This window comes from Sander lucioperca, chromosome 21 (assembly GCF_008315115.2).
Source record: "Sander lucioperca isolate FBNREF2018 chromosome 21, SLUC_FBN_1.2, whole genome shotgun sequence".
Taxonomy (NCBI): domain Eukaryota; kingdom Metazoa; phylum Chordata; class Actinopteri; order Perciformes; family Percidae; genus Sander; species Sander lucioperca.
The window spans coordinates 15,683,433-15,971,790 of record NC_050193.1 but is presented as its reverse complement, the minus strand read 5'-3'; the positions used below and the strand labels follow the sequence as shown (position 1 = coordinate 15,971,790).

Here is a 288,358-nt window from a genome sequence, read left to right as displayed (position 1 = left end):
TTTGTGGGCAAAAATAATCCAACAGTCTTGACTCACTTGAGGTTGTGTAAGCTCTGTTATCTCAGTCAGTCACTCCGTATTTTGTTGGACTTTGTTAAAAGCTTTATTTCACGTTTCCCACGGTCTATGGTTTATTGGTTATTTTGTCAATTATCTGTTGCTGAAAGAAATTTCAAATATGCAGACTTCACCACACACATTTTTCTGGGCATTCATAAATCATATAGCGTTTAAATACGTTACAGTATTAGTCATGTTTTTGGCGTCAATGCTGCTACTCAGATCAATAATGTTGATTGATGTTCATTTTGTTGTTAATGGTTGTTGTAATTTTATCATTACTGTAAAACGGACAGATACAATCCCTACTGACTATGGAAACATTTCTGTTTTACACTGTTTTAACTGTAAACACACACAATATCACTGGTAGGGTAATAAATTAATAAAAGCAACATCTTGGTTCCGTACACATGCTGAGAGATCATAGCGTTCTTCGTTAATATGAGAATTTGAAACACATTTGGTTGCAACAAATGGCAAAAAAAGACAGCAATGTATGTGTAATGTGAAAGTATTTATTTAGTTATCATTTATAAAGAATTCTATTACAGCTATACACTGTGTGTACACTAATAAAACATATTTTTAAATAGATAAGTATTTATTCTTACTGATACAAATGTTGAACAGTGGGTGCCTCATTCTACATACACCTAGAGCTCCACCTTAAGGCTTACTTGGCTCAAAGCACTACTTGAACACTCCTCAAAACATTAGTCTCCACATTTCCATCCAAATCTCCTTCATCTAATTACATCTCTGTATCATCCTCTTTCTCAACCTTTTTAATCCCTCACTTCTTCCAATTGTGTTGCCCTGCGGTGAGGAGATGCATGATAATGACCCAGTTCATAAAGTGCTTTGGCTGGTGTGTGTGTGTGTGTGTGTGTGTGTGTGTGTGTGTGTGTGTGTGTGTGTGTGTGTGTGTGTGTGTGTGTGTGTGTGTGCGCCAAGCTGTTAAGTATTTAGTTTGTTCTTTAACATCTTTATGGTAACAGTCCATATTGCAGTTTTTGGAGCAGATTCTTTTTCATCAACCAATCTTAGCATTTATATTCAGCATCCACACTTTTTTAATTATTCAGAATCATTAGAAACATTTTCCAGTTTCTTCCGTGTACTGCATTTACCACAAAAAAGAAAAGAATTGGATAATTAAAGTGCAGTGTGAAGACAAACGAGTGTGAGAAGATGAGAGGAGTGTGGGAACGATGAAGGGTGAGAAATGCAGAATGACAACACAACAGTCAAATGTCCAACTTCATGCTTACAAAGAAGGACAAACAAAAAGGATATTGAAATAGTAGGAGCGAACCAAATCCAACCTGTTTGTTGTTTGCTTGTCTTTGTAAATAACGTCAGATTTTATATGAAGGGCAATATCATTAGAACATGAAAAATGAGCATGTGTGCAATAGACTGCTGCTATGTGCTTGTTAGCTGTGTATGCATAAATGTATGCAGCTAATGAGGAGCAGTGGGGTCTATTTTATTACCTCGGCTCAAAACCCCAATCGTCTTGCTGCATTTCTAAGTGCATGTGGGTGTCTGAATAGACCTGTTTAAAAATGTATCCATCTCCATGTTTTGTGCTCCAAACATTTTCTGAGCGAGCACACCCTCGTGTCCTCTGAGGGCTTTTCATGCCATCTGCTGGAAATCAATTTTCGGCAGGGTAGAAAGACACACAAACACAGGTATAAACAGACACACACACACACACACACACACACACACACACACACACACACACACAGACACACACACACACATACACACACACACGCACAATCTTGGATTTTTGCTGACCACCTTATTTTGAGAAAATTAAAAACGATTCCCCCTCCCCTCACCCCTCCCCACCCCCCGTATATGCTCTCAGCTCTCTCCTCCTCAGTATTTAAAATTCCAGTATGGAAAAAAAGGACACAACCCACGTCTTCAGTCTGAATTCTTGAGTAATGGATCGTCCAAATTCACCCCACGATCACTCATACAACTCATCAATTAGGAATCAAGAGCGTGTACTACGACACTGGTGCAGCTCTCTGAGTCTGAGTTTCTGTCTCTCTCCACTTTATCTCTGCATTGTAACGTCTGCTTGAACCTCTCATCAAATTTCTAGGATGACGTTGAAGGTGAGAGAAGTGAGAAACTACTGGGTGAAGTAGACATAGAAAAGAGTGATCACCAGCGTGGAATGCTGCCAGTGTCAGTGTTACTATCCTCATACTAACGGTGTCATACTACTGTAAGCTGTCCACCTCAGTACATACACATCGCTTCATCACAGACCATCCAAGGCTCTGTTTGTAAGCTGCCATAACCTCTGACCTCTCCCATAGCTCTGTGGAAATAATCCTACCACCACCTATAGGGCTCTGCTGAGAAACAAGCCCCCTAGGACCAGCATTTGGCTGTTAGTCCACTTTTGACATTACTGTAAGTGACATTTGAGACTGAATACGAAACAGATGAAGCACTTGGAACAACTGTAATGGAACTAATCTAATACTGCAGGTCTAGTGAAGCAGGCCAAAGTTAGCATGGGAGCTGGTTAGCTGAGATACAAGGGCAGACTGACAACATTAAAAGCCCCTGCAAAGATAAAAGAGTTCCTATCTGGGACCAAGGTGCATTTGAGCTTAGTTTCTGATTGCGTAACATCACATGGTGCAGCTTGGTTTTATTATAGAAAAATCTTTGTTTCTCCTACTTGGGGTAGGGAACTGAACACCTGATGGCTGCTAAAATAAGTTAATGTAATGATTTGCTTTTCAATCAACCAGTATTATAAAGTTCTTTTAAAAAAAGGATGAATTTATCAGGCAACAACAATTAAATTGGCAGGCAGAAAGAGCAAAATATCAGGATTGAAAATGATTAAAATCATGTTACAAGACAACAGGGGTACAAGAATATTGAGTCTATACAACATTATGTGAAAAACTGAGTGCATAACTTTAAGTACAGAATCAATAACATATGGATCAATACCACATAATAAAAGCCTCCATCTTCTTCCGAAGATAATAATAAATAATAAAAGCCCTTTAATAAATATAACTTTTTTTTTAATTTTTTTAATTTAATATTTCACAACGCTGTCATCTGGCAAAGCAAGTTTTTCTACTGTGAGTTAAGTTTTATTTGGAGAGAAAGACTCCTTAGTTCAGTTTTATCATCTCTTAACAGCATGTGAAAACAGTTGATGTGTTAGCACCTACAATTATTCCAAAACAACTGGATCCTACATTTCCCATAAGACAACTTGATAGCATGTTTAATCTGTTAGTAACACAGGCTTTCTTTTGTTAATTTGAAGTCTCAAGCCAAAACAGACATAACCTCGATGGCATCAGGATATCTCAGCCTCTGCTGATCTTGTATCTTGTTCAACCTGTGGTATTTCACCCAGTCTCGCTTTTTCAGACCTTCCTCCAAAGCGCGCTGAAGGAGGGTCTGGCTACTCCACATAGCATTCGGGGATGGGAGGAAGACATGCTCTGGTTTAATGGCATTTCTTTAAACCAATCAGAATCATCATGGGAGGTGCTGAACTCCGCACAGAGCCGCTGCATATAGTCCTGCGAGAGAAAACTCAGATTGGACAGATAGTCTAGCTAGCTGTCTGAATTTACCCTGCAGAGATCTGAGGAGCAGTCAACAATAGTCCTCATAAATCCACCGAATTTAAAATTCCAACACAAAGAAAGCGAAAGGAAACGGAAAACACATGCATTCGGCGGAATTTCCCTCGGCCCCAGAGCAATCCCAGAAGTGAAACGCGAAGGATATAGACTATATTTCACCAAACCTAGTCTAGGTCATTGCCAGACCTTCCTACACAGCACTGCAGAGGAGGGCCTGGCGATTCGACACAGCATTCCAGGATGGGAGAGAAACGTGCTCTTGTATATTGGCATTTCTGTAAACCAATCACAATCATCATGGGCACCGCACGGAGCCCAGGTGCCTCAGGAAGGAACTTGTTTTGGTGGAACATGTGTACGTTCAAAAGTTGTTTTAGTCGAACAACAAAAAACTCAGATTGGACAGATAGTCTTGGTAGCTGTCTGGATTTACCCTGCAGATATCTGAGGAGCAGTTAACTATAGTCCTCATAAAGAAATAAAGACAAAGAAAGAACAACACAAAGAAAGAACAACACAAAGAAAGCGGAAGGTAACGGACATCCGGCTGAAAAGAAGGACATACGGCGGAATTTCCGGCAGCAACGGAGCAATCGTGGAAGTGGAAGGTCGTGGATATAGACTACACCGAACCTAATCAGAAATGAATGAATAGTCTTTACATAATTCATCTGCTTGTTATATGTCTAATTGCATGCTGGGGTTGTGCTCTCTTTCATTATTCCTTTCTATCTTAATTATTCGCCCTTCATTCCTTCTTTTCTCCTAATTGCCCCAAACTACCACCATAATACACACACACACGCACACACACACGCACACACACACACACACACACACACACACACACACACACACACACACACAGACACATACACAACGCCGATCCACACACTTTGCAGCAGCCGATGACAGATTGCTCCATGTGTAGAGATGCAGGATTAGATTATCACACAAGCTGTCACCTTGAAATGGATGACGGGAGAGAGATAGAGAGAGAGAGAAGGAGAGAGAGAGAGGTGCACATGAGGTCATGAAAGATGGATGGAGTGAAGAAATGTAGACGAGGAGAAAGATTAGAATGACTACTGGGAATACAAGAAGGACGGATTGTAGAAGGTTTATAAGATTTTTGTGAGTTCTGTGTTCAAATGTGTCTCCCTACGAAAACTGTGCGTATCAAACACGTTGTTGCTCTAACTCTAGTTGGTATTCCACGCGAGTCTCACACTCCTCCCACACTCCTCTCACACTCCTCCCACATCTATCTTACCTCTCCTCCCCTACATCTCTCTCATCCTGTTTTCATCTGTTGTTTCCTTCTCTTCATTTGCATTTGTTCCTCTTTGTCTTTATTTATTGCTCTCATCTGTTTTGCTCCATCACTTCTGTCTCTCCCTCTCATTCTCTCTCTTTCGTCTCCCACTTTTTTCAATCCCAGCCTCCCTCCCTCCCACCCTTTCTCCTTCCCCTCCCCTCTCTCTCTCTCTCTCTCTCCCAAGATGAAATATTCATGCCCATCCATATAGGGACTGTAGCAGCCAAAGCCACAGGAGTCAATGCTTTCAAAGACTTTGGGCCTCTGAGAGAGAGAGAGAGAGAGAGAGAGAGGTTGTGGGGGAGGAGGAGAGGGAGTGGGCGTAAAACAAACGAGGAAGTGAAGGCAGAAGAGAGCAGGTGAGAGGAATAGGGATAAGCTGTGACAGAGTGAGAAGAGGAGAAAAAGAGTAGGAGGCTGAGTGAAAGACCAAGGAGCCCCTCCATCACATCAAACACCAAGCAACACATGATGAAATGCTTCTTCTGCATTTCACACACACACACACACACACACACACACACACAGAGAGAGAGAGAGAGAGAGAGAGAGAGAGAGAGAGAGAGAGAGAGAGAGAGAGAGAGAGAGAGAGAGGAAATACTTGTAGTAAATTAGGAAAAATCTAAATGCATGACAACACCAATTTATCTTAATTATTCATCATGATGATAATGCCCTTGCAGTTTTAGACTGGAATAATGTAACTATGGTTTAGGGGTGTCAGGATTCATTAATCTCAGGGTCTGATGTGTCATAGTGGTGTAAACAGATTCAATACGCTTTTAATACAGCATATTTAGGGAATGCCTGAGTATGTATTTGGATATATTGCAGTGTTTGGAATTGAGTTGTACTGTATAAAATTAGGCAGTGCTGTGCAATAGTACTATAGCTCTGTGAGGCTGTACTCAAGCACTGTGGTACTTTGAGCTAAGCACTGTAATGTACCAAGAGAGGAATATACAGTAAGCCTAACCCTGACACAAAACAGGGACTTTAAGGACCTGGCTGGAGATATTCCATGTTTCTGTCATTGTCAAGAAATCCCACGAAAACACTGTGGGGCTTATAAAGTTGACAAATAAAGCAGGAGTGGGCTGTAACACTGACATCTGATGTCACACAGGGCACAGGCACTGATGCACTGGTGTATGCGAGCCCATACACCAGTGCATCAGTGCAAGGCATTCAGTATGATTACTGTAACTGTAGTGTAGCATTATGCTATTTGCTATTTTCTCGCTATCTTTTAACATTTCTTTTCCTCCGAAGGAAGAGCCGAGGTCATTTCTGGGTCAGCTGCTTAACAACAGCTACCAAAAGGAAAAATCATTGAAGGCATTGTGTTGCTTTTAATTTCTCTACAGCCTCTCTCCCACCTTTAATGCCTTTCTCCCATCCACACACACACACACACATAAAACACTCACATTCAAATGGCCAAATCATCCTTCAAAGCTTTGAAGACTCGTTTCCCTCACAGCAGTTGCAGCTTAATGTAGGTTGCTTGGAAACAACCCAGAATTTTGACACCCAACTGGAGCGTGCGTGTGCTTTCTCCAGCAGGCAGGCGGACGGCGACTCTGTTGTGCAAACTCAGGATAATAAGACAAAGTGAATTAAAGATCACATCTGGCACATGAGAGAGCACACGAGCAACAGGGTTGACCGATGAAAGCCTCTGAGACCTAATGTGTGTGTGTGTGTGTGTGTGTGTGTGTGTGTGTGTGTGTGTGTGTGTGTGTGTGTGTGTGTGTGTGTGTGTGTGTGTGTGTGTGTGTGTGTGTGTGTGTGTGTGTGCCTGAGTGCAAAAACTGCTTAAATGGCCTCATGAGCACCCAAGGGTGTAATAGTTTTTCGGTGTGTTTTAGCCAGTGTTTGAAGTGATGGAGGCCGCTGTATCTCTCTGTGGTTTTCTATCTCTTTGTGTTTAACCTACAGTATCTGTCTGCATTTGTGTGTGTGTGTGTGTGTGTGTGTGTGTGTGTGTTTATATTTTAATCTCATTTGTGACATTTAACAGTTGTTTATGTTGTAATGAAACACTCTCAGAGGGTGCATATAATGCCACAGCATATTGCTCCAGGTTTGAAAACAATATCAGCCTGCTCTACTGGGACCTGCTGCAACATGCATAATGCATCCTCTCTCAGAGCAGAGTTAGCTAATTAACAGAAACATTGAGTTGGCTAATTAGCAGTATGCGAAAGAACGATTTCTCAACCCCCAGAGGACAGAAAATACTAAAAGTCAGAGAGAAGGATTTAAAGTCATAGCAGGATATATAATGGATGATTTACGATAAAAAGGGGCGAGGGAGAATAGAAGAGGGGACAGGTTCAAAGTAAGACAAAAAGAGAGGGTGTGTTAAAGAGATGAATATTTGATTTGTGTTAGCTTTGGACAGTAGTCTGTCAAGCCAGACCCACATCAAGATGTTGGGTCTGGGAACTCACCATTGGCTGGGCTCAATCCGAGGGACGGGATAAACGGTTGTCTTTCAAATTCCCTCTGCACGCAATAGGATAGCGCTACAACCAACCACAGCAACGCAAGTTGATAGATTAAACGTATCCGCTCGGCAAAACTCCGAACACAGCTTCCTTTTTTAAGAATGACTTCAGGGCCGTTCTTTGTTCTTTTCTCAAAGAAAAGCTTAACTCCAAGTCTTCCAGAGTCGCGGCCAAAGCCGATTCCAAAGATCGCTGTTCGCCAGCAGCAGCATCCATCGTTTTTGTTTTCAAGTTGCAGGGAATTCACGCAGAACCGTAGTAACTCTGCCATCATTATGTTAAGCCCGCCCACCGACTCTATACACGATGTGATTGGCCCGGCTGGAGTTTGGCTTTTCCAGCCCACAAGACAACGGAGAGTTGCTAGACGCCCTGGCTGCAAATTAACTTTGCTGCCGATAGGGTGTGTCTAGATTTCTAGGCTATTTGGACAGAGCCTGGCTCACTGTTTCCAGTCTTTATGCTAAGCTAAGCTAAGCTAACCAGTTAACTGCTTCACACGCATTGTACAGTCAGGAGAGTGGTACTAAATCTCATCTGATTCTAGGCGAGAAAACAAATGACAAAATGTCAAAGTATTGCTTTAGAGATAGGAAGTTTAAGGTGATATTTCAAAATGATGTATACTATTTTTCAGGGCTACCCCATCGACATTACTACACCTGTGTTAAGATTACTATCATGAGTCAGTTATATTGTGTTGGCCCTCTGTACAGGACTGCTCTGTAGCACTGCCATAATCAGCCACCCTGCATTGATCCAGGCAGACTAAAAGATCATTTGGCACTATATTGTGATTCCGTTTCTCTTAACTATGGGTCACGTAGACACAGGTCACTGCAACCGCAACATGCCAGTCCTCATACTTCTGTTTGGAGTGTAGTGACCACATGATAACACACAAACAATCTTCCCTGGAAAAAACAGGACAAAAAGGGGGTAGAAATGTCACATACTCTGAATATCTACCTCATTAACAGAGGAAGAGGAGAAGAATACAGAGAGGTCTTCAAGGGAAAGAGATGTAAGTAATTCCTCCAGCCTGATGGTCCACACAGGGAATTTGGGAGCAGTGAGTTTTTCAATAATGTATTGATTTTCTTAGTGAGCTCTTCTTTCTTTGAGAATTTGATGTAAATGATCATCTTTTTGGCTTAATATGTAAGGTGTGAATGTATGTATGAGTGCCTGTCTCTCTGTCCATTCACCTGTCTGTCTGACAATGTAAATTAATCAGTGGAGTGTTTACTCTTCTAAATGTTTGTTGTTTTACGATTAGGGTTAAAATTAGGTTATGGTTAGGGTGAGGGTAAGGGTTAAGGTTAGGAATTTAGTTGTGATGGTTAAGGTTAGGGTAAGGGGCTAGGGAATGCATTATGTCAATGACGGGTCCCCACAAAGATAGTGCCACTGAATTTCTTTAAAAGTGTATATATGTTGTATGTGGATACGTTGGATATAGTCTACAGACTTTGATGATCTTCTGACCTGACATTTTTGGTTTGGATTGAAATTGTCACTACAACTATTTGATGGCTTGTCATTAAATTGGTTGGGCATTAACCCTCTGAGGTCTAAGGGCATTGAATGAATTCTCCTTTAAGGGTATTTATCATATAACTGATCCCCGTGTGTTTCATATCAAAAAGTTCAGGACAAACTCAGCTTTCTGTATAGTGATGCCCAAAATTGTTCCAGGGCAATGTATAAAGAGATTATTTGGCCCTAAATCAGAAATATTTCTCAAATCTCTTTTGAAAACACACCTGCTCTCAATTGTTTTAGTGCTTGAAATGAGTTTTCAAAAGTATTGGTAAGTCTATATGAACAAAATAGTAAATAAATGTCTAAAATAAAATTTTGGAAGATTCTTTGAGTGGGAGTGTTGTCAAGCAGGTGCGTCTTTTGTCCACAGAGGGTGATGGCTCCCACTGAAAGAAATGTTATAAGTTTGGTGATTCCTTAACTTTTCAAAGCGTCATTATCAGGTCACTTTCAACTTTCACTTTCACCTGAAACCTGGCTATAGTCATCTTATCCATTTAATATGGCCAGTACTGTGCGAGTTGTTTCATCAAGTGCTAATTGGCAGTTAATACAGGTTAATACAGATAACTTTGTGAGCAATTCAGTTACTTCAAAGTAATACTTCTTATTCATCTGTTGTTTTTCTTATTGTGTCTACTCCTGTAAGTGTGTATGAGTGGAATGCAATGATCAGAAAATGTTTCATCATGATAGTGTTTGAAGGGTTGGCAGGGATCCAAGGACTATCTGGATTTTAAATATCTCTCTCTCTCTCTCTCTCTCTCTCTCTCTCTCTCTCTCTCTCTCTCTGTTACTGCCTCTCTTATTCCTCCAGCATGATACGACAGAACCTGGGTCGATCCACTCGCTCCATCTATCTGGTTCTGGCGTGTCTGTCTCTCGCTCTCCACCTCCTTCTGGCATTTTTTTGTCTCTCTGTCCTCCAGACAGTCTGTGTCCCTCCCACCTCCTCCTCTTCTTCCATTCCACAAACAGATACTCAGCAGCGTCAGTCCACCTCACACTCCTCCTCTTCAGCTGTCTCCTCTTCACATAAACTGCCATTGATCTCCCACAATGAGGAGCATCACAAACTGAATGCCAACACCTTACACCGTAAAGAGAAAGACTCAATCAGTGATGCCACTGAGAGGGAAAAGAAACTGATTGGAGCTAGAAAAGGGATTCAAAAGGTCAAGGGCCATTCTAAGCTGGAGGCGTTGTTCAAGCATCCGCTGTACAATCTGCCACGTCCAGAGCTGCAGGACGATGATTGGCTGCTGAGGGTGAAGACAAATGAACATAAAAGTGATAGAGGAAGTGAGGAAGAGGAAATGAAAGAAGCCAACGATAATGACAGTCAGTGGTAGGTGAAACACAACAAGAAATTGATAATAGATCAATCTATAAGTACAAACAACAAAAGGTCTGGAAAAAAGCATGTCCACTGTTCTGTGTCAATTTTAATTGTCCTTTAGATTATGCAATAACATTGTTTTTTGAATTAATAGTTCTTCACAAGGCTGGGGAATTGGAGAGGCACTGAGTTCCAAGTTTTCCACACTAAGATCTTACCAAAATGTGAATATTAAAGGTTTTGGCTTGCTTTACAGATGAGATAAGCCTCTTTTTAGCCATCTTAGTGGCATGGCTCTGTGAATGGATGTCAGTTTGTCATTCGGTCCACCACTGGATTGTCATGAAATTTGACCTAACATTCAACCTTGGTGAACTCCTGAATGATTAGCAGGTCCGAACCTTTAAGTGTCCAACATTTTGTTTTATAGCTGCAAAACTAATGGCATTCCCATAGCTCACTAACACACTAAATAAGATAGTAGACAGTACTTTGTTGTATGTGCTAATTAAAAAATATTGTATTCAAACATGCTGAACTAAAAGGGTGGTCAGCATTTTAGCATTGTCATTGTTAGCATGATGTTAGCATTTAGCTCAACGCATTGATGTGAATAAAAATAGCGTCAAAAAGCAAGCATGACTGTATGGAACAACATACTGTATTACTGTTGTCCCACAGTCTCATTAAAATTTGCAAAACTATGTATTTTATGTTGCTTTAGTTGGTAAAGTGTTGCTTTTTATAGAACATTCTTCAGTACACAGGTAACACCTACAGCTTGTTTTATATCTCCGAGTCTTCCTGAAACAAACTCTCTGAACTTCAGCTTGACTGTAACCTTAACTGGCCAGTTGTGCCTATTTATCACCTCCTCTTCCTCCCCTGAAGGCAGAGTTCCAGTGAAGAGGAAGGCTACGACAAAGTCACTTGGACGAGCGACGTGGAGACCCACCCTCCCTGGCTACGGTTCCACCTGGGCATCTCTCGCTGGGAGCTGTACAACAGGAAGGATCCCAATCTGGCCCAGCTGACTCACTATTTGGCAACGCAACGTGTCCTCGGTGCTGGTGAGCAAATGAGGGGGACAGGGGGCTGACAGTTAGAGGACAGAGAGAAGAAAAGACAGAGCCAGGGAAGTCTACCAGAAACAAAAGGGTGATGTTAGATAAGGGTGCACACACAGTGAAGAAGGTGAAGGATTACCAGTTCTATATGTTATATATCATTTCTCTCTCTTTAATCTAATTTCTGTTCCTAAAAATGCTTCCTGAAGTGTCAGCCAGAGAGAATTGCTTCTCACTGGCACAAAAAAATGCTACAGACAATGATTCTTGAAATAGTATCCATGTTCTGCCAAAACCTGCACCTGTACTCGTGTGAAAGCACTTCATTTAGTCATTAACATATTAAAGATCTGGATCTGTATTCGGCACCATATTTAGAATGTGATTGAGAAGGCTTTTACTGAAACAAAGCAGACTGTGGAGACAGTTTTTATAAGTGGTGTCTAGTCTACTAGATTTTAATATGCATAACAGTTAAATTAGATTGTATTAAATTATAACTCCTGTTTTTTCCATTTTCAGTGCCCCTATCACCATGTTTAGCTTAGTTTTACACATTTTGTTGCCTATCTGGGTTCAAGGCAGCCCAGATAAAACAAGGTACTTCAAACAGTACACTTCAGAGTTCAACATTGCTCAATACCTTAAAATTTCATTTCGAAACTGACCTTATCTTTACCCTGAATTGTCCTACAATATATAATAATCTTTATTTACTTTACAAGTGCTAAGGTTTGATTTAAGTAAGGTCTTTCAGATACCTCTTGATGCAATTACACAATCACAACCAGGCTTGCTTTCTCATTTTAACTCTAATCCCTTTATACAAACAAGCACCTGAGCCAGAGGCAACACAGTATTGACTAAAATGTTCACTCTGTGAATACAGTAAACTGTGCCAAAGTTCATATTTAGAATAGTGAGGATTACATTTTTAGAAACACATACACACATTCACACAAAGTTACACGTATCACAAAGCATATTTACTTAGAATAAAAAAAAACAGGAGGATTCAACGCATTGTTTGATGACCCACAAATCCATTCAATCTCAAAGTGAAAGTTTGAATAAGGTGGGAAAGCAAACATAGAGGTGTCATGTGTTCTAGGCCATACATTTATTGCGTGTGTGCATTGTGAATATCTGTATTACATTTACTGTGTGTACTGTTGGTGTGGTGAAACACCCTCACACACATAATACAAAGTCAAGGTTCAGAAAAAAGCGTCTTAGAAAATACAGATAATCTTAAATGTGCACATTAGTTTTTGTTGTAGGCTCATAAAAATAATCCTCCCACAACTTTACATTAACTCGACACCCACACACACATGCACGCACGCACACACTGACCCAAGTGCACGCGTCCCCCACATACACACACATAGGCACACGATTACCCTTGCATTAACACATACACATGCACACGTGTTTACTCATCTCAGACGTCTCCGTCACAATGAATAATGCATTGAGACGGTGCAGATTAGGCACTAATCTCAGCTACAGGCCGACTTTTCTTTCATGTTTAACACTCACCACAGTGTATATATCTTTAAACATTTGAGTTCAGATTCCTTTAATCCAAGTTATAAACAGGTATTATAAATAGAGATCTCAGGATTTATGTCTTTTGAATTATTTACTGGACTTGCTCCTACAAGCATAAACATGCACCAACCAACGCAGTCTCTTCTTCTGAATGTCTGCCCAGTTGTGTGAGTTGAGGATGAGTTGGCTTAAGGCTTTCTTTTTGGATGAGAGACTCCAAATGTGCCTCAGAGTCTAATTTACAGATCTCAGTGTTGCTAAAAAGAAATGAGTTGAAATTATTTGAAGCTAGCTAATGATACACTAAGTTCATTGTTTATGTGTTGCTGGGGTATAACTGCTACCAAACATTCACCAAAGAGACCTTCAAGATGACAATTCATATGTTTTTACGTAAACAAAAATGCATTATGGGAGCATACAACTACTAAAAATGCATCCATGGAACTTATTAAATCAATTACATAAAGCATTTTATCCAGCATATTGCAGTAATGTAACCCTAAATCCTAACCCAAATGGAGGGTTTAGTAACAGTTTGTGGTTTAACTATATAATAGGCCACCATGTCCATGTAGAGAAACAGGTGTACTGCACTGCATTAAACATATACCCAGTGCAGTACTTGCATAACCCTTACATGTACTGTATCTTTTAAAAAAACAAATCTAATATGCAAGTGTGTGATGACTGCAGTATTAATCTGCACTCCATATTCACTTCATGCATATCTTTCAGTTCAGAAGACAGGAGGCACCCAGCTCAAACTGCTCATATCGTTCCCAAACTACGGAAAAGCTCTGCTGAAACCCATGAAGTAAGACTCCACTGTCCAGACACTGAAAACATAAATATTAGACTGGACTGAATGTGACAGTGTTTGTGTTGCTCCGGTTCAGTTCAATCACAACTAGAGGCCACATTTTTCATGAAACAACACAACACACACGCTACTATTACACATGAGATCAGCATAGCCTCATGCATTCCTGTTTATGTGTGATTTTGTTGCACAGACAATCCAGAGACGCCGAGACGGATGCAAACCTCTTCTACTTCTCAGACTTTGAAAGACACAATGCAGAGATTGCTGCCTTTCACCTTGACAGGTACAGAGCCTTTACACTCTGTCAGCAGGCAGCAGGGGTCCTGCTGGGTAGACAGAGCATTCTGTATCCACCACAGCACTGAGTTTACCCATTCATGAAGCTACTGTACAGCTCGTAGCATCGGGATGCGAGTAAAGTGTAAATTGAAAAGATTGATAGTGTTTTGCTCTTCTACTTCTTTCTCAGCTCAGTCCTTTATTTTTACTGATGCTCTCTGTCCTTACTGCTTTTGTTTATCTTTCTTTTTTCAGATTGTTGGGCTTTAACAGGATCCCTCCAGTGGTCGGTCGACTCATCAATGTCACCTCGGAGATCAGAGAGATTACCACTGACCACAGGCTGTCTAGGACCTTCTTCACTTCCCCTGGTATGTGTGGCCATGCATTTAGGACATGTATCCATGCCTACACCCATCTGCACTACTTAGTAACACCAAGCATTACTAGCATACTAGTGTGGACTCAACTCACATGACTTGGAATCGAGTCAGACTCAAATCACAAATTTGCTGAATTTAGACTTGACTTGATAAAATCAAAAAACCAACTCACCTTAGACTTTAACACCAATGACTCCTGACTTCACTTGGACTTGAGCCTTTTGACTTGAAAATACTTGATACCTTCCCCCAAGCCCAAAGATGAAAGTATATTATTTGAAAGCTGTTCCAATCAATTCATTACCCTTCATTTCCTGAATCTACTAACATTAACAATATTCATATTTGGTCTTTTCCATCATAGGGCCATGAGATAACACAAAAAGCACAACCCTATGGGGGAATGAAACTGATGCATTTGTAAGCAACTGTTATGTTTCTCTAACGCCATCTGTCTTTCACACACACACACACACACACACACACACACACACACACACACACACACACACACACACACACACACACAACTTGGAACTTGCTGGTCTTAACTTTGAATTTGACTTGGGACTTGAGCACAAAGACTTGAGACTTACTTTGTGACTTGCAAAACAATGACTTGGTCCCAACTCTGCTGTCCATAACAACTGCCCGACCAATAAACTCAAGCTGTCGCCTCTCTGACTCCAGTGGGGAACGTGTGCTTCTATGGCCAGTGTGAGTACTACTGTTCGACAGAGCACCCAGTGTGCGGTCAGCCACATGCGCTGGAGGTTTCCCTGGCTACCATGCTGCCTGACCTCGCCATAGCTCCCCGCAGATCCTGGAGGTCACCATGGAGACGCTCCTACAGCCGCTCCAAGCTAGCACAGTGGGTACACTCTCTGATATTTTTGTTTAAATATCAATATAGGCGTCAAAAGCCACGTCATCGCCACCTGCATTTATACTTTCATCCACTTGGTGGTGGACAGAATATTGGAAACATCTCTGTCTGTTTTATGTTGTATGTTATATATTTTAATGTTTCTATCTTGTTGCTGTTGGAGTTTAAAGTGCTCATATTATGCTCATTTTCAGGTTCACAATTGTATTTAGAGGTTGTACCAAAATAGGTTTATGTGGTTTAATTTTCACAAAACAACATATTTTTTTGTTGTACTACACATTGCTGCAGCTCCTCTTCTTACCCTGTGTGTTGAGCTCTCTGTTTTAGCTACAGAGTGAGGCATCACACTTCTGTTCCATCTTTGTTGGGAGTCGCACATGCGCAGTAGCTAGGTAAGGACTACTAGCCAGTCAGAAGCAGAGTATTAGGGCGTGCCACGCTAGCAGCTAGGCGAGCATTATAACGTGTGTTACAAAGCGACGCACGTTCGTCACGGAAGTAAAGGCTGGACTACAATAGAGCTGTTTTGAACAGTTTGTGAACAGTGGTTTCTCTGGAAGATGGTAAGTCCCTTTGGGGTGGACTTTGGGCTTTTTCACTTTGTAAACCTATAACATGCACAAAAAGATATATAACACAATAAAGGAAAGGGAAAAAGCCAAAAAGCATAATATGAGCACTTTAAAATGAAGATGAGTGTATGTAGAATCAAGAGTCTTCACTGCACTCTGGTGGTCAAGATGAAGAAGTGCAACACAACATTAAATATGTGGTTAACACAGTAGTTCAGGGGTGGCCAACCAGTTAGGTATAAAGAGCCACAAAAAAAAACGCACCAGTCTTTGTTATCCACAATCCTTTTCAGGTCTTGCTTGAACTCGGTTGTGGCCACTCGAAGCAACTCTTTCACTCATTTGTCACTAAAGGGTCTTTCAAACAATCGGATTCAGCAGTGAAAGGGTTAACGAGGAAGGTGATCTGTGGCCGCTGTTTTTCCTCAGGTTGCAGAATCTGTCCTCAAAACTCTGCTGCATTATTTTCCATTTTAAAATAATTGGCAAATGTATTGGCAGTATTGGCAGATGCATTCAAATGTGTTTTTTTGTTTACTTATCTGAAATACTGTATGTTTCAGAAAAGTTAAAAACAATCAACCAATGACACAGCCCCCAGCCACACAGTAAGAGCCTCACAGGAGCAGGCAAAGAGCCGCATACGGCTCAAGAGCCACAGGTTCGCCACCCCTGCAGTAGTTAGTTAAATCAATAAAGATGGCAATACTATCTTTAATCATTAGTGCAATTATTACAAACAATAAGAGTAATGTCAGTACTTTCTTACACGCCCCTGTGCAGTGAAACACTGTTACAAGACCATATGCACATTTTTGATGTGAACACATTTTTCTCAGGAGCTCAGGGTAATGGAGGCCTCTGGATCACAACAAAGCAAAAGTGAATTAAGCTTAAATAGCATTTTATTAAAGCTGGAATACCAATAGATCAGCCCACAGTCTGTAGAGTCCTCCTGTTTAAAGGAGTGATAGAATGATTATATAGGGTATTTCACACTGTTCCTTAAGGTCTCCTAATAAGGTATGTAACATTGGTTGGGCTGAAAATGGCCCAGGTGCTGTTCTATGCGCCCTAATGCAACCCTGTGAAATAGGAAGAATCAAGTCAAGTTATCCCTTATATGGTAGCGCGGGGACATTTAGCGGAGAGTGAAGCCCACAGGTACGTCCTCTACGCTGCTGCGTTAGATCCACAAGTCCTGCTCCATTGATATCTACTCGTTCTAAACACTTTTCTCTGGGCCAGTATTCAGTTGTACAGCCTGGAACACTGCATTTACGACCGTGGTTCATTTTCAATATCCTTGAAAAACTTCCAAACTTTTTTCTTTCTAAAGTACACAGCGCAGCTCTCAGCTAAGCTCGTGTGTGAGATCTCTGTGACCTACATTCAAAACACCAGCTGGTCTCAGACCAGTGGTGTGTATGTAAATTTTGGGGCGTGACAAAGGTACAGACCAGAACCAATTAAGGTACAGCCACCGAGTTGTTGACGTCAACTATTAGCTTAGTTGGGATTCACCCGTTGTCAGAGGCAGGTTCAAATTATGAGATTTGCATAGGAAAGAGGTGTCAATGGGACTTTTTGGTTCTATGTATGCCTATTTTACCCACCGAACTGTTGTTATTCAACTATGACAAGGTAAACTCGGTTTTGCATTCTATCACCCCTTTAAGAACATTATGCACAGTGTCATAATCGCTGTCCAAGGTTCTGATCGTGGGACCACTGGGCCGGGTTTCAGAAGCTCTCCGAGGTGCTCACACTGATATGCAGGATTTGATCAGATTATGCAGTCCATTTAACATTTATATCAGTCTGTGGCTCTGTAACCAACCTGAGCTTATTTGAATTGTCAGTTCCACCAAAACACACTGACGCCTTAATATATACTTAGTATCTTTATCCAAATAGCTGGTAAACCTAGTCAACCTAAACTACAAAGTGGCAGAAGTCAATCAGAAAGTCTCAGAAAGGTTGAATAAATTCCATGAAGAGGAAGCAGTGGCCGCATTAGCCACCATGGCTGAGTAGATGGGGGGTAAAAAAAAAAAGCAAGAAATTCTTTTTAACAGTAACAAAAGGAACAAAAAATAATCCTTACATTCAAACTAAAATTATTTATTATAAATGAATGTTATCACTGTGGCCCATCGGTATCCATTTTCTTCTACCTAACTTCACTGTTGTTTCCAGGTGGGAGAAGGACCCGGCCTACTGTGACACGGTGAAACAGACGCCTCCTTACAACCACGGCAACAGACTGCTGGATGTCATAGACATGGCTGTACTGGACTTCCTCATGAGTCAGTCTCTATATTTTAAACTCCACATGGTAGTCAGTCAGTTTGCAACTTAAGGGGGCTTACAGGCAGTGTTATGGGGGTCACTGACCTCTACTGTATGTGTTACCATAGTGTCATTATGTCTTTATGGGTCTTCTTGCCATTTCTACAAATATGTCTCTCACACAGTCTAAATAAACATGAATGTTTTTTCATTCAAAGGCAACATGGACAGACATCACTATGAGACGTTTGAGAAATTTGGCAATGAGACTTTTCTGCTGCATCTGGATAACGGAAGGGCGTGAGTACCAGGAACATCTGCTGTTGACTGATTTCAGCTCAGGCAGCTGATAATGGTGTTGTTATAGTAGAAGTAACAACACATATTTTGAAACAATTGATGTGTGACTTGTTTACTGCCCAAAAACTTACATTTGATTTATACTTTCTTATGGCTGAAATGTTGTTGATAATGTTTTCCAGGTTTGGGCGTCACTCTCGGGATGAGCCGTCTATTCTCACTCCATTGAAACAGTGTTGCAGGTAAAACAAAAGACAAAAATGTCTTAAAAATGAAGGATGGGCAGAGATGGGGACTCAAGGCTCATTTAAGTCGCACACACAGTGACTTCAGACTTGACTTGAGACTCGTCCTCAATAGACTTCAGACTCGACTCGGACTCGAAATGCGGGACCCGTGAACAATCTTTATTTTTTAGGAAACGTCTGATGAGCTGAATGTTAGAACCCCTCCCTGCGTAACGTATATAACCCACCAACGTAACGCGTAATACGTAACGTATCTGCTTCGGGCGGCCACACGTGAGAGAGGACGACAAACATGTCGACTGCACCAGCAGCTGCTGTGTCATTCATCAGAAGCTTTGGCTTTAAAAACTTCATACAACAAGGCCCAAACAAGGGCGCCTGGACGCAGTGGCCATGGGTTCGGTTTCGACCTGCGGCCCTTTGCTGCCGAGGGGGTAAGCTTCTCCTCAGACCGCGAACCTCCTATGGCGCCATTTTGATGCTAATAAGCCATCACCTCCCGTTAGCATTCCATTGACTGCCATTCATTTTGGCGCCAATTTGACAGCGAATAACTTTACATCTGAAGCGTTTAAAGACTCTATTTGTCCATTGTTTATTTCTAAAGAAACACGACAATGTATAAAAGGCTCCATTACCTTGTACCTCACGTTATGGCTCCGTAGCAGACGTTTTTGTAAAAATAGGCTAACGATTGTGTCATAACCACGCGACTTACTGTCGCACAGTAGAGGAATTACCGTATAGTACAGGAGAAGCGCGCAGGCAGTTTCGTCTCACATTAGCATTTTAGTTAGCAATAATTAGCCTGTGTCTATGTTATCTCCTTACATATACCTACGCTCTCCATCTCTGCAATATTCGGAATGATTGAGATTTCTCTTGGCACAGCTACCAGAAGACTTACAACTTTCAGACACGTTACTCACGGCACATTTACGTCGTCTCTCTCAGTTGGAGGCTGCGCAGTAACGCTCAGCCATCACCGGAAAAGTGCTTCTAATATCCTTCACTGGTCTCCGTCCAGAGCAACGGGATCTGTTGGTCCATTCTTATATACTGTCTATGTTTGCTGCATGTCATAACCCCCCCTCTCTCTCTCCCCTTTCATGTCTTAGCTGTCCTGTCAAAAATAAAGGCCCAAAATGCCACAAAAATTATATTAAAAAACAAAAAAGAAAAGGCCCAAACAAAAGACGCGCTGAATGCTAAATATGTGGACTCTAGCTCAAAGACTTGAGGATGGGTGAAATAAATTGTGAGAAAGTAGCCCCGACCATGTCATTCAAGAGTGGATAAAGTTGCAAGGTGTAGTACAGAAAACATTTAATTTAGTAAATATCGACATGTATGCAATCGAAGCACGCAGAGAGGGGTGAGGAAACCTAAATGCTCTTGCAAAACTCTGGATTATTTGGGTGTCTACATTTCAATTGATTTTGCTCTTCACTCGCTCACTTTGTAGGATATATCGCTCCACCCTCCTGCGCTTGCGTCTCCTGTCCCTCCCTGACTTCCGTCTGAGTGATGTCATGCGGGAGTCGTTGGTCCAGGATCTTCTGGCGGGCGTGGCCCCCCTCCTCTCTGAACCGCACATCTCTGCTTTGGATCGACGCCTTGAAACCGTCCTGCAGGTGGTGCAGGACTGTCAGGAACACCACACAGATGTTATTTACGACGACTTGGAAGGTTACGATCAAGACTATGATCAACAGCCAATTTAAAAGAAATTAAAAATTACATATTTCTGTCATATATCTGTGTGGAAATAATTTTGTCACATAATCTGCATATGAATGCATGATGGCGTTAAGGTCAAAGATGGTGAAACAGACAAAAACAAAACATTTCAGATATAGTGCATGTACTATTTCACAAGAAAACTGTGAAAAATCAGAGAAAAGTCAGAATAAAATTCAAACGATTGTCTTTCTTGTGCCTTTGATAATCTGGGGACCCCTAAGAATGTATTAGATAAGGGGCCTGACCACCGAGTTGGGAACCGCTCTTATAGGTCACACAGGATGAAAGTAAAAATAGAATTCAAATAGTGTAAAAACAGGATGACCTAGTGTTACATACTCACATTATTTTGGCATCCAGAGCACAAAAGTGCATGTTTTTGCAGTTTCAAATTCAACCAATGTTTATGCTAATAAAATGACCAAAACAGTGCTGGAATGTAACTAAGTACATTTCCTCAAGTCCTCTACTTAAGTACAATTTTAATGTACTTGTACTTTACTTGAGTCTTTTCTTTTCATGCAACTTTCTACTTCTACTTAATGTGACAGCTTAAGTTACTGCTTTAAGGATTTAGATTTTTGCACACAAAACACATGCAGTTTATAAAATATGTTTTATTATTAAAGGTCCCATGGCATGAAAATTTAACTTCATGAGTTTTTCTCTATGGTCCCCCAGTGGCTAGAAATGGTGATAGGTGTAAACAGAGCCCCTCCTCCTCAATAGCTACAGACACAGAAATGGCACATACTAAGGAAAACTCATTGTGGGACTGGCTCGAGTGGCTGTAATTCTGCACCAAGGCTGAATTTCGGGAAAGAGACTTCAGATACAGTATTAGGGGACCACTAAGGCCTATATAAAAGAGACTTCAGATACAGTATTAGGGACCACTAAGGTCTATATAAAAGAGACTTCAGATACAGTATTAGGGGACCACTAAGGTCTATATAAAAGAGACTTCAGATACAGTATTAGGGGACCACTAAGGTCTATATAAAAGAGACTTCAGATACAGTATTAGGGGACCACTAAGGCCTATATAAAAGAGACTTCAGATAGAGTATTAGGGGACCACTAAGGTCTATATAAAAGAGACTTCAGATACAGTATTAGGGGACCACTAAGGCCTATATAAAAGAGACTTCAGATACAGTATTAGGGGACCACTAAGGTCTATATAAAAGAGACTTCAGATACAATATTAGGGGACCACTAAGGTCTATATAAAAGAGACTTCAGATACAGTATTAGGGGACCACTAAGGCCTATATAAAAACATCCAAAGAGCACCATGTCATGGGACCTTTAATTACTGTAAACTACCCAACAATACATGGTCCTACAAGTGCAGCTGAAATGATTAGACCATTAAACACAGAACTGTTGGGATCGTTTCCAGTTTCTACAATATGAGGATTTTTCTGCATTGAGTTATTTTACTTTTAATACTTTAAGTACATTTTCATGATGATACACACTTTTGCTTAAGTAACATTTTCAATGCAGGACTTTTACTTGTAACAGAGTATTTTTACAGTGTGGTATTAGTAGGCTACTTTTACTTAAGTAAATTATGTGAATACTTATTCCACCTCTGGACCAAAACATACAAATACAAAGGGAGTCAGGACTCTTCAGCCCCCTGCAGCCACTGACCAGAACTGCGACTTCCAGACAGAAACGTAAACAGTACTTTACTTTCACTTTCCATACGTCACCGATACCGAGAAGACAGGAAGAAAAGGCTGGGGGAGCGGGCGGAGTTACATTGCTCACTAAAACGATTTAGGGTTTATGGGGAGAAAGGAGGAACTGAGAAATCATGTGGGCAGATTCACAAGAGAAGATATAATCAGTCATGGAAGAACTTCCGCTTTTTTCCCCCTTTTTTTCTTCTTTGCTTTGATAGCGCGGTGAACTTGTTGGTGCTCATTTGTTTCACTGTGTTCAGATCCTGTCGAGCAGGACAGTTTATGCAAAGGGTTTTTATTGCATGTTAATACTACGGGGGGAGCCTTTCTAAAGTAGTTTATTATTTTGCGCCATATGGACGTAACGTCGACTTAAAGCCTTTGGAGCAGAAGTGGTCTCGCTGGGCCTGGTGTTTTTTTGCAGAGGAGTGTGCTGAAGTGTCCGCCCCGACCACCGATGGACCCGATGGATTGGCTTGAGAATGAGGAACTTTTGCGGTTTTTCCACCGCCATAAAACCGAAATGTCCTGCCTGGAGAAACCGCACACCTTTCTCAGCCAGCTCAGGGACCACGACCTGGTCGCAGAGGACAAATACAAAGTAAGTTACGGAAGTGGAAACATGCATTTGTTAATACCGCTTTCATCCACCTTTATGCTTCCTCATATGGATCCTTCTTGAATGAAATGCTCACGCCGGTCTGTATGAATATAGGCACCAGCATTCATACACTTCATTATTACTGTATCATGGACTAGGAAACAATAACCCACCTACACTTTATGTACACAAGGTTACTGAACATGGCTGCACAATATATCGGGTTTTCGGGTTTAAATCGTCATTGCGATATCAGCTGGCGCAAAAAACACATCGGGAAAGAATTAGCACTACTGAGTACACTTTATCTGTTTATTTATCGCAAGTAATATCGTTAAAACGATATTCAACAACGTTATCAAATATCGCATATTTTCCTCATATCCTGAGATTACTGAACCATATTTGTAACAATAACTTTACAGTAGGTGTTCTTTATGGGCTTTGCAAATGGTTTGCAAATGAAGCAGAAAAGCATTCTCCTCACTTCACTGAAATTTCACACTTTGTTACTTTGTTAGTGGGCGCTGGCATTCCAGCTCTAACTCAACCAACATCTGTCCACTGCAGCTCAGAATCAGAAATACTTTATTAAACCCTGTGGGGAAATTGGGTTGCTCCCATTCTAGAATAGAAATATAGATAAACAGAAAAGTTATAAGAAAGTAGAAATAAGTAGTACTATGTAAAAAAAAAAAAAAAAAAAAAAGATGTAGGCCTATTATACTACAATATATAACAACAATACACTGTATAGAAAAATAAGAAATATTGCAGTCCTTGGCCATGAAAGCCCTCTTCTTCCTGTTGAAGGCTTTTTATGTCTTTATTTGTCTTATGTTTATTCAGGGTTTGTTGTTAGGGAAGCAGCGAACCTTTTTGGATGGGACATACATAAACCTCCTCACATTAAACTGATGTACTCAGTTAGCCTATGCAATAAGAGGAACCCTCAATGTCACCATTAGGGCTGGGTACTGAATTCAATATTTTTTAGGCACAGACTGAATTGCCTCCTTAGTATTGAGTATCGAAAAATGCCTCGCCATTCAATACCCAATTTCAATACCTAAGGAGTAAGCGTCTGTGAGCCAATAAGCACGCAGCATCTACCAAGACCTAATAATGCTGGTGATTGGCTGTCTAACGTTACACGTCGTAGAGGTATGCAGGAAAAACTCTACATTTCGCACAGAGACGGGGCTCACGTAGGAGCTGGACAATAAAAATCGATTTGTTCTGTAATATTGTAATTTCTTTTTGTTACAATGGATTTTTATAAAATTTGTATCAAAAAAAGTATAGTTAGGAACTGGTGTATAAGTCACTGTATTGGTATCGGTACAGGTATGGAACATTTCTTAACGATACCCAGCCCTAATCATCACCATAGTCCTCCTAGAACATGTCCCAGTCTGTATGGAAACACTGGAGGGTTTCCTCAGCTTTTAGACCAGACCTTCACAGTCCTTGTACTGGCCCCCTGCTGTTTCACCAGTGGCTCAGTGGCTACAAGGTGAATCAGGTGATTGAGCTCTCTACTTTGCATTCAGGATGTCCTTTTACCAATGGTTTGTTATTTGAATAACAATGGACAGTCCTTGCTGGGACTATACAATCGACACATAAGTTGTTGTAGTCTGTGATGCTGCACTCTGTAAACCCATCAATCTCACATCAATCACATGGGTAGTTCTGACCTCCCTGGTCCTATTTTCATTTAGATCATTAACGTGTGCTCAATTTTGGCTCTTTTCTGAGTGTTTTCTTACTTTTAGACTAGTAGACAGACTAGTCGACTAGTCCTTAGTTTGAATTTACGTTAAACATGAGGGAAATTAGCCAAGTGTTTAGGAACATCCCTAGTGCTGTTAACAACCATACCATCCCTTTTTGATACAACCATCCCCGGTCTCCCACCTGTGTGCAGTGTTGGTCGAGGTAACTGGAGTGATTCATGAAAGAAATAAATAAATGTATACATAGGCTACTGTTGAATTATTAAACCCTTATTTTCTCCATACTTTTGTGTGTGCAGAAAGTCAGTCGCATGAAGAGTAAAGACAACATGAGGAAAGGTCTTTATGAAATTCTGGACTGGTTGGAGAGAAAACAATCGGAGCGCATCAAGACGTTCTGGAGTTGCGTCTTCAAGGAGACCATCATGAACCAGTATCCCACCCTGCGGCTTCTGCACAAAAGTCTCCTGGACGGTCAGATTGTCTTTTTTTGAAATTACAATTAAAACAAAGTATGCATATTGTATCCACATATTGAGTCACCCTGTCAGAAAGGTCGGGAAGCACTGGATTAGAAAATAAGACTTTTAAAAAAATACATTCTTTCACTGTCACTTGATGTGTACTTGATATTTATATCCTATGGGCATTAATTTAAACCGCAGGGTCTTTCCATTTTGAAGTGCCCGAGAGCGTGGAAAAGGAAGAGGCAGATGAAGGGAAAAGGAAGGAGCTTTCAGAAGATGAGGAGGAGGGAGAGAAGAAGCAAAAAACCTCTGTGAAACAGAAGAGAAAACTAAGAAGCAGGAGCGTGTGCGATAATGATGATGAGGAGGAGGAGCAGGCCGGTCCATCATCTCAGTTCACTCCAAGGAAAAAATCCAAGAAACTACGCTTCTGTAAGTCACCTCCCACTTATGCTTTACTTTTGTTTCACTGCTGAAACGTTATTACACTAAATTAGGGCTGCACGATATGAGGAAATACGCGATAATGTTGTTGAATGCCGCGATAACGATATTACTTGCGATAAATAAACGGATATTAAAATGTACTCAGTTCTGCATTTCTGCTGCTTTCAGTATTCTTCTACAATACAACAAATTGCTTGTTGAATTAAAAAAAAATTAAAGAACATTGTTCCCGTCATTCTTTTATTGAACAAATTGAACATTATATTGAATATCAAAGGCACCACTAAAAAAGAACGACTGTTACATTTTAATGTGCAGTTTTCTACTGTTATTTTTTTTCAACTTGCTCACAAAAATCTGTTTTGTGTCTATCGTGATATGTCGCAGCCTTTCACGATGTGTTTTATTGCGCCAGTTGATATTGCGATGACGATAAAAAAATGATATATTGTGCAGCCCTACACTAAATTATGTTTCTCTCTATGTCTCAGTGAAACAAAGTTTCGCATTAGGAACAAAGAAGTTAAAATATATTTTTATTTTCCAGCCTCTCCCCTGAAGAAGGGAGAGAAGAACGACATTTGGTCCTGGCCCATCTATAAGCTCCAGCTGCCTGTGACCTGTGGAGACCGGGACGGGACACTGAACAGACACCGACTGGCTAAAGGTAAGTACAAGTCAATCACTGAAGTATCTGATTATGAACAAGAAATACCATCATCGCTGTCTTCTCTAGAAAGGAAAACAAAACACTGAAACCCGTGAATTGGAACCAGGCTCAGAAATCTTAAATCAGATTTCATTGAATACAACTTTTTCTATGAAAACATTTCAAAAGTAAATTCTGATTCCGCTTTCCGACCGGAGGGATTTTTGCAGTTCCTAGAACATAAAATTCCTAGAACCCTTTTTTTCTCGTGTTCCGACTGGACCAATTTGGGGATATTTAAGTCCCTCTGGCCGCAGTTCCTGTAACTCTTTCAGCTCCTACTTCAGGCCAGGGTCTTTTCGCTGTTCCCTTTTCAGCATAGGAACCTAGGTCAACGAGGATCGGGTTTCCGGTACAGACAGACCAACAATGGAACAATTTTTAATTTTAATTTTCGCCATCTTATTCATCACTAATTTCACTTCTGACAACATCTTAGGTGAGAAATGAACTGTTTAGATTTCGAATATAGGCAGTCTTCCGAAAATTGATGCAGAATTGACAATTTGCTTCAAAGTTTTCGGAGTTGAGAAGCTCCATGAAGTGAGGCGACAGCCAGCAGGCGACAGCCAGCAGGCGCCTGCCCCGGTTTTCTGATTTTAACGCTATAAAGACCGTTGCCGTGCTTGTGTCACTCCCTTACCCCTCTTACCAGTCCCTATGGCCACTTGGCCAGTGCGAATGCAAACGGAAAAAATGGTTTTGGGGGAGAGTAGTTAGTAAATCTCTTTAGAAATGGACTTTTCCTATAACTACGTTATGTAATTATAGGAAATCACAGCAACCTGGCTAAAGATAGTGACATAGATTGGTCATCACAGCAGATGAGTTATGGTTGACATTAATGCATCCATAGTCTGGCATTGCCAGACCTTCCTACACAGCGCTGCGGAGGAGGGTCTGGCTAGTCCACACAGCATTCCGGGATGGGAGAAAAAATGTGCTCTGGTTTATTGGTATTTCTTTAAACCAATCACAATCGTCTTGGGCGGTGCTAAGCACCAGACGGAGCCACGGTGCCGCTGCAGAATAGCCTCCAGAAGGAACTTGTTGATAGTCTAGCTAGCTGTCTGGATTTACCCTGCAGAGATCTGAGGAGCAGTTAACCATAGTCCTCAGAAATCCACCGGGGTTTAAAATTCCAACACAAAGAAAGCCGAATGTAACGGACATCCGGCAGAATTTCCAGCGGCACCTGAGCAATCCCGGAAGTGGAACGTCGTGGCTGTAGACTAACACAATCTTGTTTGTGTTGAATGTTTGTTTCAGGGGAGAAGTGCATTGTGGTTGAGAAAAAGTGGTTAACTCCCAGTGAATTTGAGAGGATTGCGGGAAAGCAGAGCAATAAGAACTGGAAGTGGAGCATTAAATGTATGGGCACCCCACTGGGAAAACTAATACAGGTTAGTTGAAAACTGATTTGTATTTTGGAATCTACATTGAACAAGACTGTGACACGGCTTGCTTTTCTTTAACATTGGCCATGTGAGTGTTCCTCTCTAGATCACGTCACACACAGTTTGTTTTATTTCACTGCAGGAAGGTCACCTGAAAGCAGGGAAGTACAAAGGAGGGTGTAAAAAGGTAAGAAGAAAAACTGGTGAAAGTACATCAATAAATAAATGATCTAATGTATCTTCTTGTTGTTAGTGATCCTGATCTGAGCAATGTCCTTTTCTTCCTGCTATAGGCCAAGCAGCCCCTGTTCCCATCTGATCATTTAACAGGTTTGTTGTATTAGTGCAAAACAGTGATGAGTATTTGTGATAGCTTATGAGAGAGTGCTGCATCCCCAACAAGCTATTACAAGATCTATCCATCTAATGTAATTTTGTTTTCATCTAAGTTGGCATCTATGAAATTTAGAGTTTTAAAAAAATTACACATTTGAGAAAAGACAAAAGTGAGCTTCTTGTTATGTAGGAGAAATAATTGAGGTATACCATAGGGCTGCACAATATTTAGTTTTTTTTTAATCGTCATTGCAATATCAACTGGCACAATAAACACATCGCGAAAGGCTGCAACATACACGTTTTTTTGTGTTAGTTGAAAGAAAATATCGTTAGAAAACTGTCATTCCTTTTTTTTTTAGTGGTGCCTTTTATATTTAATATAATGTTCAGTTTGTCCATAAAAGAATGTTGAAAAATGATTTCCTTTTATTTGTTTTAAATTCACCAAGCAATTTGTTGTAAAGTAGAAGAATACTGAAAGCAGCAGAAATGCAGAACTGAGTACACTTTAATATCTGTTTATGTATCGCGAGTAATATCGTTATCGCGATATTCAACAACGTTATCGCATATTTTCCTAATATCGTGCAGCCCTAGTATACAATCAATGGAAAAATGGCCACTCACCTCCTCCATTTCTTAGTGTCTGACAGAGAAGAAGATGAAGAGGAGGACTGTGACCTGGACATGGAAGAACAGGTTTCGTCAAGCAGCAGAGAAAGTTTCACAGATGTGACAGGTGCCGTTTTTTTCAAAGTGATATCCAGGGTTGACACACGCTAATAATAGAAGTTACTTTAGATGTGTATGCTGTCCCAGTACCATAGCAATTTTTATGTTACTCACACGTTCCACGTGTGTCCATTACAGATGAAGGAGGAGAGCTGGAGGAACAGACTGAGCAGCAGCCAGAAGCCAGCAATGACAGTGGCAGGAAGGTGTTCAAAGTTACATGTGGAGCTTTAGCAGGGACCTTACACAAAAAACGATTTGCGTCGGGTAACTATATCTTACTATCTACAAAAAGCTGAATATCTGTAATGGACAGTGTACATAGTGTGTAACGTGTATCTCATCTTAAATGCTTTCACCACCAGGGACTTGTGGGAAGAGTATTCGCACTGAGACGACCTGGATGACCCCAGTGGAGTTTGTGAAGAAGGCGTTAGATCAGACAAGTAGCTGCTGGAGGAAAGACATCCAGTGGGAAGGGGAACCAATCAGTGTCCTCTTGGAGGTAACCATGATCAGGATGCTGTGTTATTATTGACTGTGCATCTTTCTGCATTTCAGTCAGGACCACTTTGTCAATAAATAGATTTTAGTCATTTGTAGTTTGTATTTGGCGGTATTGCTCTGTTCTGGGGGGGCCTCCCCGCTCTTCCACGTGCATACATGGAAAGCCTTAAGCAGGGAGAGCAGCAGAGGCAGGATCCCCCTAGGTTACAGAACAGAGCAACATCAATGACAACAGACATGACATTGATTTAGTCGGAGGAGCTGGGGTGGAGGTGGGTTGCAAGTGCTAGCAGAGATGCAGCGAGGTAGGCTGGGAAAAGCTGTTTAAATAGAGCGCCTCTATTTGGGAAATCCAATCATATGCTTAGGAGGGAATCAGCTGAGCTACAGTGGCACTCCTAAGTTTATGAACCCATGCTAAAGTTGACTAAAAAGAGGAATAAAAAAAATCATCTTTTGGAAATTGATCTTAATGCCTTAATTAAAAAAAATGAGGAAAAATACAACCTTTAAGGACACCAATTATCTTTGTGACTGAATAATGTATCGTAAATAAATAAATAAATGTTCTTCCTTAAAATATGGGGCATAAGTAAGTACACCCCTATGTTAAATTCCCATAGAGGCAGGCAGATTTTTATTTTTAAAGGCCAGTTATTTCATGGATCCAGGATACTATGCATCCTGATAAAGTTCCCTTGGCCTTTGGAATTAAAATAGCCCCACATCATCACATACCCTTCACCATACCTAGAGATTGGCATGGGGTACTTTCCATAAAATCATAATTTTCAGCTGGTGTGCTGGCTTAGGGACTGTCAGCTCTGAGCTGAGATAATAGCCGAGCTAAACTCCATGACCTGCCTGAACTTATGCTATGCTCCATTTGTGATGCAATCTGAGAGAAAGAGAAAGTTCAAGATTTCAGTCCTGGTTGATTTGGTGACACCCGGTGTTACCATGGTAACATAAAGTATTGTTAACACTTGCTATGGTGGCTGCATTATAAACAGATGTATCTGTTTATAATGCAGCCAAACAAACTCATTTTGTATTGATAAAGAAGCCAGTCAATAACAATGTCAACCTTTTTCCCGATAAAAGCCGCCACATTTTTTTGCCAGTCTTAATTTTCACATTTAGTGTTAACACTTAGTGTGAAATGGCAGAAGTAGGAAATGTTAGCTTTGCATTAGCAGCAACGTAATACAGCTCTGATATGGTGTAAAGAGAGCAAACAGTAAGAAGTGGAGCTGCTATCAATGAGATAAAAATTGTGTTTCAGCTCTAAAATGTGACTGTAGCCAGAGGGGCAATGAGAGAGCCACAAGATTTGTCAAGACCTAAACTATGAAACAAAGAGGAAGACACTGTTGATTTGTCTATTTCAGGCAAAGACCTTGGAGGTCCACTCACTGCTGTGCATCTGCAAACTGTGCAAACCAGATTGTAAAGACCTGGTAAGTTTCTTGATCAGTCAGTTTCAGACAAACAGCGTTTCCCCATTCTACATACATCTTTCCTGCATAAACAATGTGACGGCCATTGCTGATGTTACAGCGATGTTAAAGAGCAAGAAACTACAGTACAAGTCTTAACAAGGAAGCTTTTTCTCTCAGACACAACATATAATTGTACTGTGTGTAATCGGAGTAGCTGTCACGTCTGTCTTGGCAGGAGAATCAGAAAAACGATGATGAGTGTAACATCTGTAAAACTGGAGAAGAAGAAGAAGAAGAGTTGGTGGTGTGTGATCACTGCCCCCGCTCCTTCCACCAGAAATGTCACCTGCCTCATGTAGAAGACGCCTTGTTAGGGTGAGCTTTGAGCTTTTCTTTTATGTGATATAAGTTGTTTGTTTGTCATGTGTCTCATTGAGACTGAAAGTGATGTATGTGTTCCTATAAAAAAAGCCGTGCTTTTCGAAATTTAAAGCTGCACTTATCAATAGAGGTGTGACGAGATCTCGCGAGATTAAAATGTGACGTCGAGGTAAAAATGGTCTCGCGATATCGGTCACAAGTGCAGAGCAGCAGCTAGAAGACGGAGTCTGGCCTGGTTGGTCTTATAATACATCTGGCCTGAAGATGAGTCTGGCTTGGACTTCTAAATTGTTTTACTCTCTGAGTAAAGACCATTTTTCCAGTCATATTTCTTAATTGAAGTTTTCTTTAAAATGGTGTTAAAATCTCATTCTCGTGAACCCAATCGTGTGGCTCGTCTCGTCACACGCCTACTTATCAATATTTTTATAGGAACACTCCATCAAATTACTACGTGTGGGGGGTATTGCTCATATTATAAACCCACAGAAAATGATCATTCGACTCTGCAGTTCCCCTGAGTTCTAATAATCCATTTAGTGTCTTTTAGCTTGTTGTTTTTTGCCCTGGATCTTTCAGCCTAGTTAAAATTTACTAGCTTGTTAAATGACTGTCTAAATATTTCTAAATAGTTATCATGTTACACTAGTCCTATGTCAGTGGCATTATCTTAGAGTGAAACAAAAAGAGAGAGGGGTCCATATTCTGTTCAAGTTTGATAATTGTGGGATCCTGTGCATATGTGTTTTGTTTGTGTGTGTCTGTGTTTGTGTGAGCAGGGACAATAGTCTATGGATGTGTACATTCTGTGTATTTCGAACCACTAAAGAGTGGCTTTACATGGATGAGCTGGAAAGAGAAGCAGCCATGTCTCGCCAAATATCCCATTGCATGCTGGTAAGCACACTCTGTGACCCTCTGTCGTTACATCGTAACGCCCGTTTCTCCGTCTCTTATCAGTCTTTTCTTACATCAACAGCAATGCCAGTATCTCCTTCTGTATCTGTGCGATGCTGACGAGGATCAAATATTTACTACAAACCCATGCCTCTATGTAAGTCTTTTTCTTCGCTTTTCCTATCAACCTGTTTACTCGGTTCCTATTCATGCCAAAAAGTGCTAATTATTTAATTAATAACAAATAAGGTGCACTTAAAAGAGCTGTAAAAAATTCCAAATTTTGCTGTACCATTAGTCGTCTCAAAAATAAATGCGAAAAACTAAATAATTGTCTCTTTCAGTCCAATTTAAACACATTTATGTATGTATTAATGTGTATCAAGTGCCAACAACTAACAGTCTGACCAATAATTACTTATATAATAACATATTTGACACATCTAAACAAAATCAACAATTACCGTCAGCAGTCATACCTTAGGACCTTAGCTATGTTAGCAATTAATTACGGTTAAACAAAGAAACCGCGATTACGTAAATAAATTGACAATTAGACAATTATGTAATAATTGTTACAGGCCTAGAACTCAATAATCTGGCTACTGGAGGACTCACACTATTTTCAGGTCTTTGCTTATGGTAGATTGGGTAACACTTGAAGGTATCTACATAAGAGTGACATGACACTGTCATGAACACATGACACTGTCATGACACATGAACTCTAACCCTAACCTTAACTTGTCATGACAAAAACCGAATGACACTGTCTGACAGAAGCGTTATGTCATAAACATTTGACTTGTTTATAATGTTTATGACACGTTCATGACAGTGTCATGTCACTCTTATGTAGATACCTTCAAGTAAAGTGTAACCGTATATTGATATTGATGTAAAGAAAATACAAAGGTGTCGCAGAGTGTTGAGTATTTCCTTCTAGGGCTGCACGATATGAGGAAAATATGCGATAATGTTGCTGAATATCGCGATAACGATATTACTCGCGATGAATAAAGCGATACTAAAGTGTGCTCAGTTTTGCATTTCTGCTGCTTTCAGTATTCTGCTTTAGTTCAACAATTTTCTTGGGAAAAAAAGGAAATCTTTTCCAACATTTTTTTATTACACACATTGAACGTTGAATTGAATATAAAAGGCACAACTTAAAAAAGTGCAGATTTCTATTTTATTTCATCTAACACATAAAATATCTTAGTGTCTTTTGCGATATGTATGCGATATGTATATTGCGACAGAGGATATCGCGATTTGATTTCCTTCATTTATTTCTGTTTGCCATCCACAGTTGTTAGACTACTCCACTAAGATCACGACTCCGATGTGGCTGGGTAATGTAGCAGACAAACTTCAGAAGCAACTCTACCAGACTGTTGGAGAGTTTGTGTCCGACGTCCAGCTCATTTTCACCAACTGTGCTTCATACAACAGAGTAAGAAACAATGTCATTAAAACCCTCTCGATGGCATGCAGGGTTAGGAGTTTTCATCATTAACACATATGGTGCTAAGATTACTTTGTTAGGCCATATAGTGATGAGATCTGTTATGTTTTTTTTTTGCAGGACAAGGCGGAATTCCTCGCCATGGGCAACAGACTGAAGAATTTATTTGATGAGGAATTTAACAATGTGTTCAACATCAAAGAACAGACTGTTGAATGATAAACGGTGATCAGTTTTGAAACTGAATAGCTTCTGAGGAAAGAATTAAAAAATCTGTAAATAGACCTTATGTCAAGTGTTATACTATGTGGGTAAAATATCCCAAAATAATGAATTGCGAATCAAGAGAAGGCAAGGGACTTTTAACTAAATTAAATCGGACAAAAGATAATCCAGTTTAACTTTTTGCATTCCAAAATTTGATTTGGAAATGTAAGTGTAAAATATAAAGGACAATGAAAATGTTCACTTTTGTTCCTGGAGCTGCTCTCCTCCGGGCACATGGTTCAAAAGGGTTGTACTTAGTGTCTTCATTAATCATAGGTGTGTTTTGGGCGTAACATGTAATAAACCAATCAGAGATCATCTCCCATTCCCTTTAAAAGCCAGGCGCGTTTGGACCTTTGCGCACTGCTGTTATGATGGCGGATTTGCACCGTAATATTTTTGATTTTTAATCTTTAGGATGTTTGTGTGCTGCTGCGCGTCCCGTCTCACTTGTTTTCTTTAGTGATGTGACAAACAGAGATAACAAGGTTTCATATTTCAATGTTTTTCTTTAATCTTTTTTATCTTTCAAGGTTTTACAATGTTTTTAATGCATTTCAAAATAATATAAGTATTTAAAAGTTCAGAAAAAAAGTAATTTCCTGTATGTTGCTCCCAACATTGTTTTTATTGACGTATGTTTCAAAGGGTTTGGAAATGTATGTATTATGAATGTATGTATTATAAAAGTCAGTATTTGTATCAGTTTGTATTTGTCTAAAGGCAATGAATGAATGAATGAATGGTTTATTTTCGTATCTGGACGCTTATGGCCCATCCATTATAGGATTATTCAGACACATTTTAAATAAACACTTTCCTAGTGCACAAAACAAGGGTACAAGTATAAAATGCACAATTCAACACAAACAAGCATTGGCATCATGCAAAAACATCAAACAGGATTTTCATTTCACTACACAGTATTTAAACTAAGATTAATTTGCACTCTCTTTCTGTCTCTCTCTCATCTGTCTGTTGCTGATATCTGTTTAAAAAAAATAATAGTTGTGTACATATTTAATGACACGGCTTATTTTGATAAAAAAACTTGTCTCTTAATGGTTAAATCTATATGCCAGATGTAAACAAAAACATTGACACTTGCTATCACTTCCACTGGCTGATGGGTCTTTTACACCGCAGGGAAATGAAACCTTCAAATTATGAGAAAGACACAAGATGACAGGAATTTATTTCCTATAATATTTAAATTTTGTATGTAGCAACAAGCCTGTGGAACAGGTTGTCAGGAAATCTAAAGATGGTCAGAAGTTTAGGAGGTTTTAGCAGGCACTGAAAAATGGCTCCGATGCCAATCTTAGTATGTTCTTTTTATTACTGTATTGTCTTGATGGATCTATTTACTTTATGTATGGGACCACAATGGAAATAAGTCCTAGGGCTTTATTATCCTGACTTTGTTTTGTTTTTTTAATATATGGTGCAAAGCTGTATCGTATCTTATAACGAAAGGGTCTAATAATACCAACCAATCAATCAATCAAAGATTGGGTTCTCTTCGATAAGACTAAGTACACGTTGAAAGTTGAAATTCTAATAATCATTTTTAAGCTTGTTTACATGTACAGTCGGCTGACGTCACTGTCACAGTTGCCAGCAGCAAATCTGTGCGGGGAGCTGCGCAGCCGCCCTGCGCATCCGTCGGCTGAGGTGGACAGCGCAGCCATTTCTCTCTCTACCCCTTACAAGAAACATACAGGGGGGTGGGGGGGCGTTTGTCCATCACGCACATATAACTAAACCCGACATGCGGGAGTCATGACGTTAGCAGCACATACCGAGGCTGAACTCATCACCGTGCGTTTGACATCCGCGATCTCCAAACTTTCTGCCAGTTGAACGCCTGCGCAGACAGAACAGGCTCTCCCTCGCCTCCATTATTAGGCTCATGTTTTGGTGTCAGCCATGGAGGGAAATCTGCAAAGAGGCTGCAGCGACGTGGCGATGATGCATGTGAAAACTGAAGCGGTCGATGAGAATCCATCTGCGCTGGTTTTGGGCAGCCGAGAGTCGCCTGCGCCCTGCGGAGATACCGCATGCGGAGGAGGAGGGGGGGATCAGACTGCAGAGGAGCCTCCCGTACTGCTGTGTGAGTGCACACATCCGCTGATTTAAAACGCTTCGCTTGGCTTTATCTTTATTTCTTTAGAGTGCAAAAATAATCCAATATTAATTTCAGTTTCATATTCAGATAAACGTGTAACATGTTTTAAAATCTTTCATCACATGTGCCTTGTATCTGTGCCACCAATAGATCCCGTGAGTGCAGAACGCTTCTTCGCCACATCAGTGGATGGAAAAACGTACCTGAAGATAGCTCCAGGTGAGTGCATCAATGTGAGAGGATCACACTTTTACTATTGGGATTGTTGTGTGTGTGTGTGTGTGTGTGTGTGTGTGTGTGTGTGTGTGAGCTCCTGCAACAGATTCTGTCATAAAATATAACACACTCTATAGAGCATAATGCTCTATGTAAGAAATGTTGAACTGTCACACATAACCTTTGTTGTGTTTGTTAAGCCTTGTGTTGTCTTCCCATCAACCATGAACTTGTCCTTCCAGGTCAAAATTGAAAATGAACTTCTTTTGAGCTTTTCGGATGTTTTTGTCACAGAAATTATGAATTATTTTGACTAATAGTTAAGATCCAACCCAGTCTCACGGCAGTTCGTGAAATGGTCACGTAATTTAATCTAAATTTGATTCGTGTACACAAACACGTTTATCTCGGGGGGGGTGGTTCGTGATGGTCAGCATGTTTTTTAAACTAATGTATTTCAATGGGAAGTATCTTTCATGATCACAGCATGATTCTCAATGAGAAGATGACGTAGCATTAAGAGTGACTACGGTAGCCCGAAAATCTGCATAGGGAGGTTGGTTGGGGTGGTGGATGGGTCAACCAATACAGGACTTTCACCCAGGAGACCGGGGATCGTCCCGCATGTCACGTTTCCTAAACCCAACCGGTCCCACTGTATACAGCTATGCAATTGTTGGTATGTTAAAAAAAGTGCTGACCATCACGAAAAAAAGAAACGTGCCGACCACGAAAAAAACGAGATAAACGTGTTCGTGTACACAAGTCAAATAGATTAAATTATGTGACCATTTCACGAACTGCCGTGAGACTGTGTTGTAAGATCAGATTCCCATTTGATTTTTTTTTTCCAAATGCTATGCAATTGAATAAAACACCCAAAAATTCAATGAAAATAATCATTAATTTTACCTGAAGAACGTTGTATGGAACCATCCATGTTAATTTTGGGCAATTTGGTTGAAAGAATTCCATATTTCTGAATTCTGATATAAAATTTGGTCAAATTTGACCCGAGGACAACACAAGGGTTAATAAGTTAGTGCACATGAGTTCACTTATACAAATACAGTTCTCTGGCAGTGAAAATCTATTTAACTTAATTAGATCTCAAGCTCTACCTGTCCAAAATCCAAAATATATATCTTCCCTCTTACATGCAGTGCTATTGTTTAATCTGAGATTGTTTTGGTGTGAGTCGCCCAGTGTTGGAGATATTAGTCGTAGAGATGTCCGCCTTCTCTCCGATATAATGGAACCTAAGTGGCACTTGGCTTGTGGTGCACAAAGCGCTAAAACGATACATTTGAAAAACTCAACAGCAAAGTCTCTTTCCAGAAATCATGACCCGGTTACTCGAGATAATCCACATCACCTTTTCCAACTAGGGTTGGGCGGTATCCAAATTTTGATACCGTCAAACCTCCTCCCTATTTTACCGCGGTATACGGTATTACCGTGACTAATTAAAAATTATGACGTAAGGCTCAGATGGCGTCACCAAACTGTTGGCTTGTGCAGCGTTCAGAAACTGAATACCAAACACTAATACTGAAACAATAATAACATAACAACAACTTACAAAAAAACTACTTTCTCCTCCATACTGTCACGTGATGACAACCACACATAATTACATAAATTATATTTAATATTTAATCCTTGTCTCCTAAGGGCATTGCATTTTTTTTAATGACGGTATTGAAACTGATACCGTTGCTATTTTTAAGACCCCGCGGTATACCGTATTACCGCCCAACCCTATTTCCAACTAAAGCGTGATTTATGCTTCTGTGTAAAATATACGCCGTGGCTACGTACTTAGGTACATGGAGACACAAACCTACGCCGGACCCTACGCCGTAGCCTGACGTGCACCGCTCGACGCACGTTGCTCAGCCATGGCGTGGACGCTGCATTTCCCCCCCGACTTATTTCCTGGTTCTCCTTCTTGATAAACAACATGAAATCAAGGAGAGGGTTAACTTTTCCTGCTCCAGATTTCCCACCGTGGTCAGAAAGAACAGGGGAGACACTTTGTTTCTCTCACTATGACTCTAGAGTCGGCACTTTCTCCGAAGCTAATCCTCGTCACTCTTACTCTCTCTACGGCTATGTTCAGACTGCAGGCAAAAGTGGCCCAAATCTGATTTCTTTTTGGGGGGGGGGTCACGTGACCAGGTCAGACTTCTTCAGAAGTAGTGTGAACACTCAAATCTTGCCAAGATCTGATTTTTTCAAATCAGATTTAGACCACTTCCATATGTGGTCCTGAATCAGACCCAGGTCTGTTTTTTTTCAATGCAGCCAGCAGTGTGAACAACCAAGGCGGATTTGATGTGACTTTTACGTCAATCTACATCGACATTTGTCACAATTATGCGCCGGCGGGAGTTAGCCCTAGACACAGACAGTAACATTAAAAACTTGACTAGGCCTACAAAATTGAAAACAGTGATGGAGTAAGTCAATGGAGGGAGAGTGAGGTGTTAGACCTAATTAGTGTATGGGGAGAGACTTCAATTCAATCAAAACTAGAAGAATCATACCGTAACCGCTCCATTTTAAAAAAAATAGCAAACAAAATGGAAGAACAGGGACACAGGAGAACATGGCTGCAGTGTCAAAGGAAGGTGAAGAGCCTTCAAGCTAAATTTAGAGAGAGAAGAAATGCTTACTTCCTCCATAACCTCCCTAACTGTAGTGCAACAGCGTGCTGCGTCTGATGTCATTGTTATTGTTCTTTTGCGCATGCGGGTCAGTTCGGAACCGCAAACAGTTCACACTGGAATCTGATATAGGCCACATTTTAAAAGGTAATGTGAACAGCCAAACAAAAAATCGGATCTGAGCAAAACAATCCGAATTAAGCATTAAGACTTGCAGTGTGAATGTAGCCACCACACACTCCCCACGCACACACACATGCCGGCCCTGCTATTCTCTTAAAGAGATCGACGCACACTCCAACGCACAAGTTTAAACTTTAGGCCACTTACGTAGGCTACGACGAAAGCTCTGCGTTGAGCCTCCGCACAACCATAAATCAAGCTTTAGCCCGCCCACTTCAAACCAGCAAAGAGAGCACAGAGAAAACAGAAAATCTCTCATGTGAGACAATCCAAATTCTCACTTTGGCAGAAAATGTTTTTATGGGTTATAGTAAGAAACTGGTTGAGAAATTTAAATATATTTCAATATATCTCCCCCATAACCATTTACATATGAAGTACCCCACAGCTTAAAAAAACAACAACAAAGTCACCTGTGTCCTCTCCTTTCCACCAGCTTCAGCGATGCCACCTGCTCCCTCAGAGAAGACGCTTCCGTCCGGCTCTGATTTCTCCTCCAAAGCCGTTTTGTGTCTGATAGAGGCCGTCGGGCGCCGCTGGGGCCTGTATGAGACTCGGGAACGCTCACAGCTCTTCCAGAGTGTCCAGGAGGAGATGGCCTCTAAGGGGCACATGCTTCCTGTCGAAAAGATCCGCCGCAAGTGGAACAACCTCATTGTCACATACAAGAGGGTTAAAGACCGCAGCCGGGAGACGGGACACGCTAAAACGTCCTGGGAGTTCTTCGATGTAAGTTTTATAAAGAAAGTTATAATAAATCAGCTCAAACATCCCACTGACAGACTATTACTTTCTACTCATTTCTACTCTCCTTCCAGGTCTCCCATTCCCTTTGTCAGTCTGTTTGCTAAACCCCGCCCTCCAAAAACAGTGATTGTGCAATCATAGCTTAGCAACCAAACAGCAGGCCTGCCAAACTTTGGATTTCTCCACATGTTGACGCAGTGTACATAGTGAGAGCAATAGTCTGCATCAAGGAGTTTGGAGGGCGGTGTATATCTTTACAAAAAAGATGAGTTACATCACTTACAGTAGCATGGAACCTAGTGTATGAATGGACTGCTCTGTCATGGGAACGTGTGTGTCCCTACTGCCGAGAGATCCACTGATGGTTACCCGATCTGGGTGTCACAAATAATAATAAGTTTATTTGATATAGCACCTTTTACAGACAAAGTCACAAAGTGCTTCACATGATAATTTTTTGAGTGCTCATATTATGCTCATTTTCAGGTTCATAATTGTATTTAGAGGTTGTACCAGAATAGGTTTACATGGTTTAATTTTCAAAATCATCATATTTTTTGTTGTACTGCACATTGCTACAGCTCCTCTTTTCACCCTGTGTGTTGAGCTCTCTGTTTTAGCTACAGAGTGAGGCATCACACTTCTGTCCCATCTTTGTTGGGAGTCGCACAAGTGCAGTAGCTAGGTAAGGACTACTAGCCAGTCAGAAGCAGAGTATGAGGGCGTGCCATGCTAGCAGCTAGGCGAGCATTATAACGTGTGTTACAAAGTTTTCTGTTGGAGATGGTAAGTCCCTTTGGGGTGGACTTTGGGCTTTTTCACTTTGTAAACCTATTACATGCACAAAAAAGATATATAATATATAACACAATAAAGGAAAGGGAAAAAGCCAAAAAGCATAATATGAGCACTTTAAAATACAGTTGAGATCCAAACAGTAAATGAGAAAGCAAAAAATAAATAAAATACCAATGTAAATAAAAGATTACTGTAAAAAACGAGAGTGAGAAGTGAGTCTTCAGCTGCTTTTTAAAAGCATCAGCCCGGACTGCAGAACGTAAGACAATAGGAAGGGCGGTCCACAGAGTCGGAGCCACCACTTCAAAGGAACGGTCACCTTTAGTAACTTGGGTTGTTAATTTCCTCTCTCCATCTCTTTTTGTCTTTCTTTTGTCTTCTCTTACACTAGCTGATGGACGCCACACTCTGTGACACTGTTGGCACTCAGATCGTCAACACCAAAAGAAACAAGGGCAGCAACACGGTTTCCACTCTGCCTGGCCCTTTGGCAAAGATCGCTGCCAAACCACAGGTTCCGCCCACCACCATCATCCGCCCTAATGGGGACTTTGCTTCCACTGGTGGGGTGGACTCAGTGGGAGCCGTCAGCAGTCAAACCATCAGTAGCGCTGCGGCTATTACCTCAGTGACTACAGCCACCATGAGCCCGACACATGCTCCGGAGCTCAAGCCCCTGATCGTCCTCAACAGTGACATTGTTACAACCAGCATCCATCCAGCCACCATTGTGCCATCTCCATCTTTTATCTCCTCGCCTTGTTTCACAGAGACAGCTTCTACTTCCCCTTCCTTTGGCTCGACTGGCAACACAGACCTCAACACGTCGCGCTACGTTGGCCGCAAAGCTCCATCATTCTCATCAGGCGTCGTCGCACCCTTTCGCCTTAGCAACGCGCCGCTCGCCAACAATCCCAGTCTCCTCGGCCTCTCCTCCTCTTTCATCCCTACTTCCTCTTGTCTAACTTCTTCCATTTCCACCTCGTTATCTGCAACAACCGCGTCGGGAACCGAAGGAGAGAACGAGAAGGGAAGCGAGGAGCGGGGCAGCGCCACTTTGTTCCAGGAGATTCTGCAGCGACAGGAGGAGCAGGCCTACCTGGACCGAGTGGCTCGCCGCAGGGTGGAAGCCCGAGAGAAGAGGCGCGAGAGGAGGGAGGTACGGATGGCAGAGTCCCTCGGCAGGATAGCCACCGCCCTGGAGCTGCTCTCCTCCAAACAGGACACAGTCATTGCCCTCCTGCAGAGACTGGCTGATCGGAAGTGATGGAGGCTGAAACTAGGGCTGCACATTTAATCGCAATTTTATCGAAATCGTAATATGGACTAGTGCAATCCATCCAAATCGCAGGGCGGGCGCAATATTTGTTAAAGGCAAAATGTGTTAAACCATTCTGAATTAAGTATTGTGGTGCTGCGGAGACAGCCTAGCCTACAAATTGTATCCTACAGACTAAAGAAAAAAATCTTTGTTTGGTACAGATCCTCGCAAAAATCACACTATAATCATTATAATATTGATATTTTTCAATGAAAATTAGAATAATGATACGAAAATGTTGATTCCCTCAAATATTGTGAATTATGTAGTAATCGCAACATCTGTCAAAATAACCGCAATTAGATATTTTCGTCATATCGTGCAGCCCTAGCTGAAAGGCTGCAAAACAAAGGCTCTCTAATCCTGAGATCACGCTTATGAAAACTTCTCTCAATATTTCTGCCATGTAGTGACCCAGAGTTCCATAATGCTACTGAGAAGGGTTTTCCTGAACTTAATGTAAATAAAATTTTATAAAATAATACGAGCTGGTCACTTTTCTACATTAAGCATATGTGATATACAGTAGGTAGGATTGGGCATCAAGAACGGGTTCCGTAATAAAATTACAATTTCAATGGAATCGTTTTTTTTATTGGAATCGTTTGGAAAAATTTGGTTTCGAATCCGATCATGGGTTCCAAATTGAACATGCACATGTTTTGGTTTCCGTAGCAGCCACTATATTTCCAGGCTTGTTGTGTTGCAGCCATGGAGCACAGTAAGTGGCACTCTAGTGTGGCTTTACTTTACGTTGAAAAAGACCGGTAAAACTGTAAACCACCATTGAATCAAAATCAAAATGTTATTTAATTAACACGCCACCCCTTAAAGAATCAGAATCAAGAATCCATAAGAACCGGAATCAATAGGAAGAATCGGAATTGGAATCAGAATCGTTAAAATCAAAACGATGCCCAACCCTACATTATGGGATGCTATTGTTACATGCTTTACATTTCAGTACATTACAGTGTGCTGCATGAACATCCAATAAAAACGTTCTCTTTGAACCTTCAGCAAGATTAGATTTTGTCTGAGTAGTTTTGAGTAAAATGAATGATAATTACTGTGACATTTCATATAAAGATGCTAAAAATGATGTCAGCATTTGCTCTGGGCAAACAATCTTTAAACAAATGATTGACAATACTTTGACGAGGAGAGGACATTTTTTTCAAGTCTTACCTTTACAGCCAGTACTGATGTACCAGTACTGATGGAATAATTAGTACTGAAGTACTAATGGAACAGTTTTTTGGTCGATGTAATCATTCCTCCTCTCCACACTGACCAAAAAGAGATCTCTTCCTAAATGCATTTCCAATGTAAGAGATGGGGGACAACCCAGAATCCATTTACTGTACAAAACTGATTTCTACAGTTAAGCAGAAGCTAGTATGAGGCCTTAGCAGTCTGCTTTTTTAAAAAACCAAGCGAGTATCTTCTATAGTTAAGTCAGTTTTGTACCTGATTCCCTCTTTGTGCTGTTTCTCCACTGCAGCTCAGCAAGAAAACACAGTTGAAGAAACCAAAAGAGGGGATTTTCTACTTAAAAGACCAAAACGTTTGAAGTTACCCACTTCATTTGTTTAACACCGACTTCTAAAGTCTCTCATTAGCTTCAGCTGAACTCTGTAATGCATTTCTGCACATAAGAAGGATGGGGGAACACATTACAGGTATTACTTCGTTGCCAGTATGGACAGGAGGAACAATTACAGCAACCAACCAACCAACTTACATCCATGTGGGTTTCATGTAGCCTATTAGAACATCTTCAAAATGAATAAAATGATTTCCCCACTAGATGGCGCTTTCTGTCTACCAATATGTTTTTGGTCAGTTGGTCAAGTTTTAAGACAAAGTATTGCAATCGCATTTAAGATTTCATTAACCTTCTCAACCCTTAGAGTTAGAACACATTTAAGTCTTCCCGTCGACCTGCAACTTTTTGTTTTTCTGGGTCAAAATTTAAACTTTTTTTTTTTTTAACGTTTTGGACGTCTTTTTCGACTTTTCCACCGATGTTTTTGTCACTTTTTGAGGCGGGTATGGCTGCAGCCTGGAGCGTCCCATGTCAAGCCGTCCCGTCTCATGCAGTCTCGTCTCATGCCGAGGCGTGTCCAACGGTAAGTTCAGAGGGTCAAAAATACGAAATCGAATTATTTTCCAGATGGAGATACGGGTAAGTTCATGGGCGTCAGTTTGGTTTGAAATGTGTTGGTGACAGAGACGCAAATTTGGAAGTACATTTCCAGAAGTGCTGGGTACAATGACGCATTAATTTTTTTTTTCTCTTTCGAGCAGGTCATGTTTGAAAGACGCTGTCCTGTAGCTAATGAATAAAAACGTGGTTTAATGTACGTAAACAATGATTACCAAATGTCTCTCTCATATTGCTCCTCATAACCACTGAAAACTGTCAAAAAATCCAACCCAAAGTGCAATTATTATGGAAGTTATCTGACATCTGACGCGTTTCTGCTTCACATTTTCAGCAGGGCAGCGGAGCGGCTGTGGGTTGACTCCCCACGGTTCTCATGAGCTTTATAAGTCATAATGTGAAAAAGCTTAACGTGCTTTAATGTACCTAAACAACGACCAATCATCACCACATTTCTGGTTAGATTTTTTGACAGTTTTCAGTGGTTATGAGCAATATGAGAGAGACATTTGGTAATCATTGATCATTGTTTAGGTACAAGCTTTTTCCTCGCCATAGGCGCCAATGAAGAAGAAAATGTTAATGTGAGAACTTATCGTTGGATTTCGGTTTAGTTCTTTTGACAGGCTTAAGTGTTCATTATAAGATATGGCCATGAGAAATTAGGTGATGATTGATCGTTGTTTAGGTACACCATACATTAAACCACGTTAAGCTTTTTCACGTTAAGCAGAATGTCCCGACAGAGAGAGAGAGAGAGAGAGAGAGAGAGAGAGAGATGGTTGGGAGGGGGAGAGATTTTTTTTGCATCTGTCGCTCAAGAATTATATGTGTTATGGACTTTTTTTTTAACTAAATTGAGCTAGAGGTTTTCAAAAAAAAGTGGTGGGTACAAAATGACTCATGATGAAATCTGGTAGGTACCCACTGTCCCCACACCGAAATCGACGCCTATGGCACGTTTGTTGCAATCAATTGAAAAACGTTTAAACTGTAAAGTTTAAAGTTTAAAGTAACAATTTTAGCCATACATATAGTTTGCTGATTTCTGGATGTTATTGTTGTGTCCCTGATGTTAACGTACATTTGATGAAACCTGCATCAGCGTTGGTTGACATTTGTTAGCGAATATTATAACTCTATACCTAGAGCAATTTATGGTTGCAGACAAATATGGTTTCTTTCTGTGATTTTCCTTAAGGTACACTCAGTGTCTTAAAAAAAATAAAGTATTAAAGTAGTAAACGCCAGCTTTTTTAAAAAAAAATAAAGTATTAAAGTAGTAAACGCCAGCTTTTATTTTGAAAAGTAGAAGCTCGGTGACGGCACCAGGCGGGACGGCATGAGACAGGACGGCATGAGATGGGACGCTCCAGGCTGCAGCCATACAGTCTTGCACTTTTTCCCAACGTTTTTTTCTGCACCTTTTGACGTTTTTGTGTGCCCCCCCCCCCCCCACGTTTTAAGCTTTTCCCGACATTTTTGTCACTTTTTTCAACGTTCTTTTATAAAAAGTTTTTTTCAAATGCTATGAAATTGAATACAACTTGTAAAGAGCGTTATATGGAGCCATCCACGTTATTTCTTTTGAAAATTTGGTTGAAAAAAACCCAAATTTCTGATATAGAAACCTTTTGAAAATGGGTCAAAAAAACAACAACAGGAGGGTTAAGATCCATGGTCCAATTTTGACATACAGTATATGTGACTTTCATTTGGTTTGCATCAATTAACAACCAGTTTCATGTTGTAGCTACCATGGTGCATTCATGGTGCGACAGTGTTACTGTTTCAAAGACAAAGGTTTTGCGTATGTTTAATGCGGCAATCCTTTTCAGACTCTTGAACCTGTAAACGTGTAAAACTTTACCTTTTAAGCCAGTTTCCTGCCCTCATTACATTTCCTCTGCAGAGTTTCAGTTTCAGTTTTACTCCGCAGCGGAAGGGAAGGAAAGCTGAAGAGTGGGCCAACCCAACGAAGAAACTTTACCAAGAACAATCAGACTTCTCAGAAAGTTACCCAGAAAGTGCTGCAAACACTAACATCACTATACAGACATGGTAGTTGGCAGCTTGGGTGAAAACTGCCCTGACATCATGCCTGGTTCAGAGCGAGGTAACACGGCAGACCTTCCTCCGCAGCGCGGCGAACAGCAGTGGGATCTGGGGGAACGTAAGTGTGAAAATGAACTCTTAATTCAAACATCTTTAAGTTAGTCTCTCAGTTTTTAGCTGCCCATAAAGACAAATGCCACATTTTAAATAATCTGAACTTTACTTGAGGCTTTTAACTTTGTGTCATGGGACAACCCACCACGTTGTTACTCAACACTGTAGTCACGTTTCTCCCTTCAGGTCTAAAGCACCAGGGGTCGTTAACCCTTATGTTGTCTTCCCGTCGACCTGCAACTTTTTGTTTTTTCTGGGTCAAATTTTAAAAACTAAAACACTTTTTCTCAGAAAGTTTTTTTATTTTATTTTTTTCGATGTTTTTGTCGGGTTTTTTTTGCGCTTTTGTTCTTTTTTTTGGGGCTTTTTCGGACTTTATTTTGACAGGAAAGCTGAAGACATGGAAGGGGAGAGGGGGGAATGACATGCAGCAAAGGGCCGCAGGAATAAATTGAATAAAACACCCAAATTCAATGAAAGTAGTGAACTGATCATTTATTTTACGGAACCACCCACGTTATTATATATATATATATATAGAACTGTCAATTATATATATATATATATATATATATATATATATATATATATATATATATATATATATATATATATATATATATATATCGGGCAGAAGAAATTGCAGTCCATAAGATGCAAATAAAGTTTAAGGGCATTTAGACACAGCGTCACGGTTTGTTTTTTACACTGTAAAATGTTCAGTGCTGTATCTTGGTCACAATTAAAAGAAGAAAAAGAATCAAGGAATTCACGTCAAGATTGTTTGTAAAGTTTAATTTTGAAAATATTACTATCCGATTTTTCAAGCTCTCCAATATCGATGTCAACATTTGCCTAAAGAAATCCAGTATCGGTTGGGCTATAATGATTAGAAAATCCAAGCAAATATGAGAAATGAGAAAACAATTGTGGCCAAAGAGAGCAACAGCAATTTAATTGTGTATTGTTGAGTAAAATGTTTCCTATTTGTTGAATTCACAGAGATGGAGCCCTTGAGGATCATGCTTCTTGGGAAGAGTGGGGTAGGCAAGAGCTCGAGTGGGAACACCATCCTCGGGCGCACTGTGTTTCTATCAGACATGAAGCTGAAGAGAGTCACCAGAGACTGTGAAAAAGAGACTGGGACAGTGAAGGATGTGCCTGTTGCTGTGATCGACACACCCGGCCTTTTTGAGACCATAAAAACCAAGGAGGTCATTGTGCGAGATATTCTCAAGTGTGTCAAACTCCAGGAACCAGGCCCTCACGTCTTTGTGCTAGTAGTCCCCGTAGGACGGATGACTCAGGAAGACCTAGATACCAACACACTGATCGAAGCAATGTTTGGCACGAGGGTGTGGGACTACACTATCGTGCTGTTCACGCACGGGGATCGCCTGGGTGGGAAAACGATCAACGATGTCATCACGGAGAGTGAGGACGACCTTCGCAACTTCATACGCAAGTGCAGCGGCGGCTTCCATGTCTTCGACAACAAGAACCCGGAGGACCAGGAGCAGGTGACGAGCTTCGTGGCCAAAATCCAGACCCTGGTGGCCCTGAATGGAGGCCATTATTACAGCTCGGACCTGTATCCCTCACATGAGAGGAAGATTAGGGAAAAACAGGAGAGCTTACTGACGGAGAGAGATACTGAGATCAGCCGCAAGGAGAAACAGCTGAAGGAGCAATTCCAAGGGCAAGAGCTGGAGGCGAAGAAGAAGGGCCTGTGGAGGAAAGAGGAGGACAAAGCGAGAGCAGAGGCAGAGAAATACATCCGCAATACCTACGTTCTGAATCGCATCATCTTCCTGGGACTGATACTGGTAATAGGTCTGGCTCTTCTGGCACCAATTGTGGGGTTTCCGGCAGTGATTGTGATTGCCATTTTGTATTTCTTCAAGGAGTCAATTCTTCGTATGTCTATGTCTGCAAAAATACCGTGGCTTTCTAAGAAAATCCAATAGGTGTGCGTTGAGATAGGGAATCGTTAGCAATCAGTCATCCAGTACTCACGTCTGTCATAGATGTTCTGATGAGATGGATTTTATTTCAGATAAATTGTTTGGAAAATGTTTGTCTTTAATGTGTCAGTTTATAATTCGAAAAAGGAAAAAAAACAATCTGGAGGGATTTTGTAGCTTTCTCACTCCCTTGTTGTGATTAAGGCTCTCCCCCAACTCAACTGTAACAATTTGCTAATAGATGTTTTATGTTTGAAGTAGTCTCACATTGCCAGACCTTCCTTCACAGCGCTGAGGAGGAGGGTCTGGCGAGTCCACACAGCATCCTGGGATGGGAGAAAAACATGCTCTGGTTTCTTGGCATTTTTTTAAACCAATCACAATCGTCATGGACGGTGCTATGCTCCACACGGCGCCGCTGCAAAATAGCCTCGGGAAGGAACTTGTTTTGGTGGAACATGTGTACGTTCAAAAGTTGTTTTAGTCGTGCGAGAGAAAACTCAGATTGGACAGATAGTCTAGCTAGCTGTCTGGATTTACCCTGCAGAGATCTGAGGAGCAGTTAACCATAGTCCTCATTAATCCACCAGGGTTTAGAATTCCAACACAAAGAAAGCGAAAGGAAACGGACATGGGCAAAAAGACGTGAATCTGATGGAATTTCCTGCGGCACTCGAGCAATCCTGGAAGTGGAAGGTCGTGTATATAGACTACACTTGAAGTGGTATTTGGTGTTTTATCAGCAAGTCTAGACATAAAGAATTAATTGATGTACTCGAGAAACTACTCTCTGTATTTTATAACTATATATGATTATATTGTAGTGTTCAATATGACCGTAAATGTGATGCCCACTGATGGTAGTTTAGACCATAGAGTAGGGCTGCACGATATGAGGAAAATATGCGATATGCGATAACGTTGTTGAATATTGCAATAACAGATATTAACGTGTACTCAGTTCTGTATTTCTTTCAGTATTCTGCTAAAATACAACACATTGCTAACTGAATTTAAAACAAATTCAATTATAATTTCCAACATTCTTTTATTGAGCAAATTGAATGTTGAATTGAATATTAAAGATACATCTAAAAAAAAGAATGACAGTTACATTTTAAAGTGCAGTTTTCTATGGATATTTTCTTTCAACTAACACAAAACATCTTTGAGTGTCTTTCGCGATATGTTTATTGCGCCAGTTGATATCGCGATGACGATTACAAAAAACAATACATTGTGCAGCCCTACCATAGACTATATAAAACTAGTTTAGACAGAATCAATAACATGTCACTGCTCTCCTCTGTTGAGGGACAGCAGATCGAGGTATGACACTGGTTTGTGATTTTATCAATGGTTAGTGTTTATTAATAAAAAAAAAAACTGGTGATTTTTGAACAAATGTAACGTTTTTCTGGTCTTGTGTAGTCTACTGCAGTCTTGTGAAACATACATGGACATAATAAACAGACAATTGCATAATGCATGGTGTGTTGGCTAAAGTGTTGTGCTGTAAACCAGAGAATTAGAATAGAACAGGTGTTGTGCAGATGCCTGATGAGTGTTATTGCATGAATGCATTGTTAAAACGGTGCATTGGTGCAGTGAACAGTAGCCTACATAAGACTTAAGGCCCATAGTCTAGTTATATTTTCCCAACCAGACAGTGGTGTAGTCTATGTGATACTCAGGTATGCGCAGTATACCCACTAAGAAAGGATTTCCATATACCCACTTAAAAATGCTCAATGACACGGAACAACACACTTTCCATTATATTTTTATATATTTGGAATTGTCATCTGTGTTTTTCTTCTTCACATAGGCTAAATAAAGGAATTTCCACCATAAATTGGTGCATAAAAGTGAATCCAAATACAGGAAATGAAGTAATTATGCTGAAAACTTCCCTGGGGGAGGACACCCAGACCCCCCACTATGATATGCCCCCCCTTCCCCAAAGGCAGATTCTGGCCAATATACAGTTCAGTGTGCCCACTACAATACATTACTACACCACTACAACCAGATATGGCATGTGGGATTCTCTCATCTAAAACGATGCACATATTATGCTGTAATTATGAACATATGTGTCCCTAGTGTGTCATTGAACGGTTGTATCTCTCTCTCCAACTTTCTAGATATAACAATGGGGTGGATAACGATGTAATATTAACAAAGTAAAGCAGGCTATATGATCCGATTGTATCTTTAAAAACCCACGAGTCATGGATGTACAGGAAAGCGTGTAAAGATGACTCAACTAACTTTCACTTTAATCTCTGACTACAGGGCAGTGTTTAAAGCCAGTTCCTCCACCTCCCTGAACGAGACTGGCACATTTCCGCCTTCATTCGCGGCTTTTTCGTGCAGGAAACGGAACAAACCTGCCCGACACTTCTTACTACAGATGAGTATCTTGTCTACGGTCATTATGATGCGATAGTATGTGGGGGGGGATATGGCCGAACAGCCCATGGAGCTCTCGTGGGTCGCGTAAGGACAGTGGAAACAAACTAATTGGCCTACAAGATCATCGTCAACAATGACCTGCAGTCTCTGTTGGATGTGTTTTCCTGCAGAAATCACTGTATTTTCCGGTCGAAAATAAAACTGGTAGGTGTAATGCTGAATTTATCTACGCGCCATTTTTTTTTATTTTTTATAAAATGATTAAATAACAAGAAGCAACCCTCTATGCCCTCTATGGGTGTGAACTGAGCAACGTCTGAAATGTGGAATCTATTAATTGGAAAAGAGTTTGGGAAATTCAAGTTTATTGTCAGGAACCACATGAATCGATCCAGTGATTGTTTTTGTAAGGCAGGCACTCACAGTTTAAAGCATAGAACTAAACTTTACAATATAGTTTTTTAGCACAAGGATGAGTACAATATTTACATTATTGTGTGTGTGTGTGTGTGTGTGTGTGTGTGTGTGTGTGTGTGTGTGTGTGTGAGTGTGTGTGTGTGTGTGGCAGAACTTGTTGCAATGGTGATTTCTGCAGGGAGGGAGTAGAGGAGGAAGGGGGAGACCGTTTCTTTAATGGGTCAAACATGTACATTTAATGATAATTATACATATCAAGTTCGTTCTGTATTCAAAAACGGTGGGTCCAAACAGCAAAATATTATCATCACCGGAGAGATAAAAGTCTGGCGAACTAGGCGAGCGATTTAGTAGAGACCATGATTGATTTCAGAATGCCCATTGAGCCCAATAAAGGTGAAATTTTTGTCGTCCGTTTAAACTTTGAATAATTTTTCTAGGTTAAAGTACGGTGGATCTAATTAATACATTATTAATAAGTATGACGAATAATAGTTATTGTGCCGATGTGCACACTGAATAACACTCATACTAATAATACATAGTGTTAAAAATGACTGTGCTTTAAAACATGAATTCTCTGGATACATCCTGCCATGCTATTAGGAGCTGATTAGGAAATCATGAACAAGGAAAGGCTAGAATAAAACAAAATTGATAGGCGAATAAACTTTATTGTCAGGAAACAACAACAAAATACATACCTCTTCCCCCTTTCTGCTCCCATTTTGTATTTTACTGTATTGTTCCAATTCGTATTGTCCATAGGAGACCCACTGTACTTTCTTACTCACAGTCAGACCACAGGGACAGGATCCCCCACTGGCTTCCCACCTGCTAATACTGCCATTGGTTATCTCTGCAGGGCCAAACCAGAATCACCAGCGTCACCATCTGAAACTGGATCTGTGCATTGGCGGGCAAATTATTTTCTCTTGCGCCACCCAGTGGACAAAAGTGTACTTTTCACACTATACTGTTCTTCTGTTGTACTTCTATTAGACTAATAAGACTAAATCGGTTAACTTAATTTTGTAAAGAAAAGGAAGAAGAAGAAGAAAACAATATGTACAGGAGAAGTAGCACAAGGAACAGAAAGATACCCAGATATAAATACTATGATGAAGACGAGGAGGAGGAGGAGGAGGAGGAAGAAGAAGAGGAATATCAGGAAGACGATGAGCAGCTAGGCATATCCACCCAGAACACTCCTAACCAGAGAGCACAGGAAAATAGTGAGTCTATAGAGCCATGCCATACATGGAGCATCCATTTATCCATTTACTACTTTTTTTTAAATAATATATTATGTGAGTAAGATTTTGACAACACAAAAAAGAGGGAAAATACACTCTCAATACTTTCTTGTACTGATATGTGCTACATGTCAACTGTGTGTGCAACTTTTGTCTGATTCATTATGTACGAAGGACTCTTGTCTGTAATCTGTGGAAACAAAAATGGCATCCTGCATGTGAAAAAGCTATACAGGGGTAAGCGGAATCTATAATTCATAAAGAAGTAGACACATTGTTGTTGTTTTGTTCCTATCCTATATGTTATTAATTTGTGTTGCTGTGTTTAGGTGAGGAGTGTATCGAGTCTGAGGGCCGCTGGTTTTCTCCCGGTGCCTTTGAGGACTTTGGGGGTAGAGCCTCCAGTAAAAAATGGAAAACAAGTATTTTCTATAAAAAAAAGCCTCTGCAGTATTGGTTTGAGGTAAGGTGTTGTTGTTCTTTATGCAGAGTGTACTTTTCTTTATTCAAGAAAAATCAGAACAGACTGTAAATGAACTGCCTAACTAACTTCTGACTTTTATCACAGCAAGGTTTCTTAAACACCAGAGGATTTAAAAAGAGAAGAACTGAGACTATGAAGGTAACTGGACATCCGAATACAATGTGATATACATTCATGCAACTCGGTTACAAAGAATCTTGTATTTGATTTTTATTATTTTTATTTTCTTTATCCTCCCAGCAAAAGAAAATCCTGTCACGTAATTGCATATCAGAGAGTCTGAAGTCTGAAGGTTTGTGTGCACACTAACCCTCTTGTACTGTCACTTAAACCAGTAACTAGATCCAGGGCGTAACTTTGGGTTCCACATTGGAGAAACCTTGGAAAAAAACTCGAAAAAAGAGACAAAAACTTTGTAAAGAATAACCTCAAAAAAGGCAACAAAAATTCTGAAAGAAGCAACAAAAACTTCGGAAAAAAAACCCTCCAGAAAGGCGTCGATAACGTTGGAAAAATAGTTTTAAAAAAAAACCTTGAGAAAAGTAACAAAACACAATAAAAACGCGACAAAAACATCAAAAATTTCGGAAAAAGCCCAGAATGGAGGCGGGGGGGTTGTAACCCCCCATCCCCTATGTAAATCACGCCTATGAATTACATTAAACAACAACAAGCAGTGTGCATGCCAAGTTAATATTAATTTGATATACATTTTTTTTTAAATGTTTAGACCTACCAAGTAATAAATAACAATTATCTAAAGTTTACCTTTTATTATATCCCTGTCAAAGAATCAGATATACAATCCATAGAAGAATTGGAGGAAGACGACGTTAAAGATGACAACTGGTTTCCAGGCAGTGAAGAATTGACACAGGAGACAGAGGAGGGAGATGAGGAAAGAGTAGAGGTTGAAGATGGAGGGGACGTGATAGATTCAGGAGTTGACGAGAGTAAAAAAGGGGAAGATGAAATGGAAAACGGAGAAACGGAAGATGAGGATATGCCTCCTGTTGCTGAAAACGACGAAGACAACGGTGTGTTTGAAGACGACGTTTCCTACAGAAATCATCGTCTGTAGAAAAACTATTATTGAAATGAATGTGAGCATGTCAGGCCACTACAGTAAGTGTTTACCTGTGGATGTATGATATCACTCTTCTTTCAGAAAGGGAGACAAACCTCATCCTTTCGACATCTGAGAAAAATGAATTGCAGAAAAAAGTAAAAGTTGTCCTCAAAAGGCTTTCAGAGGTAAGATGGGAGAGAAACTGTAGAGTTGTTTCCTGTTTTTGTCTCAAAACACTTCAGAAGCTTTTTGCCATGCTAACGCTGTGGCTCTAGAATCACAATGTTGGTCTGACCAACATTGTCGCGCCATTACACATGGTGGGGATTCATGGTCCCCAGTGGATCAATCATAATGACTTTGGTGATCCCCTGACTTTCCTCTAGCGCCACCGTGAGGTTGATATTTGTGGTTTTGTGTGAAATGTCTCAACAACAACTATTGATGGATTCCCATGAAACCTAGTAAAACACTTTAAGGTCTTCCTCAGGATAGTCTATATCGACAACGTTGCATTTACGGGATTGTTCAGGTGCCTCTGGAAATTCCGCTGGATTTCGCTCATTTTCGGCTGGATGTCCGTCACCTTCCGCTTTCTTTCTGTTGGAATTTTAAAGCTACACTGTGTAAGAATTTCTCCCGTCTAGCATCTCCCATCTAGCATCAGTGAAATTGTATATGACAACCAACTGAATATTAATTTCTAACCCCTCCCATTCTGATCGCGTTTTAACTCCTACGGTGGCCGTATTATTCCAAGAAGTACGACTTTGTCCGTTAGTTTTCCTTCCAGTGTAATAATAGTTTTACGTTTTCGTTATTTTGGTACCATTTTATTGCTAAAATCAGCTATCAGGTTCCCAAATGAATGCAAGCTAATGTTAGTAAAGTATCAGCGTGATCCTCCATCTTCAACAGGCTTTCAAATCTGCCGGCAGATCAAGTAATCTCCCCCTGGCATTCGTCATGGTGCCAGCGCAAAAGGCGGAAGTATGTCCCTCTTTGGCTTATGTATTTTAAAGATGGAGACGCAACATAGCAGAATACATACGAGCGACTCGCTCTACGCTTACGAGAATACTTTGATTAGTTGGTGGAAGTAATTACACATGAATGAGTACATATTTGTGAAAGAACAAAGGGTTTTTTGCTAAGAATCAACTCAAAACATTACACAATGGAGCTTTAAACTCTGGTGGATTTCTGAGGACTACGGTTAACTGCTCCTCAGATCTCTGCAGGGTAAATCCAGACAGCTAGCTAGACTATCTGTCCAATCTGAGTTTTCTCTCGCACGACTAAAACAACTTTTGAACGTAGTTCCTTCCCGAGAATATTTTGCAGAGGCACCATTTCTCCGTCCGGCGCTTAGCGCCGCACAAGACAATTTTGATTGGTTTAAAGAAATGCCAATAAACCAGAGCACATTTTTCTCCCATCCCGGAATACTGTGTGGACTAGCCAGACCCTCCTCCGCAGCGCTGTGGAGGAAGGTCTGGCAATGCGAGACTATACTCAGGTTAAACTGTAATAACTTTGGCTAGCGCCATCATCAGGTCAAGATTTTAATTTGTCAAATACTTTGAATTAAGATTAAATAACTACAAAACTGACATTCTCATGAGCGTTTAGTACTTATTAGTAAACGTTAGGAGTAACGTCAGACATTGTCATCTACTGATCTTATGGAGGGAGTCAACTAGAGGAACCGTTATACTCCTCATACTCTCTGTTAGTGATATCACATTCCACCATTATTATATAGTGCTCTGATGATTCTGTATGTGCTCTAAGTTTCAGACCACAAGAGATTGTCAGCCCAGCGGCATGGAGCGTCCACTAGAAGGTTTGTAAATAGTCAAGTAATATTTGTCCTACTCGATCAAACATATTGGTGAATGAGCAGTGTGATTATTTCAGTTGGATACCTTTGTGGGGTGATGCTCATAACGCATCTTTCCCTCATGCACTGCCTCTCGATCTCATTTGAATATAGCATCTGTGTTGGTACAAGGGCTGCACGATATGAGGAGAATATGCGATAACGTTGAATATCGCGATAACGATATTACTTGCGATAAATAAACAGATATTAAGGTGTACTCAGTTCTGCCTTTTTTGCTGCTTTCAGTGTTATGCTAAAATACAACAAATTGCTGGTTAAATCAAAAACAAATAAAAGGAAATAATTACCAACATTCTTTTATTGAGCAAATTGAACACTGAATTGAATATAAAAGGCACAACAAAAATAAGTGACAGATTTTAGAGTGCAGTTTTCTACTGATATCTTCTTGAGTGTCTTTCACGATATGTCGCAGCCTTTCGCGATGCTTTGAAAAACGATATATTGTGCAGCCCTAGTTAGTATGTACTCTGTTGTAATATCGTGACAGACCAAAGTCAAGAAAGAGAATTCCACAGTATCATTTAACTTTGTAATGCAAGTTGATTCTGTTCTGTAACCTCAGTTTTGTTTGTGAGCAGACATCTGGTGTAAGCCATTGGATGGGGATGCAGAAAGTGAAGAGGAGAGAGAGCACAGCAGTTCGGCAAAAGATGACCCCATTGATCCCTCACACATGTCGGACCCACCCATCGTTGGGGGACAAAGTAATGAAAGAAAAGAAGATGGACAGAGAGAAATCAAAACTGGAACACCTCTGTGTGCATCAGTTGCCTGTGCCCCAGACATCCAACCTGAAATCCTGAATAAACCTGAAGACATTGGCTCAACCAGCAATCACACTGCCGAACTCCGAATCACCCCTGTTCTGTTAGTCACACAGGGAACCAACAATATCAGAGATGTCGCCACAAACACAGAACACATTCAGAGAGGTATTAAGGACGAAAGCATTCAGGCAATGAATATGTTGTTCAGAAACCAAAAGAGAAGTAAACATTATTGTTTGTGTGCATTTCAAATTGAAATACATGTTTTATACTATCTGTACAGATGCGACCTCCTCTGGCCATGATGCAGCACAATCAAAAGTGATCAAAATAGAGAAAAGGTAAGGTCTATAATAGTCACATTATTTGGATAAACAAAGATGCTTCAAGGATGTTAAATATGATTTCTTTCCACACAGTGCCTCAGACAGCACTCAGCCCTCCGCCATAGTGGAGGGTCCAATCTCCACTCAGTCTAATCTGGATACAATGGACCTTGACCAGCTGAAGAGAGAGAAAATAAAAATGCAGCTAAAGGTTTTGAAGTTGCAAGATGAATACTACACTCTGAAAATTAAGCAACTCAAAAAATGAAATTTTCATTGGAGCCTAACTGTAAGGTTGACAGTATGGACAAGCTTGCATGGTGCAGCCTAAATTCACGCACATTGCATTATTATAACTGACATGTATATTGTTACAGGTTTACTTGAAACAACCAAAACAACCCTTTCAGAGCTGAATACACTTGTGTTGGCTAGTTTTAAAGGACTATGGCATCTTTTTCCATTAAGAAACTGAAAGCAAAATACAACCACGCAAATTGTGTGTTGTTGCTGAGCAATCCCAACACACCCTTCTCTGAAATGTGCGTGCATGTCTTTGCCTGAAAGCCATCTCCTGGCAAATATTGTACTACACTGCCGGGCCAAGTCCTGTCATGCTAAAGTGATCATGGATCTTGCAATAAAAGGTTAGATAAAATGATCAGGTTAGGTCAGCTGTGGAGTTCTCCCCAAATCTGACAGACGTAGTAATTTACTGCATTTGATAATTAAAGGCTTTTTCTAACTTTTTCTTAACCCTCTCAGGTCTAAGCCATTTCCCCCAATATTTGGTTCGCCTGGTCTCCTTGTGTAATAATGCTTGTATTACCTCAAACCTGTTATGAACAATCAAGTTATAAACATGATTTATGTATTTAGAAATTGTTATATGACTATAAAGACAAAAGAAAAGACTAAGGTAACAGAAATGAAATCTTACAGAAATGTATTGAAATCTGAAATTGCTATCCCAAGTCTTGGCAATCAGTGGAAACAAAAATAAACTCTGTAACTAACAAAAATATGAAACAATTTAGATTTTTTTCCCCATAAAAGTCCATATGCTTTTATCCAAAAAGTTATTTGTGTCATCTTTGATGCATTATCTGTCTGCTATTTGACATCAGTAGGCCAAATCACACTCAGTTCAAACTCTAGGCTTCTATCTGCCAGGACCAACACACACACACACACACACACACACACACACACACACACACACACACACCAGTAAATAAGGCCCTCCTGTAAGGCCTTTGTATTCGCTGAGCAAACTTCGCTGAGCAAACGTGATCAAATGACTTCATGTGATTGGTTGACAGAGCTGTCAGTCAAGGCGTCACTATCCAAGATGGCACCCGGCTAACTGGAATACATCAGAGCAGCACTTGTACTAATAAGCACATTAGAAAATGCTTTCTAAATTTAAAGAAAATAACACCTCGTGGGAAATTTCTCTGGAATTCTCATTTTACTGATGTTAACTGGCATAGGGCATGGCTTGTTCCCTTTAGATGTTGTATCACAAACAAAGTTAGGGAATTACATTTGAAAATATTGCATAATATATACCCTACAAACCTATTTGTATCTAAATTCATGCCTGTTGATAACTATTGTAGTTTTTGTAAAACAGAACAAGAGTTGTTAACCCACCTTTTTTATGGTTGTTCATTTTGTATTGCATTTTGGAAAAGCTTTGAAGATTGTATGGTATCTAAAACAAAACATACAATCACACTTGAAGGGAAACATATTATTACTTATTTTTAATGTAAAGATAGAAAGTTATGTAATATTGTAAATCTCTTTATTTTATTAGGTAAGTTCCATATTCATAAGGCAACATTTTCCAGATCAACACCATGCTTCAAACTATTCCAGGTTGAATTTGACATGTACTTTGAGTCTCTTAAGTTGGTATCCAATAAGAAAGCTATATTAATATCTGATGTCTACTCTAATCTCTTTGTTTAAGTGCTCCTGCTGTCTACATTATTAATGATTTTTGAAAGTCTGTCCCCTTTGTATCTTTATTTCCTTCTATTTAGACAATTATTTTCATGTTTACTTTTATATTATATTATTTGTATATATTTTTGTATTTTATTTGTTTACGTATTGCAATGACTGAACTTCTGTAAACTACTTTTTTGAAATAAAGTTAAAAAAAAAATAAAATAAATAAATAAATAAAAACTGGAAAAAAAAAAAAAAAACTTTTTTTTGAAATTACTCGTGTAAGTCTCCGAAAAGGCCGGATTACTAAGCTTCTGGAAGGGCTACAAAGACACCGAAAGCACTTGTTGAAAAGCTGGAGCTATCAGCTAATGAGCTAAAAACATCGAGAAGCAAAGCGGAGATTACGTGAGGTGATTTTTTGATTCATAATTGTTTATGCATGTTACAAGCAAGCACACTGTAATTCCATGATGGATTAAAAAAGCTTCTGGATGGCCTACAATTGTGTAACTTAGAGGACCTCATCGAGACCTCATTACTACAGCTTCTCAACAAAAAAAGTTAGTCTCTACACTGTACTGATCTGGAGATATTAAATAAGACATATACATTTTGTATTGTCACGTCGCAGGCGACAGCATCGACTTTAGAGGGTGAAGCTAAAATGAATCCCTCTCAGCAATCTGGGCCAATTTAATACTCCGAGCCACTTGATGAATATGGACCCAGATGTCAACTTGAACTCTTGAATTCTCAGAACTTGACCATAATCATTGTGAAAGAAAATGATTGTACTGTTTACCGGCCATGACTGTAAGTAAAGATGGTACCAACATGACTAAAGATGTGCATCCGAAGTGTAGTTTGTGAAATTACATTTTGTCTAAAATCAAGTCAAAAATTATTAGAATAGATAATATATAGAATAATTATTAATTTTTGAAATTGCAATATGGACTAGTGCAATATCCAAATTGTATTCTACAGACAAAAGAAAAAAATATTTGTTTGGTACAAATCTCACTTTAATATATATTTTCAATGAAAATGAGAATAATAATGCAAATATTATTATTCCCTCTAATATTGTGAACCATATTGCATTTGCAATATCAATCAAGATATATTATATATCAAAAATATAATTTCCTCATATGTGTATATATACTTTAAAGCGGGAAAAAGGAGGACACATCTTATTGTGTTAATATAACTACTCGGCCTATGAGGCTGAGTAAAGAAACCGAATGAGTGGAAAAGGACCAGAGAAATGAGTTCCCCATAATATTCAGCATGTTTTTGAGAAATTGTAATACTTTCTTTACAGTAACTCCTTATAGAACACATGCTATTTCCTGCTGTGTTCTGAGTCCCTTGCTCTACTCCCTCTACACACACACGACTGCTCCCCTGTCCACCACAGCAACACCATGGTGAAGTTTGCGGATGTCACCACAGTGGTGGGGCTCATCTCCAGGGGGCGGGGGCAAGTCTGCCTACAGAGATGAGGTGGCGCGGCTGTCAACATGGTGCAGGGCCAACAACCTGCTCCTCAACACCTCAAAAACCAAAGAACTCATCATAGACTACAGGAGAAAGAAAACATCATAATCCCATCATTAATCATCAAAGGGGACTGTGTGGAGAGGGTGGCAGACTTCCGCTTCCTGGGAGTCCACATCGAGGAGAGCCTATCCCTGAGCGTGAACACCTCTGAGCTGCTGCAAAAGGCCCAACAGAGACGGTACTTCCTGAGAATACTCAGGAGGAATAACATCACACAAAGACTGCTGGTGTCCTTTTACTGTGCCTCCATTGAGAGCATACTAACATACTGCATGTGCATATGGTACACCAGCTCCACAGCAGCACAGAGGAAAGCGCTCCAGACGGTCATCAACACTGCCCAAAAGATCGTCAGCTGCTCTCTCCCCACAGTGGAAGAACTACACAGTTCCCGTTGTCTCAAAAAAACCTGGAACGTCATAAAGGACACACACCATCCCGGTCACTCCCTGTTCGAACTGTACAGATCGGTACAGATCAATTAACGCAAGGACAAATAGACTCAAACATAGTTTTTATCCTACTGCAATAACCACCCTCAATGCTGCAAAAAATGTGCAATATGGAAGCTGACGTGGAATAGATCTATGCAAATGACAAAAAGTATGCATGTCTGTAGATGTACAGTATGTTATTACTGTTTTTATGCAATGACCGGATGTGTATGACCATGTGTGTTCATGTATACTGCTAATTCTGCTATATGTTTCTATTTATTCTTTTTAAATAACATCAGGACTTACATTATATTTATTAGGACTTAGATTATATTTTTATAAAGAGTATAATTGATGCACTGACTGGAGAGCACTTTAAATTTCGTTGTACCTGTGACAATGACAATAAAGACCTATTCTATTCTTGTGTAAATTGATGATCGCAAAGCTGTTTTTGCAATATTAAGAATTAATATTGATGCCTTTTATTTGTATATTGTACGCATGGCCTTTGCCCACATTGTGCTGGCTGTGGGAGAAAACAATACTGTAGGAGTAGCAGTTAATTAAAAGTAGGGGTTCATGTTTGTAACATTTGAGCAGATGAAAACAAAATGCTAAAATGACTTTGCTAAATGTTTATTTATTGCGTCTAATTTTTGAATGTGTATTACAGTGTATACACATAATAAACATATGTGTATACATACTTTACTTTACTTTTTTATTTATAAGAAAATAAAGTTTTGGCTGTATACACAGCCAAAACTTTATTTTCTTCCTGTAAGGTGATTTTATCCTTGTTCATTGTTTAGCTTATGTTGACATTTGTAGATTTTATTTGTGAAGGACGTAAACAAGGTGAATAGAAAACTGCAATCAGTCATCCGGTCTTCAGTCCTTTTGTGAGAAGGGCATTATATCTATATTTGCAAAGACTCAAAAAAACATTATTCATCACCAGCTATGTTTGCATTCACGTTAAAAAATGAAATACATATCCTTATTTTGTACATTTGTATTTACAGTTCAATCAAAGCAGTGAGTGTGCCAGTTGTTACTACAGTTCTATTAATACAGCCACTATTCTGTCATATTTTCTTCCTCTTCATCATTTTCCACCTCGTCTTCCTCCTCATCGTCATCATCATCTTCATCAAAGTATTTATCCTCCGCATCTCTGCTGACTATGTCCAAGTTGTCGTAGTCCGGGTTCTCATCCACCTCACTGTAAAACACACACACACACACACACACACACACACACACACACACACACACACACGCACACGCACACGCACACGGTGAAACTAGTTACTTTTTCTGGACATAACTTTAACATAACATTATTTTAACAATATTAATCCACTATAAATTAGCTACTATGTTGTTCCCAATTTAAAATGTAACCATATATAAATCTTGCAGGCATTTGTGGTCAGGATACCAAAAAACAAAAATAGGATCTCAATGTTATTAGCACTTTAATAACTACAAATCAAGTTTCTCTGTTCCACTCTTGTCTACAAATGAGTTATTTACTTATGTTATAAAATATCTTTGTTGCATTTTTCATAAAATATTAAATAAATCACATGTATTACTTATTTTAAAGCCCCAAATATCCTGAGCAGGACCCAGTAGATGTTTATATTTGTAGTGATACACTGTTCAATGTCTGTGTAACCCAAATGCAGGCTTTGCTGTATATCGTAATGTTGCCCATTAAGTGGTGGTGTGGCTGACCTGTAGTTGAAATCCTTGTCTTTGCCATCTAGGAAGCGCTGGTGCATCTGACTGATGAACTCCTCCCTGAGCAGAACCTTCTCCTCTGGCGTGGGCTCCCATTCCTTCTGCTGGACGGTAATATCTACAGTGGGAACACAGAGAGAGAGAGAGAGAGAGAGAGAGACACGTGATGGCTGAGAGAACAGAGAGGGAAGCAGCCAGAGTAAGCCAGGGAAAAAAGGAGATCAGAGACCGACCCAGTTTCCTTCTTTGTCTCGTCACTTCAATCCGCAAGAGCACAGGCGCTACACTTATTTTATAACTTTGGCCTCTCTCACCATCGTCTTCATCCTCGTCTTCCTCCTGTGCTCCCTCCTCTCTCTCCTGTTCCTCCTGCAGGCGACTCTGGATGAGACGCTCCTGGTAGGAGTTGAGGAGGAGGTGGGCGAGCCCTCCTGTGCTTCCTGCTGGTGCCCCTGGTCCCCGCTGTGCATCGTCCAGCATGGCCTCCTGGGAGCGCTCCAGCACCTAAAAACACATTAAGAACTTACCAAAAGAACTAGGGATGTCCCTGGGCATTTTTTTTTGGGGGGTTGGCAGTCACCTTGATCACTTTAACTCCGTTCTTTTAACGTCAGTACATTCTACACCAGTCTAAGTAGAAGTTGATTTTATATGTGAGTTTTACAGAAATGCACTAAGTTATATGTATTGAGCTGAAGACATCTTTTAGTTACTTTGTTTACTTAATTATTTTTGTAAACAAAAAAACTGTGTGGAGCTCTATTATCTAGGCATATACAAGTATCGGATCGGGACTCGGTATCGGCAGATATTCATTATTTAAAAAATGGGATCGGGGGCCAAAAAAGCTGGAAGAGAACATCCCTATAAAAAAAAACACAAGCTGAGTATAAAAATGCTGCCTAAACTGAACAGTGAATTACGAACTAAAAGTGTGACAGCACTGGCGCTACATCTGCTCTCACCTCCTCATCAGTCAGGTACTGGCCAATATATTGTTCATACAACAGCGGCTCCCTCATCCGCATCTGCTCATCGTTGAAATACTCGCCCTCTAGAAGAGGAGATGGGGCAGAGGAACAGAGGGATGACAAGGTGGGAAGGAAAGAAAAGCACAGCACAGCGGTTGTGTTTAACGCACAGTTGATATACTTCATCTAGTTCACAGTACATACAACTGCCAGTAATTGGTGTAGAGATTGTTGGGGTGGCAGCAGATAGCATCTCAGCAGTGCATTCCTTAAAACATTAAACTATGTGCATGATACCACTAGTGGCAATTGGAAAGTATGTTATAATATCTATATTTGTGTGAACTGACCCTTCTGTTTTACTGGATTTATGATGCTTGGCTGCACCATTTAAGAATGATTTACAATCATTTTAACACAGCTAAGGTAAAATGAGTTTACAAAGCAGAGCATGTCTTATTGAGAGAGCCAGGACAATTTGTGGACTAAAGAAGTCTTAACTGGTATGAATGTATATTGTCACAGTTGACAAAAAAAAAGCCCCTACCCCTCTGGAGGGCCCTGAGGGCAGCGTAGCGCTGGTTTCGAACCCTTGTCCTGTTGGTTGATGCAGCAGATCGTTTCTCTATCACATTGCTGTAGTGAAGAGCCCGTGGATCTGAGCTCACGTGGGCAAACGCTGACAGGTTCTGGGGTTTGAGGTAGGCCTAGAAATAAAAATAACTCAAATAGGTTAGCACAAAAACTATGCTGTCAGTATGCTAAATATCTTTTCCAAATCATGACTGTGCTGTGCCCCTTGAGGCTATTTTGTGATTTGGGATATTGGGATACATCAAACAAAACTTACTTGACTTACACTTTAATTGAGCAATTTTCAGTAAAAACATAAAAGACAGAAAGCCTTTTAATATCCTTCTTATTAACAATTCCAAAAATGCATGAAATCAGAAGGGCAGTCTAATGTGCAAGGATCAAGCCTAGTCTTAAACTAAGGTTGCTTTTTAACTGTATTACTTTATTGTCAACTAGTTTTCGTGTTATCCTGGGAACTGCCTTTGTCGGATGTAGAAGCTGATAGGGCTGCTTTGTGGTCTAAGAAATTACAGTTAGACCATTGATACTAATAGTAACAACAGTATCCAAAAGCATTTTTTAAAGACTTTTTACTTAATCATTGTACTCTGATTGTGTGTTTAGATGTACCTATCAGCCTATATAAGAGCCCCTTTCAGCTGCTGTTGGGGCAGCTGTGGCTCAATGGTAGAGTGGTCACCTGCCAATCAGAAGGTTGGTGGTGGTGTGAAAGACACCCCCGATAATGCGCATCGGAGCGTAAATGTGGGTGTATGTTTATCTGATGAGCAGGTGGCACCTTGTACGAAGTGTGTGTGAATGGTTCCTGTACTATGTAAAAGCGCTTTGAGTAGTCGTTAAGACTAGAAAGGCGCTATATTAAAAACAGTCATTTACCTTTTTACATTTTGCTGCCCATATAGCCTACACACAAACGTGTGGGTAAATGAACACATACACACATTGAGCCGTGTACACGTACATGGTACCTCTCCAGGAACACCAGTGGCCTGCTCCTGTACTGATGCAGTAGCTCTTCTCTGCGCTGCTTTAGGGTCAGTTCAGCCTCTCCTTTCTGCTGGCTCTTCACTGGGCTTGCACTCCTGGCTATGGACTCTACCATGTCATTTACGCAAATGGACTCAGCGTGGCTCACGAACTGTATGATAAGCAGACACCCAATCAGTAAAACAGAGAGATAATGCAGTGTGCATATATTTGCATTAACGTTATACAAAACAGAGGTAACTGGTTATCTCTCACCGGAGCGTCTCGTCGTGGCTGCTGGGTGTCTGCAGGCTGGTGGAAGTCACATCGCTGGGACTGTGTCACCGGCTCTTCTGGTAATTCACTCTCGTCTTCACTTTCACACAAACTCGGTTGTGTTTTAACTGGAGGGTCGATTTCTCCCCACATAATGAACTGTTAACCAGGTTACTAACGTGTTTCCAGTGGCACCTACGGTCAGCTAGCTAACTTTAGCGATAAACTACCTAACGTAACGATTACGTACGTTGTCAGGTTATTCTTTACCTTAACGTTATAGACCCCGAAAAGGGCTGGTAATTTGTCTCTTTAGTGTGAACATTCCCGCGTCAAAAATGTAATTTTAACCAGTTAATTACAAACATTCGTTTCTCTTGTTTAGCATTAGCTATGTTTTTTCCGCCATGTTGGTCCGTCGTTAATTATTGCCCCCCCACTGTTTCTGTGACCGAAAGAATGGTTCCGCCCCGGTCGCCAACGCGCCTGTGCTGTTGATTTTGTCCTACACGTTTGATTCTAAAAACAATGCAACATGTAAAAAAACGTGTTACTTTCATATGAAGCAGGATGAGAGGCGGTAATCAGACATGGAATTATATATTTAAGGTCTAGCTACTATGGGGTTAAAGATATTAGGTCCAACGTGTTTATTTTGTGACATGGAGTGCTTTGAGTGAGTTTGAAAGTGAGGTTAACTTTTTGGCCAACCAAGACACATAATGCAGACTGTAGGGTTTTGAAAAAGTGGCTTTTGATTGATGCTTTATGGTGAAAACAAAGCTATAACAGCACTAGATGACATTGATGACTGAAGACAATAACAGATAGCAATAATTCCCTAATGTTTTTTGTCTAGTGCACTGGTTCCCAAAGTGAGGGGGGTGGGAATTGTGGAAAGCGACAGGCCAACTTTGTGCTAATTATTTTGTGCTAATGTAATTGGAAATCTCTTTGAGAACATACATAAAGCATAACATCAACTGACATGATATGGGTCCTGCTTTATTATCTGAGTTTAAAGCCCTGTCTTGAAGAGGGTGCTACTGTCAAAGTGTAGTTTTAAGAAGATCTTTAAGGGTGTGAATCTTCACTGATCTCCCAATTCGACTCGATTACGATTATCATGTCAGCGATTTGATTCGATATCTCGATGCATCACGATGCGCCAAATACATTTTTCTATTAAAGCCATATAGGATATTTAATGCATAGCTCTTCAAGCTTCAAAAACAAAACATTCTGCAGTTCTCTAATACTAAATAAATTGGATACATAAAACTACAGCACTGAGCACATGGCACTTCCTGAATGTGCAAAACATAACAGAATATATAAACAAAAAGGTTGTTAGGCATACATTAAATTGTAAACAGAAATAATCGATTATGGCCCGACCGATTATCAATGCAGCATCGTCCATGTCCACGATTCGATGCATCGATTATTTGATTAATTTCAACACCTCTTATCTTCTTATATGTCAGTTTTGTGTTTAGGCTACTTGTTGCATATTCCTAAAATAAATTGTGCTTGATTGACATACCATGCATAATGGGGCCAGGGACTAGCACACAAAGTACATATTTGCCATGTATATGTGCAACGTTTAATAAAACGTCCCGAGTGTGGGAGGATTTTTCACCTCTCCTTTTCTTTGTTGAAAGGAAAAACTATGTTAGTCTCTATTTCTATTCATGATTTTCAATGTGTCTGTCTTATGTCTTGATATAGATTTTTTTTTCATATTGTATACCTTTCTTTAAATTCCATGGCCTCCCTATCAGTGCTGTTGAATATTTAGCAACCAAACAATGCTAAATGTTCTTAAGTAAGTAACTAAATGTCGTAAAGGCGCATCCCATTTTATCAGGACAGGTGTGCTGGGTGGGTGAACTTTTCACTGTCGAGCCTGGAAGCGCGCGGCAGCAGAGAGGTGCCACTACATCCATGGTGTCACTCTTTTAGAAATAAAATGGACCGACATCTGTTTGGCCATTTCATTCTCATCATGAGATAAACTGTTACGGACAGACAACTGGCAAATATGACTGGTTGACTGGTTGGTCGGGTCGGTCCCGCGTGAACGGGACTTTGTCGCGGCGCGAGGTTCTGCCTCGGTTTAGTATCCCGGAGGAAGTGTTGAAGAATCTGCGTAGAGACGCAATACCGGAGGTTAAGCGGTGTTCCTTTCAAAACAATTGTAAGGATTATTTTACAACTTTTCTTTCCTGGTAAACAATACGAGTCGTATTTTGAAAGTTTTAACAGGAACTTATAGTTCTCTCATCGTTTACTTAACTATGTGTATCGCACAAACTTGTCAACTTCCCCGGACTAGCCAAAAACTCTGCTAGTTTTTTGGTTGTGTCCGTGAAATAGCCAAAAACATGGACACCATACATGAACAAAGGTAGTACTCAGGTACGTATTTACAACAGAGCTGACTGCAATGCATGCTGCGTAATGCCGACAGCACTGTAAATGCTCTTCTTGTGTGCAGAGCTGCTTTCAAGTAGACTGTCAAACCAATGACAACTGCTGCTCGTTTAGTTATTTATTTACTTTTTTTAATTTTGGGCTCGAAGACTTAATTATCATTGCTAGTGTATGTCAACAAAAACGAAAGCTCAATGGCCTCACTATTCTTTGTAAATATGGATGTTAGGGTTCATTCACACTGGATCTATGAAGGTAAATATGGTGCAAAAAGGGAGAGCTTGTAGAATACAATGTGAGAACTTGCAGAACAAAAAATCTGAACTTGTATGTTAAAATTTGCACTTGTAAAAAATATTCACACACCTGTGATCTGAATTTGAAGTCATACAAAGAAAAAAAACATGAGAGCTTGTAAAAAAAATCTGAACTTGTAAGTTGAAATTTGCACTTGTAGAAAATGTTCACACACCTGTATTCTGAATGTGAAGTTACAGAAAAAATATTCACAAATGTGTAGATTGATATTTACATGAACACAATGACAGCTGCAAACTTATAATGCAACATTTACTCGTATACTTTTTTTTTTACTCTGGTTCATTTTCCATCACAACCACAACTCAGTGATTACAACCTCTCGAATCTGTCACTGCAACTTCACATATGAGCTCTCTCGCATCACAAAGTGGCCAATCTGCGCACCTCGACTTTCACAACACTCTTGACGATACATTTGGTGCAAAACTAATTTGTACCTGTGGACTTAGGCTGTGGAGCTCTGAGTTAACAGAACGGGAAAAGCCTTCTTATATACAGTCTATGGGAAAAGCAGGGTTTCTATCGCCAGATGAGGGACAACTCTGTGCGGCTTATTTATGTAGCATGGAAACTTGGTGGAATAGCATGCTAGCGTTAGCTAACTAGCAGCCAGCCCGCTTCTAAATAAATACCTTTTAATTGTCTAAACATTTTTAACAGTCAAACTAAAACACTGGCGGTGAGCTCCACGGCCTGCAGCCGCAGACGGACCGTCATCAGTGGGTAACAGGTGCCAAGTTTCGCATCCCTGCCGAGAATTGCATCCACTAGGGAAAATAATGATTTTATAAGGCAAAGTACTGTTTAAAAACTAGGCAATATAGTAAATCTCTCTGTCATGTTCATCAATAATGATTAGGATTTTAGAAGGTTTAGAGAGACATCAATGTTTTATCAGACTCTGTAGTAGCATTTCCTTGCTACTTAGATGCAATTTTCGGCAGCAATGAATTCTGCAGAAATTATTGTTTCTGCCCAAGCGGGTGCAATTCTTAGCAGGGATGCACAACATCAGCAAAGCAAGCTCTGGTCATGGCCGGGGGATGGGCCGCTGCTACCGGATGTGGGGCTCTCCTTGTCCCGCTGGAGCTCCGACTGCAGGTCGAGGTCGGCAGCGAAGCTTTCTGGCAAAAGCAGTGTTGCTACGCTGGTCGATCCCCACTGATGACGGTCCGTCTGCGGCTGCAGGCCGTGGAGCTCACCGCCAGTGTTTTAGTTTGACTGTTAAAAAGTGTTTAGATAATTAAAAGGTATTTATTTAGAAGCGGGCTGGCTGCTAGTTAGCAAGCTAACGCTAGCATTCTATTCCACCAAGTTTCCATGCTACATAAATAAGCCGGACAGAGTTGTCCCTCATCTGGCGATAGAAACCCTGCTTTTCCCATAGACTGTATATAAGAAGGCTTTTCCCGTTCTGTTATCTCAGAGCTCCACAGCCTAAGTCCACAGGTACAAATTAGTTTTGCACCAAATGTATCGTCAAGAGTGTTGTGAAAGTCGAGGTGCGCAGATTGGCCACTTTGTGATGCGAGAGAGCACATATGTGAAGTTGCAGTGACAGATTCGAGAGGTTGTAATCACTGAGTTGTGGTTGTGATGGTAAATGAACCAGAGTAAAAAAAAAAGTATACGAGTAAATGTTGCATTATAAGTTTGCAGCTGTCATTGTGTTCATGTAAATATCAATATACACATTTGTGAATATTTTTTCTGTAACTTCACATTCAGAATACAGGTGTGTGAACATTTTCTACAAGTGCAAATTTCAACTTACAAGTTCAGATTTTTTTTACAAGCTCTCATGTTTTTTTTCTTTGTATGACTTCAAATTCAGATCACATGTGTGTGAATATTTTTTACAAGTGCAAATTTTATTTTTACAAGTGCAAATAAAATTTTTACAAGTGCAAATTTTAACATACAAGTTCAGATTTTTTGTTCTGCAAGTTCTCACATTGTATTCTACAAGCTCTCCCTTTTGCACCATATTTACCTTCATATGGATCAGTCGGTCCGGGCTATTTGCCGCAGGTTGTACGGTGGTGGGAGGGTCACTTTAATGGCCCATTTGTGTAATGTCCTGTTGTGTTATTTAACCCCCCAATGTATCACACAAGTAACTTTATATATATATATATATATATATATATATATATATATATATATATATATATATATATATATATATATATATATATATATTTTTTTTTTTTTTTTCTTCCGTTAGACTGCACTTAAAGGCAGCTTCATTTCATGGTAGGGATGGGCGATACCACACTTTTAGGATTCGATACCATACCGATACTTTTTCTTGCATTTTCATTGATATCGATACTGATACCGATACCGTTAATTTCTTATTGGCAATTTTTGTCAGTAAAATATTATTACATTTAAGACAAATCACAAGACAAATACAGACCATTTATACAAAATGTATTATGGTCAATACATAATAAAATTAAAATTAAAATAAATAACATAAATATGAAGTAAATAAATTAAATATGAACAAAAACAACGCCGCCAGGTACAGGGGTATCCCGGCACATAGTAATTTAAGTAAGTAATCTAAAACAGCTGAAAGTGATGCATACACCCCCAATTATTATTTTTTAGTTTATATCGATATTTTTTTAAGGAAATCAATGCCAAATGAGTAGCGTGAGTATATCGATCTATCGATACCACAGGATCGATACACCCATCCCTATTTCATGGAGAAAGAGAGAAAGAAAAGAGATGAGGGACTGTGCTTTGTGCTGGAGCTTGTTGCAGGGAAACAGTCTGATACACAAAGTCATGGGCAGTTGCATTGTGTTTTGTTTTTCATAGAGTTTTTAAACTTTCTTGTGGCAGGATGGAGGTGAGGTTTACCGTTTTATTGTACTGAGGCCTGTACTACGAAGCAAGATTTGGCGTTAACGAGGTAAACTTCAGGTTCAACCCAGGGTTTTCTGTACCACGACGGTGGATCACTTGTTACCGGGTTCAATCGCCGTGGCTTCACCTAACCTAACACCCGTGGTCCCGCATAACCTGTGTCACGACGGTGGTTAACAACTAGTTCAATCAACCCAGGGTTTCCCAATCCAGCGGCGCGCGTTCACATAAAAGAGGCGGTGTTTGCTCAGCACGACCAATCGCAAACATCTACCAGAGCCACATATTTTGAGGGGGGTCTGGCTGCAGACCTCCAGTGTCAGGCTGCTTCCGTTGCAGGCTCCACTCTCAGGCTGCCTCCAGTGTCAGGACCGGAAATAACAAACTTTTTGTGCGTCTCTTAAAGGACTGAAGACCCTGAATCCACGGGTTACGTTTGCAAATTGCCGAATAAATTGCCGAATGATAATACCGAATGTGGATGGTTTGTAATAAATAAGTTACGCTAACGGTGGTTAACGGTTGACTGACGATCAGGTTATCTGACGATCTCTTATGCGCAAGAAACTTTATAATATAACTGTATACACACTTTTTGAAGAAGCCGCTTTGTTGTTGATTTATTCTTAATTAATTTTAAATTAATCAACACTAACACGAAAAACATGAATTTATACGTTGCATTATAAGTCTACCAGCATTATTATCGCATTAGCCTACATCAAGTGTCAAAATAAACGCCATTCATAGCCTATAGTTTAGCGACATTAGTAAAGACATGTAAAATAGTTGAGCTTAATGGAATATGCATTTCCTAATGAAAAATGTATTTATTGACACAAGTTAATGTCTGCTCAGAGGGTTATACATACTGAAGTAATCTCAGCTGTTATGCCCCAAGCCACAGAGTAAACCTGAGACACCGGTTTGTACGTTTTCAACAGACGGTTTATTTACAAATAATGAAAATAAAATGACAAATTGGCGCTGCAATCTTCTTTAGAGAAATTCAAAATATCAAAAACTACACCTGCAGAAACGGGTATAGAACTAGAAACATGGTGATATCACAATACATAAAAACTAGAGGTAATCTTTGAACTTACAGCTGGTTTTGGACACTAACTGGCACACAGGAAAAAAATCCCCAAAAAACAATGTCCTCAATCAGTCCTGTGAATGTAAAAAGTAGGCTGGTGGTTGTGGCTAAGCTTTTATTGACTGTTACTACTCCACTTTACATTCACAATATGCCAAGTATCCTCGTTTGTCACAAATCTCATCACAAAACAGCCACATGTCCTCGATTGTGGAGAATTTGAACTTAAATGGTTCCCGGATGTCATCTTTCTCTAGTTCCTCAAGCTTGGAACTTTCCTCCTCAGACCAAAAATAATTTTTAGTTATTAGTTGCCAGGGTTGCAACTGAAATAAAAGCCTAAAGCAACGACAGTTTATGGAATGCAAAAGTGTAATTATATATGGTCAGATCTTGTGCCTGACTGATGGGGAAGTGACCAGTTTTTTTTTGTCTAATGTATTGTAGTGGGTGTACTGTACTGTATATTGGCCAGAATCTGCCTTTGGGGGAGGAGGGGGGCATATCATAGTGGGGGGTCTGGGTGTCCTCCCCCAGGGAAGTTTTAAGCATCAACGACTTCATTTCCTACATTCCGATATACTTTTATGCACCAGTTTATGGTGAAATACCTCCATTGAGCCTATGTGAAGAATAAAGCACAGATGACAATTCAAAATATATCAAACATATAATGGAAAGTATGTTGTTACGTGTCATTGGGCATTTTTAAGTGAGTATATGGAAATCCTGGAGCTTACTATCACGTAGACTACACCACTGGATATTGATAAGCTAAGCGTTGTGATTTATGCATAACAGCGTCGGCTTTTTTGCCAGCTTTCCTTCTGCGTTTTGCCTGTTCAACCGTGTCTGTGTTTTTCATATTTATATAGAATTATAGTTTGCTCTTCTTGTTTAAAATATGCAGCTCTGGTAGATGTTTGCCATTGGTCATGCTGCGCAAACACCGCCTCTTTTATGTGAACGCGTGCGCCGCTGGATTGCGAACTAGTTGTTAACCACCGTCGTGACACAGCTTATGCGGGACCGCGGTTGTTAGGGTTAGTGAAGCCGGGTAAGAAATCCAGGACATGTTGATCTTGATTCGTAGTACAGGCCTCTGGACTCTCACACCGCCTCAACACAGATGGACTGATCGCCGCTTACCTGATTGGCCACAACAGGGTGACTTCGGGTTGTGTTTCTTCAAAAGTTTAATCTGTTTTAACTAAGGGTGGGGGAAAAAATCGATACAGCATAGTATTGCGATATTTTCTGTGGCAATACTGTATCGATACACACGCCAAGTATCGATCTATTATTATACCGTATGTGTGTTGGTCAGTTTGTCTGCTTGACAATCCCATTTTGCAACAACAAAATTGAAGTGAGATGAACATACAGAGAAATGTATATTTTTAGATAAAACAGATGTTGACAAAGTTTCTTTTTGGGGACATAATTTGAAATTGGGAAGAATTTGAAGTTGGAAAAAGGCAATACATTGCAATATATCGCAATAATATCGCAATAATATCGTACCGTGACATACGTTTCATGATGTCGTATCGTGAGGCCTCTGGTGATTCCCACACCTAGTCTAAAAAAAAAAAAAAAAAATCTGTTTCAACCTTTTTCCGCAGGACACCGCAGATTTTTCGCACTACCCCTATTCAAAATGGACGGAGAGACTTGCATTTTCAGTGTGTGTGAATGCAGCCTTGAAAAGTACCAAACAAAAGTATGACACCATGCAGCCCTTGCATTTATGAGCGTTGCTCTAACCAAGTGCAAGATATTTTTATTGATAGTTTGGGATAAATCTTGCGTAGAGTTGTGATGTAACACACTCATTCACTATTCATTTAACACAGCTACAACAGTCTGTCAAACATTTTTATTAAACACAAATTTTTTAATGAGTCCCTTACATTTATGATTGGTACAGAACAGGACATTAGACAGTATAAAAATAAACATGTCAGTGCTCTCTGGTAGACAAACTGTTGTATGTTGCAGGGAATGGTGGACCCAAAAGCAGAGAGCAGATAGGCGAGAGTTGAGCTTGTGGATTTTATTAGGCAAAAAGAACAAAGAACTTATCAACAAAGGGAGTCCCGAATGAGCAGGCAACAACTGATTCCAGGGCAAAGGTAAAAAGGAGAACTGGAAATACGAAAAAAAACAAAAGACGTCCAAACACAGGAACAAGAAACAAAAGGAAATCCAGGGAGTAAAAAAACTTGATCTTGACTGACACACAAAACACTACTGGAACAAACAAACTGGCAGGAAAAAACACAAAGCACGCTGACGCAGGGACATACTACAAACAATGATCTGACAAAGGACAAGGGAAAAAAAAAAAAAAACACAAAGACTAAATACACAGGGTAACGAGGTAACACAAGACAGGTGACACAAGGGCTGGGAAACAGGTGAAACACATTAGGGCTGGGCAGAACAATCAAAAAAGGCGGGAAAACACAAGACATGAAGTAAAACCAGACTATCAAAATAAAACAGGAAACTAAGCAAAATACAGAACAGAAACAGACTACCAAAATAAGATAAGATAAAACACAACACACCATAACACAAACTATGTAATGGCGATCTTTGGTATTTCTCCACTTCAATTTCTTGTCACTAATTGGCCACCATACAGTATATGCCAACTCTGATATAGCTGCCATAAGCCAATATAGGACTACTGTATACTAGGGGTGGGGGAAAAATCGATACAGCATAGTATCGCGATATTTTCCGTGGCAATTAGGGTTGCACGATATGGAGAAAATGTGATATTGCGATATATATTATGAATATTGCGATATTGATATTAATTTCGATATTTTTAAACATAAAATTACAAAAGTTACGGGAAAACCCATTGAAATAGATTCATAACAAATACAACACAGTGTTTATTTCAACTGCCTGTCATATTGGACTGGTACAACATGAATATGTAAATAAGGACCATGTCTACAGAACAGGACATGTTTTACTGGTTGGACAGTATAAAATATAAAATAAAATAAATAAAGAACAAGTTTTAATAAATCCATTTTGACAAAAAGAAATTACAACATTGAACATTACAACGCAAATCTTTTAAATTTATTTTTCAGCTCCTGCTACGTGAGCCCCGTCTCTGTGCGTAACGTAGAGTTTTTCCTGCGTGCCTCTACGACATGTAACGTTAGACAGCCAATCACCAGCAATATTAGGTCTTGGTAGAAGCATGCTGCATGCTTATTGGCTCACTGACTCTGATGAGATTTACTACTTTGGTATTGAAATTGGGTATTGAATGACGAGGCAATTTTCGATACTCGATACTTTAGAGGTAATTCGTTCGGTGCCTAAAAAGTATTGAATTCAGTACCCAGCCCTAATGGTGAGTTGCCACAACAACGGAGTGGGTGTCCCATTATCAACGCTGGGTATCTGTTACCTCTGTTATGTCTTCACTGTTAAATACAGGCTCATGTAACTGGAAATGAGTCATTTAGACAGAGAGAGAGAGAGTTGGAGGGAAAGATAGAAGGTGGTGTATGTGACGGGTAGAACAGGGAGTATGAAAGGAAGGAAAAAAAGTGGATACAGAGAGAGAGCATATCAATTAAAGAGCTAGCACTAGCACAGTTTTCACCATTCATGCATGCATTCATGTGCTTCTTCACTTCCTAGGTCTGTCTATGAGCCTCACGCTGAATACCTAGTAACCATGGAGACCAAGTTGGGAGAGAGATCAAATGCAGGTGCCTTCATCCCCAGCCCTCAGAGTGAAGCTGTGGCCAATGAGCTGCAAGAGTTGTCCCTGCAGCCTGCCCCCAACCTGCTGCCAGTCAGAGAGAGGAAGGATGGTAAGTGGCAGTTTTTACAATCAAAATGAAACTGCTTTTACTTATGCAATGACATGTTTGGTAAACGTGTCCATCAAGTGGCTTTAAGGGACACACACATTGTGAAATTACTAAAACAGAGGAGCAGAAACCCCTTAAAATATACTCAGATGCATGGTCCTATTTGATTACATGTTAACATGATTGGGGGCTATTTTCTTTGTATTTAAATGTTTAAACATGTAAAGAAGCTAATTTTCCCAGACGGAGTTTGAGGTGTTTGTATGCAATGGTTTTTCCAGCATTTGTAGAGCTGCTAGCTGCTGCCAGAGTTTACATTTCAGACATAGTAGGTCTCCCTTCCCATTACTTCATTATAAACAGCAGGTGCTGTCTTCCAAATGCACAAACACTCTCAGGGGTGAGCTCTGTTTGCAGAGTTCAGACTGTAGCAGACTCTCCCGGGGATCATGCTGCTCTGGGGGACCGGCTGCGCAGTGAGAAGCCGCTGCTGACGGGCGCAGAGCTCTGCCGGAGCTCCGACTGCTGTCTGTCGTCTCGTAGTCGCGTTAAATAGTAGTCCAAGTCTGTGTTTTGGTACAGTTGGTTTTAACATCTGATGCGAAGTGTAGGCCTACAGGTGTACACATGACCCCGAACAGATCAGGTCTTTCTGCTGTGCCCCATTCACGTAGTGTCACTTCTTCACCAAACTCTGCAATTTATCCGCGGTTCACATGTATGCATGAACTGTGGTGGTCCGTAACACTGTTCTATTACTGATACTTTTTTGATCAATATAATGTAGAAAACATTACACTTCATAATGTTTTGTATCCATAACATGATTGTATTATTGTACATATTAGCAGTAAAAGCAGTAGCCTACTAAGTCAATCCTACATTTTTCAACTTGGGAGCATAACATGCCTATGAACAAGCCCTGTTCATAGGCCTTCCGATTAAACAACTGGACTTTGGGGTCAAGTGTAGTCTATCTGGGCCCATGTCGCGGATGTGGAAGCCCCCTTACTGGAACACTGAATATAATGATATTCCATTATATTTTGTATTTTGAATTGTTACCTACCACCAGAATTTTGTGATTTCCTTTCCATAAATATAGGCGTTTTTACAATAAATTGGTGCCTAAAAATGTATCAGAATGTAGGAATTGAAGTATTTTACGCTCAAGATTTCTTGGGGGAGGGCCCCCAGACCCCCCTACTTAATGTGTCCCCACCCAACGGCCCATTCTGAGCCAGGAAAACCCCTGCTTGTGTGTCTGTGAGTATACATACAGCGCTTATTAGAGGAGGTACCTCCTTCACCTTTGTTTCTGAGGCAGTCTGTGGAGACCATTCTTGATTTTGAAACTGGCTTAAGATATAAGGGCTAAGGCTCATTTCCCCCTGTGTATTAAATGTACCTTGTGAAGTACATTTGCCACTAGTAATGCTATGGAGAATGTTTTAGTGTGGCTCCCCGTTTTCTCATGTGCACAAGGACGCACATTTAATTATTTTTTTGCAAGCTATAGCTACAACTTGTAGCTTAAGCTAGCAGAAAGAAGTGGAGTTAGGTGGCCTTTGAATTCGTTGGGTGGATTTTATTATGTTTTTTTTTTTTTACAATTGTGGTCGCACTGCACCTGGCTGAAATCCAATCACAATGTGCCAGTCCACTTCTAAATGTGACTCTGAGTGATGAACATACATTTTTACTTCTATATACACAGGGTTTCCCCCAGTGTATTGCAAGCCTGGTGGCCCACTGGGCCTAAGTTGCCCCTCACAGGGAATTATTTTTTAATGTATTTTTAAGAAGTTTTTTAAACTACAGTTACACTACATGTTCTCAAATCTCCATTTAGCTTTTAGCACTGACTTAAGGTAGGGCCCTATGAAATCTGTCTTATATGTTATTTAAATTCTCAATTTCATGATTCCTCCGATGATACTGTTATCACAGAAACTATTGGGCTCTACCTAAAAGCTGTGACTGGCCCCAGCCGGGCCTTCGTCGAAAAAAAAGACACTTGCCAATGTGCGTAGAGCCATTGTAGTATTTGTGCTGTAGTTGCCGAAACATGCCATCCAATTTTTTTTGTCTGTTTCAAACAGTAGTTCAAGTAAAGTTCTGTTCATGAGTGTTGCTCTTTCTATGTTTAAGATTTTAAAAAAACTCAACCATTATCCAGCTAATTAGCACATCTAATAGGGGATGTTTTCTTGTTTCTGACTGACTGGCCTTGCAAGTGCAGAAAAACTAGTCACTCTCTGGTAGCTGGATATTGGAACGGCACAGTATTTACACTTTGTCTGGCATGCCTGCTGTAACTCAACATATTGGCATCCTAAAATAATAGCTATGGGTTCTGTGCTTTTTTCACAGTTGAAATGCAGAACTCTCTAGCTGGAGGCATTTAGCTGATGTCTTGTTGTAGGTGCTTGGATTTGATAATGCAGTAATTGCAAAGAATACTGGGTATTTTATGTGAAGCTGAGATACAGGTAGAACAGTGCCATCAAAACATATTGTGAATATTTGAATGCTTTTTTGCATCTGTACACAAGTACTTGTGTTTTTGTATAAAAGTATCTTTCTGTATGCGTAACATCAGTGAGCCTTCCACATGTAGATTATTTAAACTACTCTTATTCTGTCATAAACCCTGCCTGGTCAGGTTTTACTTATTTCTTTTAATTTATAATAAGTAACACCATGTTGGGTGAATATGAAGAGTAAGACACAGGGATCTTCGTAATATTTATAGCTGTATTATTTTTGCTTTGGAAGATTTTAGCATGAGTATTTGACCAATTAAAGTAAACTCTGGGGCAGAAACAATAACATTGAATTTACACAGAGAGATCTGGATAAATCATAATAAAACGACAAAGGACACGGTGCTTTAAATGTTAACCATTTTCCGCTGAATGGCTAAATGTTCCTCTCTTTCTTCTTTTCTTTTTCCCAGAAAGACACAGCACAGTGATCTTATATTTTGTTTGGGTGTAGTGCAATATGAATATATCTGCTCCAGTAAGTTAACAGCAGACAGTAATCTAATACATGTGGGCAAGGCCTGTACCAGTAGACTGGTGCATGTCTCCACCTTCTGGCCAATACAAGTACTACAACCAGTATTTGTTTTGTAAGAAAAACATTTTAATTCATGGTTCATGAGCATAATACCATCTGATGGACTCAATATTTAGATTGAATCCCCTTTTAAATCCTGTTAATCAGCCCTGAATAACCTTTCTGTATGTGGCAGTGTGTGTCTTTGAGTGCAACCTTAGCCCCAGTGTGCACAGATAATTTGTAGTGAAGAAACGGTGTTGGCTGAGGAAATGGGGAAACTGTGGCGGCAGGAGTATTCAGGCAACGGCAAAATGGAATACAAAAGTCAAGGAAGAATTCATCCGTGAGTTTGAGCAGGTTGCATGTAGCAAACTAAGCCAGATAGGCTCAGTGGACAATTCCAAAAAATGTGCTCATGGAAATTCAATGTTGAAGAAAAGATGGAAAACAACTCTGAGCTTTGGGTTTTCGGGCCCCTAGTGCAATTTATGGCCATACAGACATTTATGCTGCATTCACAGGCCCTTCAGATGGTCCCAGTTACTGAGTTGGGAAGTCATTCTTCCAACTTTGGTGTGTTCGTGAGCTTTAAGTCGTAATCTGGAGGGGGAAAAAAAAACATTGACGCTACAAAGAAGATGTGTTCTATGATATTGCTCAGAGCAATTGATTGCTATAAAGCAGTTGTAGAAATATTAAAGTACTTGTATAGATATAAAAGGAAATACCCCCTTCACCTCCACAGGACCTCAGAAACCCTACCGGTCCAAACCGCCACATTTAGATCTTTTTTCTGTTTATTAATAAACAGCGATTAACATCTTCCTCCACTGACGTTGCAGGATACAGATCTGTGTGTGGGAGAGAAAGGTAGAGAGAGACGGAGATTTACAGTCCTCTTGGAGCCCTGCTGGCTTTTATCTCAGCATTTATGACTGATACGAGCACACACTTTAGAGACCTAACTGAATCCGATTCAAACAAAGATGTGCAGACACATCTTTAGATACTCTTACTTACATAAATTATACAGATATTTTAGTCATAGTAACACATTTTTATACATACAGTACATGTAGATACACTCTTTCTGACAATAAACACACACCTACACACATGCACACAAACGCACCCAGCAAAGTGGGATAATCCCTGCCAGCGTTTTGGCTGGGGCCTTATCTGAAGTACTGGCAGATCACAGTCCTGATTCATTTTCCCCTCTCTTGTCAGACTGAGGAGTTCTTTGCCTGGGGACACCACATCTTGCATATTAACACCCTCTGATACAAAAACGCACCCGCAGACACGTCATCCTGCATATTTGTTACGGTGCACACACAAATACGCAGCCTGTTATTTGTGTGCATCAGATCACTTAAACAGTCGTTCTTTATGCCAGCAATCATTTCTTTGTTTTCGAAGCACTGTCGCCGCTACCTAATTTGTTTCATCAACATAATGTGAACATGACAGGCACCATCGGTTCATTGTAATGCTAACCGACAGATTACTTTTTTTCACCTTGAAAGGGCCCTCTCTCACCTTTTTAATGTCATGTCATATTATCTGATGTCACCCGGGACAGAGCCTTAATAATGGAGATGAATGGAACTGTCAATGGACGGGGACAGGTGTTTTATACTGAGAAGGAGAGGAGAAGCTGAAAGAGGGAGATAAAGGGAGTTTAAAGGCATGCAGGCGGGTATACACTTTATTGACAGAACAGATCAGCTGCTAGTTAGACCATGGATGCAGATACACATTTAGTTTTTCTCTTTTTTTCCAAGTCTTTCCAAACCACAATGGCTAAATGTCAAAGTGACTTGTAGTCTTCTAATGTTCTAAGATGCTGGCTTCAAAGTAAAGGCTTTCTCGTTTCTTTATACTTACAGTATGGGTGTATTTGCTTGATTGACTGTTTGTACTAGCATTTTCAGATTTTCTGGCTGTCATCGACTGGCACAAACAAGTGTCTTTTGGTGATAAAATGGGAGATTTTAGAAGTTAAGATTCAATATATGTATATAAAAACATTCACTTTCTTTGTTAATGAGCATGCATACGTGGGCCAAATTAAAGCTGGTGCTGTGCTACTGACTTAACTACGCAGCCTGTTGACCCCGATTTTCTTTTACATTTGCTTGACAATATAAAGAATATCACTGTTATGTAAAAGTGGACTTTAAAGCAGTTGTTTTACTTTCACCAGCTGTGAAGCTCTATGTTTTTGTAAAAAAAAAAAAAAAAAGTCAATCTTTTTTGCTAACGTCAACACGAGGGTCTTGTTTGGAAGACCTGTTGTGTCACTGCTGATTGCTAGCATGGTAATCTCTGTCTGAATTTCAGATGGTCTGACAATTTTTGGTGCTGCTGCTGATGTGTTCCCTCCTGTGCTAAACTGTACTGGACAAGCTCCTGAGTTTGGCTACACTTCTTCAGACATGGTTAGCAGGAAACGGGAAATACAAAGGTCAGACAGGTGGGCAGAAAGACAAAAAAGTGGAACAGGTGTTGTTGTGTTTGTGTAGCTGTGTGTCAGGATTTTAGGCCTCAAGGCATGACGGCAGAGAGGTGCTCACACAGGTGCATATCATTGACACCACACTGATCTTAGACCAGAAGTGCTAAGTGAGAGGAATTTGGCGAGTAGGAAAGGGGCTCCGCTCAAAACGCGCGCGCGTGTTTGTGTGTGTGTGTGTGTGTGTGTGCGTGCGCGTGCGTGCGTGCATGCGCGCCTGTGCGCCTGTTTGTGTCTGTCAGCAGCTGAATGACTTATTAACAACAACAGCTGGGACAGACTGCTTGATCACAGATTCACCGACATTTGACACACACACACACACACACACAGGCACACATGCGTCTTAGTCAGTTCTGTAGCTGCAGCAAATACAGCAGAAGCTCTTCTAAAGCTGTGCAGTAGCTCTGATACAGTAGCTTTGTATTTATTCATGCTTTATTCATTTCAACACTATGCTACATTTAAGGAGGACTTTGTTGTAGAGGACACTGCCAAAGCTTTCATTGAATCTGATCAAGGAGCTATTTCAAAAGACCTTTTGATGAGGAGGAGAAATCTCTTTTGATAGTCTTTTGATTCCAGAAATTTGCGGATGTACAGACTTGTGACAGCTGCATAAATCCAACACCTGTACTCAGCTGTAGCCCGCTTTGCTTCTTGTTCTGAGTCTCATTCAGAATAAGTTCCTAGTTCAATCGCCATGCTGGAACAACTATCCTGTGTCCGCATCGACCCTGCCCCTCTCAGACCTCCGCCAATCAGCAGGAATATGGATGAGAGAGCCCTACGGTTTGAGTTAGAGCGCCAGGCCTGTCAGAGTATCAGAAAAGGTGGGCTACCTGTTGTGTGTCATGCTTTATATTGTGGAACTTGCAACACATGCGATGATTTTAAAATGTATGTAGCTTGTTGGCTGGGTGAATGCTGTGTTGACTGTTTTAACCTCAGAGTGTTATCCAGGTTTATCTTCTGGGCTCAAGTGTTAAGTGAATCAAATACTCAAGTACACCACACGTGGCTGGGTTACAGTTGGGGCTCAGCCAGCCCGGGCACAGCACACTTTGCTTTAAGCACATGAACTCAGGAACCTGTTGACGGTAGCCACATGGGCCAAGGACCAAAGTAGCTGCACTGAGAGCAGTGTGGACCGATTTAGGAAAGGACAAACTCCAGAAGACTTCCAGAGAAGTCTAAGTGTAATGACATACAGTAGATTGAACCATACCCCTAAAAATAAGAGTTAAGGTTCTTTTTTTCTCTCTTTTTTTAAATGACATTACGGTTGCAATTGGTTTCGTTAAGATATGTGAAAGTTACAGTATAATGAACAGGTCCTTTTTAAATAGGATTCTGATTGTTACAGATGTATGTATTGCACAGTGTGATTTTCTGTGGACCGGCTAGGCATCATTTTAAATTTTTATTCAGAATAATGAGATAAATCGACAGAATTTTAACCCAGGTAAGCAGAGACAGAAACTTATTAACTGTCTCTCCTCTGGGCAATTTACAGTAATGTTCCTTTTAATTCAGCTGGCTTTCCAAGGCATTTGGGTTTCAAGCGGTTACAGCATGGACACAAATAGAAAACTAAGTGAGAGGGCAAGAAAGCAAGGGAGGAAAACCACAGATTAGAGATCGAAACAGAGGATACAGTAGTATGAAAAATAGTTGACCGAAACACTGGTAAACATTGCAGTACAGAAACAGGCAGCTAAGGAAGTGCATTTAACTTGTATAGTTTAATAATGGTTTTAACAATGGGATCATGGGCAAATAAAAATGAAAATTTTGTGTCAGAAGATATTTAACAAATTTCAGACAATAGAAATGCGCTTATAATCCATTTGAGGCCGTGTTTTGAAAAATTACAGTTGTAGTAGTTGCATGTGTCTGCAATATTTCCTCATTATTAGACAGTTGTCATGAGGTACAGTCGATTTTTTTGTTTTGAGAAAAGCGCCTGCAGTTGTGCCAAAGATCATTTGGAAAATCCCTGTTTCAAGTTGCTTTGAAATCTCACAAATGCCAATGGAGTATTGGCATTAGCCTAATTGTATATGTGACTTCAGAGTTTACATACTTTTCAACCAAAGATCCCTTGTCTGTGTTACACTGTTGTTGAGTGAAGGTACACTTGCTGTATGTAGTGGCATTTGAGCAATGAGCACACTTTCCCAGAATAGATTCTGTATCAGCACATTGCATCACTTGCCTGTCATCTCTTGGCACAAATCATCGGCCTCGAAAACGTGTGTATGTTTGTGTTTCATGATTGTGTATGTACAGTATATTCAGCTGTAAGCTGAGGTATTTAACTGTGTGTGTTGATTTCTGCATGTTAAATATGCACTCTTGTGTATGCTTGCAAATGTTTTGCATGTTTTGTTAGTCCGGTCATGTTTGCCTGCAGGATCTAGTTAAATCTTCCCCCCTGCCAAAGGCAGAAACTGCACCATCCTGCGTCAGCCACATTTTCATCACAGAAATCAAAGGAAGATGACTGTTTATTATCTCAGGCTACTGGAGGACACACAGAGGGCCACAGCGACAGAGCCTGCTCTCATTATTGCCAACCAGTTCTGAAACGTGAGAACACACAGGTCTTTTCTGTCTTCTACTGTGTAGAAAACATTACATTTAAAAAAACAAGAACATAGAAGCTACTATGTAGACTTGTGATAACTGAAAAAGAGGAACAAGAGGGGCAGATTCATGAGTAAGATAAGCACTCTTCCCCCTGTTGCTTGAGTATGTGAGATTTAAGGGCCATGTCGCAGGATATTAATGATATAGCAGGCTAGTTTTTTTTTTTTTTTAGTTGACTTGACAGAGACAAACAGAAAAGAATGTTTCGGTATCTGAGGGTTAATGTCGCTTTACGTAGAGATGGAAATAGGACCGGGGATGTGGACCAGAGGATGAAAGAAGTAGATGAAAGGTTCAAGCGAATGAGTTTGGGATACAGTTTCAGGCAGGTTCTGGGCAAAATAATAGTGCCAGTCCTCGGCACAGTGCACAGCGCACAGCGCATTCATATTATAATCGGTTTAATGTAATCCCAACCAGTTGGGACACTTGTAGTGACAAACCCACATAATTATAACCCGACCCTGCAGCTCCCTTCAGCTACAGAGCTTTAAATCGTCTTTCAGCTCATTGTTTTGGTTTTCCTGCCCCCAACTTGACTACTTTAGTTCACTTTAGCTGCTTTCATTATTGTTTTTAACACCAGCAGGCAGCTGTTTCCGTCAAGAAAGCTCTGAAAAATCTGATGTTCGCTTTATGTCCAGCACCAAACAGCAGACACATTTAGTGACTGAACACTAAACATAGCAGCTTAAGAGCCAGATACCGCTCATCCAAAAACATACTACTAATAATAATAATGACATAGTTGCGTCCCCTAGCAATGCTAGAGCATACGCATCATTTGTTAACAGCTAGCTATTTGGGACCAGGCTATTTCCAGGAACAAAAGCATTCATTCAGAAAGTTACATCGTTGATTCTTGAAATGCGATGGTGAGCGAGCTGTACCCAGCATGCCCTTTGGTGGTGTAACAGTTTAAAGGTGTCCCCTCTCAACACACTACACAATGTGTAACGCACCACTAATAAATATTTTCTGTAGATCTCAAGAGCTCACACTCAACACTGCACTTCCTTATGTCCTCAGAAATACATCCACCAACAGTTTTTAGAATTTTTTGCTTTATGTTAGGGTTGTCAGAATTGGCCAAAAATTACATTTAAATATTCTGTTTAATATGTGGTGTGAATATATTCGAAGATCTATTTGTGCGCATTACGTCCATAAGAGCGCAAACCAATACAACGGGAGACGTAACTACTTGTATAGGTATTGTATTTCAACATAAACATGAATAAACTAATAAAATAATGTCCTATGTAACGTTAAACTTAATTTAAACACCGTAGACCTCTCTCCTTCTATCTTTGGAGCGTGCAGAATGCAGGCCATGACACGGACGACAATCGCATATCTGGTTGGTAATTTGGTTATAAACAACCGAGTCTCTTGCCCTTCCTTGAGTGTGTCCGGCAATTTCGGCATCAGCCCTTACCGGCTGAAGTTCCCGAATCTCGTACTCTCTCCAGCTGAACATTTTCGTTGGCATCTTTGTGGCATATTAGTCTGTTGGTTTTATGAACTGAACCTGACTGCTGATCGTGTGACCCCATGTGAGTTTCAGTCCGTGGTGTAGGATCACTGTGCTGGGGAAAGTTGAGCTATAGTTTGAATGCCATTGGGGTGATTGGCTTCAGCCCAGAAGAGGCAGCAGTAAATTTGGACTTTATGGATTTGTCCTTTCACGTAATCTCTGATCAGAATGACGCAGCAATGAGGGTTTTTGTTCACACTACGGGAGACTTCATGAAACATTATGTGCCCTACATCAGAGGAGAGAGAGAATTGTATCCTTAGGTGTACATTGTTTATGAAATTAGGAACTGGTATGTAATTGAATATTAACAGCATACAGTTTAAATTTAAGGCAAGCTCAGGTGTTCTAAATACCTATCCTATTACTGGTAGGTACAACAACGTATAACCCACGTTGCAACACCTCAGCTCTGCAGTGGAAAGGTGTGAGCTAAAATTGTCACTGCAGATGGTCAGGGTGTGGGTAAAAGAGCCCTCTACCAAAAATGTTTCCAGATGCTATATTTTGTTACACTTTCATGCTGATTTTATGACCCAGATATACAGCAGCCGCAGATCTGCATTTTGGAAGTACGGTCCTCAGACTTTTTGCTGACATGTTTTTCGTCTGTGAAAATGTGAGGTTGGCTCAGAACGTGGTGAGTCACAGCAAGTTTGAAAGCTTTTCTTAGCGTGTGAACATGAAGCCATGACCCCCAAACGCAAATACCAGTTAGCTTTTATTAATAGTGTTGAAAATTGTCGTTATCTGAGCCCTCATGCACCTGAATAGACAAAAAATAATTGAAAATGATAAACATCGGGATGAATCAAGTTACATTAAACACATGCGTGTAGATCTCTTTCCTTTATCTCTCTTTGACACATTCTATGTCTCTGCGGTGATGAGTTGTCACACATGCAGCAGTAGAGTGCATGTCTGCTGTTATTTAATGAAATACTTGAAACAGGAAACTGTGCACGTGTGTGTTTTGTGTTTCCCTTCCCTCTTTAGTGTGTGATATAACCTCTGTATGTCTTCTCACAGACGACCACAGAGAAGTCATTCTGATCAGCAGCTAACAGGGTAGATTAAAAACCTCTGTGGCGCACCTAAGATGTCAACATTATTACTTACACTCATAAACAGAAAGCCTTCTAATTAAATGTTGTGTAAAGTGGTGTTTTTTTACTTGCACCTAACTTATGAGTAATGTCACTGTCTTTGTGGCTTTCTGTGGCCGGGAACTGACGTAGACATGATGTGCCGTTGGTTTGACACCGTTCTCTATTCATTCTGCATTGACTGACTTTTGTTTCTGTCTCTATCTTGGTGTTCAGTTCTCCAGCTGAAGCTGCAACAGAGAAGGTCCAGAGTAGAGTTGATCAACCAGGGGATCATGCCGCGTAAGTAGACAGCAATGTATTTTAGAGAAAAATGTTGGTCCATGCTCTGAAAAAGTCATTGTTTCCATTTTGTTTAGTAGACTAAGACTATAAATTGTTCACAATGTCAGCCTTTCGTGGGATTATTTAACACATTGCTGATGCAACCTTTTAAAATCACCCCAACCATTCATACGTGGCTCATTTAATTCATGGCTCATCCAAAATGTTCTCAATCAGTGGGATAATGAAATGGACAGAAGTCAGTAAACATTTCCGTAACTCTAATGTAGTTTATGGTTAAAGCGGATTACTTAATTTTTAAGATTATGTAATGCATCGTGCAGCCCCAGCGTTGAACACTGTATGGAAACAATATTATTGTATTGTTCAGCACATGAGTTTCAAATGAAATTATAAAAAATGGTAAAGTTGGCTTTTCCAACCTTTCACTACAAGAAGACTCGCTTGCCAGTAACGATAATTTTCATTGCTGATTAATCAGATTATTTATTCGACTAAGCGATTAACCATTTTGTCTGTCAAATGTCACTAAATAGTAATAAATGCCTGTTATTTCTCACAGCCCAACTTGATGTATTCAAATAGCGTTTATCTGTGTTTTAAGCCCCCAGCGTCTCCTTCCAGGCAGCGCTGCCTGGAGGGCACTAGGATTAGGCAATAGTTATGGTTAGGGTTAGGGTTAAGTTTAGGGTTAGGTGCCTTGAAGTCAACGGTCGCAGCGCTGCCTGGAAGGAGACATTGGGGGCTTAAAACACCACCAAGCTCAAATAGCTTGTTTTATCCAACCAACAGTCTAATTCATAAGGGCATCCAGTGTACTGTGACAAATCCTGAAAATTTTCTGACAAAAAAAGACAAAACAATAAGGTGATTATTGCAGTTGCAGATTCATTTTCTGTTTTATTGTCTATCAAAGTGGGACATATCCTTTTTCTGCCTCACCAAAACAAAAGCAGCAGAAGAACAAAAATAAATAAAAACCCTGAAACACTTAAGTATAAAGTACACAAGTATAAATATCTAAAAAATATAAAATATCTAAAACAAAGCATAAAACCTTAAAACACAATATACTGCGGAGCAAATGCTGTGGCTCCATTTTTCTTTTCTGTTTTAATGAATCATTTCCAGTTTTAGCCCCATTAGCTGGATACACCCAGTCAATGAGGGTAAACTAAATATTAGAAGCACTTCTCAGTATAATGCAATACAATTCAACATTCTCAATAATAAAGTTGAATCGACCCCTCTATATACGAAAACTCAACATGTACTCTTCCTGAAGGTAGGATTCATTGCTGGGCTATTGTTCTACACTACATGTTAGTTAGTTTTAGCTAGGTGTACCTAACTGAGTGTCTATCCCTTTCATTCAACTGACTGGTTCATGCTCAGGTTTTTCATTCAGTCACTGCCTGTGAGAATCTGCCGTGTCTCCTGTGTGTAGCCTCGCTTCTTGCTACACAGCCGTTCTCTGAAGTGATTTAGACTGTGGTTGAAACGGTGCCATCGTCTCCAGACAAATAGCAGTTTCAGTCTTCAAAGAAAGGTGAATTAAGGTCATACTTCAACTGCCATCATGAACATCCGTTTACTGCTTTTTATCTGATCGAGAGATTTCCCCTTACGCCATCAAACTCCAAATGTTTAGATGCTTTAGAGCGCAGCCTGTTAGTGCTGCTAGTATATATATATATATATATAGTAGCTTTTGGCTCTTCGTTCACATGCATTCAATAGAAAATGCTTCTGCAGTGATAAGTGATGTCATTTTCATAAAATACCATGAGAAGAACATCTTTGCGTCTTATCAGCTAGTATTTCCTGCCTGTAAACTGTTTACTACTTCATGCATTCACTTTGCTGTTGCAGGAAACTATTCTGTTCTGCATCAGCAAATACACATACTATTTCCTCTTTTACAATACAATAACCAGTTTCTTATCTTTGTGGACAGACAGCATCAATAATGAGCACGGCTCCGTCCTCATCCGGTGGAGAACTACTTTAAAATGGAAGGATGCGAGTTGAAATTGTTAACAATTAGATGACAAATGGTGCTGTTGAGTTGCTTATTGTCTGTGGAGTGAGTATATCAGGGTTTCCGCGGGGTCTTAAAAAGTCTAACATTTTATAATCTGTCTTAGGTCTTAAATCATTTTAAAGAGGTCTTAATTTTCCTACGTCCATGCAGCACTACCTCATTATGCTCATTTTTAAAAATTCTGTCGTGTTGTAGTTCTTTCTTTCGCTAGTCCAAATATAATTTTGCTGTATAATGACTACAAATGAGACCAACATGCTGCTTATATTGCAGCCAATCAGCTTTCGTGTTATTGGTGCGAGTCTCTTTCAGATTGTACCACAGACATAAAACTGATTTTATTCTTCGGCTATGGGGAAGTGCAAGTTTAACGGCTTGAAAAAACTGAACTTAGGGCTTAGTTGATGTTGTGATAAAGGTCTTAAATGTAATTCATAATGGTTTTTAAAAAGGTCTTAAAAAGTCTTAAATTTGACTTGGTATAACCTGCAGAAACCCTGATATACCCATGTGGGTGTAAGAGAGAGACAGAGAGAGTCTAGCTGTGATCAGGCCAAGTGTGACCAGAGGTGTTAGTGTTATCACAGCTCTTGTCTGTCTTGGCACTTGTGTTTCTTTGTAGAAACTGGAGGGGACGGAGATCAAAATGTTTTGGTCGCATGGTCTCATCCAATTAGCCTACGCTCCTTAACCAAAGGCTCGTTGCTTGATTAGGTGCTTGTTTTGGCCCTGTGTCATGTCTCCTGCAGTGTTAAGGGGATTACAGTATGTCTCAACAAGCCCTGCTGTTAGCATTTGCAATCTAAACGGAACAGAGATGCTTATGTAAAGACAAGGGAGATACTACCGCGGCCATTTGGGCCGTTGTTTTGTTGTCATTGACCACATGTTTGACTGCCGATTGACTACGCTCCCTTCACTGGTTACCAGTTGCTGCCCACATCAGCTTCAAGACACTAGTACTTGCATACCGTGTCACGAACGGATCAGGCCCAGCTTACATCCAGGACATGGTCAGACCTTACACCCCAGCAAGGGCTGCAGCTATCGATTATTTTAGTAATCGAGTATTCTACCGATTATTCCATCAATTAATCAAGTAATCGGATAAGAAATGCTTTTGCTTTATAGTAAATAGCAATAGTAAATATATAAAAGAAAGATTCCATTTTTAGAAAAAGCAATCATTTTATTGCTTAAATTGCATACAATAACAGGAATATACGCTAATATTTTAAAAGGTCCCATGTCATGAAATGGTGATAGGTGTAAACCAAGCTCTGGGTATCCTGCTCTGCCTTTGAGAAAATTAAAGCTCAGATGGGCCAATCTGGAATCTCCTCCTTATGAGGTCATAAGGAGGAAGGTTACCTCCCCTTTCTCTGCTTTGCCCGCCCAGAGAATTTGGCCCACCCATGAGAAAGAGAGAGACATCATGGCTTGCAAATGAGCAAAGCATGGCAGTTGGTCAAGGCCACACCCCCACCCTCCACCTTGCCCCCCCCTCTCTCTTCCTCAATAGCATTTAAAGCTACAGACACAGAAATGGCACATCCTAATGAAAGCTCATTGTGGGACTGGCTCTAGTGGCTGTAATTCTGCACCAAGGCTGAATTTCGGGAAAGAGACTTCAGATACAGTATTAGGGGACCACTAAGGCCTATATAAAAGAGACTTCAGATACAGTATTATGGGACCACTAAGGTCTATATAAAAGAGACTTCAGATACAGTATTATGGGACCACTAAGGCCTATATAAAAGAGACTTCAGATACAGTATTAGGGGACCACTAAGGCCTATATAAAAGCATCCAAAAAGAAACATGTCATAGGACCTTTAAGCACTAGCCTCGTGGGCCAACCTGCCACTAAATCAGGTTGCCAAAGTACATTTTTGGTGGCCTAAATGTAAATCTTTTTCGCCCCTCTTCCTCTTCATGCCTCTGGCTTTTTACACTGCACATATACAAAAAAGCTGTTCATTAAGCCCAGGTACATGCGACTGTACAAAGCTTACAGCAGGGCTATTTAACTATACTGTTCTGGGGGACACATTTGCAGGAGGCTGATCTGAGTGAAGTTTAGAAAGAATGAAGAATGCAGACATCATCGATATGGTCCGATGACGTCATTCACGTGCATATTAAGTAGCATGTGCAGGAGGCGCTGGTTAAGAGAAAGGGGCGGGTTTGTCTCCGCCAGCAGCTAAGTTTACCGACAGCTTTCGTTTTAGCTTGCTTTCTAAAAGTTGTGTAAAATGCTGGACGAGAGACTGCATGCAGACGTTAATGTTACCTTGTGTAACTTGGCCGCTCTGTGACACACTGTCCAGAGTTTTTTGTTTTTTTGCAGTGTGGTGTCTTAAATAGTAATGCTGTGATGCTGTATGAAGAGGAATCCGCTGACACTGTTCTTGATTATAAAAAGGTTTATTACAAGCAAAGATTCAGCATCAATTTTACAAACTCCTGCAGAGAGCTTGGAGAACGACCAACCCAAACCTCAAAATTTGTCGCTCTGCCTTTTCTTTGTGTGAACAACGTATATAACCTATGCATTGTATCAACATAGGACGTAGTTTTGTATGTATATCATTGGACGGATAACTAACCAATCAATGCCTGTTATCTGGCACAACTCCAAAAAAGGTCTCTTCTGTCTTGGGGGGACCTCTGCTCATGTTAACAATTTCCAGATGTTCTCAGTAAATGTAGGGTAAAGTTCATAGGACTCCCTTATAACAAACCTTTAAGCAAAGTTTATAGAAAGTTATAGAATGGTCATATACTACAGCAGCTTAAAGTTATCCTAAACCTTCCGTCGTTTTCTCCGCCTGTCTCTTCTCTTAGCCCCTCACTATTTTTCCTTTCTTTCTTCATTTTGTAATCTGCGCCGTCAGTCTTCGGTGTTTGGTGTTTTAAGTCCCCAATATCGTCTTCCAGGCAGCGCTGAACGGAAGGCACTAGGGTTAGGCAAGGGTTAGGGTTAGGTGCCTTGAAGTCGACTGTCGCAGGGCTGCCTTGAAGTCGACGGTGGGGGCTTAAAACACCATCGAGCTCAAAAACGTACTTGCACTTACAGTTACACTTACATGTGACTCTTTGTGGTTTGACTTATTTGAAGCTAATGTACTTGCACTTCATTCTTGCTGTCCGGAGTTTGTACCTTCATGGTTGATCGCACTTAATGGAAGTCGCTTTGTAAGGTAATGTAATGTAATTTAGAAATGGTTACATTCAGGGTTTAATGTGGTTGATGTCAGAGTAGGGACATGGCAGAACAATTAGCCACTGACATTTAGGCTACCTTCTTGTGTTACCTTTATCATTGTCCCCGTAGTCTCTAATGTAGACAGTTGGAAAAGAGACAGCACATACTGTAGAACGGCAGTGATCACCACACTAGAGCACAACATCTCTACAACTCCCATCTCTGTGTCGCTGCTCTCCCTCTCTGACTCATCTCCTCCTCCCGTTCATTTATTTTTTTCTCCCACTATTTCCCAGTACATGCTTACATCCTACCCTTTTTCCCACATACCCTAATCTTTCAGCGCCTTCCCTCTGTCCATTTCATAAAACACATCTCTTGTTCTGCATCGATTGTCTCACATACAGCCACTTGACCTCTCTTAGCAATAGTGATGGTTCCCTCTCTCTGTGCCTTCATCCTCTGTCCACCCATGTCTTTTTATCACTCACCGTTTCTCGATTCTCCCTCCCACTACCCATCCAAAATAATCTTACAAATGCCTACTTTGTGTAGAGAAAGCTTCTTCTTTTTTTCCATTAGCCGTGGGACCGTGGTATGTGGTTGGGTGTGTTCATTTGACTCAGTGCTATAATAAGCCCACAGTGTGATACCCTGCCTATCATGTTATTTATACACTTCTCAGATGCTTAAAAATGTTTCTCAGTTCATACTCATCTACACAGGGTTATCAGGTTAGCTAAGCTTAACCTTAATGCACTGGTAAAGCCTTTTCCAAATATCTGTCAGCAAGAGCAATAATAAGAGCAGAGTACTAGATTTACACTTACTGGTGGATCTGGAGCAGCTCTCACAAAGTTCTCACATAGGAAATGGCTACATCTCTGGTCTATGTATGTACTGCCCGCAACAAACTTGACATGTTTGATGAAGATTGCAGTAATATTTTAGTAATTTTGTGGCTATTTTATGAGGTTGACAAATAAGTCACAGAGTTTAAACGGACCGTAATGTAAAGTATTATACAGAAGAATATTATACAGGAGAGTTTTTTATTCAACAAGCTGGTCGGTTAACACGTAAGAAAAAACAAACGACTGGTCAGCTGCAGACGGAAAATAAAAACACAACCACTGCCAAAGGAAGTGATGCTACTTCATGTTCTCAAAGTTTAAAGACCAGGGAATGCTGGTTGCAGGATGGCAAGAAGCCATGATGCAGCCACTCATGCACATAATGGGGTCTTTTCTCTCTGACCTCATCCAACCACTCTCTATTTCCTCCTCTTCATTTGCCCTTCGGTCTGTTGTTCCATTTTTCTTCCAGCTGCCTCTCTCCATTTATCTTCTCTCCCCATCTTGCCCGCATTCGTTTTTCTGATTCTCCATCTTCCTCCTATCTATTTCCATCCCTTTCACTTCCCGTCCCCACTTCCAAAAACCTCATTTTCTGCTCATCCATCTATCCATCCCGCCATCCCATCGCTCATTTTCCATGTAGCTGACTGACAGGCAGGTTCAATCTCCCTTGTGGATGGGTGATTAGAGGTCTAAGAGGGTTAATGTCCCCAGGGTGTGCAAGAATGAGTGTGTACCAGCAGTGTGACAGTGCTCAGCGACGTGAACTCAGGCTTAAGCAGGTACCAGCAGTTTTCCCACAGGGTGTGTCTGTGTGTGTGTGTGTGTGTGTGTGTGTGTGTGTGTGTGTGTAGTGCAGTCAGAAAGTATTAGCGGCACACTTTCTGTTGTGTTAGCTCCAGCACATTGGATTTGAAATGAGACTGTGAAATGAAAGTGCTGACTCTCAGTTTTAATTTGAGGGTGTTTACTTCCATACATGGGGATCTTCTTCCCTGGTCCGATGTGTACTGCAGTCATCGGTGACTGACTTGGTCACAAAAAACCCACTGTTTAGCCATTAAAAAGTTATTGGTTGCATTTACTGTATGTTTGAGATATAAACCAGGCAACAGTTTTGTCCTGAAGTTGTGGAGCTGTAATGCAAAGGGCTACGAATCACACACTGCCCACCCAATATGGATGTGGACACCCTCATTAACATCTCAGTCATTGGTTCATTTCAATTCCAGTGTGCTGACGGGAGAGCCACAACAATGACAAACATTTCAGTGTGCATATCCTGCATGTGTGTTTGTGTAGCACTCAGAGATAGTTAGCTTGCTTTAGTTGTCTGGCACCTTCATATATCATTGTATCTGCATGCATCAATATGCAACAATATGGTGAACAAAAATTGGACGTACATGTTGTAACTTGATAATATACATCCCAACCCACAAGATTCGTTTCATTGTACACCACATTTTATAATTGTAGCTACTCCACTGATTGCAAAGAGAAGTCTGATTGTCTAGAAGTCTATGAGAAAATGACCCTACTTCTCACTTGATTTATTACCTTAGTAAACGTTTTCATAATGAATTCATGGTCTCAATCGCTAGTTTCAAGTCTTCTTCAATACAGCATGATGTTCATTTTGTAAACTATGGTCCCATTTATTTTAAAATAGACGATAAAGGAGTCCACAAACCAATGGGTGACGTCACTGTGGCTACACTCGCTTCTTTTATACAGTCTATTTACCAGGTATAAAAAGTACGATTTAAAACTCTGAAGCGGACGGTTTCTGACTCTGTAAAGTGTCATTGAGCAGATCAAATCTTAAATGGTGTTAATAAAGTGCATGTTTTTATCTACTTGTGTGATGGCCTTTACAATGATCCCCATCATGCTCAAGTTGTGTACGTTGCTACTCAATAACCTGCCTGTATATGTATTCTTACATTTAATATAACATTATTTAATAGTTTGAGGTTTAGATTCTTGTTTTAGAAGCAAAATCATAATGCCTGTACTGATAAGCTACATTTAACTCAGCATGTTGGTGCCATCACAACCCTTTAGGCTTTTAGGTATGCAGCACCACTAATCCCTGGGTTTTTGCATAATCATAGGCCTACAGCAAGTCTTGCTTGAGTCATTTGTGAATGCTGTACAGATTCTATAAATTCCACTGCTGTAAAGAGGCTTGTTGGACTGGAAACCTCGGTGTCCATCCCATGTCTCCCTTTACCTGATAATGGGACCACTGCCCAGGCTATTGTGCATTTTGTTGTTGTTGTTATGTGAGTCTGAGAAACCATTAACTACACTGACATCAAAATGTGGAAAAGAGCACCATTAGTAAACGTATTCAAGCTGAACTGTAGAAGCAACAAGCCATTCAGAGCCATTTTGCTCTCCATTTCCCCCTTAGTGGCATGAATGTACACACTGCCATCTTAATGTCCTCTTCCTCTCCATTTTTCTCTGCTCTCACTCTTTATTCTTCAAGCCCTGAAAAGTTCTGCTGCCTTCCACGAACAGAGACGGAGCTTGGAACGAGCACGGGTGAGTACGCCATCCTCGAATCAATCACTGGAGTCCAAACTGGCCTGTTTCAAGCAGACATTCAATCTCTCTCAGCTTTGTAACATCTGACATCCTTATAGCAACTCTTGAATAATAATGTTATATAGAAGGGCTGAAAATGACAAAAAAGCATTGAGATAAGGCCATGTTGGGAAGAGAATAAGCTTTGGAAAAATGATAGGCAGTTGATAAATCCAGAAGTGAGTGAGTGTCTCAATATTGTTCTCTCTCTTTCTCCAGACTGAGGACTATCTCAAGAGGAAGATCAGGAGTCGACCGGAGCGTTCCGAACTGATCAGGATGCACATCCTGGAGGGTGAGTACCACATATAGCCCCCTTCCTGTCTGTCTGTCTGTCTGGATTCTAGGCATTTCTGACAAATAACCTTTAAGAATCCTAAAAAAAAGCGTTTGATTTCTGCATGCCTCCAGAGACCTCAGCAGAGCCGTCAATTCAGGCAAAGCAGATGCAGCTGAAGCGAGCTCGCCTTGCCGATGATTTGAACGATAAGATCTCCCACCGGCCGGGGCCCATGGAGCTGATCCACAAAAACATCCTACCTGTTCACTCCAGCATTAAACAGGCCATCATAGGTAAGCCAGGCATTATTTATGTTTTATGAAGCTGACTGTGGGCTCCTTTACCTTGAACACCTGCAACACCAACAGTGTGGCAGGAACAAGCTTCGGCTATAGAACGGCTGTAAAAGTGCAGATGCAGTAATGGAGGCTGGCTTCAGGCTGGGTGTGTAACTAGGTAAAAGTTTAATAACATGTTAGCTATAACAGCTTTATAAACCTTGATGACATAGTAGCTCTGCATCTCTCAGCTTGTTTTGTTGTTTTACTGCCACCTAGTGGCAACAAAATACTAAATACACCTTTAGATAAAATATGCCTTGCGTGTATGTGGTGGAGGGAGGTGTGATATAAATGTAAACGTGTAATATATCACAACACACCCACAGTTTTAGGCTCCTGACAGGATGTCCCTCCTGGCCCCCTCCTCCAGCTATCATAAACATACTGATGCTCCCTCTCAGATGTCTCAGCTGTGCTCGCCATTCACACAGATGCCTGGCGACACACACGTGAACCATATACACATTCCCATCCAATATGTACAAAACAACCACATTCCACACAAACTCTCCCTCCACCTGGGTATTCATGCTTCAAACAGCCACACATGTTAAAGTAGGATATAGTAAATCATGTATGCCCTTGCATCCCTGCTTGATGGACTCTTCTCTCTTTGCTGTCGGTGTTAAATAGCCACAGTGTCTGTTAATAAAACCTATTATCTTTTATTAGGAGAATTATTATATACTAATTGAAGAGATAGGACTCTAAATGAATGCATGGGACTTTAATCATTTGCAATTTGGGCATAGTGACAGATATAATGGCCCCAATTTCACCATTTTCCATTATAACAGCAACAATAAAAGAACTGCAGTACTGTCTAACTTTTATTGTATATCTTTAGTCCAGTGCTGTTAGACATTAGATGATGAGATCAGAGACGGTGGGTCCAGCTGCTTGATTGAAGTGTGGAGGAAAGAACGCTGAGATTACAATAATGTACAGTGTTAGCGGATTATCCATCTCTGTCACTGCTGCACAATAAATACTATTGTATTACCGGGCCTTTATTGTAGGAGCACTGGAGAACACAAGAGTTAAACAGAGTTGACATGCAAATATACAAACATACAAAGCACCATGCACAGACACACACTGGCACAGCACAGCAGTAGAGAAGCCATCACATTATTGGATCACAGGGTATTAAATCAGCCCCATGTTGTCTTTTCATCATCGCCTGCTGATGTTGGATTAATGACCAGCAGCGTATTTTACATAGCTGTCTGCTGCAGCCCAAAGCACCTCCTGTAATTAAATAACACACATCCACCAAAAGAAAAGTCTCTATCTTAGTCCAGCGTATTTTGGCAGCTACCTTTTTTTTTTTTTACCTTAAATCCCTCTAAAGGCTCAAAAGTCTGCTTGATAATGAAATCATTACATGATATCCCTGAGGGAAAAATTAGCAGGAGAACAACGACTTGATTCATTCCTGTGCTGGAGGACGCTTCAACCTGCAGGCTGATATGGAAACATTTGTCCTTTAGTTGACAAGTTTTAATGCAGTTGTTATTTTAAATACTTTGCCTGATTTATACGGGTTTTTTTTAAACATTCAATTAGTTTATTTGTAGCCTGGAAAACATTTTGTAAGGAGAATACCATTAGTAGCACAGAAGGCTGGCATAAACAGGAGCAGCCCTCACATAAACAGTTAATGTATTCATATCATGAATTACACAACTGATCCTCCAGAATTCTCAGCAAAACACCGTTCCTTAGAGAGACACCATCTGTTACATTAAAACCGGCATGAATGAGGTGGCCAGCCTTATTTGGCTGCACTGAAAGTGAACTTAGATGAATGAAAACTATCACTGAGCTAAAGCTCGGCTCGTCTTTACCACACTGTGGACAGAAGCATTATTCTCAGTAAAGATATCATCTAAAACTGTATTTTATGGGCACAATGTGCAGGCAGAGAGGACAAGCATTTAGGTTGCTCTGCAGCAGACATCACATAAATGCACTGGCTGAGGGTGGACATCACTGAAGAAGCTTGCTGTGTGTATTGTGTTATATTTTATAGGACTTGACACACACAAGCAGTGATGCATTTGCTGAAACTCATAGAGGACATGCTGGTGATTTTGGCTGACTTTAGGGATGCTCACAAGTTGTTAGTTCAGTGGCACAGTGCAGTAAGTTTGATGTAGGGAGTAATCCGCCGGCTCAACACCTGTAAGTGCAGGTGATAACAGCTTGCTGTAATTGTCGTGGCCCTGCAAGGCAGGGGATACAGATACAGTAGGTGTTTCCTTTGTTACGGGGGAAAAAACAAGTTGCATTTACATTTTCATCTGCCTAGATATCAACCATTTCCTCTCTCCTCCCTCCTCTCCTTCTTAGAGACACGGTTTCCAAAGGCTTCAGGTGATAACTCATCGTGTGATGAGGACAGCATTTACAGTCTGTCTCCAGAACAGCCGATGGGCAAGGAGTCTCCTCTGGGCCTGCTTCCTCTGCCCTCCCCACCTGAGACACTGGCTGAGAGCAGCATCCCATCTCCTACACAGGTAGGATCACTCCAGAGAAAGGGTGAGACAGTGTGACTAACATGTTGTGTGTCATATGGATGCAAGATTGTCAAACATGAGTAGAAGTTGAATTGTGTTACAATAGCAAACTCGTATGCAGCATGAAGCTTTATCTGAACTAAACTTTAGTTGTAGAATGGCAGACTTAAGTATAGTAAGTGAGTGTGTGAGTTTTTTATAGATTAGATTAGATTAGATAGACTTTATTGATCCCAAATTGGGAAATGCCAGTGCTACAGCAGCAACATATCAGACACACAGCACACAAACAGAATATACAAGAAATAATAAATATGATAGAATACAAGAACAAATAAAAAATACAAAGGAAAGAATGTACAAACGTGTATATACAAGTTGGTAATAAAAATGTACAACTACTAAGACTAATATGGGGCGATTTATTTGCCTGGCTGATTTATTGGTCTAGTTCTAGGTAAGGCCATGGTGTAGCCAGTGATTAGTGTTGCTCATTTTCATCTTATCAATTAGGTCTCTCCCCCTGCTCCTACTCTCCCACCAATCTCTGGATCCTCCCCCTCATTCAAGCTGAGCAATGGGACGGTGGCATCATCTGCCCAGAGGACAGGGGTGACCTCACAGATCAAGGTAGATGACATCTGTCAAGGCCAACTAAACAATAAAGGTGTAAAAGTGTCTGGGAAAGAAAACATGTGCTTGATCCTCTGATTTCAAGCTGCTCTCATCAATATTTTTATATTAACAATGGATCAGATGACTTTGTGTAATAAGACAACTGCCACTTGTAGCGATGAGCAGTATATTAAACATGGGCATGCAATACAGAACTTGAACACAAGATTATCACCCATCTCTGCTGTTCCACTACGTATAGCGTCTTTCAGCTCATTGTTTTGGTTTTATGATTTCAACAAAAACCCTCTTCATGCTACCTACCCAAAACCAAATAGTAGACAGACAAAGTGAGTGACCAGCTGGTGAACATAGTGGAGCTTTTAGCAGCTAAAGGCAAGGCAAGGCAGCTTTATTTGTATAGCACATTTCAGCAACAGGGCAATTCAAAGTGCTTTACATAATACATTAAAGAGCAGTTAAAAACGATAAAAATAAAATAAAAAAATTAAACAGATAAAAGACGAGAATTAAATTTACAGTGCAGTATAAGAACAAGTTAACCGAGTCCAACTCGGGTCTCCCAGAGGACTTATACTTTAACTAATTTTCTGTTGCAACTCAGGTTCCAAACCTGGCCTCCCAGAGGACTTATAAATTAACAATTATTTAAAGAAAGGCAACATCAAAAAGAAAGGTCTTCAGCCTTAATTTGAAAGAACTGAGAGTTGCGGCAGACCTGCAGTTTTCTGGGAGTTTGTTCCAGATATGTGGAGCATAAAAACTGATTGCTGCTTCCCCCTGTTTAGTTCGGACTCTGGGGACAACAAGCAGACCTGTCCCAGACCACCTGAGAGGTCTGGATGATTCATAGTGTAGTAGCAGATCAGAAATGTATTTTGGCCCTAAACCGTTTAGTGATTTATAAACCAGCAAAAGTATTTGAAATCTATTCTTTGAGGTACTGGAAGAGACAGATATTTCCCTCAGGAGTTGGTAGAGACCAAAAACAGAGCTACAGTAAATGGAGAGTGAATGCTGGACTTACATTGATTGATGTTGTTGTATAAAAGTTTACAGTGCACACTTACCAGCATCCCTTCTCTTTTTTCAGTCCCAGTCTAAACCAAACTCTGACCGCTCTGCACAGAGACACAAGAAACCTAAGGACAACAAGCCAAAGGTAGGGTTTTGTTTCTGTTTTTAGACATGCAGACTATACTGTTGCTAATGCTCAAAGAGGTAGTAAATAAATACTAATGCTAGCATTTCAATGAACCAGTAAATCCAAACCTAATAGGAAACATGTGTGTTGCCTTCTAGATAAAAAAGTTAAAGTACCATGAGTACATCCCTCCTGACCAGAAGGGAGATAAAGAGCCTCCTCCCCATCTGGACTCGTCTTATGCCAAAATCCTCCAGCAGCAGCAGCTCTTCTTGCAGCTCCAGATCCTCAATCAGCAGCAGCAGCACTATAACTACCACGCCATCCTGCCTGCGCCACCCAAGTATGTACCTATTCTTTTGTGGATGGTCAAGCTTGTAGTGTGTAGTACCACCTGGGAAAAACGCAATTCAAGGTGGTGTTAAAAACTAGGGGTGTGAATCTTCACTGGTCTCACGATTCATGATAACGATGATCCTGTCAACGATTCGATATGATTCAATATCACGAGGCGTCACCACCTCAAATTTAAAATACATTGCTACACATGGTTTTCAAATTCAAGCAGTCAAATAAAAAGAACTCCCATCTGTATTGCATCTGCCCTTAAAAAAGACACTTCCTGAATGTAGCGGAGTCTGAACACAGCAGACAAAAGGCAAAAACAAAAAAGCAGCAAACAGAAAATCACCGAGAAACATCAGAAGACAACAATCGATTATTGTCTTTCACTGCATCAAGAATCATCCATGTCCGCATCACGATGCATCGATGCAATGATTAATTTCAACACCACTATTTAAAACTGAGGCACTGGTATCTTCTGTAAAAGTATTTCATTGTCTAAAGACTGTAGAGATCACTATATTTTTCCTCCCCTTTGACTTTCTACCCAACAGACAGATTCAGACAGATCAGCAGCCATCTTCCTCTTCCTCCTCCAATTCCACGACTACCTCCTCCCCACCTCGACCTGTCGCTGCCCCTTCAACAGCTCCCTCTAACCAGGGCAGTTACAGCCATCAGAGTTCTGCTCCTATACGTGGGCCAAAACCAGCGTTTCTACCCCCAAACCTGGATGAAATGAAGGTTAGCCTCACAGAAACATAAAAATCCAAAAGAAAACTACATGGTTAGTTCATGATCTTATGTCTCATTCTGTCAGTACAGTGAAGAGCAACAGCTCTCTCTGCTGTCTACAAGAAATGAGTCAGTGAGGTAACTGGTGTATAGAAGTTGACATATGTAAACGATTCTACGTTAGCAAAATGTTGTCTCAGAAAAGAGGCCTGCCAACTCAGAGCTGACAAAGAAAGGGACAGTGATGGATTATGCAGTCTTTTTGTTTTCTCTCTTCTTTCCTCTGATATTAGTCCTCATCTCTTTGCTTTTCCTCGCTCTTTCAATCTCAATATCTCTGTTACTCCGTCTTCTGTCAGGTCGCGGAACTGAAGTTCGAGTTGAAGCTGCGCAGCTTGCCAGTCTCCGGCACCAAAAACGACCTAATTGAGAGGCTGAGGACCTACCAGGAGCTGAATGGAGGCAGTGACACCACCTCATCTCCAACAGCAGGGGGTGCCACAGGGCCAGGGGCTGAAGGAACAGCAAAAACCTCCAAAAGTGCTGCAACCACCAAAAACAACACATCACAACAATGGTTTCAGTTTCAGTGCCATCAGACATCTTCTCAGACCGGTTAGTCGAGCAGAAAATGTACCTGTACTTCCTCCATCACCTCTCTTCACAGAATGATGTATTCAAGTGTTAAAAGATAAGGAAAACGTAGAAAACATAATGCATTGTCTCTTTATTTTCTTAACCTCTGTATACCTGATGCAGGTAGCAGCGCAGCCACTCCTCAGCAGCTCATGACCTGCGGTGGCACCGTCTCCCCCCCAACCGCCTCGCTCCCCCCCTCTGACTGCTCGCCGGGCGCCATGAGCCCAGAATATACCAGCTTTAAAAGCGACCCCTTGATGGAAATGGTCTGATTTTTGTTGTTGTTGTTGTTGACAATAATACATTCTTGAATCCTTGAATGCAATTCATTATACATTAATGATGTTTCAAAATAGCACAGACAGTCAAGATTTGTCCAAATCTTTGGTTTATGACCAAATACCTGCAAAACTAACATAAACATTCCCTTCAGCCTCAGCTATACTTTGTGCTAATTGTTCTGATTAGCAGTTGCCGAATGCCAACATGCTAAACAAAGGTGGTGAGCACGGTAAACATTATACCTGCTCAACATCAGCATGTTAACATTGTCATTGTGAGCATGTTAGCATATAGACTTCAGCATTTAGCTCTAGCATGTCTGTAGGCTCCCAGTTTACATACAAAGAAATGTGAGTCTATAGTCTTAAGCTCTTGCACTTGTTTTTTCATATCAAGGTTTGTTTACCTATTTTTAGTTTCTCTCTTTCTGTCCAGATGAGTTCACCTCTCAGCCAGGCGAGCCTTCAGCCATGTTCAGCTGCTCAGCTTGCAACCAACATTAAAGAAGAGCCAACGTGTTCCACCCCGGCGCCTTGTCGATTCTCTTTAAAGCCGGCCTCTCTGCAGAAACATTGCCTGGTTTCATCAGCTGCCCGTACCACTACAACCACAGCTCCAGTAGTGACTATGGACAAAGACAGGTTGCTGCTGGAGAAAGACAAGCAGATAGTGGAGTTGACCAAGATGCTGAAGCAGAAACAGAGGCTGGTGGAGGTGCTGAGGATGCAGCTGGAGCAAGGGAACAGAGGAGGAGGACCAGAGCCACTGGTTCTTGTAAGAGTTAAACAAGAACCTCCTGATAAGCCCAGTGTCCCTCTCTCATGTGGCCATCCACAATTCCCCCCTCCACCGTCATCCGTTTCATGCGAGATGGATGTCAGCAAGGTAACTGTCAAACAGGAAGCCATCGAGGCAGATGGAGTGGAGTGTGAGACAACTATGCAATTACCAGACACTCGTGGATTACCGCAACCAGAGCAAAGGAGCACACAACAACAACAACAACAACAACAACAACAACAACAACAACAAGCACGTCTGCAGCAAGCCACTCTGCACCTGTTACAGCAACAGGCCATACAGAAACTTTTGCTACAGCAACAGCTAAACATTCAGAACCAACAGCAGATGAATCAGAACCACAGTCAGACGTCGGAGAACCTGCAGAAACTTTCTCAGCAGAGAAAAAGGAAATCTCACAAACAGCAGCACAAACAACTACAGCAGCAGCAGCAGCAACTGTTGCAGTCACAACAACAGCACCAACAATCGAAACAACATCACCAGGAGGTGCAGACGAACCAACAGATTCTACTGAAGCAACAAAAGGCGTTTTTGCAGCAGCAGACTAAACAACAGATGCTAATACAGCAGAAACAACAGGCGCAACAGAAGTCACTACAGGTCAGAAATGGGTTTTACAATATCCTTTACACTGCATAGACTTTGGTGTCAGATTTACTCATTATGTCAGTTCTGCAGTTAGGGACGCTCCCGAAGTCACATAAGTCGCTTCGGATAAAAGCGTCAGCTAAATGACATGTAATGTAATGTAATAACAAGCACAGCTGGGCACCATTGAATTAGTTTAAGCTGATTTTTTTGGCAAAAATTCTTCCTCTAAAAATTATGGGTTTTTGTACAGGTATCTCAAGCGTCCTTCAACCAGCAGTCAGGCTCAGCACCCACTTTCCAACAGGATCTCCCCAAGAGCGACTCCACCCCGACTCTGGTCACCGACAGCAACGGCAACCACTTCCTGATTGCACTGACCAGTCACATCACTGAGAAGCAAAGAACTGATGCACCTGGGAGCAAAGCAACCAATCAAATTGCACTGCAGGTACATGAATCATTTTTAGCAATCCACTTAAAAAAATTATCCAAATGTATTAATTATTACCTCCTCCAAAGAGGGTATGTTTTTCAGCTTGCCTCGTTTGTTTGTCTGTCTGCCAGCAGGATTACAGATAAACTACTGGCCCGATTTTTATGAAACTTGGTGGAAGGGTGTCGCATGAGCCAAGGAAGAAGGAGCGGGTCAAATCACAGACCTGATACACAAATTATTTTTCATTTTCGTTAACATTATAGGATAGGGGATTTGTGCTGCATTCTTGTGGTGTCGGAATAATCTGAAAAATTAGCTCTCGACTGGGAAAACTCACACTGCATTAACATTGTGAGATAGGACATGCCTTGGCGGAGGTCTGCGCTCTCCGAGTGCCCCTCTAGTTTGTTGTGCCTCGGAATGTGTTTATGACCATTTGTATGCTTGATGGTACAGAAGTATAATAACAGATCAAACAATTACCAAATTAGAAGTACACAATCTCAAAACATCAATACCAACCATGGTAGCATTATGGATCAGAATGATACACAGTAGTGTGTGTGAATGCAAAGACTGATTCATAATAAAGCTATTTTTTTGCTGATGTACTCTTTTTATTATTATTATATTCAGCACTTTAATACTAATACTAACAAAATTGTTTACATTCGTCATTTTCCACCAGCGATTACAGTCTACTCCAGCCAAGCTCCCCGGCCACAACCCTATTCAGCTGCCTAAAGCGGATAATCAGACCAAACAAAACACGCACGTGGGATTTTTGAAACAACAAGAGACAAAGGTGAGATTTAAAGCAAGATATTGATTATCTGAATTTTCAGACAGACTCACAAGTAGCTGAAGTACGACTGTAAAACAGGAAAAGATTTAAAATAGTCATATATTTAACCAATGGGAGTTCGCTGGTTGTGCCACAGACCGCTTTTCTGTAGCAAAGTTTGTGGATTGTGTGTTGTGTAGTAACAAGGACAATGTTTTTGAAAAGTTACATTCACTTCCATTGTATGTGGGTGGTATCATAAATCACATAGATTAATATTTCAAAACCGTTAAAATAAAAATAAAATGCGTTAGCTATGAAATGGGGCAAGTGAGAAAGTGTGTGTGTGTGTGTGTGTGTGTGTGTGTGTGTGTGTGTGTGTGTTTCCTACTCAGGTTAACTGGCTTTTTAAAATGTCTAGATAGGGCATTTCCGCCACCACAAATAATGACTCAAACATCTCTTTTTACACATTACATCCTACTACATACACAACTCATTGTCAAACAAGCCCAGGAGACTCTGTCACTGGAGCACTAACAGACCAGTGTCTGTTAATGCTCCATAAAGAGAGAGCGAAACATGAGAGTGAAAGAGAAGTGCTCCAGTGAGTGCAATAGTGGTGGAAATTAATGATGTATGCTGTCTGACACAGTGACAGCAGTCTTTGATAAGAGTGTCTGACACTAGCCCGATGCTGATTACTATTGCTCGGCTAATTACTCTAACGACATCGTCCATTAATATGATCTATGTTGTTAACAGAGCAGGAACAAAAAACTCCATTGCGTCTTGGCTAATTGAGATGTTGAGTATCTCTCAGCAAGGGCAGGTGTGCTGGAAAGTGTCAAGATTTGGTGGAACATGCTGTTTACTGGTATCAGCAGTCTTACCTGATCGTTGTACCCCTCTTATCACACTCTTAATAGAAATTAATCATTAGTGATTTCGGATTTACCAGTGGTTGAATGTAACTAAGTACATTTACTCAGGTACTGTACTTTAGTACAACTTTGAGGTACTTGTACTTTACTTGAGTCTTTTCTTTTCATGCCACCTTCTACTTCTACCCCGCTACATTTCAGAGGGAAATATTGTACTGTTTACTCCACTACATTCACCTAGCAGCTGAAGTTACTAGTTACTTTATACCAATTAAGATTTTTGCACACAAAACACATGTAGTTTTTAAAATGTTTTATTATAAATGAAACCACCCAACAATATAAAGCTGAAATGATTGGCTGATTAAACACAGAACTGTTTTGATTGTTTCCAGTTTCTAAAATATGAGGATTTTTCTGCATTGAGTACTTTTACTTTTAATACGTTAAGTACAATTTCCTGATGATACTTAACATACTTTTACTTAAGTAACATTTTCAATGCACGACTTTTACTTGTAATAGAGTATTTTTACAATGTGGTATTAGTACTTTTACTTACATGTAAGTAGAGGATCTGAATACTTTTTACACCACTGGATGTTACCGAAAAAACTAGTACCGTTGCCTGTGAATACTGTTCCCCTGTAAGGAGAACTTATCTTTCCACTCTTTGTAATGATTTGAAGCCACAGAATGGGAGACTTCAGGTGTCTGTAGAGCAGCCTCAGCAGGACATTGCTCAGTGTTTGTCAGCACCTCCCAGTCTGCAGCCTTTCTTCAGCGACCAGGAGACTGCTCCCTCGGGGAAAGACACCGCATCACCTTTCTCTCAAACTGTAAGTAATTTCCAGATGGCATGGATCATCTTTCAATGTGTCTTTTGTGATAACTTTGGATGCACAAAAATGTAACTTCTTTCACATCCAACTGGCTTTCACTTCATTCTCCTCTCCTCTAGGAGTTGTGCCCTAGTCTGGATGTCTTGTTTAGTCCTCTGTCTCCAACTTCCATTAAGACAGCGGCCTCATCGCCTGATAACAAAGTATGACGATCTGCATGTCTGATTGTGTCATTGCGCAAAAAAATGAATGATATGTTCATTATCCAAAATGTGTGATTTATTTTTTTTTACTGCCCTTGGGGTGTTTCTTAGATTTTGCTAACCTGTACTAAGCTAAGCTGCGTTGCTCTGCATTCCGGTCTGATACGTTGTTTTGCATTGCATCATTTCACGTTTCACATCATCACGCTCGTGTCACAGTGTTGTGTGCTATGTGAACCTTGCACACAGTTTTGAAGGGTAATGTGTTGTTCCCTCTGTGTGTGTGTGTGTGTGTGTGTGTGTGTGTCTTCAGGATACAGAGCATGACGATGATTTTGTTGACATCATTTTGCAGACAGGAGGTAAGATGCAATAACTTTGTCTGATCTATTTGTTGTGTAATAACTTTTCTTTTTTTACATTCACTCAGCAGTTTGGTGATTATTGTGTTGGGAGTGAGCGCCCAACCAAATGTTTAATTTTTGAAATTCTGTGGATTTTTTTTTACTTCAGATACGTCGACCTCCTTTAAACCAGTACCGGACCCTTCTCTGGATCGTCTAGATCCTCACTCTTCTCCCCCTCCCTCGCCGCTTCAGCTGTTGCTATCACCCCCCGTCCCACCCAGCTGTGACACCCCGCAGTCGGCCTCCTCGATGCAGTCTGAGCTTCAGGCTCTGGCTGACACCATAGAAGAGAAACAACACCTAAGTAGCGCTGAGAGTGGACGCCTGGAAGACTTTCTGGAAAGCACCACCGGTAAGCCTCTCCTGGGGGTGGAGCCTGGAGGCCTGTTGACGTTGATTGATGACCTCCACAGTCAAATGCTGTGCACCCCCAGCATCCTGGACCATCCCTCATCTCCCATGGATACCTTCGGCATGGCAGGGGATGGGGAGCAAGGGCTAGACGGTATGGATTGGTTGGACCTCACCATGGGAGAAGAGAGGGGAGAGGAAACCTCTACACTGGCCCCATTGTGCCCCCAAACACCCCATAGTGTCTTTTCCATGGACTTCCTGGACAGTGTTGACCTGCAGATACACCTGGACTCCTGCCTATAGCCTATAGCAGTCAGGAAAACAGACATGGGAGCTCAGTCACACGCATGCACAAAAACGATATTTTGCGGACGGGAACATGCGTCTAATGTTACATGTAATTGATTGCTGAGGCTTCAGTATCTGATTAGAGCACTCCTTCTGTATCTTCTCACACAATGGTGTATTGAATCTTCAAGCACTTTGACCTTCATTTATTTTATTTACATGCTGGTGTATTGATTTTTGTACATACACGTATTAGGCAGGTCCTACATCTGTTTGTGCTGCTTTTGAAGCAGTTTTGCTAACACATAAGAGGGACTGCTGTGGATTTGGACCCGATAATTAATGAGACATTTTTAACTAAGCCATGAACCCGTAGCTTACAAATAAATGAATCTCATCTTTTCTTGACACCGTGTTACAGTGAAAGATTAGATCTGTTTATTTGACCTTTGTTTAATTAGGAGTGCAAAGTGCCGTAGTTGCCTTTTGTAGTAAAGATAATCAATAGTTCACCACCACTTCAGCTAATCAATAACCAAAGTTTAGGTGAAAGATAAATAAGTTATGTTAACATAATGGTTTATTGGATGGAGTAGAGATACATCTCTCCGATCCATGGCCATTATTTCGAAAGATGTAATTCGAGGCGACACTCAGAATCTTGTGTGTTTTTCATATCAGTTCTTGAAACATTGTGGCAGTTACAGTGTCCTTGCTTTAGACATCATGTTGGTTCTTGTGTAGGTTACAGCACTGGAAGTATTACTACAGTTTGTATTCTATTTAGTATTAAGAAAACTGGCAAAACATACATACTACATACATACTGTACATACAGCAGGCCCCAACTACTTCTTTCCATTCATTTATATTTTCTCCAGTGATAGTTAATTGGTAGAGAAATACAGCTTGTTTTTAATGTGTCTGAATCCCATATCTGCCAGTACTGCCAAGGTTTTTGCTAGGGATGTCCCGATCAGGTTTTTTTGCCCTCGAGTCCGAGTCCGAGTCATTTGATTTTGAGTATCTACCGATACCGAGTCCCGATCCGATACTTCTATAAAATATAAAAAAAGAATAAAGAAGAGTGAAAAAACAGATCCAGGATGTTCCTTATTTTTTATTTAATTCACCTTATTTTAACATTCAACAACTCTGTTAACAAACAGAGCACTTCTGTTACATATCTCACAGTTTGCTATGGCAATGTTGTTGTCATCAACCTCCAGACCGCAGACATACTCGCGCTTTCCGCTTCAAGCTGCTTCCGTGTTCTACTTTGCCGGCATTTAACCAATAGCGTCTCTGCAACAAAGTGATGTCATGCCGCACGCGTTGCTGTTTCTGTGTGGAATCAAAAGGGTCTAACTCTGTGCCACCGCATAACTATAGATGTGTTAAAAAATAATGAGAATATATATACATATATATCCGAGTCCTGATCGGGCCCGAGTTCCGATCACGTGATCGGATCTGGACATCCCTAGTTTTTACCCACTAATCGAAAATGAAGAGGTTTTTAATTCTCAATCAAAATCTTGGCGTAAAATGTTCAAATAATGAGAGTTAAAAGGTTTCACACAGCTGCAGAGTTACATTAGAGTGACAATATGAAATAAATTGTCATTTTATTTTAGATTCCTGCAGATAATGATAATGAAATAATGGTCCAATTTATTTGGGACAAAGAGTTGATATAAAATTGCTATTTAATATTTATGCATATTCAGAATGTTGTGTGTTTATTGATAGCATTGCACTTTGACTACGTTACATGTGAAGCCGAGTGTCTTAATGTTTTATTTGACATGATGGGACTTAAATGTCTTGGGTTGGACATCTTCTGAATGTAAACATGGGAGTAATGTTTGTGCATTATTGATGTAAGCTCTACATCTAGGCTCACAATGCGTCATGTCTACATACAGTATGGTACCAACATGTGTTTGTGGTAACTTTGGACTCTTTAGTCTTGAGTCATAGTTGCCCAGTTTCACTCCCTTTACTTTTGAACTTGTAAATGCACGTACAAACATAACATGAAGAGAAAAGGAAACTCCTGCACAAATGCCTTCTTCATAAGGATGTTTGTAATAATTTGGTTGTTGCTCTGAATGGTGATATTTGGTGGTCCTGTACTGTATCAGTACTTTTTGCCAATGGGGATTTACTTATGTCCTTTTCCTCTTTGAGATTTTTACAGTGCTGTAATATACCAGTTTAGACACTGAAAATGTATTATACGATGCATTTATTTGTATAGTTTTTATCTGTGGAACACAGGTTTGTGTGTACCCTGACTATTTCTGACAAAATGTCTGTATTGTGAATCCAAAACCTCTCTTGAGAAAAAGTTGAAGACTTACTGCAAACAAACACAAGTTTATTTCACAAAATATTTAGAATTTATCATTTTACACTTTTAATTTGTCATTTTACACTTTTATGCATTTTTCAAATAGACTGCAGATAAAGATGGACACGGCGTGTCTCCGCTTCCTTCCACTGAAGTGAAGCCAAAATATCCCGGATACAGGCGCTGCCATCTTGCAATTTTGGAGCCCCAATTGGCGCAGTAGTGAATGGACGGAGCCGCGATATCAAAGTCCCGCCCATATTCCAGCTCAACCAATCGTGAGTCAATCACAGCTGTCAATCATTGTTTTACCCCGTTTTAATAACATCAAATAACTTATTAAAATCAACCTTATCGGAAGACAGATCGCTTGAATAAACAGCGCGCGCATTCAGAACTACCTTACATCAAACAGTCTTTGACGTGTAGTTTAATTTTTTTAATGTCCCATCTGCGAACATGGAGGGGGCGGGGTTTATGACCTATACTGCAGCCAGCCACCAGGGGACAATGAAGATGTTTTGGCTACACTTTTGGGGAGCTGTCAACAGAGACGGTTTAGGACCGAGATGCCCCAACTCAGAGTAGTTATCTGTATCTGTGTCCCGTGGGCTCCGCCACGGCCACGCCTCTTTAGGTAACTAGCGGCAGGTACGAGTGTATTGATACCAATGGGAGAAGTGAACGTGAACACAGATTATGAACGATTTTTTTCACCCCATAGTCACAAAAGTAGATATTGGACCCATTTCTCACATACCACATATCTCCAGAACATTCTGACACTAAAATGGCATTTTTCAGACGGACACATCAGGAGAAAATTAACATTGTTTGAGACCTGTTTCTGTCTCAGGACCAAACTCTCGCGAGATCTGGCAACACAGAGAAGCTAACGTCAGCTAACGTTTGTGAACGCCCAACAAAACTAATCTCCGTGATGCTAAATATGTCTTTTAGCTCTGTAAATTTATAAAGTTAACAAAAGAACATATTAATAAATTATTCAAATATAACTTTTCAGCCATCCACACAACGTTCACTACACATTCAAACAAGGCCACACCCCTTTAGGAGACAGGAAGTGTGTACCGTTTCATACCATTGGCGCTGCTTGAAATGCAGGAATCTTTAGTATAAAGGATCTTTGCTGTCAAGCCGTCCATCTTTATATACAATCTAAGATATGTTACCACAGACATACGACACCATACAGGTTTTATTGTGTATCTTAGGTCACTCTAGCCTGGTTGCCATGTAGCCATGTAAACAAAAAGCTGCTTGCCGTCGTCGTCGTCATTGTGTAAAGCCCGCCTCAACGGTTGTGATTGGTGCCGCGATTTGGAAAAATTGGAAATGGGCTTGAATGGGCTCTTGGCCAGACTGACTTGCAGAGCAAATCTCAAATTTGCCGGAAGTTTGTCAGGGTTTTCCCAGGCTAAAGACACTCCCAAATGCGCTTTCAATGGAAGTGATGTGAAAATGTGAAGCTATCCTTTAAAGGAGCGAACGGAGGGACTTTAAGGGAGTCTCCAGTAAATAGTCAGGTATTGTATGCCAGACCTCGGCTAAAAACTGCAAACTCTGTTATTTTAAATAGTTATAATCACATCTGTGATGCACTCACCTCTTATGTGGGTTTTGTTGATATTCTTTAAGGAATTTAAGTGCCTGGCGCGACGTATCAAACACACTTCAACTCTGTCAAACGTATGAGGATTGTGTTATTTCTGTAAGTGTTGAGGCGCCTCATGTAAATGATTGTAAAAGCATTAGGAAAAAGTCATTGGACGTTCTCTTTTTTTTTCTTTAAATTGTGAGTATTTTTTTTCTAAAAACAAAAGGGCATTGGTTAATAAAAGAAAAGATATTTAAGTCTGGCGTTTGTGTAAAATCTGATTATTTCGATAATGAGACAAACATGGCTGGTATATGAAACAACAGCAAGCAGCCAGTTTGCAGCGGAGACTCCAGGAAGTTACTGGTCCCAGCCAAGAAATAGAAAAGCAAATAATCATTTTTACACTTTAGAAGGAAAATAAGCATATTTCCTAAAATGTCGATCTAAACTTCATCCAAAACAGTGAGTAAGGCAATTGTTGATAGGAAAATGGCATTTTTGTACAAATGTACCCAACAAACCCCAGATAACAGCAGAATAATTCACACTGTACATTACTGGGGAGCTGTCCGGCAGATGCAGTTCTTACTTGTTAAGATAAACGTTACATTTACATCTTGGAATTGTCAGACAACATATCATTTGTCCATGAGGCCTTTGAATGTTCCGCGACATTCTGTGATATAAGAAAATTAATGACATTGAACTACGGCGCTGAACATAATTGCATGCTCATATGCACAGTTATGTTTATCTTCACACCCACAACCTCGCTGCTTGTCTCGGAAGACGCCGAAAATTACAGACATAGAAACAACAAGCAAGCTCACACCACTGTAAGCCTAGTAAGAGCGAGCGATGCAGCACCGGCTTCATGCTACATGCTATCGCTACAGAACCATACACACATACACAAGCCTCCATCACACAGACACACACATACTAGGGCGGTTAGAATGTGTGTGGTGTTTTTAAAAAGGGAATCAAGAGAGGGCGGAGAAGTAGCACACACACACACACACACACATCCTTGCCAGACCAGGATATGGGTGGGCATGTGAGGTAGGCGGATGATTGGCTGATAACAACTCTCTAGCTACTAATGGAGGGGAGCAAAGGATGCCAGGCTAACATCTACTCCACAGTGGGCATCCCTGGCCTCCCACTGAAGCCCATAACAAAAGAGCGTGTGTGTGTGTGTGTGTGTGTGTGTGTGTGTTTGTGTGTGTGTGTGTGTGTGTGTGTGTGTGTGTGTGTGTGTGACTTGTAGCTGTTGGCCGTGCTGGTTGTTCTTCACCTCCATTTCGCCTTCTTTTCCCCAATTTCCTTTCATCCACCCTCAAGCTTCCGCCAACAGACGCTAGCACTGAAGTGGTGTAGGTGGAAAAGCAGTTACATCTTAAATCCTAAGGATGAGACTCAGGCACATAATGTGTGTGGTTCAGGAATCATTACTTATTTTAAAGGAAAATAATTGTAAAATGTACAAATGTACTTTCCCTGCAGTGCTCCGACTTGTTTACATTGAAATTTCTGTTTATCAATTCTGAGTGTAGTCATGAATTTCACCACAACGTCCATTTAGTACCTGTTGTGTAGCTTTTGATCATATTACATGATCTTCATCAGTTGCAAAGTTTCCAAATTTCATAATGCTATAATGACCTGTTTCATCCATGTTGGCTTATTCCATGAGAATGTGATATGATCAAAAGCTCCAGATAATCTATTTATTGAACCTTGTGGTGAGATCACGATGCTATAGAGAATGATACATACAGTATAAACGTTTTTTGATCTGACGCCATTATCAACAGGAAGGCGTTTTAAAAATGTAAGCATTTTCGGGTCAAATAACTACTTTAATTCACGTTAATGTTAGGGTAAAATGAATAACCACTTGGTTACAGTTAGAAAACAGCCACAGTCATGCTTAAAAGAATCCAACCTTGACCTCCAACCTCTATGGATGCCTCTATAATAACGTCTCCTGAATTCCTCCTTTGCTCCCGACGGACAAGAGTCATAATTGGTGAGATTGTTTGACCAAAACAACTGAGTCCACCCGAAAACTACATTTTCCTTGTTTGGTGATGACTAGAGATGTTCCGATACCGATACCAGTATCGGTATCAGCTCCGATACTGCCTAAAACGCTGGTATCGGTATCGGGAAGTACTGGAGTTTATGCACCGATCCGATATCACGTAATAAAGCCCTGAAGAAAATCTACGTTAAAGTAGTTTATTTATGTTCTTTTTCCGTTATAACTGACTGTCAAACTGGATAATAAAAGAAAGTTCTGCAGCGTTCATTGTTTGTGTTTGTTCATGTTTCACAAAGAGTTTAACCTGAGCCAGACTGACAACAAAGATATAAATCATATCACATCCATACAGGGATAGTAGTATACAGCTGTTATACATAATAAAATATATGACACACTGGTATTGGATCAGTACTCAGTATCGGCCGATACGCAAGTTCAGGTATCAGAATCGGTATCCGGAAGCAAAAAATGGTATCGGACCATCTCTAGTGATGACTAAGCCAACCCAACTGCTGATGTGAAAGCCCCCCCACTGTTACAAAACAGAAAGCTTTGGTGTGGAGCTGATGTTGTTCTTGATTAGATGTGACAGTCCTTTGAAAGCTCTGGTAATTTTAGACCAAACGTCGTGACATCTCCACAGTGGATCAGAGAGTGAAATTATTTTGTGGTCAAGAGGGGTGAGGTATATCTGCCTACTGAAGCAACCTCCTTTCATACTGTACAAGTATTCTTAGTAAGATCCTCAATGCAAAGCAGTCTCACACCAGATGAAAACCTGCTGTGATGACATGTTCATACTGACACACGCACAAGCACACACACACACACACACACACACACACACACACACACACACACACACAGACACAGTGCGTTTCACTATCTTGGTGGGGACCCATCATTGAGATAATGCATACCCTAGCCCCTTACCCTAACCTTAACCATCACAACTAAATGCCTAACCTTAACCCTTACCCTCACACTAACCATAACCTAATTCTAACCCTAATCCTAAAACCAAGTCTTAACCCTCAAACAGCCCTTTAAAGTTGTGGGGTCCAGCATTTTGGCCCCACAAAGTCCGGACCCCAGAAGTATACTGTATTCCTGGTTTGTTGGACCCCACGAATATAGTTAAAACACACACACACACACACACACACACACACACACACACACACACACACACACACACACACACACAGCCCGAGCTGCGTGTACAGACAAAAGTTCTGGCAGCCGCCTTCAGATACACATGCAGATAAGTAAAACATGGAAACTACAAGCACCAAGCACAGACAAACTATAAGACGTGTATTCTTGTATTTATTGTGTTATTGATATAGACTAAGGGTAAGGCTTACAAAATGGTCTTTCAGTGAGGACATGATTTAGCGTGCCATATTAAAGGGAGCAATAATGCACCATGGTCATCAAGAAGAATAGCTGATTCATTGTGTTTTAATGAATCCGTTATTAAATGGGTCTGGTTTCCACCCACTGGCCACCTGTCTCACCTTAGCTCTATAGAGCCACAGGGAGGCAATCAGAGCATACAGGAATCACATGAATGTGACGCCTACATTGAGGCAATAAACTGCAGAAGTGAAATAAAACTGCTGGGGTAATGGGGAAAAAAAAACTGTGTGGCTACTGATCTGTCCACACCTCCCATCCAGCATGAGTTGAAGTGCATCCCTTACAATTAGGCCTGGCTGTTTCTTAATTAGCTTCACAAGTTAATTATTACTTACACTAACACAAGGATCAGTGATGATACAGACCATCTTCTGTGCAAAAAAACCCCCTAACTCATTATATTCTGTTAATTAGTAGCCCAAGTTACTACAGTCATAATGCTGCCATTCATAACAAAAACTGTTCATCATAAAATTGCAATTCAAAAGCTGCTCTAAAGGTTAGTTTTACCTTGAAAATGAATCAGACGTGGAATGTGAAAGGGGTCACTCGTAATGACAAAGCCACAGAGAATTATCACTGCACTTCTCCTAGCTGTACGGAGCGTTTTAGCTTTTTCTTGTTTGGGTTTTTTCAGCCCGTAGCTTTGTTGTTTTAGTTTAGTACATGTATTTCATCACCATGGCACTCTTAATTGGTGTTATCCAAACATTTAGACAAGACGTTTATTAATGGGGTGAAATGTAAGTGTGGGTTTGATATAACTTTTTTTTCGTTCTGGCATACTTGATTTTGATTGGTCAATTTATTGCGGCATTCAAAAGTCTGTTATTTCTAAATCACCCTGTCGGGATTTAATTCACAATAATGACCCACTCACTTTACATCTCTAACTTAAACTAGCTACTTCAGCAGTCAGTATAAATGCATCTATTGTAGTATGGCAGGTAGGCTGACGTCACCTTCAGGGAAGACACAACGATGCAAAAACAATAAAGCCTATGGTATGACCTCTACCTTCCCCCCTCTGCAACACAGAGAAAACTGACTAATGAATGTAATGAAGCTGGAGGAAGTGCTAACATCACGTCAATTCAAAGTGACACAAAGGGAACAAAGGAAATTGCGATAGAAAAGTGGGAGATCAGTAAGTAAGAAGGGAAGAGAGGGGGAGGGTGTGTGATGTGCATGTGAGTAGGAACATTTCAGTTCCACCTGGAACAGAGTTTGACAGTGAGAAAATATGTGAGCAAGAGAGAGAGAGAGAGAAGACAGAGAGGTGAGAAGCAATAGAGTGGAGAACAGAAATAGCTGCGGCCCATTATCATTACCTCTACCTGTCTGGCTGTCGCACCTCTAATTACTGCTGCCACATCGCTCCAAATAGCGCACAGTGAGGTGTGTGTGTGTGTGTGTGTGTGTGCATGCGTCTGTCCTCTTGTAGATGTATTTGAGTACAGAATATATATTCATACAGGATATGTTTTTTCTTACAGTGCCTTTACAACACAGTTTCTGCATGCTGAGACGCTAGGTTTCTGTGCCTGTGATTCTTTTTGTGTTCTTGTCACTGTGTGTGTGTGTTTGTGAGTGTGTGCGTGAGTGTGGAGATTATACCACTCCTGTTAACCACCTGGAGAGAGACAGCCTGGTGAGAGGAGCTTAAAGAGAATTTAATCCTTGCCGTAATGTGACAGCAGCATTTTCTGCGAAACTACCATCATTACTAAACTGTTGAGCCTTGGTGTGTGTGTGTGTGTGTGTGTGTGTGTGCGTGTGTGTGTGTGTGTGTGCATGCGTGCGTGCGCGCGTATGCGTGTGTGTGTGTGTGTGTGTGTGTGTGTGTGTGTGTGTGTACATGGTCTGCTTAAACAAACACACACACACATACCAACCTTGAAATCAGACATTTAGCAGGAGGACACAGTAAGTGTGACTTCATGTGTCGTCTTAAGCACACAGAAGAGCAGCCGATGTAGGTCAGGCGTATTGCAAACTGAGTCCCTGACTGTTCTCTGACTTATGCTAGAAACCAAATGCTACCAGGGGGATTATACAGCGACAGTGGCAGTCCACCCACACACACAAAACTCACACAAGTGCACACCATCACACAGACACATAAAGGGCCATTGGAATCTAGGTCAGCCATGTGGTGGAGGTAGTTTACACAACACTACTACATTACCTGACAAAAAAAACTACAGGTATGAAGAAGAAACATACAAGGGTGGAAAAATACATCAGCATGAGTTTCACTTTTGTCTTTTATGTCTACCTTCAATCCTATATGTATGAGATGCACTGTCCTCTGGGATGTCTCCACATCCGTGCCATCAATCTCTCTTTATGTCTCCATGTGTAAACTGCAGAGGCAGCATCATGTGGCCCCTGACAGCTTCCATACTTTCTCCCTCTGCTCAACAAAACTGCTGAACCTTTGCCAGAGAGAGAGAGAGAGAGAGAGAGAGAGAGAGAGACACACACACACACACACACAGAGAAAGGCAGCTCTGCATCCAGGGTTCCCATCTGTTTATGGTGATGCCGTTTGTCTTGTCAGGGTCTGTCAGGTTTATACGTTTCATCTCATAGCTCAGTGTGTCCATCTGCCTGTATTTATGGCAACCTTTGGATGTACAGTTCAGTGTGTCTCTCTGTGTATTGAAAATCACTGGCCTAGGTAGCTACACACTTGTATGACTTCATCTCTTGTTTGGATTGTGTTTAGGTCCCTTCCACTTTGATGCTGCAGTAGGCAATTCAGTTCCCAGAAATCGTGTCAGACAGTTCTCCTGCTCCCTTTCTCAATTTTTTTGTCAGAGCCATTGCATTCTCTCCACACTACATCATCTGTCGTGCGACGACAGGTTAGAGTTGTAAGATGTATGACTGATGTTGCCTGACCTGCCTTCTTTTAAGTAAAACTCTTGAACGCCAAGCAGGAGAAGGCCTGAGAAAGAAAGAGTGGAAATACTATCAAATTACTACAATTGGAAGTGTTGTGGATACATAAGCCTTAATTGGCTATCTTCACATCTTTCTCTCCACACTGCTCGCTCGTACAGCAAACATCTTCACTATTTCCACAGAGCACTGAATGCACACAGAAGCCAAACCGCATTATGATAAGAGTTTCTGTTTTACCCTCAGTCTGCCCACACTCTCTGAAAACCCTCCGGCATAATCAATGAGTCAGTTACTTTCCCCTGTATTCTCAGTCAAGCATATTAAGAGGCATTTGTGATATTCCCAAGGAGTGAAGATCAAGGCTCAAAGCTTATCCACCTCCTGTTCGGCAAACGCACATTTCCCATGACATCCGGCAGAAGGTAGAGTTTAAATCTTATTATTCTCTCTCTGATCTCTTCTTTCTCCTACAGGACAACGTCTTATGTCCTACCTACCGTACAGCTAGTTGTCTAACTACTATTGATGTTGCTAGTAAAGCTGTTTCTGCTCCTGTGTCATGTTTTTTCCCCCCTTGCAAACAGGCATGTATTCAAAAACTGCATATATGTATAGTATGTGGAGCCAGTCTAGCCCTTTCTCTCTGTCTATCTTTATGTGTATGAGTGTTAGCTGATACCAAATGGAGTGCTGTGTAAATTGTATACAGTATACGTATAACATACTACGGGTAGAGAAGCATGCAATATTGAATTTTACCAATACATCAGTAAATGTCTTTTTATTAAATGTTTTATTTGCTTCACTTTTTGTGTGTTGATTCATTATATGTCCATAGTCCTCTCAGGGGAAGGGAGAGGAAAAGGTTGAGTAACAAGGGAATGAGGTCAGCTTCACACATACACACATGTACACACAGGGGGGAGGACACACACACTTTGCGCAATTACTGTACTTAGAAATGCGCACACACTAACCCACACAAACTCTTAATTTTTTGTCTCTCTGCTCTCTAATATATCAATATCTAGGATCAAACCTTCACTTTGTATCTTACGTCCTTCGTTCTTTCTCTTATTCTCTCTTCCTTGCTCTTATCCTCCCTCGCTCCCTGAGCCATTCGCATTTCAGACATCCTCTTCATTTCCTCTGCCTGTCTCGCTCCCTCTCATCCTGACTCCACATTTCAACCTGTTTCCACACATGGGCCACAGACGAATGCTGTTACAGAAAGCGCTGCTTAAAGGTTAGAGGCTGCGACTGAACAATCAAAACACAACCCACACCTCACCACTGAACTTTCATACTCTATTCAATTAAATTTTATTTATAGTATGAAATCACAACAATAGTTATCTCAAGACACTTTACAGATAGAGTAGGTCTAGACCCCACTCTATAATTTAAAAAGACCCAACAATTCCAGTAATTCCCCCAAAAACAAGCATTTAGTGCGACAGTGGTGAGGAAAAACTCCCTTTTAGGGAGAAACCTTGGGGGGTGAGGAAAACTTCCAGTGGTGGATTGATCAGTGGTGGAAGTAAAAGTCCTGCATTACGTAAAACACTTTACTAAAGTATTTTTTAGCAACAATTTACTCACAGTATCTGAAATAAAAGTACTAATAATTCATTAAAAAAAATGACCTGTGAGTGTTACACAGTGTTATACTAATAGATGTTATATTATGGGATCTACTGATGCATTTATATGCACACATCATTTTACTGTTGCAGTGGTGGAATGTAACTAAGTACATTTACTCAAGTGCTGTACTTAAGTTCAAATTTGAGGTACTTGTACTTTACTTTAGTATTTTCTTTTCATGCCACTTTCAACTTCTACTCCGCTACATTTCAGAGGGAAATGTACTTTTTACTCCACTACGTAAATCTGACAGCTTTAGTTCTAGTTACTTAACAAATTAAGACTTTTGCACACAAAGTAGTTTATAAAATACAAGGTTTTATTATAATTTAAACTTCCCAACATTATACAGGCCTACACTCACAGCTGAAATGACGAGCCGATTAAACACTAATTAGTTGATTGACAGAACCGTTTGGATCGATTCCAGTTTCTAAAAGGTGAGGATTTTTCTGCATTGAGTACTATTACTTCTCATTTTTCATACAATGGTCTTAAATGACCTGTAACAGCAAGCAAGACTAACAGTGAAAAGAGCGGCCGCTAGAATCAACACAAACTGAAAGTTCCATATAGACTTTCTCTTTATTGATCCTTTTGGAATGACTCCCCCAAGGAAATTGGATTGGATTTAGATATAGATATAGCCACTTTAGGTAAGTTTTCCTGATGATACTTACATACTTTTACTTAAGTAACATTTTCAATGCAGGACTTTTACTTGTAACAGAGTTACATAATTTTTATAGTGTGGTATCAATACTTTTACTCAAGTAAAGAATCTGAATATTTCTTCCACTGCTGTATTGTTGTAGCTGGTTGAAGTGGAGCTAATTTGAACTGTTGGGAAGTTTAATTCACAACAACCCATCATATTTTATAGGTTGTCATTTTTTTTTACTAAAATCGTAACCTGTAAAGTGACTATAATTGTCACAATGTCTGTTTCGATTGTTTTTTTCCTCTCAGTTTGCCCCTCAGACCCTGTCTCCAGCCACTTCTCACTTCCCCAGGCCTCTGCAGTGCTATTCATCCAACCACCAGATGCCCTCAGATTTTCTCACCTGTCCCAGTCACCTGACGCTCTCATTCACCGGCTCACCTGTTTCCACATCCCTCATCAGCCCTGTAAGCCCATTTCCACTCATTCCAGGCCAGATTGTCAATGAGGCATATGCCTTTGCTCTCCAGCCACCCGAACCCGCTTGCTTATGTGTGTTTGTCTGCGATTGAGTCCTCCTCTCTTAGTTGCTTGAATTCACCGGATCTGTCAATAGCTGTCAAATAAATGTGGAGTGAAAAGTACAATATTTCCCTCTCCAGAAGCTGCAGTACATCCCCCTGCAGTACCAAGACACTACTAGAGGATTTGAACCTTTCTGTTGCATTCACCCTCATTTATATATCATTATTCTTCTCTTCATCTTTTGTTCTCTCATTCTCTCTCCTATATTTCCAGCTCACAACCTCATACTGTCTCAATCACCTTCTTTCACTCTCTCTTTCGAAAAAAACAACACATTTTTCTTAGTTCACCGCTAACACATTAAGAGTCCAACACTTCTGAGTGAATCTTATAAAGTGGTGAAATAGTATGAAGAAGGAAATGGGTAGTTGCAGTGATACGAGAGAAGAAGAAGAAGAAGAGAGAAACATGTTGATTTATGCTAACAACAATTGACATAACTCTTCTTAAGACTACATCCTTCCCCTTCGTTACAAGAAACGTTGAAGACGTATGCACACACACATACAGATCAAAGCTTTCCCCTGCACCAACCACAGGTGGTTTTGTATGACATTATACTTAAAATGTTGTTGACACTCTGAAAAATTTCCAAAGCACTTGTTTTTTTACTACATTGGATCCGGATGACAGCTCGGATAGTTTTGCAAGTCTTCTTATATGTCTGCATAAGTTCTGAAACTGTCGGACTACAAATTATTCTTTTCTTTCATTAAGCACAAATGTAGATGATCACATCTGATGTTAACAGATAGGGTGTCGTCAAAAGTTCCATTCAGTGTACCCTATTTAAATCCTTTTTGTTGGAGATAAGACAGAAAGAACAGTTGGTTTGAGGAGGGAAAGAGCTGTAGCAGGGCCAGTATCGTCCCGCTTGTTCATGTCGGAGGGAGTGCGCTGAAATCACTTATCAGGAAATTGAGTTATTGTTGAGAGATGGAACTGAGAGTGAATCATCTAACTAGAGACCGGGAAATGTGAGGTTATTCTCTACGTACAGAGACCTCTTGTACACACATACGCAGCAATTGACCTTTTTGTTTTTTGACCTGTCTCCTGGAAATGACATTTATATAACTTAGGCTATGTTTAGACGGAACGCAAAAGGGGCGTTGCGTTCTCACTTTTTATTCCGTGTTTAGACGAGAGTTTTGGGGGGGAAATCTGCGTACATATGGTGACGCAAAAGTGTGTGAAATTCGATGTAGTATGTACGCCAGGCGGCTAGGTGGTACTGCCACACAACACCACCAAGTCTGTGCGCCTGCGTAGAACCTTCCTTCTACTTCTGTCCTTAGTAGCGTGAAGCCAAAACCTGTCGAAGCGAACAACAAAAGCTGACAATTTTGTCTGGACAGTTGCATGTTTGTCTGATGATGACCGACACAGTCGACCGTGATAAGCCACAGCACAGCACCCACAGGAGCACTACCAATATCCTGAGCCTCGCAACCCTTCTGCTGCTTGAGAGCGAGAGCCAGCGGGCAGAGGAGGCTGAAGCAGACCCTCCTCAGCCCGCTGCCTCTCACTCTCTCTCTCTTCATCTGCAACGTTATCGCCTACTCTGGCTCAAATGAATAGCACGGTCATCGAACTATAACAACCTTATCCACATTGTCGAAATCATTTAAATATTCAGCCATTACATTGAAAATCTTTTAGATAACAGGAGCCTATAATTTCTGTAGCCTACTCCGTAACAACAGACTACCTGAACGCCTTTTTTCTCGTCTCTCTCCACACCGCTGTCTTCAGACTTTTGCGTTTTTACCCTTTAGACGGGAACGCGATGGTGGAGCATTTTTAAGATTTCCACTCTGGAGGGTGGTTTCACTTTTTTGCGTTTTTAAGTCCCAAATACGCTGTCGCCTTATAAACGAAAGGCACATGATGTGATGCGACAAAATATTTTATCAGATGTGCCGCACATCTGCTAAAATATTTTGTCGTTTTCACCCGCGAGTGTCATCGTGTAAACAGGGCCTAATTTTCAAAGTGCAAACATGCTTTGAAGGATATGTTATGCCGACTGGTTTACGAAAATTGTTGTTAATTAACATTTCTGACAAGTCTCAATAGGTTGATACTGAACAACATAGCTAAAATATCTAATCGTGCAATACATCATCTAATTGTAGTGTGTGAGGGATGGAGCTGGTAGACGTGAGAAGTCACAGGGTTTTGGAGGAGAAAATGAACTAAAGTATAAACTATAGAAAACTAAGGTGTGTGCAGGAAGGTTACCAACAATTAAAGCTGCTGTGTGGCAGCAGCTGTGGCCATCTCAAGAGACTTCAACATTATTCAACTTTTGTATGGTAACATTGAGGCACAGGCAGCACTACGTGCATTTCTTTTTTTAAATTAACATTTAAATGAAACCACAATGTTTCTGTTGCCTAAACCACATAACAAAGGCTAACATAGGAGATTGCAAATTTTGAAGAATACAAAGGCTAGTACCATGCAAAGACTAAAACCAATAATGAGTGAAGTATAAGCCAAAGCATGATATAGTATGTAACTATCCATGGAGCTCCTTTGTTGTTCAAAGCCTATTAACAAGACAGAGTACAGCCGTGCTATACAGTGGTTTAAAGCTGTACACCCAGTGGTGCTTTGAGCTAAATGCTAAACACAAATTGAGATGTCTTTAGTTTGGCAGGTATTAGGTCGTACACCAAAATACTGGACCAATTCACGTTTGGAACTGATAAGGGTGCTATATGGAATCAAAACCACAAATGTCAAGCTCATGGTGAAAACACGACTGAGCCAAATTTTTGCACAAGGTGACATGTTCCCTTATTACGATTAGATGGAAGATGCTGTGTAGTTTGATTTGATTCAATCCCACGTGCACTGTGCTCGATGGTGTTTTAAGCCCCCAATGTTGACTTCAAGGCAACGCTATGACCATCGACTTCAAGGCACCTAACCCTAACCATTGCCTAATCCTAGTGCCGACTAGTCTTGGACGACGTTGGGGGCTTAAAACACTGAACACCATGCACTGTCCCGCTGCTGTAGGTACTCACTAGTGCACTATGAAAATTGTCTCCAAAGAATCCACTATTTATTCCTGCTTGTGTAACATTTTAGAAAATTATTTTGCCTTTTTTAATAAAAATTTAATTTACATCTTACGGTAGGTAACCAATGGGCTTACTAAGCGCCACTGACTGGGGAAGTCAGTAAATACTGAGAGACGGCCTAATGCATTGTTGGTCTTTTCATGGCATTTGTTGCAACATCACTATAGAATATCTGCTGCCTTATCCTTTAATACAAAATGTGCTGACCATAAGAATGAACTGCTATTATTTCTCACAATGCAATGTGGACATGCTTTAGCCCCAATCTTGGCTCAAGCAATGTAAAGAAAGATGTATTCTGCAATTCTGACCAGCCAAATTCAGGTATGGCTGATGTTTCAATATGTGACTGGTTTGGTCTATCGATTAATAGAGATTTTAACGATTCTGACAGTTGGACTCTCAACATATAGGACAGGAGCAGTGTTTACATATTTAGCACATAAGGTACAATAGGGACACTGGAAAGCCCCGGTGCGGTGCTGTCTGTATAGATTGCCTGCACAAAATTGATTTCCAATACATGAGTCAGCAGAGTGGGGGGGGGGAGTGTGGCAGGCAGCATGCTGTTTAACTAGCAAGCATTGTGTCAGGCCTACCACAGAAACACAGTGAGAATGTCAGAGATGGGGTACAGTAGGAGTCTATTCCTGTCCACCAAGGTACCGCCCCAGTGACAAGCCGTTGCACCCCTCAAGGTACAAATTTAGTACATTATTTCTGACAGTAGGGCTGGCAGTGATTGCTGCCAATTGGAGCACACCAGTGTTTTGTTTTCTGTGGAGAAGTGTTGTGTCCCATGTGACTGCAGACAGTGCGTCTGTGTGGTTCTTAAGATTTTGAGAATCATTATGAATGATAGGAGAAGATAATTTGTGGGTTATTCTCCAATCACCGCCTTGGATTGTCATCAGTTATCACAGGGCTCATTGTTGCAGTTAAAGAAATATTTTCTAAGCAGCTATTTTTTTTTTGCAGCCTTGCCTCAAATGCATTTTCCTCTCTTTCTCTCTCTCTTTCCTCTTCTCTATCCTCCTGCTTGTTATCCTGATTACCGCCACAGCATCAAAATACTGCAAATACTGGCCTGGAAACTGCTGCTGTCATGCTATGAATTAGGAAGGTCTGTGTCTAAGAGATGAAAGTGGATGATTAAACAGGATCTGTCAGCAAACTAAAGTATTCCACACATTTTACCTCTTTCTGACTAAAATGAAAATACACGTGTGATGTTGCCATGAATGCATGACAAAAATACGTTTCTGTTTGCTACCATTTAGACGTTGGTTGAGAGATCTGTTGTGTTTAGGAGGCAGTTGGTATTGACAGATGGTTGAATGTTCTTTGCATGTCCTCAGCTTCTGTTATGCCCTGTTGACGGCATGAATCGCATTTAATATCTCCTGACAGGAAGGTAAATGATACCTCTATACCCTTGTATGTATTCCTAACAAAATATCACATTTTACTGGAGCCTGTCAAACAGAATGCCATTTCTGCTCATTTCATAGCACACACGCTCCACCGCAATGTCTTGTTTGTTCATGTTAATAAGACACTATGTTGTTAAGGCTCTTTCCTGCCATGTGGTAATTGGCTTGTAGACAGGGATGCTGTTATTCTAGAAGTAAGGGGGTAAATATATGATTTTTCCTCCTTTCCATCATTTTTCTGATGCCTCCTCCCCGCCCTCCTGCACAGACCATCTCCTCTCACATAATCTTCCACTCAACAGTTATTGCAGCGCATAGTGACTCTTAAATGCAGACGTATAATTAAAAAAAATGTTAATGAGTCGTAATTGCTGCCTGAACAAACGACTTATGTCGAAGTTTTTTATGGCAGTTTATTAGGTAAACCCGCACAGTCTATTGCAATTCAATACAAAGGTTATCTTAAAGGGTACTACCGTTTTTCAACCTGGACCCTATTTTCCTATGTTTTTGTGTCTAAGTGACTGATGGGAACAACAATCTTTGGCATTGGTCCAGTATTAAGCAAGATCGCTGCAGTCGGCAGCGGCAAAACAAGCTATAATGTAAGTTAATAGAGCAATTGTCCAGCTTGTATTTACCTTCACAAAAGTGCTTGTTTTGCCACTGACAGGCTCAGATTAATATTTTAAGTGTCTGACAACATTATGGAAAGGAACCCTTCAGAGATAGACCTTTAAAACCTCTATGAGACCTTTCTGTTAACCAGAAACAGCTCTGAAGTCGCTAGCGCTAAACCCACCAGACTCCATTTAAACTAACTTACTATGTGTTATTGTGATGGTTGGAAAAGTGGAAAGACGACCCAAAACGGCTTTTCATAGTTTTATTTTGTTTCTGTCGACTTTATATGAAGTGTATTTTACAATGCTAAAATTACTGAAATTACGGAAATTCCGCCGGATGTCCCTCATTTCGGCCGGATGTCAGTCACCTTCCGCTTTCTTTGTGTTGGAATTTTAAACTCCGGTGGATTAATGAGGACTATGGTTGACTGCTCCTCAGATCTCTGCAGGGTAAATCCAGACAGCTAGCTAGACTATCTGTCCAATCTGAGTTTTCTCTCGTACGACTAAAACAACTTTTGAACGTACACGTTTCCCCCAAACAAATTCCTTCCAGAGGTTATTTTTGCAGAGGTGCCGATGCTCAAGACAATTGTGATTGGTTTCAAGAAATGCCAATAAACCAGAGCACGTTTTTCTCCCATCCCAGAATGCTGTGTGGACTCGCCTGACCCTCCGCAGCGCTATGGTGGAAGGTCTGGCAATGCGAGACTATGACTGCTGTGACTGTCGTTACTGTTACTTTCGTCACGCTACTGCCATGATACAAATGTCTACATTTAGGTCCACATTACTTAAACGTGACCCTTTTCATCTCTGTTAGATGCTGTTAGATGCTCAATGATTCCATCAAGGGCTTTTTTATTTATTTAAATTGAGTCATAAATGTTACAACCATTTGTTTCTGTGATACAGTTTAAGAGAGATTGTAGTCTCAGCTGTGAGGGAAAGGGACTTTAAACTGCAGGCTTGTTGCAGTTAACATTCTCATATTTCCTAACCTTTAACTGGAACAAGAAAAAATTGCAACGGCAAGGAATCTAACAAAAACTGGAGATCCATTTCATCAGCATATTCCAGTGCTCACACCAGTGATAAGACAGACTGTCCTACTTACTAACTAACTGTTTTTAATTGGCTGCCTTTCATTTTTGCACGCGTCTCATGTCACGCTGCACTGAGACTTTTCCACACAACAGACCCAATGCAAAAATGCAAATGGCATGCGGCTGAATCGATGCACATCGACAGACTGCCAAGCAGTTAAACTGAACAGCACACATGAGTGCGTGCATGCACACACACGCACACTTCTCCTGCATATGCCAATGCGGCATACAGGCTGAGAAAATGCTGACACAGCGTGTGGTAGGGGGGGAAGCGTGATAATGGGGCAGTGGGGCCGAGTGTAGAGCGGCGAGAAAACACTCATCAAAGCTATTGGCATCGTCATGACCTCATTGGCTGCTATGACGACCAGCTGAGCTTGCACTGATTACGCTTCTGCAATGGCATGGAGAAGGGCAGGAAGAAAGAGCAGTGTGTGATTAGAACCAGAGGACAGAGCATTGTGTGTGATTAGAACCAGAGGACAGAACATGTTAACATGCTATTGATATCAACATGTTAACATGGCCACAGTATACTTCTCAAGGTCCACACATCAAGGCCAAGAAGCTCACGCTAATGTACATGCTAACTCAGGTTGCAACAGGTTCTCACACCCATCTCGTAAAATATGGACGCTTGGTCAGGTGCCTTTGTCGTTCTTATTGACGCTAAAAGTCTCCTTTAGCGCTTTAAGTAAACACGCTTGGTCGGGACTATTGCCGTCCCTTTTGACGCAGTTATGTTAAGGAAAAGGTCGTGGTTGGACTTACGGTTCCGTGACACGCGGGAACTACGGGATGGTTGGGTTTAGGAAAGGGTCGTGGGTGGGCGTACGGTTCTGTTACACGCGGGAAGAACTGGTCGGAAAGAAAAAAACAACTCTAGCAAGCGTGACAAGCGAGACGCAAACCCTGGTTTCCTGGGTGAAAGTCCTGTTTGACCCATCCACCACCCCAACCAACCTCCTTACGCGGAAATTCGCCCTTACATACTACTCGCTAAATCCTATCTAACTGCTGCTCTCCCCGGTGCGTTACACAAACACACTGAAAGACGCCTTTTTCGTCGCATCAGACGCTGACAGCCACTGTCCAAATGTCCTTATTTTACGAGTTCAGAATGAGAACGGGTTGGCTTACTTAAAGGACTTTAGCTTGAAAAATGACGTGATGTAAGGTCATGTATATGTAACTTTTGAATATTTCTGAAACTGTAATTTTTCATCTGATGATCATAAATGACCTGTAGCAGCAAACAAGACTAACAGTTAAAAGAATGCTATTTTTATTTCAATCAGGAGAGACTTCGTTGCAGATATGCAAAGATTTATTGAATGAATTCATGATGTGACATGTACAGTCTTTGGAGATTAGACTCCATCATTATGAAATTATGTATAATTAGGGGGTTAGAAAGCCAGAAGCTGATCCCCCGATGGAGTCTAGACACTGATGGTGGTGTGAGGAACCCGAATACCGAACCGAGGAGCCGATGCAGTCTTGTCGGAGGAGGAACCAGGAGTCGTACAAGATGAAGACCGGAGGAGCAAGGGCAGGAGGAGGGTTGTGTTCTTAGCCTGAAATGACAACTGAGCAGCAGAGAGAGACGGGTTTAAAACAGGGATGTCATGCTGTGATTGGCTCGTGAAATTCAAGGCCGCTTCTGATTGGTTAGATAAAAGTGAGCGCCTCTAACAGCTGTTCAGTTTTAGAAGAAAGAGAAATGTGATTAAGTTTAGAAGTCTTCCTGCAAGAATTTACGCTGAGCTCCATATAGTACAAAACAACTAAAAGCTGAAAGGGAAAGACAGACGACGGGCGAAACCTGAGTCAATCTCGGTCGGGCTTTTAACAGATGGACAATTACAGTATTGTAAATGACTCAAAACTGACCCTGAATAGGCCCTCAGGCATGTAATATGTCTATTTCATTCATAAAATAACTTTACAATCCGCGATGTGGTTGTACACCAGTAGCCAACATTAAATTACGCCCACCTTCCATTTAGCGGTTTCTTTTCAGTCCGTGTTTGTGTTGGCCTACTATTTTCTTTTCCCGTATCCCCCTGTACTTGTATGTATAAAGCGTCCTTGGGTTTCATGAAATGCGCTATATTAATCTAAATTAATATTACGTTGTTTACTACAAAAATCTCTTAATGCTGTGTAGGCCTGCGCGATGAATCGTTATAAAATCGCGATCTCGATTAACCCCTGTTCACAATTTAACTTTTAAATGACAGATTTTTTTTTTTTTTTTTTCTCCAATTAATTTATTGAAAGCATTTGACATTGACAACATGTTTTAATTATGTAAAGACATGTTCAAGGAGTTCAGATAGAGCCTGTATCAGGGCCATATTTAGTTCAATGTGTTATATGTCACTATTTTGGTAGCCTACTGTACTTTAATGGCCAGTATGTACTTTATTTTCTTTATTCATTGAAGCCTCTATGTTTACAGAATTGTAGTGATGCAAAAAGTTTTATGTTTGGTACTGCCAATTTGTTTTGTCATGGTTCATGTGTGCAATAAACATTACACTTCGTGGAAAAAAAAAAATCGTGGCAGAGAATCGTGATATCAATTCTAAGCTAAAAAAATCGTGATTCATATTTTTCCTCGAATCGTGCAGGCCTAATGCTGCGGCTCGTGACACAGTGACAGTGATACCGGATTTAGCTCCCGACACATCCAAAGTAGGCTAACGTACCGTATGCAACACTTGAAATGCAACGATGCATCTGCAACGTATTCTTTTATTGTAAATGAATGATTTTCTGTCTGAGCAAAACATTCATCGCAACTACAGTATATGCCTTCCCGGTAACGCTAACTCAGTAATACAGTGGGTAATACAGCACCGTAAAGAAAAGACCTTTACGAGCGCAGGTGTGGTAAAAACATTACCGATTTTGTCCAAAGCGGCCGCTAGAATCAACACAAACTGAAAGTTACATATAGCCACTTTAAATTGCTTAATATCTTTGACCAACAATCTACAAATGTGTTCAATTTATAATTATATAATGACGCAAAACGCAGCCTCACAGTGAATCATTGCTTTATCCTCTGGTGACCATAAAGCTCTGTGCCAAATTTCATGCCAATTTTAAGGCTAAAGTTCTAAATGTTGATTTACAGTTAATTCACACACTAACTGATACCACCATCCAATGAGCCACCCCTCTATCGTGGCCAAAAAGATGGTTGCAAGGACAAATAGGGAGAAATGCTTAACATTTGTGTGTGAGACGTGGGACAGAGTGAGAAAGAAGAGTGAGGTAAAATGCAGACGTTCTATATTTAGCAGAGGAGCTATTGTTTTCTGGCTGGGGGGGGTGGGAAGGCGGATGGCTTGCCAAACTGATCTTTCTCAGTAAACCTATCCAAAGTCCACAATTGCTCATCCATGCACATGCAAATCTACAAACAGATGCACCAGACCCCCACACACAAACTGTGTGTGTGTGTGTGTGTGTGTGTGTGTGTGTGTGTGTGTGTGCTCTCCTCTCCGCCAGCTCATGGCTGGAGCTCATCATATTATGATCATTACTCAGGAGCTGACCTTATCAGTCTGTGATTTATTGCTGACTCCAGTACAGTATTATTTTCATCCCCTTCAATCTCACAGATTTGGCAGCCTGGCACCTCTGAATCTTTTCAGCCTTCTTTAGTGAGGATTTTGACATGATTAAATGACAGAAAAATGTAAAAAATACATACTTTTTATTTGCCCTCTAGAATGACACATGTAAGTGTTTTCAGATCATTTGATGCCCTGATCAGGGCAGGATGGGGTAGCTGTGGCTCACTGAAGGTTGGTGGTTCGATCCCTGCCCCTGCAGTCTCATGTCGAATTGTCCTTGGGCAAGACACTGAACCCTGAATTGACCCCGATGCTGCCCCATCGATTTGTGTATGTTTATCTGATGAGCAGGTGGCACCTTGTATGGCAGCGTCAGCCACAGTGTATGAATGTGTGTGAATGGTGCCTGTACTATGTTAAAGTGCCCATATTATGAAAAAATCACTTTTTCTGGGATTTGGGGTGTTATTTTGTGTCTCTGGTGCTTCCACACACATACAAACTTTGAAAAAAATCCATCCATGCTGTTTAGAGTGAGATACGGTTTCTGAATGTGTCCTGCCTTCAGTCTCTGGGTGAGCTGTTCAAAATCGGCACGGCTTGTGACGTCACAAGCCGAAACGAGCAGGCTAACCGCAACCATTAGCTCGTAGCGTTAGCATGCTAACGCTATGGCTAACGCTAGCATGCTAACGCTAGCATGCTACCTCGTTCTCAATAGCAAAGCACTGCTACAACACACACAAGTTCACCATAATCTACAAAAGAACTACTTACATGTGCGCCCTCATTTAGAAGTCTCCCAGCTAATCCTGCCTTGTAACTGACCGAAGTTGTAGAAACAGCCTTTCTTTTACTGTCTATGGAGCTAGCTAGCTGACATGATCTACATCTGAGCTACTGGGCATGTGCAGTGCAATCAAAGATAGTACAGAAGAAGAAGAAGAAAAGAGGTCTCACTCTGTAGCTAAAACAGAGACCAGCTGAAAAGAGGATCTGCAGCAGTGAGAGAGAGCACTGCAGTACAACACAAATATGGTGTTTTTTGAAAATGAAACCATGTAAACTTATTCTGGTACAACCTTAAAATACAATTATGAACCTGAAAATGAGCATAATATGGCTGCTTTAAAGCGCTTTGAGTAGTTGTTAAGACTAGTGTGGTATATTGACAGTCTGAATTAGGATTTGTGTAGAACAAACATATGTTTATAAAATATGATGTTTTATTGTTGTTAAACTGTCCAACAACTATATAGGTCTATAAGTCTAGTTGAAATGATTAGCTGTTTAATTGCTTAGTTAGTTGACAGGACTTTTATGATACTTTTCTTACTTAGGTAATATTTTTGTAGCAACATTTTGAATCAATGATGTCATAGGTTAGAAGCAAGAAAACTAAAATGAGTATGATTAAAATGTGGTATATTGACAGTCTATAACTTTCTATAAACTTTGTCCTAAAGGTTTGTTATAAGGGAGTCCTATGAACTTTACTCTACATTCACTGAGAACATCTGGAAATTGTTAACATGAGTAGAGGTCCCCCCAAGACAGAAGAGACCTTTTTTGGAGTTGTGCCAGATAACAGGCATTGATTGGTCAGTTATCTGGTCCAATCATATACTCACACATATCACGTCCTATGCTAATACAATGCATTGAGATATAAGCTGGTTGCACACAAAGAAAAGGCGGAATGACTTTTTGGAAGATTGGGTTGGTCGTTCTCCAAGCTCTCTGCAGGAGTTTGTAAAATTGATGCTGAATCTTTGCTTGTAATAAACCTTTTTATAATCAAGAACAGTGTCGGCGGAAAATAACTACTTAAATAAAGTTAGGAAACATTTGTGAAACGCTGAAACAAACGGTGATCTGTCATGCACAGGGGCACACCGTCCGGAGAGGCAAACCAGGCAAATACCGGGCAGAATGTAAGCCCCCGATGGCCACAAATAGCCTACTGGAAAATGCTTCAAACTATGCTGCACACAGTTTAGCAGCATCCGCCCGATCAGGAAACAGCATGTAAGATCGATCGCCCCGGTGTTTTCCCTTGATGTGTGTTAGTGCTAAATGGGAAAAGTTGGAAGTGGAAGTTGTGTAAAAGTTGAAGCGATGTCGCACCCGTGTGTCATTAGCATTGATCAGGGTCCGCTGTAGTCGATGGCTGGGTGGCACCACCCATGACTCCACAGTCAGCTGAGAGAATCGATGGTCAGCCACAGCCTGATGTGACATGACACGGCAGAGAGAGAGAGGTGTCCCAAAGGAAGTGTTGCCACAGGAGGGTTTTTCCTGTATCCGTGTCTTAAAGTGGCACTGCTGAGTTGGCGGATGAGGCAGCGAGTGACAACTGAGCCTCATTAACTTATGATATTTGTACTGTATTTCTTCTTAGAAATGTGAGAACCCAGGGGAGAGAGAGAGAGCACTGTAAGCCATACGCTGCTTTGCAGACAAGCTACAGGAATGAATGCGGGGAAGCCTGTTGAGTTTTTTACAAATTGACTGTGATCCAGAAAGGAAAACAAACTGCCTTCTTCTTACTTTCTCCAAAAGTCAGCAGAGAGTTTCTACATGAGGAATTGAAAGGGAAACAACATGTAGCCTGAGGTAAACTGTTGGTGAATTTAAAATAAAAAAACAATGTGAGCAGGTGGCTTGTCTACTTCAATTCAACTTTAATGTTTTTGAATGCTTTTATCTTTATTCTTTTAAAGCTTCTATTTGATTTATTTATCCATAAATAAGAAAATAAAAAAACATTCAAGTTGGTCAAAACAATTTAAGATCCTATAAACACCAGATGACAATCATTTCATGGATGTTTCATCTCAGAAAGCCCCATCCTCATCTTCCCTTTTTATCGTCTTGGTTTCCATGGAGATGACTGCACCGTTACTTGAGGGCCACCAATCGCGTCTCGGCATGAAGGGCAGAGGGTGCACCCTGTCTTCAGGTTGAGTCAGGGAGAGAAGAAGAAAATGGAACATGACGACAGATTCAACTCTCTGACCCCAACATGGACGAGGCTTCAGCCCAGTGGGGTCAAAGAGAAGTTAAAAAAAAAAAAATAAAAAATGTTAGCATGGCTGAGACAGCAAAGAGAGCTAAAGGCAAAAGGATGAAGGGTAATGAACTGTACAGTAAGTGGACATTTAAAGGACCTACATATGCTGGAACCCAAAATAATATACACACTGTGACATGTCCCTACTGCTGCTATAAGCAAATGTTAGAGTTGGACCTTTTTCCTATATTTGTTGTGACAAACCGAGGCATCAAACGTTATTATCATAAGTGCATTGGAGAGCAAATCAATAGAGCATGGGGCTTTGTGTCAGCCTGTGAGGTCAACTTGTATTTTTCTATAGGTTTCTCAGTCTCTTGCATCCACTTCTTCCAGCAGTACTTTCTGAATGATGAGGACAGAAAATCAATCTCCACACGAAAACCTGGCATTTCTGCACTGGATTTCACCAAGCACCAATTCACTGGTTTTAGAAATGCAAACCTTATTATATTGCAGATGCAGTCATCTAGAATTTACTGGAGGGTTGTTACAAGTCTGCCCCCCCCATACGTCTTCGCAGGGGATCTCATTCCAGCCAAGGGTTGAGCACGGTCCAAGTGGGGATCCGCCACAGATCTGCATTGAGCCCCAGCATGGAGATAAGAAAATGTGTTCTGTGAATGTAATCATTTTTTGTTGATGTTTTAAAGAAAGTTTCTTTTAAAACTATTTCAGTACAAAGAAAATTAGGTGTGCCCTCACAATGTCACAAATTTATCTAGCTGAAGTTTAGTGAAGATCTTTACACGTTTGATTTGACTGTAATCCTCAATGGGTACATTTCTACTAATACTTCCCACTCTCCATCACCTCCGCTTTCCTGCGCTGTCATCAGCCCTATTTGCATGGGATTAGTATAACCTGGTGACCTCTAGTTATTTGTAATAAATTGTTGTCTGTGATCTTAGTCCCGTGCGATTCGGCCATGTCTGTAATTTGTCAAGTAACAATTCCCCTGCAAATTACCTACCATATTTTGCCAAACACAGAGGTCCTGTGATATTAGTCCCGTGCGAATCAACATGTCTGTGATTTGGCGGGGTCGTATATCAATTTTCAAGGTTTTTGTTTCCTGTGGGCCTTTTTATCCCTCTCACGAAGACAGATATGGGATCGCGGGGGGCTGTGGACGCTGCCTTTCATAGCCAACCTAGTCTGGACCACTGTCCGACTGGGCTTTGTCCAAGGGCTGACGGTGATGCTGTGTGGGTGCTGCCGCAGCGGGGATAGGGGATGCGCCTCTGTTAACCTCTAACAAGCCTGGCCCAAAAAGATATGGAACCCCGACCCAACTCAAGTGCGGTACCATGGCCTCGCCCTGGTCGTCCTCCTCCGCCTTCGGGTAGCCATCTCTTGGGGTACATGTCAGTAAGTTCAAGTAAAAGCAGGCTTCGCTTAACCCGTGCGAATGCGCCACACTGAGCGAGATATTGATAGAAAGTTGGATTCAAGAAGCATTTAATTACTAGTTAATAGGATAATGTTTGTGCTGCAACAAACTGTAAAGCCTTATGGGATCTCGACAGTGGCTCCTTATGGCGTTGCCTTTAAACTGCCTTTGGAACACAGATTAATTCACATCCAGCTGCTAATTAATTTGCCACCGCTAATTAAACTGAAAGGCACCTTTTTTACACCCAGTCCCCTCTGTCCCTCAGCTCCTCTCCTCTTTACAGTTTCTCCATCTTTGTTTGTTTTTTTTTGCCTCCCCTGATTCAACAGCTCATCCAGCAAGCTCAACGCTCGCTCTCCCTGCAGTGTCTTCACGGCTGACAGCTGATGCTATTGTTGTGTTGTATGCCCCTAGCTAAAAGTGAAACATCCTGCTATTTGTACCTATTATTTTTTTCGAAAAATAAATTGTTTCACCAACAGGGGGATTGTTAGCAGGATGTCAAATATAATCACGCTCTAAATCCCAACACCACACTCAGCTGATAGGATCCAACCTCCAGTCTCCCACACAGACAATCAACGACAATGTACGTGGCAAATGTCTCCCGGAATTACGCAATACTTGTTTTTCCTTAATAATTAAAAATACTGCTAATCTCTATCCTTAAAAAAACACAGCTGTTTCAGACTAAAATGTCTTCAGATGACTCACGACAATCCACAATGTGCTTTACTTTCATGCCTGTAATCATTTTGTCGGGCATCATCTCTGGATATCTTGCTTTGAATGTATCAGAAGCATTGCACTGTGGTTGAACTGTTGAAAGAGAGAAAGAGAGCGAGGGAGAGAGAAAGAGAGGGAGAGAGAGAGAGAGAGAGGTCCACTGAGAATTCCTCAGCCTTGCACATGAACCTTGATGCGCAGCTGCTGATTTGTTGCTGAATGCTATACGTTGACTGATGAGAAGAAGGCAGATGTACCGTACAGGGGTGCTGTGTGATTCTGGCCTCGCTTGCACAAGCTCATGGCGAGTTTAGTTCCCCTCCTGACCCTTCCTCAATAACTCTGTCATGGAAATGTATTGCATGTCAAATGGACCAAGGCCCTATACTCCCCACATCCACACGGGAACTAATGTGCATAACAGGGCATGACAGTTCAACCTCAATATGAGCTTGTGTGAACCTCACACTGACTGAATGGACGGATTTCAAAGAATTTATTAGTCATATAAGTCATACAGCATAACGTGGATTTCATAATAACCAATTGAAAGTTGTTATTTATAATAATTGAAATGACCATTATATCTGCAATTTAGTTTACTTATCTATTGATACATAATGATCAGCCATAGAGCTCCTCACATCCTGCGGTTATCTTAACCTGGGTTAACCTGCTGAAGAGACATTAACCCATGGCTAACTGTCATCTTGGGTCAAATGTTTCACATAGACAAACTGTGATTTTCAGTAAAGTCTCCTAATGTATTTCACGCAGCTAGCAGATTCTTGTCTCTCATGCTTTATTGCCCTGGTGTGTGCTAACCCTAACTACTGGCATTAGGAACAATTTTGAATAATCAGCTATCAAATATCTTTGTCTGATTTTGTGCTGAGGGGCAGTAAAAGTAACTTTAAAGGAAACTTATATATATATATATATATATATATATATATATATATATATATATATATATATATATATATATTCAGACAGATGGCATGATAATGTGTATTTCAAACATTAAAGCTTGTAAACATGTTCTAGTCAAAACCCAAAATACAAGTATGAATCTGAAAATTAGCATAATATGTCCCCTTTAAGTCCATATAATCCATATTCACTTATTTCAAGTCAAACTTTATTTAGGTTATCATACCTTAAAGCTTTAGTGTGTAACTCTTTGATATTAATGAACGTCTGTTACATTCAAGCCATTGCCAAATGAGTTGCTACAAAGCTAATTAAGACTATCAGCTCCACACAACTCTCTCTGTATTTCTCAGTATGACTATGTTCAGAAGATTGTGTCGTCTGGCGACTTTAGCACACAGAAACTCGAGTGAACATAATAACCTCTTCTGAAGAGTCATCATGTTTTTTTAATCCTCTGTGTCCTCCATGGCTACTAGCAACTGCATGGAGGAGGAGTGGGGGCTGTGCACGATCACGGAAGGCTTTTCATCATGCGGACGCACCGACAGATTTGTTGTCATTACTTAGAATTTCTCATGGGGGTGACAGAAACTACGCACTATAGCTTTAACTGTCCATTATCAATGCAGAGTAAAAAATGCCTCCACACGGAATGGACTTTGATGATAGATCCAAATGGGTCCAATAATTTGCTAAACAAATAGCCTTTAATGGAGTTTCTCCCCTGCATGTTGCTCCGACATGTTCAACCTCTCTTTGACTCAAGGAACAAGCATAAAAAGCAGCATTGCTATCGTTGGTTCGCCCATGTAATTGGAAAGTATTTTACAGCTCTTGCAACAGATCTTCAAGCTAACTGATCTTGCAGAGGATGAGTGCAGTGCTTCCCTGTGCTTTAAATATCCATCCACTAACATCAGTAACAATTAAGACGAGGAGTATGATGATAAAGGATTGTGCTACAGTTCTCTCGGGCTATGATGTGATTATATTACTAACGACAAAGATAATGAAAGTCATACACTATTGATTACGGCTGAGATAAACCTTTTACGGCGGTGGCATAGAATTTAAGACCTCAGTCGAGAGTGTGTGTGTATCTATCATTACCTACAGTACAATGACCTTGTTAAGGGTACTGCCTGTGTGTTAAAGCAGACATATACCATGTATAAACATCCACAGCATCAAAACACGTTCATTTGCTCTATATAGAAATGTCATATGGTGTGAGTGTCTCTGTATGTGAGTGTGAAAATTGGCAGAAGGTGTTTGATCACATAATGAGATCTGGTATTTAAAGCTTTATCTTTCTCTTTAAGCTTTTATATTTATTGTCATAATTTTGGTGATTCCTGTACTTTTCACTAAGTGCCGTGGTCAATTTCAATTTGTCCTATTCTTTAGTTTATGACCAAATACTTGCAAAACTAACGATATTCCCAACAAGGTCAGCTGTACTTTGGGTTTAGTACTAATTAACAAGTGTTAGCATGCTAACGCAAACTATCTATCATACTGTTCTATTCATGTGACAACAAATCATCCTACCTGCATATATCCTCTTCTGGTCAGGAGCTTTGATGCCTTAGCAATGCTGATAGAAATAATGGAACCTGATAAGTTTTTGTATTGTGGTGCCTTAAATAGTAATGCTGTGATGCTGTATGAAGAGGAATCCGCCAACACTGTTCTTGATTATAAAAAGGTTTATTACAAGCAAAGATTCAGCATCAATTTTACAAACTCCTGCAGAGAGCTTGGAGAACGACCAACCCAAACCTCAAAATTTGCCGCTCTGCCTTTTCTTTGTGTGGACAAAACTTATATCTCAAGGCATTGAATTAGCATAGGACGTGATTTGTAAGTATACCATTGGATCGGATAACTGACCAATCAATGCCTGTTATCTGGCACAACTCCAACAAAGGTCTCTTCTGTCTTGGGGGGACCTCTACTCATGTTAACGATTTCCAGATGTTCTCAGTAAATGTAGGGTAAAGTTCATGCATCTCCTTATACCAACTCTTAAGTCAAAGTGTATAGAATGTTATAGGATGTCAATATACCACAGTATGAATGGACTTGTGCATGTAATTGATACAACCCCCGGCGTGAGGCTAACAGCCACTGGGGTCAGATTGAAATGTCTCGGTGCAGGTGTTTGTAGAGCGGGGTCAATTACAGACAATCGGTGAATGTTCAGTGTCACAGCAATGCACTGAACAATACATCAACGCTGATAAGGTTAGTATTACAAGTTCTCACTTTAATTGTGTATTGAATTAGCTAAGTAATCGAGAACATCTTATCAAGTCACATGCAATCATATATGACATTTTCATTACTTTATTGTAAAGCTTTTAATGTGTGGTATTGTTTTGCTGAAATTCTATTCATCCTTCGATTATTCCTTTCATGGAAAGTATACTAAGCAGTATGTTTGCATTGGTAACAGATGAAACGATGAAATGATGCCACTTCATCAGCACACACCAGACAAACCATCCCGGTGTGCTCAAACACTCCTTTGGTCCACGTCATCTTGAATGCAATGAATTTCTGATGACTTGTCTGATAGAAATTGCATTTTAGTATTTGCTCTCTTTGTTTGTTTGTGTGTGTGTGTGTGTGTGTGTGTGTGTGTGTGTGTGTGTGCGCGTACACGGAAATCCATTGGGAGATGTCAGGAAACAGTGTGCCTGTAAAACATCTGCTTTAGGAACCCTATGAGTGACAGATGTGGCCTGTGGAACAATTGTTTTCCACTGTATTTATTTTCAAAAGAGGATAAAATCCTAAAGGAAGGCCTCAAAAGTAATCACACGGAATATCCTAAATAGTTAAATAGAGATATTTCTTTGTCATTTCCACTCCTCCAGGTAAAAGAAAACCTGGAAGACCAAAAATAGCCTGGCACAGAACTGACGGATGAGCTAGCCAAGATCAACTCAACTTGGGGGGAGGCTCGACGTGTTGCCAAGGATAGGGAATGACTGAGGGAGCTCAATGTGTCTTATGTTCCATGAGGGACGGAGAGGATTAAGTAAATTAGGAATTTTAAGTTTCATTTATACTTACGTATACTGCATTAAGGGGTTACGCCATCCCTACGGCAGCTACGTGCGTAAGCTCAAAAGGCCATGCAATAGCTGGCGTGTGCAATACAGAAAGGTGTCTGTTAATTAGCTTACCCTGATTGATAGAATTGGGGTGGGCAATTTAAAGTGCTCATATTATGCTCATTTTCAGGTTCATAATTGTATTTAGAGGTTGTACCAGAATAGGTTTATGTGGTTTAATTTTCAGAAAACACCATATTTTTGTTGTACTGCACATTGCTGCAGCTCCTCTTTTCACCCTGTGTGTTGAGCTCTCTGTTTTAGCTACAGAGTGAGGCATCACACTTCTGTACCATCTTTGTTGGGAGTCGCACATGCACTGTAAGCACTGCTAGCTTGTCAGTTGCAGAGTATGAGGGCGTGCCATGCTAGCAGCTAGGCGAGCATTATAACATGTGTTACAAAGTGACCACGTTTGTCTCTGAAGTAAAGGCTGGACTACAATAGAGTAGTTTGGAGCAGTTTGTGAACAGTGTTTTCTGTTGGAGATGGTAAGTCCCTTTGGGGTGGACTTTGGCTTTTTCACTTTGTAAACCTATAACGTGCACAAAAAGATATATAACACTATAAAGGAAAGGGGAAAAGCCAAACGCAATACAATTCAACAGCACCGCAAATGACATCCATCCAAAATGACCATATAGTTGAATCAACAGCCAACAGTTTCGACAAAAACATTATAACCTTCGTGAAGCGAGGACTTATCACAGGACTGTTGTATTAGACTGTATTAGTTTTAGCTAGGTGTACCTAAATAAACTGGCAACTAAGTGTAAGGAAAGCATGAACCGGCCTGATCACATGTTACCCAGGTCTAGTGTTGCTGTGGTGATATCAGTGGGAGAAATCAGATGCTGATCTATTGATCAAAACCTACGGTGTAGGTATCTACAGTAGGGCTGCACGATATGATAAATGTACTCAGTTCTGCATTTCTGCTGCTTTCAGTAACAAATTGCTGGTTGTATTTAGAACAAATGAAAGAAAGTAATTTCCAACATTTTATTGAACATTTATACATCAAATTAAATATAAAGGCACCACTTAAAAAAAGAATGACAGTAACATTTTAAAGTGCAGTTTTCAACCGATATTTTCTTTCAACTAACACAAAAACTCTCTGAGCGTCTTTGGCAATATGACGCAGCCTTTCGCGATGTGTATATTACGCCACTATTGCGATGACGATAAAAAAAAACGATATTGTGCAGCCCTAATCTACAGCAAGACTCCTGTTGTGTCGACCATAAACCCGGTTTTACTTCACCGGAACTATTGATGAACCCCAGGATTGTAAAGCCAAGAACCATGGAGGGATACCTGTCATTCAGGTAAATGGAATAAAATAAAACTAGCTTGAAAAAGATGATTTTGTTTTCCTTTTTGTTTAGCAGTTATTGTCTGGTCCTTCAGGAAATATCTCAACAATAGGCCTATTGGATGGATTGGCATACAGTTTAGTTTAATCATTTGAGGTTCTCAGAGGATTAATCCTACTGACTTTGAGCCACTGACCTTTCCTCTAGCACCATCATGAGGTTTACATTTCTGGGTTTTGGTGAAATGACTATTGGTTACCATGGAATTTGCCACAGGTATTCACAATCCCACCAGGATTAATTGTCACAATTTTGGTGATTCCTGTACTTTTCATTAAGTGCCGTGGTAAATTTTCCCAACAAGGTCAGCTGTACTTTGGGTGTTAACATGCAAACGCAAACTATCTATCATACTGTTCTATTCATGTGACAACAAACCATCCTACCTGCATATATCCTCTTCTGGTCAGGAGCTTGTGATGCCTCAGCAATTACTGCTAGAAATAATGGAACCTGATATGTTTTTGTATGAATGGACTTGTGCATGTAATTGATACAACCCCCGGCATGAGGCTAACAGCCACTGGGGTCAGATTGAAATGTCTCGGTGCAGGTGTTTGTAGAGCGGGGTCAATTACAGACAATCGGTGAAGGTTCAGTGTCACAGCAATGCACTGAACAATACATCAACGCTGATAAGGTTAGTCTTAGAAGTTCTCACTTTAATTGTGTATTGAATTATCTGAGTAATAAAGCTCATGTTTGAGATGTCATATGATCATTTAACTGGTTTGCAAGTGTGTAGTTTGAAGAAGAAACAAACTTCAATAAGATATATTCAGGTGTGTGCAGAGTAATTGACTGTAAATCAAATCTAATAGTAACATCTATTTTTCTCTTCTAGGTACAAGGATATTCTCTGTAACTGGAAAACCTCATTTTGATTTAGATTGTTTGCGACTGGTGGAGACAGATTTTTTTTGATAAACCCTTTTCAGAAGAGCTTTGGAAATTATAAGGGATAATGAGTTCACTGCAGCGGGCTTTGATGATGACGAAGAAAAGCTAGCTGTTGTTCCTAGCTTCTGTGCACAGTGAGCTCTGAAAGGCTAAAGAGTCTGGAATATGAAAGAGAACACCTTGTATGTTGAATTCAGTTTGACCCAAGGTGTTTTTACTGTAACCAGTCTTCTCTTTTCAAAGCTTACTATATGTGGGACAAAGAAGGGGGGAAAGGGTGCAGTTTGTTAACAGCAAGGATTTACCAGGACCACAAAATCACTTGTGGTTCTAATAAATCTCTGATGCACACAATGTGCCACCACCCTGGACTGTTATCTTTTCTATCCTGGGTAAGTGCTTCTTTTTTAAGCCTATAACAAGAGAAGTCTCTTGGTAGAGTAGCTGAATGTGTTAGACTGGAGGAGTTATGTGCTCTCGCAGCACTTTGTTGGAGACTATAAGGGGTCTTCCTCGTTTTTGAACAATAAGAAACCGACTTGTTCCAGCTCCTTTTGCTAACTGACATGAGATGCATGCAAAGTTTGCAGCCCAAAAGTGCTAATTACACACCTATGGCGGCTAAATCAGGACTGTACAACTGAATTATGAATGGCGGACCTCTCTGGATAAATATTTGAATGGATACAATGAATAATTTTGGCTAATTTTGAATATTTCAGTGTTCAGATTACGAAATCAACCATTAAATATTCTCAGTTTCACTCCTCAAGTAAAAAAGAGGTTCCAGTAACTCAGGCGTTGCCATAAGCCTCCTTGACTCGACTTTTCCCTTTGAAGAAGTTTAAAGCGTCAAATTAAAAAGGAAGCCCTGACTTTGATACTGCCATCTCAGCATGAACATTTTAGATTAGATCCGAAATAAAATATCTTCCCAGAGGCAATTTGCTTTCCAATACATGTCACGTATTTACACGCTGTAAAATATATATAGGCTTATCTCTTGTTTACAGCCCTTCATGTAAGCTTAAAGGTGCTCCTGGGCTCTTCATGGCATGTAGGTTATCGACTACACATGGAGTGCATTTCTGTAAGTGTGAGATGATAAATATAGAGTTGGATAAACAGCTCCCGGGAGAAGCACTGTGAGATGAATGGTGACGTTATCAGTGGTACTGGACCAAATATGAGTCATCCACAAGTTTGGGAGCCTTGGTGATGAAAACATCAGCCCTTAACTAGGCTAATCCACTGAAATCTACAAATTCAAAGTGCGCATGCACACACACACACACACACACACACACACACACACACACACACACACACACACACACACACACACACACACGCAAGACACACACACACGCAAGACACATACTTAAACCAAAGTGATGTATGCGTAGATCATTTAAAATGAACAAGAGGTGAAGAAGATTAATTATGGAATACTACATGTGCTAATACATATGTGAAATATAGATCTTACACTGTACTGTAGCTATAAAAGATGTTCATTTAAAGGCTTTACACTTCCATGTACACGCGTGCATGCACAGATCAGTGAGCTGCAATAAAAGCCTACTGGATTTTACAAATCCTCTTTGTGTCACAAAACTTTATCAGAAAGAGAGGGAAGGAGCGAGCGAGGGCAAGTTAGTGAGTGTCTCTGCTTCAACAAGGTCTTCTTAGTGCAATCCAACTCTCATTTTCTGTTTGGGTTTTATCATTCTCTCCATTTCTTTCTCCCTATACTTTCTGACATCATCTACCGAGCGTAGGCCCGGGGCCCAAGGCGTCAGGGGGCTCTTTGCCAGAACATCTGTTTAAAGTGACTGTTTACATTTCTTGCTGGAAAGTCATACGACTACCAAGAGACACAGAACACCCACAAAAAGATGCAAAACGAGACCTCAACTCGACTGCAAAGAAACGCAAAATAACTACAGAGCTGCAAAGTGACAAGAGACGACAGAGACAAAGAAAACTAGTACAGGTGCAAAATGACCACAACGATGCAAAACAAGACTACAAAGACACATGAAATGACTACAAAGAGACGCAAAATGACTAATAAGAGACTCAAAACAACTACAAAGAGATGGAAAATGACTACAAAGATGCAAAACAAGACTACAAAGACACATGAAATGACTATAAAGAGACATAAAATGACTAATAAGAGACATAACAACTACAAAGAGATGGAAAATGACTACAAAGATTCAAAATTACTACAAAGAGACAAAAACAACTACAAAGAGATGCAACACAACTGCAAAGAGATACAATTTGACCACAAAATTCTAACAATCAATTTGTGGGTCTTTCTTTTATTCAGGAGAGTTGAGGGGGCTTTTACTTGTCTGTGCCCAGGGACCCACTGTCTCATAATCCGTTCATGCCTGACATCATACCTCCATTTTGTATTACTTCTTTCCTTCAGCTCCTTCCCTGTCTTCTGGTTTCCCCATATCACACCACCTCCACCTTTATTTGTTCACCTTTGGGTGACTCTCTCTCTCTCTCTCTCTCTCTCTCTCTCTCTGTGTCCCTGTTTCTGAAGACAGATCTCGGCTCTGACTGGCTGATTGGATTACTGGAAACTGAGAAACACAGCTAATTATGACATGGACCTCCCACGGAGACGCAGTCAGATAATCCTTTATTGACGACTGCTGGCTGACTGTACGGCTAGTTATCTAGCCTGGTGGCTCCTTTGTGCTGATCTGTGGCTGATATCCATCCATCCATCCTTCCATCCATCCATCCATCATTTATACCTGCTTATCCTGTGCTTAGTAGCATGGGGATGGAGCCTATCCCAGCTCACATTGAGCAGCTACACCATGACCAGGATGCCATTCTGTTACAAGGCTAACACTTGTACACAGACATGGCAGACACAGAAGCGAGAGTAGAGTGTGGACACATGAATGGCGTGCTGCAGATAGCAAGGAGCAACTTTTTTTGGGACGTGATGAAAATGAATGATAACCGTCATTATGCTGTGTCTTCAGGTTTGTACTGTTTGGCTCAATAGCCGTTTGGTTAAGTTGACATTTTGGCTGATAGATCGAGTATGTTCTTAGCCATCATCAAACTAAATGATTGTTACGATACAGTGGACTGACAAGATTGAATAGGCTGGTTAAAAAATGCCTAAAAAGCATCATCAATACATAAATACATTAGCAGCAGTCATTAATCCCGCCCATGGAAGGGCATTTGGGGTAGTTGTAAAAATGATCATAGATCCATAAGAGAAACATAATATGGAAGTAAAGGGTGGTACATACACTGTACACTAAATACTGAAACGGAGTATAACACCACTCAAAAGTTATGCATTCCAATAATAAACTACAGCAGGAAATTCAAGACACCCAATAGATCATTTTTATATCAAACTGACCCACACTGTCTTACAGAGAGGTTAGAGCAGGGCCCTCCTTTGACAACAGGCCTTTTCTTTTTGTCTGACACGAGCACGAGGAACAGGCAGGGTGAGCTCTTTGTGTACTTTCTTTTGATTGAAGAAGAGGGAAAGCTAAGAGGGTTGCAGACAAAGAGGGATCACAGTACAAAAAGTGCCACAGTTGGAAATTAGACCCAATTGGGGGGGGGGAAATTAAACTTATTTTAAGAGAGCTGCTATGAGAGCCCGGGAAGCAGCTTTAAACCTAAAGTGAGACATTGTTACTTTTAGAAACTTTTTATTTTTATCTTTAACCTTTTGAGATAATATAGGACACAAATCTATACTTGGCTGGAATTCTACACTGCCAGACATAGTCAGCTAATTCCTACCCTTTCAGTGGCATTGTTTTAAAGGAACTGTCGTTTTTGGACATACGCTTGTTGAGAATTACCTGAGAATATCAGTGACCGATCCATCCCGGCTGTCCGATCTGTACTGCGTAACACTGCAATAACATTCTAAACGCTCACTTAGTACGGCTCAGTTGGCCGGTCACTACATGGCTGCTCACACTGAACGTAAACACAGAACCCCCGGTTGGTTTTGTCAATTTTAAAATTTAATTCAACCAAGTCAGACGAAAGGGGGACAACACTTTTTGAGAGCCAGAAAATTGATTATACAGGGATTGTATCAGGCATTGTGACCCCCCCCATCATCCTGCACGTCAAATGACAACCGATTTGGCAGACATTCTAAAATTAGTTGGGGGCTAATATACTGTTCCTTCGTACAGTGTTTGCCCAGCTTAACAGAGTCAGCAACACGTTTAATTTGGTCCTTGCAGTGAAAAATACCAGTGTCATGGTCCGAAAGATAAAGGCAATAAAATAAGGCCGCAGACACACACAGAGACACAAACGGGGCACAAACACTCGTAACTACAGCGTAGGGCATAAACATTAAATTCCATGTCGTTAAACTCTGGTGTGTGTGTGTGTGTGTGTAATCAATGGCAGGTATACAATGTCTGGCCCCTGCAGTCAAGGACGAGGTTGTGGGAGGGCACCGGCTCGGAGCCATGCGGAACAGGGCAGTGAATCAAAAAAAGAGAAAAACACTCCTACAACCGCAGACATCCATCAACCCTGCAGTAGTCACTATAACCTAATCCCCTGATCTATGTCTTTTTTTCCCTTTCCCTTGTTAGCTATTTATCTTATCTCTTTTATTTGTTATTTTGGTAACAACTTCATTGCTTTCAGACTTTCACTTTCTCCTAAATTTCTCCATCTTGTTTTCCCTCTCTCTCTCTCTCTCTCTCTCTCTCTCTCTCTCTCTCTCTCTCTCTCTCTCTGCATCCTCTCACGGCCATGTCTGAGTAACCCTCACATAACTACATCCGTTTTCTCTGTGTTCATCTCCAACCTGAACTAATCTATATTGAGTGACAGTCAGAGAGTACAGGGGTGATGAGCAGCTATGGCTTACGGAAGGCAGTTCCACAGAGCGAGACAAAAAGGAGTGACAGGCGTGGCACATACACTGGAATTTAAAAGACAACGGGAGACAGTTTGATGAGAGGATGGGAAGATGAGTTGAGAGATGGAGACAGGCTAAAGGAAGGACAAAGTAAAGGGAAAAAGGGGATATGGTTTGAAGTGGCAGCGAGGCAGGTGACTGAGAGGAAGCGTGAGAATGAGGTTGGCTTTGAGGAAACTTAGTAAGATCTAATGGGAGGAGAGGAAAGGAAGTGCGATGTATTAATGATACCTTTAGGTACACAGAGTGTGTATTTGCATGTTTATAGCTCCCTGAGTGGAGTGCATGTTTCCAGGCATTTTGTAAGTGTGCGGGTATGTGAAATTTTATTACTAATGCAAAATATTATGGATAATTTCTGTTTATCCGTTCACTCAAGACAGGCTGGAGAGGCTCCATGTAGATGCCAACAACGTTTTCCCCCATATCTGATTCAACAATCTCTGTGACATCAGGAGAATCTCAATGCTGATAGGCTTAGCCAACACAAGTTTTAAAAATTTGCAATGACGCAAATTTTGCATATTTGCGTCGGGTCATTTGCACAAATTTGTATCTACTTGCGTCTTTGCATTGACTTTGTATGTAATCATCCTGCATGAAAAATTTGCTCTACGTTAGGTGTGTGAACATAAGCATAATAATAAGAAATAAATGAAATTACTACTGCATTAAATGTGCAGGAGAAGGAAAGCAAAAAAGAACAGAGTGGAAAATGTGCTATTATACCACAGCCAAGCAGAGGGCGAGCAGGAGAGAGATATGATTTAAGACAGATTTCCCAATCTATACTCTCTAACCTCCATCTCTCCCCTAGGACTCCTCTTCTCCATCCATCTAATCCCTCTTTCCTTCCCATCTTGATTTTCAGCCAACACCCTTCGCTACCACATCTCACTGCCTCTCTGCGTTTCTGATGGTGGTAAACCACTCTTTATTCCCCACAACTTTTATTCCTATTTCAAAATGAATGACCTGCTTTCCTTTACAGTAAATGTGCCAAAGACACTTTAATGTCAGTCTGCAGGAAGGAGGAGGATTAGCTGATTTGTGGCACATCACAGAACTGCAGTGTGAAGTCATAGGAGTGTGTGTCGGCTTGCAATGTTTATGTGAATGCCGTTAGTATGCTTGTGTGTATTTCTTGACATAACTCCTGATGCACTCTGCCAAAGATTTTAAGCAAATTTAGGCCGAGAGGGTTGGACAGAGTACACACAACAAGAGAAGATGAGCTGGGGGTACTTGCAGCAAAAACAACAACAAAAAAAGACAGTGTGGCTCAAATGCATGAGTCTTTGGAGTGTATAAAGATAAAAAGATAAAAAAGGAGAGTGTGACAGGCAAATGAAAGAAAAGCCTTTTACGCTTTTTATGTAAAAAGATGAATATAATGTAAGCCACTTAGAAACAGAATAAAATATTAAGCAACGTTTCCTTTGCTGCTTTTTTCCCCCCTCAGTGTTTTCTGATGAGGTTTGCCCGGTTCATAGTCGGACCCAAAGGCAATACTTCTTCGTCTTCAAAATCTAGTTCACATTTAACATTATATCTGGGATTATTCAAAATGTATAACACTCTCTCTAGTCAATTTCTTGGGAATTTTCTGGGACCTTGACTATTTCTATATTGCCCTCCTGAATTGTCACTGAAGACTAGTCCCTCTCTCTTCTCTCCAGTTCTAATATGTCCCTTTCCCTTGAGATAGCTTTTCTTTTTTTTTACACCTACTTGTCTGCACTCCCTTCCTATCCCCCACTCTCTCCCACTATCCCTCTGTGAGTTCCTATTCCAGTTGCTTTCCCTATGTTTCTTAATCCCCCTCCCTTCCCTGCTATAATTCCTCTCTTCTTTCCCTCCCCTGCTACTCTCTGTCAAGTCTTCTCTTTGGCAGCCGCTCCGCTGTCCAATTCTCTCCTCCCCTCCCTTTCTTCCTGCCTCCGTCTTCCTCTCTGTTTATCTCACCCTCGCTTCCTCCTTCCCTCTTTCTCTCTCTTCCTCCATCCCTCTCTCCCTCTCCCTAAATCAGCTCTTAAAGACTGCAGCATCACACATGTTTCATGCATGCTCCCACAAAGATGGGGATGTGCAGAGGCATTAGCGCAGTAAACACACACACACACACACACACACACACACACACACACACACACACACACACACACACACACACACACACACACACACACAGATACACATAAAAACATGCACACGCAAACTGAACAGGTTAGACAGACAGGAGGTAAACGGTGATGAATGCGTAAAAAAGCAGATGAAAGGAATGGAGGGAACATGAAGGGGAAAATACAAGGAGTGAGTTGTAACAGTTGGAAGCCAAAAAGAAAAGAAAAACGTGGGACTAAGGACTAAACTGGGAGAAGAGAGTGTCTGTGACACATAATGAGAGAGAGAGGACGGGAGTGAAAGGGAGAGTCTGCAGGCAAGAGCTGCGTTCATTAAGGCACAAAAGATGTGTGTGTGTGTGTGAGACCGAAAGGGAGGGGAGGAGTGAGTGAGAGAGGGAGGAGTGAGTTTGAGAGGGAGGAGTGTGAGAGAGAGAGAGAGAGAGAGAGAGAGAGAGAGAGAGAGAGAGAGAAAGAGAGAGAGTGTGTGTGTGTGGGGGACATTGTCATCCAGTCCTGGCAGAAAACAGCAGCAGCAGCGCGAGCATCACCAGCAGACGGGATACAGACGCACTGAGCAGACTGAGGCAGCGAGGAAATAAGGGAATACACACTGATGAAGAAGCAACAACAAAGGGAGAGGATGGAATAAAAAAAAAAAAAAAAAAGCATTTTATTGCTTCTCCTTTCTCTTCCCACTTCTGTTTGGAGCATCCCACAAGCAGAGCACCAGTGAAAACACATACATATGATATATATATAAAATTCCTATACATATATATCAAATTATGCCTGTTTTCAAAGAAGCTGAAGCCGGACAAGGACTGAATTGACAGCAAAATCCATTGCATGAAAAATTGGGAGATAATATGCAGCATGTGCCTAAAAACTGTTGCATATTAATGCTTTGAGATTTGAGATTTTTTCAGACGGGGAAAAAAAGACAAAAAAATACATTGATGCAAATTTGGAGAAAAAAAAGGCAACTGAGTTGTTGAACAACAAAGAGTTTCTGCTGCAGACAGTCCTATATTTCCAAAGGGGGCTTCTTTTGAAAACGGGATATTTTTTGATCTGCCCTCATTGCCACATTTGGCTGTTGCATCTCCACTTGTCTCTGTCGTCCGTATGGGCTGGGGGAGCATTATTCCAGTGAGGCTTGCACAAGTGCGACACTGAAAGTGCAGAGGGCAGTCCACAGGCTCTCTCACCCCCTCGCTGATATTTCCTCAGCAACGACAAAAGCCCGTACAGCCCTGCTCGGGCTGAGAGGAAAGGGTGAGGTAAGTTGTGAGGGAGCGAAAGCGGCAAAAGAAATATCAAACAGAAGATAGAGGGAGAGTTTAAACAAAGACGCATAGTCAAAAGCTGAGCCAAAAGCAAACCAAGGAAGGAGAGACAAAAACCTTTGAAGCCACGATCCGTTTTGTGGGACACTCCACTCTGGTCAAGTATTCCAGCATCTTTTTTTTTTTACAGCTTCTCTTGAGTCTCAGATGCAGCAACGCTAAGACATTAAGATCACAGATTCAGTATCACAACATCAGCCCCCATTCCCTCTCTCTTTCGCCTCCTCTCCCATTTAGTCTTTGCAATTGTAGGGCAGGACTGAGCAGGCTGACAGACAGAGCACACAGCTGGTGTCCTGGGTCTGTTAGAGACCCTGGGATCCACGGAGAGGAGGAGTTCCAGTGCAGTGAGCACGTAGCAACAGGAGCCCTGCACACGGCCAGAACAAAAGCCATTGGACTCCTTGTGTGTTGCTTAAAAGCTACAGACTGACACTGACAGAGCACTGTCACAAGGGGGATTTGAGCTGTTTGTGAATATGAGTGAGTGAGTGAGGGAGAGAAAACACGCCTCAGGTGCAAGAGCTTTTGGACTGTAATCATCAAGGATTTGAGGTTGACGAGAGCCTGGAGTAATGTTTTAAAGAATATTGCACAGCTGTTGTTACCTGTTGGGTCTTTGGCTGGAAATAGGAAGGAGATATCCTACACAAGCTTTACAAAATAAAAGCTCAATATTTAATATCACTCATAAAAGACTGGATCCACACATCTCAAGGAGGGAGTAACGTTCACCAACGTGGAGAAAGGTGGCAGCGAAAAAGATGCCCACCACAAAAATAAAAAACCTTTTGAAAAGCGACATTGAGAGAAGGGTGATGATAGACTCGAGTTAAGCTCTGAGAGACAGAGGAAAACACAACACTGTTTTTTTCGAGTTTTTTCCAGGACATCAGAACTGATTTGACTCAAGCGTTGAGCATTACAGTTGTTATCCACTCAGGAATATGAGTCCGTCTCCAAAGTGAAAAGCCTTTCATGTGGGAGCCCGTGATTATCTTCAAGTTTGAGAGGAATCTGCCTTATTTTTCTGCAAGCGCCGTCAGGAACCAAGAGTTCTCACTTTTCACGGATTATCCATCCACTCAGCAGGGGAGCTTAATAAAAGAAATGCCAGAGGCAAGTTCATTCATAGGTAACACACTCTCCTGAACTAGATTTCCTCCAAGCCACCAGGATTTGGATTTGTCTACAACCGCCTCTGCTGTCTGCTGATGACATATGGCTTTCTGAAAGGTGACATAATCCTGATTTGTTTTTTATCTGCTTTAATAAACACACACATAGGACAGATCTGCCAGGGACTGTGATGTGTCTTCTGTGCATGTGAGTGCCTCCTCACAAGGGACTCATTCACTCCTTTTGAGATGTGAGATGGATTTCTTTCACTCACTTGTTCCTCTGCCCCTTGATGTCAATTCCATGTTCTGTAACTGTGTGCAGTAATAACTCGCCACAATGCTAATTGAATGCTCTTGATTTATTTTTCCAGGCATGCATATAGGGCTAACCCCCTCAATTTATCAAAACTGTTATCTCAATGATTTCTAATCTTAAAAAGCTCACAGATTCATTCAGTTACAGTACTATAATGGAAAGCTCTGGACAAGAAGGATATTTAACTTTCTATGTATTTGTTGTTGTTTTTTAAACCTAGGAGCTTTACTATCATTAAAAAACACATCAGCACCGAGCCACCACAAGATACTGGAGTAAGTCCAAGATGGCCACCTCCGTGCATCCACTCTTGGTAAGCTTCTCCCTGGCCATTCTCCTAGGGTTGACCTCTCTGGGTGGACTGAACTCTTGGCCATCAGGTCAGGCTTTGGCCCAGTTCTTTTCCAACAATGAGACAACTGACCCCTCTATGATACCAGAGGCCGCACTGGCAACACCCACACCAGATGCCCCACCAGAGGACAAAACGGCTCCAACTAGCGGCAACCGTTGCTGGGGTTACTACGACGTCATGGGCCAGTGGGACCCGCCCTTCAACTGTAATGCAGGTATTTACCTGTTCTGTTGTGGCTCCTGCTTCTATCGCTTCTGCTGCCAGTTCAAAGTCCACAGTTTGGACCAGACTTCCTGTTCCAACTATGACACACCCGTCTGGGCAAACACCAGGGGGCCAGCGGCAACCGTCACAGAGGTCCAAGAGGAACCGGATAAGGATCGGACCCACATGATCGTGTATATTATCTGTGGAGTGGTGGCCATCATGGTGTTGGTCGGGATTTTCACCAAGCTCGGGCTGGAGAAGAGTCAGGGAGGACAGACGGATATGACCAACTCCAGGTATGAACTGAAAAAAATGGGTGGAAGGATGGATGGATGATTTAGGGCACAGAAGGGAGCGATGATTAATGGATAGATGATAGATGTGTTAATAATGAGCAGTGAAATAGGTAATGATGATGATGATGTCTCCAACAATCATTACGATATTGATGCATTTAGTTTCATAAGATTATCTGGAAGGGATGGATGGATGATGGATGATGGGGGATGGATGGATGGATGGATGGATGATTATTTTCAGAAGGAAAAGCCTTGTTGCTTTTGCATCAATCAGCTAATGTAAAAGCATGTGTACCAAGCTTTCTATTCCAGTTCTCATCTAAATGTTTAGATTCATGCTAGACATTTCAGACCAACTTATAGAGCAGCTTATTAAGAGCTATGTCAGGCGCCCATGGTTTTGGGGAGTAAAGGTCTCATTTTGGCAAGAAACATCCAATCACACAATTTAAAATTCTGTTACGGGCGCCGCTAATGCCAGGTGAAAGCTGAAGACTTCTGTCGAGAAAACTGACAATACAGTCTGCTGATTACATGAATTCAATGTCAATTTTGGATGAATTCAGAAACTATGGTGCCTTGTTTTGTTCACAAATTAAACGTTTTTTTTTTTAAATTGGCTATTGCTCTTAATCGTGTCTTAGTCTGTCTTCTTCTCAATAGCAACAGTGGTTGAGGCTCAATGGTATCATTTTGGGAAAAATTACAGAAAAAACATAACTTACTTTAAAACTGTTATCAATTACACATGCCATATTACTTATGAGAAAAAGCAATTACATTACTTTACTAATTACTCCACAGCAAAAATAAGTAGTTACATTACTTGTTACATTACTCTTGTTACTCAGCCACAACAACAACAACAACTCAAAAGCTTATTTTTAGATTTGCTGGTAGCTAACTTCAGCATGTAAATGAGACAACTTTAGTGGGAGGCACATTTCCTCATCTGAATGCAGAAACTAAACCTAGATCAACTCTCCATAAAACTCCCAGCAAGACAACAAAAAAGCCACAATCATTTCAAAGTATTTGAGTGTTACTGGGATTAATAACTGTAATGTATTTGTTAAATTTCAAATATTGGTAAATGTCCTTACACTGCTCATTACTGAAAAGGTGAACGAGTAATGACATTGCTGCCCAACACTGTCAGTCATGTACAGAATGGATTGAAAAAAACACTGAAATAATCAAAAAACAAGAAATCTGATCTGCATATTCAGTTGTGTAGCACGTGTGTACATCATGTGTGCAAGTCAATGCAAATGTTAATGTCTGCATGTGTGAATGGACTTGTGTGTGTCTGCATATTTCTGCATATGTGTTAGAAGGTCACCAGCTGGGTAATGAATCAAGTGACTGAATCACAGAGAGGTAATAATGGGTGTGATGTCTGTATTCATCCATGAGGAAGCAATGGACATAGTGATGAAGAAAGAGAGAGAGAGGACCAAATGGAGATCAGGCAGTAGGATGGAGATTCCAAAGGACAGATGTCGGACTGATAGTAAGGGAGGAGTTTGGAGGGGGAATTACAGTGCAGTTGTTGTATTTTCTCTGTATCGGTGTAGCCGTTTCACATTGATGGGTGATTGATTGCTGTGACACAACTATGACTGTGGCAATGTGCGGCCTCCAGTGAATAATGAGAAGAGAGACGGTTTTTTTGGAAGGGTGGAATATTGAGCGGATCTGATGGAGACCAGCCAATGGCTAATTCTAGTACCGAGAACAGGGGTTTCTGTTTGTGTGTGTGAGGGGGAAAGGGAGAGAGGGAGACGGTGTGTGTGCTGGGTGTGACCGGCCAGCCTATTGGGTGTTAAGAGTCGTACCAAGGGGGCTCCTTTAAAATCCTGTCATTACTGGATCCCCTCTTATCCTTCCAGGGGAGGATGAGAAGAGCAGGAAGAAGAGGATAGTGGTGGACATCAGCACTCATTAGTGTTATACTGCACTGAGCCACCCATAACATGATGAAAGATGGCAGCTCTTGGCACATTTTCCTCCCTGAATCAAACAGTTACATGTGAGGCTTTATTCCTGAATTCAGGGGTGGTTTGGGAGATATTTCTGAACTCTGGTTGGCTGTCTTGATCACATGCAGGTCATAATGTCACAAGAGATTCAGCATTTTTGTTTGAAGTTTCTCAGAAGTGACATGGGTATGCCTCCAATCAGCTGGACAGATGCTGGCAAGCTGAAGTGTCCTGGAGCAAGACACTGAAACTCTGCTCACTTGACCATTTACTTTGACCTTCCTGGATGAAAACAGTTTTTTTTTACCGATTGTAAATAAATAAGATAGGATAATAGAAATCATTATTTTCCAGTCCTCTTTAAATTCAAGTAAATAAATTGCTGCAAATTCTTTCTTGTACTTATGAATGCAGGACTTGTACTTGAAAAAGATTATGCTACTGTATATTTTTACTTAAATAAAGGATCTCAATATTTCTTGTACCACTTGTACAATTTTGACATGAGGACATGTTAAGATTAAATGGTTTTAAACTTTTTCAGTATTCCCAAAGAATTGAGTTTTTGGTGGGTTGCCAAAGTGCCCTACTGCCTGCATTGCAATAATTCATATTAAAAAATAATACAAAAGCACAGTTACTGTGACAAAAGCTGAATCGTTGCAAATGTGCCTTTTTTTGTACCACCATGGCATAGTCCCAAGGAAGTGTCTCTTAACTCAGGACGGATAAAGGGTCAGTGCCAACCACAAAGCAAAATAAGAATGTGAGAAATAAGGAGAGACTGTACAGTAGAAGGCTATGTTCGGAAAAACAAAGACGATAACGACAGATCTAACCACTGCGTGGATGTGACCAGAGCCTAGTGATAAAGGAGCCTGTAAATGACAGTCCGCTGGAGCATAAGGGAAAAAGGTACACAAGAGAGAAGGAGGCGCTGATGAGTGAAGGCCTTAGCTGTTGTAATTCCACTGATTTGCCATTGAGAGCTGTGGCTGGGCTAAATGGATAATGATTGTCTGTGCGAGTCTTTCTTTTTTTTCTCTCTAGGGCTTGTTTTAACACCTTTGGACTATTCTCGAGTCTCGGCTTCTTTTAGGATTGAACTGGGATGGTGTTTAAAACAGGCTGGTCGCACAGAATTCCGTGAAATGATCACGAATTGTTAACAGCGCATTACGTGGTGGTGGCACGGAATGTGTGACAAATCTGTGTGGCCAACACGGAAAACAATGCCAATGTAAAGTCAATGAGAAGATGACGTAGCATTAAGAGCGACTACGGTAGTGAGTACTATGTAAGGCCGAAATTCCGCATAAGGAGGTTGGTTAGGGTGGTGGATGGGTCAAACAAAGGACTTTCACCCAGGAGACCAGGGTTCATGTCCCACATGTCAAGTTTCCTAAAGTCGCTTTCTTCTTTTCCGTCCCGTTCTTCCCGCGTGTCACGGAACCGTAAGCCCACCCACGACCTTTTCCTGAACCCAACCGTCCCGTTCTTCCCTCGTGTCACAGAACCGTAAGCCCACCCATGACCTTTTCCTTAACTTAAGGGGCCGTGTTTATTTAATGGAATTCTTCCGTGGGCCCATCACGGAATTTTCGGCGATCCGTGTTCATTTCACGGAATTCTTCCGTGGGCCCATCACGGAATGTTTTGCGATTCCGTGAAACTGCCACAGATTTTGAGTTAAGGGGCCGTGTTCATTTCACGGAATTCTGTGAGATCAGGTTGGTTTAAAATAATGTGGTTGTCGATGTTCAATCTTATTAGAAAACTCCTATTTCAAGGTGCATGAAAGGGTTTTCTGACCAGTTGTTGGAAGATTTATCCTGGTTAGTGCTTAGAGATAATCAGTTTTTACAGGAGTTTGGTACCGCCATGTGTACTGTGGGTCTGGAGAAAACAGGTCTCCCTAAGATATTGCGGGAAAGATTTTGGGGGATTGTAGTGTGGGTGATATTCAGATCTGGTAGATTCAGAGTGAGCAATTTTTTGTCATGACTGATACAAAGAGAAGGCAAATAATGTAGTTAATTCATTAACACAGTATTTGCAATTTATTCCCATCATAATTGTCTTTCAAGAAAAACTAAATTGTCTCAGCACAGTCTCCCTGACAGTATAGTGTGTTCAGTCAAAACACACATTTTAGAGGCAGCACCTTGCACACAAAGTCAGGGAAAAGACACAAGCGGAAGCAAACTGACAAAGCAAACCGAGTGGAAAATGTTTCAATTTAAAGTGGCTATATGTAACTTTCAGTTTGTGTTGATTCTCACGGCAGCTTTGGACAAAAGCGGTAGTGTTTTTACCACACATGCCGTCGTAAAGGTCTTTTCTTTACGGAGCTGTATTGCCCACTGTATTACAAGTTAGCGCTACCGGGAGGTCATATAATCGCGATGAATATTTTGGTCGGACAGAAAATCATTCATTTACAATAAAAGAATACGTTACAGATGCATCGTTGTATTTCAAGTGTTGCATACGGTAACTTAGCCTACTTTGGATGTCTCATGAGATAAACCCGGTATCTCTGTCACTGGTTCACAAGCCAAAGCATTAAGAGATTGTTGTAGCAACCAACGTAATATTAACTTAGATTAATATAGCATGTGTCATGAAACCCACGGACGCTTTACACAACTACAGGGGGACAAGGGAAAAGAAAATAGTAGGCCAACACAAACACGGACTGAAAGGAATAAAACGTCCACGCTAAATGGAAGGAAGACGTCATTTAATGTTGGCTACTGACGTACAACCACATTGCCCCCCCCTCTCCTCCTCAATAGCATTTAAAGCTACAGACACAGAAATGGCACATCCTAAGGAAAGCTCATTGTGGGACTGGCTCTAGTGGCTGTAATTCTGCACCAAGGCTGAATTTCAGGAAAAAGACTTCAGATACAGTATTAGGGGACCATTAAGGCCTATATAAAAGAGACTTCAGATACAGTATTAGGGGACCATTAAGGCCTATTAAAAGCATCCAAAGAGTACCATGTCATGGGACCTTTAATAAAAACTATATGAAACTAGCATTTTTTTTTCACTGTTAGTCTTATTTGCTGTTACAGGTCATTTATGATCATCAGATGGAACATTACATTCAGAAATGTGTAAAATTTAATTAGGTATAGTCACTTTAACTTAAAAAAAAATAAAGTATCCCTATCTCAGGTTGTATGACTTAATTTTATGTGTGCACTGAGACAAACAGAAAATGAGAGGGAAGAGAATACCAGAAAGAATAGAAACAGAAACTGTCTCAGTTCGAGCTGGTTTCAAGTTGTTGGGAATAAAAGAACCCCCAACAGACTAAATGAATTGCCAAAAATGTAAATGACAAAAAAAAAATTGAGTTTGAGACCCCAATTATAAAATATGAAGTCATGAATTTCGGTATTGTCTGAGTTTGCCTGTGAGAAACAAAACAATGCTTGGTGTTTCTGTGCAGAATGGATGAGCCTTGGTGAAATTGTTTTCCCCATTTTAAAATTCATTCTCAACCTGCATACATTTGACAGCGAGACAGCTGTGAGCGAGACAGTGCAGTGGGTCTAAACGTGTGTGTTTGTATACATGAGTCTGGGTGCACACGTGTGTGTGTTTGTGCCTTGTGCGTGTGTGTGTGCACTCAACAAATAAATCCAACCACAGAGCTGTTAAGGTGGTAATGTGCTGAAACACTAGGTCAGGCAATCACAACAGGCAGCAGTGCAATGATTTATAACACACACACACACACACACACACACACACACACACACACACACACACACACACACACACACACACACACACAAACCTCTCATTATAACTGTACGGTGCCCCCCTCTGTGTCCCACCATTGCACTGCTTCTCACCTCCCAAGCGGCTGTTTGTGTTTTTGTTTTGCTGTCAGTCTGTCTGCTGCAGTGTGTGTTGTGTGGAAACTGCTGCAAAGCAAAATTAAAAATGAATCATATCCTTTGATACGTGATTCAGCTGTGGGAATTAATGTGCAATATCAAGTTTTCTTATTTAAATTAACGACCGCTCAGCTCATCATATTATGGACTGCAGCTTCACTGAAGGCGACGAGTGGACACAGTAAGACAGGAAACAAAGAAGATGACATACACAAAGGCCTTTCAAGTACTTGTTTATATTACCAGAAATGTTTAAAGCTGACATTTTACATAATTGAGGGAAATCTGTAGAAATCATGTAGACAAGGTGCCAAATAGCAGAGAGCAGCGATGTCCGTTCCATTACATGTCATTTAGCTGACGCTTCCAAAGCGACTTATAATTGCTATATATATCAGAGGTTGCACGCCTCTGGAGCAACTAGGGGTTAAGTGTCTTGTTCAGGGACACATTGGTTGATGTATTGCAGTGGGAATCGAACCCGGGTCTCCCACACCAAAGGAATGTGTCAAATCCACTGCGCCATCACCACCCACTGTTCTGTGCACACCGTGCCTCTAATAATCAGTGCCAGTGACATTAAGGTGGTGCCAATAAATATTTGGCACATCAACCTTCATAAAATCTATTTAAAAAAAAAAAAAAATGTTTGTACAGCATTACTGAAAACACAGCCTGTGCATTAAGACAATAAAACCATAATTGCTAGCCAACAGCATAAATAATGTGAATAGAACAATGAACAAACAATACTACAATAAATACTAGTAAATGTATTACACACACACACACACACACACACACACACACACACACACACACAATATATCAGTCTTGCTTTGCCAGAACCTCCTCCAAAGTGCGCCTAAGGAGGGTCTGGTTAGCGGATGGGAGGAAAACGTGCTTTGGTTCAATGGCATTTCTTTAAACCAATCAGAATCGTCATGGGCGGCCCTTAGCTCCACACAGAGCCGCGGCAAAATGGTCGTGCGAGAGAAAACTCAGATTGGACAGATATTCTAGCTAGCTGTCTGGATTTACCCTGCAGAGATCTGAGGAGCAATTAATCATAGTCCTCATAAATCCACCGGATTTAAAATTCCAACACAAAGAAAGCAGACGGAAACAAAAAATACATGCATCCGGCAGATTTTCTTTTCGGCACGGGAGAAATCCTGGAATAAGCAGTGGTGAAAGAAGTATTCAGATCCTTTACTTAGAGAAAATTAGCAATACCACACTGTGAAAGTAAATTTACTACAAATAAAAGTCCTGCATTCAAAACCTTACTTAAAGGGGCTGTATATGAGCCTGTACAAGGCTGTACTTGATATACGGAACATTAATAGAGCAGTAAACAAATGATTACTATGTGAAGATATAGACAAGTCCCTCTGTGTGTGTTGCAATCTGAGCTTCTCTGTTCTTTGTTTTGATATGGTTCTGCCGCTCGTCCATGTTAGTGCATGTGAGTACCTTGTGCGTCGGTATCTGACGCTGATCGACGTGACAAAGCGTCAGTATTTGTTGAGTTGGGGAATGGTCTGTGAGAGCCGTGTGGAGGCAATCCCAGACTACTTTTTTTCTGAATATCGATTACAGACCCTTTAAGTAAAGTATTGAAGTAAAATCAGTTAATTTTACTTAACCTATCAAAGGTAAAAGTAGCCTATTGTTTAGTTAAATGTTCTCTGCAGTGTTTTACTGTTATATGATGTTTCTGTATAAATATGACTGCTGCATTAATGCAGAAAATGTTATGTATGTTAAAAATAAGCAAAACATTCTCAACTCATTAACACTTCATCCTTGGGTTGATCAGATCATTCACAGTAACAATCATCAGATTTGGAGATACATGGTTTTCACTGGACAGGAAGGGGATGAACAATTGTAAACAACAATCTGAAAAGCTAAAGCTGTCAGACAAATGTAGTGGATGTAGTACATTGTTGGCCTTTGAGATGTAGTGAAGTGGAAGATTAAATGTGCACACACTGGAAATACTCAAGTAAAGTACAAGTGCCTTGTAATTTGAGTGAATGTAGAGATGCATTCCACCATTGTGTCATCAAACAAAATAATTTACTCCACAACGAAGGTCCATGTTGGTGGAGAAAATTATTTTGTCAAGGAAAAACTGACATACGCTCACATAACTAATCCTTTAAGTAACACTGTTCATGTGTTATGTAAAGACAAGTGCTGACAAAGGATTACTCATAACAAGTATTTACCTTCATCAGGGACCTTGTTAGCTCCACTGCAGCTCAAGTGCCCTTTGTGTTTTTGTTTGGTGGAACAAGTGACCACTTGATACCTAAATCTGTAACTACAAAACACACACACACACACACACACACACACACACACACACACACACACACACACACACATACACACACACAAACAAAGAGAGCAAATACTAAAATGCAATTTCTATCAGACAATCAATCAATCAATCAAACTTTATTTATATAGCACTTTACAGCAACCAGCAGGTATCCAAAGTGCTTAACATCGAAATCAAGAATAAAAACACATATCATACAATATAAAGAAAGAACATGTAAAATCAGAAATAGTTACAGAGAAACAGAAGAACGAAATCGTCACACCACTGCTACGTATTAAAAGCCTGACTAAACAGATGCGTTTTAAGTTTGGACCTAAAAAGAGCTACATCTGTAATAGTGCGGATATCAGGGGGTAACTTGTTCCAGAGTCTCGGGGCAGCAACTGCAAAAGCCTGGTCACCCCACCGTTTATATCTAGACCTTGGCACTTCTAAAAGTCGCTGGTTTGAAGACCGCAATGACCGGTTGTGCTCCCGCAAAGTTAAAATTTCGGACAAATACTCCGGGGCCAGACCATTTAAGGCCTTGAAAGCAAACAATAAAATCTTAAAATCAATTCTAAAACGCACAGGGAGCCAATGAAGGGTGTAGAGAACAGACAAGTCATCAGAAATTCATTGCATTCAAGATGACGTGGACCAAAGGAGTGTTTGAGCACACCGGGATGGTTTGTCTGGTGTGTGCTGATGAAGTGGCATCATTTCATCGTTTCATCTGTTACCAATGCAAACATACTGCTTAGTATACTTTCCATGAAAGGAATAATCAAAGGATAAATAGAATTTCAACAAAACAATACCACACATTAAAAGCTTTACAATAAAATAATGAAAATGTCATATATGATTGCATGTGACTTGATAAGATGTTCTCGATTACTTAGCTAATTCAATACACAATTAAAGTGAGAACTTGTAATACTAACTTTATCAGCGTTGATGTATTGTTCAGCGCATTGCTGTGACACTGAAGTTTGTGGCACTATCTTTGTGGGGACCTGTCATTGACATAATGCATTCCCTAGCCCCTTACCCTAACCTTAACCATCACAATTAAATGCCTAACCTTAACCCTTACCCTAACCTTAACCCTAACCATAACCTAATTCTATCCCTAATCCTAAAACCAAGTCTTAACCCTCAAACAGCCCTTTAAAGTTGTGGGGTCCAGCATGTTGGCCCCACAAAGCTATCGGGACCCCACAAGTATACTGGACTTCCGGTTTTTGGACCCCATGAATATAGTTAAACAAACCCACACACACACACACATACACACACACACACACACACACACACACACACACACACACACACACACACACACCTACTCCCTTTAATAGCATTGTACCACTTATTATAAGTTATTCCACTGAAGAGCCATGTGTTCAAGGGCACAAGCAATTGAATGACCCACTGGGGATCTAAACAACCATTTCCATCGGCCATTCTATTCCTCTACTGTATTAGTATTGTGCTTCATCAACAGCGCTTCCTATTTCCTTTTATTGTTCAGCCTCGATGGCGCTTTCCATCATCGCCTGTGACAGGTGTTTAGAGCCAAGAGATAAACATGTGCACACGGCTCTGCTTTCCTCAAACGGTTACGGCAGTGGCCACATGAAGTTAACATTTTATAGCATGGGGTGCAGTCCAAGATTAATCTTTGTGACGAGGCCCGTCGGGGTGGAATAAACTGATGATGTGGAGTTTAGTTGCTTTTTCATTTAGGATCAAAGGCTTTTAGGTACCATGAGCAAAACAAACTAGTTAAAATATCAATTAAAAAAATAAAGAAAATGACATAAAACAGATCAAACTATTCTTCAAATTGACTTTACAAAGAAACTCGATGTAAAACGGGTCTTCAGGCTTCAGTGCTGATTTCACCTCTATTGTTATACTTTTGGGCTTTTGCTATTGTCACCTTGCGTTAATAAGAGCTTGTGTTTTAGTAGAGCAGTGAGGCTTGTTAAGCTCACGTCCTCCTCCTCCATGCTTAATCTGAACCCAAAATAAACTCTTTGATGCTGCAGCAGTATAAAAAATTGACTTTGACCCTCCAAAAGTGCACTCAAATAAACAATGAATAACTGTTTCTGCCTTTTGTTAGCCCCTAAGCACATTTAGGGAAGAATGTATAATTGTGAATATTTTCAACCCGGACCTTTTTTTTGATGTGTTAAACATTTTATTACTGACTTCACTTTATGCTTCACTTCGCCACTATCTCTGCTCCTCAAAACCCACTCTGAGGCCAAAGTGATATTTAGTAGTTGGACTGTAAAAGTGATTACAACACCTATTTTCAGCACTAAAACACACTTTGCTCTTAGCCGACTGCTGGCTTTCATGCACCTGCCTAAAGTTTTCTTCTACGCATATTACTTGTTGGAACTCCTACATCCAAATAAAGGGTTTAAAAGGTTTATACCAGCACACTTGAGGTAAACAGCTCAGAGAGGCAGCGCTGCACCAGAGGATGCATGATTTATCCTTCCTGAAGATCAGACCAAACTAGTTTATTTAATCCAAGCAATGCATTTCTGGTCCAAACACTATGTTGCTATTCATGGTATTCACACAGGTGCACTGCTGTGACAGAAATGTGATTGGTTCGTAGTTGTTGTCTTGACCTACACATCTTGTTCTTATGACTAATCAATATTTGAGGAAATATTGTGTAGAGTCAATATGAAAATATACAGTTAATGCATATATGATAATAATCAGACACAATCAAATGCTTATGACCAGGAAGTCGTCGGTTCAATCCCCAGACCGACAGGATAAGTCTGGGTGGGGAAAGTGAAAGAACCACAGCGCCTGTCCCTCCTTCATAACAACTTCTACTCAAAATTGAGTTGAAGTCTTGCATTGATTTTTTTTTTTTGATTTTTTTTCACAATTAGGTACTTCTACTTATTTAAAAGATCTCAACACTTCCTCCACCCGGGGTGCATGCATGCATTGTATTTCTGTGTATATGGACAGGGGTTTGTCTTCTCACATGCATGTCCAATAAAGGCAGTTGTTTCAGTTGTGTTATGATTATAACTCCACACCACACCCCAGTGCAGCAAAGCTCAGCGAGACAGATTGCTGCAGAGCCCTGATGTTCCTCAGCTCAACTGTTGCTGCAGTGGCTCCACAACACATTTTCTATCCTATGCCTATGCCCCCCTATTCCTGTGTAGTTGTTCAATTTCTTCCTCTTTCTCCTTCCCCCAGTCTTCCCATTTCAAATACTGTATCCTATTATTTCTTTTCTTGTTTCTTCACCTCATCTTCTCCTTTCTCTCATTCTCTTCAGGGGTCTCATGTATAAAACAAGGCAGATATCAGGCCGAAAACTGGGCATGGCAGATGGTCAGATTTAAAAACAAAATAATACGAGAGTTTGCATTTTCATACAGAAATCCCTGTGTGCACATTATGCATATTAATAAAGTGAAGAAATTAAACATTAAAAAGTACATAAAAATGTTGAAGGCAGGTTTTAAGTTTAGGCAATTCACAATGCTTTACATAAGATATAATGGCATTAAGAAAAGATATAAAGTATAACAAAACATCCTCAAAATACTAATACTTAACAATGTATGCACTTTATCTTAAGTGTGGTGAATTGCTCTCATTAAGTACATTCTATTTCAAAAACTGAATAACAGTTAGTCCTTTCCCACTGCTAGTTGCATGCATAATGGTATACAGTAAAGATGAAAAAGAAGATGGGACATAAGAAAATGCCTGTCTATATCACTTCCAGTTTGTTGTGATTTTTGTGAATGCCAAATTAAGCAATTGGAAGGTTTTATAGATTTGAATATAAATGTTTGCATACAATTCATAATATAGGTTAATGTAATTAAATGAAAAACCTGCATGGAGGAACATCTAGCATAGTGAAAACTGTCATTTTCACTGCTCAAAGTATTTTTTATCCGAGGCATAACAGCTACTTACATTATCAAAATTGCAACAGCCTATCTGTCAGTTGCCTCCTCTCCTCTCCTCTCCTCTCCTCTCCTCTCCTCTCCTCTCTGACTTTAATGTAGTTACTTGCCAAAGCAGCCAAAAAACACCATATGCCACTTTACTGTAAAGAAGGCATAAAATATAAATAAATCAAGTGTGATGACTTCATAATGAGAGGTTTATTTTTTAAGCATGTCATTGGGCTGTTAACAAGGATCTGCGTTACTTTTGACTTTGTAATTTGAAGGCACTGTAGGAGGATTGTGGGAGGCTCCATTGTTAAAGTGTGTGTATATTTTCTTGTCTATATATTTAGTCTAACAATGTTTTGCTAACTCCTCAGAACTGGCTGTGTGTGTTACATTGCGTGTCTGTGAGCCTCTCTGTGACTGTGTAAGTTTGTGTACATGGAGGTTGGGAACAGGCCGTCCAACAGCTCCATTTTCACTCCAGTGATCCTGGTAATGGTCTTGTCCCAGTGTGGATTGACGCTCGTTCCAAGTCGCCCTGACAGAAAATCCACTGCTTACATGTAGCTGTTTGCTGGAGCGTGCACAGTAGCAAGAATTATCATTCCCTGTGTACTGTAACTGGTCATCTGTCTTTCTCCTGCTCCTCTATCTCACCATTGACTCAACTTTCACATCTATCTATCTATCTATCTATCTATCTATCTATCTATCTATCTATCTATCTATCTATCTATCTTCTGGTTTATCTGATGTCTATTCATCTCCATACCATTCTCAGCTATTATGCGTAGCCTATCCTCATTTCTTTGCAATCTGTCCTTTGTAATGGGATATTTTAGTTTAGACTAACTAAGAGGTCATGCTGCTGATATTTTAGTCTGGACTGAGAGGTCATGCTGCTGAAGCAGCTGATGTTGACGGAAAAGTTACTGCATGATAGAGAGGTGAGTCCCAGATGCGCCCAGATGTTTCCTGTATTCTTCCTGCTGAAGCAGGACATTGTTCCCTCTGCACAAAGTATATATGTACTTCTCTCTTTGTGTGTTACTTTGAGACCCCTTTCACGGTACTCTTGGATACGTGTCTGTGAAACAGCTCTCCTGCTTGCAAGCAAAATAAATTGAACAAACCACTCTGACCAGCTTTTTAGTCTCATCATTCTTTAATTCGCATACATCCCAGTCCGTCATAGAAATCTTCCACCACACCTTCAACCTTCTATTTCCTTTTCATCTTTTAATATCTTTCTGTCAAAGGAGAGAAGAATACTGACACATTTTACTCTGGTAGAATTGCTGTTACCCGAAGCAAGTAAAGTATCAAGTAGCCTATTGCTCAAATAATGCGTAGAAAAATAAATTATTTGTGTACATGTCACTGTAAATTAGCTCACAACAAGCTTTATGTTATTGTATTTCTAATGGCTTGTAAATACGCGTTTCTATGAATCCCACTGCAGTTCTAGGCAAGACCCGCTCTATGTAGCAGCCCGATTGGTTGAGGTTGGGCATTGACCTTGAGTAGTAACAGTAAGGTTAGGATAGCCAATTTAATGCTGTAAATACATAAAGACTATTATAGCCTAATGTATAAGAAATGGGTAATCTTTTACTCAGTTAATCATGTAAATAGAGACATGTAAATCTAAAAAGGTTAGCAATTATTTCATCATTAACTAATAGCATGTGTAAATAATTTACACACGTCCTCCCGGAATATGTGGCAGAAGCTTGGTGATGTAGGCTAGCTGGTGAGCTACAGTAGCTGACAAGCTAGCCACCAACACGCTAGCTAGTTGTGAACAAAATAGCGGCAGTCAAAATAGCTCACTAAGCGTCTTTCAATTTTCTCTGTACTGTTTACACCCCAAGTATTTTGTTCTCAGGATTGTACATCATCTCAATCTATCAAAAGTTACTGAAGAGGGATTAAAGCTCTCCAAACTAACAAACCTGCTAACTGACAGCGAATATGTTAGCTTGGTTGCTAATGGGTCAATAAGTGTGCAGTTTATTCGAAAGAAGTATTTGTACCATTGACTCTTAACTGTCTGCCAACCATTCCTCTTATTTCGACCACTACAGAGGAGATTAAATAAAAGTGGATGGTGTAACACACCTAAGCTGCATTAGCTTCCGCTATTTTGGGCTCACTGGCTTTGCGTTCCATTAAAAGGCTGCATTGTCAACACAGCTATTGGTCAATGGCACAAATATGCGTGTCAAGGTACACCAAAGTTGAACTTGACTTGATGCGTGCACAGATTTGCACTGATCCATTGAAATAAACTGATTTTGATGCAAAATTGAAAATGCTGGTGTGATGAGGCCTCCATAATCAGAATCAGAATCAGTTTTATTTGCCAAGTATACTTACATACACAAGGAATTTGACTTTGGTAGGTGTTGTCAACAAATAGACATGTAGTAGTAACATACTGTACAATAGAGACAAAAATATATATAGGCACATATCAACATACTATACAAAAATACAAATATACAAATAAGCCATAATATCAAGACAAGTACACATGGAGTTAACTGATTATTATTACAAATTCTGTATCATCCCTCGCTAACTGCTCTCTGTAGTAATCTTCTAACACTTTTTATCACTGTTCTCATCATCATATCTGCACATCATGACAACACTGTTGTTAATAAGGGAAATACAGTTCTTATTTACCACAGTGTACACAATCATTTTTTTTACAGGTTATTAGTAACAGACCTCAACCAATATGTTTTGTTGCATGTGACTGTGTGAGTGTTTTTCTCCCTCTCTTGCTCTCTTTCCCATCCTTCCCCTCTCATCCGCTTTACCTTCTCAGTAATCACCTCTCAGCTCTTATCTGTAAACACCATTGCACCTACAGGAACACTTAAACTTACTAACACAGTGATTAAAACAGAGAAAAATATCCATCCCCTTTGACATTCATCTCCCCCTCTCCCCCCTTTCTCTTCCTTTCAGCTTTCACCATCCCTCCCTATTCTTCAATCTCTCCCCATTCCTTCTTTATAGTCAAAATAATTACCTGCTAGCTGGCATCACCCAAACTGTTGTACATTTCCAGCATTGTGCAGGGATGGAGATGAAACAAGATGTGTATGAGGGGAAACTCAGAAGGGGGAGCTGGATGGCACAACGAGGAGGAATTCACTTCTTTACTTTGCTCTCTACTTTCATCCCTTAACATCATCCTCGTTCATGTTCTGTTTGCTTATGCTTTTGTGTGTCTCATTCCTCATTGGTCTCTCTTTGTCTCTATCATGCTTCCTTTTCACTCTTGATCCATTCTTCTGCATCACTCCTTTTTCTCTCTTCCACGTAGCCCCATTTCTTTTCCAAAGTTTCTTTTTTGGCATAATAGGAGAACATATACTGTGCAGAATGTAGTCAGTAAGATATCTAGAAACATTGATACAGCCATCATATAATAATCCAATTAATGGACGTGTTTTTTTCAATGAATATCAATCATAATGGTCACATTTGTATAGACATTTTTACACATACACATTTACAAAACCGCTTACCCTCTTACCAACACTAAGCACACACATATTCACCTATACACACAATAACACACACAAACTTGTTGCGACAGGCTGCAGAGTGCAGTGCCTCTATATGTTGAGACCAATCTTAGCAGTCGTTTCTCACCTTTGGGGTCGAAAAGCTGGGTTATTCATCTTCCTCTCATACCAGTCCAAAGACAGAAAGACAGATAGAGAAGGAGACAGAGAGAGACAGAGAGGACTAAAAAAGTTGAAACAAGAAAGGTTCCATGTTTTTTTCCAGCTGTTTTCTCCTCTCAGTTAACCATGTTTTGCACTTAACCTGATATTTACTTCAGAACAAAGACTTGGATAAGAACTTCGGTGTTTGTTCGGTATCTATCAGTAACAGACAGACTGGGTTGTTTTGTAATGTTTTTGGACTAGGCTTATTGTAATCCAAATTTGCATTGTGGGTGGCACTGTCAAGTCTTTCCTATAGTGGACAGAGCAATGTGTTCCAGAGGGATTATCCTGATTTTTAGTATGTACTTTACATTTTTAAATGTAACTTTAATGTCCCACGTCGAAAAAAGGAGTCTCCTTGGCAATCGGTCGCCTTTACCTTAGTCAGGACCTCTTGGGGTCAGTTTTTAACACTCTGAAAGTCTCGACGTGAATTCAAGCAAAAGTAACGTTACTTGGTTAGGTCTAGGCAAAAACAAACTTGGTTAGGATTAGGAAAAAAACGATTGGAGTAAGTTAAGAACATTACTTAAGGAACGTTACTTAAGAAAGTTAACATATGTAGCCTATACGTAACTTTTAAAAAGCCAACGTTGACTTTTGGTTTTGCACGGAACACGAACACCGGTTTTCCGGGTTAAAGTCTTGTGTTTTTTTTATAACATTAGAAGCAAGTGTGATTCTTTAAGTATATTTTGATGCTATTAGTTATGTACTCTAAGTTAAGTAAAAGTTGACAATACTACCACGTTGTGGTATTGCTACTTTTACTTAAGTAAAAAAATCGGAGTTCTTCCACCCACTGTTCGTTATAAATATTTGAACTTTGCATCAGAGAAATATTTTTTGTTATTCACTCAGTTTGTTATTGCAAATGGGTCCTTAATCATGCCTATGATCCTCAGCAAGCAGAAGAAGGCAGCAAGAATACATCAGTGTAATACCAAATTCAGATCACTTTGTTGTTGCAGTCAGAAACAAAACACACTATAGTTGCTAAACTCCAGCATTGACCCAGAATGCAAAATTGAATTAATTCCAACTGCTGAATGTATTACAGAATGATTATAGTTGCTTCAGCCTGCATTTGAATCATGTTTTCCCCTTCCCCAATGTTTGTGACAAAATAGATTTTACTGTAATAGTAGGAAATGTGGATTATTAAACCATGTGTGTCTGGTTCAGGCAGGAATTCCTTCATACACTATGTTACTGGTGTTCCACAGCAGCTAATCTGGGTTTACTCTGTATGATGGTGTGTGTAACATATGATAAGATAGATGAGACTAGTAAATGCGTGTTGTTCTCCTACCAAGAACAACACACATTTCCTATTTCGAAAAATAAGTTTTCTGTTATACAACAGGCAAAGGCAGCAGTTAGTTCAAATCCGACTGGAAGAGTACAACATGTTTTCAGGGACTGGATGCAAAACAACGAACATGTATCTGATTAACACCTACCCCTCTTTTTGCTTCCCCTTTCACAAACATAGCAACATGCTCTTTCTTTTTGCCTTAGCAAAATTAAGTTGTTTTCACTAGGTTTTGCTTTTCACTATAATAATAAAAAAAAAATCAATATCCAACTACTTCTATTCCTCTCTGTTTCTTTTGTATACCCTGTTGGTTGACAACACATCACTGGCATAGTTTACCTTACATTGCATTTTCAACTAGGACAGGAGAGTCATAAACCACAAAAAGACATGCCACTTTAAGTATTTTATGATATTAAAACACGCCACAAAAGCCTGTGTGCTTTACAGAAGCAGCGGCAGAGTATACCTATCTCTGCTATCTGTTTACTGATCAGGATTGTATTTGTTCTTTGCACTCTGGATTAATAACACGGTGCCTGGGCTATAATGACAATCAATCAGGTCTTAGGCCTGCAGTTACAACGCCTGATGACACTGTCATAGTACACAAGAGCCACGGCGCAGCAGGAGCCATGGTGCTGTCTGTAGAGCCAACAGCAAACATTAAATTCAATATTTTACCTGCATCTTTCTAAGTACTTTGGAAGCCTCCCATCATCACTGGAAACATGCCCAGTGTTTCTAATACTCGATTGACTGTCAACTCTTTCCAATGTTTTTTTCCAAGCTGGTCACAATGATGCCAATGCTGTGTCAAGTGCTGTCTTTATTTATCGTTTTTTTTTACAAACACATACGCACACTCACATTTGGCAGCAGTGAAACCGTCGATATGTGAGTCCTAATTATACCGATGCTGTATCAATGTTTTAAATGTCTGCATGATGCAACTGTGACGCTCGACGAGAGAAAGAATAATAGGCCAATAGGCGGACAAGGGAGCGAGAGAATGAATTGAGGAAAAGAGATGTTGATGTCTTGTCCTTGAAAACAATATGATACTACCAATGGGATGCTGTGAAATAACAGAGTCAATGGAAAATGAACTGAGATTTTTCATCTACACATGACAGCCGTGATGGTCAGAATTACACCTCAGCTTATCCGTCCACTCCTCCCTCTCTCCAGTCATCTTTCTTTCAATCCATCACCTTCATCACCATTTTATGCTTCTTCCCCTGCTTTCCTTTCCCCTCCTTTGCTATTGTCCTCATAAACTCCACAGTCTGCCTGCCCCTTCATTAACATTAGGCCTACTTGTTATGTAATATGTCAACAACACCGACATTTGTTTTGCTCAAGTATACAGCTGCAACTGTGGAAAAACCCTGTGCCTTCAAGTCAGTCACCATACTATGTCCTTATGTTTTAAAAATATAAAGCATATGCTTGGCTAAATGCTGAAATTAAATACAAACTTAACTGATGATTAGAGAGACTACCCTTTAACAGATCATCATCAGGCTCTCCGGCAGGTTGCTCTGAGGGTTGTAAACAGAGATATTAAATGCTCTTTCTACTGCAGATCCTGGCCTGCTAACATCCAAAAGGCCAAAACCGGAGGACAAGTGGTATACTAGGAATTTAGGAAGGAACTAAATCTTGAAACAGCATGTCTGGGATGTACTTGGATGCATTTTGTTAAGCCATTTGAAAGGAATTGGCAAGTAGAGAGGGATCATCACTGCATAATTTATTTACAGCAAAAAAGCTTATTTATAGTTAAAATGTCTTTACAAGCTAAATTAAACAGTTTTATAATGTTTTATTGGTATTTCGATCTGAAATTGTATTTACGTGATGGAATAGCCTACCATCAAACACTTAAACAGGCCTACTCTTCTGTGGAGAAATGTTGATTGTTGATTCATTACACCAGTTATGATTTTCACTACACGGTTTGTGTACAGGTCACGATTTTCTCGTTTATTTCGTGTACAGGTCACGATTTTTGAATGTTACCATTTCACGAACTGCCATGATACTGGGCTGCTCTGGGGGACGCAACAACGGGGAAATTAAACGCCACAACGGGGAAAGTAAACGCCACACGCCGGCGACAACAACGGGGAAAGTAAACGCCACACGCTGGCGACAACAATGGGACGGACCGCCACACGGGGACGCGATCCCTGGGCGCAGGGACACGATCCGCGGTCTCTGTGGCACGCAACAACGGAGACATGAAACGCCACAACAACGGGACGGTTGAGGTTAGGAAAAGAAGATACTGGGAAAGGAACTGTCACACGCAGGACACGCCGAAAACAACGGGACGGTTGTGGTTAGGAAGAAACTAACACGGAAAGGAACTGCAACACGCCGGACACGATCCCCGCTCTCCGGGGGGAAAGTCCTGTATTGTTTGACCCATCCACCACCCCGACCAACCTCCCTACCGTTGTCGTGCTGTGATCACGAAATATGCTTCCCATTTAAATACATTAAATTAAAATTCGTAATCACCACACGAAAAAAAACAACATAATCGTGTCCTGTTCACGAATCAATAGATAACGTAACCATTTCACGAACTGCCATGAGACTGGGCTGGATTTTCAAAGAAACTGATTTTTATTTAATTTTTTTCTGTTTTTACATTGATAGTGCGGGTATACGTGCAGTTTAGTGTCCCAAATTATTTTCCAAAAACTGAGTGTCCCAAATGATGAGGGTCTTATTTGAGACAGGTTAGTTTATTATTTTCCAAAAACTGAGTGTCCCAAAGCTACCATAAAGCTACCATCTGCGGGATTATGATTGAACGCCTCTAAGTCAGAATCGTAGCGATACCCATGCGCCTTTAGGGACCCCCTCGAAAATGAGATAATACATATCAAGGGGTTTATCCTAATAATAAACAAATTTTGAACAAGTGCTTCGGTTGATCTGGAGTAGCCCGGGCCCTTGGGTCCGGGTGAGCAGAGCCGTTCGTGACTGGGTCGGGGTGCGGCCGGAAAAGCGCCGTAGTGTTTATAAAACAAGGTTTGAGGGGTGGGGGTTAGGCAAGTAGTAGGCCTATCATGATTTCTTTAGTCTACACTGTAAATTGTGGCAACTGTCCCGGGAAAACATTTGGCCTCATTTGCCACAATCGTTTCCAAAGAACGGGGTCGCCCTGCCATTTTTTCGCTTGTAAATAATGCACATTTGCAACAAAATTACGTAATAAATGACTTTTTGAGTGGCAAACTTGTCACGCGCACATTAATTACTATAAAACACCTGTTAAACAGCCGTCAAGTATATCCTTGACGTTCCAATTCCGGGATTGCTCCGGTGCTGCTGGAAATTCCGCCGGATGCATGTATTTTCTGTTTCCTTCCGCTTTCTTTGTGTTGGAATTTTAAACTGGTGGATTTCTGAGGACTATCAGTTAACTGCTCCTCAGATCTCTGCAGGGTAAATCCAGACGGCTAGCTAGACTATCTGTCCAATCTGAGTTTTCTTTCATGACATCGATGCACCGCCCATGACGATTCTGATTGGTTTAAAGAAATGCCATTGAACCAGAGCATGTTTTCCTCCCATCCCCGAATGCTATGTGGAATAGCCAGACTCTCCTTCAGCGCGCTTTGGAAGAGGGTCTGCAAAGCGAGACTACTTTCCTTTTTTCATTTCGCTTTACTCCAAGTAAAACACAAAGCACCAATGCATTAGTAACAGTTTAACCATTATACCCTTAGGGACATTCTCTTCTGTGACTATGAACGTTGGCAGTGGTAACCACACTAAAGATTATCCACTCAGGTATACTGGCAACAAAAGAGCCCTTAATGTTCTGTGCAGTTGAGTTTCACAGTGGCTGCTCCAGAAAACAAAGTCACTTTGTGTAAGCTGTTCATTACTGCTTTGTCCTCAATGAAGGAATAAAAACACTGGTTACCGCTCGTCCCCATAACCAATAAACCCATCACTGTGTCCCAGTGCTCAGCTGCAGTGTTTAACCATACAGGGTCCTTACACGAAAGTGGAGCACGAAGGCACAGAAACATGGTTACATAACACAGGACAAGAGAAGAGAGGGGGATAGAGTTTTGGGTAAACACATCAGAGGGAAATAGAGAGCATGGAGATAAAATAAAAAAGATAGATGGGAAGAGAATGTGGTTTGGTTTGTAAAAGTGACGGATAAGCACCGGGACATAAAGAGAGAAAGGCAGACGGAAAGAGGAAGAAGGACAAAATATAGGATCTGGAAAAGATTTTCGTTTCTTGTTGATTTAGGCTAGTATTTATTATCATGAATAAATGTTACAGATATTTTCTCTAACTGTATTGCAGCCGTTGGTTGTCAGTTCTGGTTGTGCCTTAATCTAAAAGTCCTTTACGTCTGGCTTTCAGTGTGACTCCTTTCCAGGCACTCCATCTCTGTGACTCTCTTTCCTCTCATTTCCTCTTTTCTCCTTTGCCCACTTCTTCTGTACCTACTCCATCCATTTCCTTGTCCATTCATTCATCAATCTATCTGTCTCTCCCCCATTCGGTGTGTTTATCAGAATGAACGACTGAGAAATGTAAAGAGCCATTTACATTCCGGCCACATGCTTCCTCTCTTCCCTACTGTTGTAGAAATGAGTGTGATAAATCTTAAGGGAGGGAAGGATTGCTGTAGTTGCTGTATACATATTGTAGCACAAAGGCAGTGACAACAAACCAGATGTTCAATGTTTTTAGTTGAAAAACAATGTTAAACACTGCCAGCAGAAATAGCCACCTTATGCACCATAACCATGTGCCATGCCATGACACGAACTGAAAGTGGATGTTTAAAATTCTAACAGCCCTGTGGCATTTCAGATTCATTGGACTGGACTGTGGAAAGGGATAGAAAAATTGGAGAGATAGAGGGCAACGACATGCAACAAAGGTTAAAAAACTATTTTTGGGTTCATTTTGTTTTTCGGGTAGTATTTTTTTTCTTCTTGGCATTACTGCCAACAAGTAATCTACGTCAGAGCTGATATTCAATGAATTGATAGACATTTAGAATGTCGTTGAGAGGCATCAGGTGAAATGTCACATATTATTAATAAAGTAGAAGTAGATTAGGCAGTAAACAGGGAAATCACATGGTGACTGAAAAAGATGTACTGCAATTTTTGGTTTGGCTTAGTTATACTTAATCCTGCCTCTTATTTATTCAGAGGGGAAATTATTAGACATCATGAAATTAAATATAGAACAGCAGGCAAACATTTATATTGTATCATTAGATGGTCAGTCTCTTGTCGAACATTACCACCATAACAAAGTGAAGGCATTTTGTCATTGCAAAGCATTGCCATCCCACAATGCAAACTGAAAAGGCTTTTTAGGTTACATGTCACCCCCTCCCCGACTTTTGCTTGCTAACTTTTCTTTTTCCATTTCCTCGTCTTTTTTACATCTCTGGCAGTGGAAGATGCTTTAAAAAAAAAAAAAAAAGCAAGCTTCAAAAAGCACTTCCGCCCTGGTGACAGCCCTCCAACACTTCTGAGAGCTCCCTGGGAAACGCAAAGCAGCCGCAGATTTGTAGTTTTCCACCACACTTTACTGCGCATTGTGCTTCTGAATGTAGTACACCACAACAGTAGACCCCCAGTCTGATCTCTCTGTCATCTCTCTCTCCTTTTCTCACCTGTGTGTGTGTGTGTGTGTGTGTGTGTGTGTGTGTGTGTTTGTGCGTGTGCGTGTGTGTGTCCCATACATTAGCCAGACTGTGGCGCCCCGCCCTAGTCTAATTTGTCCCGCCACAGTTTCATTATGAACCGAAAATATTTTTTACTATGTGTGTGCCCTATGTATCCTGCAGCACCAAGCTACTTGTCTTGACAGAGTAAGTATACATGCACACTAATATTCCATTATTATTCCGAAAATGACAATATTACAAATTTGGTACCGGTCATGTAAACAGCATAATTTGGATATTCCAAAGAAGGCTTTTTTCCGAATACTGCATTTTCCGATTAAGAAATGTGGTATATGCCGGTAGTCTGCGACTGCTTTGGTTGTTGTACACAAACCAATAAGCCAACGGTTTGCAAGGCTGGGGTAGAGATGAATGCCCAAAAGAAAAATCAGCTGTGAAATTGCTTAAAGAGAAAGGAATTCTTTTTTTCTGGCCTCAAGGATACACACAACGTGTTTTGGTGATGTTTTCGTTCATTTGTTTACAAAAAAACTCCACAGGGTACCTTTTTAATTTGGACCACATGAATGCATGTTTGTATATGTGTGCTTGTTCCTTTGTTAAAAACTTAATTAGTTAATTTTTTATGATTAATTTTGTAGGGATTAACACATCATGCTGTATATCATCAAATATTTGGTGGTAATTTTGTACAGTATGTTTCTTAACTGATCATTATTGAAAATAATATGCCTTTTTTACCCTAACGTTTTCGCTGGTGTGTACAACAGCACCTGCAAACATTATAAACTTACAGTAGATATTGTATTATTAATACCTGCATTAAATGTGGGAGTGACAGCAGACAAGCGGCAAACCTGTACGGTGGAGCGAAATTTTGTCAAACAATTGTGTGAGTGTGTATGTGTGTGTATGTGTGTACCTTCATCGGTATGTGTACAGGCATTCATTTACACTTGCACATAACCATCCCCTTAGTCTGTGTCTGTGTCCCTCCATCCAGCTCTACCTTCCTCTTTCCTCTAAGTGATGATTGTCCCACCAGCTTAGCTCATGCTAATATCTGCAGCCATTAAGTGGATTTATGGCCCTGCCTTTCTGTGAGAGCTATAGAAACCTTTCTTAAACTCCAAATCAATGCTCTTTCTCCCTACATACTGTATGTCTGCCCGACCTGTTTTTATGAGGGAGGGGTTACTCGGTTTGTTTATGCCAGCAACATGTCACACACGTATAGTCTAAATTCTTTAACTAATAAAATGTTAAAAACCATCTGTGCGATGGTGTGACAGACTGTAAAACACACAAACCAGCTCCAAAACAGAGGCTGTGCACTGGAAACAAACACGATTGTATTTTTATATTCTATTCTACATTTGGGGCATTTTGCATGTTTTGCATTGGTTGAATAAGATAAACAGCAGCTTTCACACAATTTTCAAAGTCTACAATGTTTTCAGCTTTAAAGTAGGACATAATGTGTGGTGTAGTCTTAATTCACATACATTATATTAACAAAATATAATATTAATATAATAATAACTGGTGATCGCGTGTTTACTTCCCCCGCCAGGAACCAAGACACCGCTCGATTACATTGCACTCGAGCGGTTGCACGGTTACATTCCGTCTCGACATACTATTTATACACTCATACTGACCGACACTAGACTCAATGGCCACGGTTACATTTGGTAGCCTGGTGCGCGGTCTCCTTGTGACAGTCTAACTACCATAAGTAGTAGTTAACATAACTACCAAGATAACATTACTTGTATTTGTATGTCATATAATACTTTCCCCTTGGTAATGTAGCCTATGAATTTCCATGAACACAATTCTAAAATGCACGAGACATAAAGGCTTCTGGGATCGGTTGATAACTCAAACTTGCCGAGAACCTAGACACCCGTTTGATTACATAGACTCATGCATTAGGCACGGTTACGGTCTTGTTCAGTAGCCTGGTGCGTGGTCTCCTGGTGACAGCCTACCTAGCAACATTCACTTCTCTAACATTTAACTTATGTGTGCATTAGTCTCGCTTTGCCACACCCTCCTCCAAAGTGCGCTGGAGGAGAGTCTGGCTACTCCACATAGCATTCAGGGATGGGAGGAAAACGTGCTCTGGTTTATTGGCATTTCTTTAAACCAATCACAATTGTCTTGGGCGGTGCTAAGCGGAGAGAGAAAAGCAACAAAGATAGAGAAAAGGGGGTGGTGAGAAGACGCCACAAGTGTGTGTGTGTGTGTGTGTGTGTGTGTGTGTGTGTGTGTGTGTGTCTGTGTGTCTGTGTGTAAGTGAATCAGAGGGCAGTTTGTCATGTTGCTGCTCCACAGCCCTGATCCAAGCTGACAGGTGAAGCTAAGCGCAGCTAAACAGCACATGTGTGAGAGAGAGAGAGAGAGAGAGAGAGAGAGAGAGAGAGAGAGAGAGAGAGAGAGAGAGAGAGAGAGAGAGAGTGTCAGGAGGCAGCAGAGATAAGGAGGAACAACAACAAAAAAATAGAGAATGGGAGAGTGTGGGAGATGAAGAAAGAGGTACGGACATAAAATAAGTGTCAAGGGATAAGGAGATAGTTGTCGGAGTTAGAGAGCCATTAAAAAGAGAAACAGGCAGACTACATAGGAAAACAAGCTGAGGCAGGAAGTGAGAGAGAGTGAATGTGAGCAACGTAGAAAGCTTGGGAAATGGAGAAATTTAGATCAACCGTTGGATGAAAGAGATTGGTTAATTGGCATTTTATCAAAAGAGTACATTTTTTCATAACATTCCATTAATCCATCCCTCCCTCCCTCCCTCCCTCCCTCCCTTTTTTCACGTCTCTCTTCTTTCCTCTCCACTTCCCCTGGAATGGCTGTTTTGTCAGTACGTGCCATCGTGGACATGGGAATTGATTTAATCTTTTATCAGCAATTTTATAATGAGAAACATATCATTTGAGGACATTAAAGTCAAAGTGAATCATGGTTATTGTCTGCTGAAGGCATTTATTTAAGTGATTGGGGGGAAAAGACAGAAAAAGCAGGAAGCGGAAAAGATACGGAGAAAAGTGTTGGAAATAACCGAAGAACACCATCTAATGGAGGCTATACAAAATGTTTAACAAGCACCTATTCAAAATGCAACTTTGTCACATTTGTGCCTTTTGGAACAACATTTGTGAAACCAGGACAAGTCAGGTAATGTGATCCTATAGAACTATTTCCTGAAAAGTTTGTTAAATTGTTGAAAAAATGATATCAGAAACTTTCAGAATAAGGGAGGAAACAAGACTAAGGACACCTATATAAAGAGAAAAATAATAGGTTAAAGGATGAATGCAGACAGAGTTCAAAAGTGAAAGTGGCACAATTGAAATGGATCACTTAAACACTTCTGAGGAAAAATTGATGTCAATTTTTGATGATGATGCAGAAGAAGACAGAGGTTGAGAGAACAAAAAGAAGGGAGGTACGGAGACAGATTGAAAGAGAAAAAGATGTGTGTGGATTGAATTAGAAGTAGTCAAGTCAGACAGGTTGATAGATTGGAGTCATTCCTGTGACCCACCCTGTAGGTACACACTCACTCATGTAAAGGGAAAAGCCAAGATCAGACTCATTGTACGCGTTTGTGAGTGTGTTTAATTTCATGACAAATGAGGAACAAGAATTGGCTGTAAAACTTGCTTATCCATTAGAATATTATACCGCATTGTCAGAGTGTCCTTGCACTCTCTGTACCGTACCATAGGTAGGTGTGTGTGTGTGTGTGTGTGTGTGTGTGTGTGTGTGAGAGAGAGAGAGAGTGAGAGACGGACTACATATTGTGCGTAGCTATGATGTCTGCGCACGAGGCTTAACTTTGAGCTGAATGCAGTGTGAAGGGAATATCTGTGCACAAGCGAATGTGTGCTATATGAGCTAAACACAGGTTGACTCCTGGCTCCCACTTCTATTGCGCTGCATTGCAAAGCTTTTTATTGTGTTGCTTTCTGTTGCATTACATTGCATCAAATGTATTGTACTGCGTCAAACAGATAAGCACTGAGGTGTTTTTTTTTGTTTTTTAACTGTGTGAACAATACTGATATAGTGATCAGACAAGGGGTATTAAGTCTTTGGAGGGCAACGAGAGAGAATAGCTGACACATATACAGTAGGTGCTATAACCAATAATATGTAGTTGAGTGGTGACAGTAATTACTGTAAGACTGCTGTTAAACATCTGGTGTTATGTGCATGTTTTATGGGGTATACACTGTCAGAAATAATATGCAATATGTTTACCTTTAAGGGTCCAACAGCTTGTCACTAGGGCAGTACCCTCAAAGATACACCGATTGTACACCTTAGCAAAGCAACATATTTGTGCTCTTACAGTTTGTACCCTATGGGATTAGTATCTGGTCCAAAAACATTTAAATAAATAATATTGGCTGGAATTCTACCCTGCCAGACATTGTCCTACCCAGGATGTATAGAAATCACTGAAAAATGTCTCAGTGGCTGTTTTACAGGAATCATTTTTTGGAAATACGCTTAGAAGATTGATACACTCTCATAACTGTCTGCTCAATATGAAGCTACAGCCAGCAGCAGGTTAGCTTAGCCTAGCATAAAGACTGGAAATAGTGCGAAACAGCTAGCCTGGCTCTGTTCAAAGACAACAAAATTCACCAAGCAGCAACTCTAAAGCTTACTGGTTATCATGTTGGACTGCTTTTTGGCCCGGCGCTGTAACTTCCTAGAGCCTTCACTGGTTGCCTGGCAACCTTAGGGTGACTGGTAGTTGAGTGCCTCCGTCTACAGTCTTTATGCTAAGCTAAGCCAACTGGCTGCTGGCTCTAGCTTTATATCTAGCACACAGACATTACACTGGTATTGATTTGTTTTAAAATAGAGTGGTTTATCTTCATATTGATTTGTTACAATATACATCAATTCTTAAAGCTATGGTGCCTCATTTCTGCAGCCCCCATGAGGAATTCTAAGAAATGACAACAATGTCGGCGCATCCACATGATGCAAGCCTTCGGCAATCGCGCACCACCCCCACCTCTCCTCCACGCAGATGCTAGTAGTTTAATCTGTCAAATCAAGGAGGACACAGAGGTTTAAAAAAAATCTATGGACTCTTTAGAAGGGGTAATTATCTTGTAATGTGTATGTCCTCTTCGTCTCCAAAGCTGAATGCTGCTGTTGTCCTTTCTCAGTGGTGACGTAAAACACATTACTCTACATCTATACATCTGCTGCGCGCAAATGTCGCTGGACTACGCCATATTGTAAACATAGCCTTACTGAGTTATACAGAGAGTGTTTTGTGGAGCTGATAGGCTTAATTAGCTTTGTATTAACTCATTTGGCAATGGCTTGAATATAACAGACGTTCATTACTATAAATTAGTTGCACTGTTGCTTTAAAGTGAAAAGTTTGAATAAAAACAAAAACATTAATGGTCATTGCATCTTAAATCTGACATGATGTGATACTAACATGATGTGAAATGGGAATCTATAGATGTGTGTCTCATTCATCAGGCAGTCCTGAGTGTCTACTCATGTCCATTGATAGTGCACATTGCTGGCTGGACAGCTGCATCCCCTTAGCCACAAATAGCAGCACCCGTCAGGAAGACGCAGAGCTGCCACAACCCGCTGCTCATGTAAACTGCATCCAAAATGAGAGGAGATCCATCCTGATGTGTTTTTTTTTCAACTGTGTTTGAGTCTGTGTGTGTCTCACCTCCCGGAACCGAGCACACAGCTCCCCTGGGCGAATGACCATTGTACTGGACACGCCAGCGCCATGTGTCCAGGCCTGCGGTCGTAATCCAAGGTCACTTAACTCTGCAGTTCACACACCGCTTACATTTACTAGAGCCTGTCATAGTGCACTGATGATAGAGTGCTGTGGTATTGCTAATTTATCAATGCTGCCCTGACATGACATATTTACAGTACATGGCATGTACAGGTTGTGTGCCCAAGTGGGTGGATCCATAAAGGCATAAAAGGGATGGATGGTTGGGATCTTGACCCCACTGGCTGAATCAAATTTGATGAATGAGCTGTTATATTCATCCCTACAATAAAGTTAATTCCAGTTACAGTCTACCACCATGAATTATGGAAAAGTTTTTCCAACAAACAAAATAAAGGAAGCTTGAGCACATGCATGCAAGTCTAAATATAAATTATGAAATAAAATAAAGCAAAAAGTCAAATAATGGTAGTTGCATAAAATCTACGTATTCTAGTCTATTTAATGGATACATATAATGACTTCCCCTACAGGCTTTCCTAATGAGTGGTTTAAGCTGTTTAGACAGTGATAGATATCTGATTAAACCGATCAATATCATTCTGTCGATCTCACTGTAATGATGGATGAGTACCGAGTACCTGTATGTCATCAATAATGTAAAAGGCTTTACAGAATGATAGATATTTTGCTGACAAATGTGTGTCTGAGTGTAGGTGTATTCATGCGTGGGTTATGTGTGCGTCACACTGATGAATGTTTGAGAACAAATCCCTTGAGGAGAGTGAATCTTTGTGTGCATGTGCGTGTGTTTTATTGTTTCTAAAATAAAAATGGTCCAAAAATAATGAGAGCAGGCTGTGACTCAGAGGTTGACATATGGTATTTTCTGTGACATCATCTTTACCAACACTACAGCCTCAGCGCTGAGATCCTGCCAGCAACTGGTTCACGCGGCTTCCAGCATGCTGGCTTTGAATTCGATCATTTTATTTTTATTTCACTGCTCAATCCAGGCACACTGGTGTAGAAATCAATGTAGCAAAATTAATCAAACTCACCTTATTGCCTTTTTTGGAGTGGAGATGAGAGGAGCACCAATGACTGACAACATACAGTGACGTTAATTTAGGCTTTTTTCAGAGCTTTTGTCTAGAAAGTTTTGAGTCCATAGGGACATATGATATTGATCAATTTTGATTTAGTTTTACTCTTTTAAAAAAGTCACATTTTAGTCTTGTTTTCAGCAATATATTTTTATCATGCTTTTGTCACTTCTGACCATTCTGAGGCTACAGTTGTCATCATTTTTGGTGTGTACAGTTACCATGGTTACAGGTGTCGTTCTCATCCATGGCGATGTGTCTGTAATGGTTTACACACAACGTGCGCGTCACTCTGCTCTGCAGTAATACAGCAGACTGACTACACCTGTCATTGCGAACTGTTTGAATATAGCTGCCCACTCATGTTTGTTTTTGCTCACCTAGCTTTAGCACAGCACTTAGCAGCGGTGATGCTAGGTGAGCACTGCATGACAATGTGATCATTCAGAAGCTGGATATTCCTTTTCACTAAAATACTGTTTAGTTTACGGTCTGGGATTAGCCTGAGAGCTAAAATGTTGGAAAACATTAACGTAATATTTCTTTAGTGAACATCCAGAGGAAGGTTTAGATGGCTGACTGCTGACATTCATACTGCACTCATTTCTGATAGCAACACAACAGATAGCACACTGAAAGTTACATTGACGTTACATCCACTGCACTTGACAATGTTGCACTAATGTTAGGGTTGGGTGATATGTTGGTTACACTTTACTTGAAGGTATCTACATAAGAGTGACATGACACTGTCATGAATTTGTCATAAACATTATAAACAAGTCATAAACATTTATGACATAACGTTTCTGTCATTAAGTGTCATTCGGTTTTTGTCATGACAAGTTAGAGTTAGGGTTAGAGTTTATGTGTCATGACTGTGTCATGTGTTCATGACAGTGTCATGTCACTCTTATCTAGATACCTTCAAGTAAGGTTTTACCGATATGTTAAAGATTTTCAACAGTCAGCCCATCAACCGGTGATTTAGTCTTACCTATTTTACTTATTACACAGAAAAAGACAACCGTACACCTTTTGAATTCAAGTTTCTCTGACACATCAGGCAGACTGAAAAGAACTAGTGGCGAGGAAGGCCGACTGTTGCGTCGCCTCACGTTGCTTTTGTCTTGGCCAAAAAGTTGGGCTTGAACACATTGCAAAGGCTACAGTCGACGTATGTTCTGCGCCTGCGTGAGAGGAAATAACTCTTAATGCCAGCAGGCGGTTGTAATCTATTCGTCCTTGAAAAAGGGAAACCGGATAAACAAAGTGTTGCTATGATACAAACAACAAAACAGGGTTTGCCCGAATTAGCCTGTAGCAGCGCACAGTAGTGGTGTAACGGATCACAAAACTCACGGTTCGGATCGGATCACGGTTTTGAGTCACGGATCGGATACATTTTTGGATCGGCACAAAAAAGGGGTAATTTTAATGATTTATTAATGTAATAACATTAACTTTCAACAATAATTAATTCTTTTACCAAATTGTGGTTAAACGACAAAAACAGATGAGAAAAGGGTATTTTATAATAACTTTGAATGCACCACAAGGTTGACAACAGCAGTGACCAAGTGCTAGTTTGTGTCTTTTAGCTCTTAGCTTTAGCGGCAGACTGTTGTACGTCCCGGTGTTGGAATCGTCTACAGTGAAATACAGACACACTACAACGTTTACAGTTTAGCTGTCAGCATTTTAAACTGTGTTTAATCCAGCTACTAGCTAACGGTAGGCTAACGTTACCCAATGCCAAGTGTAACGTTGGTGTTTACTAGCGTGACATGCAGCGATGCTTCTGTTACCTGTAACGTCGGTTTCGGAGCATCAGAGAGCAGCGCAGACATTTAAGTGGCACCAAAATGAGGCACCAAAATCTGCGTTGCTATTCTGTCCGGTAGATACCGCTCATTAATGCACCGGTGCCATATAAGCACCAGATTTTAACATGCGCTGTTCACGCGAAGAGAAAAGTTTGAAAACAGCGACAGTAAAAATTTATTTCACACACACTGTTATTATTGTTAAACTTTGCAATTGATCCGCGGTTCACATGCATTCCGAACCGTGAGTGTTGATCCATATGGAGCACGGATCAACTATGGTCCGTTACACTACTAGTGCACAGCCCATGGTTCCTCTGCCTCACTCTCTGCCGGAACGACAGCGGACGCCGGAAGATGGCTAGCTAGTCCATCCTTTCTCTCGGCAAAGATGAAAAATGAGAAGAGCCTTCTGTGTGTGTGCCATGGATGTATAAAAAGAATGGTGTGTGCCCTGACTGCCTCTTGACTTTAGTTGTTTGCTTGCTTTCCTTACTTCCGTTTTTCTTATCGTGAAAAAACATCATGTTTCATCATAGTTTTTATTGACCGGTCCACTGGGATTGTAGGTTGTACCACTACATAGTATGTGCCATACTGATCTGTTCAAAACGGAACTACATTGAGATTAACAAGGATATCTGAATAATCTGACAAACGATAACAGCAAGCCAGTCAATATGTTATTTTTCGGATACAATATCGAAACGATTATTTATCCTAAATGCTGTCTCTGGCCATTATACATTTTTTAGGTAGTAATAGATATATCTGTATTGTAAATATAAAGGCATAATTATTTTCCAAAAGGTATACAATGTTTTGGACTAAAACTCTTCCTATGTGAGGTTATACATGCGTAAACACACATTCATGTAAGTGGATGAGAGACTATGCATAAACACAAACAGGCCCTGGCATGGCAGGCACTCAGCCATGCCAAAGGACATTATTTGGCAGCTGTCAGCTCTAATAGGAGTATAGCAGGGTGGGACACAGATTCAGGCTCTGTACCAAGCCTACAAGGGTGCACTATCTGGCAGCTACGGCGTATCTGCGTGTCTTGCTGTGTGCATGCGTGCACGCACGTAAGTACGAGGATGTTTGTGTGTCAGAGGGACTGGTATATCAGACCCCCTTTGAGATAATGCATGCTACCACTTGTGCCACTACAGTGTCCATTTAGCCTACTATAATCTGTGTGCTGGAATCTGGCCGTGTGTATGTGTGTGTGTGTGTGTGTGTGTGTGTGTGTGTGTGTGTGTGTGTGTGTGTGTGTGTGGTGAATCACTGATGAAGAGAGACTCCAAGTGTTGGCTCTGTCACTTCATAACACCATAAGACAAAGAAAAGGAGGGAGAGATGAAGAGACAGATAAACTACACACACACACACACACACACACACACACACACACACACACACACACACACACACACACACACACACACACACACACACACACACACACACACACACACACTATTCATGCTAATATCTCTTTCTGCCTTCTCCTCTAACTTACAAAAACTTCATTTGGCATTCTAGTTCAAACCACCCATTTAGACGCTACAGTTTTGGAACAATAACTATGAACTTCCACTTAATTTACATAGCAATCACACTCTTCAAAAAGGCTGCAGAACTGCTCATTGCAACCAACATGAATGAGAATGGAAACCTACTTAATCGTATTATTGTTAAAGTATACAAACAAAACACTCAAGCACAATATGTAATGTTGAACAAATCAAAAGATCATTTGGTCATAATAAAGTTTTTTTTTGTTTTTTTTTGTTTTGGGGTCTCACATTTCTAATTAATAGTGAAATATGAGAGACTGGTAGGAGAGAAAACAGCCCCCGCATGGTCATAAACTCGCATACATCCTCCTAGCTTGCTCATTAGGTCATTTTAAAATTCTCTTTCCCTGCCTCAGAGGATGTTTTGTATATTGAACCACCACAGACACACATATACATATGCAATTCCCTCCCACTGTAACCTCTCTAAATTACCACCCATAAGAATTAAAGGGTGAGTCACTCCTGTGTGGCATCAAGTAACTTCTTCTAAGCACAACCGTAGGTAGGACACCAACAGCTGTGTGTGTGTGTGTGTGTGTGTGTGTGTGTGTGTCTAAAGCTTCTGTTTGGTGTGCCTGTGCGAGTGTGTGAAGTTGCTCTGTGTCTTTGTGTAGGTTGGTCGGGTGGCAAAACTGTAGGTGGCGAACAGCAACACAAACAATTACACACCATCCCTGTTTGAGCAGCAGGGTTGCATCTTCATGCTCAGTTCCATGCTAGGTTACAGGGCCCTGGAATCGTCTGTGGGGGGCCTTGTAATATAAACTAACCTGCTGTGACAGTGAAGAGTGATTCAGCTACAAAATGCTGTGTTATAGACCCAGGGGAGTAAATGTGTGTGCGTGCGCCAGAGTGTGTTTGTGTGCAGAACAATACTGAATGTCTTATTACATGACCATGGGGTGTTTTTCTCACTTTATTTTTTAGCACGAAACACACTTTGACAATTGAAAGCAATAGTACACATTTAGTTATATTATTATACAACCAGGACCAGGCCACTGCAAGGTTGTGATACACTAAGAAAAACAAACTGTATGGGGTCAAGTGATTTAGTTTCAGTGTTTGACCGCATTGATTTGCAATTTGACCATGAAATAAATAGATCTCTTCTCCACGGGTGTTGCATAGCATAGCAAAAACAGGCAGTTTTAGTAGCTAAATCTTTCTCCTCTGCTTTAGCCGTGGTAAAGTTAGAGGATGGAACTTCATAAAGACAGTATTGAGTTATCACAGTGTAATCAAGTGCAATGTGTCTGTTATCAGTTTAAACAGCCCCCTGGCTGCTGGGTTTTTAAACTTTAAATGTATTTTCAATTATTTTTGGGGATACCAGGATCTTGTATTGTTTTGTATTTTCTTACTCTGCAATATTTAGCAAGTCTCAAGCGGGACAAAGCTGAGCATGTGGTGCTTTAAAGGGGCGCTATGCAGTTTTGGCAATCGTCTTTTGCTCGCAGGTTTCTCAATAGAGCTCCCCCTACAGCTTTGGAATAGATATTTGGCAACACTGTTGTAAAAAACTTTTTGGCAACTCTCCCCCCTCCCATCTTCTCCTTCTGGTCATGTGCATTTGTTTTCATAGAAGCCAGCGAACGCACGGAGCCATGTCCACTGAGGTAGACAGCTAGTAAGCTAGCTAGTAAGCCCGTAACAGACAGCGATCATAATAAAAACTTTACAGGCAATAGCAAACATCCTGTGGTCACAATAACAAGAAATACAAAGATTAAACTGAGTTTTGTTACGGAACGGCACTGGAGGTTGGACCCAAAAGCAGACGACAAACACAAAAAATAAGATTAAGTGATTTAATGCGTGAACATATATATACAATAATTGTGCTGGTGGCAAAGGGGGGGTTGTGTCGAGGGGATCCAGTGGTGAGTGGTGGGTGCAGTGCGCTCTCCAGAGCGTGCCCAGTGAATTAGTGGCGATGACCATGTGGTATGGCCTCTTCCAGAGTCCAACAAACAATTGAGGCTTGAATCCAATCCTTACAATGAGAGAGGAGCAAGCAGGCAGGCAGGCAGGCAGGATACACAGGAAGCGTGAGCACGAGCAAGCAAGGCAGGCTGCAACAAGAGAGAACACAGAAAACGTTTTAGCTACACAAGCTCAATCACCAGGAACACAGATAAACACAGGGAGCCAGGAGTGCAACTGTACCACGCTAGTAGACTGTACGATCTGGCGACGAGTGGATCACAGAGCCGGCCTTAAGTACTGCAGGAGGATGATTAGGGAATGAGCTTCACCTGGCGCCACCTGCCAACTAAGCCACACCCACAGCTCACAGTCATCAGCACAGGAGGGAGAAACATGAGGGGAAACAAACAAAACACACAGAACAAGGAGAAGAACGGGCTGCCATGAAGAGATCATGACAAGTTTATCCCAAAGATACTTAGAAGTGCAACAGCAAGAACACCAAGCAGGCTTCTGTTTGTCTCAGTTCTCGACATTCTGAAAACACAGGTCCGATGTTTACTCGTGTCTGACTCCTCCCTCGGTCAGTCTGCCGTTTCCTCTTTCTCTGTTCCTCGGACAATGCTTTCCTAGCTTTCTGCTTTTTTTTGCCGGCTCAGCCATGACGATAGTGTGAAAAACTCCATCACTACCTTGTTTTTATAGCTAGCCGGTTCCTGTATGTGTGCAGTGCTGTGAAGCAATTCGTTACATCGCGAGACCTGATATCACGTGATACTTTCTGACGCTGAGTCCGGCAGCTCGCCAGCCGAAAGTTGCAAGGGTGGTTTTTGCCGCTCACAGGCGCTAGGGGGGAGCTTGACGACCACCATTCAACCCGAAAAAAAAGTCATATAACCATTCCAATGACTCCGAAGCTGTTCAGTTAAGGTAAATTAAGCTAAAAAAAACTGCATAGTTCCCCTTTAAGTCTGTCAGACTGCATGAAGATGTTTCTGTGGAGTTTTCCAGAAGTTTCACCAAACCACAGAGGATTGAAACCCTTGTTGGTGGATATTTTACAGCCTTCGGCTGAATCATTTTTGTTTATGAGCTTTGAAAAATACAGTCTCGGTGTACTTCAGCTTTTATTCATTATTCAATTCATATCCTGTCTTGCATTACACATACTGTTTTGTAACTGAATAGGAAATAAGGCTCACTGGGCCTAGTGTGGATGCAAACCACATGACATTGATTAACAATATTCAATCTAGGAAACAACACTCCATAAAATTTAACAATAGGGAGTTTTCTATATGAAAAAAGTTGACACAACTTTAACAAAATAGCCTTTGTCTTTGTACTGTACAAAAATAAGTTAATAAAGTCAGTAAATTGCACTGGAAGTTAAAAGAGTGCAATATGGGCAGAAAGAGAGCAGTTAACATTGCTTTAAAAGTCACAATGAAATTAAACATGACTAACTGAATCATACAAAGATCACAATACTGCAGTTTGTTGTTGCAGTTTTAAACTACATGCTGGGCTGTCCCAGCATGCACTGCGCAAGAGGTAGGGTCCACCCTGGACTGGTGCTGCTCAGAAGAGAGCTGCTGTTCTACTTAATTTAGGTGATTTGGGCACAAGGACATACACCAGACAGATAAACATACAAACGGATACAAAACTACACACATGATTAAGTAAAATTAAATGTAAATAATAATGAAAATAACATAATATCCATAATATCTGTCATTATCATGTCTGCCCTTGTGCTATACATTATGGCAGCAGAATCCCTTCACTCTTAAAGTTGTGATATTCACAATAGACAGATTTAAAAAAAAAAAAAACAATGGGTAAAAGCTAAAGCAACAGAGGCTAAGATATCCTGACTTTTAGTTCATGGTATTGATCAACTCTAAAAACAATGGATCCTACATTCCCCATAATGCAACCAATAGCATATTTTTACTTGACGCACCCTGTCTGGTAAATGCCCACATCTTTCAAACTCCATGTCCCCAGTATGTGGCGCATGTTTTCTGTTATACATTTTTTGTTTCCAAGCCTGGAAATTAACCTAGAAGTGACTCTGATGACATCATCAGGGTTATTTTCAAACGCTTGACAAAGCTCCTCTGGAGTAACATTTTTCAACTGTTACTCATATGACGAGTAAAGTTACCATTATGTTCCAAGTGTCCACAAATATCAGTAACATCAGCTCAGCTTAAACAAACCCAATTCCAGTGGGTTTGAAACTACCTGACGCTTCACACATTTTAAAAAGGAGATTGGTTTAACCTATCAACATTTTATAACATGCCCAGCTTTTAGAAAAAAGACGGCATTTGAATATAAGTTCCTCCAGAATTAAGAAAGCATGTGCTATGTACTGTATTTTCATGTGTGAGCCTGCAGCATACTGCATCTTCTTCACTTAGAAGTATGTGTTCTTTGAAGTGCTGCATGTCAACACTTAGAGCTTCCACCCTTATCATTAAAGAGTCAGATATCCCTCGGCATATAGACTGATCTGGGGTTTACACAGCTACAAGTTAAGCGTTGCACATTTGCTATTAGTCAGAACGTGTGTGTGTGTGTGTGTGTGTGTGTGTGTGTGTGTGCACGCAATGATAGGGAGCTCGGATGTCCTCATATCACTCTGTATCATTTCAAGAGTGCTAATATTGCAAGTTAGAATAGTTTATGTGACAGTTTCCTCAGGGAGGGGAAGAGAAACGAGAGATAAAGGGCTGAGAATACTAAAGGGAAATAAAGAAAGGAAAAAAAGGGAGAAAATAGAAATTGGGCCAAAGGGTGAAACGGACCAGACACGACGATGTAAGAGTGCTAGAGCGACAGAGTCAGAGGGCTGAGAGGAGAAGAAAGAGAGACGGAGGGTTGAGGAAGCGATACAGGGAGAGATAAAAGGCTCGTAGCGACGAAAATGACGAAACAGGGTTGGGGTGGAGATAACAGGAGAGGAATGGAGTCAAATGCAGAAAGTTGAGAAGATAAGACAGGCGGGATTAGAATGGGAGAGAAAGGAAGAGAAGATGTTGCCCAGGGAGATAGAGGGTGTAGAGAACAACAAGTACTCAACAATAGCGCTCTTAAGCATTCTGGAGGGGACGAAAGCAACAGAGCGAGCGGGCGAGCGGGGAGACGAGAGAGTGATGGGGTGGAAGACAAATGAAGTAATGGAATGAAAGTGGACAGATATAAATGAGATGAGAGGAGAGAGAGAAAATGGATTGGCTAGCAAGCAGAAAATGCAAAGGGAAATTGAGATGAATGTGTGGGTACTGTATACTGTATGTATTCCCGTGGCACAGTCGATTGGTATTTATTGTCCTTGCGTGCCCGTCAATGCACTAATTTCCCCGTGAAAGTTTAACTTCCATTGTATCTGTCAAACCTCAAATGTTGTGGTTTAAACAAATAAATTCCATTACTTAGCTTATACATATTTACACACCAGAAGAGATGACTTGTAATCTCAGCAGGAGTGTGATATCAAACAAACTTTTGCCTGATTTATCCAGGGTAGGTTTTGCTGAGCTGGGTTGTGTTTCACTTTCACACCAGGAAGATTAGATTAGATTAGATTAAACTTTATTGTCATTAAGCAGTGTACAGGTACAGAGCCAATGAAATGCAGTTGACATCCAACCAGAAGTGCAAAAGAAGCATTAAATACCAAATTGCATGTTGAGTACAGTATTCGATTAAAGTGCCCATATTATGAAAAAAATCACTTTTTCTGGGATTTGGGGTGTTTTTTGTGTCTCTGGTACTTCCACACGCATACAAACTTTGAAAAAAAACCCCATCCATTCTGTTTTGAGTGAGATACGGGTTTCTGAATGTGTCCTGCCTTCAGTCTCTGGGTGAGCTGGTCAAACCGTTAGCATGCTAGCGCTAGCATGCTAGCTCATTCTCAATGGCAAAACACTGCTACAACACACACAAATTCACCCTAATCTACAAAATAAACTGTATAGAACTACTTACATGTCCCTGTTCTGCAGGTATTCTACACAAAGTTGGAAGTGCGCCCCCGTTTAGAAGAAGTCTCCCGGCTAATCCTGCCTTGTACAGGCCGAAGTTGCAGAAACAGCTAGCTAGCTCATGTAATCCTTACCTAACTACTGAGCATGTGCGACTGACAACAAAGATGTTGCAGAAGTTGAGAAGTCTCACTCTGTAGCTAAAACAGAGACCTGACACAGGGTGAAAAGAGGAGCTGCAGCAATGTGCAGTACAACATAAATATGGTGTTTTTTGAAAATTAAACCATGTAAACCTATTCTGATACAATCTCAAATTACAATTATGAACCTGAAAATGAGCATAATATGGCCACTTTAATTATGTACAACAGTGTATAGTTAGATAAATACAGGTTTTTCAGATTACATGTCTATAGTGACAGATGAGGAGTATAGAGGGTTATGTACAGAGGGTATAAATAGACATTCTATATAACAAAATAATATATATGATATATATGTACAGTATATTGCACAGGTTTATGAGCAGGTTATGGAATATGAAAAACTAAATATATTGTGCAGTTTTGGGTGTTAGCAGTGCAAGGGCATTGATAAAACAGTGCAGGAGTCATTTTAAATAGGTAAACAGTGCAGTGCAGTAAATGTAAACAAGCTGCCTAGTTCAACCACAGACGACTGCTGGTCGCTGTGCAGCGCCACTGGAGCAGCTGAGGATAATGGCACCCTATAGCTGTGAGAAGAGTATCAAGGGAGAGGAAAGAATCCCAATCCCAGAAAACCAATATCATTTCAGACTCTGATTTTTTTTTCCTGTCTGATACTTCTAAAGTTGGTGCTGTACTGTGCAGTCACTTTAACAGCATCAGTAAGCATTTCTTTGGTGTCTAGTAGAAATTGAATTGTACGGTATAATTGCCTGCACCAGGGAGAGCATGTTTCGACTCTGTTGATTTGTTAGTTTCTGTCTCAGGTGGGTGTTTCAAAAACTCATGAATTGATTTCAACTCAAACTTGGTGGACAAGTAGCCCATAAAAACAAAAACAGCTGTTGACGTTTTGGGCCCCCCTAGAAACGCTGTACAGTCATCTACATTTCCCTTAACGCAACTTATCTAGCATCTTTTATCAGAAACTCCCTGCTTGGTATATGCCCACATTTTTTAAACCCCACACCTAAGAGACATGTTATGGATTTCTCATCTCAAACCCAAGCTAAGATAACCCTGAGGACATCACTGTTTTCACAGGTTGACCAGTACTCCTCATGGTGTGTAAACCGATTTTCATGTGTAAAATAGGTGGAGTGCCCCTTTAAGTAATTACATGTTATGCCATGATATATTGGCATTGATGATATGATGGATTCGCAGGCATGATGCCAAGTACTAAAAGTCATCATAGCAATGTCAATATGTTATCTACTGTAAATCATGTCCTGGAGTATACCAGTTTCCATTTAGTTTTCATGCTATTTTATACCTTCATTGGGGAACAAATTACAAACAAAGAAACATTATGACCTTCAAAATGGCACCTTATAATTAGCGCCTATTGCGAGTCTACTGTGTTGAATTGCATTATATAGTACAGTTGTTCATGTTTTTATGCTTACTGGTCCCATGACCACAGGCAATCATTTCACAGCGGGCTTATACAAAGACAATTGCTCTGCTGCATTTTAGACGGCTGTGTTCAGGGTTTCAACAGTGAGATTAACAGTGAGGAAACATTTATGGATCTCTTGATAGCAGCTCTCAGGTCACAGCTGATTTGTTGACAGTGTCGCTATAATTTCCTTGTCACTGGCTACATGTTGATGTTTAACGTTCCCTTGTTAATGTGAGAAAACACTGGAAAGTAAGTTTGTAAAAAGCAATTAAAAAGGTCAAAGAAGTGGAATTAGAATGCAACTTTTCATATGAGCGAGCAGAGCAGGTGTTGTGTTCTTTACCATGCTAAAATAAAAAACAGTGGTGCAATAGGAGCAAATTTGGTAGTTAAAACTCTAAAAGGCCAAGTGACATCCTTTGGTTTCAACCAGGGTTGTTTACTGTAGCAATTAAACTGCAATCACACCTATGACAATGATGCAGATTTGTATAAGACACACTTTGACAGATTACTTTCTAGATTCGGATTACTTGGCTGAAACCACCACTTGTCTGTCTTTCACAGAAAAGGCAAGAGAATGTGTCCACTTCGAATACAACTGACCGACTACCTTCTGTCTAATACAAGGCACAGTCCATGAGTCCACAGCTGCAGGTTCTGTGTGCTCCGAAAGAGTTAAATCTGCATGTTGGAAGGCTGGTTCCTGCCTGTGCTCCAGTTTTGAGGAGGCATCAGTATTTGTTCAAAGGCATCAAACAATAAAAGATGGCAAGAGTGAAAGTTGTTTTATTTATTTTTTATGCATGATTGATGCTCCCAGTTGGCAAACATCCAGAGACTCGTGCTTTTCATCCTCGATTTCACATTCTTGAATTTAATTCTGAACGTTATCCGTTTGGGTTTGTTTTTCATAGACGTGAGCAATCAGTGTGAAACTTGTCTTTATCCTCAGCTAGAGATTAACATGAAGGTTGTTTGGATACTTTTTAATAATGGATTTTCATATTATGTCCACGAGTTCCTTTTTTCTATCTTTTATCATCTTTCTCACTCTTTTCCATCACATCTCTCTAACACTCTCCTTTGAGCCTTTTTTGTGTCACAAGGTCTCTCATGTACCTGACAACACTCTCTTCCCTCTCTGTCTTCCTTTGTGTGGATATTTGTGCTTTTTGTCTACTTTTCAGTTTGTATGCAGGACGCTTTTATAAAGTGTGTAAATGTGTGTTTTTCTTCCTCCCTCTAGGACTCTTACGGAGCTTATGAAGCAGCCAGGGGAGGCAGGAATGGTGGATGGAACCGGCGTTCATCATCCTATAGGGACCAACGGCATCTCCGCCAGGTCACTACGCTCCAACAATGGTCAGTCCTCCATGTGTGTGTCTGTGTATCTGTATGGGTTTGCCTGCAAGCACACTGAGCTGATGTAAAATGACTGATAACAGAGGTTTTGTATTTGCATCACAAATCCACTACTGCTTGCGTAATAATGGAGGTCAAATGGAAAAATGGTCCAAAGTTGGTTCAATGGTCCAATATTATTATTTATACTCTGTAGATAAATGTGTCAGTTCAGATCAGTTACATTACAAGACGTGTCTTAAAGCAGTGGTACCCAACCTCTTTGGTCAGCCGTAGAACCCCTGTCAGGTGTACTCAAGTACACTTTCAACGACATTTCAATTTCAATTCAATTTTATTTATAGTATCAAATCATAACAAGAGATATCTCGAGACACTTTACAGATAGAGTAGGTCTAGACCAAACTCTGTACTTTACGAAGCCCCAACTATTACAGTGGTTGCCTCAAGAGCAAGCATTAGCAGTAGCTATTGCGACAGTGGCAAGGAAAAACTCCCTTTACATCACCATTTATTTACGGTAAACCATTTCTCCATCCATTTTAGCTAACAATATTTCAACTCTTTATCCATTGCTTTTAGCTAACTGTATTTTAGTTAACTATATTTTAACTGTTTATACATTAGGCTACTTTAAGTAGGGATGTCCCGATCAGCTTTTTTGACTCCCGATCCGATCCCGATCTTTTAAATATTGAATATCTGCGGATGCCGAGTCCCGATCTGAAACTTGTAGTTGCTCAGATAATAGAGCTGCACACCATTTTTTTTTACAAAAATAACTAAGTAAAAAAAGTAACTAAAATATGTCTTAAAATAGTTCTCTTTAGGATCCCAGCAAACACCCAACCAAAACATAAACAGTCTCAAGTTCCCCACTGGACAACGAAAACTAAACTTAGTAATGCCTCTTGTGCTTAATAGTCAATCTGTGTTTTTCTTCTGGTGTTTACCGATATTGGCTCCAGAGAATAACTGTAAGCGTGGTTTCCTGGTGGAATCACAGAAGAAGTGTGGAGAATCGCAGAAATCCGCTTCTGTAAAAAAAGGGTGACTATGAAAGACAGACTTTTTTAGTTGTTGCCAAGGGCTGGCAAGCTATGAGACACTCTCTGGACAGACACTGGTGAGTGGCCGCGCCCATCTTGGTTTGAAAATGCCGGTGTTACACCAAAATCTGTGACCCATCGAGATCGGTGTCCCCCTACCACAACCTGAACCAAACCCCTGTCCCTAACCTTAACCACGGAAGGGGGCGCTACGCTTTTAACAGGAGGGACACAGATCACGACGGGTCACAGATTTCGGTGCAACACCGGCATCCAGGCAGTCTGGCGGTGCGTCTGTGGTGCAGGGCGTGTATGGATAAAAGGCGGTGATCACTACAAGCTGATGTACATGATCGGGGTAAGGTAAACGGGGTGAATGCCGATCCCCCATCAGTTAAAAAAATACCAAAATTGGCTCCGATCCTATACTGTGATCGGGATCGGGACATCCCTAACTTTATGCTAACCATTTATTCATTACTTTTAGCTTACTATTTCAACTGTTTATCTATTACTTTTAGCTCAAAAATTAGCTAACAATATTTCAACTGACTAAATGTGAACCATTTATCCATTCATTTTAGCTCACTAGCTACTGTATTTCAACCACGTATCCATTCATTTTAGCTATCTATTTCAACCATTTATCCATCATTAGCTAACTGTTTTAACTTCTCTGCTCATGTCCTAACTAGTTTTCGCACACTCTCAACATGTGGTTGTTAGGTGTTACAGCTCACTTAATATATGTTTTTTTTAATTGAAATCATAACTTCTGTGTTTTTAAACTAGTTGCGCTACTCCACAATCTCTCCACAAACTCCCTGACAACTGACAAAGGGTACAAATACCCGTGCTTGGAATTCACTGTCTCAGAGCGACCCTCCAAATTGAAAGCAATTCAGAAACAAGGGGGGTGGATTAATTGAGAGGACTGGGACACAGCCTCAAAATCCACTGAGAAACACTATAACACATCAGTACTGAGACTCATGGGACAGTGAAGACAGACCCATTAAATGCACATATATGTGTTTACATCCCTGCGCTAGAGCCCTCTTTGTAGCCGTTTATATTGACACACTTATACACATGTAGGTCTCACTCTTTATTGCTGTCTGTCTCACACATAAACACACACTAGCACACATGTGTCATCCATGGGCAAAGAGGCACAGAGACAGACAGGTCATTTTTAATTAAGATGTAATTAGCCGTGTTCCAGCTCCTCCAAACCCACAGAGGAAACACTGTGTGACCCATCTGTCTGCCCGTTTCTCTTTTGACACGCACACACGCACGTACGCACGCACGCACGCACGCACACACACACACACACACACACACACACACACACACACACACACACACACACACACACACACACATGCTCAATATAACCCTGTGCTTCTTCAGCAGATTGAGACTCAAATTAGTGGCCATGTTTCCTGAGGGCTCCTTTGTGACAAGAGTGATGGCATGTTTTAAAGGACAAAGGTCCCTGTTGCCTCACTATTTTGTCCTAGTCATCAGGCTCAGCAGAGAAAATGTGAGCCATGCTTTTGTCCAGTTGTTTTCAAAGATTAATCGATCAGTCGATTAGTTGTCAACTATTAACTTCATCGCCAACTATTTTGATAATGGATTAATTGGTTTGAGTCATTTTTTTATGAAAGAAAGTCAAAGTTTTCTGATTCCAGATTCTTAATTATTAATATATTCTAGTTTCTTCTCTCCTCTGTGACAGTAAACTGAATATCTTTGAGTTGTGGACAAAACAAGACATTTGAGGACGTCCTCTTGGGCTTTGGAAAACACTTGATCAACATTTTTCACCATTTTCTGACATTTTATAGACCAAACAACTAATGGATTAATCGAGAAAATAAGTAACAGATTAATCAACAACGAAAATAATTGTTAGTGGCAGCCCTTCTTAAATTGATATCTAGTTACTCACCAAGGCATGCATGAAGCCATATGGAATCAATAGACATGATAGCTACTTTTTTCGAACACAGAGATACAACTATACCAGATGTTTCATACGCTGTGTTTCATATATTAAGTATTACAGTGTAAAGTTTTCACATTCCACACATTCATCACAAAGCCTAACCCACTTACACATGAAGTATTTATCCACACATGCAGTAATTATCCATACAGACAAAAAGAAAATGCTGAGGCTTCTCCCTTTACTTTCATCCTCCCACCATTGCAATAAACAGGCTTTTGGCCTCTTTTTCACCCCATACTGCGCTTATTAGCACTCTGCTTTCTTCTGTCTTGCTCTCCCTCGCTCCATCAATTTATTTCTTCCCCTGCTAATGAATCAGCCCTTTTTTGTTTTGTCTTGGTTTTTTTCTATAGTCTTTAACATCATAATCTGATCAGCCTTTCAGCACCACACACACACACACACACACACACACACACACACACACACACACACACACACACACACACACACACACACACACACACACACACACACATTTTTAGTAAATACAGAAGGTAGTATACTATCTACTGTATGTGATAGCATTTTCAGCATTTTGTTTTTCTCTAATATTTATTGTGTGGGATATAGTTCTTAGTTCTTTTGATATCTGATGGGTCAGGAGGAACCAGGAGGATGATTAACTTTATACCTAAAGATATGTAACTGTAGTTATCTCTCCTCTCCTCCCCTAACTTCACGATTAGATGAAATTATGACATATAGATGCTTTACAATTCCAACACTTAGGCTACACAAGAAGGAATAATAATTATTTGCAATTACTATACCACTCACGGTAACAGGAGTAGCAGACGAAGAAAGAGGGAATGGAAAAGAATGAATTCTGTAGAGAGAAAGATAATAAAAAGGGCAAGGAAATAACAGAAGGAAGGGTGTGAGAGGTGTGAAAGAGGGGATAAACATGTGTGTGTGTGTGTGTGTGTGTGTGTGTGTGTGTGTGTGTGTGTGTGTGTGTGTGTTGTAGGGGTTGAATGGGGGTACAGAGTGATGACAATAGGGGCGATGGGATGGAGCCATCCGGATCCCTCTGTGTCAGCCGTCTACACATAATCACCTCTTAATTAAACACATTTAATCCTCCAAGCCACTTAGACTGAGAGAGAGAGAGAGAGAGAGAGAGAGAGAGAGAGAGAGAGCTGTGAGGGAGTGAAAGAGGCAGAGAGAAAAGGAGAGAGGGTGCTAGACAGATGGGACTTTTCAGAGGTTGATGATTGCACAAAACTGTTCTCCACCATGATTTGAGTTTTAGGGCTCATCCAAAAGTCTTCTAGGCAGTATGCAAAATGATGTTTACCACTTTGTCTAAGACCCACAGTAAAATGGCACACTTATAATGATGACAACATTATTGCCTTTCAATGGAAAACACATTCAAAATAGAATGTATAAAGTAAAAGCCATTTGAATTGTATCTAGAATTAAATTATCTCTGTGTGTTTTGAAATAATAATAACAAATAGCATTTATTCTGGAAATATATGTTTCTCCAGATAATACATTTGCTGCAGAGAAACAATACAGAACATACAGCAGTTTGCTATTCTTATCACTATAGTGAGAATGGGATGAGAATAGACTGAAAAGGTTCTGAGCCCTTTCCCTAATGAAGACAGCAGCCAAATCCTCATGTTTCCTTTCTGAGAATCTCCTTTTCTGCCTTCCACTCCTCTCCTGTGCTCATTTCATTTTCAAGGCAGACTTCTTTTTTTAATACCCTGTAAGAGATGAGCTAAAGGATAAAAGTGGCAGGATGTAAAGTCTAAGGCCGGCATATGTGTCAGAAAGAAAGGAAAGAGAGAGAGAGATGGGCAGAGAGCAGAAAAATCCAAGGAGAAAAAGTATTGAGGTCATGCAGCGGTTACAATGACTGAAACAGTTAAACAGGAAGACGAGAGGCCTTTTGTGGTTACAGAGGACAGCTGACGTGATGACGAGAAAAGGGGTTGACAGAGAAAAGTTGTTGGACAAAGTCAAAGAACAAGGTAATGGGGAGTGGAGAGAGACAGAAGGGAGGAGATGAAAATCAGATGAGGTTAAAAGAGACATATGACAATGACGTTACTGAGGCGTGCAATGGCAGAAACGGCAACAGAAGCTGGGGACAAGAGGGGGAGAGATGGTGCAGGTAAAGAAAGACGGAGACAGGGAGGTGAAAGGAGGCTGATGATGACAGTGAGCGGTGGGCGTGTCCAGTGTACGATGAAATAAAAAAAGGGAGGAATTGAAAAGAGAGGCAAGGCAAGAGCAATGTGTGAGAGAGTTGGAGCGCAAAGGAGCGAGTGATAGACAGAGAGAATAAAAGAGTGAGAGGAAGAGCTGGAGAAACGAAAAAAGAGAGGGTGAGGCAGGAAGGATGAATGGAGACAGAGATGGAGGGAACAGATAGAAGAGACAACATGCTGCTAGCTGTGAGGGGGACAGCTGGTCAGCTACTGCTCTGCTCTGGTGTGGAGAGATGCCCTGAGGACAGTCACCCTGCTCTACACACACACACACACACACACACACACACACACACACACACTGCATTTTTTAACACAACACAGAGCGGGATAAACAGTCTTACACACACATTTTGGCATGTTTTACTGTACAGATAGAGAGCAGAGATTGGGGGGGGGTCAAGAGGATGGCACAGGAGATGTGGAAGAAAGTAAAGAAATGGTGGGGAGATAAAGGAAAAGATTTCAAAGAATAATGGAAGGAAAGGGAAGGAGAATAAATCTCCACAGACTAAGGCACATAAAGAGTAAAAAAAAACATAAGATACAAAGAAGTGAGACAGTGAGAAAAAAAAGAGGGGGTTGGAGAGGCTATAAGGCGATGGGATGTAAATAAGAAAGTGAGGCAGGGGGGGAGGACAGAACAGATGGCAGCGAAGAAGAGTGAGAAGGAAGATGGAAAGCTGGGAATGCGATAACGCTCCCAGATCACTTATAGCTGATCTCAGCTGTGCCAACATTGCTTCTCATTGTAGCACTGACTGCAGCAGCACAGAGTAGAACAGAACAATTCTCCTTTCTTTGTTTCCTCAAATGACAGCGATTTCAGCACCATGGACAGCAACCCTAAAAACTGCCGGGACTCTACTAGTGAGGTTCTCCCTCAACTGGCTTTGCAGGAACTTTTCTGTGATACATTATTAGAGTGGGAAACCTCAAACCAAGTTGTTATCATCAAGAAAATCTTCTAAGGAAGCATGTGAACTGAAATCATAATGTTAAAGCTGCGGAAATCAGGGCCGTAGCTGCCATTGAGGACACGCGTTTTCATGTGGGGCAGGTTTATGCTCTATACAATATATACACAGTGGGTATTTCATAGACTGATACAAGTTGACTGAAGATACATTAATTTAAATAACCTCTTGGTCAAAAAAAATTGAAGGGACTTGAACCTCGGTGTTTCTAAAATTCTATGGCCCTGGCTGAAATAACATTTTAAGCCACTCTAGTGCCACAGCTCCAGCAATGGCACCGTCAGTCGGTCATTGTACCAGTTTGTTCAATATTGAAATATTTCCACTGTTGGTTGTATTGCCATTATTTTTCTACGGATCAGTGGTGCCCAGATGGTAAGTCTTAACTTTTGGGCATCCCTGACTTTTGCTTTACCGCCATCATGAGGTTCACATTAGTGGTTTTGAGTGAAATGTCTTTACAATTATTGAATGGATTGCAAATCTTCCTTCAGGATGAATTGTCCAAACTTTTGTGATCCCTTAACTTTTCATCTCACTACATCACCGTGTCAACATTTTGTCCAATATTTTGGTTTTTACCTGCAAAACTAACATTTTCCATCAGTCTCAGCTGTACTTTGGGTTAGTGCTAATTAGCAAATGTTAGCATGCTACATGTACTGTAGCACACTAAACTATATGATAGTAACCATTGTTAACATCAGCATGTTAGCATTGTCATTGTGAGCATGCATTTAGCTCAAAGCAGACTCTGTCATGTTTGAGACTATGTTCCATGCAAAATCCATTTAACACTTGCTCTCTTTCTTAGTTTGTCAAGCATAACCATGGAGACATGTTATTGAGCTACTCTAATGGAACCATTAGATGATTGATTTGTTGGCTTCATATTTTAACACATAAACCATTACAATGATAATACCCTACATGGCTTTCTATTATTGTACCAATGATTAGATTACCCAAACACAAATACAAACCATTGGAACTTGTGCCCTAGTTCTAAAACACTTTAAATAATGATGCCTTGGACTGTCTTAATAATGCACATGCACATAGGTACTGCTTTATTCAGCAGTTCTCAGAGGTAACCTTCAAACAAACGATGCCCCTCTGTTATGGAAGGAAAAGACTTCTGTGGGGCATATCTGAGCTGGGTAGACTCTTCTCCTCCGCTGGAGGTCTCAACTGAGATAGGAAAGGATTTGCATTTGTGGGGCATAATTTGCATGTTGTTGGCCTGTGAGAGAGAGAGGGAAAAGATGCAGAGAGAAAAATATAAACAACAGAGTGAGAGAGAGAGAGAGAGAGAGAGAGAGAGAAAGGAAGGTAGGTGGAGATGGAAGGAGGGGATATGTAAAAGAGGTAGAGCAGGAAAAGAAAAAGGAAAGTGAAGGAGTGTTTAATGCAGAAAAAGAGGGGAGGGCAGGCGACATTGGAGCAGGGAGATAGGATCGGTGTGACATTGAAATCAAAACAGGGAAATGAGTATCATGGGAGCCTGCAGGACGGGTGTTAAGTGAAAAGACGTACTATAGGCAGAGTGGCTTGTGTGTGTGTGTGTGTGTGTGTGTGTGTGTGTGTGTGTGTGTGTGTGTGTGTGTGTGCGCGCCCAGGAGTGTGTAAGCATCTGTGAGGGAGAGAGAGTGTTTGTTTACATCTGTGCGCCCTTGATTTTTTCACTACAGTGCCACATGGGGCCAGTGCCAATTATATCTGCACTGAGCTCGTCAACGACACCCCACCAGAGAGACAGAGAGAGAGAGACGGAGGGAATGGAGTGAAACAAATCAAATATGGTTTAAGAATATGTGAGTATATGCATGTGTGTGTGTGTGTGTGTGTGTATGTGTGTGTGTGTGTGTGTGTGTTGTTGTTTAACTATATTCGTGGGGTCCAAAAACCGGGAATACAGTATACTTGTGGGGTCCGGACAGCTCTGTGGGGCCAAAATGCTGGACCCCACAACTTTAAAGGGCTGTTTGAGGGTTAAGACTTGGTTTTAGGATTAGGGTTAGAATTAGGTTATGGTTAGGTGAGGGTAATGGTTAAGGTTAGGCATTTAGTTGTGATGGTTAAGGTTAGGGTAAGGGGCTAGGGAATGCATTATGTCAATGATGGGTCCCCACAAAGATAGTGAGACGCACTATGTGTGTGTGTGTGTGTGTGTGTGTGTGTGTGTGTGTGTGTGTGTGTGTGTGTGTGTTCATACAAGCATGAAAACATGCTCTCATGCATGAACATACTGTACAGCTTGTACATCAGGTGGCCAACTTGTCTTCTTATCCAGTTACATTATTACCATTACGTCTGAATGACTGACAGGACCCCAGATCTCCCTACCAATCCATCTGCTGCTTTATGGGAGTTTTCATTCTAATTAGGGCCCGACGGGATGTGCATGTGGTCCAGCAATGACTCATCCTGACCTTGCTGGCCTTGTGATGGCTACTTTGGCACCTACTGTGTAGACCGAACCTCAACTCCCGGCCTCAGACAACCAGATTTAATATTGCAGAACAGAACACATTTTATGGGATCACAGAAATGTGTTTAACCAGACCTGGCAGCTGTAATACATCAACACAGATGCCAGTGCACATGTGCCTTACAGTAATATAACTGTAAACAAGCAGCAATCCACAACTTATAGAATACAGATATCAACTGTAGACTCACAGTTGATAATCTGAAAGTATCTAAATGATAATTTTGTGTGTGAAAATTAGTCCGCCTAATGTTTAATAATAGTAGGGCTCTAGGGATGGCAATGTACCACTTTGGTCCAACTTGAAATATCTCAACGACTATGGAATTGATTGGCATGAACCTTTGTACAGACATTCGTGGTCCCTTGATGATGAATCCTACTTATTTATCTGACTCTGAGATGGGAGATTGTTAGACACACCAGCTGATGTGGTTCTTTCACAAGAAAAAGACTGCAGCACAAGCACACAGTAAACCTGCATATTTTTAGTTGAGTAATAGTCTCCAGCATGTCAATCTTATTTGTTCACATGTTTTTCTTCTAATATCTTATTTTATTAGACTAAATCCTCTTCTCCCAATCTCAGTAGACCTTTGTGTGTTCTATCCTGCTTTTTCCTATTTGACTCCTGCATCTTTGTTTCTTTCTCTCAACCTTCATATGAGCCTTGCAATAATCTATTATTGTCTGGCTTGGAGAGGAGAAATATGAGTCTGCATTTCCCTTCTCTACATCAACTTCTCCATTTCTCCCCCCTCAGGCCAAAGTGTCTGTATCTCTCCCTCCATCCAAACTATACTGACACAGCCAAAACCACTGAACATCCAAAAACACCCTTTTTAAATTTCTCACTTACACATTTGTCTGAGTTGCAGATATGTTCAGGACTTCTTGATGATATTTGCATCATTAAAAAGTTTGGCTTTTATTTTCTCTCTTATTTGGATGAGTCTGCGATACCCATCTTGAAAGTTTATGTGATATTTTTATGTCTCTGACGCATTTAGGGCAGTAAAGATTTGATTCATGAAGCCTTCACACTACCAGATATACAGTGGGATTGAGAAATCCCCCCTGATTTTTAGGATGGGTAAATCAGGTGTAAGTCAGGCTGATGATCCTCCGGTGCATCGCTAGCTTTACTCTCCCACTATCTCTTTTCCCGTCTCAGTCTTCCCCTTTCCAGTTCCCTCTCATTAGCTGCCTTAGCCGCCTGCCCTTTTTCAGCTCACAGCCCTGCTTCCCTCGAGGTCTCTCTCTCTCTCTCTCTCTCTCCTCTCTCTCTCTCCTCTCTCTGTTTCTGTGTTTACTCTCATCTCTCAGTGCCCTGCTCTTGTATATCCCCTCTTCTCTCCTTCTTTCGCTCTCTCTCTCTCTCTCTCTCTCTTTAAGTCATAGCCTGAGTGTCTGCAGACTGCCTCCTTCATTTTCTTACTCAACTCTAAAGCCACCCAGAAATGATCACAGAGCAAGAATAAATAGACCTGATGTGTTTTTAGGAGTTCAAGAGTTGAATTGCACTGAGTTGAAAGCAAACTTTTGGGGTTACAGGGACAAAAACCTAAAGGCAACATGATAAAAAATACACAGAGAAAAACAAAAATAAAACATGTAAGTAAAGATAGGGAGTTAGTTGAAAACAAAATCTTGTGACACATGAAAATGAAGAATCTACTGTAAATTGGGTGATGTAAGTAAAATGAAAATAAAACATTAAACCATATTGCACCAGTAAACAATCAGAAAAAAAGCATGAAAGCAAAAGAAAACGATTCAACAAGCAAGCGCATGGAAATGGATGGTGCCGCTCTATTTATCCTAGTTCTGTGATGATCTGTTGCTGAAAGTCAACCAACTCTCAGAGGAGGAATCACCAGAACAGGCTTATTAATAAGCCAGGGCAGCGACAGATTACGGCTTTAGTGAGCCCCCAAAACAATGACTGAGACTGACAAACAGAGAGCCACGGTCAGACAGACAGAAGGTCACTGTTTGAATGGAAATATTGGCCGATCAAAAGTATACTCATGAATGCAAACTTCCAGGTCAGCACATAGTAATACTGATGGACACATGGGGCCCTATCTTGCACCCGTCGCAGCGCAAAGCCCAACGCAAGTGTCTTTGCTAGTTTTAGACCGACGCAGTTGTCAATTTCCCGTCCAGCGCCCACGTCGTTTCAATTCAATTCAATTCAATTCAATTTTATTTATAGTATCAAATCATAACAAGAGTTATCTCAAGACACTTTACAGATAGAGTAGGTCTAGACCACACTCTATAAAGCCCCAACAATTCCAATAGTTCCCCCGTTTAAAAAGCAAATGCACCTGCGCCCATCTGTGCGCCGCCCATGGGCGTGCTGGTCTTACAAGAAGGTGTGTTCCGGTGCGTATTGCTATCTTGAGGCAGCGGAAAGTGATTGCGCCATTGACCAACAAAAACCTGGTCTAAAGTCAATAACGCAGCATTTCATTCGCGCACACTAAAAAAAAAAATAAAAATTAAAAATTACAATGTCAAATAGTATTATGATATGATCTGCTCGCGCGCTTTCACTTCACGTAAGAACAGATCAGTTTCTTCTCCTGAAAATCTCTCCTTCCTGCTCAGCAAATCCGCCATCATAACAGCAATGCGCCAAGGTCCAAACGCGCCTGGTTTTTAAAAGGAATGGGAGATGACACTCTGATTGGCTTATTGCATGTTACGCCCAAAACACACCTATGATTAATTAAGACACTAAGTACAACCCTTTTGAACCATGCGCCCGGCGCACGGACCCTTTTTTCCGCCATTAAACTAGCAAAAATGGATTTGTACGCGCCCTAAACGCACCTCCGCCAGGCGCTTCACGCCGTGCACTTAGATCGTTAAAATAGGGCCCATGGACATGAATTGGAACGGATTCCAGTAGTCTTTGACACTGATTGACAATTAATTCAAAAAGGATTGAGTATCTAGATTTATATTCCCCGCAGTGTGATGGGGGCTGTATTACAGCATGTTGGGAAATACAATTTACAGAAAATTCAACTGAAGATTTAACTGAATAGATAAAATGTCTGGGGTTGAGTTGGTGTTTCAACTGGCAATCTTAGTAATTCTAAAATCCTGGCTGTTTCCTTCACTAGACACTCCTACTGTCCTCTTTTTTTTCATTTATTTTACTTATCTTATTCAGTAAAATACACAGATATACAAAAATCTTGATGAACAGCATCAGACAGACAGTCGACTGACTATTGTCTACTGATTGATCCTATGAATGTATAGATTTAGAAGATCATGCCATGTGGATCTCTGGGCTTTGTCTGGGTGAAGTTAGACCCCTGCAGCTGCTATAGAGGACATGTTTATAATGTGTACAGCATGCATAATGGACAGTAGAGTATCTCCAGGCACAGCTGTACGGTTATGTACATGCATGTGTATGAAGAGTGAAGATGCTGAGGGTGTTTGCATGCTTGTGGCTGTGCGAGCATTGATTCAGTGCGGTGGGGGGGGGGGTTGTTTTCTCCCAGTCATTTGAAGGACACCAGACCCCGCTCTGCTGCAGCTCCACGTGCTAACAGCCCCCCTAAACACACACACACACACACACACACACACACACACAAACACACACACACACACACACACACACACACACACACACACACACACACACAAAGCAAGTGTGGATATACAATTTCGTAAACTGCAGCTCAATAGAAACAAATGATGGCACACATTGGCAAGACATTGTCATTGTGTGCTGTCTTATTGCGTGGGGTTGTGTGTGTGTGTGTGTGTGTGTGTGTGTTTATATAAATACTGGGGGTGGCAAGTGAGGCTGAGGGGGGCTGTGTTGTCTCTGTCACCTCCTCCGCCTCCAGCCTTCCTGAGGGTCAACCATTATGGATTGACACATTTTTACACATTTTGACCTTAAAAAACAGTTGTGTGTGAGTGGGCGGAAGCCTGTGCAGCCATGGGATTGCATGTAGTTGTTGATGTAAATGGGTTTTTTCTGTATCCATTGTAAGATCACCAATATGTTCCACGAAAATAGTGGAATTAACTTCATGTCGGAAGCAAAGCAAAAGAGTCATAGGTCTATTATACCCTCTAATATAGGGTGTAATGTATGACACATTGAATAGGAAGCTTTCTGTTCACTATGCATGTGTGCAAAAGCACTTGTCCTGCATGTTCAAGAGGATGGCATTTTTATGTGTAAGGAGCAATGAGTGGCGAGGCAGTTCAAAGGGAGAATGTGGATTTCATGGATGTGAAGAGTGTGTGAATGTGTGCGTGTGTGTGTGTGTGTGTGTGTTTGTGAATGTGTCTGTTGGATGCTGATATGAGCCGCTGCTGAGCCCCTGAGTGAGGTGCAGTGCGTGGCTATACATTAATATGGCCCGGATTAGCCCCAACTGCTGCAGGCTCACTGATAGTATTACTGTTATGGAGCGGCTAGGAGGGATCGGGCTCCATTTTGGCTCCGTTATTCTGTCATAATGAGGCATAACCCGTCTCATAGAGGACTCAATGGTTTCCTGGTTAATGCATCAGGCCAAGGATAGCACTTGTGTTGACTATGACGGAGGGGGGAGGGAGTGTGCGAGAGAGCAGGGAGAAAAAGAAAATCTGCTACCAAAAAAAGTACATTTAAAGGACAAACTGACTGTTCCTTATCAGTAGAATGTCATTTTTATAGTTTCTGTCTGACTGCCTGCTAAGATTTAAGTAACATTTTATAATCAGTATTTTTAAGACAATTTGTTTGTTGTCTTAAATTCTGTGTATGCACTAAAAGTGTTAGTGTTATGTTTATATCACTGTTTGGGTTTTTACCCAAACTACGCTTATTTTTACATTATACCGTAAGACTGTCACAAATGTATTGTTAGTTGTACATAGGGCTGTGCCGAATAGTTCTAAGCTTCCTTCATTACCTTAACATTCAAATTCCAAATCAACATTTGTATGTTTTCCTTTTTTGCTTGTCTATTTATTCTGTTTAAACCCGGTACTTCTGCATAGTTGCAGTAAAAGATTAGGCTATAATAATATATTTGGTATTATACTATTTGTAGAATTAGATACCAGTGGCTGCGTAGGATCGTTTCCAACTTGTGTGATCCAAACATTTCCAATAACTCCAGATCGTTGTTTCTGTCGTAGCATAATGTAATGTTGCTATAAGCCTAAGGGTGCAATTATTATTTCATCATTATTTTATGCCCTTAATGGATTAGCCCGCTGCCCAGTGGCAGTTCTAGACCATTTTAAATGGGGTGGGGAGATTCAGGCTGGAGCCACATGCGATTTTAGGGCTACCAACTATATTAACCCTTAGAGACCCATTTTTTTCTTTTTTTGGGGGGGGACAGGGGATCTTTAGTGGAAGATAGCAGGTCAACAGTATATGCAACATAGAAGTGGTATACGTCATATAAAAGCTGGGAACCTGAAGATGAATTTGAGACGCAGCTCAGCGCAGTTCAAAGCTCAAAGTTTATGATACCAATATCTTCACTCGAGCTTAAAATATTTACCACACACCGGCCCCCTCCAGAACTGCCACTGTTGCTGCCCACATGTATTAATTTTGCAAAACTGACGAGTTATATTTATTTAAGAAAGTTGATTTAATACAAAGAATCCGATGAATCACAAATTGAGGATTCTGTTTGTGTTTTACTGAAAACTGCAAAGAATACACATACTAACAATCAGTAACAAATAGTGGCATGTAAGTTTAAAAATAGCTGGAGTAGACACTAAAACTGGTACCTCTTTCATACCACCTTACCAGGGTTGGGCTAGGTTTGTCTGATCAGGGTTCAACCCTATTTTTGGAAATTCAAATCAAGCCAGTCTACATGGGTATATCCCTGGTCATGACAATTCAGAGCTCACCTGGGTCAACCTGGGAGCAATGCGTAACAATTACCTTAAGTGCTAGAAATGGGCGGGGCTTTCACGTCATATTCAGTGAACAGCTAACATTACACCAGTCCATCTGTATACCAGCAGCACTAATGTTTTGTAGCTACTTGAATCTGTTTTTGTACAGCAGACTGTTCGGAAATTAATTGAACCGCTCCGCTCTACTGTTATTGAAGCTGCCTGTGAACTAGTTTTATACAGTCTATGTTGAAAACTCAGCGTAAAGCACAGTGAGACAAAATGTATGTTGTTGTTTTTTCAAAGTGTGCGGCGAACATAGGCGGCGACCTGTGACGACTGACCCAATGTCATTTCCAACCAATCACATAATTTGTCCCACCCCAGCTGTTAGCGACCCTGGTCGTGCGCAATTCACGTTGAAATCGGCCCTAGTCTACCCTGATCAAGCCCACCTCGCTACCTGGGTCGCGGAGCCAAGTGGATCGAGGAGGGTTAACCCATTTAAACACACATTCAACCTGGGTATAACCCTGATTGAGCCATTGGTGTGAAAGGGGTATGGGTCAGAACTACCCCTTTTCTTGGGTGCTGGTCAAAGTTACCCATTAGTGCCTTGGTGCTTTATTGTCCAGAGTTTGGTCAATTTTGTACCAGGGATTGAAACGACATAAAGTACATTGTACATAATATCAAACAAAAAAGCATATTTATTGTGATTGTGATAGGATGGTGATGCATCTCTGTATGACAGCGTTTTGTGAGATTTTTCAGTCGGATCGACCCATGTGCCATCCAGCTGGTTAATTGCCTTTGCTCTACACCACTCTGTGAATCTGTACATGTGTTCTGTCATGTTCGACAGAACGTCATTTTCCACAATCAAACCAGTAATCTTGTACAAGCTCAATCCTACGATTACAAGCTTAAAGATGATATCAGATGAAGGGGAAGTGCCTTCTGGAAACCTTGTATCTCCATGAAAAGACTAAAGGCAATTCAACTACACCATACATCATTTGGCTTAGTCCTGCAGCCATGGAACTTTTTGTCAGTGACTGGGAAATAAACCGTTATAGGAAGATTAAAGGTGCCAGGTTTTCACAGGACATTACTGATTCATAACCACAACTGTAAAACCAATAAGAAGTAACAGACGATAATGTGTCTTTGATAACCATGTCTCCTTCTGTCTGGGAAGGTTGCTCCCACTGTGAGTGTAAATTGATGTAGTTATCACTAAAGAAACAGTGGCTAAGCTGGACTCTGCATGGCAGCTTTGTGTGTGTGTGTGTGTGTGTGTGTGTGTGTGTAAGCTAAGCCAAACAATGCTGTAACATATCTGATTGAAATCAGTGTCACATCGGAAAGCTCTTGGAAAGCAGCATGGGAGTCCACACACACATACACACACACACACACACACACACACACACACACGCACACACACACACACACACACACACACACACACACACACACACACACCAACACACACGCACACACACACACATACCCACACGCACACATGCATATGAAACAAGGAACCAACCACAACAACCAGCACACACCTTAACAATCTAAAAACCCACATGTGAGCACTGCACATTAATATGACAGCACATGTAAATGGCACACACACACACACACACACACTCTTTTTCTCTGTCAAGCATATACACACACAACACACACTGCCACATCACATCACATCACGTCATTTCAGAGAGCACGTTTAACCTAATCACACTCAACCATGCGTGATCCTCAGAGGGAGAGTCAGGTCTGTTATGAGTCGATGTGCTGTGTAACGGCCACAGGGTTTAGAAAGCACAGACCAGCAGCCTGCTTTTAATACACACACAAACACACACTTCAAACTCACATGACAAAGACCTGTGTAGGACGACAGGCGAGGCGGACATGTTAACAGACGAGGAGGGAAGCCAAACAGACAAGACTGCAAGGCAGAATGAGTGACTAATTGTGGTTCATTTCTGTATCACTAACCTGTGAGCGGACACACATCCGGCTGCAGCGCCGACGTCAGATCAGATTTGTCCCATGACACCTCACAGGGATATGTTTTTTTATGGTTTTAGTGGTTGCTGTGATTCAGTGCCTACCTGTTGGGAGATAACAGTGGTGAGACGGGAACCTAATGCATGAGCAGGGGAGTCATATTTGCCATATTAAGAATGAGTACGGTAATATCTGTAAATATTTGAAAACAGATTCTGACAGTAGTATGGAGCTTCCTAAATTCGTATTGCGGTTTGAAAACATTCAACATTTAAAGTTGGGTCCTCCTTCCCAGGCTAATCGAGGGTTGCGGTGCTCACCAGCGGGCAAAAGCTAACCCCAGATTCACACTCTTTTTGGAAGGAGCTTTTGTAGTTTGGCTATTCGCCTCGCTGTATTTGTTTTTTTTTCGGTGCTGTGTGCCATTTCCGTATCTTCTTGGATGCATGTTTACGATCTGGCATATTTTTATAGAAGTTGACGCCCAGAAATGTCCTGAACACAGCCAAATAAGAAATTTAAAGGGGTTCTGCTAATAAAGACGCACACTTCAAGTGAGTCATAAGTGATGATTGAGAGGGATTGTTTTTCTATGAGTCTATACATTTGTTTTTGTTCCCCTGCCCCCTTTGGATTGTCCAAACACAGAGTGCAGCCACATGTTTTTTTGTAGGTTTTATGTAATGTCTGTTTAATAATCAGCATACAATTAAGATTTTTTTACAATGCATATGTCTGTAATACAGTTTTGCTAAGAGCCTACTGCTCTCTGCCTTTATAAGGCAGTATTGACCAGTTGGGTTAATTAGTGTCATAGCTATTACACTAGTTAGAATCAATCATGTGTGTGTGTGTGTGTGTGTGTGTGTGTGTGTGTGTGAGACAGACATGGTGAGATTGTCAAATGACAAAGTGAAGCCATATACCGCTGCCTGTCCACTGTTGTGCAAGTGACAGATATTTATCTAAATGCAGCGGGACGAGAGAAGTGCTCTCTCATCTCTCTCTCTCTGACACACACACACACACACACACACACACACACACACACACACACACACACACACACACACTACAGAGACTCTCTGTAGCTTTATATATGTCATTAAAAACAAATATCTCTCCTAATTGAATCATTAATCCACACACATTAACTTAATCCCACACTGGCTGTCATTCAGACTTCTCCCTTCCTACTGACTGTCACTTTTTCACGGTGCTCATCTTCGTCCCAACACTCTCGCCATATGTTGGAACACACTGCTGCAATCCCTGCCTGCCAATTACCGATCTGCAACACAAGGACGAATCAACACTACATTATTTATACCTCCCATTAAACTGTAATCTGCGTCTGGATAATCAGCAATTTGACAGCGTCCTTGTATTAACACCTGCAAATTATACGCACATGTAGGCCTACTGTAATGTCGCCATTCTGTTCATGTTGTGATTTGATTTTAATTTTTCATAAATACTCTTGAAGCCAGATTGGAAAGTAGCAGGTCTTTCAATACAACATGGTAGAGGTGATGTCATTGCTTTATCTTCTTACCTATTGCAGCTCTGACTTCTGCTTAGAAACACAGTGTAATGGTCTTTTTCTGTGTCACTTTTTCCCACAAACTTCTGTGAATCATCAGGCACCAGGGACAAGAACTGCTGTGATTGTGATGTTTCTACCTGTGGTAATGTCATTTTATTAAACTTGTTGACTAGATGGGCATTAATCACACAGATAAATGACAAACACAGAATAAACGTATATGTTTAGAAGTATGGCTAGCCCTTTGAGCAATAATTCCAGATCCTTGATATCAGACATCGGGTTCCTCCACTAGTTGCCTCTTGGTCAGTTCTAGTTGTTGGTCAGTGACACCTGTTTATATTATTTGGGTATTTGTTGTACTAGTTCAACAAAATATTTTACTTGTCACTTTTTTTTCAACAACTAGGGGAACATTTGTCTAACGAATTACAGCAGAACCCTTAACTAGTGATGCCGGGCAGCATACTAATAGCACCAAAGTCCAAACTAGTCAGCTCTTTGACGCACTAGTGGTCCTCTGGACCGAACTAGTAACGCTAAAAGTCCTACTAGTTAAACTCATGGTCCCCAGAGGTTGAAACCTGGTGACTGTGGGAACCCCTGATATATGGCAAGCCCTTTGAGCATATGGAATAAATGCTCAAAGGGCTTGCCATACTGACATTTCCTTTAGCGCCACCAGCAGCTCAAAGTCTTCACTTACCCAGTGAAATATTTTAACATGTACTATGGATTGGAATACAATTTAACACGGATGTTAATGCCGCACTCAGGATGAATTGTAAACACTTGGTAATATCTTAACTTTTCATGTAGCGCCATCATCAGGTCAATACCTGACACCTGTCCAATACTTTGGTTTATGACCAAATACCTGAAAAACTATGAACAATTCGATAAGCCTTAGCCTTTGTGTTTAGTGCTAATTAGCTAATGCATGCAAGCATGTTAACACACTATCTCAAAACGGTGAATATGGTAAACATTATACTGTACATGTTAAACATACATGTTAGCATGCTGACATTAGCATTTAGCTCAACGTCCAACTGTGCCTGAGTACAGCCTCACAGAGCAGTTTGTATGGCTGTACACTCTTAATTTTGTTTTGAAGACAAAAGGCAATCCAAAAGTTGATAACACACTTTAATTACAGTAATGTCACCTGTTGCTCTGTTGTAGTTCCTGAAATCCCACTGCACAGCTACAATATACTGTGTAATTGAACAATATCCACTTACCACAATTGCCAATTTTTGCCCTGGCACTTTCTCTGTGTTTGCTGAAAATGGGAAACTCTGCGTCAATTTATCATTGGCGGGTTGCAGAAAGTGGTTCATGTCAGTCTGGCCTTTTTATTTGCTGACACAAAATCAATTTTTGGAAGTGCTCCACTCTCTCTCTCCACTCAGAAATTACAATGTGCAGTTTCTTTTAAAGAGTGGTCAAATTCTGAACACCTTGCGGTCAAATCCTATTTCCTTTTTTATAAAAAAAGATGGTGATGTTTTGGGGTGGCGTTATCTGTAACGTAGAGAAGCAAATGGAATTCTGTAATTGCCGCACTGACTTACTGCTGTCACACAGAAGGAATCGGCACTGTTGCTGCTGGAACACTGAGACAGGGGATTTGTTAACTTTTTATAACACAACCATATTTAATGTGCATCGAGGCGTTCCTGCTTGTGCGTGTTCTGCATGAAAGAGTGGGAAGCAAAAAGAAAAAGAGATTTAATAATCACAAAAGGACAGATGATGAGATAGCGAGGGAAGGCACAGTGCAGGGTGGAAAAGGTTGCGAGAAGTGATGGAGAGATAACAGAGAGGCGGAGAAAAAAGAAACGAGATGGCAAGGAATAGTGAGAGAAAGAGATAATCAGACGGACAGAGAGAGGATAAGGGACCAACAGAGAAAACAGTTCCCTGGTGACACTGCTCTATTGATCTTAGCTTGTTGCTTAGAGATTGTCTCTTTGAGACTGAGCCTGAGCGCTGACACAGCCATCACAATGCATTATGGGGGATCAAAGGGAGGCCAGTGTTGGCCACCATGCAGGAGCTGATGCCTAAGGGTGGGGCGGGGGGGAGGAAGAGAGAAGAAGGGATGAGAGAATGAGAGGAGAAACAGAGGAGGAGGAAACACCCTGCTAAACAGGATTTTCAATCACAGCCTGTCATCCGCTGTGCCATCTCAATCGTTCACCATCGTACAGGAGAGATGTAGGGGGAAGGAAGATTAGAGGTGGAGGGGAGGCAAGAGTGAAGACATGAGAGGGGAAAGGAAAGTAGAGCACGAGAGAGGAAGTAAAGGAGTGATAGCTAACATGCCAAAAATAAAGAGATATTGGAGAGAGAGTGCAACGTGTGTGTGTGTGTGTGTGTGTGTGTGTGTGTGTGTGACAGATGGAGGCAATAGGGTGGCGATGAGGTGAGAAACATGGTGGGACTCGGGGAGTGAAACTTGAAAGAGAAAGTGAGAAGGATGAGGAGAGGCAGGAAGAACTGGATCCAATAAGGAAAAGCATATTTGTGTGCGTGGCTCCAAAAAAAACCTTCTTCTTCTTCTTCTTCTTCTTCTTCTTCTTCTTCTTCTTCTTCTTCTTCTTCTTCTTCCTTTCACTGCTCATTTCAATCATTTCATGGTTTCTATCTATATTTTGTCCTCTGTCTCTGTCCATCTCTCCACCCAGTGTGCAAAATGTCACTGGACAGCCAACATGTGCTGGCTGCACACTGAGAGAAATGTCAAGCATGGTAAAACCGCTGACATCTCAATACGCGTGCGTATGTGTGCTATATTAAGTGTCTTGTGTGTGTCAGTATATAAGTCATGCTGCTGCAAGACTTGTGGCATTTTAACATGCAGCATGTATGTGAGCAAATAGTATCCTATACAGTGACATATGGCTTTCATCTTATCTTTATTGTGCTGTTTACTGTGTGCTGTCTGTCTCTTACATGCTGTTGCAGATTGCTTGTGAATATCTTGCACATCAAGTGGCTGATGGCCAGAGCTGGGCAATATATCATATTATATATATGACACTAAATATCGTCTTAGATTTGGATATCGTAATATCGTAATATGGCATAAGTGTTGTCTTTTTTCTGGTTTTAGAGGCTGCATTACAGTAAAGTGATGTAATTTTCTGAACTTACCAGACTGTTGTAACTGTTGTTCTATTATTTGCCTTTACCCACTTAGTCATTATATCCACATTACTGATGATTATTTATCAAAAAATCTCATTCTGTAAATATTTTGTGAAAGCACCAATAGTCAACACTACAATATTGTTGCGGTATCGATATCGAGGTATTTGGTCAAAAATATCGTGATATTTGATTTTCTCCAAATCGCCCAGCCCTACTGATGGTGCTATTTGAATGTTTATATTTAGGGCTTGGAATATGAGATATGGAAGAGATATGTGAGTTAGATTAACAACAGGTTAAGTCTAACATTAGTTTGTGTTTAGCCTTCACATTGAGATTCGAATTAGGATTGTATCAGGGTTAAAATTAGCCAAGTAGAGAGAGTTACTGTAGATTTAGAGGTTTTGTAATCAGTTGGATTTCCTCACAAGTTCACTTATATATATTCTTGTGTTGCATGTATGTATGCCTGAGCTTAGCGCAGCCATGCGGCACAGTGTGAGTGTGTTTCATAACATACCCCGAGGTGGTACACTTCACCCAGTCCGTCTCCATCAATATCAGGCTGAATCACATGTTACAAATGTCAAAGTCTTGACCTTGGCATATGAAGTCACAACTCTTCCTCATCGTCTCGTCGTGATATTTTGGACGGTGAGTATGAAGTGGTATTGTTTGGAAGTAAAAATTCAAATCAAACGTATAGTCAGTCGTAGCTCAGAGAAGATTTAAACCATCAGCGGGGAACGTTGTGGCATTGAGAGTACAGTTGTAGTGGAGAAACGCAAGTCGCTTAACCTCTACTTATTTCAGTGGAGCTGGCCACACTGTCTGTGCTGGGTAGCCCTCAGGAGTGTAAATAAATATTACAAAAAAGGCCGACAATGTCCGGCACAGGTCACTGAGCTCAATGTGTGTCATCTGCTTGTTGGATTGTGTCGACACGGTTTGACACCAAACCAATTACAATACATATATTTTTACTGGTAACAACTCGTTCCTTTGGAACTTAGCACCTCCCAAGACGATTGTGATTGATTTTAAGAAATGCAAACAACCCAGGGCGTTTCTTTCTCCTATTCTAGAATATTGCTGTGGTGTAGCCAGACATTACTCCACAGTACTGTGGAGTAATGTCTGGCAATGCGAGACTACACCTTAAGTGGATAGACATAAAGAATGAGCTGCTCAAGGGAAGGTAGTAAATCCAACTAGACTGTGTTGTGTCAGACAATAAGAGCATAAAGAAAACGTTCTCACGAGGTGTATGTGGATGACGGTTTATTAAAACCAGACAATTGCATTGATAATGCAAATTTCAGTCTGTCAAGCAAACTGTGAACTCTGACTTGATGCTATTTCCTCACGTAGTTTAAATGGTACTGTATGAAGACAGAAGAAAGTAATAATGAAGGTTAATTCTTTTCACTGACGAGTCCAATCTGAGCTAAAAGGATGACAGGTTACCCATCAGAAATTTTTCACAAAGACATTTTTACGTTATAGCAGGAGAAGCCCAGGTGTAAATAATAACAGGTGTGCAATTGTCAAGCTCTGGCATTGTGTACACTGGCTCACCAGCGTGGTCAACTTTCCACTTCAATAGAAAAGAGACATTATTAATGTAATTTGTTGGACCTGTGCTTCTCTTGATAGGACAACGTCTATTGTTTGTGTCAAAAAGGCTGCGTTTTTCACAGTAGCATTTTTGACTTGTCATAGTAGGAATAGCACAGGTGTTACAATACTGATATCATAATGATGCTCTATTCAAGTAGTAAAGGTGCATTGGCAACGATTGTGTATGTTTCTTGCCTAAACTTTATTCAAAAATAGCAACTACGAAATGTCACGCCAGCTAGTGTATTCTGCATCATTTCATATTGTATTCTGATTGGTTGGTTCATAGACATGGGTCATAGCAGCAGTCAATTTCTGAATTTTGCAGCAGGCTGTCTTTGGTCGCCAAAGCTCCAAATCCGCAACGGTTTTCTCACGACTCAACTATTGTTTCAGACAGCCAAAACCCTCAAAGTGTAAAGGGGTCTCAAGCCACAACAGTGTGACAGTGAGCCAGTATGCACAGGACCCTGACACTGAAGCAGCCAAATGGAATTTAGCCATCATTATTAAATTATTTACACCGGTGTGTTTCCTACTGACCACATTTCAAAATGTCTTCTTTTTCTACATCTCTCTTTTATATACAGATATATTGTGAACCTATCATTTTAGTTGACTTTAGCTTGTAAAAACTTTAACTGTTGTTAAAAAGATATACATCATTTCTTTCACAGTGGTAATTTGGATTTTTAATCTGTCTCAGACCCCAAACTGCTGCCGTGGTTCGGGCTCGGGTTGGGTTTGGGCTAGTCTATATCAACAGCGTTTCATTTTCGGGATTGTTCAGGTGCTGCCGGAAATTCCGCCGGATGTCCCTCATTTCGGCCATATGTCCATCACCTTCCGCTTTCTTTGTGTTGGCATTCTAAACTCCGGTCGATTTCTGAGGACTATGGTTAACTGCTCCTCAGATCTCTGCAGGGTAAATCCAGACAGCTAGCTAGACTATCTGTCCAATCTGAGTTTTCTGTTGCACGACTAAAACAACCTTTGAATGTACATATGGTCCACCAAAACAAGTTCCTTCCCGAGGCTATTTTGCAGCGGCACCGTGGCTCCGTCCGGCTCTTAGTGCCACCCAAGACTATTGTGATTGGTTTAAAGAAATGCCAATAAACCAGAGCACGTTTTTCTCCCATCCTGGAATACTGTGTGGACTAGCCAGACCCTCCTCCGCAGCGCTGTGGAGGAAGGTCTGGCAATGCCAGACTAGGCTTGGACAGAAACTATGCAGGTTCATGTAGGGTTTGGCCTGATTTTTTGGGCCCAATCATAGCTCAGGAACAGGACCACTGACTCACTAGAGCTCAAATAAATCCAACATTTTTACACTATTTGTAAATTTGGAACAATGGCCAGCCGTCTGGGGGGCGCAGTATGTTAGTCAATATTCCATTAATGCTATGTCTATAAGCTTGGTATGAGCAGCCAAGTCAATCCATCATCTTCTGGATCCCAAACCCCAACACAACAAGGTAACATACTGCACAAAGCCTCGCTGGTCCTCAACCTGAGCAGAGGTCTTATCAGCAAGAGTAATTGAAAACACCTGTGTGGGTGTTCCGAACCTAGTCTCTTTAAAGAATGAGGATGTCATTCATAAAAGTGAGAGCAAACCATCTCAGCAGTCTGGATTATTTTTAGTCTGGTGGCCCTCATTTCACACTACCTAAGGGATAACAGCGCATGAAGAGAGGGGACGTGTAATTATTTCGAGGTGGCTAGACCCTTACATCCTCCCTTTCTCTCTTTGTCTCTGTCTCCTTCCCGTCTTTCTCCAAGGGGGACAGGGAGAGGATCCAGCTGCCAAAGTATGACAGATTCCACAAATCACTGCCTTGGGGTAGCAGAAAGTGGGATAGAGGTAGGCTGAGAAACTGATGGGCAACAGAGAGGTGTATGGACATATTGCTCACTAATAGGGGAGGGTAATTTTAAAAAAGATGAAAAATAGAACATGATTGGGAGCATATCAGAGCAGTTGGAATAATAGTTATGCATGAAGTGTTTTTTTTTTTTACTTTCTAAAGTGATTAGTTGACAAGTTGATTTTGGAAACATGCGTACAACATTAAAAAGAGGGCAGATTGCTTCTCTGCGAGAAGACACCGCTGCTGGATGGAGTGATGTAGTATTCTGCTACTTTCTCACTCTCATGTCATCCGTTTCTCTTTTGAAGCCATCTGCTCCCTCTGTTTCTCTTCATGAGGCGCTTCTCTCTCTCTCTTTATCTCTCTGTCTCCATCATCCCATCACACCTCTATCCCAGGAAGTATCACGGTCTCTCTCTCTCTCTCTCTCTCTCTCTCTCTCTCTCTCCTCTCTTTGCCTATCATTTCCTCCCACTACTTCCTCCATCCTTTCCTCCCTTTGTTCCTCCCCCTCTGCAGGGTATATAGCAGCATATTAGCAGTCTGTGCAGGATATGCCAACACCCCTCACCCACCCCCAACTCTACAATCCAACCCCCTCCCAGGTGGCCTTTGCAGCACTGACCCAGTCCACCATGTTAATCTGGAATCGGTCAGAACATACCGAGATGGAAGCACCAATAGGAAGGTTGGGAGGTTGGGAGGGGGGTGTGGTTGGGGGTTGTTTGGATTGGAGGTGATTTGAAGGTCAAATGCAGGCATGCAGGCATGCACGTGCACACACACACACACACACACGCTCACACACAGCGTCTGTCTGAGAGTCTGCGTAACATCAATCACTGTTAGACATGGTGGGTGGGCACACTAGCAAGAGATTCACGCTTTAGGAAACATGGAGAGGAGCTGGCTCCTGATCCGACAAGACAAAGGGACAGCAGGAAGGACTGGCTGTGTGTGTGTGTGTGTGTGTGTGTGTGTGTGTGTGTGTGTGTGTGTGTGTGTGTGTGTATAAGTATGTGGGATCTAGTACACGTGCGTGTTTGTACGCAGTCCTCACAGGTAGTGACGTGACCGAGGTGTTTGTGTGTGTTTCTGCTAAAGAATGTGGCAGAGGAGTGAAACCGGCCGCATTGAAAGGAGCTCATTGAAGTGCACAGCATCTCTCACAACAATAGCTTTCTGCATTCTGTTTTTTTTCTGTCGTGAGGTGTTGGTTTCAAAATATTGTAATATTATTCATAAGATGTTCTTATTTTACATTTGTCTTCTGTTTGCACTTCCTTACTTCAAATTCGCCCCCTTAATCACACAAAGATCCTCGGGACAGTTATTAGGAACCTAGATAGACTGACTAACTGACTGATTGATTGATTGCTTGATTGATTGATTGATTGATCGATTGATCGATTGATCGATTGATTGATTCTTTATTGTCCTTTTCCAAGGAAATTTGTTTCCACAAATTTGGTTGACAATATTTATATTTTAAATTCCCATGAAATGAAGATTCCAAATAAAGCAAATCCAACATGTTACATTTAAATGTTTTTATTTAGTGAAGCAGCACATGATTGGTGAAGACAGAACTTAATACTTTGGGTGACAAGAGAGGATTAACACATTGGGGCAAAAAATATCAAGATCCATGTGAGCAGAGTGAATTGATTGACTGATATTAACATCATTAACATTAGTCTGATTCTTCACTTGCTGTTGTAAGCTTTTTGTTTGTTTAATGGCTGCACTTTGGGTTCAAATGTACCTTTTAGATAACAGAGTCACCCTAAGAGTTCAAACTAATAGAGACAGCAAAAGCAGCTTCTGTGTGCCATCATTCACCCTCAGTTCAATCAATCCATGTCACTGTCTACTGATAAAAATGCCAAAGAAAGACATCTTTGAAAAACATTTTTTTAGGCTTAAAGCATTAGATATTGCAGAATTACATCAATCCACCTTTGGGTGTTTGAGTAGCTGAATCGCGTCAAGGTCTGAAACATGCACTTCCAAGGGTAAATACTAGCCTGGCTCCGCCCTCCTACGTACTTCCGCTCAATTTTCATTTTCCTTCAGTACTACGTCTGGGTTTGAGGTATATTCTTGGGTTTTCTCCGGCCAAATCTTTACCGGTCCAATCAGCGAACAGAGGGAGTGGCTGAGAACGATGACGTTGAGGTCGTGCGCCAGAGTTGTGGTTCCGTAATGGCGGCGGAGAAAGATGCGAGCAAAGCAGTTCGGTCCGTTGTGGCAACGCTGCCGAATATCCAGAAGATAAAGCCTGAACAAGAACAATCTTTGCTGAGTTGTGATGGTGGCCATGATGTTGTGGCCCTCTTCCCCACAGGGTTCGGGAAAAGTTTGATTTTCCAGCTCGCTCCGTTAGTGGTGAAGGAGTGGCTAAGGCAAATGCTAGTGATGCTAAGCCGACGTCACGACCAAAACGTTAGCAATTGGTTATGGCAGATCCAGAGTGGTTCTGGGCAGATCCAATAGTTTTAAACTTTAACAGAGTACCCGCCTTCAAGGAAGTTGCACAAGAGATGCAGGATAAATGCTGGCTCTACCAGCCTCTGTGGAGGATTTAAAAAGCTATTCACATGATTTAGCACTACACGAAGAGATGAAAATGTGCCTTTTCTTTTGTTACCTACATGGGTGTAATTCTAAGAGGCTGTATGAGCTTCTCTCTCCGCCATAGGTTTGCAGTTAATATTCTTGATCAGTCGCCCCTTGCCAAGTGTTGTAATGGGAGCCGTTGAGTGAAGGGCAGCGCCGGCTGGCTGCTGGGTTTTTATGGTGCTGCGTGAAGTCAGTGAACTGAACGATTCCACCACCAATGCCGCTGCCTGGAGAATATGGATGAGATCATTCCCACACTTGCACACACAGACAGTACACATAAAAAGACTCAACCACGCAAACAAAAGGGCTCAGGCGCACCTCTATACTGTAGAAATGTGTACATACTTTCTCAGAGAGGAATGAGTATTGTATCTACACTAGGGCTGCACAATTAGTCACAATTTTGTCAAAATTGCAACTAGTGTGATTAGTACAATGTCCAAATCAGGGAGGGGGGGGGGGTATTGTAGTGCTGCAGAGATGTCCTAGTCTACAAATCGTAATCTACAGGCTAAACACAAAATCTTTGTTTCGCAATTAAATATTTTCCTCGTTTCGTGCAGTGCTAATCTACACATGGAAATGCATACACACACACACACACACACACACACACACACACACAAACACACAGAGGGGAATAAACATAAGGTATGTGCCTCTGTGGTTAGATACAGTAGCGAAGCCTATCGCCTCTACAATCACATTACAGGACTGCTACCATTAGTCAGGGAGCACTGGCACAGCACAGAGCTGAGCTGAGGGGAGACAGCGACATCAAGCATGACAGAAATACACACTCAAATATGCTCACACATCTGTGTATATTTAAATGTATGTATAGATATATAAATACGTTCAGCTGCAAACTGGGACTTTCTTGTGCCTACAAAACACACACACGCAAAAGTGTATGACAGGTGCATGAGATATAAAGGTAGTTGCACTTTCTACAGGGTTACATGTTAGCTGTAGGGAATGGACTTTCAGTTTAGGGCTAAAGCTGACTTTTATTTTCATTATTAATCTCTCTATTTATGTTTTTACAATTATTTAATTAATGGTTTGGTTAGAAAGGCAATTACACATTTACAGATCCAAAATCGACGTCTTCAAATTGCTAGTTTTGTCTGACCAACAGTCTAAAATCCAAAGATATTCAATTTACAATAGAAAACAAAAAAAGCGGGTATAGCAAATACAGGATAGCGTTTTTCCCTAATAAACAACTTTTAACAAACAACAATTATTTGGTTGTCAAAATTGTTAATTTTCTGTCAATCAACTACCTGGAAAAGTGACTAGGCTGCTACTTAAACTATACTTCAGTTCAGCCATGAAAGGGCAGTGTTCCCACAAAGGACAAAAATAGAACGTCCATTAAAATATAACTTTATCGTTGAAACGCACATTTTCAACAAACATTTATAGTCAATGAACAGTCCTCTTTCTCCTTGTTTTTTTCCATTCCATTTTCTTCTGATTTTATTGTCAGTTTCCCATAAAATAAAGAGGATTTTGACTCTAGAACAGTCAGACTCACATTGCAACTGAATCTACATTTCTTCTGATTATTATTCCCCCACAAGTCAAAGTGTGTAAGTGTGTATTTTTGCACTGCGTTAGCATGACTGGAGAGATGGCTGATAGAGTTGTATATATGAGGCAGAGGTGTGTGTGGTCATGTGTCTGTGTATATATGAACCTACTGGATGGTTGCCCAGTAAATGGGGAGTATCCCGCTGACAAGTAGAAGAGCGTATAAACCTACACACAACCGCACATACACACATTATTGTGTATCACTGTCATCAACCATTATATATCAAATTACACCACAACTTGGGCCCACTTCAGAGGTCAAAACTATTAAAGTGTCACTGAGCAGCTCTTGTGTAATGATAGGATTGTAGTATGTACAACATCCACACACACACACACACTCACATGAATACACTCTTTTCTCTGCTGAGAAAAGAGTTGTCAGCTATTTTTCTTTTCTTTTTTATTTCTTCTTTACTTTCTCTCTCTCTCTCTCTCTCTCTCTCTCTCTCTCTCTCTCTCTCTCTCTCTCTCTCTCTCTCTCTCTCTCTCTCTCTCTCTCTCTCCCTCACTCTAGTCTGTGTCCTAACTTTTTCCAGTACACTTCTTAAGACACTTCATCATATCTCTTACTTTCTGTGCGCTCTCTCTCTTCTCCATTTCTTGCACCCTCCCTGTCTTCCGTATCTCTCCTCTTTTTATCCTTTATTGCATTCCTTTGGCTGCATCAAAGGTCTATTCAGTAATATTTCATAGAGAAACTAATATGCATACCTCGTGCCCTTTCTTCCTGTCTGAATGCATACATAAATAATTAAGTTCATGCTTGATGCCCTCCTTTCACACACCATGGTAAAGATTGGAAGGTGAGAGTGTGTGTCCATGTGTCATATTGTGTGTGTGTGTGTGTGTGTGTGTGTGTGTGTGTGTGTGTGTGTGTTCTCACTGACCTTGACCATGTGCGTCTGCGTTTCGAACCTCATTTACAAGTAATAGCTGATTGCTGGTTTTACACACACTCACCAGCACATTGAAATATCCAGATTTCACATTTTCTGTTTCTCAGTACATGAACACAGTCTCAGTATAATTACTTTTTTTTTTCATTCTAATGAAACGGGTTCAGCAATTTTTATGTTTATATATATTTTATGAGCTGTCCAAGAGATGTGTATGTTATATCTTGGACAGCTCATAAAACACTGATAAATACATGGCTAGAAACATGTAAGAAATTAGTTTTAATGGACAATAAGTATCAATTAAGTTTTTTTCCTCAACACTTTTATGGGTACAATATTAGCCCCTGGCCACAACTTAAATGAGTTTATGAATGAGGGGAAAAAGGCTTTAAATATCTCATGCCAGGCCTGACATTGGTTATGCTTTATTCTTCCTTACAAAAGATCAAAGAACAATAAATACTAAAGACGTGTCTCAGTATAAAGAGAAAAATCAGATCTGGCCCTTTTTTTTAACAACTATGACAAATCATCACTAGTATCATTCTTTGTATTTCTGGACATGAGATCACAGGTAGTTAGAAAAAACATTCATGTGTGTTTTAAGGGAAATGGAAGCATAAGATACAGTTTACTGTTCAGTGCTAATATAATATTGATGTTTCCAGATGTCTTGGTGAGGCAACAGGATAGATGTAAGGGATTTAAATCAACTAAAACCCAACTTAACTGAATTTAACTTGACTTTAGAGTGTATTTGTATATTTTAATCCCATAGAAAAACACATCAAAACAAAAATACACTAGGGGCCCTATTTTAACGATCTAAGCACACAACGTGAAACGCATGGCGCAGGTGCGTGTAAGAATCCACTTTTGCTAGTTTGACGGCGGAAAAAAAGGGTCAGTGCGCCAGGCGCATGGTTCAAAAGAGTTGTACTTAGTGTCTTCATTGATCATAGGTGTGTTTTGGGCGTAACATGCAATAAACCAATCAGAGTGTCATCTCCCATTCCCTTTAAAAGCCAGGTGCGTTTGTACCTTGGCGCATTGCTATTATGATGGCGGATTTGCACCGTAATATTTTTATTTGTAATCTTTTGCATGTTTGTGTGCTGCTGCGCTTCCCTGTGTGTGTGTAACAAGCATAGTGTGCGCGCGCTGTGCATAAGCCTAAGCACATTTTACTAATTTGCTGTTAAAATAACAATGAAATGCTGTGCTATTGACTTTACACCAGGTTTTTGTTGGTCAATGGCGCGAACACTTGCCGCTGCCTCAAGATAGCAATACGGCAAGAACGCACCTGAACACAGATGGGCGCAGATGCATTTGCTATTTAAACGGCGTGGGTGCTGGACGGTCTTAAAATAGCAAAAACATTTGCGTCTGGCTTTGCGTCTGGCTTTGCGTTGGGTGCAAGATAGGACCCTAGATCTGCACTTAAGGAAAAGCAAAAAATGTAAGTATATGTGGCCTGGTCAAGAATGATGAGACCGAACACAAATATAATTATTTTTGTTGTGGGTTTTTATTCCCCGACTGAGCTTAATAAAGAACAGCGTTAATACTGATTTTTTTTATTTTTGTGAATTTAGGACAATTATATTACAATCAAACAGAATAAATGTTCCCTACTTCCTTGTCTGACAAAACCGTCAGCTTTATATTGCTCAACTTCATTAAACTGAACCTCAGACGTTAGCTAACTCTAGACAACAGCAGTGGCACCTCTCTAAATAAAGAAAATAAAAAAAACATTTGTTAAGCACATTTGTAAAGCCACACAACTCATAGTCACTTCCAAATAAAATACTTTGATTCCATAAGAAATATAAAAATACATTCTTACAATTCAGAAACAATTTTCAGAAGAATATAATTAACTCACTTTTACTCCAGTGTGCAGCCTATGCTCCAAGACACACACACCTGGATTTCAACACACATATATCGCCCCTCTAGATTAAGCAGAAAACATACAAATGGACATAGCTTATTTTAACAGTCAGCATACATTGTTATGAGATAATTCTGCTTATACATGTACTTTAGCATTACTCACGCTAACCCCACTGTTCAGTGTTGCCCTCAGCGTGGCGGAGATACGTACACAAAACTCATTTACAGATCTACAGAAATCGTCAGGAATACAAAATCATCATCCATCAGCCTTAAATCTTCGAAATTAACCATTATCTCATCTGCTAACACTTATAACCATTTTCATATTTTACCGAACTTTATATGGATATTTCCCTTACACGTAAACAGAAATCCACACCACGGCAGTCAGTCACTTACTGGTACCGCCACTTCCTTGTTTTTGGTGTTTTCGCAAAACTAGGCGCTAACGCGAGATTTGCCTTGCCCGCTACTCATAGTATAACAATGCCCCCTTGAGGGAAAAAGAGCGCTACTACAGTACTAACCCCACAAACAAACTACCTAACACTTCTTAAAGCAGCCATATTATGCTCATTTTCAGGTTCATAATTGTATTTTAAGGTTGTACCAGAATAGGTTTACATGGTTTAATTTTCAAAAAACACCATATTTGTGTTGTGCTCTCTCTCACTGCTGCAGATCCTCTTTTCACCTGGTCTCTGTTTTAGCTACAGAGTGAGACCTCTTTTCTTCTTCTGTACTATCTTTGATTGCACTGCACATGCCCAGTAGCTCAGATGTAGATCATGTCAGCTAGCTAGCTCCATAGACAGTAAAAGAAAGGCTGTTTCTACAATTTTGGTCAGTTACAAGGCAGGATTAGCTGGGAGACTTCTAAATGAGGGCGCACATGTAAGTAGTTCTTTTGTAGATTATGGTGAACTTGTGTGTGTTGTAGCAGTGTTTTGCTATTGAGAACGAGGTAGCATGCTAGCGTTAGCATGCTAGCGTTAGCCATAGCGTTAGCATGTTAACGCTACGAGCTAATGGTTGCGGTTAGCCTGCTCGTTTCGGCTTGTGACGTCACAAGCCGTGCCGATTTTGAACAGCTCACCCAGAGACTGAAGGCAGGACACATTCAGAAACTGTATCTCACTCTAAACAGCATGGGTGGATTTTTTTCAAAGTTTGTAAATGTGTTGAAGCACCAGAGACACAACATAACACCCCAAATCCCAGAAAAAGTGATTTTTTCATAATATGGGCACTTTAAGGAGGAAACCCTTGTTCACCTGGCTACATATATATAGAGTTTAAGTATATATTTTGTTCCAGTGTGTGGATGTAGAGGAGGGCAGACTAAAACACCCTCAAACAAGTTGGTGTAAAGGGTTAAGTCTCTACTGAGGACTAAATAATTATAATAATTTGAAGAAAAAAAGTGAAAGAAAGAAACCAAGAGCGGCGCCCATATATATAGAGGTTTACTCCTCGACGCAGCGGGCCCGGGTTCGACTCCGACTTGCGGCCCTTTGCTGCATGTCATTCCCCCCTCTTTCTCACCTTTCATGTCTTCAGCTGTCCTATATATATATATATTTTATAAAGGCTGAAAATGCCCAAAAATAATCTTTAAAAAGAAGAAAGAAACAGGTTTTATTAAGGCTTCTGAACTTAAAACCATGTAAAACCAGTGCTATCATGCAGTAAGATTATATGATGACATTCTTTTCTTTTGTGCGAGTTAATACTCATGCTGTGCAGCAGTAATGCAGCAAGCATGTAATGATAGCAACTTTTCTGAAAGGTAAATCCATGCTGCAAGAATGTCTCGTGTGACTTTAAATGCTCTGGCCCTCCTGTAGGAAGCCTTTGAATTGAGATTCGGAGATTTGTGAGTGTAAAGTGAAGCCTCAGGTGCTGCTTGACCTCTGTAATGAAAGGACATGTTTAACACTCAAATTTGCTAAATAATTCACTAGTTCTCTAAGCACAGGAGGAAACAGTGTACCTGTATCCGTGACAAACACATATGTACACAAAGAAAAACACACACTAACACAGATCTACCAGATTTGTTGTTATTAATTCATTAGCAGTCCGCATTTCGAACCAACTGCGTGGCGCAATTACATACAAAGACAATGCAAAGACGCAAATAGTGGGGACTTTGCATGTTCACCATTTGCGCCTGGTCAATCCAAACTCTATTTAAAAAGACAGGTATTTTAAAAGTTGTTTCCTTATCGTCTTGCGGACAGACCTGACAAAGCATGAATCCAGACTTTTTACAAATTGGCATCATGAGGTTATTTTGGCATATTTTTGATCCGCTTATTGCAATTAAATCACAACTAAATCTGTACCTCAAGCAGCGCTGATCGCTGCAACTGAAATGGGCTGAATGTAATTTTGGTCCCAAATGTAGCTGTTATAAATAACCAGGCTAAACAAGGTCATACATGTAGTTTATCACTGTCACCAATGTCATTAGAAGGCGCAGGAGAGTGATAAAGGTTTCTGATTGTTTAAGAGATACAAATAACTTTCATTTGACCTCTGTTGTGCACGAAACTGTGATCAAGAGTCTGAAGCAATTGATGTGAAATGTTTTCATGAAAGATTAATTCAGGCAAATTAGCTAAATGTATGAGACCCGAATTGAGTACTGTTGCATAACGAGGATTTCTTCACCTCTCCAAATTTCTGCAGCTGTTAGAGGAAGCTGGAGATGATTATGCAACACACACACACACACACGCAGAGTAAATTTGAACAGGTCACAAGATTGCTGAAAGATACAGACATACGAAAAGAGAAACAATAATACACACAGAAACGTGTCTGTGGGTTAGCGAGTGAGTTTTAGATGACTGTGCAGTACAATTACCTCTTTTGAATAATTGAATCCTCAGAAGTTAAGAAGCGGTGGCCAGGGGTTTGCTTTGTTGTTCCTTGAAGAACAATTAGAGAGAAAAGGAGAGAGACAGAGAGAGAGAGAGAGAGAGAGAGAGAGAGAGAGAGAATGAGTCATGGTGACTTTGAGGGGAGCCAGTGGGACTTCAGACGCCTGTCAGAGTTAAAGAAGCTCTTTGTAGATAATGAAAAATAAATAATGGAATAAAGAGATGCACACTGTTTGCTTCACTGTTACATAACACACACATGCAAGCACAAAAGAATGCATACACCCTCATGCATGCATACGCCGACTAATTATCACACATACACACAGACACACATTATGAATACAGCTAAAGAGGGGTCTCTCTGTGTGTGTGTTAAACAACTTCATATTCTCCTGTATCTGCCCGTTGCTGCACTTTTTTTTAAAGTTATGCCTGACAGGTTAACCAGACAAGCCAGACTGGATATATGAAATTTAGATCAACAAGGAGGATCTAGTGTGCTGTAAAGAAAGGGGAAAAAACAGAAGCAAGAAAAAGGAGAGCTATGGGAGGGAATAAAGGATGCAGAAAAAGACCATGAAATCAGATTAGGATCATAGAGTGGGTAGATTACAATGTAATAGCAGCTTCTCTCCATGTTTTGTGTCGCTATTTACCATCAAAACTGTCCAGGAAAGTCAAAGGAATGCTGGGTTAGATATAGTGTGGTATTGAGGCTTTTGGCGCTGTCCATGGTGCTGAAAAGAAACAGTTGAGATCTCAGTGGGACATTGATGGTTCTGTCCGTGGTGCTGAAAACAGATGCTCTACATTTTGGGAAAGATGAAATCCAAGAGGGACATTCTCAGCTCTTGTCCGTCCTCTTTGTCTCTGTTGTATCTTTCTCCCATCTGTTCATCTCTCACTCCCTCTCCCCTGTCATTCCCCTTCATCAGCTTTTACTCCTATCTTTCACTCCCATTTTTGTGACATATCATCAACAACTTTTACATGGACTACAGTCATCTATTGAACTTATCTAACTTTATTCCTTCTTGCACATTAAAACATTTAGTTAAAGCTGCGCTAATCAATATGTTTATGACAATTGTATTTAGAGCCCGACCGATAAAGGATTTTTAAGGCCGATATCAATACAAACATTTGGTGATTTAAAAACCGATATTCCAATATATCGGCCGATATATATTTAAAAAAAAAAAACTGATTTCCCTAACATTAGTTATTTGTAGTTATTTATGAGTCCTCACGAAAATAATATGATAATGCAGTTTAAAAATGAACTTGTTTGTTTTATTGTCACATACAGAACAGAGGAACATCAAAATATATTAAAGTTCTGATAAATAAAATGTATAAAAATACAAACTAAAGATACGAAACTTAAAGGGTTAAACACGCGTGTTGCCAACAGGGAGGTTGTAGATCGCCCTCTGGTGGACAACTTATGCAACGGCAACACTCACAACATGGTTGAAGGGTGTTTCGTCCATTTTTATTTTATTTTTAAAATATTCATTTATCGGCCATTTTAAATGCCGATACCGATAGTTTGGAAAATGCCTAATATCGGCTGACAATATCGGCCCTCCGATATATCAGTCGGGCTCTAATTGTATTGAACTCTCTGCATTTTACAGCTCTACAGTTTCACTCAGCTCAGCGGAGAATTTTAGCTTCTTTTTTTGGTTCAGTCTCACCGCTGTTATTTATTCTTGTTTCTAGCCGCAGCAGGCAGCTGTTTTCAGTAAAAACACTCAGATAAACCCACTGTACACTACTAGCCCAGCACAAGACAGCTAACAGACAAAGTCAGTGACTAGCTGATGAACAAAGTGGAGCATTTAGCCGCTACAGAGCCAGATATTTCCCTCAGCAGATGGTGGGGATCAAAACAGAGCTATAAGAGTGAATATTGGGCTTACATCCATCAGGTGCCCAGAAATATGACTCCAAATATCTGCCAATGTTGATACATGTCTGCTGGATGTGGTAATAGAGAACTGTTTGCTAACATGTTATCATCTCATTTTATATATATAGATATTATGCTTTACAGTTTGTTGGGCTGCTCCCAAGTGTCCAAAAGCATCAACCAATGCAGGTTTAAGCATTTCTTTATAGATTAATAATAGAAGTAAATTATGCAGCATGTTGACTGTTATCAGATGGCTTCATGATCTCTCAATACAACTTCAGCATAAGACCTTTCTCACCCAGAAAACGACTGTATAGGTCAATTGTGCAACGACTAATAATTACGTTTCTTGTTTTGCAGTGATCTCCTGTTGTTATGTTGGCTGTAGCTATTATAGCCAAAGCAAAGGCGGTAGCGAGATGACAAAGTATAACAGCGCCAAATTCCACGTAAGGAGGCAGGTTGTGGTGATGAATGGGTCAAACAAACACACGTTTTTTTTCCTCAAGAGACCGGGGTTCGTGTCCCGTGTGAAACCATAACATAACATAGTCTCGCTTTGCCAGACCATCCACACGCTGCGGAGCGGAGGATCTGGTTACTCCACAGAGCATTCCAGGATGGAAGAAAATGTGCTCTGGTTCAATGGCATTTCTTTAAACCAATCACAATCGTCTTGGGTGGCGCTAAGCCAGAGCCGCTGTTAAATAGTCGTGCAAGAGAAAACTCAGATTGGACAGATAGTCTAGCTAGCTGTCTGGATTTACCCTGCAGAGATCTGAGGAGCAGTTAACAATAGTCCTCATAAATCCACCAGAGTTTAAAATTCCAACACAAAGAAAGTGGAAGGAAATGGAAAATACATGCATCCGGCGGAATTTCCTGCGGCACCGGAGCAATCCCGGAAGTAGAACGTCATGGATATAGACTAAACATAACATAACTCACTTTTTGAAATTAACCGAGTTTTACGGACCTTATTCAGTGACGCAATGATGTCTGTAAAGTCACGTTACGTTCTTGTTTAAGTAGTTTTACGTGACTTATATTAAGCCAGTCCCTGTGTGTTTCTGTGTGTGTAGGTGTATAGTGGTCCACTGAATTACGTAAAGTGCTGACCAGACAGACGGTCAAAGTTCAATGCATCCAATGTGTGGGCTGAAGGCAGAAAATAATGGTGTTATCCTGGGATGAGCCCTTGTTTACCCTGCAAATGGAGTGTGAGAGGGAAGAAGAAGAAGGGAGGGATGACAGAGAGACTTCCTCATTGGAATCAGTGTACTGAAATGACTCCACTTACTCCATTTAACACACACAGACAAGAGCGAGACTAAAGAAAGGAAGTAGGCGAGAAGCATGGAATAAGTGGGCAGGCAATGGGTGCAACATCTCCTAGTCATTTCATCACTCTCTTTATGTGCCAGTTGTCAATGCAAAGATAAAAATTCAAGCAGTTTTGTCACTTGCCAAGACAGCCAACAAGGCACATTTAATTACATCACTGCATGTTAATATAAATGTAATCCAGAAACAATAAAAACGCCAGTGTCTTAGGTGATTTCTGAGAAATGCAGTACAAGCACACCACAGATTCTAACACAACACTTTTCATGCTCATCTGCACGTCTATCCACTATAAGAAAAGTTGAGGTAGAGGATTTAAAAAAAATAAATGTGGATGGGTGCTCCCCACACATTGCTTCATTGTCAAGCCAACAGATGGCCTGCAGAATAAAAGAGTAAGATAAGAACAGTTACAGGAAGAAGGCGAGTGAGAAAGGAAGGAGGATGGAGAGAGGGGAAGAGGAAAAGACAGTTACATGAGCAGGAAGAGGCATATGACAGGACATGTAACAGAGGAAAGTTAGGTGATACAGAGAGAGAGAGATAAAAAAGACATGAAGAGACAACAGGAGGAAGGAAGGGAGAGGACAAGAACAGAGCTCAGCTAAGCAGCATCTGCTCATACTCTGTGGATGTGTTGTGTGCGTGATTTAGAGGGACTACAGCACGATATACCACACAACACTTCAAACGAATGTTTGCGTGTATTTTTTTTCTAGCACACTGAGAAAGAACTTAATGAGGGAGGTCCATGTGTCACACACATGCCAATCACTGAAAGCGTTAACATGCAAAGCAGTTACCAAACATGTTCCTGGTTAAGGTTTCATTTTCTTTACATTTTGTAGCATCTTAATAATAAAATAGTGACAAATAAAATGATTACATATTATAAAACGCCACAAAAAAGCAATTACAAGAAACTGGCACAGTACTGAACCCCCTACTATAAAACAATGGTTAGAAATTATAGAAGAGATTTTCACTATGGAAACAAATACTTACCAGTTAAGAGTGAGGGAATAGATGATTTATGGCAGTGTAAATAGTTTATGACCTGAACTGATGTATGAATTTCAAGATACTGGATTTGTACTTATTTGATGGCGGACATCTGTAGCCTTGACTGTTTTGTCATTGTTTTCTTTAGTATGACTGTTGCTATTTCCTTTTATATCTATGACTGTAAGGAATCACGATTGAACAAAATATGTTTAGTTATATGCACAGAAATCGAATAAAGATTAAAGTTTTAAAAATATATATATATATATATATTTATACTATAAAATCCCAAGAACATAGTAAGCTGTGTTACTATTGATGTCAGTGCCTTCATCAGTTTTGTGAAATAGTCACACGCTGACTGAAGTTGCTAGGCTGGCTGAGAAATGGAAATACATGCGTATTTGATGCAGTTAAAGCTTCTAAAGAATTGTGCTGTAGATTGATGCTGCCCATAGCCCAAAATAACAGACACCATTTTCCAAAATACTATGTGTTAACGATGGAAAGTGGAATTATTTAAGGTGCGCAATCATGCACCCATCTGCTGTGAGCAAAGTTGTTTAGGAATAGCATGTCATGTATGTCATTATTTAAAAGAATAGTTTAGCATTTTAGCCAAGAGAGTTAGACGAGAAGATCAATATCACTCTTATGACTGTACGCTAAATACTGTATGAACTTATGAATCTTTAATCTTAAATAAGCATAAAATTAAATGAAATATTAAGAAATATTTCACCACATAACTCCCTGTAAAATCATAAATAGTCATTACAGTTTTTGTACAAACTAAACAAACAAGATATATCTTGTTGATGTTTAGATTTGTTACATACTCATATAGAAAATGTGCTATCCTTAGTACAATCAAAAGACAATTTTCCAACATGTTTTATGAAGTCAAGTTCTCATTCATAGCCTCCTCTGACCTGTCCTGCCCTCTCAGTCCTTGTTTTTTCTACCCCCACCCCACCCCACCCCACCCCACCCCACCACCCCTTTTTCTCATACACTTGAAATGCAATGATGTGACATATACGCCACTTGGCTGTTCATCCAGTATGCCCTACAGGTCCAGAAGTGCACACATTTTAGCCTGCATGGCTAGCAGGACTCAAACTCCCTCCCTGCTAGTTTTGTGCACAATGCATTAAATAACACGGGAGTCTCCTCTCTTTCTCCCTCTATGCTACCCATGTCACTCTCTTCTTCTTTCCATCCATTTCGCTCTCTCTGTGTGTGTCACAGTAGTCATGTCAGAGTAAGGATAGCTGAAGCTCTTGCAGCAGCCTGCCTCTTTGATGTTGAGCCCTGCTGAATTAGGCCATCACCCAGCGGTGCTCTGCTGCTGCCTGCCTGCACACACACATACACACACACAGTATGCTTGCGAGCACACACATACAAACAAAAACAAATGCATGCTGGTAGGAAAGCATGCACATGCAAAACAAAGTATATATATATATATATATATATATATATAAATGCTGCTGCTCACACAGAACACATATTCTCACAAACATTGTGTGAATTAATTCCATATGCTGTAAGTCCCCATCTCTGCTTCTCTTTAATAAACATAAATTTTAATTCTTATGAGTGCTTCTCCTCTGAGGCCTCCATACTATAGTACATCAAAGAAAGTGCACACACACACACACACACACACATACATGCACAGAGAAAATGTAGGACATTAAGAGAGAATTTTTTCAAGAATACAAAATACAGAGAAGAATATATTCCCTTTCAATCTGCTCTCTCTCTCTTTCTTGCTCTTACAATATGATCGCATAAATAGTAGCAAAGTGACTTAGGCGGGATCCCTCCTGAATTACACATAAAAACAGGCTGGTGACCTGACATCTCATAAAATGATCATGATATCTTCAAATGAAAATATATACTATATAGAAATGCAATTCAGTTGCAAAAAGATGACACTTTGGTATCCCATGTTCAGTTCCCAAATCATGTGCAGAAAAATATTTGACAGCCGACTGACAGACAGTTATGTATAATGGTATTTCTGTGTGTGATATTTGTTGTGTTTTGTGTGTGAGAGGAATAATGTTTTGTGTTAGAACAATGAGTTGATTCTTTTTATCCAGACCTAATGGGAACACCAGTTGTTTTTTTTTCTGAACTCTTATACCCTTTTGTATCTTTATTGGAGAAATGGCCCTTTCACTTTTCACTCTTAGTCATGTTCATATAACTTTTAAAACTTTTAAAATAGAGGAACTGGGAAACTGTTTGAGACATTCAGCAGTTTCCATCTTTACAAAACTAACAAATGACCCACACCAGCTCTTCCATAGCCATTTTTCCTTATCCCACCCCATACCATATTAGCATATTATTTAGTAGCATGCCTCTCTCTCTCGCTCTCTCTCTCTCTCTCTCTCTCTCTCTCTCTCTCTCTCTCTCTCTCTCTCTCTCTCTCTCTCTCTCTCTCTCTCTCTCCTCTCTCTCTCTCTCTCTCTCTGTCTCTCCTCTCTCTCCTCTCTCTCCTCTCTCTCTCTCTCCCTGGTGGTCAGGAACAACCCTGTGGTCAAACTGGAGACCGGCCAGGGATCTTTCCATCAATTAGTTGATTTGTTTTCCCCCTGTCTGTCTCTGCCATCAACTCTCTCTCTATCTTTCTGTTTCTCTCTCTCTCTCTTGCTCTCTCTCTTTCCCTCTCATTATTTCCACAGTTGTTGGCTCACTAGAAGAACGCTTGAGTTGAAAGTAGGACACTTAAAGAGCAAACACTATTGTTTCAAATGTTATTAAGTAATCACTCAAAATATCCTTAAAACCTACTTCATCACCCAGATAGCTCAGTTGGTAGAGCAGGCGCCCATATATAGAGGTTTACTCCTCGATGCAGCAGACCCGGGTTCAACTCTGACCTGCGGCCCTTTGCTGCATGTCATTCCCCCGTCTCTCTCCCCTTTCATTTCTTCAGCTGTCCTGTCAATAAAGGCCTAAAAATGCCCAAAAAATAATCTTAAAAAAAGCCTACTTCATAAGACTTAAATGGTGTATTGTTTTTGTTTGTGTTTATTTGATTGACGGTGATGCACCTATAAAGGGGCTGTTCTTGACATTAAGCACATTAATATAGCAGTAAACAAATATTTGCTATGTAAAGATATAGTGGATTAATGGCATCCTGAGCAGAGAATAAAGCCACATTTCCTCTGTGTGTATTTTACGTAATCAGAGCTTCTCTGTTCTTTGTTTTAGTAGCCGGTCTGGGCACCTGCATGTAAGTGCATGTGACCGTGAAAAAACGTAGGTATTTCACTTAATGGGGACCGGTATGTGAGAGCTGTGTGGAGGTGATCCCAGCCCACTGTTTTCTATTAGTATTTCAAGTACAGCCCCTTTAAATTTCTATTTGTGCAGTGTTGGTAGATGAATGAGTGAGGAGAGTGGCTCCACCGGTTCACATAAGACAATAACAACCCACTTTTATACACACACATACGCAGCCACACACGCATAAAATTACAACACTCCCTGCATTCGGCACCACACACAGCGTGTCATCACTGCATATCAATTACACGGGGAAGTGAAGATCTATTTCTAATTCAATCACTCAGCGCTGGTGTTGCATCCCTCGCTCTCTGGGTTTCTCCACTCTCTCCGCCTCGCTGTCCTATTTTCCCGTTGCTTCATTCCCACTGATGCGCCTCAGTCATCATGGGGCTGGTGGACGCGAGTGTCAAGTTTGTGTGTGTGTGTGTGTGTGTGTGTGTGCTTCTATCCCTGTGGGAAGCAGTTGACGTTTTAGACTTGGACTGTAGCCATTTTTGTAGCCAAAGTTGGCCAATGTAAGTCCAATATTCACTCTCCTCTTATCTCTGTTTTGGTCTCCACCAACTCCTAATAAAAAACACTGGGCTACTTTAGCTACTAAATAATCCACTATGTTCATCAGCTAGTTGCCAACTTTGTCCGTCTGTTGTCATACAGTAGGGGTTTTAGAGATTTTTGCTGCTAGAAACAAGGTTGATGAGAGCATTGAGACTGAACAGTAAAGTTTTAAAACCAAAACAATGAGCTGAAAGGCAGCAAAAAAGACATGAACTTCAAAGCCGGGTGATAATTATCTGTGGATTCATCACTGCAATCAACACCTTTCACATCACACATTGTAATTTAAAACATTTTTAACATAAAATATGGATTAGTGCAGCTTTAAGCTCCATTTGGAAAAACAAACAGCACCCTCCTTCTTGCATGGAGAGTTTGATCTAATCTACCTGTAAAACTGGAGCTGGGTGTTTTCGCAGTGCAGGTCATATCATTGTTGAAAGCAAACGACTTTTTGCACCCAGCTTCCTCAGTATCGCTCATCAACTTGTCAATACATTACAAGTGTCATATACAAACACAAGGGGTTTGCATGATCAATAGCAGAATTACTAGAATTGCCAGGATATTAACAGATGATCAAATCCAGAGCCATAGTGCAGCAAAGCATACAAATAATAGCATAAATCACTTGGAAAACTCGACATTCAGCTTTCCCACAAAAAATAAATCAGTCAGAGACGCTTATGTCGAGAAATTGACCACTTATAGCATATGGTTCCATGTCGTTGATGTAAAAAGGCTTTGCTTTAAAGGAAGCTCTCAAAGAATGTGAACAATGGGGATTCTGCTAAGTGAACAAATTCCCCTTAATAAATATGAATTAAATTAATAACAAAAATATATAACACTAATATTAAGGATGAGTCAATTTAAGACATGATGCACTACCTCACACTTCTTGTTTTGTGCAATAATGTAATACTGTAAAGTTTTTACAAAATCAAACTCTGAGACTCCTAATGTCATATGTTGCGTTCCAGGCAACCCGTAACTCGTGTTTTCCCAACCTTCTACCCATGAAAGTGCCCTGGAACAGCAGTCAAACCCGTAACTTACTCCCCGTGAACTCGTACCAGATTGTTGTACTCCCAGTTACAGTTTTTGACGTCACACACACATAAACAACAATGTTGACCCCTGTTGATGCTGTACAGACGCCGGTGATTAACAGTGAGAAATAAAAATAAATATACATAAATAGGCAACGTAAAGTAATTCTGCACATTGTAATCAAAACAATACACATACGATTGTGTACTACTACAGGTTATGTTTATTAAATCAAGCCCAAAATATGTCGCAGACTAGAAATCGCTAGTATCAGCTAGCGCTAGCTAACGTCAACGTTAGGTAGCCGCTAGCTAGAAGGGTTTGTGGTGACTTTGCCTGGAATGCTACCAAGTTGTGAGTCGTGACTTGAAGTTGTAACTTACGAGCTAAAAATAGTGTCTGGAATGCAGCAATAGTTCCTCACAAAGAAAGTCAGGAGACATATGCGCAATGTGTTTACATTGTAGATTTGTAAATGTGTGTATTAAGTCTCTGTTCTGGGCAATCTACACATCTAAAGGCTTTATAAATATATTTTAGGCAGAAACATTGTGTATGTAATAGGACGATTAATCAAAAATGTATCGACATTGAAATAGACCACGGCAGACATGTTGACATGTCATAGTAGGAAAAGCACAGGTGTATTCAAAACCATTAATGATGGCTTCCACTTAGGAGAGGCCCTGGTATTGTGCATGCTGACTCACTGAAATAGCTTACTGGGACACTTGATGGAATTGAGCCATCGTTAAGCTTATCAATTTCAGCTGTCAAAGTCAAAATGTCTGCTGTGAAAAAGGTCCATTCTGAAGCTGTTATCGACGTATTATTCCCATGACGATCATTTCGATAATTTATTTCTGTTGATAGGCCTACTTTCGCCTTAAAAACATTCTACCGTGTGTCCAGGGTCCGAAATTAACACTCGCCGGTTGCCAAATGCGGGGGCAGGCCGACACGCACACACACAAACAAACACTGGCGCACACACCAGACACCAGCCACTACCTTCTGTTTGCTGATAGCTAGCGTTTAACGCGGGCTAATTAATTAGCTACACTGAAAAAAGTCTAACATTGCTGTTGTTCGTTTAATGTGTATTTTCTCGTTGAAATAGCTGAAAATTATTAGTTTTTTCATTTAAAGTAAACGTTCTAGTTTATGTTTATGATTGAATCCATTTTCTTTATATGGATACAATATAAATTGGCAGTGGGACATTAAACTGAATTTATTCATTTGATCAGAGCATTTTTATTAGATCTGTTGAAATTCTCGAGAAGCCAAACCCACGACACGCGTTCGTCCAATCAGCTGCAGGTCAGGGGCGTGGAGCATCAACCATGGATGTATGACGTTGCGACACCACGCTTCAGTCGTGTCGGACATATGGATTTCTACCGTAAGGCTCACACCTGAATTATAAAATGTATGTCCCGGTAAATTCACCATGGGTACTGCATGATGTCTCAGGAGTTGTGCTACTATTCACAGCTCCATGATTTGTCTTCTGATGACATCAATAGTCTCGTTTTGGGTGTTAAGCTGAAGCAGACTGTTTCTCTTCATACATTTGAAACAGATGTTCAGTGTTATCAATTTATTAAACAATACATATAAATGTGTTCTAAAGGAAAGTGTTCTGAGTAGTCACTGATCAAAATGTATTAAAATCAGTTTTTTTCAAATTTGATTTACTATACGTTTGAAATAATGACAAGTGTTAGTTTTTTATTTGAGACAACCTAAAATAATTAATTTACTTGGATGTATAAATAATTAGTTTGACCCAACCTTTAAAAAGTGGTTGCTTGGAGTTAAACTTTTCAGGTTAAACTAAATTAAATTATTTATTTTGAGTCAATGTCAACTATTTTGTGTGATTGATTACTTCAATTTTTTTAAGTTGATCCAAGTTTTTTTTTTTTTTTCAGTGTAGTAAGTGGCGATTTTTGGCAGCTAGCCTTCCAAAAGAAAGCACAATGAAATTAAATGTTAACCGATCATTAACCATTGACCGACAAGCAGGAAACAGAGTCTCAGTTCACCCGTCCTGGAGGCTCTGACACACTTTCCACACTCCATGTCCACGAACAGCTGTAGGCTTGTACCGGTGTTGCTGTTCTGTGCATTGTCGGACACATGCAGCCACTTTACTGAAACCGCTTGCTGGACTGACACATGTCCACAGCAGCCGGCGGCGTGTATGCCCGAGCCTGTCTCCAGCGCCTCCACCTGCAGGTTATCAGCTGTGTGTCTGCCTGGTATACTCTCGGACGGCCGATTTGATTCGCCGGCCCTCATCAATATAGTTTCATGTGTCACGTAGCTCTCCACAAGCAGAAACAAGAGGAGCTTAAAACGCAACGTGCTGGTTCAATGCAAAAATAAATTGTATAGCCTATTTACATTTTTATCATGCAAAATATGTTTTTCTTTAAACTTAAAAAACGCAGTGTCCGTCCTCGAATCACAAAAAAATGTAATTATTGTTTATCGAGGTAAAATGTGTAATTAATTGTAATTTTGATTTTAAGTCATATCATGCAGCCCTAGTACTGCCAGTGGTGGAATGTAACTAAGTATAAATACTTCGTTACTGTACTTAAGTACATTTTTCACGTATCTGTACTTTACTTAAGTACAATCAATAGTGCATACTTTTGACTTTTACTTCGTTAGTTTTTGCAGCAATTATCTATACTTTCTACTCCACTACGTTTCTACAACGTACCATTACATTTTCGTTACATTTTCTGATCAGTTTTTCCTCCGTGCCAAAACGTCTTCCTGACCGTCACACGTTTGCAGTCTGCAGGGAAGCCTTCAGCAGCGGCCGTCCAGCTCCCGGTGCCGCTCGCGATATTACGAATCCCACTATGGCCACGCCAAGACCCGCCCTTCAATAGCGTTTATTGGCCAGGCACGTACCACTCCCGGTACTACCACTGCTCCTGTTACTGTTACTGTTGCTGCTCCCGATACTCTGCTTGGTTATATGTGAAGCATCTGTTCAATAGGGTTAATATACAACCCGTATATTAATCTTAAAAACACTCCCAGTCCTCCTCAGCTGTGAAGCCACGTACTTGTTGTCCAAGCCTGTGTGTTCTCGCTAAATAAATGTGTGCAGCATTCACTGTCCCGTGGGAAAAAATGCAAAGTTGAGCTTCATGCAGATCACCCTGATAGATAACCAGAATTTTAAGTCAGAATGTAAATTGGGCCACAGATGGTAGACACACTTAAATTAACCTAAAACTAACATAATTAAAATGCCACAGCCCATACTGTTTTTTTTAATTATTAGAATATAGACATTAAGAGAATAAATCGTTATGCAAGTACTTTTACTTTTAATACTTAAAGTACATTTAAAATCAGGTACTTTTTAATTTTACTTATGTAGGGTTGTCATTGTTGTACTTCTACTTTTTGTAAAGTAAATATATCTCTGGTTATTTGTACTTTTACTTAAGTACTGAGATTCATTACTTCCTCCACCACTGAGTACTGCATGTAATGAGGGCTGATGGAAAAGCAAATGGTTATCCAGCCTCAGCTAATCATTACATTCATTCTCCCAAAAAGAGATTAAGTTGCTTCGTACGTCACATTCGGGATACTGTGTGTACAAACACTGCGTTTAAAGAAAAAGAGAATGAGTCTGAATGTCATCTTAAGTCGGAATCAGTCCTAAAAAGCCATGATGTACCAGAGTTAATTGTGTGATATTGGTACTCCCTCTTGAGAATATTCTCACAACACTAGTTTCATGGAAACATACAGTATACTCATTTGTATTTCCTTTGGCTGACACTTCAGAAATGTATTTTTGTTATGTGCACAACATTTAAATAGAAACATTCTCTCTCTCCGGCAGATCATAACCATTTGAACAACGCAGCCTTGTCTCCCCTGGGTCCAGCCATGGCCTTGTCTCACCCTCACAACAACCTGGGAATAGGCTTCAACAAGTACACCTCGCTCAAGGCCGTGGGTGAGTAGGATTACACACACACACACACACACACACACACACACACACACACACACACACACACGGACTACATGGAGACAGACCCCTTCACAGCCATGTCTATTCACGTTTGCATAGCACTTACTACATAACAAGACGGAAACAGAGCACAGGCTTAATGTACAGAGGTCAATGATGATGAAAAATACTAAATGTCCCCCATATTAATACACACACTGAGTGGGGAAGTGGTTAAGGGAGAGCAAGCACTAATTAGGATAAGGATTTTATTTATGAGTCTGAGACTCATGTTTGAGTGCTGTTCTCCACATTATATTCACAGCAGCCATGATGTAAATATTATGACTGTGTTAGGCCACTCAAGACAACTCCACACCCTGATTTCAATAATCTCAATTTGTTTGGTCCATATGTTAGTGGGATCCCATATATAAAAACATTAGAATCAATTAAGTTCTTCACCACCACGATGCGTAAACCAATGCTGCAACACAAAACTGACCATTACAGGCACAGACTAGAGTGATGTATTGCATAAATGCCATTACCAAAGCTGTCCTCTGTGAAATGAACAGCACAAGACTGGAAACTTAAGTCAGGCTCATCATAAAGCTGTCACTGTTGATCAAGGGATTAGCAGCTAGATGTGGATTTACATTAACTGTGGATGTATAACAGCTGTGCCTTTTTGCACCTAAACCAATGGACTACATAAACCAATAGACTTCAATTAACTAAATGTACTGTGTGACATGTATGTTTATACATGACCATATGTGTGTATATTTTACACTTTACACTTTTTATATTTTATTTTAGTCAATACTCTCTTATAGACGAGTTAGTCATCTGCCTATACTGTGAGGCTGACAGTTATTGACAGCTTGCCTTTCTGTTAATAGTAGCTGTGAATCAGCTGTAGAAAAAATAAATATGATGATGGCTTAAATTCACTGCTGATGGTAACATACTGTAACTTGTGCAGGACTGATAACTCAACTGGTTCACAATTTAATAGAGAGGATAGTGTTCTGTCCAAATATTTGGACAAATTGTATTTTGATGCTTTGGCAACATTGTTATTGAACGTCCATGCCAATTAAGCCCTCTTTGAATTTGAAGCACACACCCGGCATTAGTGGGTGGAGAGTGACAGTAGTCTGGACAGAAGCAGTTTGAAGCCTTAAGCTTGCCCTCTGGCCTCTCTCTCTCTCTCTCTCTCTCTCTCTCTCTCTCTCTCTCTCTCTCTCTCTCTCTCTCTCTCTCTCTCTCTCTCTCTCTCTCTCTCTCTCAGAAACACACTCACTAAGAAAATGCACACATAAACATGCACATCATAAACATGTCCTTACCACCACACACACAGACATACTTCTTTCTACTGCACAGGCGCATATAAGGGTCATAAGCGTAAACATGTACACAGGCACACACACCCATACCATCTATCATCTGATCACTGCAGACAGATTAGGACGTGGTGACGACGATGAGGAACGACAGTTTGACACATGTACATGTGCTATTCATTGACACAATATGCAAATAGAAACATAGACATGTTCTGCCCAGCTGAAGAGTATCAGACACAGAAACTGAAGAGCATTAGACATCTAAAGCTTCTAAGGACCGTTTGTTGAGCGCAGCCCCCTTTTAGCTACTTTTGTAACGTTTGTCAAGCTTTTCCATTCTTGTACAGCAAATAACTCAGTTTACAGTCATAACGGTGGCAGATTAACTAATCCTTTTTTAAACAATTGATTCTTGATTTCAGACCGTGGTAAACAAAAAGTAACAGCCCAGTGGGTGAGCTAACTGTAGTTGTCAACAGGGCCTTTTTTTCTAACATAACCTGCAAGCTAACATATGTAATAGCATAGTTAGCTAACCATATGCTGCTTGTGTTACAAGCCTAAGGCATGAGTTACCTGTTCACATAATGTCGCTGTCGGTAAAAAAACCTTGTATGTCCAAAACCATTGCGTTTCAGGGAAATAAAATAAAGGCTTGAAAATATTTTTTTGAGCTATTTACCTCAGATGAAAATGCCTATTTGTAAAACCTACAGATTTAGGAACTACCTCTATTCATGTAAAAAAAAAAAAAAAAAAGACAAAATATGGAGATATGAGGTTTGTGCACGACAGCGATGATATGATGTGTCACCTTTTAAACAGGAAAGGCTAGACAGAACTAACTTACATGAGTTGTTCACTGTATTTATTCAACAGAATGTATCGCTTTCTTTTTCTCTTCATCAAAATCTTTTTCTTTCTTGATCACAACAATTTTGTACCGTCTAATCAGATAAGACAGTAAGAAGGGAAAGGCCAGCAAAGTGAGAGTGGAAAGTGAGTGAAGATAAGGAGAGCAGGAAAGAGAACATCTCATCTCACTATTCTACTCAGTCAGTGAGAAACAGAAGCAGCAGCAACCCCCCAACCACTCAGTGATGAGTGTGAGAAGTCAGCCACATTTCACTAAAAAAAAACTACCTGAAAATAACAAATCCCTCTCACACATTGAGGCGCAGCGCTCCTTTCTCTTTCTCACCTCTCTCTCGACGTCAAGGTGTTCAGTTCTGTCTCTGTTTGATGTCACACAGACGATGAACTGCTCCTCTTCGTGCCTTTCTGTTTGGTATCTACTGTGTTTGTCTCTCTCTAACACACACACACACACACACACACACACACACACACACACACACACTTCTCTGTATTTGTTCTTCGGTTCCAGTACAGTTTAGGTGTGTCGTGCTTTCTGCCACTGATCCTCTGGCACTGTGTGTGCACATGCTCTTAATGATGCTCCTAACAGCTAACACAACAGATGTATGACAACACGCACACTCATCCAGCATTTCCACGCATTGATCAACATGCATACACTGTGAAACACTCTCAACTTCTCTTCTTTTATTCTCTCTGTCTATCTGTATTCGTGCACACACCCAGGTGCGTAGGCAACATAGAAGTTGGCACATGACACACTACAAATAATGACAATGGCAGGAAAACAATATCAAATAGAAAAATGTGTATTATTTTGCCCTCATTCAATTTTGCCTCTCAGGCTACATACACTCTGCCCTATCTTCGTGCTGGAGTTTTTTGGAGCAGTCTGAGCGGAAGATCAGACACTAGTAAGGGTTGAAATAAGCGCTGCTACGTCCTCTGTAATTACCTTGAGTAAAAAAAAACAAAAAAAAATAATATTTAAAGAGTTTATTTGACATCTCTGAAAAAGACTTAGAATTGAGCATCAATCCAATCAGTTAAACAGTTCTCTCTGTGGTAAAGATAGCTAAAAATACCAAATTCTATCATAACGTAACAGGTCTCTATCAAGGAAACTAACCACATTTTAAGTATGGTTAGTCACTAATATTGCAGATGTTTACAAAACATTTATTTTGTCCAATTGTGTTTGATATACTACCAGTTTTAGCTTTGCTTTTTTAAATAATTATTTGTACTCTTTGTGTCCTATTACCTGTTATGCACTCACAAAGAAAGAAACATAATGAACACATGGTCCAATCATCTTTTCACACATGCTTATCAGTTCTCTCACTGGGCAATAAACAAGGCAACGGTCCAGAGATCCTGGCTGTGTGGACAAAGTCATGGCTAGGACACACACCAGTCTGGGTGGGATAGCTGACCATTTGCCAGGTGAAACAGCAGGGGTCTGGACCAAGCTTCTTTGAAATCTTTATAAACACACTGGGACTTCATGCAGCTGTTTACAGCGCACGGTTGTTTTTCTGAACTCTCTCATTGAAGAAGACACAAGAGATGAAACTTGAGAAAAGGAAGCAGTAAGCACAAAAGGGGGAAATGATAGAAAAGAAGAAGGTTCATAACAGGTCAGAGAGGTTCGGGACTCTCTGACAGCAAACCTGTGCCAGGTGAAGCAGCAGGACTTTGGCTCAAGCAGCTCTGATATATCTATCTTAATTAAAGGAGGATAGGTGGACTGGCTGAGAAAATGTTGGATAAAGATGTGAAAGGTTAGAGAGTGAGAGGACGGAGACAGAATGAAGCGAGAAAAGGAGAGAGATAAACTTACAGGTTAACATTTAGATGCTCTGGGTTGGTCTTGAGGAAGAAGTTATAAATATTAACAAAGACTTTATGTGTGATCCATAGATATCCATCCAGGTGAGTGTCAGGTTGCCAGGAAAGAGAAAAGACATAAGGTGGAGGGATATTCTCGAAGAGGGTGTGAAAGACTGTTTGCCAGGACTCCACGTTCTGGGCGAAGACTGCCTGAAGTCTTTAATTAAAGTCTAATAATCCAACAGCCTGAGCTGTGTTTGAAAAAAAGTAGTTTTGATAGATCTTTTTTTAAATATTGGAGCCATTTTTAATTAATTTTAAGAGTTACGTAAACAAACACAGTACATTGTTTGTCATTTAAAATAAAATAAAAAACTAAGACTCACTACGACAAGATTAAATTATTAGATATTTTTGCAGTGTGTTTGCTGCATTTAGCATTTAGTGTGTACTTCAGGTCACATAATGAGTGAAATACATTTTGGGATTTTTTTTATCACTACATGAACTGGAGTGATCTCAAATTCCCCAAAAGACAGCTTTGAAGTTGAAGGAACTCTACTGGTTAAAAACATTTTTTTAATGTATTGCACTTCAGGATATAGTTCCTTTACAAGCAATGATGAGAAAAAACATTGAAAAAAAATGCACTCGTATTTTTATGAGGTGGAAAGGAGATCCCAAAGTTAAGTGCCAAATATGTCAGTCTGAATTAAATTGAAATGTGCATTAGGTGGTGCTAACAGCATAAAAGATTTCTATTTGAGGTAGAGGTGCAGCTATAAGAGCATGGCATCTGGGGGGCAAAAATGTTCACAATCTGTGTAAGACAATGAAGTGTTGAACAAGCAGTTACAGGACACTCTTGCAGTCATGGAAAACGTGGAAAAATATGAAAGCAAAGTAGAGAGTTTAAGAGGTTTAGGATGCAGATATCACTTATATAACATACAGTAGGTACTGTATTTAAAGCGGCCAGCCTGTTGTCAACAATTAGTAAAGTCAGAAAAGGACAAAAATCACCTTGAAAGTTCATAAAAAGTTCAGGAAAGTTATTGCTAAGTTGAGGCTGCAAAACTGCCCCACTCATTAATAATTAATTAGAACCCCGACAGAGTGACAGAGTTGTCGAATTCAATTCTTTTTAGGCACCGACCGAATTGCGTCCTTAGTATCGAGTATCGAAAAATGCCTCATTATTCAATAACAAATTGCAATACCTAAGGAGCAAATCTCATGCAGTTGCCCAGATATGGCCCAGAGGCCTTGCTTTAGGCTGCTGCTGGATAGATAGCAGAGGCTGAGTACGGAATAAATAAAATACAGATGGAAAGATTGGAAAATGAGAGAGAGAGAAAGAGGGAGAGAGTGAAAAGAGAGTAAAAGAATAGGCAGATGGAGAGGAAGGCACACAATACTGTCACAGATTCCTCCTGCTGGCAACATGTGTGGAAACACTCAAATGGACAGCAACAGCAGTTGTTGAAGGAAAGAAGGGTGTGTTTAATTCATTGTGTCTGTGCCGTCCCAGATTTGAACCAATTCTCTCTCAAATTCTGCTGCTGTAGCTTCAGCTGCTGTATATTACACCAAAAGGAGAGACACAATGTAGACAATCAATAAATGGTACAAAAACTGAAACAAACAATAAGACTGCAAAAACATATCTACATGCATTTAAAAGACAGGGCTTGTGCAGACCTCTGCATATTAAACCAGCATTTGTAGCAAGTACTGGTGACGTCAAATGAGTGTCTTCACGTCATTGTGACGAACAGGCAGGTAAAAGCTGCCAAAACCATGTAACGCACTTTACTGCAGAGACACATACTCATCAAGCGGATTATTCCCTTTATGTAAATGTGTTCTTTGTTGCACAATGCCTGGCGCACATACAGTTGCACACGCAATGTACATAAATATAGGAACCCATAGACACAAATGCACTCTAATCCTCAACACGTTCTTCCATATCTTGCAAAATGTAAATGAAAGCAAAGCAGTTTCTCTGTTCATTCTCCTCATTCTTAGACATCACTATTGTGAGACTTTATTTCTTTCTAAAGAAAACATATACCTCTTAAATATCTGTTGTTTTAACAATTAAATTGATTCATTTAATTGCTCTTTCTCTCACAATTCAATTCAATTTTATTTTTAGTGTCAAATCATAACAGAAGTTATCTCAGGACACTTAACAGATAGAGTAGGTCTAGACCACACTCTATAATTTAGACCACGCAAGTCTGCAGGACATACTGTCTGCAGGGTTAACTACTTGTTGTGGTAACAACTGTAAACTGTGCTACATCGTGTCTCCCCCATCTGCAGCACTGTTGTCAGCCAGTGCGTCAGCATGCAGACCGTGCCGAAGGACAGTATTAATTAGGTGATCGAGACAAGAAAGTCTCCTATATGGTTCCAGGGCTTTGTTACCCACACTATTAGGCTGAGGGAGCAGCTAGGGTCGAGTTTTTGTTTTTACGTTTCTCATTCGGATCCATTTGCGATCCATTCCATTCTGAATAAACAAACAGCGCAGTTTACATGCTTCGTCCTTGTTGCATTACCTTTATTTATTAAGATAATTCTAAACAGATTTCTGTAGTTCAAACAACTCGGAATTGTAGTTGAGAACGTCAGTTATAACGGCCCACGTATTAAAAAATTGTCGGGTTTATATCGGGCTCGGGCTCATAATTACAGTTAATGTGTCGGGCCGGGCCGGGCTCGGACGCAACGTGCACGGGCTCGGGTAGGGTCGGGCTTGATTTTTTGGGCAAGATCTAAGCTCTAATGTAGAGCAGTGTACTCCCCTTTCTGGTTAAAAGTTAAAAGTTTCACATCAGCATCACTGCTGTGTTTGGTTTAGGTGCTGCACCTGTAACCACACCCAACAGTGATGTCACAGTGTAGTGACACACCGTGGAGTAGCAACACATTCTCACTCCCATCGCGTCAAAAAGCGATGCTTGGTCAGGTGCCTTTGGCGTTTGTTATTGACGCAAAAAGTCTCCTTTAGCGTCATATTTAGACGCACTTGGTCAAAGGTCTTGGCGTCACTTTTCGACGCTCTGGGTCAGGACGTACGTCTAACTGACATGCGGCACAAAAACGGGACAGTTAGGTTTAGGAAAAGTTACGTTTCAGTGACACGCGGGACAAGAACTGGACACAAACACTGGTCTCCTGAGTGAAAGTCCTGTGTTGTTTGACCCATCCACCACCCCAACCTACCTCCCTACGTGGATTTTCGCTCTTTCATACTACCCGCTACCATTGCCGCGCTTAATACTACGTCATTTTGGGTGATTTTTGCAGCAGTATTTTACGAGTTGGGAGTGAGAACGGGTTGGCAGTACACTGGTACATTCAATGGTACTGTTGAAGGTAGATGTTGTAGAGTAGTCGTGAGCAGATATTGACACTCAGGATGAGTCAAAGAGGATGTTGAAATGATGGGCTTTTATTATAATTGTCCCAATTAAGGCCCACAGGCAAAACAAACAATTAACAAAACCAAAATTAAAAAGAAAAGAAAAAAATAAATACTTTCACCAAAAAATAAAATAAATTGACATGAGAGTCAAAAATTGATAAATGATACAGAGATACAGCTGTATATAAGTTGACTTTTCAAACTAGTCACCTGAGCCTTCCACAGACTTACGTCCTCACCCCTCTCGCTCCCCCAACAACTGAAACAGCCAGTCTATAAACGCCTGTAGCGCGCCCCTGGAATTGGAACATACCAACTAAAACTAACATACAGGGGTGGCTAAGGTGAGCAGACATTAAAAGCTACAAACAGCCAAAATTATTAGATCTAATAAGCTAGAAATTTACAGAAGATTATTTACCTGACTCACAAAAACATTGCATTAAGCCACAAGATAACTTGACGGACAATAAAATAATTACTCCTAATCCCGGTCACTTCCTGTTACCCCGGATGTACAAACGTCATTTAAACTCCCCGATCGCGGCAAACTTTCCTTTATCAATGAAAGAGAGCAGACGCCGGTAAGCCACAAAGACTACATGTTATACTGTTACCTTTTAAACTAAATAAACAGCAATGCAGTTAACAAAGACGTAAGTGTTGTGTGATTATTATACATGGTTATGTTTGTGACAAACGGTATGGTTTTAAACAATAGAGAATGATGCATTGATGGATATGACTATATCCTATAAATCACCGCAGTATTAGATGTTAAATTTGTGCACAAGAACACTACAGGATTACTATGGGGAATTTGATGAATGGCTAGTTTAACAAACGATTTGAAACAGAGCATATTGACACGCTAACACAATAAACAGGCAACATTTACAGTCCGTCTTTGAGAGCTAAACTAGGTAGCGCATCACTACCGTGACGGCAGGCATGCGCCCCGTCACAGGTACATTGAGAAAAGCAGGCTTGTGTATAAATCTCTGGACCAGCTTGGAGAATTTTACTGAATGATTACTGGTGACTCTGTCTCCTTCCTCAACAGCTGCTGTTAAAGTGCCCTGGAGTTACACAATGAATTTGAAGTGTTCAATAAGAAATTACCAGACTGTGATTGCACTGGACAGTTTTCTTGACGTGTGAATGTTAGAGTACTCCTCAAGGTGTTCGGAAAATACAAATACTGTATAGGAAAATGTTCTCGGTCATCTTGGCTGGAATAAATTAGAAATCAATCGACAGCAATGGCTACAGTTGGAACACAGGCCTCTGCTAAACTTTATACTCTGTACTTTTCATAATAACATAAAAGATCTCTAACATTGTGTGTTGCGCCGTGGCTTCAGCAAAGCATCTCAGTCAGACCCATGCTTTGTGGGTGGGACTTTTTTACCATGTCATCACGGCCAGTAAAAAGGTACGTTGGGCCAGTAAATACAATTGGTCAGTTGCTCTATCGGGCCAGTTCTCAAAAAAGTTAAACTAATCATTTGATTTAAATTTTTTTCCAGACATTGCTATTTACGTTTCTAAGTCTGCTCTTCCCACCGAGATTTTGCTCTGTTGTTGGTCTGTCTTAGTGACAGCTAATTCAGAGCTTTGAGCTCAATTAAGGGCAACCCAGACTGTATACAGAGTCACAATCAAGCATTTTTACTGTATCAATTTGGAGAATTGGAAACATTTTGCCCCACATAATGAAGTTATGTTAAAAAATTGGTAAGTTAAGCTATGTAGCTATGTTCCCAGCGAGAGATATACTATATATATAGATAGATAGATAGATAGATAGATAGATATCTATAGAGATAGATATCTAGATAGATAGATAGATATCTAGATAGATAGATAGATATCGATATCTATAGAGATAGATATCGATATCTATAGAGATAGATAGATATCGATATCTATAGAGATAGATATCGATATCTATAGAGATAGATAGATATCGATATCTATATATATAGATAGATATCGATATCTATATATATAGATAGATATCGATATCTATATATATATATCTCTATATATAGAGATATAGATATCTCTATATATATAGAGATATATATATATATATAAACTTAGGGCGTTTTCACACATACCTCATTTGGTCCGGACTTTCGGACTTTTCAGTTTGATCCGAACCAAAATTACAGGTGTGAAACCTCCCCCGGACCACGGTCCGGATCAAAAGATCAAATTTTGGTCCGACCAAAAGAGATGGTCCGGTTTGTTTATAGTGTGAAAGCATTTTTTGGATGGTTCGGACTTTCAGACCAAATAGAAGAAGCTCTGGCAGGCTCTCCTTGTGTTAAAAGAGCGGGGAAGCTCCTTTAAGGAATAGCTTGGTGCTTAGTGTGTAGGCTACATGAGAGAGTGATGGTGAATGTGCTCAGAGCAGACAGCTGTCGGCTATCAGAGCTGAGAATACATCAGCAGTTTATTTGTTAAGTGGTAGTAAATGTACAGTGTAGGTTTCCGTTTGTCTCTGAATAAATTCTCCAGAAAGCTTCTCAACATCACAACAAAACAAAAAGAGCCGCGGCAGTAGGGGAGAGCAGCAGGCAGTAGGGGAGAGCAGCAGTCAGTAGGGGAGAGCAGCAGGCAGATGAAAAAACTCCGACACAGAGAGAAGATACGAGAGGACGGGAAAGCCTGTCTACAAACCAATCAATTATAAGTATCTGGAGACGCAGCTCACGTATGTGATGACGGCAGGACGTAGTTTTGTCACGTATAGATCTTTAGTGCGCTTGCATAACTGCAGTGTGAAACCAAAACTTACCGGATCAAATGTATAAAATGTAACAAAAACATGAACCTTGGTCCGGACCTTGGTTCGGACTTTCATGTGTGAAAACGCCCTTAAACTTAAAAAGTAAGGACATTTTTGTTTGGTAGATTATTTCTCTGTGGTAACAATGCTTTTTGGCAATAAATCTTATACTGTTGGAAAGCCTGTTTAGTTCCCTTTCAAATGGTGCCCCCTTTTGTAAGGAACATGCATTTGTGGAATGAGCAGCAGCGCTGAGTATGTGGGTTGCGCCCATGAAAAATTTGCCAAATCTTCTCTGCCAATGCCAAACAGCTTATTCTGCCATTGACTCGTTTGGTGGATTGGGTGAGTTTGAAGAAACAAGACATATTGGCAATTAAACAATTTATTCATTTTACAAACAGGAGCCTCAGTAGCGTGTGGAAGAACCATACACAGCCACAACAGCCTGGCTCCTCCTCCTCATGCTGGTCACCAACCTGGTCACACACTGCTGTGGGATGGCATCCAATTCTTCAACCAGCATTTGTCGCAAGTCAGCCAACATGGTTGTGTTGGCCACTCTGGCATGAACAGCACGCCCAAGATCCCACAAGTGTTAAATGGGGTTGAGGTCAGGACTGCTGGCATCCATTCCATTCTCTCCACTCCCACATTCTGGAGGTAGTCTCTGATAAATCCCGCCCTGTGGGAGCGAGCATTGTCATCTTGGAGGATAGAGTTCGGTCCCAGACTGTGGAGATATGGGATTGCCACTGGTTGCAGAATCTCATCTCTATATCTCTCTGCATTGAGATTGCCTCCAATGATGACAAGCCTCGTTGATCCAGTGAGGAAGATGCCGCCCCACACCATCACACTGCCTCCACCAAAAGGTGTTACTCTCTCAGGGCATGCAATCAGCATAACGTTCTCCGCGTCTTCTCCACACGTTGACCCTACGATCTAACTGCCGTAGGCAGAATCATCCAATCCACTAAACACCAAACCAGTCAATGGCAGAATAAGCTGTTTGGCATTGGCAGAGAAGATTTGGCAAATTTTTCATGGGCGCAACCCACATACTCAGTGCTGCTGCTCATTCCACAAATGCATGTTCCTTACAAAGGGGGCACCATTTGAAAGGGAACTAAACAGGCTTTCCAACGGTATAAGATTTATTGCCAAAAAGCATTGTTACCACAGAGAAATAATCTACCAAACACAAATGTCCTGGTCATACATCTTCTGACCAGACTATTGACATAATGTTATTATATTCCTGTCTGGAGTGTAATAATGATAAGATTAGACACAGGCACACAAACAGATTAAAAAAAAACACACAGATGTACTTTGTCATAAACATGTATTACAAGCTGATAGCAGCTGTGTCCTGTTATGTTATGAAAGAGACAGATGTTCAGATATTGAAAGATACCAAGTCTAAGAGGAAGACTTATACAGAGCAATAAGGGCACATGAATGAAGGAAAATTAAAAATGAAGAATAATGTTTTTCTATTTCTCTTCAGGAAAAAAGGACCATTAAAACGGGGATAAGCAAACAAGGTTGTTAGTGTCTTTAGGGCAGAGTGTGTGTGTGTGTGTGTGTGTATGTGTGTGTGTGTGTGTGTGTGTGGGGGGGGGGGATGACCGAACACCAGAGTCGAGTTCCACTCAGGGAGCTCACACTAATCTGACTCGACGTGCTAAACCCACTCTGTTTTTACTACCAACAAATCACCCTTTCTCCCTGTTTTGTCCACTATTTTCTTGATTCTCAGTCTTTCTCCCTCTTTTTGTTTCACTCTGATGCTGTTGGTATTTTTAACTCCATGGTCAGTGCGTAGACAGTTCAAAGCTCAAACACATAAATATGGAACAAACACTCACATCTTCATAGACACACACATACTGTACACTAGAGCTGTAATCAGGCCTTAAAAGTTAGGCCTGACCAGGCCCAAGCCCGACAGAATTCAGCCCAAGCCCGACAAGTACATTTTGATTGACAGCTTTTTAAAAGCCCAAACCCGTTTACAGCCTGGCATTATTCAAATGTGCGCGCGCACGCACACAGCTCTTTGGCCTTTGGTCAAGAATGAGTCATTTATACATTTTTTTTCCCATAATTTATTCATGACTAACGTAGGCTATAGGCCACTTGGAAGTTGGAACAAAGAAATAAAATAAGTCCTCCAGAGGCCAGCCTCCGTTTCACCTCTTCAGCATCCATTTTCGCGCTAATCGGAACGCATCACCTGACCGCTCATTTACCGCGTAACCCGGAGTGCAAGCCCGAGCCCATGTAAAATGTTAGAAATTGAGACCGAACCCGGGAAAGATCTTCAGCTCTACTGTCCACCCTGCAGGATTCATCGTCTTTGCCTTGGCTTATTTCTTACGTGCTTACCTGACCGATTTGACAGATTTGCCTGGAATTTGTGCGTGCATATACAGTATATGTTGTAATATCGTGTTTGTGTGTGACTACAGATGAGCTGTCTGACGGAATTCACGGTCAGGAATTTACTGTCTGAACGTGAATGTCAGAATGTCTCAATGTGATTAATGCCACACACACACAAAAAACAAAGCTAGTTAGCTGTTAAATAAGCCACAAGTGGATATATGTATATTTATATATATATATATATGAAAATATATTGCTTTTATCACTAACTGTCTTAACTTTTCATTATAATAATGTAACTATGTCCCCTTTGTTTCCCTTCTCTACTGTCCTTTCCGTCATCCAGACACGGCTGCAAGAGACTACTACAAGAGCTACCCAATGGTAGATTACACCCACCGCCAGTCCCCTCCCACTTTCCAGCCAATCAACTTCCACCCCAAGGACAAGCCCTTCCTTCCGCCACCCGACATCCATGCGCCACTTGCGATTACCATCAACACCTCCCAGATCCCCAAGCCTAAGATCTCCAAGACCAACACCCACCCGCTCACCTCCAGCTCGGCCTTCAAAGCATGGGACCCCAGTAAGAGCCACATCCAGCACCCGGTGGCCACCCACATGGTCCTCCAGGGGCAACAGCACCACCCCATCCAGCAGCAACAGCAGCAGCACCACCACCACCCTATCCAGCAGCAACAGCAGCAGCACCACCCTATCCAGCAGCAACAGCAGCAGCTGCACCACCCCATCCAGCAGCAGCAGCTGCACCACCCCATCCAGCAGCAGCAGCACCAGTCGCTGCACCAGCAGAACAGCCGGCGCCAGGCCTACTCCAACAAGAGACAGTTCAGCATCGAGACGCTGCCCGAGCTCTTCTCGCAGCCTCTGGGCTACGGCCACTCGCCGCACGTGCACCCCAAGCACAAGGGACTACCCACCAACAGCAAGACAGAGGTCACTGTCTGAACATGGGGATGAATGGGTGAATAGCCAGAAGAGGAAACCAAGTGGAGTTTTAGGCGACTTTCAAAGAAATGCTCCGATATCTTTTATATCCACAGCCGTAAATGGCGAGAGGGGAGAAAGCAAAATATCGTGTATAATCAGAATCTTTTTTTTTAACATCTTCCTCATCATTGTTGTCAACAATAATAAGAACATGAGTGATATTTGTGTACTTTTTAAGACCACTGGATCAAAACAGCAGCAGCAGATTAGCTGTGAAGGTGGCGGATCGGCAGGAGCTGGCTTTGAACGCAGTCACTCACACTAAATAATTGAGTGGCCTCTCAGTGTGTTGGCACAGCTCTCTCCTCCTTCTCCTCTCAACCTCCTCTCACCTCAATGACACTCTGCACTGCTCTGTAGCACCACTCCAATGCGCACAAATGTTCAAATCTCACACACAGACACTATTTACCCCAAAGACTAGCCCAGACGCACTCTGCCCACTTTTTCGGAGACAGTCAGAGAGGCTGGTTGGGGGGGGGGGGTGTTTCCCATAAGACTTTGGCTCCACATCAGCAGAGACAATGCCATTGTGTTGTCAGCTCCCATTGCCCTCCAGCACCTCCGGAGAGTGAGATATCAGCCTGGCAATTCATAACAGCGAGGCGGGCGGGGTGGGAGAAGAGAAGGGGTTGGTTATTCATCTCATTCCAGGGGTAAATGAGATGAGAAGGATCTTAACCGTGCACACACACAAAGGCACTACACACTTGTCAAAAACTACAGACGGTTCCCAGCAGTGTCAGAGACCACAGGCACCCCCCCACTGACACACACTTGTCTCTCTCTACACACTGATCTGGGGGAAGTGAATAAGCAAGAGCACTTGTTGGTTTTTGTAACGGTTTGTTGAGCTGCTCATTTCAATCACCGTCTCTTGTGTTGCTGTGGATGTTTACCTCTAACGAAAACCCAGGATGTGTCACGATGCCTTGAAAAAAAGAGCAAAAGAGTCTATGTATCCAGAAAGGTTGTTACAAAGCCATCGCTTTCTCTGCTCCGCACTAGATTTCACAAATGAGGCTGGGTTTATTTCAGAGAAATGTCAGCCAATGCTGTATATTGGTACAAGCATCGAGTTGTCCCAGCAAGTGAAATTAGGATGTCTGAATATAGATCATATACATCCTCAAAGATCCACTTTTTCTGTGTTCAGCTGACAGATCCATACGTTTGCAGAGACATGATTTCATAATCATAAACTCATGATTAAAATCATGAACTGTTTCTGGATGTAGGAAGAAAAAAGGAATGATGCGTTACAGGAACACCTTTTCCCACTATGTCTATTCCTAAACACAGCTGTTTGATGCATGTGTTTACTGCTGCAATGCTAACATAATCTGAAAGGCTGAAACCACTTGTTAGTGCACTGCCATTCACTTCACTCCCTATAAATTAAGTATTTTAAAATTAAAAAAGTATATGACTACTATCACCCAAACAAAGAGCCATGTAATTCCTGCTGTTATTGCATTCAAACACAGAAAACAGATCTAGTTTTTTTGGCAGGGAAATGGTCAAATTTGAAGCGTTATGTATGTTATTTACAAGTTGTGTCTTCTTTGCCGGCTTCGCTAGTGTTAGCCACATTCAGGACTCAGCTGGTTTTGTTTAGAGTTGGAGGGTGTGTGAACCCCGAAGCTTCATTGTGCGGACTTCTGGAGAGCTACATGCAGTCACCGGGGCTAACATTAAGCGAGCTGTTTATGGACAGTAAATACTGTAGGCTGGCTATTTGTTAAACCAAAATAACATAAATGGTGGGTGTGGAGTTGATATATTTTAATCTGGCATATTTCACAGGACAGCAATGGCTGCTGCAACACCACCAGTTTACTGAGGTACGCTGTCTTTGGGGACGGCCCAGTTGCCTTTCTGCCTCCATTCTTCCCTCTTCCATTAGATTTAGTGAAAGTGAAATGACTCGTAATCAACCTCATAATAATCCCTGTGATACAAGAATACAGTATAACCGCATTGTAAGTCAGCCTCACACATGAATGACAATGCAGGGTGATTGGGTCAGCTAGAAATTGCCTCAAATGTAGATCCCTATGTAGTTAGCCACAATTTCCGCTCCAGGTGGCTACTTTCTAGGTTTGCACACTGTTAATCCTCCTGTTTTTCCTGGGATTCACCTGAATGTTACCCTTCTTTCCCACTGTTTCACCATTTAAATATTTTCCCGTAAATCTCCCATATTGTTTTACCTTTCTAAAAAACCTTTTTGATGTGTTTGCTACATTCTCCTCCAGTAAAGCAGATGGCAGTATGTAGAACATTAGCTGTAATATGTGACAATCAGTCATTCAATCAAATGGCACCTGCCAATAAAAGAAGAAGAAGAAGGAAGGATCGATGAACGTGAGAGGGATGGGGGAGTACCTGCCAAAAAGGCTTTTGTGCAAATATCAGCTTACCCATTCTTAATGAAGAGCAGCATTGGCCCAAGTAAAGTTTTTCATAAACCACCTAATTGTAGTTACTTAAAATGTAGGACCTGCAGTAGTTAACCCAATACTTATACTTATTTTAAAGCATGTGATTGCCTAGTGGTAATTTAAGGATTCACTGTGTATACCCACTGTGTCTAAATGTAATGGTTATGTGGGCAATGGTGGGGGCGGTGGGGCGGCCCCAAACATGTCGCTTATTTTCAAATCCCAATGTTGACAGGTATGGCTTTCAGTCAGACTCGGACACATGCGTTTGAAATGATTCAAGCTAAAATAATGTTTATTTTGAAAGATGTAGGAGGCCAGCACAGCTTACCCAGATATGTTTTGTGCAAATCCTTGTTTACCCGAAAACGGAGGTGGTTAGTGCAAAGTTACCACGATCCATATTGACACAATAACCTAATTTAATTTAATTAAGGAATACGCCAGATTGAAATATACCAAAATTTCTCTTTAAAGGCACCTTTGACTAGCCTGGCTCCACCCTCCTACGTACTTCCGCTCAATTTTCATTTCCCTGGGTTTGCGGTATATTCTTGGGTTTTCTCCGGCCAAATATTTGGCAGTCCAATCAGCGAACAGAGGGAGTGGCTGAGAATGATGACGTTGAGGACGTGCACTAGAAAGATGTGAGCGAAGTCATTCGGTCCGTTGTGGCAGCAACGCTGGCAAATATCCAGAAGTTAAAGCCCGAGCAAGAACAATATTTGCTGAGTTGTGTTGGTGGCCATGATGTTGTGGCCCTCCTCCCCACGGGGTTCGGGAAAAGTTAGATTTTCCAGCTCGCTCCATTAGTGTTGAAGGAGTTGGCTAAGGCTAACACTAGCGATGCTAATGCTAAATATAAGCCATAGTTGTCGGTCTCCCCTCTTGTTGCACATGCGCATGACATACATCACGACCAAACGTTAGTGATTGGTTATGGCAGATCCAGAGTGGCTCTGGGCAGATCCAATAGTTTTAAACTTCAACAGAGTACCCCCCTTTTAGCCTGGTAGGACCAGGCTAACCTTTGACGGCTGGGCTGACTAGAGTAATTAGTAAAGTAATAGTAACTTTTTAAATGAGTAATATATGACATTCTAGTAAATTTGTTTAATTTGCTGGTTACACTGGTTATTGATGGCTTCAGTTACTTTCAGCCTTTAAAATCCCTTACCTCCACACCACATATTCTCTCCTCCTCCTCCACTGCACAGAACAGCCCAACAGCGTGTGACTCACTGATTCACCTTCAATTGTTATCATGAGGGCGACAGCTATGCCGCAGTGCGTATGCCTGGCACATGCTGTAGAACATCAGACAGGTGGTGGAACCTAATCAAACGGCAGTGCTTACCAGAAGTCACACACTATTTAGCACTTTCTCTCGCTCCCTCTCTCTTTCTGTCTCTCTTCTTCTGTTGCTCTCTCTCTTTTTCTGCTTCCTGGCAGCCTCCTGGCAGACTGTCATTCTACCCCCCCGACCTCCCTCTGTGCATTCATGTCCATGGAAGGTTGAGCGATGAGTACCAAGCACTTGTCAAGTGTTTGGTACCCAGTGCTCCAAGCTGTTGTAAACCATGGTATTCTCACTCGGTCCTCAGAGCATGTGTGTGTGTTAATGATGGAGACAGTCACAGCATGGCAGATTCCAGATTTACTCCCTAATACACCCTCACGCTCACAAATGCAATCAAATTCAAGTACTCACATACACAAAGTAGCATCCACAAACACAGACTGGTACATGAATGACCAGATGCTTTGCAATACATTATTCACATCTGGAAATTAGCTGGTGCCAACCTGCTACCTTCAAACTGCACCAAGTGGATTTTATGTCAAATAGATTTAAATTTTTTAATTTGTTGATTTTTCTCCCAAGCAGAAATGTCTGTCAGCCAAATTACCCAATTTGCATCTCAATGTTATGGAGCTGTGAATGTACACAAGCAAATAAAGCGAACAACAGAGTAAAACTTTAACGAGAGAGAATAAATTAGCAATATAATGCTTGTTTGTAATGCTGCAATGGCTTCTCCAATTTGCCTCCCCAAGATGTGAAAAGAACCTGTAAAGCAAGGCTGCTGGAGTGGTCGTCGGAGCTGCTGGCATGCTTTTGTAATAAGGGATCAGCAGAGAATGGGGATCATGAATACAAAAGCATGAATGGAATGTGCATGGTGTGAATATGCATCACACACATCTGCGCTCACGCTCTCGCCAGCGCTGCACTGTATGTAATGTACCATGTTGCAGCAGGTTTCTTCACCATGGCTACCCACGAGGTGCAACACTTTAAGTGGGTCACTTCATATGAAAACTTTCCTGGCCTCTAAAAGCCCAACCAAAATATTCTGTGGGGTCTGTCCTTAATCACTCAGAATGCATTAGAGGGTTAGGAAAAATGAGGAATGACAGCGAGTAAACAAGCAATATGCGTCAGTAAAGCAATAAGCGCCAAACCATCATCACCCTATCCTTATCTCTCTGTCTGTCTGTCCGTCTGTCTGTCTGTGTGGAGCCCTCCTCAGAGTTTAGAGGAGGGGGGGGGGTGCTAATAAGGGGACAGGAGCAAAAGATTGGGCTCTGCAGAGGGCTTGGGAGCAGATGAAGTAGATGAGACAGAAAAGAAATAGGGTTGCATGGACACAGCTGATATGGCGATGGTTATTTTTCCATTCGGATGTGTCGGGATCATCTAAAAGCATTAATTCTGGGTTTTATCTCTCTGATGTACTCTAACAACCAGCTTTCAAAAGCATGGTGTGACTAGCTGAAAGGAGAAGTCAGTCTTTACTGAATCGCACAATTTCAACATCAAAGCTATTGTTGTGGTTGGGTCTTAGAGAACAGGACCATTTTATTCTCCTACAATACTGGCTGACTTCACAAACAGCACTGCAGGTTCAACACAATAGCAATGCTGGCTACAGGATTTACAATTACACAAGTCTACAGTAAGTCCTTCAGGACAAACAGGGCCTGAGGACAGGCTACCAGCAAACGTCTAACAACTTCTTCTCAACTTTCCCCAAGTTTCGATGGCTGACATGGCTCACAATGATTGGCGACAGAGTTTAAAAGAAGAAAGAATGGCTGATTCTTGAATATCCTTTCGCTCTTTGGAAAATGTGCATTGGAGGAGCCACAATCACAAGAAAAAAATGTGCTGATGTGCTGGAAAACACCTTTCAGTGTTAATTTCCCATCCTGGATCCAGATTTGTTTTTTCAACAATGCTGGATGGACTTCTATTACTCCCTTCAGACAAAGGCCTGTCTGGAAAAGCAGTTGGTAAAGCTGAATAAATTTGACTGAAAACAGTTTTGCCTCTGTTGTGGACAATGTAAATACTTTAACACATGCACAAACACATACATATAAACACACACACACACACACACACAAAACAAAACACAAGAGCCACACTAATTATATATCTGCCATACAATGTCCACAACTTTGTGGTACGAAACAGGACCAAAAGCCTTGAATCAGGAGAAACTGAGTACACCTAACTGATGCTTAAACATCCAAAACAGTGAGAATGCTGAGACTGTTTTGGATCATCAGCTTAGAGTGCACTTACTCAATCTCTCCTGATTAACGACAGACTATGGCGCCACTCGCTCATCTCAGAGCTCACTGACTGTTTGTAAAACTTCCTCTCTATAAAAGAAACAATGCAAGTATTCTACCGCAGGTTATCTGAATGCAACCTGGTAGACATACTTGGGCTCCATGATCCCTAGCAATATATAGATTATGGTGTATGGTTCAATTGTTTCTTTGTGTTCTGTCAGTTTGGTTTTTGTACTGTGTTTTTCCAAGGATTAAGCTACTGTCAAAAACAAAACAACAAAAAAAAGTTAATTTGACCAATGGAAAGTTAAAAGTGCTTCCAGATGTTAGACTTATGGCTACGCACCCTTCAACCCCCCTCACCCCCCATCCCCCACCCCCACCCCCACCCCACCTTCCTTTACCACCAGAGGATGTCATATGTTTGAAGCTTGTGATCTTTTGAGTTACATTTGATGGTCTACATGCACTCATGTATTTAATGTTAAAATATATTGCATTGTATTCAAGTGCTTTGCCAACACATTAGCTGAAAGATGACAGGAAGATTCAGCGATTTCTTGTACAGCTTTTGCATCTGCGAAAAATGAAAAAAAAAAGAATCATGCGTTGTGTCATGATAATTTGTAATAGGCAGCAATAGGCTGACTTGGATTGCTATGTTCTACTTGTGTATATATGTATGCTGTACCACTTGTCTGCTGTACAATTTGTTGACTACTCAGCTTATATAAGGGCTTTTTATAGATATAAAAGCAGACTGGGCAATCTGACGTCACTATCTGTAACAAGACAAATTTCTCTAGAGGGTTTTTTTTAGGGATGATGGGATATGAACAGAATTTTCATGCATACAAAATGCTATATAAATAAAGTTGTGACTGACTGACTAACTGGCTGAAATGTCTATAGGCACTCATACGACGTTGGCCCATGTCCTGTTTGAATAAATCTTTCGAGAAATATAGCATTTGTTCATTTGTTATTCGTACATGTGTTTTGGCTGTTTCTGACAGGAGCAGCAATATTTTAAGCAATGCAAAGATGAAGTACTGTTTGTGGCAGTCAAAGATCTCACCCAGGTCATTAAAGGAATAACATTACGCTTCTGATGCCGTGAGTTAGATACTGTAAGATGATCAAACCACTTTCACCGTGAGCTTTAGAGGTGCTGGTTAGCTTTGGACAGAGCCAGGCTAACTGCCCCCCTCCCCCCGTTTGCAGTCATTATGCTAAGCTAAACTAACTGCTGGCTGTAACTGAGAATTTTCAGGATGTCAACAGGTATGCATGATAGCAGAAAATATTTTAAAGCATCAAGCACTCACTGTTTTCACTTTTTCACATGCAGGATGAAATCCAACACAGAAAAGGCAAAGATACCAACAGTAGCCTGAATAGACCACCTTGCAGACGTTTCAGGTAAAGTCTTCCTCTGAAATTCATCTAGTTGGAGTTTGTCAAAAAGCATCCATGATAAATAACTGAAAGGAGTGGGTAGTCTATATGATACGCAGGTATACCCACTAAGAAAGCTCCAGGATTTCCATATACCCTCTTAAAAATGACCAATGACACGCAACAACATACTTTCCATTATATTTTTGATATATTTTGAATTGTCATCTGTTTTTCTTCTTCACATAGGATAAATAAAGGTATTTCCACTGTAAATTGGTGCAGAAAATTGTACCCGAATACAGGAAAGGAAGTCGTTGATGCTCAAAACTTCCCTGGGGGAGGACACCCAGACCCCCCACTATGATATGCCCCTCTCCCCCAAAGGCAGATTCTGGCCAATATACAGTACAGTATACCCACTACAATGCATTAGACTACACCACTGGTTCAACAGCAGGGTAAGTAACGACGCTTCATCACAAAATAACCCCTAAAAGCACTGACTGTCATAGACAGATGTATAAAGAAGCACAGGTTCATCCAAGGTTTCCCCCAAAATGTTCCTAATTAAATGGCCGTGACAACAACATTCATGATAGTGCTAGCATGGGAACTGCCGCCTCCTACAAGCTGCAGCCCACAATATCTGCTTCAAGCTTTCATTTGACCCAGTTAGGGAGTTCCCAAGCTTGACGCCGCACACAATATGCTTCCAGATTTACTGGTAAGTGACACATCAAAGCAGAAAGTCACAACATCCAACTAAAAGTAAAAGAAAAATGTACAAGCAGGTTAGGAACGGAGAAAAGGCAACGTCAGTTTCCTCCTCCTCTGACATCACCTGTATTCAGCTGATAGGATGATAACAGCGCTCTCTTTCTTTCTTTCTTTCTCTTCTCTTTCTCTTCTCTTTCTTCCTTTTATGTCTTTGTCACACACAGCCTTAAGTCTGGATCTCCCAAAGAGGCGTGTTGCCACTTAATTTGTTCTGACATCATCTGCGATTTGACAGGAAGTGTTTCCTGTGGGTTAAGAGCAAGCTGGCAGCGTGTTTTAGAGCCCTTAAGTGTGTGATGTCATCCGACAGCACGTACAAAAAAACAAAAAAAAAACTTTTGTGTCGCCTTATTTCCTGTAGCCTGTCAAAAGACCAATCCCTTCTTTACATACATAATAGAAGTAAAGCTCAATCCTAATGCACTAAGAACAGTTTAGTTAAGTAGTGAGTGATTAGAGAGACGACAGACGTTTAATCATCTATCAAGACTGCCCATCATTTTCAATTAACCTACTGAAACTAATTATTTCTTACGTAGTGCAGCAACTTCCTCATGAATGGATCAATAGACTAATCCAGTTATAAATGTCTGCACAGTCATCAGACTCCATTTATTTTCAACCTGCAGCTTACGTTAAACATCTTTTAAAATGATTTAGTTAATTGGTTTTGACACTGATAATATGATTGCCCATTTACCCTGCAATAAAGACATGCTGTAAATTAGACCTTTCATTGTTTTTGACCTAGAGAAATATTCCAAGAGAGAGCCAAAGAGAATAAAGACAGCATTACAACATAGGGTGAGTAAGAGAATGAGTTCTGACCTCAAACTGTAATGTGTTGTCTTTATATCGTAGACACAGACATTAGAATAGCTAATGCTGTCCTTTATGCACGTGGCTGAAAGAAATAGAGCAAAATAAGCATATCTAATGTGCAAAAAGTAAGTAATGCGTAGAAGACGGGAGTTACAGAAGTTCACACATGGACACACATTGCAGCGGAACAATGTAGAAAACAGTGTCATGTTTATTGTACATGCACACAAACAATGTCAACTCCTATACAGGCACAAACAACCCAGCCGAGAGGTAAAACAGGATGTGTGTCACAGGAGGCACATGTAGCCTTATAGAACTACAGCGCGGAAAGGCACTTTCGGTTTTTGAACACTCTTCATAATGACACTGCTTTCACTCCCAGAGGCTTGGAAGACATACTCACAGCGTTTCTGCATATTTTAATTCAAAGTGCTCTTAAAATCCTGAAATGATAAAAGTACTGAATAGTTTACTTGGGAAATCCTTGCCCCATACTAATGGTCATGCCAGTATTTTAACCCGTAATTGTAATAATTGTTCAAATTTATTTATTTATTATTGCAAGAAAATGGCAACATAATAATAATTTTACACATGACATACTGTAAATACTAGATACCCAATGGTTACATAATCCATTTTTGAGTAATAGTATTGATTAGCCTTAGAAACAAGGGTGTGTGTCTGTGTGTGTGTGTGTGTGTGTGTGTGTGTGTGTGTGTGTGTGTGTGTGTATTAGAGCAGGCAGGGCAGTGGGCATCATCTCCAGCTGTCATAAATGTCACAGATCATTTGTGTGTCTCAAGGGTTTGGACCAAATCCATCACAGAGAGCAGAAAGCCAAATGCCACAAACCATGTCCACAATAATTATCTCTCTATGTCTCTCTCTCTTTCACCCATGGCGGGCATCCTGGGGCTCTGTACCGGTGTATAAATGTTGTTATTCAGGTCAGAGGACACTGGAATATTGCATTACCATTACTTATTCAGCCGTCTCGCTAATACTAATGCAGTAATTCTGCATTCTAGTGGCAAAACGGAATCTTACTCCCTACAGAAAGCAATGTCATTGTTATCTAGAAAGGTTTTATACAAAACACTAAGATTCTGCCTACAATCAACAGGCCTTGTTCTCTTAAGATATTTTGACTCGTCACAGTAGGAAAATCACAAGTAACATTGACGATGGCTCTTTCCTATTTAAGTGTCCAAGAAAGCCAAGACAGTGTATTTACACCTGTGCTTTTCCCACTGTGACATGTCAAAATGTCTTCTGAGAAAAAGGGCAAGACGTCAGCAAGGTGAATATTTATAAGTCTCGTCAAAGACAATGTTAGGAATGTGCTCAAATAATGAGTAGATTTATTTAATCTGTGATAGAAAAAAAAAATCAGTTCAATCTGTTCTGTTCAAAACTGTTGCTACTAGCTACCTCAAAGTCAGTTAGCAAAGTTATTCAAATCAATTCAGTAGCTTGATAGATAGCTTTAACTGTAAGCTACTAAAATGAACACATTGTGGCAGGTCATTTTAAAGCTGCACTACTTAATATTTTTATATAAATAATGCATCAAATGACTATAGGGCTTTTCACACTGCATATTGTGAACCCAAGATTAGCCTAAGCCCAGGGCTATACAATTCACACTTCCACTACCCCTGGGTTAAATGTCAGTTGGAATACGTAAGTAATGTTAAAATTATATTTCTATTTCTAATTCTATCATTGTTTACTTAGTCCCATTTCACACTGGCAACTTTTAGCCCCATGTTTAGTCGATTTCCAGGGGATAACCCCACAAACACGGGGCTAACCCTGCTCCGGAGCCGGGCCAGCAAGCCCTACGCTAAAATCGGGGTTAGCCCTCTTTGGAATGTGCTAACCCAGGATTGTGCCAGTGTGAAAGCTTTCTTAGTGAAAAAAGCTCTGATCAGCCTACTTTATGCTAACACCAAACAGCAGACAAACAAAGATAGCGACTACCTGGTGAACATAGTGGAGCATTTTGCAGCTAACGAGCCAAATACTTTTAGGAGTTGGTAGAGACCAAAAGCAGAGCTAAAAATAGAGTGTATATTGGACCGCCATTCATCAGGTCATCTTAAACATGACTCCAAATGAATGCTATTGTTGCTCTGCTGGAGGTGGAAATCTATGGAGCTAGAACAGTGACAGTAACCTGTGGTATTGAAAAGAAAAATTGGCATTGAAACAACAAATATTGGCACTGAAAAATGTTGAACTGAAATATGAAACCCAAACATTAAAAAGTTATAATCTCACAATCCTACTATTTTATTTCACTTTGACATTTATTTGCATTATGATAGGTTTTTCAATGTCAATCTACATTTTTTATTGATGTCTGTCTGTCTTTTTTCACTGACAGTTTTTTTTTTTTTTTTACGCTGTCAGGATTTTTACAATGTCACTGGTTTTCAGTTTCAACTTTCTGTCACTGTTTTGGCGTAGGGAGGAGGGGCCTGACGGGAGGGACAAAGAGGGCGTGGTTTACAGGTAATTTGTATAGGCTACTGGGAGAGACCGCAGCTCCACAGGAATCCTCACAGATCCATGTTATAACCACATATCTGCAAAGGCTTCCACAAGTTCACCTGGAACCTCCAAATCTAAGTAAGTCTGCTTATCTCTGCCATTTTTTTCACGTAGAAGCAGGCTGGTTTAGTGTTAACTTTAAATGTAGGCCTAAGCTGTGCTGTTTTGGCAGAGGTTAGAACTGTTCTCTTAATACATCCATGGTTAGCACACGTCAGTTAACTTGTGGCTAATTGTAGCTAAGTCTCCCGCCAGGGACGTCAATCTATCTTCTATAATGTAGTATTTATAATAACAGTAATTCCTGTCCTTTAGGAGTCCTAAGGCCAGTGTTATTGCTGGTGCACAAAGCTTGACTCGCTTGCATCTCTCATTAGCTCCGTCATGGATGTATTAAGAGAACGAGCTCCGCTCTCTCTACCTGCCGCTAGCACTGGCATGGAACGTTAACGCGCCTCCCCCATAACTATCCTCCAATTACAAGTATAGATGCTGACTGACAGGTTTCTAGGCAAATCACACTAACAGGCAGAACGCGTTCACTGACATCTCCTAAATCTGGGAAAACACAGTTACTGAAAAACTGCCTTAGCTGAACATAACAGTTAACATTATCATGTGAACCAGTCCAGTACAATATTTTATAACTGTTTAACTTATAGTGTTAATCAGTCAAAAATATTATCGGTTAAAGGTTTACTTGACATAAATGTATAAACTTGCCTGTAAACAAAAACAAGTATGTCTGTGGTATTTCTGGCTTAAAGGCATAACCTTTACATTTCTCATCCGATTTCACTAAGTTGTGTATGATTACAGGCACCTTCGACTGGGAGGCAATTTATGGAGATTTATTTTTTAATAACAACAAAATGGTTTTCCTGTGTTATCCTGCCATGTTTATGTGTGAAGAATCACATAGTTAAGTGCAGTCTTGCAAAGCTATCTGCCATTGTCCTAGGAGGGTCACAGGGTTAATGACTGCCCTCAGTTCTGCCATAGTCTGCGGCCTCAGAGGGCACTGGATGGGTGGTAAAAGTACTCCACTGGCAGACTCTTCTGTCACTCTGTCCTGGTCCCCTTCCAAGATTAGATCTTGTATATCCTGTAATTGACAAGTAATGTTAAAAGACTGCAGTTGCTTTTAGAATACTTCACAAAACAATTACACTTCTTTTTTTTGTAAATGAAATGCACACTTTAGGTGTGCATTTAATTTGTTATGCACATATGGCCATAATAAATATCCAAAACAAAATTTAAAACAAGGTTTAATTGAACATTTTGAGGCTGCACAGGGTCCTGGAGAAGTCTGGTAAAGTGTCAACGTCCCTCTGGAGGCGTGGTACAAATATATAGTGGGTACAAAATAAATGCAGACTGTTGGAGGGATCTAGCAGGTGACCCTCTTAAAGACTGACACATCAGTGCACTATTAATATCACTTTAAACCCCCAAGTGGGCTAGCTGATGTGATATTAGCTAGCGTTAGTGCTTGTTCAGCTAACCGCTGCCAAAACAGCACAGCTTAGGCCTACATTTAAAGTTAACACTAAACCAGCCCGCTTCTATGTGAAAAAAAATGGCAGAGATAAACAGACTTACTTAGATTTGGAGGTTCCAGGTAAACTTGTGGAAGCCATTGAAGGTATGTAATATAGTAATCTGTGAGGATGCCTGTGGAGGTGCGGTCTCTCACAGTTTGCAAATTATATGCAAATTACCTGTAAACCACACCCTCTTTGTCCCTCCCCTCAGGCCCCTCCTCCCTACGTCAAAACAGTGACAGAAAGTTGAAACTGAAAACCAGTGACATTGTAAAAATCCTGACAGCGTAAAAAAAAACTGTCACTGAAAAAAGACAGACATTAAGAAAAAATGTAGATTGACATTGAAAAACCTATCATAATGCAAACAAATGTCAAAGTGAAATAAAAAAGTAGGATTGTGAGATTATAACTTTTTAATGTTTGGGTTTTATATTTCAGCTCAACATTTTTCAGTGCCAATATTTGTTGTTTCAATGCCAATTTTTCTTTTCAATACCACAGGTTACTGTCACTGTTCTAGCTCCATAGAAATCATAGACTATAGGTTCAAATAAGCAACTGTTTGTTGATAAGTTTACCATATCAGCTTTACGAGATGAAAATATTGCCCCAAGTGGTAAAAAAAATCATTTAATGGAGGTTTAAAGCTCCTATGTGTAGTATTATTGCATGTTTAAAACTGATCATGGCCCATGTTTTTGTTTGTAGGACAACAATCCTGTTGAAAATCGGTGCAGTGTACGTGCTTATGGATTGTACAGTATAACAAAGGCTAATAAAATGTAACATGTATAAGTAAAGTTAAAGAAACATTCTAAAAGTAAAGCAAAAGGCACAGAGACACAGTTACAGCAACAAACCCAACTAATTTCATCCACTGTTCCACTAACAGTCAGATGATGATAAACTGAGAGAGAAAAAGACACATTTAGTGCCATACAGTGTGTCCAGCCCTCCCATTGCAGTGTGGAGGCAGCACTGGCATTTTACCAGCCCACCTTTGTGCATTCTAGTGATGAATGGATTTTAACCGGCACCTGACAGAACCAGATAAGACAAGAGCTGCCACACAAAGCCACTCACTGCAGTCCATAGTGACAGGACAGAGAAATAAATTAAGAAAAAACACCAAAAAGCCAGAGGAGGAGGAGAGGAGGGAGGGAAAATTGGAGGAAATGTCCCCTCTCTGAACATATTGTCAGAAAAGAGAATGATCGCAAGAATGAGACTGAGATAGATAATACCAGGAGAAGAAAGGAAGGACAAAAGATATCTGAGAGAAAAGGAAGATGACATTTCCAGCAGCACATGGGGAAAGAAGGCGAGAGGTGTGCATTTGCCGCAGAACTAACAGAATGTAAAATAAGCTGCGGAGAGAGAAAGAGAGCGGGCAGAGGCAGGAATAACCAAAGGACAGCTTTAAGTCTGGTGCTGCAGGAGAGAGGCAGACAACCAGAGCGAGCATGGAGGTTAATCCAGCTAATACTGTGGTTGACTGGGGAATTTGCAGCTGGAAATGGGGCCATGGAGAGCTGAGGAAGTGCTTAGCCTGGTGGTTTGATGGGCTAAGTGACATAGAGGTCCAAAAGCATGTTTCGCTGGTTTTTATTTCCAACTAGAGGCCAGTGTACTGAGCCATTACACACTCAGACCTTTACTTTTTATTTACAGGCTAGTGGCTCTAAGGATGGCAATGTCCAGACTGAAATATTTTAACAACAATTGGATGTGGATGGATCAATCCTCCCGTATCCTTTCCTCTTGCACCACCATGAGGTTGACCTTTGTCGTTTTGAATGAAATGTCTCAACAACTGTTGGATGGATTGCAATGAAACGACTGCTGCACACATTCAAGCCCCCCTCAGTATACATTTTAATAACTTTGGTGATCTCCTGACTTTTCACCATCTGGTCAAATTTCCAATTTGGCCAATAGCCTACTTTGGTTTATGACATTCCCATCAGCCTCAGCTGTACTTTATGTTAAAAGAAAATGTTAACATATTAATGGCCTGTGTCCACATATCGGTTTTCTCTGGCAGAAAAGCGCTTCAAAGCTCTACCTGTGGGTTTTGTTTCTATGACGACATTAACGTAAGCTAGGTAGCTAATTTAGCGCTATGTTAACAGGGTTGACTACACAACTAGGCTAACAACAAGCTTACTTTATTACAGTGATGAAAGCACAACCTTTACCAGCAACATTCAGTGTCCAGCTGATCTGCTCCCACAAATGGGTTTTTCCGTCTTTGACGACACCAGCGCTTTTCTGAAAAGTAAAGAGACTTCAACTAGAAGGGCTCAGAGCGGCCGCAGTAAAAAGGTGAAGCTCACTTTTTCTCGCGCTCAGAAAAAAACAAACAATAGGCCTGTGTGGACACTCAGCCTAACATGCTAAACTAAGATGTTGAACATTATATTCACTTAACATCAGCATGTTAGCAATGCGATTATGAACATTTTAGCATGCTGATGTTAGCATTCAGCTCAAAGTGCTGCTAGCATGGCTGTAGTCTTTTAGTCGTTTTTTTTTAATCTACCATTTTAAAGTAATAACCAAAATCAGAATATCTCTCTAGATACACAAAATTACATTCTTTTCTCTTAAAGGGGAACTATGCAGTTTTTTTAATTAACCTTTTAATTATTAATTAATTAATTTACCTTAATTGAACAGCTTCGGAGTCATTGGAATGGTTATATGACTTTTTTTCGGGTTGAATGGTGGTCGTCTCGCTCCCCCCTAGCGCCTGTGAGCGGAAAAACCACCCTTGCAACTTTCGGCCGGCGAGCCGCCAGCCTCAGCATCAGGAAGTATCGCGTGAAATCAGGTCTCACGATGTAACAAATTGCTTCACAGCACTGCACACATACAGGAACCGGCTAGCTGTAAGAACAAGGTAGCGATGGAGTTTTTCACACTATCATCATGGCTGAGCCGGCAAAAAAGAAGCAGAAAGCTAGGAAAGCATTATCGGAGGAACAGAGAAAGAGGAAACGGCAGACGAGAGTGAGGAGTCCGACACGAGTAAACATCGGACCTGCGTTTCCAGAATGGGGAGAACAGCCTGCAAATCCGATGCTGACCTGGCATTCTTGCTATTGCACTTGTAAGTATCTTTGGGATAAACTTTGTTTAATCTTTGTAGTTCTTGTTATTGTGACCACAGGATGTTTGTTATTGTCTGTAAAGGTTTTTTATTATGACCGCTGTCTGTTACGGGCTTACTAGCTAGCTTACTAGCTGTCTACCTCAGTGGACATGGCTCCGTGCATTCACCGGCTTTGATGAAAACAAATGCACATGACCAGAGGGAGAAGATGGGAGGGGGGAGAGTCGCCAATGAGTTTTTACAACAGTGTTGCCAAATATCTATTCCAAAGCTGTAGGGGGAGCTCTATAGAGAAACCTGCGAGCAAAAAGTGAGAAAACGGCGAAGAAATTGCCAAAACTGCATAGCGCCCCTTTAATGTTTTTGTATTCTTATTATGAGGAATGTTTTTGTCCTTTCTTTTCCCTATTTTTCCCATCTTATTTTGTCTGTTTAAATGTTTGTAAACGACAAAATTCACTGCTTTGTCAGATCATATTTTGTTCAGTTTTGCATAAGCAGCCTTAATTAGAAACTCAATAGAACTGGATTGGTTAAATTAGAAATTAATAAGAAGCATTGAGGCATATGTGAATGGCATAGAATTATAATCACAGGAGTAACAGTGGAAAGAAAGACACACACTGGTGCACACTAACATTCACACACGTAGTCACTCTCTGCTCTTTTATTCATGCACACTAACATTCACACATATTCACTCTCTGCTCTTTTATTTATACAATATGCCTTAATTAGCATATAATATCTAATCTTTTACATTGCTTTGCATCCGAAAGACATCTCTCTCTAATCTTCAATACGTGCCCTAAAATAAAAGCACATGCACAGCCCACCCAGCCAGCCACACACACACAAATCTGCAACTCTGCAGGGCTGGCCAGTGACAGCTTAATCAATCTGGTCAGCTCTCTATGTGGATGATGTGTTTGTGTCTTTGATCATTGACTGTTTTATCGTATAGTCTGATATGTTGTAGTATTATAATAAGTCACAGAGAAGTATAATGTCATTGTTTACTAAGGTATATTATAGAATATCATGGCGTCAGAAAGATGAAAATGAAAAGATGATTGAGACAGTGAGTAAAGGAGAAATATATATTGAGATGGTGGAGATTGTAAAAGTGGGGATGGATGTGAAGGATCTGGCCATTCAGTATGAAAGAAGAGTGTGAGAGTGAAGAGAAGCAAGAAGGCAGAACAAAGTAGAGGGGGAAAAAAATCAAAGAAGGGAGGGAGACGAAAAGAAGTAGGACAGTAAGTGAGATGAATAGAGGAAAAATAAAGGGAGAAAAGTATCAGGTGAAAGATGCAGAGTAAGAAAGAAGAGAGTCCACAGACATCATGGTGCTATTAGATGGATGTACTCCATCAATCTGCTGCGTCCACTGCTTCATAAACTCAATTAAACTGCAAGCCTCATGAGGATGAACACTCTCCTTCTCCATCTATCTACCTGAAGCTCCCTCTCCATCCCTCCCCCTCTAATCTGGCGGGAAATCAACCGGTTTGTGCCACTAATTCTCCATTCTTTCCCTCTGCAACAGAACACCCTGCCTCGATTGTCAGAGAGGCAATATCACTGCTGTCCATAGATCATTTACTCAACACCTTTTGTTTACCTCGTTTATGATGCCTTGAAGTAAAAACAGATCCAAGGTTTTGCAGTATAATCTGATTCTTAAACGCTTAATATCTTGTGACATGTCAATATGTTATTTAAGGCCAAATTTTACAGTATCAAGGGACTTCCGTTTTTCATTACTGCAGTGGCAAGTTCAATTCCATTTTCTTTCTGTGCCAGAACAACAGGGATATGCAGGAAAGAAAAATAGAGAACAGCACTCCAGACTACTTCATAAAATGACGACACGCCGCAATCAATACATCTACTTTAAAGGGGAAATGATGGGAGATGGAGAGGTGGGCGGAAGACAGCACATAAAACCTGATGGATAGATACTGTAAAGCCAAGACCTATTGCACAAAATTAATTAAACTTAAGGAAATTCATGGTGATTGGACACATCCATAATTACTCTGGCTTGCTTGATTGCGTGCGTGCGTGCTTGTGTGTGTGTGTGTGTGTGTGTGTGTGTGTGTGTGTGTGTGTGTGTGTGTGTATAATGATGGAGGTCTTATCACGATACAGAGTAGGGAGGGCGGGTAGTGTGTAGCTGAAAATTAAATGTAGTGTGTGTGCTCTTTTAAATTAACTCTTTGGAAGTAAAGTACCTCACTCCCAGTGAGTAAAGCAGTCAGTCATCAGGTAGCGGCCACTCAGTCTGTCAGTACTCGCTCTGACCTGAAATCAACCACAATTAATCAGTGAGTCTGCTGGGAACGTTTCTTCCCATATGTTCTCCAGTAAGGCTTTGCTCTTGCAGCACCATTGTCCTTCACATCCTAACTGCGGCGCTATCTGCTATCGCCTGCTGTTCAGCTGGGAGTTTTGAGCATTGCTGAAGGAAACAATAGCCGTAATTGCTGAGAGAGGGATGGACACAATCCGCAATCTTCCAGTCGCAAACCTGAGTAGCTAAGTTCCAGTTGACCTCCTGTTTTTACAGTAGCCATGCTAGCGGTGTGGCTCTTGGAATGGCAATGTAGTTCTGTACGTTGGTCAGCCCAAGAAATAGCTCTACAACAACTATTGGATAGATTGCCATGAAATTATAAACAGACATTGATGGGATGAATCCTAATGACTTTGGTGATCCCCTTACTTTTCCTTGTGCATCGTCAGCAGGCCAAATCCCCCCCCCTCCCACACACACACACACACACACACACACACACACACACACACACACACACACCTAAAGCCACTTTCCGACTTCCTCAAACCTATTCATTGCCATTCACTTCCTGTCCACCAGATGTCCTATGACTTTTTCTCCTGTCCCAGTCACCTCAGTCTCACATCCAGCCACTTCCGCCTGTCCTGCAATAACCTTTTAACCTGTCCCAGTCACCTGACCTACCCCACCCACCAGCTCACTTGTTCCCACTTTTCTCATCAGCTCTGTAGATAGTTAACCAGCCCCGTTCCACTCATTCCCAACCAGATCGTCAAAGTTGCCAATGTTGCTTTATACCATTGCTTTCTAGCCATCTGAACCTGTATCCTGTTACCTTTTAGATTGAAATCTGTACCTGCCTGCCTGAACCACTGACTGATGATTCTCATCCAAACCCCTTTGGATGCGTTTGCCTGTTCGGACTTCCTGGCCCTTGCCTAAATGATTCTGTAAGTGTATATACCTCCATTTTGTCATTGAAACCCTGAACTGTAACACTCTGCCTATTGTCTGCATTTAGGTCCTATCCCTATCCCCAGCCGTGACAAAATACCTGCAGAACTAATAAGATTTGGCATTCATAGCAATTCATAGCATGACAGCACACTTAACAAAGGTGAACATGGTAAACGCTATTCCTGCTAAACAGCAGCATGTTAGCATTGTCATTGTGAGCATGTTAGCATGCTAAAGTTAGCATTAAGCCCAAAGCATTGATGTTCATAAGTACAGCCTCCCAGAGCCACTAGCTAGCATGTAGACTGGCTCATAAAGACAGTCTACACACACACACACACACACACACACATTACGCCACTAGCCTGATTTGGTGTCGCGGCTGGTGTGATCCCATCTCAAGATGGTCTCTTGTTTTTATCAGTGAAGAGTTGTTTCTGAGCTAGACGAGCACATCTTTGTAGAATTGTAGCCCTTGTTATAGAATATTACTTTGTTGAGATTCTACTGAATTCTCAAATGAACAGATGCCTCAGGGAAAAAGACAATCTTGAAACCTCAAAGGCACTGACTGAGGTGAAACTTAAAATCTTACATATGTGTAATTACCTGGATAGACAATGTTCTCCATCTAGAATAATTGAAAGAAAAAGAAATGAGTAGAATGAGCTCAGCTTTTTGTGTAGAAACACCACTGCTTGACTGCAAATGCTCAGATGGCTTAAACAATTCAGAATTATATCATATATGAGTCACTACGCGGCAAGAAAAAAAAATCGAAAGACTAAATACACTTTAGTGGACAATCTTCTATGTTTAGTAATTAGCACACCACATTACATAAGGAATCCTGGTAAACCTGCTGTTTTTATGTTGAAGATGAAATGCATATCCCTCCTCTTCACAGGAAAACAATTTGTCTTGCTATATTCTCTTTTTTAATGTGCACAAACACACAATGCTTTTGTCTAAACCACATATCTACTAAATGCAGTACAAATCATTAGTGAACAATCACTCAGTGATTAGATTGAATCCTGTCACTCTCCATCACTACCCTTTCCGTGTGGCTGAACTGATCTACCTCTGCACCACTACAGTCTCTCACCATAACAGGAGCTGCAATTTTTCCATTGAGTTGCCACCATAAATCTGCTTCATGTGAAGCTTTTATGTTCCCTCACCACAACAACTAACCTGTCTCCCACAGTGATTCAGTCAAGCATTTCTTTTATGGTAAAGAGCTAAACAGTTGACAGAACAAATGGTACATGGTATCAAAAACAAACAAACAGAGTATTTACAGAACGATCGGGTGTTTGGATTCTATTTCTCACAAGTCAAATCCATAACTTGTCAAGTTCAGACCAACATTATTGGAAAAACACTTAAGGCCCCACACACCCACAGATGTCTTTGATTACTCTTTCTGATTAGATGTCACTCTGTAACTCACTGAGTTTAAGAAATCAGTAAGTCAGATAGGGATACAATGGGTACAGTCAAATAACTTGGAACGCATTGCACACCTGAACCAAAATACAGTTTACAGTTTTTTTCCAACTGCCTACACACGTTTTCAAAACTATGTCTCCTTTTTTCAAAACTCTACACACAATTCCCAAAACTGCACACACAAAATGCAAAATGCCTCACATCCCCTTCAAAATGAAACACTGCATTCAAAATACCATAAACACATCTCAAAATGAAGCATTTGCATCAAACGGCAAACACTTTTTTCATAATAGTACATTTTTAGATATACCATGTACACACTGTTGTTATAAATCTAAAGCTCTTTTGTCTTTCATAGGCTTATATCTACACTTGCAATGTTCTAGAGAGAAAGTAATCTGCTGAGAGGGGTTGAAAAGTGCACCGTAAACAACAATGCAATGTTACAGTAAAACAGAAAATATTTATTGGGCAATCATTGTGTGTCGTGGCGGGGGGGGAGTGGGGTGGCAGGTGGGGGGTTGGGGTGGGGGTGGGGGAATTGTATGCTCAAACAAAGTCTGATTGATTTGTAATGCTGAAATAGTCATTAGATAGTTGCATGCAGTATGGACGCCATTGTAAAGCTACTCAAGATGGGCTTTTCTCATGGTCATTCCGTGGTTGATCACATGATGAATAAGTGTGGCCCTGATCTCATCAGAGATGGCTCTCCTTCCTCTTCTTCCCTCCTCCTCCTCCTCCTCCTCGTCCCCTGTCTGTCCCTCCTCCTCCCCTTGCTCTCTGTCTATTGTTGGCATCCAACTGTGTTGCTGTGTAATTTTGCACTTTGAGTGAGAGGTTTCAAATATTGTGTGACATGAAAAGATTTTGTGTGTAAGCAGTTGAAAAAAACTGTAATAGGCTCACACGGGGACCTTTTCCTGTAAGATTACAGAACACTAGTTAAAAGTTTAATGAATGTAGGCACTTCATAATAAACCAAATTCCACACACGTTTTCCATTCAAAGTGGTCTTTTATTTAACGCTACGCCAGATTAGATTTACATTTAGATTTACAAAGCACCATTGTTCCGATTCCCAATGCAGGTCCCACCTTTTTAATCTGCCACACTTGGCATTATTTCTGTCACCTGTGAGCAGCTGAATTCATTTATTACACTCAGCTTTGCCGTTAGTTGGCCTTCGTCTCCTCCTGTGCCACAATGTACAATTCGATACCCATTCACTTGAGTTCCAATCGATTCAGTCCAACTGTCTTTGTGATTGCTAAATGAGAAACAATAATGCCAAGGCATTCAAGCACATAATCAACATTGTTTTAGAGGCTAAATGAATCACATCCTCTCTCGTAGTGGAGGATTAGAGATTAAAAAATGATTGCAATCATGCAGAATATTCTGACACTTTAGCGCTCCAATGTCCCAAACTAGTAAATCATTTTAGATTATCAGTCTCAGTGCTGTTGACTAAAACATGGAGATGTACAGTAATAGGGAGTGGAGTGTAGGGAATGAATTACTGCTAATAAATGTAGCAACTATATTGTCATCAAGTTCTCAAAACAAAATTGACATAGTTCAGTCATTTAATGATGAGTTACGACTGCATTTAACTTGTATTATCTATTATATCAACCTGATTCTCATTGCATTTCCCTGGTTTTAACTTCTCTGCCATCCTGTCCTATGTATCGCTGTGTGCCTCTGGCTCCGTGCGTGTGTTGGGTATAGTATCTGTTGTTTTGGGGTCAGAGTGGGAAGATCTGACTGCTGTGTTGAGCTGCGTTTGGCTCCAATTAAAACGACAACACTTGACAGCAGCAGAATACAAAGTGAGAGATACTGCAGCTTGGTGCCCTGTATACTCCCTGCTATCCAATACTCTCTCTGTTTTTCTTTCCCGATCCTCTGTCTGTCTGCGATTAGATCAATCTTTCATGATCTCGGTTGGGGCAAAATGCCATATTGCAGCAGCAAATAGCAAAAGGCCAAAGCAAAAAAGAAAAGATTGTGAAAATAGGGATGGAGCGAATATGGGTATGTGAAATATATGCAAGTATACATTTCAAAATGATCATCACATGCTATTCAGAAATGTATGAAATATGAAAAGGTGGACAAGCAAGGCCTCTTGAAGGTGTGACAAATAGCAACAGGAGTAGCAGAAAAAGGCAAATTTATTTATATAGCATTTTATCATACACAGAGGTCAATCAATTCAATTCAATTCAATTGTATTTATAGTATCAAATCATAACAAGAGTTATCTCGAGACACTTTACAGATAGAGTAGGTCTAGACCACACTCTATAATTTACAAAGCCCCAACAATTCCAGTAATTCCCCCAAGAGCAAGCATTAGCAGTGGCTATTGCGACAGTGGCGAGGAAAAACTCCCTTTTAGGAAGAAACCTCAGCAGACCCAGACTCTTTGTAGGCGGTGTCTGACGGCGCCGGTTGGGGGTGTGATGAACAGTGGCAATAATAGTCACAATAAAGATAATGGAACAGTGACTACAATGGTAATCGTAGTAGTTCATGTCATAGCAGGGCACAGCAGGGCGTTACAAGATGTAGCGTGGCACAGCAGAGCATGGGTGGACGCGGCAGGACGCAGCAGGACGCAGCCGGACACTGCAGGGAATCGCAGAGCGTAGCAGGGTGTAGCAGGACCACATCGACAGCTGCACCCAAGACCCAGATCTTGGTGCCACCCTAATCCAAGGCAATATTCTGGGCGAAAAAGAAACATAAGGACTCCAGGGAGTAAACTCCCCAGAGATAGGTTAGTAACAAACATTCCTGGGACAAGGATGAACACAAACGGAAACAAATGAAAAGAGAGAGAAGAGAGCAGCTCAGTGTGTCATAGGAAGGAAGGAACTTCCCCGGCAGTCTAGAATTATAACAGAGAGGCAGGTTAAGGAGAGGAGCCTGGTCGGGCTAGAACTCTCCCCAACCGGATCGGGCTGTACTGGCCTGCCTCCCTCTACTCTTATTATTGATTATATGATAGATGAATCTGGTGACTATGAAGAGAAGCAGAGAAAAGCAGGGGTGCTGTGTCTGCATCTATACACCCTGCCCCGCCGGTCTAGGCATACGCTGCAACTCCTCACTCCCTAACTAGCTTTATCAAAGAGGAGGGTTTTCAGATTGTTCTTAAATGTGGTGACGGTGTCTGCCCCCCGAACCCAGACTGGGAGCTGGTTCCACAGGAGTGGAGCCTGGTAGCTGAAGGCTCTGGCTCCCATCCTACTTTTAGAGACTCTAGGAACCACAAGTAGCTCTGAATTCTGGGAGCACAGTGCTCTAATTGGACAATAAGGTACTAAGAGCTCTTCAAGATATGTAGGTGCTTGACCGTTTAGAGCTTTTTAGGTCAGGAGAAGGAGCTTTACAAGCAAAACAACAAACAGAAGTATACAATGAGATAAATGAAAGTACAGAAACATTTTATAAAAGGTACACAAGAGTTTCAAACCAAAATAATAAAAACCATAAAACAAGACGAAAAAGAGAACAGTCTTTAACTTAGTTTTAAAATGGCTACAAAAATGACAAATAAATGTGAAAAGCACACTTGTAACCATGTGGAAATCATAGCACACAGATGGAGATAGTTATAGATAGCATAAGAGCATAAAGAATTGAGTCTGTGAAATACTGGCTGTGTTTATGTATGCATGTATCCCTCCCCTCAGGTCTGTTTCTTTGTGTGTCTCTATCTAATTCTGTTTGTGTCCTCCTCCTCTCATTCTCTTGACTCAGCTCTTTCTGTTTTTTTTCTGTGTGCCTTCATATCTTTTGTTCGCTGCACAGTCACGTAGTTGCTCAGGGCAACTTGTTTCAGCTCATCAGTTAAGTCAACTATACAGTGCAGGGCTCGACTCTCTGAAGCTCTCCAGCTCTTTGTTCACATCTGAGAAATCATCCAAACTTTAGACCCAGCTGCTAAATTTATTCACCCTGAGCAACCGCATCACAGTTTGAATAGTTTTACATAATTCTTTTTAATCTTTAGTTATCTGACTTGAACTTTTTGACAAACCTCTTCCCTGAACAGTGATTGTCCAATCATATCTTGGCAAGTCTGTCACGCTTTGGATTTTTCCAAATGCTAAAAAGGTGTATGGTGCTAGTAAGAGTTTTAGGCCCTGTTTACACGAATACGCTTGCTGGTGAAAACGTAAACAGAAGGTTCTACGCAGGCGTGCGGACTTGGTGGTGTTGTATGGCAGTGCTTCACACTACCACCTAGCCGCCTGGTGTGCATACTACATCGAATTTCACACACTTTTGCGTCACCATATGCACGCAGATTTCCCCCCCCAAAACTCTCGTCTAAACGTGGAATAAAAAGTGAGAACGCAACGCCACTTTTGCGTTTTCTATTCAGATCGTTTCCGTCTAAACATAGCCTTATTCTGCATCTAAAGAGTTTGGAGGGTTTTTGTCTTTCTTATTAAGCAATATAAACTTACTTCTTTGGTAGTCTCGCATTGCCAGACCTTCCTCCACAGCGCTGCGGAGGAGGGTCTGGCGAGTCCACACAGCATGGCATTTCTTTAAACCAATCACAGTCGTCTTGGGCGGCGCTAAGCACACAGAGCAACGGCGCCTCTGCAAAGTAGCCTCAGGAAGGAACTTGTTTTGGTGGAACGTGTACGTTCAAAAGTTGTTTTAGACGTGCAACAGAAAACTCAGATTGGACAGATAGTCTAGCTAGCTGTCTGGATTTACCCTGCAGAGATCTGAGGAGCAGTCAACCATAGTCCTCATAAATCCACCGGAGGGTAGAACGCCAACACAAAGAAAGCGGAAGGTAACGGACAACCGGCCGTTAGTTCGTTAGTTACTATATTATATTGGGTTACAAGTTACAAAAAATAAGCCCTGTTGCTTTTGCATGGGAATTAGTCGGTTAAGCAATAGCTGCTTTGCCTCAAAATCTAGAACTTTTCTCCGGTTCTTCTTCTTGCTCCTTTTTTCCTTTTCTGTTTCTTGTCATCCGGGGACACTCATTTATCACATCTGCCAATCTCTGAATGCATTTTTTTTTTTAAACTTGCTTTTTATTCATACTTACTTTCCACTGCTTTGTGGAAGTAGTTGTCTGTCATTGTCGCCATGTGTGACACCTGAGCATCCTCATAATTTGTCTCCTATACCTGCTCTCCTCTGTCTCTTTGAGGTATTAGTCCAGGTTTTGTTCCACAGTCCTTAAAGGTCCAGTGTGTAACGTGTTTAGTTGTTCATTATCAAAATCTGTGTTGCCCGTTCACAAACTTGTCCTTTTTCATGAATATTTACCATCACCATCAATTCCAAGTATTCCTATTGGCTTGAAATTTTACATTTTCATTCGCATGAACTGGGGTAGACGCTCCATATTCATGCTCCATCTTGAAATACGTTACCAGGTAAGGGACATACAGGATATACTGCTCCGCCTTTCACGTTTTTGCTGTCACACCATAAACTCAGAGGTGCTGCTAATGCTGCTAATGGGTATCGTAGCTTCCCGGCCCCGGCAAGTTTGAAGAAGGAAACATGGAGGACCACATGTATTCAAAATCCAAATTTCAGGAACAGGAGTCTTCTTCTTCACCCAGAAAAAGAAAAAAGATATTGAAAAGAGCAAGAGACCGGCTTTTTGAACCGTACACATTGGACCTTTAACCTTTTCAGCTTGACGTCCAAAGTAACTCACAAAGGTTGAAAAACACAGCTTGCTAAGGCTGTCAATTACTGCACTTTGTAAATAGCCTACAATGCACAAGTTATCATCAACTTATCAACATCTCACCTTGACTTCAGGCTGAGCCAGGTTTACAGCAGTCCTTCTTTTAGTTCTCTGCTGACCTGGTGAAACCATGTATGTCAGGATGCTGTTGCGAGTCGTGCCCTTGTCTCTCCGATGGGCAGACTCCAAAATGCTCCACTGCCCACCTGCCCATGCAAATCATTACCTGTGTGTGTGTGTGTGTGTGTGTGTGTGTGTGTGTGTGTTTGTGTGTGTGTGTGTGTGTGTGTGTGTGTGTGTGTTTGTGTGTATGTATGTGTGCATGTGCGTGTGTGTCATACTCACTACAGTGTCCTCCAGATCATGTTGAAGTTGTTTCCCACAAGGAAGTTCATTGCTCTTAAAGCTATGGTGTGCTATTTGGCATGTGTATATATGTGTTCATGTTGGCAGCTCTCTGAGTTGGAACGTATTGGTAACCAGTGTTTCTATAGTTGATCTCACAGGACAAAACAGTGTCGAGGGTGTCGTTGTGGATACTCATTCTATTTTCAGTGAAAACAATTTTAATCGTAAAAGGTTTTCTCTGAGGGGATATCTGTGAGACGCAGAGAAATGCCTTCATGAGTACTGCCAGCTGGCTAGTCCTCTCGTCTTTCTCTAAAATGCCCCAGAATCTGTCCGCTCTCTCTTCCTCTGCTATCTCCTTCCTGTCAGAGATCTGGTAGTCTACCAGTGGCTCTCTTAGCCCGTCCGCATCAAGCCTCAGCTCAGGAAACATCCTCTACGGCCTTGTCACTATCAATACAATTGAATCATTTTAAAACATAATATTTCAGTTGTCAGAGTTGAAGCCTGGAAAATGCATATAAGCATTTAGACATATGTGTATGTGCATTTAGTATTCAGCTTTTGTGTCCTAATATTTGTAATTTCTTAATGTCACACTTGTCGTAGGTGCACTCACATCAGAGATGAAGGTAGGATTAATAGCAAGGCTGTTGTATTAGATCGCCTTAGATTGTACAAGTGTCAACTGTACGGTAATTAACTTAGTGTAAATGATTATAAAAATGTGATTATCTCATAGCAACAGCTTTCTCCTCAGTTACATCTTTTTCTACTTGACTTTGGTCTGACATTACTACCTTGGCTATGCCTCTACCCCCAACGAATAAAGCATCTTCACAGCTAACACTCCAGCGTGCACTTATCTGATGCATTGAAGTGGACGCTTCAGTGCCACATCTTTTCACATGGTCTAGAATTTGTAGTGACACCTTCTAGTTACAAGTGCAAAGAGATTTCTCTCACAGCCTCCACATCTGTGAGCACATGGTGTCCGCATGCTGTAGATGAATTAGCTTGTTCAGTTTTCCTCTAAAATTTGACGAACTGAAGGTCTAAATTATAGTGCAATAAGGATATATTGTATGTATATGTAACACTTAAAGCCATAGTGCCTAGTTTCTGTCGCCCTCATGAGGAATTCTAAGTAATGACAACAACACTCTGCGCGTCCACATGATTTAAGCCTTCCTTGATCGCGCACGCGCCCCCGCCCCCGCCCCCGCCCCTCCTCCACGCAGTTGCTAGTAGCAAAAGAGGACACGGAGGATTAAAAAAACATGGACTCTTCAGCAGAGGTAATTATCTTAACTCGACCTTCTGCGCGGGAAAGTCACCGGACGCCACAATCTTCTGAACATAGTCATACTGAGAAATACAGAGAGAAATGTGGAGCTGATAGTCTTAATTAAATTTGTAGCAACTCATTTGGCAATGGCTTAAATGTAACGGACGTTCATTAATATCAAAAAGTTACGAACTAAAGCTTTAAACTTACAACAATTTTTCAATCCTCATCAGAATATTGAAAATAAGCCTAAATTCCCATGGGAATATTGGGATACAGTACACTTCATGGGTCTAAGTCTAAGCATGTTTTGGGTCTCCAGCATTATAACAAACAGAGACCTGCTGTGTTGGTGGCTTGTCTCCTATGCAAGAGTGTGATGGCTTACATTGGGCTTCATTTTAAGAAATCCCCCCAAAAAAAATAATCCTTGGGTCATATTATACCTTCCAGGCAAACACAAGCATGTTCAATTACCACCATAACAGCTGCATATTACTTCTGTAGGATGTGTTCTGAGCTGGTGCCACCAAGTGGAACATGTGAGTAATGCAAAATTACAAGCCAGCTTTGTTTCTACTGAGGAATTTAAAGCTTCCAGGCTTGTTCTAATTTTAGTAAGCTCTATCACAGTATAAATCTCTACTTTGCCAATATGACTGAAACCACCTCGATGTGACGTCTAGCAGTTCTTTGAAAAAAATGTGCAGATAGTATTTGGTAAGAGTGTGGCCCAGCGTGTAGACATTTCATGTGATCAATATAAAAGCAAGTCTCAATGCAACAGCCAATGTGTCCATTAAGGACCATTCAGCCCTCAGCTATCAGGTAATTAGTGTTACCCTTTCTTACCTCCTGCCCTTTTCTCTCTTTCTTAACCTCCTTTTCTCCTCTCCACCCCTCATTACTCTCCCTCCATGTCCTCCATCTCTCTGCCTTACAGGTCCGCAGGCCCCAGATCAGGTCCCTTTAGACTCAGACACCAGAGCTCTGCGACTACACACTTCTCCTAATGAGGGACAAAAGAGATTTTGCAGCCCCGATTCAACTGTAACACTGGCTCTATAGTGGATACCACCATGTTGATTTGTGTGTGTGTGTGTGTGTGTGTGTGTACGTGCGTGTGCGTGCATGTGTGTGCATGTGTGTGGAAAGGCAATTTCTTGTACAGGGTGACAGGGTGACATGGTTACAATGCTTTTGGATTGTCTTTGAATAAAAGAGTGACTAATGGCTTTTGGTTAATAAATGTAGTTTGTAAGGAATAAGCTTGTTCACGTACTTGCCAAGAGTTGGATGAGATGATCAATACCACTCTGGTGATGCGTCTCGACCTAGCGCGAGCAGAGGTGGTGGGCGGGGCGAGGACAGATCCAGAATCTCTCAATGAAGGAGAAAGAGTAGATGTGCTTCCTGCCCCTTTTCAAAGTTTGTTTTTTACTTTTTATGTGGGAAAACATACTTCAAAACGTGTCTGTAGGGGGACTTTAACGTAGCATAAACACATTAGCTTTAATTATTATTAACATTACATGATGTTAAATCTTGTTTGTTTAATCCATACAAAACTGGAGTGTAAGAACAACATTTTGCAGTGTTATGGGGGTTACGTGCCAGACTGTTACTTGGCCATAAAAAGTGACTTGCATCCTTCGTCATATAAGCACCTGTAATTCCACAACGTGTAGTTTTTATGGTTTGGTTTTGTACAGATTAAACAACAGAAATATAACATGTTAGTGAGCGTTAGAGGTGCTGAAATGTGGATTTTGGACATAGCCAGGCTAGCTATTTCCCTCTGTTTCTAGTTGTTATGTAAAGCTAAGCTAATCAACTGCTGGCTGTAGCCTTATATTGAACAACAGACAGATATAAGAGATCTAACTTGGCAAGAAACCAAAGAAGAAGAAGCGTATTTCCCAAAATGTCAAACTATTCCTAAAGTTATCTTGCGATGATCAAAAGTCAAAGCCACTCAAAGTTCCAATATGGCTGTAATGTGGTTGCACAGATAAGTCTCTTTCACACACACACACACACACACATATGCAGGCAGATACACATGAACTCACCGGCACACACACAGATGGGACAACCCAAGGGCATTCCAGGAAACGGCTGTAAATGGTGACTGATGCGGCAGAAGGTCTCGAGGACAGTTCACATGTCTCTCTCTTTCTATATATATTTATGCATCTATGTATTTATGCAAGGGTACGGCAGTTATCCTGGCCTTGGCTTGACACAGACAAGCAGCACACAGCAGCTGTTGACCCAAGTGATTCCAAAACGGTGACCTGCCCAGCTGGTTGGAGGGGGCTGAAAAAGTTGGAGGGGAAGCAGATAGAGGTGGTCTGAAAGAACAGATAGACATACAATATTGGAGTGGGAACAAGGAAAAGGAAGGATGTCACACTGTTATCTTGCTTTCCTCTGCAAATTTAGTGTGAAACACTGGCTATGTTATTTTATTTAAGTCAGAAAGTAGAATATGTTTCTACATGAGATGAGAAACCGTTGAAGCAATTCCTACATAATTCAGAAATGAATAATATGGCTCTGAGTGTGTTTGCACGTG

The 288,358-nt window shown here is 40.8% G+C and overlaps 8 protein-coding genes and 2 long non-coding RNA genes across 21 annotated transcripts; 7 read left to right on the top strand and 3 right to left on the bottom strand.

Annotated features, from left to right (window-relative positions):
* Positions 1-8,437: 8,437 nt before the first annotated feature.
* Positions 8,438-20,595, top strand: LOC116065249 (extracellular serine/threonine protein kinase FAM20C-like). Its single transcript, XM_031320679.2, has 11 exons — positions 8,438-8,571; positions 9,910-10,440; positions 11,323-11,501; positions 13,791-13,869; positions 14,069-14,161; positions 14,413-14,528; positions 15,231-15,411; positions 18,201-18,310; positions 18,512-18,593; positions 18,776-18,835; positions 20,307-20,595. The coding sequence occupies exons 2-11, from the start codon at positions 9,911-9,913 to the stop codon at positions 20,563-20,565; spliced, it is 1,689 nt and encodes a 562-aa protein (XP_031176539.1). The 5' UTR covers positions 8,438-8,571; position 9,910; the 3' UTR covers positions 20,566-20,595.
* A 1,846-nt stretch (positions 20,596-22,441) lies between these two features.
* sp100.1 (SP110 nuclear antigen, tandem duplicate 1) lies at positions 22,442-33,778 on the top strand. Of its 3 annotated transcripts, none has more exons than XM_031320669.2 (16): positions 22,445-22,882; positions 24,921-25,095; positions 25,287-25,520; positions 26,083-26,202; positions 27,514-27,647; positions 27,784-27,828; positions 27,935-27,971; positions 28,624-28,719; positions 28,851-28,979; positions 29,078-29,217; positions 30,611-30,679; positions 30,876-31,036; positions 31,822-31,939; positions 32,022-32,096; positions 33,252-33,395; positions 33,528-33,778. In XM_031320669.2, exons 1-16 carry the CDS (start codon positions 22,739-22,741, stop codon positions 33,624-33,626), a joined length of 1,920 nt encoding a protein of 639 aa, XP_031176529.1. In that variant the 5' UTR covers positions 22,445-22,738; the 3' UTR covers positions 33,627-33,778. The 3 variants fall into 3 exon arrangements, with proteins under 3 accessions (XP_035852706.1, XP_031176529.1, XP_031176530.1); XM_031320670.2 differs by having other exon boundaries at positions 22,449-22,882; positions 30,897-31,036; XM_035996813.1 differs by lacking the exons at positions 26,083-26,202; positions 27,514-27,647; positions 27,784-27,828; positions 27,935-27,971 and having other exon boundaries at positions 22,442-22,882.
* A 1,577-nt stretch (positions 33,779-35,355) lies between these two features.
* On the top strand, positions 35,356-42,220 carry LOC116065262. The gene is made up of 4 exons (XM_031320699.2): positions 35,356-35,787; positions 35,953-36,021; positions 39,307-39,599; positions 40,807-42,220. The coding sequence occupies exons 1-4, from the start codon at positions 35,604-35,606 to the stop codon at positions 41,680-41,682; spliced, it is 1,422 nt and encodes a 473-aa protein (XP_031176559.1). The 5' UTR covers positions 35,356-35,603; the 3' UTR covers positions 41,683-42,220.
* Positions 42,221-45,805: 3,585 nt separating this feature from the next.
* zmp:0000001062 (GTPase IMAP family member 7) lies at positions 45,806-48,188 on the top strand. 2 transcript variants are annotated; one of them, XM_031320716.2, is made up of 2 exons: positions 45,806-46,057; positions 47,077-48,188. In XM_031320716.2, exons 1-2 carry the CDS (start codon positions 45,962-45,964, stop codon positions 48,037-48,039), a joined length of 1,059 nt encoding a protein of 352 aa, XP_031176576.1. In that variant the 5' UTR covers positions 45,806-45,961; the 3' UTR covers positions 48,040-48,188. The 2 variants fall into 2 exon arrangements, with proteins under 2 accessions (XP_031176576.1, XP_031176575.1); XM_031320715.2 differs by having other exon boundaries at positions 45,807-46,076; positions 47,075-48,188.
* Positions 48,189-50,369: 2,181 nt separating this feature from the next.
* Positions 50,370-57,870, top strand: LOC116065260 (stress response protein NST1-like). 3 transcript variants are annotated; one of them, XM_031320696.2, is made up of 12 exons: positions 50,370-50,658; positions 51,912-52,106; positions 52,302-52,364; positions 52,457-52,590; positions 52,696-52,749; positions 52,852-52,903; positions 53,403-53,648; positions 53,780-53,865; positions 55,475-55,526; positions 56,168-56,521; positions 56,640-56,697; positions 56,776-57,870. In XM_031320696.2, exons 2-12 carry the CDS (start codon positions 51,938-51,940, stop codon positions 56,948-56,950), a joined length of 1,443 nt encoding a protein of 480 aa, XP_031176556.1. In that variant the 5' UTR covers positions 50,370-50,658; positions 51,912-51,937; the 3' UTR covers positions 56,951-57,870. The 3 variants fall into 3 exon arrangements, with proteins under 3 accessions (XP_031176556.1, XP_031176554.1, XP_031176557.1); XM_031320694.2 differs by having other exon boundaries at positions 51,668-52,106; XM_031320697.2 differs by lacking the exon at positions 53,403-53,648 and having other exon boundaries at positions 50,373-50,658; positions 51,668-52,106; positions 56,776-57,869.
* Positions 57,871-61,533: 3,663 nt separating this feature from the next.
* ccdc97 (coiled-coil domain containing 97) lies at positions 61,534-65,665 on the bottom strand. The gene is made up of 7 exons (XM_031320720.2): positions 65,210-65,665; positions 64,929-65,105; positions 63,918-64,077; positions 63,365-63,453; positions 62,714-62,903; positions 62,394-62,517; positions 61,534-61,875 (listed from the first exon to the last, which is right to left on the bottom strand). Exons 1-7 carry the CDS (start codon positions 65,360-65,362, stop codon positions 61,731-61,733), a joined length of 1,038 nt encoding a protein of 345 aa, XP_031176580.1. The 5' UTR covers positions 65,363-65,665; the 3' UTR covers positions 61,534-61,730.
* Positions 65,666-67,352: 1,687 nt separating this feature from the next.
* On the top strand, positions 67,353-109,142 carry LOC116065234 (myocardin-related transcription factor A-like). Of its 6 annotated transcripts, none has more exons than XM_031320646.2 (20): positions 67,353-67,633; positions 75,630-75,805; positions 86,901-86,966; positions 95,579-95,634; positions 95,896-95,971; positions 96,088-96,249; positions 98,653-98,819; positions 99,390-99,449; positions 100,549-100,617; positions 100,758-100,942; positions 101,499-101,688; positions 102,039-102,294; positions 102,439-102,584; positions 103,036-104,004; positions 104,246-104,443; positions 105,120-105,236; positions 106,789-106,938; positions 107,061-107,144; positions 107,458-107,506; positions 107,658-109,142. In XM_031320646.2, exons 2-20 carry the CDS (start codon positions 75,667-75,669, stop codon positions 108,206-108,208), a joined length of 3,690 nt encoding a protein of 1,229 aa, XP_031176506.2. In that variant the 5' UTR covers positions 67,353-67,633; positions 75,630-75,666; the 3' UTR covers positions 108,209-109,142. The 6 variants fall into 6 exon arrangements, with proteins under 6 accessions (XP_031176506.2, XP_031176505.2, XP_031176503.2 ...); XM_031320645.2 differs by having other exon boundaries at positions 99,333-99,449; positions 105,129-105,236; XM_031320643.2 differs by having other exon boundaries at positions 99,333-99,449; positions 106,795-106,938.
* On the bottom strand, positions 99,951-119,764 carry LOC118494146. The gene is made up of 3 exons (XR_004896224.1): positions 119,754-119,764; positions 113,257-113,260; positions 99,951-100,025 (listed from the first exon to the last, which is right to left on the bottom strand). It is a non-coding gene; the product is annotated as an uncharacterized LOC118494146 (long non-coding RNA).
* Positions 119,765-149,143: 29,379 nt separating this feature from the next.
* On the bottom strand, positions 149,144-151,388 carry LOC118494140. The gene is made up of 2 exons (XR_004896211.1): positions 151,323-151,388; positions 149,144-151,181 (listed from the first exon to the last, which is right to left on the bottom strand). It is a non-coding gene; the product is annotated as an uncharacterized LOC118494140 (long non-coding RNA).
* On the top strand, positions 151,179-260,356 carry LOC116065323 (protein shisa-9). Of its 2 annotated transcripts, XM_035996742.1 has the most exons (6): positions 151,179-152,501; positions 152,923-153,560; positions 195,594-195,709; positions 203,675-203,797; positions 243,601-243,717; positions 256,758-260,356. In XM_035996742.1, exons 2-6 carry the CDS (start codon positions 152,989-152,991, stop codon positions 257,378-257,380), a joined length of 1,551 nt encoding a protein of 516 aa, XP_035852635.1. In that variant the 5' UTR covers positions 151,179-152,501; positions 152,923-152,988; the 3' UTR covers positions 257,381-260,356. The 2 variants fall into 2 exon arrangements, with proteins under 2 accessions (XP_035852635.1, XP_031176637.1); XM_031320777.2 differs by lacking the exon at positions 203,675-203,797 and having other exon boundaries at positions 256,758-260,055.
* The last annotated feature ends 28,002 nt before the right edge of the window (positions 260,357-288,358 follow it).

What these genes read in the sequence shown, in the direction of transcription:
- LOC116065234 (XM_031320642.2), top strand. Translation starts at nt 75,667, where the DNA reads ATGGAGACCAAGTTGGGAGAGAGATCAAATGCAGGTGCCTTCATCCCC. An exon ending in CAAACCTGGATGAAATGAAG is followed by an intron (nt 101,689 to 102,038) that starts GTTAGCCTCACA and finishes GTCTTCTGTCAG; the next exon opens with GTCGCGGAACTGAAGTTCGA. An exon ending in CCTCATCGCCTGATAACAAA is followed by an intron (nt 107,145 to 107,457) that starts GTATGACGATCT and finishes GTGTGTCTTCAG; the next exon opens with GATACAGAGCATGACGATGA.
- LOC116065323 (XM_035996742.1), top strand. Translation starts at nt 152,989, where the DNA reads ATGGCCACCTCCGTGCATCCACTCTTGGTAAGCTTCTCCCTGGCCATT. An exon ending in ACGGATATGACCAACTCCAG is followed by an intron (nt 153,561 to 195,593) that starts GTATGAACTGAA and finishes TCCTCCCTCTAG; the next exon opens with GACTCTTACGGAGCTTATGA. An exon ending in CACCTCGCTCAAGGCCGTGG is followed by an intron (nt 243,718 to 256,757) that starts GTGAGTAGGATT and finishes TCCGTCATCCAG; the next exon opens with ACACGGCTGCAAGAGACTAC.
- LOC116065262 (XM_031320699.2), top strand. Translation starts at nt 35,604, where the DNA reads ATGGAGGGAAATCTGCAAAGAGGCTGCAGCGACGTGGCGATGATGCAT. An exon ending in GGAGCCTCCCGTACTGCTGT is followed by an intron (nt 35,788 to 35,952) that starts GTGAGTGCACAC and finishes TGCCACCAATAG; the next exon opens with ATCCCGTGAGTGCAGAACGC. An exon ending in CGTCCTGGGAGTTCTTCGAT is followed by an intron (nt 39,600 to 40,806) that starts GTAAGTTTTATA and finishes CTCTTACACTAG; the next exon opens with CTGATGGACGCCACACTCTG.
- zmp:0000001062 (XM_031320715.2), top strand. Translation starts at nt 45,962, where the DNA reads ATGGTAGTTGGCAGCTTGGGTGAAAACTGCCCTGACATCATGCCTGGT. An exon ending in GCAGTGGGATCTGGGGGAAC is followed by an intron (nt 46,077 to 47,074) that starts GTAAGTGTGAAA and finishes TTGAATTCACAG; the next exon opens with AGATGGAGCCCTTGAGGATC.
- LOC116065249 (XM_031320679.2), top strand. Translation starts at nt 9,911, where the DNA reads ATGATACGACAGAACCTGGGTCGATCCACTCGCTCCATCTATCTGGTT. An exon ending in GACCTTCTTCACTTCCCCTG is followed by an intron (nt 14,529 to 15,230) that starts GTATGTGTGGCC and finishes CTCTGACTCCAG; the next exon opens with TGGGGAACGTGTGCTTCTAT. An exon ending in AGCCGCTCCAAGCTAGCACA is followed by an intron (nt 15,412 to 18,200) that starts GTGGGTACACTC and finishes TGTTGTTTCCAG; the next exon opens with GTGGGAGAAGGACCCGGCCT.
- sp100.1 (XM_031320669.2), top strand. Translation starts at nt 22,739, where the DNA reads ATGGACCCGATGGATTGGCTTGAGAATGAGGAACTTTTGCGGTTTTTC. An exon ending in TCGCAGAGGACAAATACAAA is followed by an intron (nt 22,883 to 24,920) that starts GTAAGTTACGGA and finishes TTGTGTGTGCAG; the next exon opens with AAAGTCAGTCGCATGAAGAG. An exon ending in CACTGGGAAAACTAATACAG is followed by an intron (nt 27,648 to 27,783) that starts GTTAGTTGAAAA and finishes ATTTCACTGCAG; the next exon opens with GAAGGTCACCTGAAAGCAGG.
- LOC116065260 (XM_031320696.2), top strand. Translation starts at nt 51,938, where the DNA reads ATGTACAGGAGAAGTAGCACAAGGAACAGAAAGATACCCAGATATAAA. An exon ending in AGAGAGTCTGAAGTCTGAAG is followed by an intron (nt 52,904 to 53,402) that starts GTTTGTGTGCAC and finishes TCCCTGTCAAAG; the next exon opens with AATCAGATATACAATCCATA. An exon ending in CATGGAGCGTCCACTAGAAG is followed by an intron (nt 55,527 to 56,167) that starts GTTTGTAAATAG and finishes GTTTGTGAGCAG; the next exon opens with ACATCTGGTGTAAGCCATTG.
- ccdc97 (XM_031320720.2), bottom strand. Translation starts at nt 65,362, where the DNA reads ATGTGGGGAGAAATCGACCCTCCAGTTAAAACACAACCGAGTTTGTGT. An exon ending in CCTCAGGGCCCTCCAGAGGG is followed by an intron (nt 63,454 to 63,917) that starts GTAGGGGCTTTT and finishes CTCCTCTTCTAG; the next exon opens with AGGGCGAGTATTTCAACGAT. An exon ending in AGTACCTGACTGATGAGGAG is followed by an intron (nt 62,904 to 63,364) that starts GTGAGAGCAGAT and finishes ATGTGTTTTTAG; the next exon opens with GTGCTGGAGCGCTCCCAGGA.